Source organism: Hyla sarda, chromosome 8, assembly GCF_029499605.1.
Source record: "Hyla sarda isolate aHylSar1 chromosome 8, aHylSar1.hap1, whole genome shotgun sequence".
NCBI lineage: Eukaryota > Metazoa > Chordata > Amphibia > Anura > Hylidae > Hyla > Hyla sarda.
In genome coordinates this window covers 199,613,341-199,901,698 of record NC_079196.1, presented here as the reverse complement: position 1 = coordinate 199,901,698, position 288,358 = coordinate 199,613,341, and the positions used below count along the sequence as shown (strand labels likewise).

The 288,358-nt window shown below is 45.1% G+C and overlaps 6 protein-coding genes across 16 annotated transcripts; 3 read left to right on the top strand and 3 right to left on the bottom strand.

Moving 5' to 3' along the window:
* The first annotated feature begins 50,893 nt into the window (after positions 1–50,893).
* On the top strand, positions 50,894–80,624 carry CCNF (cyclin F). Of its 6 annotated transcripts, none has more exons than XM_056533614.1 (17): positions 50,894–51,493; positions 60,859–61,013; positions 61,097–61,203; positions 61,364–61,431; positions 63,849–64,063; positions 64,649–64,702; positions 66,126–66,230; positions 66,369–66,446; positions 67,906–68,054; positions 68,429–68,593; positions 68,695–68,818; positions 70,711–70,891; positions 71,979–72,066; positions 72,274–72,373; positions 74,604–74,737; positions 76,493–76,665; positions 80,213–80,623. In XM_056533614.1, exons 1-17 carry the CDS (start codon positions 51,481–51,483, stop codon positions 80,578–80,580), a joined length of 2,277 nt encoding a protein of 758 aa, XP_056389589.1. In that variant the 5' UTR covers positions 50,894–51,480; the 3' UTR covers positions 80,581–80,623. The 6 variants fall into 6 exon arrangements, with proteins under 6 accessions (XP_056389589.1, XP_056389590.1, XP_056389591.1 ...); XM_056533615.1 differs by having other exon boundaries at positions 50,896–51,493; positions 74,607–74,737; XM_056533616.1 differs by having other exon boundaries at positions 50,944–51,024; positions 80,213–80,624.
* A 4,349-nt stretch (positions 80,625–84,973) lies between these two features.
* On the top strand, positions 84,974–181,361 carry ABCA3 (ATP binding cassette subfamily A member 3). 4 transcript variants are annotated; one of them, XM_056533608.1, is made up of 31 exons: positions 84,974–85,015; positions 116,027–116,112; positions 117,241–117,496; positions 120,269–120,396; positions 127,163–127,328; positions 128,131–128,390; positions 128,524–128,640; positions 133,663–133,783; positions 133,983–134,156; positions 134,273–134,454; positions 134,669–134,815; positions 142,765–142,894; positions 143,621–143,775; positions 143,868–144,023; positions 144,653–144,863; positions 149,355–149,505; positions 151,355–151,453; positions 152,894–153,077; positions 155,380–155,686; positions 160,354–160,627; positions 163,263–163,467; positions 164,560–164,779; positions 166,072–166,233; positions 172,009–172,166; positions 172,299–172,433; positions 174,240–174,434; positions 174,515–174,702; positions 174,930–175,100; positions 176,054–176,238; positions 177,002–177,075; positions 179,573–181,361. In XM_056533608.1, the coding sequence occupies exons 2-31, from the start codon at positions 116,059–116,061 to the stop codon at positions 179,702–179,704; spliced, it is 5,097 nt and encodes a 1,698-aa protein (XP_056389583.1). In that variant the 5' UTR covers positions 84,974–85,015; positions 116,027–116,058; the 3' UTR covers positions 179,705–181,361. The 4 variants fall into 4 exon arrangements, with proteins under 4 accessions (XP_056389583.1, XP_056389582.1, XP_056389585.1 ...); XM_056533607.1 differs by lacking the exon at positions 84,974–85,015 and adding an exon at positions 93,603–93,938; XM_056533610.1 differs by lacking the exon at positions 84,974–85,015 and adding an exon at positions 106,554–106,573.
* A 2,245-nt stretch (positions 181,362–183,606) lies between these two features.
* MCRIP2 (MAPK regulated corepressor interacting protein 2) lies at positions 183,607–202,281 on the bottom strand. Its single transcript, XM_056535527.1, has 5 exons — positions 201,943–202,281; positions 201,542–201,638; positions 194,221–194,348; positions 190,191–190,286; positions 183,607–184,508 (listed from the first exon to the last, which is right to left on the bottom strand). Exons 1-5 carry the CDS (start codon positions 201,992–201,994, stop codon positions 184,438–184,440), a joined length of 444 nt encoding a protein of 147 aa, XP_056391502.1. The 5' UTR covers positions 201,995–202,281; the 3' UTR covers positions 183,607–184,437.
* A 14,191-nt stretch (positions 202,282–216,472) lies between these two features.
* On the top strand, positions 216,473–227,369 carry METTL26 (methyltransferase like 26). The gene is made up of 6 exons (XM_056534114.1): positions 216,473–216,875; positions 219,384–219,543; positions 221,179–221,238; positions 223,676–223,743; positions 225,289–225,367; positions 226,101–227,369. Exons 1-6 carry the CDS (start codon positions 216,562–216,564, stop codon positions 226,146–226,148), a joined length of 729 nt encoding a protein of 242 aa, XP_056390089.1. The 5' UTR covers positions 216,473–216,561; the 3' UTR covers positions 226,149–227,369.
* A 5,189-nt stretch (positions 227,370–232,558) lies between these two features.
* Positions 232,559–257,226, bottom strand: WFIKKN1 (WAP, follistatin/kazal, immunoglobulin, kunitz and netrin domain containing 1). 2 transcript variants are annotated; one of them, XM_056534256.1, is made up of 2 exons: positions 257,143–257,226; positions 232,559–237,567 (listed from the first exon to the last, which is right to left on the bottom strand). In XM_056534256.1, the coding sequence occupies exons 1-2, from the start codon at positions 257,149–257,151 to the stop codon at positions 236,077–236,079; spliced, it is 1,500 nt and encodes a 499-aa protein (XP_056390231.1). In that variant the 5' UTR covers positions 257,152–257,226; the 3' UTR covers positions 232,559–236,076. The 2 variants fall into 2 exon arrangements, with proteins under 2 accessions (XP_056390231.1, XP_056390230.1); XM_056534255.1 differs by lacking the exon at positions 257,143–257,226 and adding an exon at positions 239,097–239,828.
* A 40-nt stretch (positions 257,227–257,266) lies between these two features.
* RAB40C (RAB40C, member RAS oncogene family) lies at positions 257,267–288,131 on the bottom strand. Of its 2 annotated transcripts, none has more exons than XM_056534257.1 (7): positions 287,779–288,131; positions 279,573–279,875; positions 265,212–265,272; positions 262,435–262,495; positions 260,279–260,356; positions 259,027–259,249; positions 257,267–258,190 (listed from the first exon to the last, which is right to left on the bottom strand). In XM_056534257.1, the coding sequence occupies exons 2-7, from the start codon at positions 279,712–279,714 to the stop codon at positions 257,895–257,897; spliced, it is 861 nt and encodes a 286-aa protein (XP_056390232.1). In that variant the 5' UTR covers positions 279,715–279,875; positions 287,779–288,131; the 3' UTR covers positions 257,267–257,894. The 2 variants fall into 2 exon arrangements, with proteins under 2 accessions (XP_056390232.1, XP_056390233.1); XM_056534258.1 differs by lacking the exon at positions 287,779–288,131 and adding an exon at positions 280,205–280,460.
* Between the last annotated feature and the right edge of the window lie 227 nt (positions 288,132–288,358).

Below are 288,358 nucleotides of genomic sequence, written 5' to 3'. Positions count from 1 at the left end.
TTTACTTTTGAGCACGCTCAGAACAAAAAATAAAAAAAATTTCGGTTTATTAACTGAACAAAAACGGATACAAACAGATACAAACGGTTAACATCCGACAAGTGCGGGAGGAGTGGCCGTGTGAGCCCAGGGAGCCAATGCGCTCGCTCCCGCCTGTCCGATTGACAGGCAGGGAGCGAGCGCAGGCTGAATGAATAAGGACCGATGCCCGGCCGGCATTGGTCCGAATTCAGGCGTGACGTCACGCCAGCCTGCAGTCGGCCACTAGGAGGGAGACCCCTAGTGGCCGGTTTTCAAACTTAAATTAAAACGTTTTAATAAAAAAAAAAATAATAATAAAAATATATTAGAGATATGTTGTAGTACATATGTACTACAACATATCAAAAAAAATGTTGATGACAGTGCCCATTTAAGGGGTTAAGGGGTACTCTACTACACTAAAACTGTCGGCACATGCTCCATGGGAGCTCCATGTCTATGGGAGTGCCGGAGATACCGAGTATATCGCTTATAAAAGCGCTTGTAAAATGCCATTTTACAGCCAAAAGAAAGGGCAAAAAATTTTAGACCAAATACGCCCTTAGAGAGCTTGTCTGTCCTCTTATATGAGGAGTAAAGACAAACCGCATCCCTGCAGCTTATTATGTGTAATTGGTGAAATTACTGCCCATGATTTTGATCCATTGTGTCCCCGTTACACCATTTCAATATGACAATTTCAATTTTATCCAATCGCAGACAATGTAAACAGATCAAATAATGGACGGGCCTGGTCCTAGTCTTATTGTAATCACTGCCCGACAACAATGAGCTGTAATGTGTGTTGGCCACAAGAGGTCACTGCTGAGTTCTGCTTTTTGTTTTTTTCCAATATGCTTCCATTAATCTCTCCACATGTATTCTTTATTCCGTGACGTGCGACCAGACAGCTCTACTGTGTAACAAAGTAGCTATAGGGGGATACACTATGTAATTACGTGTGAGGAAATCCACTTTAATCCTGAGTGTTTAATGCACAACTTGAATTTTATGGGAACACGTCCTCGCGTACCAATTACGATGGTTAGGTAATGAAGTGCAGCGGAGTGAGGGGTTTCCATAGGGGGTACTTACAGGAGAGGTTACTTATGTGAACAATATAGAATAGAAAATGTTTGTGGTAGGAAGGGTTACATGAAGGAACTTTATCCAAACCGTATTAATTACTATTGGGGAGACAGGATTCGCAAGCAGGATAACACCAGGCTTTCTCTAGGTCAGTGGTCTCCCAAACTGTGGATCTACAGAGATTGCAAAACTACAACTCTCAGCATGCCCAGACAGCCAACGGTAGTGGTTGTTTTGCAACAGATGGGGGTCCCCAGTATGGAGACCACTGACCTAGAGAAAGCCTGGTGTTATCCTGTTGCCAATCCTGTCTCCTCCATAGGAATGAATGTTTGGGAGGAGAAGCAGGACTCACAGGCTTTATCTATGTGTGGGAGAAGAATCAGGACTCACAGGCTTTATCTATGTGTGGAAGGAGAAGCAGGACTCACAGGCTTTATCTATGTGTGGAAGGAGAAGCAGGACTCACAGGCTTTCTCTATGTGTGGGAGGAGAAGCAGGACTCACAGGCTTTCTCTATGTGTGGGAGGATAAGCAGGACTCACAGGCTTTATCTATGTGTGGGAGGAGACGCTGGACTCACTGGCTTTCTCTATGTGTGGGAGGAGAAGCAGGACTCACAGGCTTTCTCTATGTGTGGGAGGATAAGCAGGACTCACAGGCTTTCTCTATGTGTGGGAGGATAAGCAGGACTCACAGGCTTTCTCTATGTGTGGGAGGAGAAACAGGACTCACAGGCTTTCTCTATGTGTGGGAGGAGAAGCAGGACTCACAGGTTTTATCTATGTGTGGGAGGAGACGCAGGACTCACAGGCTTTCTCTATGTGTGGGAGGATAAGCAGGACTCACAGGCTTTATCTATGTGTGGGAGGAGACGCAGGACTCACTGGCTTTCTCTATGTGTGGGAGGAGAAGCAGGACTCACAGGCTTTCTCTATGTGTGGGAGGAGAAGCAGGACTAACAGGTTTTATCTATGTGTGGGAGGAGACGCAGGACTCACAGGCTTTCTCTATGTGTGGGAGGAGAAGCAGGACTCACAGGCTTTATCTATGTGTGGAGGAGACGCTGGACTCACAGGTTTTATCTATGTGTGGGAGGAGACGCAGGACTCACAGGCTTTCTCTATGTGTGGGAGGATAAGCAGGACTCACAGGCTTTATCTATGTGTGGGAGGAGACGCTGGACTCACTGGCTTTCTCTAGGTGTGGGAGGAGACGCAGGACTCACAGGCTTTCTCTATGTGTGGGAGGATAAGCAGGACTCACAGGCTTTCTCTATGTGTGGGAGGATAAGCAGGACTCACAGGCTTTCTCTATGTGTGGGAGGATAAGCAGGACTCACAGGCTTTCTCTATGTGTGGGAGGAGAAGCAGGACTCACAGGCTTTCTCTATGTGTGGAATGAGAAGCAGGACTCACAGGCTTTCTCTATGTGTGGGAGGAGAAGCAGGACTCATAGGCTTTCTCTATGTGTGGGAGGAGAAGCAGGACTCACAGGCTTTATCTATGTGTGAGAGGAGAATCAGGACTCACAGGCTTTCTCTATGTGTGGGAGGAGACGCAGGACTCACAGGCTTTCTCTATGTGTGGGAGGAAAAGCAGGACTCACAGGCTTTATCTATGTGTGGAAGGAGAAGCAAGACTCACAGGCTTTCTCTGTGTGTAGGAGGAGAAGCAGGACTAACAGACTTTCTCTGTGTTTGTGAGGAGTAGCAGGACTCACAGGCTTTCTCTATGTGTGGGAGGAAAAGCAGGACTCACAGGTTTTCTCTATGTGTGGGAGGAGAAGCAGGACTCACAGGCTTTCTCTATGTGTGGAATGAGAAGCAGGACTCACAGGCTTTCTCTATGTGTGGGAGGAGATGCAGGACTCACAGGCTTTCTCTATGTGTGGGAGGAGAAGCAGGACTCACAGGCTTTCTCTATGTGTGGAAGGAGAAGCAGGACTCACGGGCTTTCTCTGTGTGTAGGAGGAGAGGCAGGACTAACAGACTTTCTCTGTGTTTGTGAGGAGTAGCAGGACTCACAGGCTTTCTCTATGTGTGGGAGGAGAAGCAGGACTCACAGGCTTTCTCTATGTGTGGGAGGAGAAGCAGGACACACAGGCTTTATCTATGCGTGGGAGGAGAAGCAGGACTCACAGGCTTTATGTGTGGGAGGAGACGCAGGACTCACTAGCTTTCTCTATGTGTGGTAGGAGAAGCAGGACTCACAGGCTTTATCTATATGTGGGAGGAGAAGCAGGAGTCACAGGCTTTCTCTATATGTGGGAGAGAAGCAGGACTCACAGGCTTTATCTATGTATGGGAGGAGAAGCAGGACTCACAGGCTTTCTCTATGTGTGAGAGGAGAAGCAGGACTCACAGGCTTTATGTGTGGGAGGAGAAGCAGGACTCACAGGCTTTCTCTATGTGTGGGGGAGAAGCAAGACTCACAGGCTTTCTCTATGTGTGAGAGGAGAAGCAGGACTCACAGGCTTTATGTGTGGGAGGAGAAGCAGGACTCACAGGCTTTCTCTATGTGTGGAGGAGAAGCAAGACTCACAGGCTTTCTCTATGTGTGGGAGGAGAAGCAGGACTCACAGGCTTTCTCTATGTGTGGAAGGAGAAGCAGGACTCACGGGCTTTCTCTGTGTGTAGGAGGAGAAGCAGGACTAACAGACTTTCTCTGTGTTTGTGAGGAGTAGCAGGACTCACAGGCTTTCTCTATATGTGGGAGGAGAAACAGGACTCACAGGCTTTCTCTATGTGTGGGAGGAGAAGCAGGACTTACAGGCTTTATCTATGTGGGAGGAGACGCAGGACTCACTAGCTTTCTCTATGTGTGGGAGGAGAAGCAGGGCACACAGGCTTTATCTATGCGTGGGAGGAGAAGCAGGACTCACAGGCTTTATGTGTGGGAGGAGACGCAGGACTCACTAGCTTTCTCTATGTGTGGTAGGAGAAGCAGGACTCAGGCTTTCTCTATATGTGGGAGGAGAAGCAGGAGTCACAGGCTTTCTCTATATGTGGGAGAGAAGCAGGACTCACAGGCTTTATCTATGTATGGGAGGAGAAGCAGGACTCACAGGCTTTCTCTATGTGTGAGAGGAGAAGCAGGACTCACAGGCTTTATGTGTGGGAGGAGAAGCAGGACTCACAGGCTTTCTCTATGTGTGGGGGAGAAGCAAGACTCACAGGGTTTCTCTATGTGTGAGAGGAGAAGCAGGACTCACAGGCTTTATGTGTGGGAGGAGAAGCAGGACTCACAGGCTTTCTCTATGTGTGGAGGAGAAGCAAGACTCACAGGCTTTCTCTATGTGTAAGAGGAGAAGCAGGACTCACAGGCTTTATCTATGTGTGGAAGGAGAAGCAGGACTCACAGGCTTTCTCTATCTATGTGTGGGAGGAGAAGCAGGAGTCACAGGCTTTCTCTATATTTGGGAAAGAAGCAGGACTCACAGGCTTTCTCTATGTGTGAGAGGAGAAGCAGGGCTCACAGGCTTTCTCTATGTGTGAGAGGAGAAGCAGGACTCACAGGCTTTATGTGTGGGAGGGGAAGCAGGACTCACAGGCTTTCTCTATGTGTGGAAGAGAAGCAAGACTCACAGGCTTTCTCTATGTGTGGGAGGAGAAGCAGGACTCACAGGCTTTCTCTATGTGTGGAAGGAGAAGCAGGACTCACGGGCTTTCTCTGTGTGTAGGAGGAAAAGCAGGACTAACAGACTTTCTCTGTGTTTGTGAGGAGTAGCAGGACTCACAGGCTTTCTCTATATGTGGGAGGAGAAGCAGGACTCACAGGCTTTCTCTATGTGTGGGAGGAGAAGCAGGACTTACAGGCTTTATCTATGTGGGAGGAGACGCAGGACTCACTAGCTTTCTCTATGTGTGGGAGGAGAAGCAAGACTCACAGGCTTTCTCTATGTGTGGAGGAGAAGCAAGACTCACAGGCTTTCTCTATGTGTAAGAGGAGAAGCAGGACTCACAGGCTTTATCTATGTGTGGAAGGAGAAGCAGGACTCACAGGCTTTCTCTATCTATGTGTGGGAGGAGAAGCAGGAGTCACAGGCTTTCTCTATATTTGGGAAAGAAGCAGGACTCACAGGCTTTCTCTATGTGTGGAGGAGAAGCAAGACTCACAGGCTTTCTCTATGTGTAAGAGGAGAAGCAGGACTCACAGGCTTTATCTATGTGTGGAAGGAGAAGCAGGACTCACAGGCTTTCTCTATCTATGTGTGGGAGGAGAAGCAGGAGTCACAGGCTTTCTCTATATTTGGGAAAGAAGCAGGACTCACAGGCTTTCTCTATGTGTGAGAGGAGAAGCAGGGCTCACAGGCTTTCTCTATGTGTGAGAGGAGAAGCAGGACTCACAGGCTTTATGTGTGGGAGGGGAAGCAGGACTCACAGGCTTTCTCTATGTGTGGAAGAGAAGCAAGACTCACAGGCTTTCTCTATGTGTGGGAGGAGAAGCAGGACTCACAGGCTTTCTCTATGTGTGGAAGGAGAAGCAGGACTCACGGGCTTTCTCTGTGTGTAGGAGGAAAAGCAGGACTAACAGACTTTCTCTGTGTTTGTGAGGAGTAGCAGGACTCACAGGCTTTCTCTATATGTGGGAGGAGAAGCAGGACTCACAGGCTTTCTCTATGTGTGGGAGGAGAAGCAGGACTTACAGGCTTTATCTATGTGGGAGGAGACGCAGGACTCACTAGCTTTCTCTATGTGTGGGAGGAGAAGCAAGACTCACAGGCTTTCTCTATGTGTGGAGGAGAAGCAAGACTCACAGGCTTTCTCTATGTGTAAGAGGAGAAGCAGGACTCACAGGCTTTATCTATGTGTGGAAGGAGAAGCAGGACTCACAGGCTTTCTCTATCTATGTGTGGGAGGAGAAGCAGGAGTCACAGGCTTTCTCTATATTTGGGAAAGAAGCAGGACTCACAGGCTTTCTCTATGTGTGAGAGGAGAAGCAGGGCTCACAGGCTTTCTCTATGTGTGAGAGGAGAAGCAGGACTCACAGGCTTTATGTGTGGGAGGGGAAGCAGGACTCACAGGCTTTCTCTATGTGTGGAAGAGAAGCAAGACTCACAGGCTTTCTCTATGTGTGGGAGGAGAAGCAGGACTCACAGGCTTTCTCTATGTGTGGAAGGAGAAGCAGGACTCACGGGCTTTCTCTGTGTGTAGGAGGAGAAGCAGGACTAACAGACTTTCTCTGTGTTTGTGAGGAGTAGCAGGACTCACAGGCTTTCTCTATATGTGGGAGGAGAAGCAGGACTCACAGGCTTTCTCTATGTGTGGGAGGAGAAGCAGGACTTACAGGCTTTATCTATGTGGGAGGAGACGCAGGACTCACTAGCTTTCTCTATGTGTGGGAGGAGAAGCAAGACTCACAGGCTTTCTCTATGTGTGGAGGAGAAGCAAGACTCACAGGCTTTCTCTATGTGTAAGAGGAGAAGCAGGACTCACAGGCTTTATCTATGTGTGGAAGGAGAAGCAGGACTCACAGGCTTTCTCTATCTATGTGTGGGAGGAGAAGCAGGAGTCACAGGCTTTCTCTATATTTGGGAAAGAAGCAGGACTCACAGGCTTTCTCTATGTGTGAGAGGAGAAGCAGGGCTCACAGGCATTCTCTATGTGTGAGAGGAGAAGCAGGACTCACAGGCTTTATGTGTGGGAGGGGAAGCAGGACTCACAGGCTTTCTCTATGTGTGGAAGAGAAGCAAGACTCACAGGCTTTCTCTATGTGTGGGAGGAGAAGCAGGACTCACAGGCTTTCTCTATGTGTGGAAGGAGAAGCAGGACTCACGGGCTTTCTCTGTGTGTAGGAGGAGAAGCAGGACTAACAGACTTTCTCTGTGTTTGTGAGGAGTAGCAGGACTCACAGGCTTTCTCTATATGTGGGAGGAGAAGCAGGACTCACAGGCTTTCTCTATGTGTGGGAGGAGAAGCAGGACTTACAGGCTTTATCTATGTGGGAGGAGACGCAGGACTCACTAGCTTTCTCTATGTGTGGGAGGAGAAGCAGGGCACACAGGCTTTATCTATGCGTGGGAGGAGAAGCAGGACTCACAGGCTTTATGTGTGGGAGGAGACGCAGGACTCACTAGCTTTCTCTATGTGTGGTAGGAGAAGCAGGACTCAGGCTTTCTCTATATGTGGGAGGAGAAGCAGGAGTCACAGGCTTTCTCTATATGTGGGAGAGAAGCAGGACTCACAGGCTTTATCTATGTATGGGAGGAGAAGCAGGACTCACAGGCTTTCTCTATGTGTGAGAGGAGAAGCAGGACTCACAGGCTTTATGTGTGGGAGGAGAAGCAGGACTCACAGGCTTTCTCTATGTGTGGGGGAGAAGCAAGACTCACAGGGTTTCTCTATGTGTGGGAGGAGAAGCAGGACTCACAGGCTTTCTCTATGTGTGGAGGAGAAGCAAGACTCACAGGCTTTCTCTATGTGTAAGAGGAGAAGCAGGACTCACAGGCTTTATCTATGTGTGGAAGGAGAAGCAGGACTCACAGGCTTTCTCTATCTATGTGTGGGAGGAGAAGCAGGAGTCACAGGCTTTCTCTATATTTGGGAAAAAAGCAGGACTCACAGGCTTTCTCTATGTGTGAGAGGAGAAGCAGGGCTCACAGGCTTTCTCTATGTGTGAGAGGAGAAGCAGGACTCACAGGCTTTATGTGTGGGATGGGAAGCAGGACTCACAGGCTTTATGTGTGGGAGTAGAAGCAGAACTCACAGGCTTTCTCTGTGTGTAGGAGGAGAAGCAGGACTCAGACTTTCTCTGTGTTTGTGAGGAGAAGCAGGACTCACAGGCTTTCTGTATGTGTGGGAGGAGAAGCAGGCCTCACAGGCTTTCTCTATGTGTGGAAGGAGAAGCAGGACTCACAGGCTTTCTCTATGTGTGGGAGGAGAAGCAGGACTCACAGGCTTTCTGGTGGGACAAGCTGTGCCTAACTAGCTTGTCCCATGACTGTGAGGAGGTCAAGAGTTAATAAACCCCCGCTTTATGGGCTGGTCCCCCTCCCCTACCGGTTTTCTGCCTAGTAACTAACTTGGAATCTCCTAGAAGTTGCTCGTCCTATCAGGGGGGTACTGTATTTCTTGGGATTTTTGTGCCCTCCCCCTGGTTTATATACTTGGGTGCCCCTCCCTTTCCTCAATCTGCCCTTGACCCGGAAATTTGTTCTGTCTGCCAGTAGGATGGATATTGATTCACAGATCTGAGCCAGAGTAGAGAAGGAGGGGGAGGGCTGGCTTGCTCGCTTGCTTGCTGAACTTGCCTCCCCTCCGGTTCTATCGTCGGCCCCGGCATCTCACACGGGAGGCAGGAGGTCCTCTCGTCAGTCCTGCCCTCCAGCGCGCCTTAGCCACAGTGATTCGGCCCCCCACCTGCTCCCAGAGGTAGGTCACGTGGTATGGCTTCTGGCTCTGCACAGCCGCACTCACGTGCTTCCTGTTCCCTTTCCTCCGCTCCTCACTTACCCCAGCATGGGTGCGCACTCTAGCTCTTCTAGTGAGTCCGTGGTCCCCCCTTCTCAGCAGCCGGCTCCAGAGGCTTCTGCTTCTCCCACCGCAGTAGCTCCGCCCCCGGCCTCCTCTTCTCTGCTGTTCCCCTCCCCCCCTCCCTTACCAGTTACCTCTGTGCCCACTGCTGCTGCAGCTCCTCTTTCTCCTGTTCCTCTGGAGGCCTACAGGAGGAACAGGGAGTGTAGTCATGTGGGCTCATGCTGCTCTTCCCCCTCTAGGTCCAGGGTGGGGCGTATGCATGGTCACCACCGCTCTCGCTCTGGATCTAGGAGGCATTACCGAAGATCCTCCAGAGCTTCCCGTTCTTCTGGGTGGAGCAGGGGCTCCAGGGCCTCCCGCTGGAGGTCTCCATCTTCCCCTTCTGGGTCATCTAGTTTATCGGTTTCTTCAGATGATGGATCCCGATGCAGTTCCAGGTGGCGGGCCGAGTTCCCATGGTCAGGCAGCTGCTAGTGCGCCTCTGCCCCATGCTTCCAGCGTTGGTGATGCTGTTCCTGTGGCTCCCGTTCCTTATACCTCTTCAGGAGCTGGTGATTGTACCTATTCTGGGGCTTAAGGGACCGGTGTGGGTTCTATGTTAGCTCCAGCCCTTAAGGCCCTGACTGATCAGTTATCCTAGACTGGTTTGGCAGTACAGGTTAACTCCCTTCCCCTAGGGCTAGTGAGCTTAAAGATGTGGAGTTAGCCCCCTGGGTTCTCAATTGTCTGATGAGGTTAAGGAGAAGGGAGAATGGTTATGTGGATATTTGGTCCCTTGTTTCTGCGGATCAACATACGGTGGACAAGGAGTGTAGGGCTTTGGGTGAGCAGTCAAAGATCAAAGTCGCTAAGACTATGTAAATTGGCTTCAGGCCTTCAGTGTTTTGGGCTGTGTGATGGGCCAGAAGCACCCTGAACGTTGTGCTGAGCTTTTTATTTACCAGGACATGATTTACTCATCCTACAAGTCCCATGGCAGTATGGCGTGGTGGCGGTATGACTAGGAGTTAAGGCGGCGTCTGGCCCTTCAACCTGATATGGGATGGGATGTTAAGGTTACTGATGTTCGGCTTATGTTGTCACCCAAGCTGCCATCTTTCCCGAGACCGCTGCGGCTGGACAAGGGTCTGGGCACAGCTCAGTGGCTGTGCGCCGCCAGGGGTATGTTGGCTCTTCAATGAAGGCCACTGATGCTTTTTTGGGCTGTGCCTCTCCTCTAAGTTGCCCGGTAAGCCCGCAGCCCCTGGTGACTGGTGATAGTTCTCTCTGTTTTGCCCCTAATCTTAAGTTGACTAGGGAACATCAGGGGGTTCTTCGGGATAAATTGGCGGATAAGGTGTCTAAGGGCAGGATGGAGGGTCCTTTTCAGTCTCCTCCTTTCCCGAATCTCAGGGTTTCCCCCTTGGGTTTGGTGCTTAAGAAGGAGGTGGGGAATTTCCGTTTGATTCATCATCTGTCTTACCCTGTGTGGTCCTCGGTCAACGACGGTATTCCGGAAGAGGATTCTTCTGTTCAATACGTGTCATTTGACAGAGCTGTGGATTTAGTTAGAAAAGCGGGCAAGGGTGCCTTGTTGGCTAAATCTGATGTTGAGGCTACTTTTCGCTTCCTCCCTTTACACCCTGATTATTATCATCTGTTGGATAGTTTTTCTGATGGGGGTTATTTTTATGATGCATGCCTCCCAATGGGCTGTTCCATTTCTTTCCACTATTTTGAGCTATTTGGCTGATTCCTTGAATGGGTGGTCAGGTATGAGACTGGTTCTTCGTCTGTGACGCATTATTTGGATGATTTTCTCTTTGTTGGTCTGGGGGATTCTGGACTCTGACGTTTTTTGCTTGATACTATCCATTTTTTCATGGAGAGCTTTGGCTTCCCTTTGTCGAGGACAAGATGGTGGGCCCTTGTAAGGTGCTGTCTTTTCTAGGCATTGAGATTGGCATGCTGGACATGGTCTTTCGCCTCCTTCTTGACAAAGTGGAGAGATTGCAATCGTTGTTGCTTGTTTTTCACAGAGCTCAGAAAGTTACTTTGGTACAGTTTCAGTTCTTCCTGGGCTTATTGAATTTTGCATGCAGAATTATGCCCATGGGCAGGGTTTTTTCCCGCAGGTTGTCTCCGGCCACCAGAGGTATTAAGCGCCCGGATCACCGCATCCTTGTCACCAGGGCACTGAAGGCTGACGTGTCGGTCTGGCTGGGATTTTCGGAGTCGTACAAGGGATGGACTTGTTTTCAGTCCTCTGTGGTAATGAGTGGTGAGCTGGCCTTGTTCACGGATGTGCCTGGTTTGGTTGGTTTTGGTGCTGTTTTTGGTTCCCATTGGTGTGCTGAGGAGTGGCCAGAGCCTTGAAAGGCCTCTGGATTGTGTCACAATCTGGTTTTGTTGAAGTTGCTCCCGATCAATGTTGCTGTGGAGATCTGAGGGAGTGACCAGCGGGTGTGTTTTTGGTCAGCTAATATGGGGGTTGTTAATGCTATTAACGGTCTTTCTTCCAGCCCTTCCCGGTCCTTAGCTTGCTGCGGCACCTAGTGCTGCATTGCTTGGAGTTTAGTTTCAGTTTTCATCAGTTTTCTCTCAGTGCCTGTCCTCAGTGGGGCTGGATTTCCGTGAGCTTAGTACTGGGGCTGATACAGAGGCAGCGTGTGCGGGTTTGCCACAAGCGGAGTTACAGCGTGTGGGGCGCTGGCGGTCTGCGTGTTATGCTAGGTATATCCGCCTGGATTTGCTGGTTGATTTCTGAGTTTTCTGTGTTTTCACAGGTGGTGCTTGGCCGGTGGTGTGGGTACTGGGGCACTCGTATGTTTTCCAGGCAGCTCAACGTGCGGAGACCCGTCATGGCAGCAGGAACCTGGGCTTCCAAGGTGTGGAGATTTGTTGGAGAGATATCGGGGGCTGAGGTGGCCCCAGGTATTGGCTGAGGTGGTGAGCATTAGTCGGTTGTCCCAGGGGCCGGTGCTACTTGCCTTACATGTCGGTGGTAACGATCTCTGTTCCACACTGTTGGCAGAGCTTCTGACCATGATGCGGGCAGATTTCGTGAGGTTTCCTGGTTTCTTTTCAGAGCTCCTCCTTCTGTGGTAGGAGGTCGCCCCTTAGGTTGTGTGGCACGGGGCACGGGATTCGGAGGCGGTAGAGAGGGCATGCCGGACGGTGAACACATGAATTGTGCTCCATTCCAGTGTGGTGGATAGACATGTGCAGCTGGAAGGGGACAACCGTACTTTGCTCTGGTCGGATGGTGTGCACCTTACAGATATCGGGCTCAATATCTTTTTGATGGGGTTGCAGGATGGTATCGAGCATTACCTGTATCTCATGGGTGGGGGTCGGAGCCCAGTGTAGGGCTAACTGGTCTCCTGTGTGGCAGAAAAGAAGATAAGCGGGTCATCCTGGGGTAGACCTGTACATTGGCGGGTGTGACAGTACCTCCCAGAATGACAAGAATCCATCGGTGCCTTGCTTTATATTATATTTATGGTTATTTATAGATTAAAGCTGTGGCCAACCTTTACCCACACAAAAAAGTTATATGGTTGTGATGTCTGTTATTTAATTAAGTAAGTAAGGGGAGGGGTAATCAGGGTGGTTATCAAGGTAAATGGGGTCTCGGCAGTCTGGTGGGACAAGCTGTGCCTAACTAGCTTGTCACCTGACTGTTGAGCAAGTCAAGAGTTAAATAACCCCCACTGTATGGCCTGGTCCCCCACCCCTACCTGTTTTCTGCTTAGTAACTAACTTGGTAATAGATTGCAGAGGGTCCTAGCACTGGGATCCCCCCTCTCCCTCCCTCCCCCCCCCCCCCCCCCGCAATCTCCTGAACGGGGCCCCAGCAGTCTGCCAGAAGCGGCCGCTCTGACCCCCGCATGAAGCCGCGGCCCACACACCCCCTCCATGAATCTCTATGGGATACATGGAGGGGGCGTGTCGGCCGGCGCTCCATGCGGGGGTCGGCACTCCCTCTTCCAGCAGACTGCCTGGCCCCGTTCAGGAGATCCAAGGGGTCTCAATGCTTGGACCCCCGCAATCTTTAACTTATCCCCTGTCCTTTGGATAGGGGATAAGTTATTTTTCACTACAGAACTCCTTTAAAAGCAGAGATTTTAGAAAGCAATTTTTAAAGTTTATTGAACAATTTGCAGGATCACAATACAGAGGTGACAGTTCAAATATTGGAGACAATATTCTTAGTAAGAAGCCACAGTTCCAGTCTACTTGCAATTGTAGAACTTGTAGTACTTGTGAAGACAATATAGACATACTTGGCTCAGGACTTTATACTGACTGGTGACACTTGACAGACTTGACTGGAGATGACAGGAGATCATTGGAGATAACTAACACAAGCTGGATTCTTTATGTGGTGTCCCGGTACCGTATTGTATATGTTACCTATATAGAGGTCCCCATAGTCAGAGTCCCTAGTACGTCGGAGTCCCTCTTTTTTAGTTTTCCCCTTGTCACCTCTCACTTAGTCGATGACTATATAGCAGTTCTTATTAATATTAATATAAGTATAAATATGTACATATTTAGTTATCTACCTGTTCGGAGCGTAGCAGGACCTGCGGGTCACGTGATTAGGTTAGAACTCTATGGTTTTGCTACAGGACCTTTGGAGGTTCCCATGACGTGTTCACCCACAATTCACTGTAACGGTGAGTGACAGTCGTTACGGACCAATCCAAAATGGCCGGCCCCTGCCCATATAAGGGACTCGCGCCATCTTGATCGGTCTCTTCTCTCTTGGTTTGCTGACTCTGGAAGAAGTAGGACGTCCGCAGCTTACAAGACGATTTACTAGGCCAAAGCCTTGCGGCCTAGGCCTCTAACATAGCGGACAGACTAAGCAATTCCCCACTACTCATCGCAGGATCACTGGACCTAATTACTCCCCTAAATCCAGCGGATCTCTGCTATACAATCCTTCAGAAGCTAAATTGGGCTTACTTGATCCCAACCGACTATCAATCGCTGCTCAAGCTATATGTAAAGAGACTCTGTTATCTGGACTATTACTACATGTACAGAAATTCCTCAGTAAAAGTTCCTGCAAGTTTTCAGTTAACATCGCCTATTGCTCTTGGGAAGGGTGGCAATAGGTCTATCAAGAAACGCAGCATTTAACCCTCACCCTGGCGGCACGAGTAACAAGGGTTAACAGCGCCCTTAACTATCCTGAACAGCAACACCCTAAATACCCTACACCCCCACAAGATTGTTTCCTCTCATCCGCCACAACACATTTAGAGAAGGAGTTCCTTTAGTAGTGCAGAGTATTTACGAGGAAAAACCGTGTAAACAGGAAAGGTCACTCTCCCTTACCTATGTTTCATCGGGTGTAAGCCTGAAAGCCACTTACTTGAGGGCATTAGACAGAAAGGCCCTGGGCTCGGGTGCATCATGGAGATGGATGTGGCCCTAAGGATTCCCACACTCTTATCCAAGTTGCTAGAGGGCCTTTCAGACATATGCTATTGTCCCTAAAGCGCCCTTAGATGAAGATTGGACTTTACCTTGGCAGCAGGATTCTGCAGAGTGATACAGACAGTTGTAGAAAAGAGCACAGTAAAAAACGAGGGGACTCCAAGTGTTCACAGAAATCTAGGGATTCTCGCAAGAGAGAGAAGGCACTGAAAAAACACAAGGAATTAAAAGTGTTCAAGAATGACAACAAAAGAAGAAAAGATCATGAGCCATCTCCTTCTCTGTCTGATGATGAAAAAGACAATAAGAAGGAAAGCAGAGATGAGGAATTCAAAGGCCCAGTGAAGCCCAAAGAATATCCAGGCAACAGTAGGCCCAGGGGCACATTTTTTCGAATTAGAGGCAGAGGCCGTGCTCTAGGGGTGATTGCTGGAACAAGTACTGCTCCTATGAATACAGCACCAACTTTTCAAAAGCGATCTGAAGAGGAGGATCCATAATATACTCATAAAAGCAAGAAATATTTTCAGGAGACTTCAGCTGAGGATGTTTCTTCACAGGGGTGGACTGACACCTCATAGTGGTTTCTCTATCCAAATTCCTGTCAATCTTAGGCAGTCTGTACATTCTGAGATCTCAGAGTGATAGGAATGAGTTATTTAACGGCCAGAGGGGAATCGCAATGCTGGTGCTGCCTGCCCCACTGACGTACACTTACAGGGGAGGTGAAGTCAGCGCAGCCAGGCTACAGGCACTAGAGAGAAAGGCATTCACCAATACCTGAAGTTTGGCAGCACTGACTCCTCCTCCCCAGTAAATGTAGGCGGCACAGCAGTGAGTACAGGCTGTAAGTAAAGGCAGCACAGCAGTGAGTACAGGCTGTAAGTATAGGCAGCACAGCAGTGAGTACAGGCTGTAAGTATAGGCAGCACAGCAGTGAGTACAGGCTGTAAGTAAAGGCAGCACAGCAGTGAGTACAGGCTGTAAGTATAGGCAGCACAGCAGTGAGTACAGGCTGTAAGTAAAGGCAGCACAGCAGTGAGTACAGGCTGTAAGTATAGGCAGCACAGCAGTGAGTACAGGCTGTAAGTATAGGCAGCACAGCAGTGAGTACAGGCTGTAAGTGTAGGCAGCACAGCAGTGAGTACAGGCTGTAAGTGTAGGCAGCACAGCAGTGAGTACAGGCTGTAAGTGTAGGCAGCACAGCAGTGAGTACAAGCTGTAAGTGTAGGCAGCACAGCAGTGAGTACAGGCTGTAAGTGTAGGCAGCACAGCAGTGAGTACAGGCTGTAAGTGTAGGCAGCACAGCAGTGAGTAAAGGCTGTAAGTGTAGGCAGCACAGCAGTGAGTACAGGCTGTAAGTGTAGGCAGCACAGCAGTGAGTACAGGCTGTAAGTATAGGCAGCACAGCAGTGAGTACAGGCTGTAAGTGTAGGCAGCACAGCAGTGAGTACAGGCTGTAAGTGTAGGCAGCACAGCAGTGAGTACAGTGTAAGTGTAGCAGCGGGTGGCACCTGGGGTGGACAGCCCCTGCCCCCTGTGATAGGAGTGTGAATACAGCAATCACACTACTAATACCCCCAGATAGCCGATGCAGCTCTGAAGGTGACTGCTGTATAAGACAGCAGAATAGTAAGTGCAGCTCTAGAGGTAACAGGAGGATAAGATATGATGCAAAAGCAGAATAGTGAGTTCAGCTCTGGGGGATAAAACATGATAAAATAGTAAAATAGTGGCTGCAGCTCTGGAGGTGACAGGAGGATAAGATATGATGCAAGAGCAGAATTGTGGCTGCAGCTCTGTAGGTGACAGGAGAATAAGACATGATGTAACAACAGAATAGGGAGTGCAGCTTTGGAGGTGACTGTAGGATAGGGCATGGAGTAACAACAGTATAGTGAGTACAGCTATGGAGGTGCCTGAAGGATAAGTCATGGAGTAACACCAGAATATGAAGTGCAGCTTTGAAGGTGACTGGAGGATAAGATATGGTGCAATAGCAGAATAGTGACCACACACATAAAACCTCTTACTTCTCTTCTTCCTCTCTGCAGTAAGGCTCAAGGACCTGCGGGTCATGTAACTCAGGTCCTTAAGCATTCTCCTACACACGTAAAGGGGAGAAGTTCCTGCAGTTAAGTTAGATGTAATGAAGCCCCCATCCTTCCGTCCTATCTGCCCATAGAAACAAGTCCCCCCCCCCTTTCCTCCTGCATTAGATGGTAAAAGATCAGGGAGCATGCAAGCTGGAGGTCTGTATATATCCAGTTTGCATTCTCCCTGATCTTGAGAAGCAGTAAGTCCGGTTCAGTCCGCCCCTGTTCCTTCACCTCTGGCTAAAGCCAGACTAAACTAGTTGAACCCCTCCTAGTCCCAAGGAATTAGGGTGGAGGTGGGATGACTTGCCCTGATTGGCTGAGGACTGTTACTCACCAGTTCTTACGGAAAACAATTAAATGGGCACTGTCATGAAAAATTATTTTTGATATGTTGCAGTACTTAAGTACTACAACATATCTCTAATAAACTTTTATAAAATAAAAATGCTTTTAAAACATTTTAAAAGCTATTTGAAATTCGGCCACTAAGGGGCGCCCTCCTAGTGGCCGAATGCAGTGCGGAGTGACGTCACTGCAAAATTCCGACTGATTTCGGCTGGGCATCAGTCGAAATGTTTGGGTGTTACTCATCGAGCGGCAGGAAGAGGCTCCCCCGCACCCGTCCCTCCCGCATCGGCTCCCGGCTCACTCCTTCCCCCATGAAGTTCCTGTCCTGGGTGCCTCCAGTTGTTTTACCACTACAACTCCCAGCATGCCCTGACAGCCAATAGATGTCAGGGCATGCTTGGAGTTGTAGTAGTGAAACAGCTGGAGGCACCCTGTTAGGAGAACTAAGGGCGGAAGTTGGCCCCCAAGCAGGCATCAGTGACGTGGTGCCTGCTGGGGAAGTCTGCCTGGTAGTGAGCACACTACCAGGCAGACTAAATGCCATTTTTAAAATAGTAAAAAAAATAATAATAAAGGCAGGGATAGAAGGGCAATAGGCAGGGACAGAAAAAAAAAACATGATGTGGTGGGAGCTACCCTTTAACTCTTACACAGCAGTTAAAGGCACAGTAGCAAGAAATAGTGAAAAACACAATAATATACTTTTTATTTTATTTTTTAAATCTCAGAAAACACTAAAACTCATATTAGGATCAGAGACCTTGGGGGGAACAACCACCTGAAAAGAGTTCAGGCAGTAAAGGTGTTTCTGCTCTGGGACACCACATGTGTATGAGGGCAAGCAGGACTCACAGGCTTTCTCTTTGTGTGGGTAGGTGAAGCAGGACTCATGTTTTTGCTATCCTGACAGTAGTTAAACAGCTTTTTCATATGCAAATAATGAATCAGATCATAAAAAATTATACATCTGTGGTGTCCCCCACACATCCACACACTCATTGTCTCTCCTTCAATCTCAGATAGGAGACCTGACAGATGGCATCTTATGTTTCAGGTGGGCTTATGTTTCCTTTATCACATGACAAGTGATTAAACTGTTAATATGTGGTGACCCAGTAGCGAATTACGTGTTCCTGCCCATCCTGTGTGGCAGATGCTGCTTCAATGTCCGTCTTGGGCCCACTCTCCTTAGAACTCTCTTTATTTCACAGTCTAATGTAATATTACATAAGGGTTAATGTATTGTATTATCTATGTACTTGTTGGCTTAAATCTATTGTTGCTAAGGACCTTATTGTTAAGGGGAGTATGCAATGGTGAACATGTGACTTATATGGCCAATGGGAAGACTCTAAATTGTCCCCTTATATAGTGAGGTCAACGTTCAGCTCTCTCTCTCTCTCTCTCTCTCTCTCTCTCTCTCTCTCTCTCTCTCTCTCTCTCTTGTTGCTGAGGTACAGTTTGGTGAAGAGTGAAGTCTGTCTGTGAGGTGGATCTGAAAGGAGGCCTAAGTCCAGCAACCACACATCAACTACAAGTAAGAACCCCACTACCGAGGTGAAAGTCAAAGCCTTGCGGTAAGCCTACAGTCTTGGGGATATTATACAAGTCAAGTCAGCAAGTTAGTCAAGTCCAAGTCCTTGAAGTATAGTGTGGGCTGAATCCGTTATATACAGCACTATCAACTATTTGCCCCGTGCCTGGCACAGGTGAAGCTGGCCTACCTCGGGTGGTGTATAAGTCAACCTTGCCCTGGCGTCACAATATGGTTAATTACACATTACCCCATCCGACACCACTAATACTTATGGTAGAACCTGATGATAAACAAGCAGATATCCAATTTTACACCCAGATTGACAGTCAGCGCAGATCATCCATTCATAATCCTCCCCAGAGTCATTTCTTACACTGCATGCTATGAAACATGGGATCTTGAGACAAACTAAGTCCACCCAGAATGTTTAATCCAGACAGAGAGTTTATTTATTTCTATTTCCTCACTGACGCTACTAAGGGCTCGATCACATTCCCTTTGGACCGCTGTTCGGAGTTCCAATGGCAATCCTATCAGAACGACGGGATTTTTTTGATGAAATAATAGTGCAAGCACTATTTTTTTCTCTGCTAAATTCCTGTAAAATTACCAGATCCCTGTCGGTCCCCATGTAAGTGAATGGTGTCCCTCTGGGACCAGTCAGTCGCCATTTGCACTCGATTTGTTTCAGGGTCCGTTCGGCTCGAGCAAAAAAGAGGCGATCGGACCCTTAACGGGTCGGATGCAAACGGCAATGTGAACCTAGTCTAATTGGCAAGAAAGAAAACCGATTACGGTAATTTCTTATTATGGCTGAATTATTTATTCAGAGCAGTGAGTGTCTGCTAGTCAGTAGCCAGACACTCATTGCTAATGATAGGCAACATAGCATTATACAGTGAATACAATCTAATAATTGCATGTAAAAGTCCCCTATGAGGAATTAAAAAGTGTGAAATTAAAAATTAAAGGGGTATTCCAGGAATTTTTTTTATTTGACTATGCTACAGGGGCTGTAAAGTTAGTGTAGTTCATAATATGGTGTCTGTACCTGTGTGTGACGGTTTTCTCACAATTCTTCTGTGATTTTCACCCCAATATTTATTTTTAACAGTATACAAAATGACTGCTGTCTCGGATTTTTCCCAGCTTGCAATGCGGTCGAGACCTGACTCACTAGTCAGCTGATGACAGGGAGCCTGTCTGCTTCAATGGATGGAGAGAGCAATCTGCAAGTAATGCAACAGCTGGAGGCACTCTGTTTGAAAACCACAGGTCTGCAGCTCATTTATGTTTCAATGGGTGGGGTAGCTGATGTGTGGGAAGGAGGAAAATGGTATCATGGGATTTGTAGGCAAACAAGAAAACTGAAAACAGGAAATACAAGTTCAGAGAAAGCTAGCCACAGTGTTCTGGTAATCTCACAGCATAGCCATTTAGCCCAAGACAAGCGCAGATCCTTCCTAAGCATGTCCATTACTGCCTGCCAGGTACGTACTAAAATCACCTTATGCTGGAGAACCCCTTTAAGCAAGTCTCCTAAAAAATACCAAACACCAAAAAAACTTTTTTTTTTTTATGTAAGGGACACAATGAGGCCAACTGCATCCTTGATTTCCTTTATATAGATATATGATGTTTTAATACTATTTTATTATTTAATAATATTATTTTTATTTACATTACACGGAGGTGCTATAAAAGCAAAAAATACAAAATTGCTCTGCCACACTAAAGTCGGGAAGATCCCAATATATCCCACACCGAATGGGGACCGGCTGACGAAGCCACGCGCCACGACCAATCACACTTCCTCATAACTGACAATCTCAACTAACAACCAGAATGCTTCTGTATAATTAAACAGAAAAGTTTCCAATTTCTCATTAAGATTGACAGCTATGGGAAGGTATCCATCCATCAGCCAGTACAGAGCACGTGACCCCACCAGCCAATCCCCACCCAGTGTGGGACATTCAATCCTCTGCTAGTGTTAAAAATGGCAGAACAATTCTGGCCTGTCTGGCTGTGTGTGCAGCATATTAAAAATTATGTAATAAATTCATAATGTATTACTTGAACCCACCAAAAATGCTGTTTTTTAATCACATCATATATATATATATATATATATATATATATCAGATTTTTTTTATTTTTATAAAAAGTGATCACAAAGTCCCATCAAAACAAAAATGGTACCGATAAAAATTACAGATCATAGCACAAAAAAAATAATCCCTTATAAATCCCTATATATGGAAAAATATAAAAGTTATAGGGGTCAGAAAAGGACAATTTTATACATACCAATTTTGTTTTAAAAAGTTATAATTTTTTTAAAGTAGTACAATAATAGAAAAACAATATACCATATTTTTCGCCCTATAGGACGCACCGTTGGCTGTCCGGGCATGCTGGAAGTTGTAGTTTTGCAACATCTGGAGGTCCGCAGATTGAAGACCACTGGTATAGGAGGTAATACTCACGTGTCCCCGCCGCTCCGGACCCGTCACCGATGCCCTGGATGTCGCTCCATCGCTGTCGCCGTGTCCCCGTCGCTCTGCTGCCGGCCTGCTGCTGAACGTCTCTGCTGCCGGCTGGGTATCCTTGCTCTCCGTCACCGTCGTTACGCACGCCGACGCACGTACGCGATGATGTGATGGCGAGGAAGGAGAGAGAGCGCCGGCCATACAGGGGATCCCTGAACGGAGAAGACACCGAGGAGGCAGGTAAGGTCCCTCCCGGTGTCCTGTAAGCACTAACCCGGCTATTCAGTCGGGCTGTTCGGGACCGCCGCGGTGAAATCAGCCAAAAAGCCAAACCCCCAAAAGTTGCAAAATTGCAGTTTTCCTATAAATTTCTGCCCACTTTTGGTTTTTGTGGTAGATTTTATGGTAAAATAAAATGTGTATTTACAAAGTATAATTGGTTGTGCAAAAAACAAGCCCTCATATGGGGCTGTAGGTGGAAAAATAAAAAAGAGTTATGACTTCTAAAATGGAAGTTTAAAAAAAAAAATGAAAACACAAAAATGAGAATTGATTGTATCTTAAAGGCCAAAATGGGCCATGTCCTTAAGAGGTTAAAGGGACTTACCCACTTTATAAGGTATGTTCAAAAACTAGTATGTCTGATAAGCAGCACCATATGGGACAGGTGAGGGCGCATGTTGTCTGAGAGGTCTACCTCTGTTGGTCTACCTGGCCCCCACTCACATAGAACCACGATCTAGGATGACCACAGTACCAGCAAAAGTTTAACTTTTTATCCAAAATGTATTTATACAGTGGTCCCTCAACATACATTGGTAATCCGTTCCAAACAAGCCATCGTTTGTCGAATCCATCGTATGTTGAGGGATTTGTGCAATGTAAAGTATAGGAAGCTGTACTCACCTGTCCCCGCCGCTCCGGACCGCGTCCCGCCGCTCCCGATGGTGTCCCCGCCGCTCCCGATGGTGACCCCGGGCCTCCGCTGGGCTCTCCGCTGTCTTCTCTGGTCCTCCGCTGTCTTCTCTGGTCCTCTGCTGTCTTCTCCGGTCCTCCGCTGTCTTCCGCAAGGCCTTACTGGGCCTACGTAGTGACGTCATTACGTCGCTGCGTACGCCGTTCCTATTGGATGACGGGATGGCGTGCGCAGCTTCGTATTGACGTCACCCGAGAGGGCCGAGAAGACACCGGAGGACCAGCGTTGGACCCAAAGGGCACCCCGGAGCATTGTGGAGGGGTAAGTAATACTCACCGCACCACACGGGGAACATTAAAGTGGTAGTCCAGTGGTGAAAAACTTATCCCCTATCCTAAGGATAGGGGATAAGTTTGAGATCGCGGGGGGTCCGACCGCTGGGGCCCCCTGCGATCTCTCTGTACGGGGCCCCGGCTCTCCGTCCAGATAGCGGGTGTCGACCCCCGCACGAGGCGGCGGCCGACACGCCCCCTCAATACATCTCAATGGCAGAGCCGGAGATTGCGGAAGGCAGCGCTTCGGCTCTGCCATAGAGTTGTATTGAGGGGGCGTGTCGGCCGCCGCCTCGTGCGGAGGTCGACACGCCCCCTTCCCGCGGGCTGTCGGGGCTCCGTACAGGAGATCGCAGGGGGCCCCAGCGGTCGGACCCCCCGCGATCTGCAACTTATCCCCTATCCGTAGGATAGGGGATAAGTTGCTCACCACTGAGTCACCACTGGACTACTCCTTTAAGCTGCTATGGTGACATATGGACATGGGTGAGTGAGGGAGGGGATGGACATGGGTGAGTGTGGGGGGATGGACATGGGTGAGTGAGGGGGGGTGGACATGGGTGAGTGAGGGGGGGATGGACATGGTTGAGTGAGGGGGGATGGACATGGGTAAGTGAGGGGGGGATGGACATGGGTGAGTGAGGGGGGGATGGACATGGGTGAGTGAGGCGGGGATGGACATGGGTGAGTGAGGGGGGGATGGACATGGGTGAGGGAGGGGGGGATGGACATGGGTGATGGAGGGGGGATGGACATGGGTGAGGGGGGATGGACATGGGTGAGGAGGGGGGGATGGACATGGGTGAGGAGGGGGGGATGGACATGGGTGAGGGAGGGGGGATGGACATGGGTGAGTGAGGGGGATGGACATGGGTGAGGGAGGGGGGATGGACATGGGTGAGGGAGGGGGGATGGACATGGGTGAGTGAGGGGGGATGGACATGGGTGAGTGAGGGGGGGATGGACATGGGTGAGTGAGGGAGGGGATGGACATGGGTGAGTGTGGGGGGATGGACATGGGTGAGTGAGGGGGGGGATGGACATGGGTGAGTGTGGGGGGATGGACATGGGTGAGTGAGGGGGGGTGGACATGGGTGAGTGAGGGGGGGATGGACATGGTTGAGTGAGGGGGGATGGACATGGGTAAGTGAGGGGGGGATGGACATGGGTGAGTGAGGGGGGGATGGACATGGGTGAGTGAGGCAGGGATGGACATGGGTGAGTGAGGGGGGGATGGACATGGGTGAGGGAGGGGGGGATGGACATGGGTGAGGGAGGGGGGGATGGACATGGGTGATGGAGGGGGGATGGACATGGGTGAGGGGGGATGGACATGGGTGAGGAGGGGGGGATGGACATGGGTGAGGAGGGGGGATGGACATGGGTGAGGGAGGGGGGATGGACATGGGTGAGTGAGGGGGATGGACATGGGTGAGGGAGGGGGGATGGACATGGGTGAGGGAGGGGGGATGGACATGGGTGAGGGAGGGGGGATGGACATGGGTGAGGGAGGGGGGATGGACATGGGTGAGTGAGGGGGGATGGACATGGGTGAGTGAGGGGGGGATGGACATGGGTGAGTGAGGGAGGGGATGGACATGGGTGAGTGTGGGGGGATGGACATGGGTGAGTGAGGGGGGGATGGACATGGGTGAGTGAGGGGGGATGGACATGGGTGAGTGAGGGGGGGGATGGAGATGGGTGAGGGAGGGGGGATGGACATGGGTGAGTGAGGGAGGGGATGGACATGGGTGAGTGTGGGGGGATGGACATGGGTGAGTGAGGGGGGGGATGGACATGGGTGAGTGAGGGGGGATGGACATGGGTGAGTGAGGGGGGGGATGGAGATGGGTGAGGGAGGGGGGATGGACATGGGTGAGTGAGGGGGGGATGGACACGGGTGAGGGAGGGGGGATGGACATGGGGAGGGGGGACATGGGTGAGTGAGGGGGGGGATGGACATGGGTGAGTGAGGGGGGATGGACATCGGTGAGTGAGGGGGGATGGACATGGGTGAGTGAGGGGGGGATGGACATGGGTGAGTGAGGGGGGGATGGACATGGGTGAGTGAGGCGGGGATGGAAGTGGGTGAGTGAGGGGGGGAATGGACATGGGTGAGTGAGGGGGGTATGGACATGGGTGAGGGCAGGGGGATGGACATGGGTGAGGGGGGATGGACATGGGTGAGGGGGGATGGACATGGGTGAGGGGGGATGGACATGGGGGAGGGGGGGATGGACATGGGAGAGGGGGGTGGACATGGGGGATGGGGGGGATGGATATGGTACAGTACCTTAAGCAAGCCACTTTTCTTCCCCGTTCTTCCCCTCTCCGGCAGGGCACCGACTCAGGGCCCTGGCAGGGCAATCATTCACTGCGCCGCAGGGGGGCGCTGGGGCATGGGTCACTACACTGCTCAGGCGCAGCTTCCGCATACTTCCACTCTCTGAGCCACAGGTGGGAGGCGGAAGCTAAGGGACTCTGGGGGACGCTGGTGGGACGCTGAGGCCTAGAACAGCAGCCCCATATCATGTGACTCCTCCTCCTCCATGTGACTGATCACATGACGGTGACATCATCGCAGGTCCTGTTACAGCCTCACAGCGCACACAAACTTCCCTCCCCCTGCGGAGCCGGGAGGGAAATTTAAAAAAAAATCCCGGTTGGGAATCATGGCGCTACGTGCTGCTTCTGGATGCACAGGTACTAGATTGAGTGGCGGGGCTGGGAGCCTACAGCTCATAGCTCCGCCTCTCTGTGGCCGCTTCCCACAAGGTCCTGATTTAGTGTCAGCACCTTGTGTGAGTGAGCAGTGAGTGCCAGTGTGTGGCAGAACACGGGCCGGCCCCTGCCGGCCCACTGTATGGTCGGCCTACCGGGAATTTTCCCGATATCCTGCTAGGCCAGTCCGGCCCCGTATAGAATTAACATTAGTCACATGACTTAAGGTCCTGCGACACTATATACACAATTAAATATACAATTAAATATACAATTAAATATACATACAAACATCACAAAATTAAAGAAGGAAGAGGTGACTAGGGCTATCCCACCAGGAGGACCCTACTGGAACGAAGTAACTCTGACTTTGGGGACCATCATACAAGGTACGGTATACCATACGGTACCGGGACACCACACACATAACAGGGACTACAACTCCCAGCATGTACCAATGTGTCATTCAGGAGTCCTGCCCCCCCCCCCCCCTTCACTGAACTGAAACCCTCCTAGAAAATGTGGAATAACATGAGCGATACTGACCGCAACCCCCCCCCCATAAAAGTGCATAGAAACCCAAACACCTGCACCACAAAAAAATCTACCTACCTCATTTCAGTAAAAGTAAAAAAGCACTTCACTACAGCCTGAAATAAAGTAAAAACCCTACACTTTTACACACACACTTTAATTCCCCCCCCCCCCCTTTGATTTTGGTGGAAGAGGTATATGCCATGCACTTGCCTCCGACACTGAGACCGTGCCAATGAGGGAGAGGAGGAATACCCCACCTCTCTCCTTTTTTCCTTCTTTCCCCCCATTATCATTCAGTGATGAGCCCCCTGGGAGGTGGCCCGGCAGGGCAGTGTAGACCCCCCATACTAGTGTCTCTGTCCCCCTATAGATGACCCTGACTGGACCCAAGTTGCAGACAATTATGAGCCACTGATTCCTGGGTTTGTTGGATTATAGCAATATTAATGTTCCCGTTAGGTTTTAGGGATACGGCAGCCGGATCCAGCGGGAGAATTTGAACACCAGCTGCTGCCATATCTCCGCCACACCTGTGCCGTACCCCTTTCATGTCAATGAGTTGGACGGAGTCAGATAGGGACTCCGGTCGGCTCATTTTTGAACTGTAACAGTTTTTGTTTTCGGACTGAAAACCGTGGTCTGCCGTGGTCCCCGTCTGGCAACAAAAACTGATACGGTTCAAAAATGAGCCGACCTGAGTCCCTATCTTGCTTTGTCCGGCGCATTGAAATGAATTGGATGTGGCACGGGTCCGGCGGGGTTATGGCAGCAGCTGGTGATTAAATTATCCAGCTGGATCCGGCTGCCGTATGTAAAAATCGTAGTGAGAATGTACCCATAGTCTCATGGGGGTGCTAGGAAATACCCCTTATGTGAAATGATAACACTAGAATACAATTACAAGTGTCATGTCACAGATGCTGCCATTCTTCAACTGCCCAGTTTGCCCATATCCTTGATACTTGGCCAAAGGCTGTCCGGGCATGCTGGGAGTTGTAGATTTGCAACAGCTGGAGGCTCCCTGGTTGGGAAACACTGTCATAGACAGGGCCGGACTGGGGATTAAAACCAGCCCTGGAAATAATTGCAGACCAGCCCCCCACATCGCGTCGGCCATCGGTAGCCACGCCTAGATTTATCCCTTTACAGCACACTAATATATATATATTTTATTTTTTTATTTAAATTTTTTTTTTATTTCCTCAATATATATTTTGAAGAAATAAATTGCTACTGTATTTCACTATGGTGGAGCAATTTATATATGTGTAAATTTTCCATTCATTATAACACTGTATATGTCTATATAAGTCATACATTTACCAAGTAACAATAGTATTGGAGGAAAGGAAACATTACCGTCACACTGTAACTGACCAAGTCCTCTACACTTTTGTGGGTCTTTTCCCTCTCTTTCTCTGTCTGGGAGGATTACAGGTGGAGAGATGGTGGAGTAACTAAATAATTAGCAGCTGATAAATTGCATCTGTTTGCAGCCAGCTAGCCATTTGGATTCACTTCCAGGCAGTGGAAGAGAGGGGGTTGTGGTAAATATAAAGCAAGTACACTAAGCGATTGTGTGTCTGTATACAAGAGTGTGAAGTATACAAGTGAGAGGACTTAAAATTAAGGGACTTTAAATTCAGGAAGTTTAAATTGAAATATTTGTTGTTGTTTTTTCTTTTCTGTTAATTTTTGCTATCCCCAAATCTAGTATGGCCTCCATGTTGGAAAAGGCAGTCTAGTGTGCATCTTGCACAATGTATGCAATCCTTGAACAGCAGTTTGAGGGTGTATATTGTTGTGCGAGATGTGTGCGAGTTGTTCATTTGGAAGCCCAGAACCTGGATCTAGAGGAGCAACTGGCAACACTGAGACGCATTGACAACCCGGAGAGGAGTCTCCTGCTCACTGAGCAAGTACCGTATTTATCGGGGTATACCACGCACCGGCCTATAACTCGCACCCTCATTTTACCAAGGATATTTGGGTAAAAAAAGTTTTGGCCAAATATCCTTGGTAAAATGAGGGTGCATGTGTGTGCATGTGTATACCCCGATACACTGTGTCTGACCCCGCAGAAGCCCCCAGGAAAGGCAGGGGAAGAGAAGCCGTCGCTGCCCGCTTCTCTCCCCCTGCCTTTCCTGGGGTCTAGAGCCCAGCCGCTGCCCCTTCTCTCCCCCTGGCTATCGGTGCTAGCGGCAATGGGGCAGCGGCGCCGATAGCCAGGGGGAGAGAAGGGGCAGCGGCACCGATAGCCAGGGGGAGAGAAGGGGCTGCGGCACCGATAGCCAGGGGGAGAGAAGGGGCAGCGGCACCGATAGCCAGGGGGAGAGAAGGGGCTGCGGCACCGATAGCCAGGGGGAGAGAAGGGGCAGCGGCACCGATAGCCAGGGGGAGAGAAGAGGCAGCGGCACCCATTGTCGGCGCCGCTGCCCCTTTGCCTCCCCCATCCCTGGTTGTATAATTACCTTTTTCCGGGGTCGGGTCCGCGCTGCTTCTAGCCTCCGGTGTGGCGTCCCCTGCGTCGTTGCTATGCTATGTGACGTCACTCATCATTGCGTCTCGCAGCGCATGGCAACGACGCAGGGGACGCCACACCGGAGGCCAGAAGCAGCGAGGACCCGACCCCGGCAACAGGTAATTATACAACTGGGGATGGGGGAGGCAAGGGGGCGCCGGCAATCGGTGCTACTGCCCCTTCTCTCCCCCTGGATATCGGCGCCGCTGCCCCATTGCCGGTGCCGCTTCTCTCCCCCTGGCTATTGGCGCCGGCAATGGGGCAGTGGCACCGATAGCCAGGGGGAGAGAAGGGGCAGCGGCACCGATAGCCAGGGGGAAAGAAGGGGCAGCGGCGCCGCTAGCCAGGGGGAGAGAAGGGGCAGCGGCGCCGCTAGCCAGGGGGAGAGAAGGGGCAGCGGCGCCGCTAGCCAGGGGGAGAGAAGGGGCAGCGGCGCCGCTAGCCAGGGGGAGAGAAGGGGCAGCGGCGCCGCTAGCCAGGGGGAGAGAAGGGGCAGCGGCGCCGCTAGCCAGGGGGAGAGAAGGGGCAGCGGCGCCGCTAGCCAGGGGGAGAGAAGGGGCAGCGGCGCCGCTAGCCAGGGGGAGAGAAGGGGCAGCGGCGCCGCTAGCCAGGGGGAGAGAAGGGGCAGCGGCGCCGCTAGCCAGGGGGAGAGAAGGGGCAGCGGCGCCGCTAGCCAGGGGGAGAGAAGGGGCAGCGGCGCCGCTAGCCAGGGGGAGAGAAGGGGCAGCGGCGCCGCTAGCCAGGGGGAGAGAAGGGGCAGCGGCGCCGCTAGCCAGGGGGAGAGAAGGGGCAGCGGCGCCGCTAGCCAGGGGGAGAGAAGGGGCAGCGGCGCCGCTAGCCAGGGGGAGAGAAGCGACGGCAGCAGCGCTCTAGACCCCAGGACAGGCAGGGGCAGAGAAGCCGGCAGCGACAGCAGGTCTCTGCACCTGCAAAAGCCACTGCAGTTCATTGATTTAAAGCGCCCGCTTTAAATCATTAAACTGCAGCGGCTTATCGGCGTATAACACGCAGATAGACTTTAGGCTAAAATTTTTTGCCTAAAAAATGCGTGTTATACGCCGATAAATACGGTACTCTCTGGGGTGGAGGTGGGGGAGGATAGTGGGACGGAGGTGCAGGACAGTCAGGCATTTAGCTGGGTTACAGTTTGAAAACAGGGTAGAGGGAAAAGTGTCAGGGAGGCTAGTCCTGAACTGGCACACCCCAACAAGTTTGCCTGGTTGGTAGACGAGGGGGATGCCATTTCAGAGCTAGCGGTACTGTAGCAGGACTCTGCCTCTGACCGCCAGGGGGGTTTCTGCTCCAGTAAGGAGGGAAGGAGGAGTGCAGGGCAGGCCAGACAGGTACTGGTAGTGGGGGACTCAATTATTAAGGGGGACAGACAGGGCGATCTGTCACAAAGACCGGGATCGCCGAACAGTGTGTTGTCTGCCTGGCGCTCGAGTTCGGCACATCGCGGATCGGGTTCACAGGTTGCTGGGTGGGGCTGGAGAAGACCCAGCAGTCATGGTACATATTGGCACCAATGACAAAGTAAGAGGTAGGTAGGTGGAGTGTCCTTAAAAATTATTTCAGGGACTTAGGCTGCAAGCTTAAGGCAAGGACCTCCAAGGTAATATTTTCTGAAATATTACCTGTACCACGAGCCACACCAGAGAGGAGATCAGGGAGGTAAACAAGTGGCTCAGAAGCTGGTGTAGGGAGGAGAGGTTTGGGTTCATGGAGAACTGGGCCAACTTTGCTGTCGGTTACCGGCTCTACCGTAGGGACGGGCTGCACCTCAATGGGGAGGGTGCAGCTGTGCTTGGGGAGAAGATGGCTAGAAAGGTGGAGGAGTGTTTAAACTAGGTACTGGGGGGGAGGGAACCTACAACATAGAGGGGGAAGAAGGTGTAGATAGAGGGGGGCTTAATAATGTACCTGGAGGTGTAGCGGAAGAAGGGGTTAGAATAGTTAATAGGGATAGGCTTCATAGAAAAAAAAAACATACACCATTGAAGTGCATGTTGACTAATGCCAGAAGTCTGACCAATAAAACTGAAGAACTGGAGTAGAAAATTTCTGAGGAGGATTATGACATAGTGGGTATAACAGAGACTTGGTTGGATGATAGTGGTGACTGGGCGGTCAACATACAGGGTTATAGTCTATTCAGGAAGGATCGGACATAACGGAAAGGGGGAGGAGTTTGTCTTTATGTAAAGTCCAATTTGAAGGCCGCACTGCGGGAGGATATTTGGGAGGGAAACGATAATGTGGAGTCATTATGGGTAGAAATATATGGAGATAAAAAAAAAAATTCTGATAGGGGTTTGTTATAAGCCACCACACATAATGGAAGAGCCAGAAGATCAATTATAGAGGCAAATAAACAAGGCAGCAAATCAGAATGAGGTGATAATAATGAAGGACTTTAACTATCCTGATATAAACTGGAGACTGAGACCTGTAATTCTCATAAATGAAACAGGTTTCTGACTATAACTAAAGACAATTATCTGTCCCAAATGGTGCAGGGCCCGACCAGAGGGGCGCCCTAATAGACTTAATATTAACAAACGTACCTGACAGAGTAATTAATATGCAAGTAGGACACCTAGGAAATAGTGATCATAATATAATACATTATAACTTGTTCTTCAATAAGGGAATCTCTCCAGGGGCCACAAAAACAATGAACTTTAGGAAGACAAAGTTCGATCAACTCAGAGAAGCCCTTAACCCCTTAAGGACCACGGACGTATGAGTACGTCCCTGCGCCCTGGGTCTTAAGGACCAGGGACGTACTCATACGTTCCAGCGAATTTCGCAGGCGGGTTGCGAAACCGGACGCCTGCTGAAATCGTTCAACAGGCGTCCGAGGAAAAAGCCGAGGGGGGGTCCTGACCCCCCCCCCCCCCCATGTTGGCAATCGCAGAAAATCGCATGTCAATTCAGACATGCGATTTTCTGCTATTCCTGGCTGATCGGGTCTATGGTGACCCGATCAGCCTGGAAAATAGTGATGATCTGACCTGTCAGTGACAGCCCAGATCATCCTGAAGGGTAGGAGTGAGGTCGCAGTGCTGCGATCTCCTCCTATCCCCTGCCATTGGTCAGAACTGATTCTGACCAATGGCAGAGCAGGACAGTGGGTTGCCATGGCAACCCCCCGTTCTGCCCACACCTGGATGTCGCGGGTAACATGGGGAGAACATGGAGGTCGGTACCTGCAGGAGAAGATGCCTGAGAACAGCTGATCGTCGCTGGAGACTGCTGGATCCTGGGTCAGGTAGGGAAGCGACTGGGGGGGGGGGAATGAAAGTGAAGGTAATGTGATCTTTACTGTGGCAACCACTAGGAAGGCCAAACTGCAACTCCCAGCATGCCTAGACAGCCAAAGGCTATCTGGGCATGCTGGGAGTTGTAGTTTTGCAACATCTGGAGGGTCACAGTTTGGGGACCACTGTTACAGTGGTGCCCAAACTGTAGCCCTGCAGATGTTGCCAAACTACAACTCTCAGCATGCCTAGACCGCCCAGGCATGCTGGGAGTTGTAGTTCTGTAACATCTGTCCCCTCAGATTTAGCAATTTTCATGAATTTTATGAAAATTGCTGCTCTACTTTGAAGCCCTCTAATTTTTTCAAAAAGTAAAAATATGTCCATTTTATGATGTCAACATAAAGTGGACATATTGTATTTGTGAATAAAAATAAAATTTATTTGGAATATCAACTTTCCTTACAAGTAGAGAGCTTCAAAGTTAGAAAAATGCAAAATTTTCAACATTTTCATGAAATTTTGGGATTTTTCACCAAAAAAGGATGCAAGTAATGCCGAAAATTTACTGCCAAAATAAAGTAGAATATGTCACGAAAAAACAATCTCAGAATCAGAATATTCGGTAAAAGCGTTTTAGAGTTATTAACGCTTAAAGTGACGGTGGTCAGATGTGCAAAAAATGCTCTGGTCCTACAGTGAAAATTGGCCTGGTCCTTAAGGGGGTAACAATATAAAATGGGATAGTGTCCTCAAAAACAAGAATACTGACACTAAATGGGAGACTTTTAAAAATATCTTTAATTTTCACTGTAAGATGTATATACCTTATGGGAATAAAAGGGTCAGAAATAAAAAATAAAGAACAATATGGATGAATAAAAATGTTAAGGGGGCAATAAATGACAAAAATAAAGCATTTAAATTACGAAAACTGGACAGCAGTGAAGAAGCATTAAAAAGCTATAGAGAAAAATGTAAAATATGTAAGAAAACAGATAAAAGCCGCAAAAATAGAGACAGACTCATTGCCAAAAAGTGTAAAACTAGCCCCAAAATGTTCTTTAACTTTATAAATAGCAAAAAGGTCAAAAATGAAAGTGTAGGCCCTTTAAAAAATGATGAGGAAGAAATGATAAACGGGGATCAGGAAAAAGCAAATATATTAAACAAATTCTTCTCCACTGTATTCACGGAGAAAAATTAAATGCCAGGGGAAATACCGCAAGATAAGGTAAACTCCCCAGTACAGGTCACCTGTCTAACCCAGGAAGAAGTACAGGTCACCTGTCTAACCCAGGAAGAAGTACAGTGCCGCCTACAAAAAATCAAAATAGACAAATCACCAGGTCCCGATGGCATTCACCCCCATGTTCTAAAGGAATTAAGTAATGTAATAGACAGACCCCTATTTTTAATATTCAGGGACTCTATAGTGACAGGGACTGTTCCCCAGGACTGGCATATGGCAAATGTGGTGCCAATATTTAGGAAGGGGTCAAAAGGTGACCCCGGGAATTATAGACCTGTTAGTTCAACATCGGTTGTATATAAATTGTTTGAGGGTTTCCTAAGAGATGCTATTTTGGAATATCTTGATAAAAATAAATGTATGACCCCGTATTAGCATGGATTCATGAGGGATCGGTCCTGTCAAACTAACCTGATCAGTTTTTATGAGGTGAGCTCCAGACTGGACCAGGGGCAATCGCTGGATGTTGTATATCTGGATTTTTCCAAAGCATTTGATACGGTTCCACATAAAAGGTTGGTGCATAAAATGAGAGGGATTGGGCTGGGGGAGAATGTGTGCAAGTGGATTAGTAACTGTCTCAATGATAGGAAACAGAGGGTGGTTATTAATGGTACTTATTCTGATTGGGTGACTGTTACTAGTGGGGACCACAGGGGTCCGTCATGGGTCCTGTCCTATTTAATATATTCATTAATGACCTTCCAGAGGGGTTGAATAGTAAAGTAGCAATCTTTGCAGATGACACTAAACTCTGTAAAGCGGTAAACACATTAGAGGACAGTGCACTGTTACAAATGGATCTGGATAGGTTGGAGGCTTGGGCTGGGAAGTGGCAGATGAGGTTCAACACTGATAAATGTAAGGTAATGCACATGGGGAGGAAAAATCCGGGCTGGGATTACGTATTAAATGGGAGGACACTTGGGACGTCTGACGTGGAAAAGGACTTAGGAGTCTTAGTTAACAGTAAATTTAGCTGTAGTGACCAGTGTCGGCAGCTGCTGCCAAGGCATAGATGCCCATGACAAGGAAATAATTCTACCGCTGTACAAATCACTAGTCAGACCACACATAGAATACTGTGTACAGTACTGGTCAGACCACACATAGAATACTGTGTACAGTACTGGTCAGACCACACATAGAATACTGTGTACAGTACTGGTCAGACCACACATGGAATACTGTGTACAGTACTGGGCACCAGTGTACAAGGAAGATATAGTGGAGCTGGAGAGGGTTCAAAGACGGGCAACCAGGGTAATACGGGGAATGGGAGGACTGCAGTACCCAGAAAGATTATCAGAATTGGGGTTATTTAGTTTAGAAAAAAGAAGGCTTAGGGGAGACCTAATAACTATGTATAAATATATCAGGGGACAGTACAGAGATCTCTCCCATGATCTATTTATACCCAGGACTTTATCTATAACAAGGGGGCATCCTCTACGTCTAGAGGAAAGAAGGTTCCTACACCAGAACAGACGGGGGTTCTTTACTGTAAGAGCAGTGAGACTGTGGAATTCTCTGCCAGAGGAGGTGGTCATGGGGAACTCTGTAAAATTATTTAAAAGGGGTCTGGATGCATTTTTGGAGAGTAATAACATCACTGGTTATGTATATTAGATTTATAGGGACAGAAGGTTGATCCAGGGATTTATTCTGATGCCATATTTGGAGTCGGGAAGGAATTTTTTACTTCTAGTATGAGGGTTTTTTTTCCTTCCTCTGGATCAACTCAACTCAATAGGGACTTATTAGGATTATAGGTTGAACTTGATGGACTCTGGTCTTTTTTCAACCTTATGAACTATGTTACTATGTTACTATGTTACTATGTTAGACTGATATTAACAATAATGGCACTATAAAAGGAGGACTATTATCACCATACATATTACCATCATACTGACCAAATCCTGAATACCTGTGTTTCCCAACCTCCCCCCTCAGAATTTTTTTTTTTTTTCCGCGGGGCACCCTGACTGAAGTTGACAAGCAAAAAAGTAAATCCATTTTTTTTAAAAGCCACAATGCACACAAATGCCAATAACTATCAGTGGGTATGTAGTTTAAGTGCTGCTCACATGTGGCGTCTTCTCTGATCAGCGTCGTTCGTCTGGTCCTGACCATTTCTTCTAGCCACAATTCTTCACCATTAAACCTGCAAAACAAATCTATTAGGCTCTGCACTTTACCAGCATTAGCCTCCAGATTCCCCTTTTATAAGTGAAGAGGAATACAGTGGCGTATAGGTGTAAAGGGGTAACAGAGACAGGTGTGTAGAGGAGTATACGGGGGTGACAGAGGGCTGTACATGGGTGACAGAGGGGTGCAGGGGGTGATAGAGGGGTTTACAGGGGTGGTAGAGGAGTGTACATGGGTGGCAGAGGGGTGTAGAGCAGTGTACATGGGTGGCCGAGGGGTGTACATGGGTGACAGAGGGAGGTAGAGGAGTGTACATGGGTGGCAGAGGGGTATAAAGGGGTGTACATGGGTTGCAGAGGGGTGTAAAGGGGTGTACATGGGTGACAGGGGGGCATCAAGGGTGGACATGAGTGACAAGGTAGTAACGGGGGATAGAGGGGTGTACATGGGTGGCAGAGGGCTGTAGAGGAGTGTACATGGGTGGCAGAGGGGTGTAGAGGAGTGGACATGGGTTGCAGAGGGGTGTAGAGGAGTGTACATGGGTGACAGTGGAGTGTACATGGGAGGCAGAGGGGTGTAGAGCAGTGTACATGGGTGACAGAGGGGTGTAGAGGAGTGTACATGGGGGCTGAGGGGTGTAAAGGGGTGTACATGGGTGACAGAGGGGTGTAGAGCAGTGTACATGGGTGGCAGAGGGGTGTAGAAGACTGTACATGGGTGACAGGGAGGCGTCAGGGGTGGACAGGAGTGACAAGGTGGTAACGGGAGACAGAGGGATGTACATAGGTGGCAGAGGGGTGTAAAGGGGTGTACATGGGTGACAGAGGGGTGTAAAGGGGTGTACATGGCTGACAGAGGGGTGTAGAAAACTGTATATGGGTGACAGGGGGGCGTCGGGGGTGACAAGGTGGCAACGGGTGACAAAGGGACAGAGGGGTGTACATGGGTGACAAGTATGTGGACAGAGGGGTGGAAAATTAGGGGGTGAACATGGGTGACACAAGGATGGACAGGGATGACAGAGGGGTGGACAAGGATGACAGAGGGGTGGACAAGGGTGACAAGCAGTTAAAAGGGTGGACTGGGGTGACAGAGGGGTGAATGGGGGGTGGACATAGGTGACAGGTGTAGACTGGGGGGTGGTCAGAGGGATGGACAGGGGGGGGTGAACATGGGGGACAGGGGGATGGACAGGGGTGACAAAGGGGTGACCAAAGTGGACATGGATGACAGGAGGGTGGATGCAGGAGATATGGGGGTAAACAGGGATGACAGAAGGATGACAAGGGAGATAAAAGAGGGGGGGGGGACAGAGGGGTGAATAGGGGGGTGGACATGGGTGACAGGGATGGACAAGGGGTGGAAAAGGTGGACATGAATGACAGGAGGATAGATATGGGTGAGGGGGGTGGACATGGGGGAGGGGGGGGATGGACATGGGGGAGTGGACATGGGGGAGGGGGGGGATGGACATGGGGGAGTGGACATGGGGGAGGGGGGGGATGGACATGGGGGAGTAGACATGGGGGAGGTGGGGGGATGGATATGGTACAGTACCTTATGCAAGCCATTTTTCTTCCCCGTGCTTACCCTCTACGGCAGGGCACAGACTCAGGGCCCTGGCAGGGCAATCATTCACTGCGCCACAGGGGGACGGGGACGCTGGGGCACGGGTCACTACACCGGCCCGGCTAAGGGACGCTGAGGGACGTAGGGGTACACTGAGGCCTAGAACAGCAGCCCCTGATCATGTGACTCCTCCTCCTCCATGTGACTAATCCCATGACGGTGACATCATCGCAGGTCCTGTTACAGTCTCACAGCGCACACAAACTTCCCTCCCCCCGCGGCGCCGGAGAGGGAAATTAAAAAAATAAATAAAAATCACGGTTGGGAATCACTGTGCTACGTGCTGCCTCTGGATGCGCAGGTACTGGATTGAGTGGCAGGGCTGGGAGCCTACAGCTCATAGCTCCTCCTCTCTGTGGCCGCTTCACACAAGGTCCTGATTTAGTGTCAGCACCTTGTGTGAGTGAGCAGCCACTGTGTGGCCGCACACGGGCCTGCCCCTGCCGGCCCACTGTGCGGTCGGCCTAGCGGGAATTTTCTCTGTATCCTGCTAGGCCAGTCCGGCCCTGGTGCCAGCCGTATAGTATACAGACGTGCATATCGCAACATTGTAAAGTATACAGGAGCCGGGAATCCTGTCACTACACTGCCGGGACACCCTGCTCCTAGCAGGGATGAGCTGTGCGGTACAGCTCATGCTGGGCAGGAGAAATACCTCCTGCCCAGCAACAGTATACAGTAAAAGCAGTGATCTTTAGCGATCACTGCTCTTACTATAAGCACTTGCTAGGCTGAGCACTATGCACCAGTCCAGCAAGGAAAGAGTTAACTGGCACTGGTTAACCCTTTGGGGGCTATACAGTTTATCCAGCTATCTATAGATAACTGGATATACTTATTAGTGAAGCTGACGTCCACTTATCTCCCTGGCTGCTGCCCCGTGTAGCCACGTCCCCCAGTGATGACATCATTAGAGGCAGAGCTACAGCCCGAAGCTAGGAGAGGTAGAGGCTATGGTCACAGTGTACATTTTGTATAATGTGAATAGACCCTTCTGGGAGTGTCTTCCCAAACAGGAAGCCTCTAGATGTAGCAAAAATACAACCCCCATCATTAAATAATGGGGATGTAGTTTTACAACAATTGGAGGTTCCCTTTTTGGGAAGACACTGCATTAGGGTGCTATACCCCAGCGGAGAGCGCCAAACATGTATTAAACCATTTTTCGCTTTTTGTTTCAGATACTTGTATCCTGTCGGATTCGGTGCACTACATTGATTACCAGCGTTTAAAAAAAAAAGGGGTTAAGGAAGACTGTACGGGAGTGTGGTGTTTTGTTTAAGTTTTTCTTTCAATGTGTCATGTTTTTATAATTACATTTTCAGGCTAAGTAGTGAAAGCCGTCTTATAGATAGAATCCATTACTAATCTAGGTCTTAGCTTAGCGCTAATCCCCAATTATTACTCCAGTACCCATCACCATATGGGTACCAGGAATAGCCCTGCGCATCAAAAAAATGGTGCTTCTGGGCCTAGGTGATAATAGGCTGGCATTATTTAGGCTAGGGAGGGCCATCTTGGTTGGTATCTGGCTGAGAACGAAAAGACAGGGAATCCTAGACTTTTTTTTTTCCCCCAAAAAAATGCATAGGGTTCTTCATCTTTTGGAAAATGCTTTTGACAAATAAGGCCGCACCCTATAATTAATAGTGAGGCCCAATTGCTGTATTATGACTGACATTTATATAATGTCATTATGCCTATGGGCCGCTCTGCGTCATGGTGATTCCTTATGTCAGGCTATTGATGGTTCGTTCCCGCACCTTAGATCACCACAGTGGGTTACAGTAACCACATGGATAGATGAATCACTGACTGTAAGTTTCTGCGGCGTCTCAGTGTCTTTCATGCTCGCCTGCTGGGCTCAGTGTCTGCCGTGAAGGAGATTACCTTATTGTGTATGCGCGGCCCTGTCTGTCTTCATTTTTGGAAAAAGCATTGTGCCAGTGAGTCATCCAGCCTGAAGGAGACACAGGAACTTGTAAAAGATCACCCATACCAGCCATATATACCGATTAGCCAATGTCACTCGGAGTTCAGGCGAAGGGTTACTTACCATTCAAATATTGGTCCAGGGGAAAACAAATATATATAAAGCAGGGGACAAGAATAGGATATGGTCATGTGGTAGCCATGAATCAGACAAACACCGAGCTGACAAGCTGTGATACTCCAATTGATGAAGTTTTCAAGTGATTGTTAATGGGGTCATGTTTTTTTGTAGGTCACCTGGTCGCATAGGGGTAGGTGAGCCTGACTGCAGGGAATGAATGGGTTAAGACAGGGCCAGACCGCTTCCCTCCCACTTTTCCAGGGGATAGGAGGGTCTTAAGGGATACCCAGAGGGTATATAGGGCTCATCCCTTCCCAGGCACTTCCTCTTTGGACTCACTGGCATCTGTTGCAGCTGTGTATCCTCAGATGGCCGACGAGGAAGTGTGGGCTGCCCTCCGGGAGCAGGTGTGGGCTGACCCGGATGTCCTTTCTCGGCTTCTAGCCTAGCTTGGTGTCCCTGCTGCTCATGTCCCTCCTTCCCCTTCCTTATATGCATCTTCAGCGGTGGAGCCGGCTGGCTCTGCGGCACCTGTGGGGGATCGCCGTACCTCCCGTCCTTCATGTCCCCCTGATAGACTTAGCCCCAGTCCTCCCAGGGCTTCAGTTAGTGACAAGCGGGGACACACAGCTGTGCGATCTGTTTCCCTGGCCGGTAGCTCTATGGTTGCTGCGCCCTCGGCCCGGGACTTAGCTCCGCCCCTTCCGGGTTACATGATTTAGGCCCCTACGTGCGCAGCAAGGCAGAGGACTGTTAGTGCACGTACTGCTGCGCTGTCCAGAGTTCTCTGGCAGAGAGTTCCATAGTCTCACTGCTCTTACAGTAAAGAACCCTCATCTGTGCTGGTGTAGAAACCTTCTTTCCTCAAGATGTAAAGGATGCCCCCTTGTTATAGATACAGGACCAGGCCAATTTTCTATTTTGCACTTTTGTGTTTTCCTCCTCCCCTTCTAAAAATTATAACTCTTTCAATTTTGCACCTACAGACCCAAATGAGGGCCTGTTTTTTGTGTCACCAATTGTACTTTGTAATGAAATCAACCATTTAATAACAAAATCCACAAAACCAAAAAATATATATAAACCATTTTGTAACTTTGGGGGGCTTCCATTTATACGCAGTGCAGTAAAAAAAATGACACCTTATCTTTATTCTGTAGGTCCATACGGTCACCAGGATACCCAATTTATGTAGGTTTTATTTTATTTTACTACTATGTTTAAAATTGTCATATTCTGACCCTTATAACTTTTTTATTTTTCCTCATACGGTGATGTATGAGGCATAATTTTTTGAGTCGTGGTCTATAGTATTTATTGGTACCATTTTTGTTTTGATCGCTTCATTTTTTTTGTCGTATATGAAGTGACCAAAAAGGCAAATTTTTGGACTTTGGTATTTTTTTACGTGTACGCCATCTATGCTATTTTTTATTTTATAAAAAAAAAAATTGAAAAAGGGGGGGGGGGGATTCAAACTTTTATTAGGGAAGATGTTAATTCACTTTTATTAACTTTTTTTTTATTTTTTGTCCCCATAGGGGGCTTTAACTTGCAATCCAATCTTCTGATTGCGTATATTGATCCGTGCACAACTTACAGTCTGAATGCTAATTGTTAGGGATATATAGGTCCGACCTAGACACATAAAAATATGTACTTTTTTGCACTATATGTACGCTTTAACCCCTTAAGGACTCAGGGTTTTTCAGTTTTTGCACTTTCGTTTTTTCCTCCTTACCTTTTAAAAATCATAACCCTTTCAATTTTCCACCTAAAAATCCATATTATGGCTTATTTTTTGCGTCGCCAATTCTACTTTGCAGTGACATTAGTCATTTTACCCAAAAATGCACGGCGAAACAGAAAAAAAAAATCATTGTGCGACAAAATTGAAGAAAAAACGCAATTTTGTAACTTTTGGGGGCTTCTGTTTCTGCGCAGTGCATATTTCGGTAAAAATGACACCTTATCATTATGTAGGTCCATACGGTTAAAATGATACCCTACTTATATAGGTTTGATTTTGTCGCACTTCTGGAAAAAATCATAACTACATGCAGGAAAATTTATACGTTTAAAAATGTCATCTTCTGACCCCTATAACTTTTTTATTTTTCCACGTACAGGGCGGTATGAGGACTCATTTTTTTGTTCCGTGATCTGAAGTTTTTATCGGTATGATTTTTGTTTTGATCGGACTTTTTGATCACTTTTTATTCATTTTTTAATGGTATAAAAAGTGACCAAAAATGAGCTTTTTTTGACTTTGGAATTTTTTTGCGCGTACGCCATTGACCGTGCGGTTTAATTGATGATATATTTTTATATTTCGGACATTTATGCACGCGGCGATACCACATATGTTTATATATATATTTTTTTACACTTTTTTTTTTATGGGAAAAGGGGGCGATTCAAACTTTTATTAGGGAAGGGGTTAAATGACCTTTATTAACACTTTTTTTTAACTTTTTTTTTTTGCAGTGTTATAGGTCCCATAGGGACCTATAACACTGCACACACTGATCTTTTACACAGATCACAGGCGTGTATTAACACGCCTGTGATCAGTGTTATCGGCACTTGACTGCTCCTGCCTGGATCTTAGGCACGGAGCAGTCATTCGCCGATCGGACACCGAGGAGGCAGGTAAGGGCCCTCCCGGTGTCCTGTAAGCTGTTCGGGACGCCGCGATTTCACCGCGGCGGTCCCGAACAGCCCGACTGAGCAGCCGGTTCACTTTCACTTTCACTTTAGAAGCGACGGTCAGCTTTGACCGCCACTTCTAAAGGGTTAATACCGCACATCGCCGCGATCGGCGATGTGTGGTATTAGCCGCGGGTCCCTGCTGTTGATGAGCGCCGGGTCTGACGCAATATGATGCGGGATCGCGCCGCTTCATATCGCAGGAGTCGGCGCAGGTCGTAAATATACGTCCTGCGTCGTTAAGGGGTTAAAGCAAGCTCAACTCCTGAGTTTGAGCCAAATTCCCGTAGAGGGTGCAGTGTGTACATGTCCTGTGTCCTCTAAGGGTTAATAATGATGTTGTAACAAGCCGGGCAGCAGGGAAAAGGCAGGGCCCAGGCTCTTTACATGACACTGTGCTCAGCCTATCACCGGCCAAGGCGGGACATTGCTGCGGCTGGCGATAAGCTGATCGCAGTGTGACAATCCGTGCTCAGAAGCAGGAAGAAGATCGGGACAGGAGGACCGACGAGCTATATCGGCGCAACGGGGGATTGACGGAAGGTGAGTTAGAGTTATGTTCACACGGTGGAATGTCCACACGGAGATCTCCATGCGGACGTTCCGCAAACTGCATAGATGGCTATGCATTCTGTGTGGACTTCATTCTTTGTGTGGACACAGAAAATTGAATTTTTGTGCCGGAAACATCTGGCACGGAATTTCCGCCGTGTGCACAGAGCTGCAGAGTCCCGTTGAATTCAATGGGGCTCTGCTGCAGCAGCATTTCCGTGTGGACACTCCAAGCGAAATTCAGCACGGAAATTCTGAAGAGTGATCCTAGCCTCAAAGTTTTTTTGTTTTTTTTACTTTTTACAGCCCATGCACAATAGGATAATAAAAAATAAAACACTTCACTGCTCCTTTAAATTGGAAGACCCACTATAATAAAGTGCAAGACATAGACAGAGTGTAAGTAAACAGGAGGTAAACAGGAGTACTAAAGGAGGACTGGTGAGGTACTGGGGTACCATTTACTCTCCATATCCCCATTAATATAGTTTCCTTTCTTTCTACCTTACCACTTATTGAGGCACCTTAGACATACAGATATAGAGATCTATAATGGGCAGCCCACCCCAGCACTTATTTCTTTTAAGTGGCTTTTTACTTGTATTTAACATATTTACGTATGTACAATAAAGATATACATATTTTTCCCCCCACATTTTTTTATCCGTTTGTTTTTATAGGTTAATACTATATGGGGGCTTCTAATACTATATGGGGGCTCTTACTTCTATTTGGGGACTGTATAAGAGGACTTACTACTATATGGGTATAAGGGGCAGTGTAAGGTTCCTTACTACTATATAGGGCAGTGCCATACAAATAGGGAGGTAAAGATGATGAGTAACAGTTATTGCTGTATCAGTACAGTACTCACTATGTGGTATTATTAGTATACTGATATTATTCAGTAACTATATGACTAGTATATTTAGGTATACTGTATTATCATGCACAGAAAATATCTGTGTTAAAAAAAATGGTGGTTGATCGGGTGGGTGGAGGTGGATTGGTATTTTGGGGTGTTGCGTTGTCCAAATCCGGGGGGCTGTCAGTTTTTTGCTTTGGGGCTCTGTGGTTTCCAGCTTCGTCCCTGTGTACAGGCCAATCACTGGCTGAAACAGGACACTGCTGTGACCAGTGATTGGTTGTGCGGGAAGGTCCTGCAACAAGCTGCTTACCTCTGAAGAAGGTAGCACAGAAGACATTGGGACCACACAGAGGAGAGCGGGATCTGCGGCAGACCTACAGGGGACCAGGGCTGGGTAAGCATCAGTATTTTAATGTTTTCACCTCGCCTTGGCACCATATTAAGGGTAATGGACATGTTTCTTTATTGCTAGTGCGCACTGTGTATGTGTGTGTGTGTGTGTGTGTGTGTGTGTGTCTATGCATTTGTGTGTATGTACAGGCACATATATACAGTGGGGCGAAAAAGTATTTAGTCAGCCACCAATTGTGCAAGTTCTCCCACTTAAAAAGATGAGACCTGTAATTTTCATCATAGGTATACTTCAACTATGAGAGACATAATGAGAAAAAAAAAATCCATAAAAGCACATTGTCTGATTTTAAAGAATTTAATTGCAAATTACGGTGGAAAATAAGTATTTTTTCAGCTACAAACAAGCAAGATTTCTGGCTCTCACAGACCTGTAACTTCTTTAAGAGTCTCCCCTGTCCTCCACTGGTTACCTGTATTAATGGCTCCTGTTTGAACTTGTTATCAGTATAAAAGACACCTGTCTATAACCGCAAACAGTCACACTCATAACTCCAAGATGGCCAAGTCCAAAGAGCTGTCGAAGGACACCAGAAACAAAATTGTAGACCTGCACCAGGCTGGGAAGACTGAATCTGCAATAGACAAGCAACTTGGTGTGAAGAAATCAACTGTAGGAGCAATTATTAGAAAATGGAAGACATACAAGACCACTGATAATCTCCCTCGATCTGGGGCTCCACGCAAGATCTCACCCCGTGGTGTCAAAATGATCACAAGAAAGGTGAACAAAAATCCCAGAACCACGAGGGGGGGCACCAGGGACTCAAATCATGCAGTGCCAGACGTGTTGTCCCCCTGCTTAAGCCAGTACCTGTCCGGGCCCATCTGAAGTTTGCTAGAGAGCATTTGGATGATCCAGAAGAGGATTGGGAAAATGTTGTATGGTCAGATGAAACCAAAGTAGAAATTTTTGGTAAAAACTCAACTCGTCGTGTTTTGAGGAGAGAGAATGCTGAGTTACATCCAAAGAACACCATACCCACTGTGAAGCATGGGGGTGGAAACATCATGCTTTGGGGCTGTTTTTCTGCAAATGCACCATGACGACTGATCCGTGTAAAGGAAAGAATGAATGGGGCCATCAGCAATGGCATTGAAGATGAAACGTCGCTGGGTCTTTCAGCATGACAATGATCCCAAACACACCGCCCGGGCAACAAACGAGCAGCTTCGTAAGAAGCATTTCAAGGTCCTGGAGTGGCCTAGCCAGTCTCCAGATCTCAACCCCATAGAAAACCTTTGGAGGGAGTAAAAAGTCTGTGTTGCACAGCGGCAGCCCCAAAACATCACTGCTCTAGAGGAGATCTGCATGGAGGAATGGGCCAAAATACCAGCAACAGTGTGTGAAAACCTTGTGAAGACTTACAGAAAACGTTTGACCTCTGTCATTGCCAACAAAGGGTATATAACAAAGTATTGAGATGAACTTTTGTTATTTACCAAATACTTATTTTCCACCATAATTTGCAAATAAATTCTTTAAAAATCAGACAATGGGTTAGGAGTCGCACTGCGGTCAGACATGCTGGCTGCGGACGCACTCCTTCTCCACTGTCCGGCGTGGTCTGCACTGCGATTCGCATTCCGTGATGCGATCGCGCCCAGCCCCCATGCCCGTTACCATCCCGTTGTCCCTGTGTCTCCCCTGTTCTTCCTGCCTGCTGGCGCGTGCGCCGACTCTCTGAAATTTAGAGGGCCAGTCCACCACTAATTGGTCCTTGTTGTTTTCTCTCCCTTTATTTGTCTGTACTTCATTTAAACCCTTCCGGATCCCATTGAACACCTGTGGAGAGATCTTAAAATTGCTGTTGGGAAAAGGCGCCTTCCAATAAGAGAGACCTGGAGCAGTTTGTAGAGGAAGAGTGGTCCAACATTCCGGCTGAGAGGTGTAAGAAGCTTATTGATGGTTATAGGAAGCCACTGATTTCAGTTATTTTTTCCAAAGGGTGTGCAACCAAATAATAAGTTAAGGGTGCCAATAATTTTGTCCAGACCATTTTTGGAGTTTGGTGACATTATGTGCAATTTGATTTTTCCTTCCCTTTTTTGGTTTAGTTCCAATACACACAAAGGTAATAAACATGTGTATAGCAAAACAAGTGTTACTGCAATCCTTTTCTGTGAGAAATACTTCATTTTCTAGAAAAATTTCAGGGGTGCCGATATTTACGGCCATGACTGTAGGTATGTTAGCACGTAATCAATAATAAAAGTCCATACAGTTGCCTTATTATGGTATACGGACATCATAAAGGGGACCCCAGCTTGTGGTTTCCATCTATGAGCCAGGAAAGAGAACAACTTTGTACAAGCCACTTCCATTTTAGTAACTGCCACATTTTTTATACATTTTTCCTGTCATGTTCTCTACAAAATGACCTGGTTTTAAGCATTACTGTCATAACATAGTGGACGAGATAAGAGCCATCCATTATCCTTTTCAGTTAATCTCTGTGGTCCCGTTCCATACTTCTGGCACCACCAGGCGTACAAAGTGACGGTCACGTGACCTCTGCTTCTACATCAAGACTAGAGTACTGACTGGAGAGTGAACGAGGACTCAGTGCAGGATCCCAGAGGTAAGTATCAACTAGTTTGTTGTTTTAATATGTTTTGGGGCCTTTTAAAATTTTACTTATAACATGGATAACCCTTTTGATATTTTGTTGCGTAACCTTTTGGGGGCGGTCACTGCAATCCAGCGACTTCTGTAAAGCCGGGTTCACACTACGGAATCTTCGTCCGTGTGTGGCCAGCGCCTACTGAATCAGTCAGTGCTATGACCGTGTAAAAATTGCTGTTACCACAGATGGCAGTGTCTGTGGAGCTGATTTTGGACCGAAATTCCGTAGTGGAATTCCGGTTGGAAATTTCGTAGTGTGAACCTGGCCTAATACAAACAGTGAAACAAAGACAAAAACGCGGTGTGAATGTAGTCTTAGGGCAGTGATCTCAAACTGTGACCCTCCAGATTTCGCAAAACTTCAACTCCCATCCGTTGGCTGTCCGGGCATGCTGGGAGTTGAAGTTTTGCAACATCTGGAGGGCCACCAGTTTGAAACCACTGTCTTCATTAAAAAACGATAAAAAAAGAAATTAGAAACGGGGATCAGGAAAAAGCAAATATATTAAACAAATTCTTCTCCACTGTATTCACCGAGGAAAATGAAATGCTAGGTGAAATACAGCGAGATAAGGTAAACTCCCCAGTACAGGTAACCTGTCTAACCCAGGAAGAAGTACAGGTCACCTGTCTAACCCAGGAAGAAGTACAGTGCCGCCTACAAAAAATCAAAATAGACAAATCACCAGGTCCAGATGGCCTTCACCCACGTGTTCTAAAGGAATTAAGTAATGTAATAGACAGACCCTTATTTTTTATATTCAGGGACTCTATGGTAACAGGGACTATTCCCCAGGACTGGCGCATTGCAAATGTGGTGCCAATATTTAAAAAGGGGTCAAGAGGTGACCCTGGGAATTATAGACCTGTTAATTTAACCTCCGTTGTATGTAAATTGTTTGAGGGTTTTCTAAGAGATGCTATTTTGGAGTATCTTGACAAAAATAAATGTATGACCCCATATCACATGGCTTTATGAGGGATCGGTCCTGTCAAACTAATCTGATCAGCTTTTATGAGGAGGTGAGCTCCAGACGGGACCAGGGGCAATCGCTGGATGTTGTATATCTGGATTTTTCCAAAGCATTTGATACGGTGCCACATAAAAGATTGGTACATAAAATGAGAAGGATGGGGCTGGGGGAGAATGTGTGTAAGTGAGTAAGTAACTGGCTCAATGATAGGAAACAGAGGGTGGTTATTAATGGTACTTATTCTGATTGGGTGACTCTTACTAGTGGGGTACCACAGGGGTCCGTCTTGGGCCCTGTTCTATTTAATATATTCATTAAAGGGGTACTCCGGTAAAAAAAACTTTTTTTTTTTTTTTAAATCAGCTGGTGCCAGAAAGTTAAACAGATTTGTAAATTATCAATAGTGCAATGAAGAAATAATAGGATGGCACTCGCCAGAGTCGTGGTTTCTTATCCTTTATTCATAAGACATAAAAGGTACGGGTGCAGTGTCAGACAGGTGAACTAGCGAAACGGTCTGAAGAAGCACGGAAGTGCGATACAGCTGTTACCTCCACACGGAGGCTCCCGGCATCCTCGCTAGTTCTCCTGAGTCCTGTCTGACACTGCACCCATACCTTTTATGTCTTATGAATAAAGGATAAGAAACCACGACTCTGGTGAGTGGCATCCTATTACAGTGGTCCCTCAACATATGATATTAATTGGTTCCAGGAGAACCATCATATGTTGAAACCATCATATGTCGAGTACATATGTCTATGTAAAAAATGGTAATTGGTTCTGGGGCCTTGGAACCATTGTATGTTGAATACATATCTCTATGGGAAACTGCTAATTGGTTCTGGGATGACCATTGTATGTGGAGTGTATGGGGAGTGTTTAACAAACCAGGGTGCCTCCAGCTGTTGCAAAACTACAACTCCCAGCATGCATGTACAGCCATTGACTGTCTGGGCATGCTGGGAGTTATAGTTTTGCAACAGCCGGAGGCACACTGATAGGGAAACATTGATGTATGGGGTGTATAGTGTGTATATGTATTGTATGTGATGTGTGACATCGCATACAGTACTGTACAGTTCTTTAAATACCTTCAGGGGGGACAGAATGTCCTCCATTACCATCCTGCCGACTACAGCTCTATAGGAAAGGAAGGGGAGGGCAGCCAGCAGCTCATTGGATGCCTGCAGCAAGATGCTGCAGGCTATTGGCTATGGCTGCTCTGGGGGGGCGGGGCTTACACGGAGCTCACAGTGGAAGCCTGTATGCGTTAGCAGGACAGCATGTGAGTAACAGGAGGCAGAACAGGGCACACGGGCACATTATACAACTATCTGTCAGTTGCTGAAGTTGTCAGCGCTCTCAGATAGCTGTTTGTACGATGGCCCCGACACACAGCAGCATCATATGTTGATGCTGCCTTCAACATACGATGGGCTCTGAGAGGCAATCATATGTTGAAATGATCATATGTCGGGGCCATGATAAGTCGAGGGGTCACTGTATTTCTTCATTGCACTATTGAAGTTTTACCTTTGCTCTGCAGATTGATCACCACCTATTAGTCGAAGTTATTCGCCTGCTCTTGCACCTTTCCGGACCATCATCAGTGCCGGTCTATACCTCACTTCAATAGATTTGTAAGTTAATTCTATTAAAACATCTTAATCCTTCCTGTACTTATAAGCTGCTGAATACTACAGCGGAAATTCTTTTCTTTTTGAAACACAGAGCTGTCTGCTGACATCATGAGCACAGTGCTCTCTGCTGACATCTCTGTCCATTTTAGGAGCTGTCCAGAACAGCATATGTTTGCTATGGGGATTTCCTTTTACCCTGGACAGTTCCTAAAATGGACAGAGATGTCAGCAGAGAGCACTGTGCTCGTGATGTCAGCAGAGAGCTCTGTGTTTCAAACGGAAAAGAATTTCCACTGTAGTATTCAGCAGCTTATAAGTACTGAAAGGATTAAGATTTTTTTAATAGAAGTAATTTACAAATCTGTTTAACTTTCTGGCACCAGTTGATTTAAAAAAAAAAAAAGGTTTTTCACCGGAGTACCCCTTTAACCCCTTAAGGACGCAGGACGTAAATGTACGTCCTGGTGAGGTGGTACTTAACGCACCAGGACGTACATTTACGTCCTGTGCATAACCGCGGGCATCGGAGCGATGCCCGTGTCATGCGCGGCTGATCCCGGCTGCTGATCGCAGCCAGGGACCCGCCGGCAATGGCCGACGCCCGCGATCTCGCGGGCGTCCGCCATTAACCCCTCAGGTGCCGGGATCAATACAGATCCCGGCATCTGCGGCAGTTCGCGATTAAAACGAATGATCGGATCGCCCGCAGCGCTGCTGCGGGGATCCGATCATTCATAACGCCGCACGGAGGTCCCCTCTCCTTCCTCCGTGCGGCTCCCGGCGTCTCCTGCTCTGGTCTGTGATCGAGCAGACCAGAGCAGGAGATGACCGATAATACTGATCTGTTCTATGTCCTATACATAGAACAGATCAGTATTAGCAATCATGGTATTGCTATGAATAGTCCCCTATGGGGACTATTCAAGTGTAAAAAAAAATGTAAAAAAATGTAAAAGTAAAAGTAAAAAAAAAGTGAAAAATCCCCTCCCCCAATAAAAAAGTAAAACGTCCGTTTTTTCCTATTTTACCCCCAAAAAGCGTAAAAAACATTTTTTATAGACATATTTGGTATCGCCGCGTGCGTAAATGTCCGAACTATTAAAATAAAATGTTAATGATCCCGTACGGTGAACGGCGTGAACGAAAAAAAATTTAAAAAGTCCAAAATTCCTACTTTTTTAATACATTTTATTAAAAAAAAAATTATAAAAAATGTATTAAAAGTTTTTTATATACAAATGTGGTATCAAAAAAAAGTACAGATCATGGCGCAAAAAATGAGCCCCCATACCGCCGCTTATACGGAAAAATAAAAAAGTTATAGGTCATCAAAATAAAGGGATTATAAACGTACTAATTTGGTTAAAAAGTTTGTGATTTTTTTTAAGCGCAACAATAATATAAAAGTATATAATAATGGGTATCATTTTAATCGTATTGACCCCAAGAATAAAGAACACACGTCATTTTTACCAGAAATTGTACGGCGTGAAAACAAAACCTTCCAAAATTAGCAAAATTGCGTTTTTCGTTTTAATTTCCCCACAAAAATAGTGTTTTTTGGTTGCGCCATACATTTTATGATATAATGAGTGATGTCATTACAAAGGACAACTGGTCGCGCAAAAAACAAGCCCTCATACTAGTCTGTGGATGAAAATATAAAAGAGTTGTGATTTTTAGAAGGCGAGGAGGAAAAAATGAAAACGTAAAAATTAAATTGTCTGAGTCCTTAAGGCCAAAATGGGCTGAGTCCTTAAGGGGTTAATGACCTTGTAGAGGGGTTGAATAATAAAGTAGCAATCTTTGCAGATGATACTAAACTTTGTAAAGCGGTAAACACAATAGAGGACAGTGCACTGTTACAAATGGATCTTGATAGGTTGGAGGTTTGGGCTGGGAAGTGGCAGATGAGGTTCAACACTGATAAATGTAAGGTAATGCACATGGGGAAGAAAAATCTGGTCTGGGATTATGTATTAAATGGGAGAACACTTGGGACGTCTGAAAAGAACTTGGGAGTCTTAGTTAGCAGTAAATTTAGCTGTAGTGACCAGTGTCGGGCAGCTGCTGCCAAGGCAAATAAAATCATGGGGGGCATAGATGCCCACGACAAGGAAATAATTCTACCGCTGTACAAATCACTAGTCAGACCACACATAGAATACTGTGTACAGTACTGGGCACCAGTGTACAAGAAAGATATAGTGGAGCTGGAGAGGGTTCAAAGACGGGCAACCAGGGTAATACGGGGAATGGGAGGACTACAGTACCCAGAAAGATTATCAGAATTAGGGTTATTTAGTTTAGAAAAAAGAAGGCTTAGGGGAGACCTAATAACTATGTATAAATATATCAGGGGACAGTACAGAGATCTCTCCCATGACCTATTTATACCCAGGACTGTATCTATAACAAGGAGGCATCCTCTACGTCTAGAGGAAAGAAGGTTTCTGCACCAGCACAGATGGGGGTTCTTTACTGTAAGAGCAGTGAGACTGTGGAATTCTCTCCCAGAGGAGGTGGTCATGGTGAACTCTGTAAAATAATTTAAAAGGGGTCTGGATAATTTTTGGAGAATAATAACATTGATTGTTATGTATATTAGATTTATAGGGACAGAACGTTGATCCAGGGATTTACACCACGTTTTTGTCTTCATTTTACTGTTTCAGTTACAGTATGTTTGCAATTATGTATGCCCACAAAAAGTATATGTTTTTTTAATAATGTAAGTCAAAGGGAAACAGATGGCATATAGTAGCATCCTTTTTTTTTTTTTTACCATCGGTTATCTTACATGTTTTATCTCTAAGAATGCATACGTTAAACGGATACGCACCCTTACTACATTTTGTAAACAGCGAAAATATAATATACTGTAATGGAAATGGTGAAACAGGCAAAAACTCAGTGTGAACTCGGCCTAAGAAGGTGCAGCTATATATGGCCACCAATGAGCCGTAATATTGCAGCATTGACAAAAAAAAAAAAAAAAAAAGCGGGCGTCATGGCAACGAAGATCACGCCCCCTCAGTTTAAAGAGCTAATCACGCCCCCTACCCAATCAGAGACCCGGCGTGTTTCGAATTCTACTGGCGCGCGTGCAAGAGCATGCCGCAGACCTCAGGTAACCTCAGCAGCTTCCTGCTTTGCTTCTATTGGTTCACATCACCGTGACGTAATGAAACAGTACACGCCCCCCCACCCCCTTGACGCACACCAATACTATTTCTCCTTCGGTTCAAAAAAAAAATTTGATCGCGCTGCACTCTGGGAAAAAGCGAGACAGGATGATGCGGTCACGTGATAAGAAAACTCGTTTCTTACTGGCCAGTCTGAAAAAAGGGCAGCGGATCGGCGAACGACATGACTAGTTAGGGCACAAGCGCTTGCATGCTGAACATGACCAAAATAACAAAACGACTCGATTTTTACTGCTATTAAAAGTTACCTTCGTTAAAACAGTTGAAAAAACAAACAAACAAAAGTTACATTTTACCGGGGCCATTCTTATCACTATGGTAACAAAAGTCAAAAGCTGGTTGGTTGGATTTGATATGGCTTCCTGAAAACCTATTGGCTATTGAAGTTTTGGGGGCGTGGTTACCAGAGTCCTTATTTACCATTCGCCGCGACGTGGGCGTGGTCTAAATACTATAGTGGGCGGAGACGCGTGTGAAATGAATGGGAAAAAGTTGGAGGAGGGGGGCGTAGCTTTAGGAATGGGGGAAGCGCGGCCCTGCTTGTGACCCAGACCGAGGTGTGACTGCTGTGCCAAGCGGCTGCCCTGTACCCCTGCTCGGCCAATCTACCTCATTCACCTGCCGGAATGAAGGGAGGCGGTAAGTGCCATCTGGTCCTCACAGCTAGCAATCTTTCTACAGAAACGCACCATGTGAACTAACCCTCTACGTGCATTAAGGCTGGCATCTCTGCTGTTGTGGAACTACAAGTCCCAGCCTTTCATACTAACCAGATCTCCTTCTGGGATACTAGCAACCACACATTTTTAAAAAAATATATTTTTGGTTTATTGATTATGGTTGAATTCACATGTTGCAGAAATGATCCCCCCCACCCCCATTCAGATTAATGGAACTGATTTTTTTCAAGTTGCTGGAATCTGCCTGGTGTGAACGCGACCTTATAGATTAGTGTATCCCAACCAGGGTGCCTCCAGCTGTTGCAAAACTACAAGTCCCAGCATTCCCGGACAGCCGAAGGCTGTCCGGGCATGCTGGGACTTGTAGTTTTGCAACAGCTGGAGGCACCCTGGTTGGGAAACTGTTATAGATGCATGCTGGGAGTTGTAGTTTTGCAACAGCTGGAGGCACCCTGGTTGGGAAACTGTTATAGATGCATGCTGGGAGTTGTAGTTTTGCAACAGCTGGAGGTACCCTGGTTGGAAAACTGTTAGATGCATGCTGGGAGTTGTAGTTTTGCAACAGCTGGAGGCACCCCGGTTGGGAAACTGTTATAGATGCATGCTGGTAGTTGTAGTTTTGCAACAGCTGGAGGTACCCTGGTTGGGTAACACTGTTATAGATGCATGCTGGGAGCTGTTTTGCAACAGCTGGAGGCACCCTAGTTGGGGGAAACACTGTTCTAGATGCATGTGGGCATGCTGGGAGCTGTCTTGCAACAGCTGGAGGCACCCTCGTTGGGAAACACTTATAGATGTATTAAAACTTGAGCATTTTAATATAACCAGTTATACATGGCGATCGCCATTATGGTGGTTAAAACTTAACCAAAAATTTTGGCTAAAGTTGGATTTGGCCAGAAACCTGTTGCTCATCAGCTCCTGACAAACTACAACTCCCTTCGGCTGTTCGGACAGGATGGGAGTTGTAGTTGCGCCACAGGTTGCGGAATACTGTTGCATTGCCATCCAGTGTTGGAATTCCTGTATTTCGGCGTAAAGAAGCGGCTGATCCCTGCTGTGATCCTCTGCCCCAATGATCTGCTACTTCCTGCTCTCTGGATTTTAAATCTCCCTCCAAAGTTAGTTGAGAAGGAGGGGGAGGGAGTGCCCCCTCTAGTGTGTGAAATGCCTCCATACATTCTCTACCTCCTGTACATTACAACACTAGATATACATTTTATATTATTATTTTGTCAGTTATTTTTATTGTTCTGTTTGTGTGTGTGTGTTTTGTTTACTTATATTTGAATTTGTTACATTTTTTTTTTTTTTTTTTTGAAAAATGTTTCCATTCAGTTGTAACTTAACAGCCAGATGTTGTATATGCTTAGTATAATGTGATAGTTTTAGATTTGTGGTCTTTTTTTACGTTAGTTTATATTTTTTTATATAGGATTGAGTGTTAGGGGCTTATCTCTAAACACCCCCCCCTCCTCCTACTGATTAATAGTTTCACCAGATTATCTCTCAGTACATGTGCATTGTCTTTTTTGTGGATTTACACCAGTGCTATGTCATTGTCATCTCAATGGAGCCCCCCGATTTAGCCCCAATTATCACGTCTAGTGGATTGGAAGGGGGGGGGGGGGTGGTGGTGGTGGTGGTGGTGGTGGGGGGGGGGGGTGTAATTGTGTGAGTTGGTGTTGTTGTGGGACGGAGGGCGGGTGTGGGTTTGAAAATCAACTTCCAGTGGCCGGGGCCATGCTTGAAAAAAAAAAAAAAAAAAAAAAGAGGGGAGGGGAGAGGTGGGGGGGGGATGTGCTTATCGATCAGGGCTGAATTCCTTCAAAGGGTTAATTGGTTCTCTATGGGTGTGTTCACACGTTCAGGTTTTTTTTTTTTTTTTTTTTTTTTTTTATTGTCCTTGTATGCGAAGACCAAATTTGAAAAAAAAGAAGTCTTAATCTGGTCGTAACTTTGATTTCAGTAATTAAAAAATAAATAAATAAGAAATAAAAACTGAATGCGTGAACGCTACCCGAGCACTGTGTGTAAATGATTGCTTTGCATTTTGTATTGGGATACAGTTTATAGACTTGATGGTACATTTTAAATCTTGCAGGAAGGCTCTTACTGTGGTGCCCAATCTGTGGACCTTCAGCTGTTGCAAAACTACAACTCCCAGCATGCCCGGACAGCCGTTGGCTGTCCGGGCATGCTGGGAGTTGTAGTTTTGCAACAGCTGGAGGTCCACAGGTTGGGCACCACTGCTCTTATATAGTTCTTCCTTTAGTGGCGGTAGATGTAATGTTTTAAAATGCTATACCCACAGCTCTTTTGAGGAGTAACTTGCCATTCAGGAGTCTGGAAAAGCTGAGTAACAACCCTATTGACTAAGGAAACGAAGTTTAGGGATCCACAGCATCTTTGGTCATGCATTCAGGATTCTGAAAAAGCTGAGTTAGGCTGGGTTCACAACACGTTTTTCAAATATGGTAACCGTATACGGTTTTCCGCAAAAAACGTATACGACCGTATCCGAAACCGTATGCATAGAGAATGCATTGTAAACCGTATTCCAAATGTTGTGAACGGTTGCATCCGTTTTGCCTCGGATACGGTTTTGCCGATTTTTCAACCGTAGGCAAAAACACTGTCGACCACGTTTTTGTCTCCGGTTGGAAAACCGTATGCGATCCGTATGCGGTTCTTTTAACAGTGCTGTCTATGAGAACCGTACACAGAATTTCAGAATACGGTTGTATACGGTTTTTCTAATCCGTTTTTGGAGTTGACACATGCGCAGATTGGAATTTCAATAGAACAATAGTAACTTTATTAAATTACTGGAAAACTGATTCCAACAAAATAGCAAAACCGCGCGCAAAAACTGATGCAAACGGATAGAACCGTACGGGGAAAAACCGTATACGTTTTAATTTGGAGTCATACGGTTGTATAAGGTTGCATACGTTTTTTTTCCATACGTTTTTAGCAGAAAATATACAGTTTTCCGCTAAAAAAACGTATGGCAAAAACCGTATACAACCGTATGACTCCAAATTAAAACGTATATGGTTTTTTCCCGTACGGTTCTATCCGTTTGCATCAGTTTTTGCCAACGGTTTTGCTATTTTGTTGGAATTAGTTTTCCAGCAATTTAATAAAGTTACTATTGTTCTATTGAAATTCCAATCTGCGCATGTGTCAACTCCAAAAACGAATTAGAAAAACCGTGTGCAACCGTATTCTGAAATTCTGTGTACGGTTCTCATAGACAACAATGTTAAAAGAACCTCATACGGTTTTCCAACCGGAGGCAAAAACGTGGTCAACTGCGTTTTTGCCTACGGTTGAAAAATCGGCAAAACGGATGCAACCGTACTCAACATTTGGAATACGGTTTACAATGCATTCTCTATGCATACGGTTTCGGATACGGTCGTATACGTTTTTTTTTGCGGAAAACCGTATACGGTTACCGTATTTGAAAAACGTGGTGTGAACCCAGCCTAACAACCCTATTGACTTAGGAAACAAAGTTTAGGGATCCACAGCATCTTTGGTCATGCATTCAGGATTCTGAAAAAGCTGAGTAATAACCCTTTTTACTAAGGAAATAAAGTTTAGGGATCCACAGCATCTTTGGTCATGTGACATTTAGGCTAGGGCTACATGGCGGCTTTGGTCGCTCGATATGAAGATCGCCATGTAGCATTGTGACGTCGCGTTTGATGTTTGTCAGTGTAGGTGAAATGCAGTTTGCAGCACAGTCGTAAAGCAAATCCATCTTTGTTCTCACATGACTTCACTATCGGCATTGGCGCCAGTCACGTGCGACTGCAAACTTGCGATTTGGGCAAATTGCAACTGTGAAAAAGTCACGCAGCAGCAAGGCGGAGACAAGTTGCACAAAATATTTTGCTTGCGCAACTTGGACGCAGCTTGCTGTCATGTGACGTGTAGCCCAAGCCTTGAGGTGGCGCATAAACATTCAGCAATACACGTATTGTGGGGGTAAAAGCCCCAATACACAGCCCCGCCTCGCTGTAAACAAGCGCCAATCTCGCTGGCTCTGTAAAGCCAGTTACATGGCTTGGTAAATGTGCATGGCGGGCCACGTGAATGATCCCTTTGCTGTCATCGCTCGCACATCCCTACTACACCAAGACCATCTGTTCATGGAGAATCAGGAGGCCCCCATACAACTTAAAGTGTACCTGTCATCAACAAAAACTTCTTATATAACATGGATAATACCATTAAATGTATGTTTGTAATATACATTGGTTAAAAAAAATGTATATTTTTGTCCCTGCAGCTATTGCCTGTGTCTCTATGGGGAGTCCAAATACAGGAAGTGAGGGAGGACAAGCAGGGATCTGTGCAGTGAGGACAAGCAGGGCTCTGTGACATGCTAACGGCACACATGAGCATGATTGACAAGCCAGGAGCCTGCACAGAGCCCTGTATTATATACATATAATTGTATTATCTACATTATATAAAAAAAAAAAATTGTAGACAACAGGTACACTTTAAAGGGGTACTCCATCGGAAAACAACTTTTTAAAATTTAAAATGGTGCCTGAAAGTGAAACCGATTTTTAAATTACTTCTAGATTTTAAAATCTCATCTCTTCCAGTACTTATCAGCTGCTGTATACTTCGGAGGAAGTTGTATTTCTTTCTGGAATTGTTTTTATGCTGACCACAGGGCTCTCTGCTGACACCTCTGTCCATGTCAGGAACTGTCCAGAGTAAAAGCAAATCCCCCATAGCAAACCTTTCCTGCTCTGGAAAGTTCCTGACATGGACAGAGGTGTCAGCAGAGAGCACTGTGGTCAGACTGAAAAGAACTCCAGAAAGAAATATAGCTTCCTGTGGAGCATAAAGCAGCTAAGTACTGGAAGGATTAAGATTTTTAAATAGAAGTAATTTACAAATCTGTTTAAAGGGGTATTCCGGTTTTAGACATTTTATCTCCTATCCAAAGGATAGGGGATAAGATGTCTTATCGCGCGGGGGGGGGGCCTGCCGCTGGGACCCCCGGCGATCTCCTTGCAGCACCCGCATTATGTGCAGAGCTGCGTCTCCCAGTTTGGAAACTTCCCCCCTCGTGACATCACGTCACGCCCCTCCCTTTATGTCTATTGGAGGGGACATAGACATGAATGGAGGGGGCGTTACGTTACGTCACGAGGGGGTGTGGCGTTACATCAAGTCTCCAGTCCTGATAACTTCCAGTTTCCGAGCCTGGAGACGCAGATCCGCACATAATGAGGGTGCTACAGGGAGATCGCCGGGGGTCCCAGCGGCGGGCCCCCCGCGAGCAGACATCTTATGCCCTATCCAAAAGATAGGGGATAAGATTTCTGATCGTGGGGTCCCACCGCTGGGACCCCCTGCGATACCCCTTTAACTTTGTGGCACCAGCTGATTTTCAAAAAAGTCTTTTCAACTGGAGTACCCCTTTAAGGCCCCTTGGCCAATTATGGGGCAAATTAACATTTCTAGGGCTGCTCCATAATCTGCCTGGGTAGAAGGGCTAGTGTTCAGCTGTCCAACTTGAAAACGCTCATTCGTTGGCTGGTTTGGGTCTTTTTATAAAATTTTTTTGTCAAATCACTATCAGGGGACAGGTGGTCGATAATGATGCAATTGAATGGCCGCACGATTCGTTTTAGTCTTGTAAAGGCTCCACGAACGTGTGCCCATCTGTGTAAAAGGGCCCATAGATGTTTAGTTTCGCTAAAACTGTAATTAAAATTGTGCATGAACACTTTGGCATTATAGGGGTCTCTATGTTTCCCTATAAGGGTACGTTCACACTTAGAATTTTTTCGCCGGACAACTTCTGGGCGGAAATTGTTAGTGTAAGCTGGCCCTTAGGTTACATGACAACATAGGTGACTTCAACAGCTAATCACCTCTACGGCTTGTAATTTGGCAGAGATCACAATTTAGTTGCTCGCAATTTACTGGTCTAGATTTTGTGCGGCAATCGTGTCAGGCTGTTTTTTTTTTTTTTTTTTAACTATTATTAGCATATTTACTATATGGGATTAAAAAAATAGGAGTCTGCCTTATCCCATAGAAACAGTACAGCTTGGCTGTGTGTGACTTTTTTCTAGTTAAGCTGCAATGTCAGTCACAGACTATGGATCAGTGGGGGCGCTGTATATGGAAGGAAGGAAATGCCTCCCTCACTATGCAAAGAGGAAGGTTCACCGGGGAATCCCCTATGAACTACATCTTATGTAGCTTACAGTCCTGTTCTAGCATTCTATAAAAAGTCTGAAGGATATGAATAATTTTATATATATATATATATATATATATATATATATATATATATATATATATATATATTGCATATAACTGATGACCTATAGCCAAAACAGATGGCTGCGTTCACTTTCTTCCACAGCACAGGTCTCCAGTTGTTGCAAAACTACAACTCCCAGCATGCCCTGACCGCCTGCGGCGGTCAGGGCATGCTGGGAGTTGTAGTTTTGCAACAGCTGGACACCTCGAGTTTAGGGATCAGGGACCCACCTTAACATATGTGACCGTCATGGTCCAAAGACTAATGTCACATTGATTTAAAATAAAAAAAAATATTACTTAAAATTAAAGTTTTCGAGGCACATTGCCAGGATAATACTAGGCCATTACTTCTAAATCTGCCAGACGCCACATGGCCGAAGAGCGTGAGGGTGAATGTTAATTCTTTTTCAGTCAAATTGCCGGAAAATACTGGAGATGGCACTTGGGGACAGATGTGACTCGCGCACGGATTATTCAAGAGCACTTTGTGGTAATTGGAAAGATTTAGGCTACCGATAAACCATTCCTTGTGCCACACGATGCCCTGATGTTCGCGTTGCATGGCATATCATTCGTAACATCCCCCCCTTTTCTGTTAGAAACCAGGGAGACATGGAACAGTTGCCATAGCAACCCATTGAATTGCAGCCTTAATTTTCCATTTAAAAGGAGTCTGGACTATGGTTGCTATGGGCAACTGCCCCCCATTTTACGCTTGTGCTAGTTTTAATAAATCCATATTTAATATTGTGGTTCTATTGTGGCGGCCATTTTAATGAAGGTGACAACAGGAAGTGCAGCCATATTGTCAGAAACCCATGGTGAATGATAGTCCTGTCAGAATATTCAGTCAGGGGATGGTGGACGTTAGAAGACGCTAACTCAAAGGTGACAATCGATATGGTTACACTTCCTGTTGTCCCTTTTTTTGTAAAAAATGGCCGCCTCAAAAAAATAAGGGAAGTTGAGGGGCAGTCAATTCATCTGTAAGTAAATACATGTATGATGTTTAAAAAATGGTTGTTGGTTTCCTTTTTAGGTGGAAATGTGATTCTCTTAGACTAGCAAACGAGAAGAGAGCTCTCGGCTATCCCTTCCGATCCCATTTTACACATGGACACTCGCCTTCGCAGAGCGTTCGTGTGCTCTGAATATAGATGGGAGAATAAGCTTCTGCCCGTAAACAAAAGTAGTCAGAAGGCCCCCATATACATTAATGGGTCACCCAGTCATGCAAAAAAACAACTATCAATGTCAATATCTATGTATGGGGAGTCCTGACCGACCATTTAATGCATATAGAGGGCCTCTAACCCTCCCCTACAGCAGATGTTTGAGGAGAAAGAGATTGGGCGTGTATGATAGCAACATCTTTCTATACACATGATTGACCAGGCCAAGCATTCATGTCCTCTGAATAAAGATAGGAGGGGTCAGCCCCTGCCAGACTCCTCTCCAAGAACAAAAGATATGGGGACTTAACTCCACTCTCTATTCAGAACATGTGCAGGCTTAAGAGAGCGTGCATGTGTAGGAAAAGATGGCCGTCAGTGAACGTACCCTTTTTAGGAGGTATTGCCATATTGTGATTTCTGCATAAAAAAAATACACCCTTTGGGCTTGCAGTGGTTTTTTTTTTTTTTTTTATACACAGAAAAAGAAATTCTATATCACTGACAGCAAGCAGAGGTCTGGACTATGGTGAGGGATTAAAATACATAGTATAGAAGACTTTTCATGGCATAAGCAATTAATCTGGGCGAGTCCATGCGTCAAAAAAATATTCAGTTGTTCCAGTATCCAGTAAAAGGATATTCGCAGAACGCTGGAAAGGTGATAAGCAGTCACGGCGTTGTGTAGAGGCGGTAAACGCTGATGTGTAGTGACAGGCCCACAGGAAGGGTCAGGTTATGGGGGTGGCTGTAGGATCTCGAATAACAATGGAGGGAAAGCAAGGGGGTCTGGTTTGTCAGAGGGGTATAGTTGGAAATCTAGAAAAGCAAAAGTAACGTAAAAACTATATATCATTCCTTTATGTCAGTATTTCCCAACCAGGGTGCCTCCAGCTGTTGCAAAACTACAACTCCTAGCATGCCCGGACAGCCGCTGGCTGTCCGGGCATGCTGGGAGTTGTAGTTTTGCAACAGCTGGAAGCACCCTGTTTGGGAAACACTACTCGGTAGGAATGAGTAGTATTACATGGTGCCTACAGGATGGACTTGTGAAATATAGTTCCACATAGATCAGCTTTGGCTGACAGAGTTGAGGTCACTGCCCTGAAGTCTTTATTACTTAAAGGGGTACTCCGGTGGAAAACTTTTTTTTTTTAAATGAACTGGTGCCAGAAAGTTACAAAACGGATTTGTAAATTACTTCTATTAAAAAAATCTTAATCCTTTTAGTACTTTTTTGCAGCTGTATGCTACAGAGGAAATTCTTTACTTTTTTGAATTTATTTTTTGTGTTGTCCACAGTGCTCTCTGCTGACACCTCCTGTCCGTGTCAGGAACTGTCCAGAGTAGCATTGGTTTGCTATGGGGCTTTTCTCCTGCTCTGGACAGTTGATGATACTGGCATCAGGTGTCAGCAGAGAGCACTGTGTGGACAAGACAAAGAAGAAATTCTAAAATGTAAGAATTTCTTCGGTAGCATACAGCTGCTAAAAAGTACTGAAAGGATTAAGATTTTTTTTTTATAAAAGTAATGTTACAAATCTAATTTACTGGCACCAGTTCATTAAAAAAAAAAAAAGTTTTCCACCAGAGTACCCCTTTAATCCTGCATATGTAGTAGATAACCCCCAAGTCCCAAATTATGATTTTTTGAGATGTTCGGGTTATTAAGAAACCGGGAAGATGCCACCTTCTCTTTTTATTTTATTATTATTATTTTTTTTTTTATCTATTTTTTTTTTTATTTACATACACTGTATGTGTGTATATAAATATATATACTATGAGCATTATACAATATATCCGCATCTTATAGATCTCATTATGTCTTACTTTTCAGTCCTGCATTGCCGCTGCTCAAAATGTTTTGCAGCCCCTCCCAAACGGCGCGTGAAACGACGTCCACGGCTCCTGACGCTGCTCGGCCTCCCAGAGGACGTCCTGCTCTATATCCTCGAGTGCCTTCCCGCCGTGGACATACAATCCATGCGAGACGTAAGTCTTTGTCTGGCGCCATTCACTTGGTGGCTTGTGCCAATCCAGGCTGGTTATAACACGTCGCTGTCTATCTGTTACAGGTTCATCCTCATCTCAGGTCCTTGGTGGACACCCATAGTAGTGTTTGGGCTCGCGCGTGTTTCCAGGATGTATGGCCGTCCCCCGAAAACCTGCATCTGTTTGAACGGTAAAGTGACTTTGTTGTTTACATTCATTTCGATTTGTCTATAGCAACTTTGTCGAGCAATTTATTTTTTTTATTTTTTCCCGAATGTGGTAAAAACACAAATGTCATTTTTATATATATATTTGTGTATTCAATAACCATCTCTTCTTTACTTCATTAGGGCGGCAGAATCTGGAAATTTTGAAGCGTGTGTGAAGCTGGGAATTGCCTACTTGTACAATGAAGGCTGTAAGTGATCTTAAGTTTTTTTTCTTTACAATTCAGATCATTGTTTTCCAGCTGTTTCAAAACCACAACTCCCAGCATGCCCGGACAATTTTCTGGGGCAGCAAAAAAATCGCACATCTGCCACTATTGTAGATTTTCTGCTTACCCATTGAATTCAATGGTAGGAGAATATGCACAAAATAATTCAGTGGATCTGCAACAAATCCGCTGAGGATTTTTTGGCACATAAAATGCTGCAGAAAATCTGCAGGAAGTACGCCTGTGTGAATGCACCCTAGTGGTATGTTTGCACGTGCATATTTGCTGCAGATTTTCTTTGAATGTACCCTAAGTGAGTATTCACATGTACAGTATCCTGCACATATTTGATGCTGCAGATTTCAATGTAAACTAAATGAATGGACACAGCTTCCAATCTGCACAGGATACTGTACGTCTGAATACGCCTTAAAGGGGTACTCTGCCCCTGGCATCTTATCTCCTATCCAAAGGATAGGGGATAAGATGTTAGATCGCCGCGGTCCCGCTGCTGGGGACCCCGGGAATCGCCGCTGCGGCACCCCGCCATCATTACTGCACAGAGCGAGTTCGCTCTGTGCGTAATGACGGGCGATACAGGGGCCGGAGCAGCGTGACGTCATGGCTCCGCCCCTCATGACATCACGGCCCGTCCCGTTAATGCAAGTCTATGGCAGGGGGGGCGTGACAACCGCCACGCCCCCTTCCCATAGACTTGTATTGACGGGAGCTGGCCATGACGTCACGAGGGGCGGAGCCGTGACGTAACGATGCTCCGGCCCCTGTATTGCCCGCCATTACGTGCAGAGCGATCTCGCTCTGCGCAGTAATGATAGCGGGGTGCTGCAGCAGCGATCCCCGGGGTCCCCAGCAGCGGGACCCCGGCGATCTGACATCTTATCCCCTATCCTTTGGATAGGGGATAAGATGTCTAGGGGCGGAGTACCCCTTTAAGGGTCTTTTCACACATACAGTATCCTGCACGTATTTTATGTGCAGGATTTGAATCTGCAGAGTTCAGTGTAAACTAAATGATTAAATACAGCTTTAAATCTGCAGCATCAAATATGAGCAGGATACTGTATATGTGAGTACGTCCGTATTGGGGGCTGCCCGGGACGAAGGACATCCCGAAACGTGTGTTGGGGTGGCGTCTCTCCAGCGGTCCTCTGTGTATTGTTACACTGCATTGGTATGTATTTGTTCTTTCTATGTTTGCACCTTATATATAGTGGGATTTTCCACATGGGATGTTGCAATATGAGTAACAGCCATTTTATACTATACATGTGATTTGTTGTTACATGGACCATCTGGAGTGACGCCTTTTTTTCTCCAGTGGAGTTCTCCCCTCTCTGTGAGATTTTATACTATGACTTCTAATGTATATCAATAAAATATATGTTTTGTAATAAAAAGTGACTCTGCCCTCTTTCTTGTAAAAATTTATATATTTGTGTGTGTGTATATCATTAATCTGTAGCAGCTGTACTTTACCACTGTCCAGTCACCAACAAGATGGCGAGGCACAGTGGAATTTCTCCCCCCTTCTCTTGCTCAGACACAAGAGGAAGGGAGGTGTGAGGAGGTCACCAGCAGGGAGAGGGGTGTGTCAAATTTGCAGCAGCCAAGTTTCAAGTTACTTTCTCTTCACATTCTCATTTTAGCTCCCTCTACTGGTCAACAGTGGGATATAAAAAAATAAAAAATTCATATTTTGAATTATTATTTTTTTTTAAAGATTTCTAAAAATATTTAAAACATTATAAACAAACATATTTAACCTTTTAAGAAAAAAATATATAATTTGGTGACACATTCCCGTTAAGGGTTAAGTAGTAAAAAGATTGAAGCTAAGTGTGATTTCTGACACCTCCTATATTGCCAAACCAGAGTGCCACGGGTTACGTTTATGTGTGTACTCCTGTGCAGCTGAGAAAGTGTTTACATTAGTCAAGTACTTGCCATTACAGTAAAAACCCTTTTGGCATCAATGGGGCCTTTTTAGGTTTCAGACTATCAGTAGTTGTGGATGATCAAATTGATGTAAAAATCTGGCTGGCTGGGGGGGGGAAAGAAAATTTTAGCAAAATTTGATAAAAATGTACTCTTCTGTATCTTCGGGGATTCCACACATTGCAATCCACTGAAGACAGCTGGTGCGACTTTTTAAATCAGTGTTTCCCAACCAGGATGCCTCCAGCTGTTGCAAAACTACAACTCCCAGCATGCCCGGACAGCCAAAGGCTGTCCGGGCATGCTGGGAGTTGTAGTTTTGCAACAGCTGGAGGCACCCTGGATGGGAAACACAGTTCTAGATTAAAGGAATGTTACTGTATATTGCATTCTGCACACAAATAAGACTTGAAACGAGCTGTTTTTTGTTTTATGGTTTTCAGTGTCCATGTCTGATGACGGTCGCGCTGAAGTTAACGGATTGAAAGCCTCGCGCTTCTTTTGCTTGACGGAAAGGCTGAACTCCGGGGCGGGCCCCTTTGTTTGGCTGTTTATTCGTCCTCCTTGGTCTACCTCAGGAAGCTGCTGTAAGGCTGTGGTGTTCGACAGCTTGAAGGAGGAGTGCCAGCGTGACTCCAAGGATGAGGCTGTGACAGGGGTAAGTATGAGGGGGGGGTAAAAACATTTTAGAAAAGATTGGGGGCCCATACTTGTTAGAGAACAAAATCTGAAGTCTTCCCATATACCCAGTGGCCTCATTTTATGGGGTCAGTAGATATAGGCAACCTTCGGCACTGCAGTTGTTTTGGACTACATCTCCCATGATGCTTTGGCAGTATTTTGGCTTGAAGAGCATCATGGGAGATGTAGTCCACACAGTGCCGAAGGTTGCCTACATAGAGCTACAGAGCAACCTGGATTTACTGTAAACCACATTTAAAACTGCGGCCTAGACTCAGCCTCAACCTCAGTCATCCTTTATGGCTCACGAAAGCATAGCCCTTCCAACCATCACAAAGAGGTTGGATTGTTTGTGATGGTTGGAAAGGTTGCCCGAATTTCTTAGTGTGATTTTAGATGGCATAAATATATTTTCCATACATTAATTCAATAAATTTATATTATATTATTTAAAAAAAATTCCCCTCAATTTTTCTATTATTTTTTTTTGTCCTTCCAATTAGGATGTAGTTTTAATGCTTTTTTTTTTTTTTTCTTCTTCTTTTCTCCTTCCAATATTAAGACTCTCCGAGGATCTTTACAGTATTGTTTGGCGAAGGTGTTAAATTTGTTTGAGGTACGTTCTTCCTTTTAATATTTCCCTTTTATTGCTTATTGTAAAAATAAATAAATAAAAAATGTATATGTGTGTATATATGTATGTGTGTGTGTGTGTGTGTGTGTGTGTGTATATATATATATATATATATATATATATATATATATATATATATATATATATATATATAATATTAGTAAATTTGAGTAGCCGTATTAGTCCAGTGATGCAAATCAAAAAATGTTGCAGTATCTTGTAATACCTTTTTTTTATTGGACTATTACAAGATACTGCAACATATTTTGAGATATATTATAGTAATATAAAGAAATTTAGTAAACTGCGGAAACCTCCAAAACATCAAAATTTCCATGATTTTTTATTTTATTTATTAGTTAATGGAGCTGGCTGGTAATTCTTTCCGTCTAGTCCTGCAAATATCCATTTCCTAGATGCTCCGTACACTTTGTACATTATAGGCCCCAAAGGCCACTTGCAAAGAAAATGGCTGCCTGCTACAGCACTGTATTGCAGAGTTTGCCAAAAAAATGGCGTCCCTTTCTTCTGACATCACTTCCTGCTCTGGCTGAAGCCTCATTTTTAGACTTTTTGTCTTTCCCATCCTCTGTACATAATACTGCTAATACTGTGAGCTCCGGCAATGCTTATATAATAGATTGTTATATTTAAAGTCTGGATATGACATATTGGATGGCAAAATTTAGCTTTTTAATGTAAGTTTTAGTCTAGTAAAGCATTTCCCAACCAGGGTTCCTCCAGCCGTTGCAAAACTACAACTCTCAGCATGCCCGGACAGCCGTTGGCTGTCCGGGCATGCTGGGAATTGTAGTTTTGCAACAGCTGGAGGATCCCTGGGTGGGAAACTGTGTCCTATCCTGGGGATATATTTTTTATTTTTTTTATTTTTAGTTTATCACAATGTTCCAGCCATTAACACACAATTGTTTTCCTTTTATGTGTGGTCGATCTGTGCAGCACATGTAAATTGCTTATTGTGCAGAATTTGTGATGCAGACCGCTTAAGAGTAGTGTGGCGAAAAATAACTTGTCCCCTAGCCAATGGATAGGGGATAAGTTATAGATCGCGGGGGGGTATGAGCTCTGGGCCCCCCCCCGTGATCTTCCGTTTCGACTCCCGCAAGAAGCCGCGGCCGACACACCCCCTCCATGTATCTCTATGGGATACATGGAGGGGGAGTGTCAGCCGGCACTCCGTGGGGGTTTGGCACGCCACCTTCCATCAGACTGCCAGGGCCCCGTTCAGGTGATCGAAGGGGGTCCCACCGCTCACCCCCTGTGATTTAGAACTTATCCCCTGTCCTTTGGATAGGGGAGAAGTTATTTTTCACTACAGAACTCCTTTTAATGTGCTCTTTGTATTATAACCATTTTCTTACATGCGGTGTTACATTTCTTGTAGGACGAAGAGAAGAGGAGAGAAGCTCTCGGATTTCTGGAAGCTTCGGCCTCTCATGGCTGCCTGCTTAGTTCCTTCCTCTTGTGGGAATCCAAGCAGAATTCTGCTGTGAGTATAATTAGGTTTTGCTTGGTTTACATGAAATTCTATTATCCTGTCTTTGTGTAAGGAGGCTAGAACCCTCATCTGTGTCGGACGTATCTGCTTGGTAATCCCAACGTTACATCTTTTGTTTTCGCTTGTTAGTTATCAGACCCTGGAAGACATCTACAGAGCCTACGGCAGTTGCGGGATTATGCGGCACGGGGTTGCTGGGATGCACAGGTGAGAATAAGTCTTGTGGTCTGGTATTGCCAAATCACCTGGGGGAAAAAAGGAGACAGGGGGGCGCTCTGTGCTGTTACTAATTTCAGTGATGCAGTGCACAGCAAGTAATATGGTATATAGCATATAGTATGAGTGGTAGAACCATGCCTGTATCCAGCCTTAAAGGGGTAGTCCAGGGGTGAAAAACGTATCCCCTATCCTAAGGATAGGGGATAAGTTTGAGATCGCGGGGAGTCCGACCGCTGGGGCCCCCCTGCGATCTCTCTGTACGGGGGCCAGGCTCTCCGGCCAGATAGCGGTGGTCGACCCCCACACGAAGCGACGGCCGACACGCCCCCTCAATACATCTCTATGGTAGAGCCGGAGATTGCCGAAGGCAGCGCTTTGGCTCTGCCATAGAGTTGTATTGAGGGGTGTGTCGGCCGCCACTTCGTGCGGAGGTTGACACGCCCCCTTCCCGCGGGCTGTCGGGGCTCCGTACAGGAGATCGCAGGGGTCCCCAGCGGTCTGACCCCCCGCGATCTCAAACTTCTCTAAGTTGTTCACCACTGGGTCGCCACTGGACTACTCCTTTTAATCCAATAGAAGGTATGTTGGAGAAGTAGAGACTTGAATACTGATCCTTGGTGCTGTAGGATATAATTTCATAATTTGGCACGGACTTCAAGTTAGCAGAGGATAAACAGATTACTAACGGGATAAAATAATAAGGTATTACAATATGGACAATGCATTTTGAATGGTATGTTTCCTCTTCATCAGGACTTGATGAAGAGGAGACTTAAAGGGATTCCCCGCTGGAAAAACGTATTTTTTTTTTTCTTTTTTTTTTTTTCTTTATCAACTGGTGCCAGAAAGTTAAACAGATTTGTAAAGTACTTCTTTTTAAAAATCTTAACCCTTCCAGTACTTATCAGCTGCTATTTGCTCCACAGGAAGTTCTTTTCTTTTTGAATTTCCTTTGTCTGAGCTCTGTGCTCTCTGCTGACACATCTGTTTTAGGAACTGTCCAGAGTAGGAGCAAATCCCCATAGCAAACCTCTCCTGCTCTGGACAGTTCCTGACATGGACAGAGGTGTCAGCAGAGAGCACTGTGGTCAGACAGAAAGGAAATTCAAAAAGAAAAGAACTTCATGTGGAGAAAATAGCAGCTGATATGTACTGGAAGGGTTAATATTTTTAAATAGAAGTAATTTACAAATCTGTTTAACTCTCTGGCACCAGTTAATTTTTTTTATTTTTAATTATTTTTTTTTTTTTTTTTAAATCTTCAGTAGTGTACCCCCTTGAACCTTTTGAAATGCATTGTCCATACTGTAATCACTTTTTTTATTTTTTATTATAATATTTATTTCCATTTTTTTTTTTTTAACCACCTCTAAGTGCCAAATGGTCTGTTATTCCTCACATGTACGGTAAGGATTTGCCAAGTACTTGACCCTCTTTTCTCTCACAGATTTCTCTGGCTAAATCCTGTGGGCAGAAAAGTCAGTTTGCTCAGGAACGGACAACATGCGACCTTGTATCTCAAGTATTTCAGTCATCTCTCCCTATCAATAAAGCTAGTATCTTCACCAAGCAAAAGGGCATGAACGATACAATGCGGTGAGTATTGGATGAGGCCTTCTGAACTATAACCTGCTGTGTCTTGAATTGTCCTGGATCAGAAACAAATGGTTGCTTTCTTCCATAGTTCCTCACCTATCCATGGGGGATTGTGTCTGGAACTGCAGTCCAGCTCCATTCTTATAAGTAAAGCTGACCTGCAGTGCCACTTGCATCCTATGGACAGATGTGGCGCTTTTTTGTAGGAAAGCAGACACATTTTCTAACTCCTTATAAAGGCTATGGGAGCAGGCGGTAATGGTCAGCAATGTATCGGGAGGGGGATTTAAAATAAATTAAATAAATTCAGCAGGGCACTACTGTACATTACTTTATGGACTATTATATAATTGCACTTTCACATCTTTTTCCAGGTATATCCTTATAGACTGGTTGGTAGAAGTGGCTACCATGAAGGATTTCTCCAGTCTCTGCTTGCACATGACTGTCGGTTTGGTTGATCGATACTTGAAGCTCCGCAGTGTTCCACGTGCACGCCTTCAGCTAGTGGGCATTGCATGCATGGTGATCTGTACACGGTAAGGAATCATGGCGAAAAATAAATAAATTACCTTCCTTGTTACGTGAGAGTTCTTATGATTTATACAACTCAACCCCAATTATAATGTTCTAACAACAGATTTATCAGCAAAGAGATCCTAACAATTCGTGAAGCAGTATGGCTTACAGATAACACTTATAAATATGAAGATCTGGTACGGATGATGGGAGAGATCATATCTGCACTGGAAGGAAAAATTCGGGTAGGTTCCATGTTAAAACCTTGTAGCAATCACAACCAGTCTCTTTCCTTCTCTGGCTCCTACTTGCTCGTTGGCCTGTTTTTCTTCTCCTGCTTGTTTGCTGGATACACTTTCCTTCTCCTACTTGCTCGCGGGTCAGCATTTCCTTCTCCTGTTTGCTTGTGGACCCGCTTTTCTTCTCCGCCTGCTTGCTCGTGGACCCGCTTTTCTTCTCCGCCTGCTTGCTCGTGGACCCGCTTTTCTTCTCCGCCTGCTTGCTCGTGGACCCGCTTTTCTTCTCCACCTGCTTGCTTGTGGACCCGCTTTTCTTCTCCGCCTGCTTGCTCGTGGACCTGCTTTTCTTCTCCGCCTGCTTGCTTGTGGACCCGCTTTTCTTCTCCGCCTGCTTGCTCGTGGACCCGCTTTTCTTCTCCGCCTGCTTGCTCGTGGACCCGCTTTTCTTCTCCGCCTGCTTGCTCGTGGACCCGCTTTTCTTCTCCGCCTGCTTGCTTGTGGACCTGCTTTTCTTCTCCGCCTGCTTGCTCGTGGACCCGCTTTTCTTCTCCGCCTGCTTGCTCGTGGACCCGCTTTTCTTCTCCGCCTGCTTGCTCGTGGACCCGCTTTTCTTCGCCTGCTTGCTCGTGGACCCGCTTTTCTTCGCCTGCTTGCTCGTGGACCCGCTTTTCTTCTCCTGCTTGCTCGTGGACCCGCTTTTCTTCTCCTGCTTGCTCGTGGACCCGCTTTTCTTCTCCTGCTTGCTCGTGGACCCGCTTTTCTTCTCCTGCTTGCTCGTGGACCCGCTTTTCTTCTCCTGCTTGCTCATGGGACCCATTTCCATCTCTTGCTTGCTCGTGGACCCGCTTTTCTTCTCCTGCTTGCTCATGGGACCCATTTCCATCTCTTGCTTGCTCGTGGGCCCCCTTTCCATCACTTGCTTGCTCGTGGGTCAGCATTTCCTTCTCCTGCTTGCTTGTGGACCCGCCTTACTACTCCTGCTTGCTCATTGGCCCCCTTTTCATCTCTTGCTTGCTCATTTGGCCCCCCTTTTCATCTCCTGCTTACTCGCAGGCCCCCCTTCCTTCTCCTGCTTGCTTGTGGGTCAGCATTTCCTTCTCTTACTTGCTCGCTGGGCCACCTTTTACTTCGCCTTTTTGCTCGCGGCCCCCCCCCCCCTTTCCTTCTCCTTGCTTAACGCCAACCCCTCCCTTGTCTTCTCTCGCTCTTTGTCCTCTTATATTTAGCAGTACTATACCCCAATGATGTCGTTGTGTGCAGAGTGTAGGTTTGGGTTCAATGTGACTGTTTGCCTATGTTATTGCTCGGATGGGTCAGGGTTCATCGGCTATCAGGGTTAATATGTTTACATAGTATTACTGGGGCTCTGATAACATTGCACCGATCGCAAATTTTAGTGACCTACATTTCCTCAAGTACACACTCTGTTGGCATACTTAATTTAGAGGGAGATGCCAATCATCATATTATTTTATTCATTTACATGGCACCGACATATTCCATAGTGCTGTACAGCGATTGTAATCGATCACATTGGTCCCTCTGCTTTATTGGAGCTCACAATGTTAATTTTAAATATCTTTTTAGTACGTTTTTACAGTCTGGGAGGAAGGGAGAATTGACAAACTCCATGCAGGTTCCAACCTAGCACCAAAGGCGATTTAGATTAGTGGACCTCCAGCTGTTTTAAAACTACAACTCCCAGCATGCCCGGACAGCCAACGGCTGTCCGGGCATGCTGGGAGTTGTAGTTTTACAACAACTAGAGGTCCACTGATATAGATTCTACAAGTACAGCAGAAAACTGATTGACATCCCCTCCTTACACTTCCCTGCATAGGTATTGGGCATTCTCATATTGTTGTATGTATCCAATATAAATCTTCTCTATTTTACAGATGCCCACTGTCATCGACTACAAGGACGTCCTTTCTCACATCATCTCCTCGGACAGAGGCACCCTGCACCTTTGCAGCTACATTTCGGAGCTGTCCCTGCTGTACACAGAACTATCCGTGTATTCTCCAGCGCAGTTAGCCGCTGGCGCTTTGTTACTAGCGCGGATCCTGCACAAACAAGGTGGGTCTGAGCCCTTACATAAATGTTATGATTTTTTTTTCCCCCCCACATATTTGTATTACTAACAATTCAAGAAAGTCATCCCACTGCGAATGATTCAAATCATCAAAAGAAATTTTTCAATAAATGGAGAACAATAAAATGCACACATTTTTCTTTATAATTTTTAGAAGTTTGTTAAAATAAAAATTCATTTGTACATTGCACATTATAGTCTTACTAAATTTCAGAATTGTCTCATAGATGCAGATTTTATTGCTATTTTAATCAAATCTAGTAAGCAATATTTGCAGCTTGCAGTACCACATTTCACCACTGTTTAATTCCAGACACACTCTATAGACTCCATTGCAACAGCGCCCCCAAATCTGATATCAAGAACGCATTTTTTACACCAGTACATACATGACTACATATAGACCTTTATTCAATCCACAAGTCACTGCCTTCACTCAAGAAAACTCAAACGAGACATATCACAACAAACACACAAAACAAAAGAAAAACCAGCAATTTAATTGTCCACTTTCAGATCCAAAAACTTTTTATATGTTGTTACTGATGACAATTAAAGACCTTTTGTAATATGGTTGTTTAAAATGTTTTGAGCATTTAACAAAGATAACGGCCCCTGAAATCCTACCACTAAGGCCCCTATACCTACTGGGACACTAACCAGTCCTGCAGCAGCATCAGGCTTGTCCATAAGTCATGGACAAGAAATGACTCATTGGTTGTCTGCTTATGCAGCCTTGCCCATCATCTCCCACCACCACAATGGAGGGACACGCCCCCTTCCACCACCACAATGGAGGGACACGCCCCCTTCCACCACACACCAATAACAATAACCTTCCACCACCACAAGGAATGGACACTCCCCCTCCCACCACCACAAGGAGGGACACGCCCCCTACCCCTGAGAGGATTACTATCAATGTGAGCTAATGAAAAGAGGGATTTTTATATATATTGATGAAAACATAACCGTTTTGTATTGTTCTGTATAGGCGTATTCACTATTCTACAAGGTTCTATTTCATTGCTTAGGATTCCAATTACATTGTATGTATCTTCTTCTCTACAGCACTTCCATGGCCAGCTCAGCTGGTAGAGTCTACGGGTTTCACCCTGGAACACTTAACCCCCTGCGTGCTGCTTCTACATAAGAAATGGTAAGCCCGTCACATAAACATCTCTGGAGAATGGCTAATAACTGAGGCATGATTCACTTGTTGGCTTTCTGCCCATCCACTACACTACTGAGGCAGATCCGTAAAATATCTAATCTCTGGAAGGCTGGTGTTGACTACAAATCAGATATTGGTCATCTATAATACACGACTCGATTAATTTGAATGTATTTTCTTTTTATGTCGTAGTTTCCACGATGATGCACCAAAAGATTACCGGCAAGTAGCGTTGACGGCTGTGAAGCAGCGGTTTCAGAATGACCTTTACGGCAATATTAGTGATGAGAAGGTGAGGAAATTAGGTTTTTACAGCTTTGATGAAAATCTGCAGGCTTAAAAGCGTCGGAGTAAGCTGCACTGAATCTGAACCATCCACCCACCCCCCATCAGCCCTTTCATTAAATTTTATTGTATTCCCATAGGAAATTATGACAGTCACAGATTTAGACATTTCATACAATGTCATTATATTTTCCTTTACTGGGAATATAGGGAGAGATTTATCAAAACCTGTGCAGAGGAAAAGTTGCCCATAGCAACCAATCAGATCGCTTTTTTCATTTTGCAGAGGCCTTGTTAAAAATGAAAGAAGCGATCTGATTGGTTGCTATGGGCAACTGCGCAGCTTTTCCTCTGCCCAGGTTTTGATAAATCTCCCCCATAGACCTCTATTTCCGTGGCTGAAGATGACACCGAAACCTTGTAATGCAGTCTTGTGTTACTTCACTCCCTCTGGTTTATCTTAAAGGGGTACTCCAGTGTTCAGAACGCTTGGAGCCGGAGGCCATGATCGGGATGGCACGGTACGCCCCTCCATTCATGTCTATGGGAGGGGACGTTGCGTGACGTCACGACCACTGCCGCAGAGACCCCAGCGTTTGTTTAGAACGCCTGGTGCTGCGAGAGATTGCTGGAGGTGGGGCCCCAGCAGCGGGACCCCCATGGTCAGACATCTTATCCCCAATCCTTTGGATAAAGGGATAAGATGTCTAGCATAGAGTACCCCTTTTAAGGCTACCCTTCCGACAATAGAAAAAATATATAAAAGGGAGTAACGCATGACTGCAGAATCAGACTACATAGTGTGTTTGCAGTCTGTAGCCATGGAAACAGAGGTCTGCATTGGCGCTGTATACATAAATGGTGGGAAATGTATTTTATAATGGGCTTTTTTGCAAAGTTGCTATTATGTTGTTTTTTGCAGATATTGCTGCAATAATATGCACATTCTTTGAATGGGTTTTCCCATCTTGTAAAGTTATCCCCTCTCCGGCTCCTATACAGAATGAATGGAGCATGTGCGGGGCCCACTGCTCCTTTGTCATGGGAGACTCAGGTCCTCATTCTCAAGAATAAGCGATCAAACCCCTCTACGATCTCGAGACTGTGCCCCTTGTCCACCAGTAGAATTGAGGAGTGGGTTGCACGTGCGTGCCATTCATTCTCTGTGGAACCCACAGAAAAAGGTGATTGCTGTACTTGGCTATATCTGTCAGCTCACATGAAAAGAATGGCGGCGTGCATGCATGACCCTCCACTCCATTCTAAAATAGGACCTGGGGTCCTCACTCAGATCATAGGTGGGGGGCCCATCAGTCGGACCCCCTTCCCCACGATAGTTATCTCCCATCCTATGTATAGGGAATAACTTTACAAGAGGGTAAATATGGCAGGGCTAAGGGTGCATTCACACCACGTTTTTGCAATACAGTTCCCGTATCAGGTTTTTGATGAAAAACTGATTCCTCAAAACCGGACTAAACTGTATCAAAACGGGTGTACAAATTTCAACCTGTATATATTGCATCCTTATTTTAAGAAAAAAATGTATACGTTTTTAACTTTTCACTCCATTTTGAATAAAGTTTCACTTGTTTGATTGAAATTCCAAGAAAAAAAAACTGTGCAAAGTCAAAAAACGTATGGTGAAAACCGGATGGAACCGTACACACATACGGGCAAAAAAAACCCAGACAAAACCTTACAGGATGCAAAACGGACACAACCTGATGCATCTCTTGGGATACGGTTTCCAATGGAGAGTCAATGCATACGGTTTTCAATACGGTGCCGTACGGTTTTCACATTGAAAACGTATACGGGAACTGTATAGCAAAAACGTGGTGTGAATGCAGCCTTATTCATTCAAACTATAAGCTGGATAAAGGGGGTGTTTTGAGTAATGCACAGGAGTTAACCAGTGATCCCAATGGCTGATCGCAGAGTACGACCGCTGCAATAAATCTCCATGCATTAAGCAGATTTACTAGTTGAACAGATCAATTCATGTGTGTTTCTTAATTTTGGATACATAGAAAAACCATATTGGCTGTGCAGACCCCTTGAGAACAAGCATATGAGCTATACCCTTGTACTGGACAATTGTAGAAAGTTGTTGCCCTGTGTACGGTGGCCCAGCTGACAGGCTCTGTGTTTAGCAGGTGTTGGATCACTGGCTGCTGGTCACTCTTCTAGGAGTGGGTGCTTGGCTCAGATAACAATCTGATTGCCTTTGTCAGCAGGTGATGGACTACAGCCAGCTGTGTACCTTGCTCGGGGTGTCCCTCCAGGATACAGAAAGCCCCGCATCTTCTCCTTGTGTCGAAGACGTCCATCCCTTCCTGTGCTCACCTGCTGGGAACAAAACAAAAAGGTAAATAACTGCTTCCTGTCCATCAAGTCATAAGCAACCTTTTAAAGGATAACCCTCATTAAAAAATGTTTTGCTATTGCACTCCTTATGGAAAAAAAAAAATTATTTCTAATATACTTTGTTAAAAAAAAAAAGTTTTCTATGTTTTATTTGTGCTTAAAAAAGCTCAAGAGCACATTTTCCCCCATCTTATGCACAGACTTAGGACCAAAGTCCAAACACAGGAAGTGCAGCCTGGAGTGCTGAGGGGGGTGTGTCCAGCCTCATCCAATCATAGCTCCTCTCACACTTAACTGCCATATGCTGTTGGTTGGACACACCCCCTCAGCACTCCAGGCTGCACTTCCTGTGTTTGGACTTTGGTCCTAAGTCTGTGTATAAGATGGGGGGGGAAAATGTGCTCTGGAGCTTAAGCACAAATAAAACATAGAAAACTTCATTTTTTTTAAATAAAGTATATTAGAAATATTTTTTATTTACCATAAGGAGTGAAATAGCAAAAAAAAATTTGTGTGTGCCAATTTAAGGAAAAACCTACCTGGTTCCCTCCACACGTAGTATATGTATTGCAGTTCGGTCCCATTCACTTCACAGGAGCTTAATTGCAGTATCGCACTGCCATAGACATGTACCTTGGACCACATCTTCAGATATCGAATTGGGGTGTCTGAGGTCATAAATATTAGAATGAAAGTTGGAGAAAATCGATGTTAAAAATAGCCCTATATAGATGGATAACATGTTTTTGGTTAAAGTCACACACAGCGCATATGCAGTGTATTTAATGTTGTGGGAAATCCGAGCAGACACACAGGGCTTCACAGCCGTGTGTGCATTAAAGGGGTACTCTAGGGGAAAACTTTTTCATTTATTTATTTATTTATTTATTTATTTATTTATTTTTTTAAATCACCTGGTGCCAGAAAGTTAAACAGATTTGTAAATTACTTCTACTAAAAAATCTTTACCCTTCCAGTACTTTTTAGCAGCTCTATGCTACAGAGGGATTTATGTTCGGTCTTGTCCACAGTGCTCTCTGCTGACACCTGATATCCATATTAGGAACTGTCCAGAGCAGGAGAAAATCCCCATAGCAAACCTATGCTGCTCTGGACAGTTCCCGACATGGACAGAGGTGTCAGCAGAGAGCAATGAGGACAAGACCAAAAAGAAAAGAATTTCCTCTGTAGCATACAGCTGCTAAAAAGTACTGGAAGGGTAAAGATATTTTTTTTAATAGAAGTAATTTACAAATCTGTTTAACTTTCACCAGTTCATTTTGAAAAAAAAAAGAGTTTTCCACCGGAGTACCCCTTTAAGGTTTGAAGGCAGTTATGTGGGCCCACCTCCAAACCTTACTAAACACAAGAAGCTCATACCGCATCTGTAGCTTGTTTACCGCTGCCTGGAGGATTTTGCGCAGTTTGAAATATGCCATGTATGCGCCCTACCCTTACAGTGCTTTTTTGTCAGCATTGTTCTAGATCAGAAGTCTCCAAACTGTGGCCCTCCAGATGTTGCAAAACTACAACTCTCAGCATGCCTGGACAGCCAACGCCTGTCCGGGCATGCTGGGAGTTGTAGTTTTGCAACATCTGGAGGGCCACAGTTTGGAGACCACTGCACTAGATGGTAACGTTGCAAACCTTGGGGGCATACAGTCTCTCGTTTTTTCTGCTTTTTGCCTTTAATTCCCTTTTTAGTTTTATTCTACAGTGATAGTGGTGAAGTCTAATAGCAAATCTGATTTCACAGGCGCAGGGAAGATAGTTTACAAGAAGATCGGGGCAGCTTCGTGACCACTCCCACTGCTGAGCTGTCCAATCAGGAGGAAACGCTACTCGGGAACTTCTTGGACTGGAGTCTCGATACGTCTTGTTCAGGCTATGAAGGTGACCGGGAGAGCGAAGGAGAACGGGAAGGGGATGGTAAGTGTTTTCTTTTATTCTTTTTCTCCTTGTTGGCCTGTGACATGCTTTTTTTTTAGTTATATACTTTAAGGGTCTATTCACACGTACAGTATTTAGCGCAGATTTGATGCGCAGGATTTCAAGCTGTGTTCAGTTTACATTGAGATCTGCAGCAGAAAATCCTGCGCTTCAAATCTGCCCAGAATACTGTACGTATGAATAGACCATATAGGTGTATTCACACATACAGTATACTGCGCATATTTGATGCACAGGATGTGAAGCTGCAGATTTTATCCTGCAGGTTTATATGTAAACTAATTGACTGAACACTGTTTCAAATCTACAGCTTCAAATCCTGTACATCAAATATACGCAAGATAAAGGGGAGTTCTTACAAGCTTTAGTTAGTACATTGCTAATAGAGATGAGCGAATTTACAGTAAATTTGATTCGTCACGAACTTCTCGGCTCGGCAGTTGATGACTTATCCTGCATAGATTAGTTCAGCTTTCCGGTGCTCCGGTGGGCTGGAAAAGGTGGATACAGTCCTAGGAAAGAGTCTCCTAGGACTGTATCCACCTTTTCCAGCCCACGGGAGCACCTGAAAGCTGAACTAATTTATGCAAGTCATCAACTGCCGAGCCGAGAAGTTTGTGATGAATCGAATTTACTGTAAATTCGCTAACTTAATGAATGGCTAGACTGCTATCATTAAAGAGTAGCTGTCACCAAACTGTATGTAATTATAAGACACTTACAATTCTGAACCATTATGTCTTTAGGGTACGTTCACACGTACGCAGATTTTATGCACAGGATTTTCTGCTGCAGATTTCAATGTAAACTAAATGACTGAGCACAGCTTCTAATCTGCAGGTACAAATCCTGTGCCTCAAATCTCCGCAGGATCCTGTATGTGAGAACGTACCCTTAATGGGATTGAAAAAAAATGGCCACTAGGTGGCTCTGTTCTGTTCCCTGCTAAAGTAAGTTAGTTTGGTCTCCTCCTGGCCTGGCAGGTGACCAAACTCAGGAAGTGCGTGCGGGGCATGATGATGCACAGCTCTCGCAGGCTTCAGTAATGTCACGCCTGCTGGGGAACGCCCACTTTCTCCTGCCGGGAGCTCACACAATGTGAGCGAGGGGAAAGGTATGATACAGAGCTGGAGGGGTGTTAGAAGTATGGAGGGTGCGTATATAATGAATTATATATAACCAGTCCTCAAAGGATAGTAGAAAATAGAAGAAAAGGGAGGAGAAAAAAAGAAAGGGAGAGAGAAAACTTTTTAGCAATGATGTAAAATAGAAGATGGCAATAAAAAAGGATATTAATGAATAATAAATACATTTTATAATAGAAAACCTGAATCATGGATATGAATAATATAGACAAAATGTATTATAATAGCACATCTCACAGAAGTAGTTAGGGGAATATAATCTGAATTAGTTTAGAAAATATGGTTTGACAGGTACTCTCTAAACTTGGCAAGCAAGATCTGCATCATGGGCCGTATGCAAAAATGGTGGGATATTTATAATGCACTTTTTGCAAAGTTGCTTTGTTGTTGTTTTAGACTTATTGGTGCAATAATATGCACACCCTTTAAAAGTGTTTTCCCTACTTTTAACCCCTTAAGGACCGGGGGTTTTTCCGTTTTTGCATTTTCGTTTTTTGCTCCTTGCCTTTAAAAAATCATAACTCTTTCAATTTTGCACCTAAAAATCCATATGATGGCTTATTTTTGGCGCCACCAATTCTTCTTTGTAATGACGTCAGTCATTTTGCCCAAATATCTACGGTGAAACGGAAAAAAAAATCATTGTGCGACAAAATTGAAAAAAAAACACTGTTTTGTAACTTTTGGGGGCTTCTGTTTCTACGTAGTACATTTTTCGGTAAAAATGACACCTGATATGTATTCTGTAGGTCCATACGATTAAAATGATCCCCTACTTATATAGGTTTGATTTTGTCGGACTTCTGGGAAAAATCATAACTACATGCGGGAAAATGAATACGTTTAAAATTGTCATCTTCTGACCCCTATAACTTTTTTATTTTTCCGTGTATGGGGCGGAATGAGGGCTTATTTTTTGCGCCGTGATCTGAAGTTTTTAACGGTACCATTTTTGCATTGATAGGACTTATTGATAGGACTTAAATGATATAAAAAGTGACCAAAAATGCACTATTTTGGACTTTGGAATTTTTTTGCGCGCACGCCATTGACCGAGCGGTTTAATTAATGATATATTTTTATAATTCGGACATATATATGTTTATTTTTATTTACACTGTTTTTTTTTTTTTTTTTTTATTGGAAAAGGGGGGTGATTCAAACTTTTAATAGGGGAGGAGTTAAATGATCTTCACTTTTTTTTTTTTTTTCACTTTTTTTTTTGCAGTGTTATAGGTCCCATAGGGACCTATAACACTGCACACACTGATCATCATCATTGATCACTGGTTTCTCATAAGAAACCAGTGATCGATGATTCTGCCGGATGACTGCTCATGACTGGATCTCAGGCACTGAGCAGTCATTCGGCGATCGGACAGCGAGGAGGCAGGTAGGGGCCCTCCCGCTGTCCTGTAAGCTGTTCGGGATGCCGCGATTTTGCCGCGGCTATCCCGAACAGCCCGACTGAGCTAGCCGGCAACTTTCCTGTGGATAGTTGATAACTGTTAATCGCGACCTGTCATGTTGAAAATACAGTCCGATCTACAGGCATCGTGTTATGGAGCAGGAGGAGCTGATATAGTTTTGTTGGAAAGCTTCAGGATAAAATCCTTTTGGGCCAAGTGATCATGTGGGTGGTCCTTTTCATTGATTGACACTTATACACCACGGATAGCAGTCAGTCACTGAATGGGACCGACCACCCACCTGACTACTTATCCCAGAATGAGCAGCGATTCACGTGAATAAATAAGTTATCCTGGACTTTTCCTATAAAACTATATATCAATCTGCTATGACGCCTGCAGATTTTTTATGTTATAGATTCATGGAGATCACTAATACAGCTCCACCATGTTTATCTTGCTCAGTCACAATTTGTTCACAGTGGGATTACAGTAATACATTCTGACAGCCAGAAGTCTTCAATCTGTGGTCATCCAGATGTTGCAAAACTACAACTTTCTGCATGCCCGGACAACCAACGGCTGTCCGGACATGCTGAGAGTTGTAGTTTTGCAACATATGGAAGGCCACAGTTTGGAGACCATTGCTCTTGATGGTAGAGTTGCAAACCTTGGGGTTATACAGGGCCGGTGCTACAATAAGGCAGTTAAGGCAGCTGCCTTAGGGCGCTGAGCCGATAGGGGCAGAAGAATCTGAATCCTCAACCACTGGCAGGAGAATTTAGACAGGAATTGGAGGAACCGAAATGAATTAGGCTGTAGGGGTTGAGTACCAGTTGCAGGGATAGGCATTATGGCTGAATCGCCGGAGTGGGCAGGGGAAAGGCAGAGGCAGGCGCTTGTGGTGGGGTCTGGTCGAGGCACCAAAATGCTTCTAGTGTATCTAATAATCTATTTCTTTCTATCCCGTAGTCACTGCACCCAGTGGAATTCTGGACCTCTCCCTCATCCATGCAGAACACACGCACTGCCAGGACTCCAGCGATGAGGACACAACCAACGACCAAGCACTGCCAACAACCAAACCAAACCTCACTATCCCTCCTGTGAAGATTGGGTTAGAGAACAGTTCCGGCTACTCCTCAGTAAGCAGTGCAGGGAGCCCTACCTCCTCTCCTAATGGTCCTCCCTGCACCCCAACACAAGGACTATCCAACAACAAACTGGTTCCTATCCCTTTCCCCCAGCCCAGTCCATCAAATTTCAAAGCCGTTCGAAGACAAGTGAAAAGAAAAAACCAAGCACAGCACAGTGATGAAAATGTTAAAGATGTCTTGTAAATAAACCCGTCTCACCCCTTGTACAAAGAAATATATAAATATATATTTTTGTCATTTAAAAGAATTGTAGTGCGGTGTCTTTACTGTCCGTGGAACTAAGCGGTAGACATGTACATATCGCTCTCCATGTTATAAAGTGTCTGACAATTTATCCCATACACACACAATGACAACCATTTTATAGGAAGCCAATTTAGCCATCTACATGTTTCTGTTTAAGTGTCAAAAGTTTGGATCAGTCGGGGTCTCAGGTACTAAACCTGCTACTTCATGCTCGTTCTTCTGTCTCTCAGCGATCTTTGTCTCGCTGCAGCATTTGAAGTCTTAAAAGTAATTAGAGATGAGCGAAGTTAGTGATTAGTCACAAACTTCTCGGCTCGGCAGTTCATGACTTTATCCTGCATAAATTAGTTCCAGATTTCAGGTGCTCCGGTGGCTGGAAAAGGTGGATACAGTCCTAGGAAAGAGTCTCCAGCCACCGGAGCACCTGAAAGCTGAACTAATTTATTCAGGATAAAGTCATCAACTGCCGAGCCGAGAAGTTCGTGACAAATCGAATCGCTGTAAATTCGCTCATCTCTAAAAGTAATGCACTGCTCCCTGCTCGTTCTCCTGATGAGTGGGGGTCCCAGCACTGAGACCATGAATGATCAAAGCTTTTGAAATGTCAAAAGCTTTGATCGAAGTGAGTTTCCCTTTTAAAGATGTTGCAGTGTTTACACAAGCCCTACGGCTTGGTAGCCACGAGTCAGACCCCCGCTCATCTAATAATTTATCCTGAATGAGATATCAGTTTTGGCGTAATGTCTCTGGGTTTTTCAAAAATAATATATATATATATATATTTATTTTTTTTTTTGCTATTCTGTCCCTTTTTAAAAGTGTGTATTGCAGTCTAGAGTCCAGCATAACATGACCTCTGAGCTGTCTTAGGAAAAAAAAAAAGTAAAACAATGAAGACCTCTTTATCTGTGTAGTTGTAAACTTGGATTAGGGGTTTTAGGACTCCAAAGTCCCTTTTTAAACGTGTTTAATCAAGGTGTGTATCCCAGACTGTATTGACTAGTTACGTCTAAAAAGAAAAAAGACCATGCTCTACAAATTGCCCGTCAATTGGACAGTTATATAGTGCATATACACTGATCATCCAGAACATAAATATCTTTACTGTCCTTGTATAGGCACACCTTGTGCTACAAAAAGGTGTCTGGTCCAAGCCAAGAATTTCACATCACCTACAAAGAGATTGATAAAACAGGAAAGGTCCAAAGACTGGCTACAAAAATGGTGTTCTGTTCACACGTACGCAGATTTGATGCTCAAGATTTTCTGCTGCAGATTTCAATGTAAACTAAATGACTGAGCGCAGCTTCTAATCACCAGTTACATATCCTGCGCATCAAATCTGTTTAGGAGCCTGTACGTGTGAACGTACACTTAAAGGGGTACTCCGCTGCTCAGCGTTTGGAACAAACTGTTCCGAACGCTGGAGCTGCAGTCGGGAGCTCGTGACGTCCTAGCCCTGGCCCCTCATGACATCATAGCCCCACTCCCTCAATGCAAGTCTATGGGAGGGGGCGTGACGCATTGTGGGGGCGGGGCTATGGCGTCACGAGCTGCTGGCTCCAGCGTTCGGAACAGTTTGTTCCATCTGAACCCAGTACTAGCAAGGTGTACCTCAAAGTGGCCAGTGAGTGTACATTAGGGATCGACCGATATCGTTTTTTTAGGGTCGATAATCGGTGGAGGTTAGGGCAGATAGCCGATAACTTATACCGATATTCCGGTATAAGTTATCGGCTATTTAACCCCCCGCGACACCGCTGCAGATCATTGATTTAAAGCGGGCGCTTTAAATCAATGCACTGCAGTGGCTTTTGCAGTGCCATAGACCGCTGCCGCCACCCGCTTCTCTCCCCCTACCTGTCAGGGTGGTCCGGGCCATCCATCCTTCCTGTAGTGTCCGGGGGCGTTCCGGGTGAAGGGTGAACCGGTCCTGGCTGTCCTTCTTCTCCGGCGGTCATCTTCTCCACTCCGGGCAGGCTCCGGCCTGCATAGACGCAGCTGCGCAGTGACGCACCTGACGTCACGGCGTAGTGGCGTCTATGCAGCTACTAGGCCGGAGCCTGCCCAGAGTGGAGAAGATGACCGCCGGAGAAGAAGGACAGCCTGGACCGGTTCACCCTCCACCCGGAACGCCCCCGGACACTACAGGAACGATGGATGGCCCGGACCACCCCCATTACGGGTAAGTTAAAATTTTTTTATTGGGAGGGGCCCGACCGGTATAGCGGTATGGGCCAAAATCCATACCGGTATACCGCCCAGCACTACGTTGGGGGTGCGACGCGGTGGGGGCGGGGCATTATCGGCTTATCGGCAAGTTAATTGCCGATACCGATAATGCCCAAAATCGTGATTATCGGCCGATAATATCGGCCATACCGATAATCGGCCGATCCCTAGTGTATATTACACAGCAGCCATTGAAGTTGGTCTGTAAAGGGTCTTCATTCTAATGACACCCATATATTTTTATTCAGTAGAAGTCGGCAAACCCTTTAGGATGCATTCACATCACCATTTTACCATCCTCCTTCTTCTCACGATTTTTAACTTTGAAATCGTACAAATCTGCACGCCAAGTCGTATCCATTGACTTCCATTAATTCATGATAGACAAAAAATGCATCAGTTTTGATCCGCATCCGATTTTGCACGATTTAAGATCGGAGGTAAAATCGTGGTTGACCTTTCGTCCAGATTCAAAATCGAAATAGTCTCCCATTTTTATTATTATTGATGTCTATGTAAATCGCATGGAATCGTGTGACTGTGCGATTCTATCAGATTAATCGCACACAATTGTTTTGTACGCATGTGCAGTAGCCTTCAAAACAGATACACTTCAAATATATAAAACTTTATTGCCATTGGCATACCGTACATATTAATTTAAAAAAAAGGATCAGATTTTTATTGAAAATTGGATGGAATTTTCATCTGTACAATTTTTGGATAGGATTTTAAAATCTGATAGCAAAGAAATTTTTACATACGATTGTATACGATTTTTTGCAATCCGACTTCGTCCGATTTTATGGTCCGATAATCGGATGGTTAAATCGTGATGTGAACCTAGCCTAAGACACCGCTGCATTCAGTGCTTGGCAATGTTCGGAAGCCCCATAGAGAATTAAAGGGGTACTCTGCCCCTGGACATATTATCCCCTATCCGAAGGACCCCGCGATCTTCCGGCAGCACCCCGGCGGCCTGAACATTTATTGTTCAGAACGCTGGGTTCGGGCAGCCGGGGTCATAAAGTCACACCACCGCCCCTCCACTCATGTCTATGGGAGGGGGTGTGACGAACAACCACAGCCGTCACGCCCCCCCTCCCGTAGAAATAAACGGAGGGGGGCAGGGAGTGATGTCACGACCACGGCCGCCCAAGCGGCCCCTATCCTTTAGACTGACGCTCTATTCATTCGGGTGTTGTTTGTCGTTTTCTCTCGGGATCTATGGGGGACCAGGTAGATCCCCACCAAACGGCTAATCATCCCGTAACCTGTGGATAGGGGATACGTTAGGGTCTTGCGATAATTCCTTATAATTTTTCAAGGCTATTAAAACATATTGTTATATAAAAATCGTAAAGGACAGAATTATTTAGGTATTTATCAACTATTTTGGAAAAGTTCTAGGCCCGCCGCCAGATTATGCTCTAATGTTGAGATGAGAAATATGTCAACCTACTCCCTGGAAAGGAATCTAAGGATAAAGGTGACTCACTCCGAAGACATATTAACTCTTATCTCCGCCGTCGTGTTTTTCAGCATTTTGAGAATATCATTTTGCACCTCGTAAAATATATTTGCATCCCGTCTACTTCTATGCATCAGCAGATTCTCTCCCCTGAGAAGTAAATACATTTTTTTCTGTGTTTCGGTCCATCTGTTGCTGTTTTTGCAAATCCGATGGTTGTGTCTATCTTATTTACATAGGACTGCAACCCAGCCCCCTCCTCATAGTACAAACTAAGATGAGCAGATGACAGACATAACATCCAGAGAATAAAGCAAATATCGCACAGACCAGTGTTTCCCAACCAGAGTCCCCCCTGCTGTTGCAAAACTACAACTCCCAGCATGCCCGGACAGCCGAAGGCTGTCCGGGCATGCTGGGAGTTGTAGTTTTGCAACAGCTGAAGGCACACTGATTAGGAAACACTGGTATAGACCCATAGGGGGAGATTTATCAAAACCTGCCAAAGGAAAAGTTGCCCATAGCAACCAATCAGATCGCTTCTTTCATTTTTAACAAGGCCTCTGCAAAATGAAAGAAGCGATCTGATTGGTTGCTATGGGCAACTGGGCAACTTTTCCTCTGGACAGGTTTTGATCAATTTCCCCCATAGATTACAACCACCATTAGGTAAGCCTCAGCTATCCTTATCCTTTTTACAGACCCCCTTGACTTGTCAGTGATACATGAGACATTTTTGATCAGTGGGGGTCTGGGTTCTGAGACCCCCACTTATTGCCAGGGCTATTGTAAGGATGTAAAAAAAAAAAAAAAAAATCAGGGACAGGTAGACATTTGTTTTGCTATCCACGCCCTACGACCTGCTTAGATACATTCCCTCATCGGGACACTCGCCCTGGATATTACTTTATAATGAGATCTGTACCTATACATCAGCCCCGCCCTTAATAATTAACCCTCTCATAAAAACGGATTTGTTTATATAACAGCGTATGTCTGAATAATACAGTACAGCACATACTAAATAATAGCCCTATACAAGAGCCAAACAATTCCTCCACATTAAGACCATATATAGCTATAACCAATTGTGGTGGCCCAGTACAGAAGTAGCCCTTCTGTATACTGTTTGGTCCTTTCAGGTGGACTCAGTCCCAGTCACCTGGCCCCACACTTCTCAGGACTCTCATCACCCTCTTATGTTGTGTATAGAGTTAATATATTATAGCAATGTGGTAAAAAAGTGTTTATACTGTGGTAGCCCTTGGGGGGGTGTATGGTAGTTGGGGTGTTGTTTAGGTAGATGAGGGGTTAAGGTTAACCCTATAGTTCGTGACGCCAGGCTGAGGGCTAGTATGCTGAGGTAATTCTCCGGCCTATCGCCGCCCTTCCCAGTAACGATAGGTGCATGCGTAAAATGACTGAAGGTCCACAAGGTACTTGAACTTGGATAAACTTTACTGAAAGGTTTGCTGTACATCCAATGCACAATAACAGTCTCATGCAAACAGTCTCTATATAGTTCAGTGACTGACAGTTGTTGCGGACCTTGACTAGCAATACAAGTCTCTGAATTTAGGGTAATTTGTGAAGATCCGTCCGGATTTAGGGGATAGATAAGGTCCGGTGATCCTGCAGAGTGCTTAGGGATTGATACACTCATGATTCTGAATAGATCAGCCGTTGCCGCAAGGCTCGGGCCTAACTCACTGCGATAGACAGCTGCGCAGATCCTGCTCGTTTGACAGCCCGGGAACAAGAGAGAGAATCATGGCCGCCGCTCCCTTATATGGGCAGGGGCGGGGTTGTTCTGATTGGTCTGAATATCTGTCACTCACTGTCACAAAGCATGGTGGGCGCAATACATCACAGGGACCTCCAAAGGTTCTGAAGCAAAAACCATAGAGTTTTACCTGATCACGTGACCCGCAGGTCCTGCTATGCTCCGGACAGGTAATTAACTAGTTATATACATTTATACTATTATATTTACATAAACCCTGAACAAACTATTAGTTTAATGGCTATCTAGATGAGAGGTGACAAGGGGCAGACTAGACAAAAAAGGACCCCGACATCCTAGGGACTCTGGCTATGGGGACCTATATACACAGGTACCGGATAGGATGCAGTACCGGGACACCCCAATACCTTTAAAGGGGTACTCCGCCCCTAGACATCTTATCCCCTATCCAAAGGATAGGGGCTAAGATGTCAGATCGCTGCAGTCCCTCTGCTGGGGACCCTTGGGATCGCCGCTGCGGCACCCCGCTGCCACAATTGCACAGAGCGAGCTCACTCTGCACGTAATGACGGGCCATACAGGGGACGGAGCAGCGTAACGTCATGGCTCTGCCCCTCGTGATGTCACAGCCCGCCCCCTCAATACAAGTCTATTGGAGGGGGCGTGGCGGTCGTCACGCCCCCTGCCATAGACTTGAATAAAGGGGATGGGCCGTCACAAGGGGCGGAGCCATGACGTTACGCTGCTCTGTCCCCTGTATCGCCCGTCATTACGCACAGAGCGAACTCGCTCTGTGCAGCAATGATAGCGCAGTGCCGCAGCGGGGATCCCGGGGATCCCCAGCAGCGGGACCGCGGCGATCTGACATCTTATCCCCTATCCTTTGGATAGGGGATAAGATGTCTAGGGGCGGAGTACCCCTTTAAATGTTGTTACTAAGCCTCTGTAACCAAAGAAGGTGCCAGTGACCAGGTGACTTGTAGGTGACCTATGAGACTCCTCCAAATTACTCCCAAATATACTGGGGAGGAGCTAGCCTAGTCAGTTCTGAGATGAGTCTAAGGCTGCTTTCACACCACGATTGTAGACTACGGTTGCCAGATCCGGCTGGGGGAGGGGAAAACCGGGCACTCCCGTACTCCAGCCGGACCGGCACTGAAATCCATTCACTTTAATGAGCCGACTGGAGCCAAACAGTGACTCCGGTTGGCTCATTTTTGCCCCGAATCCGTTTTTGTGACCGGACCTAAAACCGTAGTATACTGGTCCGGCTCGGGTATGGGAGCACCCGGTTTTCCCCTACCCCAGCCGTAGGCTGCAATCGAGGTGTGAATGCAGCCTAAGCTGAGGAGCAGTACAGTCAAGACCTGAGAGTGTCTGGTGTCCTGAGGGAGACCAAGGTCTAATCACGCAGCCACGCTTCCATCATCAGTGAACTACCTTCAGGTGAAATCAAAGCCTGGTAAGCAAATACAGGGGAGAAGTCTAGTCAGCATTGTCAAGTCTATAGTAAACGTGGGACTGCTTAATTGAGTCCAAATCCACTATAAGTCCCAGCGAGGCCAAAAGTCTTAAAAGTCACTGGTCATCTCCTTGGGCCTAACTGAGCTGTAAAAACTATACCATCTGTCTGCCTCAGTAAAGCTGCCATTGTTCCATGCCTGGCCCAGGAACCAGCAGCAATACCTCAGGTGGTGTAAAGGATAACCATGCCCTGGCGTCACGAATACTAAGGGTAATAACATCTGCCCTTCATCACACCCTCACCACAACTTTTAACATCCTACGAACAGGATACGGGTGTGCGCCTTATGCGAAAGTACCCCCCAAGTCTCAACTGTGTCTGTACTGCCGAAAATTTGCACGCCGATGCGAAAAGAAATTGTGCCAAAATTGTACGGTACTTTGTCTGCGAAAACTCATATGTTGGGAGGTGCTTGTGAAATAAAGGTGGAGGTGAAAAAACGTTTATTGTCTGCCATTGTGAACAGAGTTGAAGTTGTGCAGCCCTGTGTAAAATCCGTACCTGAAGGGGTTAATCTGGTCCAGCAATTCCCATGCGTGCAAGTGGTTGCAGCTACGCCATGTCACTCCCCAGCATTGACGTCTCTTCAACTCAGTGAGGAGGAACCAAAAGTATCGCCATGTTTTTCACAGGGGAAGTTTTTCCTGACCGGACCCAAACAGGAAGTTCCCTGGGTGCAGCCATCTTGGAAGCTCTGGCTGCTGCGTTCATGCCCGGCTGTTGTATGCAAAGTCTGCACCATAACTCCTGAATGCCTTACCGATCATCAATACAGAGTCTCCGGTACCCAAGTCTGCTACTATCATCCCGGTCTTGTCCACAAGTCTGGTTATTAAGTCTCCTGTTAACGGGTACCTGCAAAATAGAGGGGGAGTGTCTGCTGTTGTTACCCGCCATCATCCAAACCAAAGCTGCTGCAGCACCTCGCCAGCTCTTTTAAAGGGGAATGCACTTCATTTGCCTTAAAGCGACAACCCACACAAAAATCAAGATGTCCGAACCCAGCACTACAGACCAACCGGGCATCAGTGCCCCTCCAACTCCAGCAGCTAGTGTCCTTGCTCCTGCAAGCATCAATAACCCTGGTGTTCCAGGGTATTCATCGGTATTCATAAGGAACCCTGTCCTTCCTACCTATAATGGAGACCCCTTCACCCTGAGGAATTTCAAAGAGAGGATCCAGAGCTTGTTTGTCCTTTACTCTTTCCCTCCTAACCAACAGGTGCAACTGCTAACAGGACAACTCCAGGGACCGGCATTAGAGGAAGTCCGCACCTGGCCAGTATCTGAGAAGGCAATGATGGAACAGATTTTCGAAGAACTGTATCAGGTATTTGAGTCACATTCTCCACCAGCGGTACGTCTCTGGCTGTATAAAAGGTGACAAAATTCAGATGAGACCTTGAGTGCATATGCCATAGCCCTACAGAATGCCCTAGAGTCTGTCCAAAAGTTACATGGTATAACTCTTGAGCAGGGCAACAAAGTGTTAATGGACAGATTTATTGATGGGGCCCATAATAAGTGGGACAAGGCCCAACTGAGAATGTTAGCAGTCCAAAATCCCAACATGTCATTTCCTGCTTTCAAGAGACTGGCTATCCAAGTGATTGAGTCCAGGACTGAGTTTGAAGATGTTTGTACTCCCCTGAGGAACCACTAGAAGCGATGGCCAGGCCTATACCATCACCGTCCCCTGTCTCCGTCCTAGTACAACCTACTCTGCCAGTCACCACACTGTCAGAGCTACAAAGTGTTAAGCAGAACATTGAGCAATTGACTAAAGCTGGTAAGGAGCTTGCCACCCGGCCTGCTCCACCTGACCCGTCCTTGCCTAGGAAACCTGCCCGTGCTCCTGCACCCCGCAACCCCAGTTACCATAATCCTCCATCCAATAGATATTCGGGGACTCAGAGACCTTTCTGCACCTATTGTAACAAGCCTGCCATTGGAAAATGCAGTGCTGGGATTTAAACGGATTCACCCTGAGGTCGAGGACGGCCCTCGGGAAAATACTCATCTGGTCCAACCCCCGAGCGACCTAAATCAGGACTCTCACTTCATGTCGCCTCCTGCCCCCTCATAATGGTTGTCGTAGAAGGTGTACCTTTAGAAGCCTTAATAGATACAGGGTCACAAGTGTCTACCATATCTAAACGTGTTTTCTACCAGCATTTCTAGTTTATTGTGTGAGTCTGATGATGTTAATTTCAGAGTAGTTGCAGGTAATGGGCAACCAGTCCTCAGGCATGGATACTGGGAGCCAACCATTCAGTTGGGAGAGCATGTACTTACAGGGCAGGGAGTGATTGTAACTAATGTGACAGATAAGGGGTCTGCTGAATTTATATTGTGGATAACCATTGTGAGAAATTGTTTTACTGAGATTCTAGATGCTTTGTATGCCTCTCTTCCCCATATGCCCCCTTCAGACCAGCAGGCTGTGCAGCACCACCTGAAAGTCCTACAAGCAGAACAGTAGTTTGCCAACAAGCAAGGCGAGATCTGCAGAGTACGAGTCCAAGACATCAGATCTGTGACCCTGCAACCCAACACTGAGACCATCATATGGTGCCGTGCACATCCTGGAATCAAGAATTGGGATTATCAGGCCCTGCTGGGACCCATGCAGCTAGAAGATCATCCATTAGTCCGAGCTGCGAGAAGTCTCGTCACCGTCTCAAACGGAAGAGTACCAGTACGGCTAGTGAACCTGTCTGATTCTGCTACTGTCTTATGTAAATACACTACAGTAGCCCAGTTGTACCTCCTAGAGTCGAGAGACATTGTGACTGAACATCTGGTGGCCCGACATCGTGCGGCCCAAGTCATCAGTGGATCCAGTATTAATCCTCCAGAACCATGGGGGACACAACTCCAGGTTGGGGATGCCACTACCCCACAGGATCAGGTCAATGGAGTCGTGAACGTCGCCAAGAGGTATCATGAAGCTTTCAGTGAACACCTGATCGACTTTGGGAAGACTTCAATGATCCAGCACTGTATCCTCACAGGTGACAGCCCACCTATCAAAGAGAGGCACCTTCCGGTCATGCCTGGCATGTATCAAACTGTCAAGAAGTCCCTGGGTGGCACCTCGGAGGACCGGGAGAAGACCGCCTTCGTGACACCCATGGGGTTGTTTGAATTCAAAAGTATGCCATTTGGGCTGTGCAATGCCCCTGCTATGTTCCAGCGTCTGATGGAAAGGTGCCTAGGACATCTGAATGTTCATCCCACACGAATTTTCATCCCACATTCGCTCCAAATTGCAGAACCCCTTACAGCTCTCCTATGGGGAACGGCGAAGGAGAACTACAATGGAAGACCTATTAACTGGGCCGAGGAACAAGAAACAGCATTTCAAGCTCTCAAACATCTGCTGACAAAGCCACCCATCTTGGCGCATCCGGATTACAGTCAGCCATTCCGGCTATATACTGATTTCAGTTTTGAAAGCTTAGGAGCTGTCCTGTCCCAAGTCCAAGATGGTCAAGAGAGAGTGATAGCAGCTGGGACCTGCCGCACATGACGCGAGCACTGGACCGGTGCTTGCGGTCATGGCGGAGCGTAAATGTACGCCATGGTGCGTTAAGTACCACGGCACCATGACGTACATTTACGTCAATTGTCGTTAAGGTAGATTTGTCCCAGAAAAGACTGAGTCTTAAAGGAGTTATCCAGGAACAGAAAATCAGAGCTGACTTATTTTTTAAAACAGCGCCACCCTGTCATCAGGTTGTATGTGGTATTACAACTTGACTCTATTCTCTTTACTGGAACTGATCTGCAATACCACACACAACCTGAGGACAGGGGTGGTGCTGTTCATTCATTTATTTATTTTTTTATTTTTTAATCAGTTCTGTTTTCCTAATCCTAGATAACTCCACAACCGGTGGCTCTCTGGCCAACCCAAAACTACAATTCCCATAAATCCTGGGCAGCCGAAAATCCACCGCTTGGAGTACATTGCTGTAATGGGTTAAAAATTGCAGCAATGTATATGTATGGGGATTTAGCTTCAGCTTTTTTTTAATTAAAAACTAATTTTAATGATATCATTTTTTCTTTAAAATGATAGTTTAACTAAGGAAAAAAATAAACAAAAAACAAGAAAACTCCCAACGGGAAAGGAGTAAGGGCATGTTCACACTGAGGAATTGGCGAGGAATTCTTGCTTAAAAATTCTGCCACGGAATTTCCGTTTTTCTTCCGCATGGAATCTGTGCGGAATTTGCGCAGAATTCCACGCAGAATATAGGAGGAAACTTTTTTTTTCTAGCTGGACAATAACAGCCAATTAGAATTTCCCTTTTCTTTTTTTGCGTGGAATTTCCACGCGAATTCCGTGCAAAAACGCGTTCGACAAAAAAATAATAATAATTAACATTGCGGTCTATGGGAATTTAGACGCGGATTCCGCATGAAGAAATAGCATGTTCATTCTTCATGTGAACTGAGGAGCGGAATTCAATTCACATCAATGGGGTCTGGCACTGCTGAATGAATCGGAGAGGAATAAGCGAGCGGAATTACTTGTGGAAATTCTTCTCCAATTCCTCAGTGTGAACATACCATAAGGGTGCGTTCACACTGAGGAATAGGAGAGGAATCCTCACACAGAAATTCCGCTGCGGAATTTAATTTAATTTTTTTTTTTTTTGTCGTGTAAAATTTGTGCAAAATTTGTGCGAAAATCACACGGAATTAACGTGGATTTTCTGGCCAGAATATAGGAGGAAACTGTTTATTTATTTTTTGCTAAACTACAACCCCTAAATGGAATTTCCCTTTTTATTTATAATTTTTTTCCTGCGGAATTTACGCACCAATTTCGCACAAATTCTGTGCGGAAACTATTTCAAGCGGAATTTTTATTTTTTTTTACCATTGACTTCAATGGACTTCTGCTCACGTAATCCGCAAGAAGGATGAACATGTTTTTTCTTCTAGCGGAACGGAATTCCGTGACCGGAATTTATGCAGTGTGAACGGGTGCAGAGTAAAATACATTGAAGTCAATGGCAATGCAGATGTTAATTATTTCTAAGCGGAGAATTCAAGAGGAATTACTCCAGTAAATTCCTCCGGAATTAGGCTGGGTTCACACTACGTTTTTTCCATACTGTTTTCAATCCATTTTTCTAAAGAAAACCGTATGGCAAAATAACGGATGGAACAGTATGGAAAAAAGTAAACCGTATGCGTTTTTAAACAGTATACTGTTTTTAAAAGTGCATACAGTTCCGTCAGTTTTTATTAAAAAAAAACACATACGTTTTTGAAAATGTTGTCCATTTTTAATGGGAGGGGTCTTGGGTGGGGACTTTAGGATTCAAATGTGCATGTGCAAAGTAAAAACGTATATGTTTTTCCCGTATGGAACCGTATACATGTGCGTTTCCCATTGACGTCCATGTTAAAAAAAAACGTAAGCGGTTGCAGTACGGTTTTTAAACCGGAGACAAAATTGTGGTCAACCACGGTTTTGACTTCGGTTTAAAAACCGTACTGCAACCGCATACGTTTTTTTTTAACATGGACGTCAATGGGAAACGCACATGTATACGGTTCCATACTGGAAAAACGTATATGTTTTTACTTTGCACATGCGCATTTGAATACTAAAGTCCTCACCCAAGACCCCTCCCATTAAAAATTGACAACATTTTCAAAAACTTATGTTTTTTTTTTATAAAAACTGACGGAACTGTATGCACTTTTAAAAGCAGTATACTGTTTAAAAACGCATAAGGTTTACTTTTTTCCATACTGTTCCATCCGTTATTTTGCCATACGGTTTTCTTTAGAAAAACTGATTGAAAACAGTATGGCAAAAACGTAGTGTCAGTGTGAACGCATCCTAAGAGGAAAAGAGCCGACGGTCACGTGACGCCAAAGCCTGAAGCGACCACGGTCACCCGCAGTGTTTTCCCCGATCACATGACGCAGCCTCTTGGTCATGTGACCTAACCCGGAAGCGGCTGGCAGTGGCTGCTGATTGCCTTGTGTATCTGGGGAGGGCGGTGACGTCACCTGCTGTCTGATTCCCAAAGAGACACAGATCCTGGCGCTGCTGCACCTGTGCCGCCTGCTGCCTGACACTGTGCCCACCCGGCTATGCCCGCATCCCTGCCAGCCTGAGCTGCTTCTCATCATGACCAGAGGGAGACTGCAGCAGCCGCAGACAGAGGAGAGCAGGGGCTGCCCCCATGCCTGAGGCCTCATCGTACACAAAGGCAGCAGTCAGCTGAGCTCAGCCATCATCATCATCATTCTTACCAGGAGAGGGGGTGATGCCAGGGAGCCTGCCCTGAGAGGTGAGATGTGACCCTGCTGCCTACCCTAACATTGTATCCCCTACCCTACTGCCATATTGGCATAAACATTTCATATATATATATGTATCTGGGTCCAGGCTGACATGATCACCCCCATTTGAATCTTTCTAATATGCTTCTTTTTCTGCTTGCTGTCAGTGAATAGATGCCTTAATTGTTTGCATCAGATGCTCAAAACCCATTCTGATCGTGTCCAATTGACACAGGATGGCAAAACCAGTTAGTTTTTTTTTGAGGGTCACAAGTTTTCTGCTTGCTGTCAGTGAATGGAAATCTTCATTGTTTGTATCAGAGGCTCAAAAAATAGTCCTGGATTGTCTCTAGTTGACGCAGGTTTTGAGTTTTCTGCTTGCTGTCAGGGAATGTAAACTTTTATTGTTTGCATCAGAGCTGTGTTTCCTTACCATTGCACCTCCAGCTGTTGCAAAACTACAACTCCCAGCATGCCCGGACAGCCAAAGGCTGTCCGGGCATGCTGGCGAGTTGTAGTTTTGCAACAGCTGGAGGCACACTGCTTGGGGAAAACACTGCATCAGAGGTAAAAAATCGGTCCAATTGACACAGGGGCATTTCCTGGATGACAAAACCGGTTCGGTTTTTTTGAGGGTCACAAGTTTTCTGCTTGCTTGTCAGTGAATGGAAATCTTCATTGTTTGCATTAGAGGCTCAAAAAATAGGCCTGGATTGTCTCTAGTTGATGCAGGTTTTGTGTTTTCTGCTTGCTGTCAGGGAATGTAAACCTTTATTGTTTGCATCAGAGCTGTATTTCCTTACCAGTGCGCCTCCAGCTTTTTCAAAACTACAACTCCCAGCATGCCCGGACAGCCATAGGCGTTGTAGTTTTGCAACAGCTGGAGGCACACTGCTTGGGAAAACACTGTATCAGAGGTAAAAAATCGGTCCAATTGACACAGGGGCATTTCCAGGATAACCAAATTGGTTAGGTTTTTTGATGGTCACAAGTTTTCTGCTTGCTGTTAGTGAATGGAAATCTTCATTGTTTGCATCAGAGGCTCAAAAAATAGGCCCAGATTGTCTCTAGTTGACACAGGTTTTGTGTTTTCTGCTTGCTGTCAGGGAATGTAAACTTTTATTGTTTTCATCAGAGCTGTGTTTCCTTACCAGTGCACCTCCAGCTGTTGCAAAACTACAACTCCCAGCATGCCCGGACAGCCAAAGGCTGTCCGGGCATGCTGGAAGTTGTAGTTTTGCAACAGCTGGAGGCACACAGCTTGGGAAAACACTTCATCAGAGGTAAAAAATCGCTTCAGATCGTGTCCAGATGTATCGCTCATTGCCGTGTTAGGTGGATGTGAACCCTAAATAAAGTCTGCCACAAAAAAAGCATACGAATGCCGGACTATCCTTGTACTGTCCCAGTGCTATGCCGCCATGTAGTAAGACCTGTTTAAACCAGCCTAGTACATATCAGCCTTTGTTTACATCTTTGTGTGGGGTGGGAGGGGGATTCACATAAGATGCAAATTTCCCAGCAGTGCAAACAATAGTTTCCTGGTCTTATAGAGAAGAGGAGGTTTCGCTACACGGCCGCTTCACGGGGGTGAAGGAGATGTTGCCTTGATGTCTATGGCCCTTTTAATCCTTTTTTTTTTCTTCTTTTTTTCTTCTTTTATGGGGTCTTGATCTCTTTTAATCAACGGATGCCAGAAAGTTAAACAGATTTGTAAATTATTTCTATTTAAAAATCTTAATCCTTCCAGTACTTATCAGCTGCTGTATGTTCCACAGGAAGTTCTTTTCATCTTTGAATTTCCTTTCTGTCTGACCACAGTGCTCTCTGCTGACACCTCTGTCCATGTCAGGAACTGTCCACAGTAGGAGCAAATCCCCATAGCAAAACTCTCCTGCTCTGGACAGTTCCTGACATGGACAGAGGTGTCAGCAGAGAGCACTGTGGTCAGACAGAAAGGGAATTCAAAAAGTAAAGAACTTCCTGTGGAGCATACAGCAGCTGATAAGTACTGGAAGGATTAAGATTTTTAAATAGACGTCATTTATAAATCTGTTTAACTTTCTGGCATCAGTTGATAAAAAAATAAATAAATAAATCAAATGTTTTCCAATGGAGTACCCCTTTAATGACAAGAGACTGCACTGTTCTTACACCAAAGTGTGGAACCCTATTGGGAACACAGCCTTATATGTCACTGCAGGATCAAGACTTAGGCTGGGTTCCCACTACGTTTTCTCCCATACGGGAACGCATACGGCAGGGGAGAGCTAAAACCTCGCGCTCCCGTATGCCTTCGTATGCGCTCCCGTATGTAATTCATTTCAATGAGCTGACCGCAGTGAAACTTTCGGTCCGGTCGTCTCATTTTTGCGCCGTATGCGCTTTTACAGCCGGACCACAGTTTTAGGTCCAGGGAAAAAGTGCATACAGCGCAAAAATGAGACGACCGGACCGAACGTTTCACTCCGGCCGGCTCATTGAAATGAATGACATACGGATACGCATAGAAAGGCATACGGGAGCGCAAAGTTTTAGCTCTCCCCCTGCCGTATGCGTTCCCGCATGGGAGAAAACGTAGTGTGAACCCAGCCTTACATAGGTGCATTGATCCGGCTGGGGATATTTCCATTTAAACTTGGTACACATGTTACTTCTATGTCAAAAAAAAAAAAAAAAAAAAAAAAAATATATATATATATATATATATATATATATATATATTAAGGTTCAGGGATGTCTACAGTCTTTGCAGCCTGAGAGTAAAACAACGGAACCCAGACAGTTAAATAATACTTTACTATGACTTTGATCCAGTGACAGGATGTTTAAAACTCCTGGGCAATCTCTGCAGCTAGAGGGTAAAACAGCGGAGCCCATACTGTTAAATCCTACTTTACCATGAGGGTGGTTCGACAACAGGATGCTTAAGGGTGCATTCACACTGAGGAATAGGAGAGGAATTCTTGCGTAAAAAATTCCGCCACGGAATTATTATATTTTTTTTTTGTGCAAAATTTGCGCGAAAATCGTGCAGAATTAACGCGGAATTCTGTGCAGATTTTCAACAAGGAATATAGTGGGAAACTGTATTTTTTTTTTTTTTGCTGGACTACAACCACCCATTGGAATTTCCCTTTTTATTTATATATTTATTTTTTTGTGCAAAACTTGTGCGCAAATTCCATGCGGAAACTATTTCAAGAGGAAATGTTTTTACCATTGACTTCTCGCGTATTCCGCAGGAAGAATGAACATGTTTTTTCTTCTGGCGGAACGGAATTCCGTGGCGGAATTCTGCGAGCGGAATTTCCGCAATGTGAACGGTGCAGAGTAAAATACATTGAAGTCAATGGCAATGCAGATGTTAATTATTTCTAAGCGGAGAATTCAAGAGGAATTACTCGAGTAAATTCCTCTTGAATTACTCAGTGTGAACGCACCCTACGACTCCTGGGAAGTCTCTGCAACCCAAGAGTAACATGATCCGGCAATGTACCTGACAATCTCCGCAGCCCGAGAGTAAAACAGCAGAGCCCAGACAGTTAAATCATATTTTACCATGATGGTGATATGACAACTGGATGTTTAAGACTCCTGGGCAGTCTCCTTAGCTCCGCAGCCCAAGAGTAAAACAGCAGAGGCCGGACTGTTAAATCATACTTTACCGAGACTCTGGCTATGGAGATTGCTCGGGAATTTCAAATATCCTGCCGCCAGACCAATGTCATGGTAAAGTATGATTTAACTGTCCGGCAGGCAGGTGCAGGGAATAGTTAGAGAGGGAGTGGGAGAGAATTTTTTGTGAGTGAGGGGAAAGAAGACATCCATGGAGGGGCAGAGAAATGCCATGGCAGCGCTCCTGCAGTGAGGCATGCAGGGGCAATGAACAGTCTATCACTGCTGGGGTTTCAGGAGACTAGGAAAGCTGGGTGGCATACTGCTTTCCTCTCCAACAAGATTTAGGTGGGGCAGCGCTTCTATAATGTATAAGCTGACTTTTGGTAAGTGATAGGTGAGGCTCGCCTGTATATTATGTAGCCTAGTGATCTCCAACCTGCGACCTTCTTGCAAAACTACAACTCCCATCATGCCTTTAGCGAGCAGGTTGGGGAGTGCCGATGTAGACTTCCCCCAGTGTAATTCTCCTACTGGAATAGCTCTTTTTATGACCTGTGCAGTCAGATAATAATAATAGGAGTATTCACAGGGCAAAGGTCTGCTTTATGATGATATGTCTAGAGCAGTGTTTCCCAAGCAGTGCGCCTCCAGCTGTTGCAAAACTACAACTCCCAGCATGCCCGGACAGCCAAAGGCTGTCTGGGCATGCTGGGGGTTGTAGTTTTGCAACAGTGGGAGACACACTGCTCTGGAACTTAAAGGGGTATTCCAGGAAAAAACTTTTTTTTTTTTTATATCAACTGGCTCCAGAAAGTAAAGATTTGTAAATTACTTCTGTTAACAAATCTTAATCCTTTCAATAGTTATCAGCTGCTGAAGTTGAGTTGTTGTTTTCTGTCTGGCAACAGTGCTCTCTGCTGACATCTCTGCTTGTCAGAGTAGAAGAGGTTTGCTATGGGGATTTGCTTCTAAACTGGGCGTTTCCCGAGACAGGTGTCATCAGAGAGCACTTGGACAGAAAAGAACAACTCAACTTCAGCAGCTCATAAGTACTGAAAGGATTAAGATTTTTTAATAGAAGTAATTTACAAATCTGTTTAACTTTCTGGAGCCAGTTGATATATAAAAAAAAAGTTATTTTTTTTCCCTGAATAACCCCTTTAAAGGGGTTTCAGGGACTTTTTTCATTGTTCAGCGCCGTACATTGTGTAGTGATCATACTGGGTAACTGCAGCTCTCCGCTCCCATTAAAGGGGTACTCCAGTGGAAAACTTTTTTTTTTTTTTTTTAATCAACTGGCTCCAAAACGGTAAACAGATTTGTATATAACTTCTATATAAAAAAAAAAAAAATCGTAATCCTTCCAGTACTTATCAGCTGCTGTATACTACAAAGGAAGTTCTTTTCTTTAATTTCATTTCTGTCTGACCACAGTGCTCTCTGCTGACACCACTGTCCAGAGCAGCATAGGTTTGCTATGGGGATTTGCTCCTGCTCTGGACAGTTCCTGACATGAACAGAGGTGTCAGCAGAGAGCACTGTGGTCAGACTGGAAAAGAAATTCAAAAAGAAAATAACTTCCTGTGGAGCATACAGCAGCTGATAAGTACTGGAAGGATTAATATTTTTATTTTTTTTTTATTTTTTTTTAAAGTAATTTACAAATCTGTTTAACTTTCTGGCACCAGTTGATTTGAAAAAAATAAAATAAATAAATAATACATTTCCACCGGAGTACCCCTTTAAAGTGAATGAGAACTGGGATGCTGTAACTCCAGCATGGCCACTACACAGTGTACAGTGATGTCATCACCTGCCTTTTTTTTATTGTGTATGTGATTGTTATGGCGCAATCAACTGATCCATGGGGTGTCGGGTGTCGGACCCCCACCAGTCAGATGTTAGGAGATTCGGCCCTTCAATGAAAACCGTCCAATACTTTACACTGACATTTATCTAGCTTATATTGTGCAGGGAAGATGAGTGTATCTGAACTTTAGACTTTTGTATGGTTACTAGTTGTGCAAGACGCCAAATGTATCCGGGTCACATGGTTAGAGGCTACATACAGTCTTTTTATTGCGTAACTGTGTATATTCCTATGGTCGCCTGACAGTCCGTGTGTACATGTGGTGTGAGATCGTTGGTTTTCCCTTCCTATAAACTACAGTGATCCATCCATCCATAACTTGAATCCAGACTTAAAGGGGTACTACTTTTTTTTAAATGAACTGGTGCCAGAAAGTTAAACAGATTTGTAAATGACTTCTATTTAAAAATCTTAATCCTTTCAGTACTTATTAGCAGCTGTATGCTTTTCTGTCCACCGTGCTCTCTGCTGACACCTCTGTCTGTGTCAGGAACTGTCCAGAGCAGCTATGAGCAGCTTTGTTTGCTATGAGGATTTTCTCCTGCTCTGGACAGTTCCTGACACGGACAGAGATGTCAGCAGAGAGCACTGTGGACAAGACAAAAAAGAAATTCCTCTGTAGCATACAGCTGCTAATAAGTACTGGAAGAGTAAAGATTTTTTTATAGAAGTATTGTACAAATCTGTTTAACTTTCTGGCACCAGGTGATTTAAAAAAAAATGTTTTCCACCGGAGTATCCCTTTAACATACAATGCTACCGACAGTCCAGATCTGCGAAACGTGTCAATGGCCGCAAGAACTGACCAATCAGAATGGACATTCACTTGTAAAACCCCTGTATTACTGAAGTGTATGCACTGACTGGTGTCTGGTAGCGCCGCCCTACAGTACAGGGAGGTATTACATGTTCTGTACTCTTTACCTGTATTACTGAAGTGTATGCACTGACTGGTGTCTGGTAGCGCCCCCTACAGTACAGGGAGGTATTACATGTTCTGTATACTCTTTACCTGTACCAGGGATAGCTGCTCCTTTGGACACCAGTAGAGATGAGCGAACTTACAGTAAATTCGATTCGTCACGAACTTCTCGGCTCGGCAGTTGATGGCTTTTCCTGCATAAATTAGTTCAGCTTTCAGGTGCTCCCGTGGGCTGGAAAAGGTGGATACAGTCCTAGTAGACTCTTTCCTAGGACTGTATCCACCTTTTCCAGCCCACCGGAGCATCGGAAAGCTGAACTAATTTATGCAGGAAAAGTCAGCAACCGCCGAGCTGAGAAGTTCGTGACGAATCGAATTTACTGTAAGTTCGTTCATCTCTAGACACCAGGTGAGGGCAGCTCCATGTTACTTTTTAGGACACTTGGGGAGATTTATCAAAACCTGTGCAAAGGAAAAGTTGCCCATAGCAACCAGATTGCTTCTTTCTTTTTTTTTTTTTTTTTTTTGCAGAGGCCTTGTTAAAAATTAAAGAAGCGATCTGATTGGTTGCTATGGGCAACTGGGAAACTTTTCCTCTGGACAGGTTTTGATAAATCTCCCCCAATGTGTGTACTGTACAGGACCCTGAAGAAGCTCCTGTCCTCTACATAGACAGTGATTACAGCTCCCAGCAGATCTTTATTACTTTTATATGTAAGGATTTGCTTTATCTATATCAGTTATCTACTTATTTTTCTTTAAAGGGGTACTCCGCCCCTAGACTTCGTATCCGCTATCCTTTGGATAGGGGACAAGATGTCTCTTCACGGAGCGACCTTCGCTCCGTGACAGATGACTGGCGATGCGGGGCGGAGTCTCGGGACGTCACGGCCATTCCCCCTCAATGCAAGTCTATGGGAGGGGGCGTGATGGCATGTCCAGCTTAAAGGGATTATCAACCATAAAGGGATTTTAATACTTACCTGCCAGAAATGGACATTTCCTGTTGCATATTGTTCTCTAAACTACACATCCCACAGTTCCATGCTTGAACGTTTGAGGCCACTTTCCTTCCACACAGTGGCCACAGTGTTTTCTAACCAGGGGGCCTACAGCTGTTGCAAAATTGAAGCAGGACAGGCTCCCTCTGATCACCTGACTAGTGATGTCAGGTCTCGGTCGCACTGCAACCTGGGAAATCCCGAGACAACAGTCATTTTGTATGCTGTTAAAAATAAATATTGGGGCGATAATCACAGAATTGTGAAACCACCATCACACACAGGTACAGACACTATATTATGAACTAAACTAACTTTACAGCCACTGTAGCATAGTCAAATAAAAAAAAAAGATCCTGGAATACCCCTTTTAGGTTACGTTTACACGGGCGGATTACCTGCGGATTTTCTGCTGCGGATTTTGCTACCATTGACTTCAATGGGTCAGCAGTAAATCTGCAATAGAGGCAGATTTTCAGATTTTCCTTCTGACCCATTGAAGTCAAGGGTAGCAAAATCCGCTGCGGATTTTCCGCAGCAGATACACAGCGGAAAATCCGCAGGTAATTCGTCCGTGTGAACGTACCCTTTAAAGGGGTTATCCAGCTATTAAAACGTATCCACCAGAGTATCCCTTTAAGGATGGGGATCCTGAGTAACAAACCCCAACTCTCATGTTCGTAAACCCAAGTAGGATGTTGTGGTGGGGAGTCTAGGAGCCCATTTGACGGCTGACCTTATCTTTGCACTGTATATACAGTTCTTTCTACAGATTCACCAGATAAGAGATGCTGAGATTTAATACCTCACATACTGTATATATAACCATAGACCAGTGGTCCTCAACCTGCGGACCTCCAGATGTTGCAAAACGACAATTCCCAGCATGCCCGGACAGCCAACGGCTGTCCGGACATGCTGGGAGTTGTCGTTTTGCAACATCTGGAGGTTCGCAGGTTGAAGACCACTGCCATAGACCATAAACTAGCCCGGTGAGTTGTGATCAGACTGGTCCTGCAGGGACTTTTTGCTGGGAAATATGATCTTGTATTTGCACAGGAGGCCAGATAAGATCATAACTGGGGGGCGTCTGCTCAGGTAGAGGCAGTACAAGCCCCAGTGCATCCTGGGGGGTAGGTTGCCTTTGTCTGTTATGGTCTAGCAGGTGGGGGGGTGGGGGTGCTATTGATCAGGATGAGCTGTCCGGCAGGTGGCCAGTTGACCAGATGGCCCATGTATTCAATTACCTCTCAATAGCAAGATTATGGGCTGGAGCTTTGTTAAAGGGGTACTCCGCAGGAAAACATTATTTTTTTTTTTTTAATCAACTGGTGCCAGAAAATTAAACAGATTTGTAAATTACTTCTATTTAAAAATCTTAATCCTTCCAGTACTTATCAGCTGGAATTTGCTCCACAGGAAGTAATTTTCTTTTTAAATTACCTTTCTGTCTGACCACAGTGCTCTGGAGTTCTTTTCAGTCTGAGCACAGTGCTCCATAGCAGGAACTGTCCAGAGCGGGAGAGGTTTGTTATGGGGATTTGCTTGTACTCTGCACACTTCCTTATATGGACAGAGGGGTCAGCAGAGAGCACTCTGGTCAGACAGAAAGGAAATTCAAAAAGAAGAAAACTTCCTGTGGAGCAAATAGCAGCTGATAAATACTGGAAGGATTAAGATTTTTCTTAATAAAGGTAATTTACAGATTTGTTTAACTTTCTGGCACCAGTTGATTTAAAGGAGTAGTCCAGTGGTGACTCAGTGGTGAACAACTTATCCCCTATCCTAAGGATAGGGTATAAGTTGCAGATCGCGGGGGGTCTGACCGCTGGGGCCCCCTGCGATCTCCTGTACGGAGCCCCGAGAGCCCGTGGGAAGGGGGAGTGTTGACCTCCGCACGAAGCGGCGGCTGACACGCCCCCTCAATACAACTCTATGGCAGAGCTGAAGCGCTGCCTTCGGCAATCTCCGGCTCTGCCATTGAGATGTATTGAGGGGGCGTGTCGGCCGCCGCTTCGTGCGGGGGTCGACACCCGCTATCTGGCCGGAGAGCCGGGGCCCTGTACAGAGAGATCGCAGGGGGCCCCAGCGGTCGGACCCCCCGCGATCTCAAACTTATCCCCTATCCTTAGGATAGGGGATACGTTTTTTCACCACTGGACTACCCCTTTAAATAAAAATGTTTTCCAGCAGAGTACCCCTTTAAGAGGATATGTACATATTCAGATGTAAAGTGTTCATTACATCCATATGAGATAGATGCCTTCTTTGGTAGACATGTCCCTACCATATGGCTGGCTAAGGTTACCTGCTGGCATACGTTGCCGGATCATGGGCACATTTGCAGTGCGTATGCTCATGTATCGGAGCATGCAGAGTAACCCGGCCGTCATGTGATCATCCTGATGGGTGCAGGCTGTGATGTCACCCAGTGGAGTCATATTGTAGGGAAATATGGTGGCATAAAAGTCTTAAAGGCGTTATCTCATCCTGGCAGCTTCTGCAGTGAACAGCCGGGAAGCAGCTGATCCTGTGGAAGGAAACCGTGACGTGCCGGACATTGTCAGAAATGTATCAATGCAGATATATGGCCCTTATTCCCTTTGTTTTGAATATATAGGGGGAATTAATTATTAGCGCAGATTTTCACAAAAAATGAACGCAATTATTGCCGATTGCAATATTTTTATTTGGCTCCTAGGAAAATCATGCGACTTCCCATGACCCAGCTGACGTGCAGCAGCTCAAACGTCCCAGTTTATTGGCGCTTCCTCCCAGCAGTGCTTAAGTCACTTCTCCCCAGCTCTCTATTGTGCAGCCATGTGGGAGGGAGTGACAGCCGGAATGTGTAGGCCAGGTACATGAAATGGGGAAGAGGAATTAAAGGGGTACCTTGTTGCTAGACATCGCATCCCCTCTCCAGAGGATAATGGATAAGATGTCTGATCGCCAGGGGTCTGGCCGCTGGGGACCCCCGTGATCTCCGTGCAGTCACCAGGTGTTCTAAACATTAAGTTCAGAACACTGGTTTCTGGTGCCCGTGCTTGGGAAGTGACCCCAAGCCCCCTCGCCAGGCCCCCTCCATTCATGTCTATGGGAGGGAGGGGGTGATGGCTAACACGTCCCGTCTCATAGACATTAATGGAGGGGGCATGGTGTGACAGGACAACTATGGCCGCCCAAACCCAGCGTTCTAACCATAATGTTCAGAACCCCCGCAATCAGACATCTTATCCCCTATCCTATGGATAGTGGATAAGATGTATGGTAACGGAATACCCCTTTAAGTTTATTTCTCCCCCATTTCATATCCAAATCAATGAACATGACATGGAGGGGAATGGGCTATATGAGGGGGAATGGGCTATATGAGGGGGAATGGGCTATATGAGGGGGAATGGGCTATATGAGGGGGAATGGGCTATATGAGGGGGAATGGGCTATATGAGGGGGAATGGGCTATATGAGGGGGAATGGGCTATATGAGGGGGAATGGGCTATATGAGGGGGAATGGGCCATATGAGGGGGAATGGGCCATATGAGGGGGAATGGGCCATATGAGGGGGAATGGGCCATATGAGGGGGAATGGGCCATATGAGGGGGGATGGGCCATATGAGGGGGAATGGGCCATATGAGGGGGAATGGGCCATATGAGGGGGAATGGGCTATATGAGGGGGAATGGGCTATATGAGGGGGAATAGGGTATATGAGGGGACTTGAGCTGTATGTAGTGAATGGTATATATGAGGAGATTGATAATATGAGGGGGGATGGGCTATATGAGGGGGGAATGGGGTATATGAGGAGATTGATTATATGAGGGGGAATGGGCTTTATGAGGGGGAATAGGGTATATGAGGGGGAATGGGGTATATGAGGAGATTGATAATATGAGGGGGGATGGGCTATATGAGGGGGGAATAGGGTATATGAGGGGACTTGAGCTGTGTGTAGTAAATGGTCTATATGAGGAGATTGATTATATGAGAGGACTTGAGCAGTATGTAGTGAATGGTATATATGAGGGGATATGGGCTGTATGAGAGGTTGGCTATATGAATTTCATACAGCCGTTCCCCTTCATATAGCCCATTCCCCTCATATGGCGTATGTTTCCCCTCATAATGCGCATGTTCCCCCTCATATAGCCCATTCCCCTCATATAGCCCATTCCCCTCATATGGCCTATGTTCCCCCTCATATAGCCCATTCCCCTCATATGGCCTATTTTCCCCCTCATATAGCCCATTCCCCTCATATGGCCTATGTTCCCCCTCATACAGCCCATTCCCCTCATATGGCCTATGTTCCCCCTCATAAAGCCCATTCCGCTCATATGGCATATGTTCCCCCTCATAAAGCCCATTCCCCTCATATGGCCTATGTTCCCCCTCATAAAGCCCATTCCCCTCATATGGCCTATGTTCCCCTCATATAGACCATTCCCCTCATATGGCCTATGTTCCCCTCATATAGCCCATTCCCCTCATATGGCCTATGTTCCCCCTCATATAGCCCATTCCCCTCATATGGCCTATGTTCCCCCTCATATAGCCCATTCCCCTCATATGGCCTATGTTCCCCTCATATAGCCCATTCCCCTCATATGGCCTATGTTCCCCCTCATATAGCCCATTCCCCTCATATGGTATATGTTCCCCCTCATATAGTCCATTCCCCTCATATGGCCTATGTTCCCCCTCATATAGCCCATTCCCCTCATATGGCCTATGTTCCCCCTCATATAGTCCATTCCCCTCATATGGCCTATGTTCCCCCTCATATAGCCCATTCCCCTCATATGGCCTATGTTCCCCCTCATATAGCCCATTCCCCTCATATGGTATATGTTCCCCCTCATATAGTCCATTCCCCTCATATGGTATATGTTCCCCCTCATATAGCCCATTCCCCTCATATGGCCTATGTTCCCCCTCATATAGCCCATTCCCCTCATATGGTTGCTTAGCATTCAGTGGATGGTGTTATAATGGATTTTTGTTTCCTCGTGTCCCCTGGGATGTAAGGTACGGAGTGAGCACATGTGTACAATTTCCCGGCTTGACTTGAGGGTGGTGTTTACCGCCTGTTGCCTGGCAACATAGTAGTGTATGCTTAGGATCAGGCCTTTATTTGCCATTAGGCCCCTTGGGCCTGTGTCTATGGCAGCAGGGTTGAGAGGGGCCGCACTACAGTGTGTGAAAAATGACGGCGACAGCACTTCAGTGAGAAAAAAATAATGCTAAATGCTTTTAATGTAGCTTCTGCCACCATACTATGGCCTGGAGAGAAAAAAATCCACATTGGAAAGATGTATTTCACCACTTTATGTGTATAGGGCAGTGTTTCCCAACCAGGGTGCCTCCAGCTGTAGCAAAACTACAACTCCCAGCATGCCCACAAAAATCCACACACAGTTTTTACTGTGTATTTGTGACAGATCTGCATGAAAAATATTCAGCTATAAATACCCGGCCTGCCCTAGTAATAAAGTTTACAATGTCTATAAACTCCTTTCCCGGTGGTAATAAAGGGTGTGAAGTGCATTACACACGGCGTAATTTTTGCTGAATGTGCGGCCGAAACATTCAGTCGGTGCTAGGACCGATCGGAAATGTGCGGGTTCCATAGACTGCAATGCATTTCCAAGCGGATTTTGAAGAAAGAATTGACAGTTCAATTCCGGATTTTAAATTTCCGCGTCAGATGTTTCCGCCGCGCAAATTCTGCCGTGTACACGGTGCAGCAGAGTCCTATTGAAAACAAGGCTGTGCTGTGTGAACAAGGCCTCAACACTAGGATGTTTATAACCCGGGGGAGATTTATCAAAAATCTGAAGAAAAGTAGTACAGTTGCCCATAGCAACCAAACCATTTTTCAGAGGCCTTTTGAAAAATGAAAGAAGAAAACTGGTTGCTATGGGCAACTGCATGGCGCTTACTCTGTACGGGGTTTTGATAAATCTTCCCCCCCTCATCCACATGTTTTGTACTGGAATATAATAAGGATTTTTATATGTGCAAATATGCAGGATTTTAGCAATGTGTGCCTTTATATAGTGTATGATGGCTACCTATAACCTGAGAGGCGTGCGGGCATCATACAGCTATGTATCCCGATCCCCCCCATATGAGATGAACTCCCAGTTTGGCTGAGTGTTCATGTGTTCCAAAAGGGGAAGTTGGCCGCTGCCAGACTCCTCTGGGGGGGCGGTTTGTCTTTCAAAGAACAAAAGGATTGGGCTTTTAAAACAGCATTTTACAGCATTAAAGGGGTACTCCGGTGGAAAAACATTTTTTTTTTCTTTTTTAAATCAACTGGTGCCAGAAAGTTAAACATATTTGTAAATTACTTCTATTAAAAAATCTTAATCCTTCCTGTATTTATTAGCTGCTGAATACTACAGAGGAAATTCTTTTCTTTTTGGAATGCTCTCTGATGACATCACGAACACACTGCTCTCTGCTGACGTTATTATTATAATAATAAGTCTTTATTTATTGTTGTCCTTAGTGGGATTTGAACCCAAGTCCCCAGCACTCCAAGGCAGCAGTGCTACCCACTGAGCCACCATGCTGCCCTTAGCATACATCTGCTATGCACAGTTGCTAAAATGGACAGAGATGTCAGCAGAGAGCACTGTGCTCATGATGTCATCAGTGTTCCAAAAAGAAAGGAATTTCCTCTGTAACATTCAGCAGCTAATAAGTACTGGAAGAATTAATATTTTTTTAATCGAAGTAATTTACAAATATGTTTAACTTTCTGGCACCAGTTGATTAAAAAAAAAGTACCCCTTTAACCATGTGATAACTAGATGGTTCAAGGCGCCATTGACATAGCGATACAAGATGTGTATTTATTTTTTATTTATTTGGGGAGCGGTGGGATAGGGGACATTTTTTATTTAATATATTAAAATGAAAGTGAAATAAAATTTAGTGAAACTTCATTTTTTTTATTAGACCCACAAGGGGACTTTGACCTGCAATTTTCCGAACGCTCATATACAAGTGCAATGCTTTATCCTGTCAGCATTAAGCTAATAGGCGACCTATCCGGCCCTGGAATAGGGAGGAATAGCTGAGTAGGCCCAAATACATGACATACCCAGGGGCCAGGAAAACCCACCCACATCAAGCGATTGTGTCACCCAGGTGCCAGTCGGGTCAAGATGCCCAGAAACCACTTAGATGCCTGAACCACAATTTAACCATAGCATCTAAGGGATTAAACTACAAGAATTGGAGATTTCGCTGCTTTGGGTAGTTAAAGCAGAAGCCCTGCAGTCATGCAACAGCTAAGCTGCCGTGATATTGGCGCAGGAGGTCAGTGCTGGTGTGGTAATGTTTAGTGTGATTCTGTAGTAAACTGCGAGCGCATGAGCAGTTTACTCACAGACATGTAGGCCATTCCTCCCTGATTGGCTGGGCCACACACGCCATCTCCCTGATTGGCTGGGCCACACACACCATCTCGGTCCAGCTCAGGGTGCGGCGTAGCATATTTTTGTTCAGTAAGCGTTGTGTAGTGTAGTTTTACATAGTGTGCCTGCAGCTGTTGAAAAACTACAACTCCCAGCATGCCCAGACAGCCTTTGGCCGAGATGGTGTGTGTGCACTTTCTAGAATGTTTAGTGAGGGGTTGTTAACATTTTACCTTACTATGTATGTCTTCTCTCTTTTGTGCTTAGAACAGTTACAGCATCAGTTCAGTTTATTGGCTATATGTACACCAACCAACCATAATATTAAAATCTCTCATTGGTGACCTGAAACTTGGCATATATTAGGCAGTGGATGAACAGGAGAACTCCTGCAAAATGAACTTATCCCCTATCGTGAGAGGTCCCAACAGTCTGACCCCCCCCCCCCCTCCCAATCTCCAAAAAAGGATTGTAACTCTCAGTGAGGAGCCTGTGTCATCTTCCAGTAGACCGTGCTCCATTCATTTGTATGGGATGCAGATGATGCCTGACAGCTGTACTCGGGTCTCTTCGGGGCTGTCATAGAAATGAATGGAGTGTGTGCCATCTGCAGCTCTCGCTCCTCAATGAGAGCTAGGACCCCTTACGGAGATTGCGGGGGAGGTCCCAGAGGTCAGAAATCCCCCCCCCCCTCTGCTGGAGTTCTCCTTTAAAGTTGACGTGTTAAAAACAGGAAATATGGCCAAGTGTAAGGATCTGGGGGATAATGTCAAGGGCCAAATTGTGATGTCTAGACAACTGGGTCAGATCATCTCCAGGTAGTGGTTAGTACACTGTTTCCCAACCAGGGTGCCTCCACCTCCTAGTCGATGGCTGTCTGGGAATGCTGGGAGTTGTAGTTTGGCCACAGCTGGAGGCACCCTGGTTGGGAAACACTGGGTTAGTAGCTGCCAAAAGTTCTCCAAGGAAGGACAACCTATGTGGGGGTGAAGGCTAGCCATTTGGTCCCATTCGACAGAAGAGCTACCGTAGAGCAGGTTATTGAACAAGTCCCTGCGGACTATGGTAGAAAAGTGTCAGATCACAAAGGACATCGCAGCTTGCTGTATATTGCCGTGTAGTCACAGTCTGGTCAGGACGTACAGTATGTACAGTGCCCACATGAGCATCAAAGTTAGACCATGGAGCAATGGAAAACTGTGGCAAGATCTGATAAATCACACTTTACATAAGGTAAACGGTTCAGCGTGTGCGTCACTTACCTGGGGAAGAGATGCCATTAGGATCCACTATGGGAAGAAGACAACCTGGCTGGGGTTGTGTGATGGGCAATGTTCTGCTGGGAACCCTTGTGTCCTGGCATCATGTGGATGTAACTGTGACACGTACCACCTATTGTAGAGACCAAGTCCCCCCATCATGACAGAGGGATCCCCCAATTAAGCCTCTTACAGCAGGATAATGCCTCGGCCACACTGCAATCATTGTTCAGGAATGAGGAACATGACAAAGAGATCAGGAATGAGGAACATGACAAAGAGATCAAGGTGGTGACTTGGCCTCCAGATTCCCCAGATCTCAATCCAGTTGAACGTCTGTGAAGATGGGCTGGAGAGAAACAAGTCCCATCCATGGAGGCCACACTTTACAACTGGAATGGAATAGTAGCCGAGGACTATTGCTCTGGGAGATGGATAGACATGGATTCCTGGGGATTATAAAGATTAGAGTCAACTAGTTAGAAGTGTAAAGAAAAGTAGTGTCTGGAAAGTCTGAAGATAGAATGTAGGTCTGCCATCCTCTGGGGACCTGTATGATAGACATCTGTTACTTTGCCGGCAGTCTTATTCCATCTCTCTCCATCTTCTGACTGTAAAGAACGCTCTCCGCGCCTACCTGCCATGTCTCCCGGTGCAGGTTGTCAGTTCTTGAAGAGAAAAGTCCGATTTTCACAGTCTCGTGTTCTCCCTGTAGTACATTGTGTCAGCCGTCTGCAGATCTGTCCTGTCATGGTGCACGCTCTCTTGGGTTCTCTAAGGCTGCATTCACATCACGTTTTTGCAATACGGGTCCCGTATCCCGTTTCTGTACAAAAAACGTGTTTCTCCAAACCAGACCGAAACGTATGCAACCGTATGTGCCTCCTCACGTTTATCAACCGTATACGGTTTGAAAACAGATGTCCGTTTGCATACGTTTTAATACGTTTTCCTTGAAAAAAAACGGAAATGGTTTTATGTTTGTCAGCATTTTAAATAAAGTTCTTTTTATTGAATTTCCCCCCCCCCCCAAAAAAAAAATAAAAAATGAAAAACCGGATGTAACCATACGCACATACGGCTACCATAGAAGTCCATTTTAAAATAACCATAGGGATCGACCGATTATCAGTATGGCCGATATTATCGGCCGATAATCATGATTTTGGACATTATCGGTATCGGCAATTACCTTGCCGATAAGCCGATAATGCCCCGCCCCCCGCACCGCCCCCAACACACCGCGTCACACACCCCCACCATAGTGCTGGGCGGTATACCGGTATGGATTTTTGCCCATACCGCTATACCGGTCGGGCCCCTCCCCCACCCTCCGAGTCAATAAAAAAAATTAAACTTACCCGTAATGGGGGTGGTCCGGGCCATCCATCCTTCCTGTAGTGTCCGGCGGCATTCCGGGTGGAGGGTGAACCGGTCCGGGCTGTCCTTCTCAGGGGGTCATCTTCTACACTCCGGGCAGGGTCCGGCCTAGTACGCTGCATAGACGCTGCTACGCCGTGACGTCAGGTGCGTCGCTGCGCAGCGGCGTCTATGCAGCGTTACTAGGCCGGAGCCTGCCCGGAGTGGAGAAGATGACCCCCGGAGAAGAAGGACAGCCCGGACCGGTTCACCCGGAATGCCGCCGGACACTACAGGAAGGAAGAATGGATGGCCCGGACCACCCTGACAGGTAGGGGGAGAGAAGCGGGTGGCAGCAGCGGCGGCCTATGGCACCGCAAAAGCCACTGGAGTGCATTGATTTAAAGCGCCCGCTTTAAATCAATGATCTGCAGCGGTGTCGCCGGGGGGATAAATAGCCGATAACTTATACCGGAATATCGGTATAAGTTATCGGCTATCGGCCCTAACCTGCACCGATTATCGGTATCGGCCCTAAAAAAAACGATATCGGTCGATCCCTAGTATAAACCCGTAAATGATGCAAAAGGTACACAACCTGATGCTACGGTTGGCATACGGTTTACAATGAAATGTCTATACATACTGTTTGCAGTACGGTTCGATACGTTTTTTTCAATGAAACCGGATACGGCAACCGTATTGCAAAAACGAGATGTGAATGCAGCTTATGCCTGACCGCCTCTTGCTTTCTGTTGGATTCCTGTGCAAATAGTTAACAAAATATAAAATTATATAAAAACAACAGTAACAAACAGGAACTTGACAGCTTCTTAGAATAGAATAGCTGAGGAGAGAACAGACTTCTTCTTGGATGTTGAAAATTGTAATGAGAGATTTTGGGGGCAGCCGGCAACCCTTCCTTTTACATGAGGTCTGGGTGGTCGGCATTGATGGGGTAGACCGGACATTACTATTTTAAAAGGGGTACTCCGCTGCTCAGTGTTTGGAACAAACTGTTCCGGACGCTGGAGCCGGTGCCGGGAGCTCGTGACGTCATAGCCCCACCCCTTCATGATGTCACTTCCCGCCCCCTCAATGCAAGTCTATGGGAGGGGCGTGACGGCTGTCACGCCCCTCCCATAGACTTGCATTGAGGGGGACGGGGCATGACTTCATGAGGGGGCGGGGCTATGTCACGAGCTCCCGGCTCCAACGTTCGGAACAGTTTGCTCCAAACGATGAGCCGCGGAGTACCCCTTTTAAATGTCACTTATATTGTCACATACATAAGAGCTGAGGTCTTGAGTTTTTGGACCTTACTGAGATTATGAGGGACATTCATCAATTCTTCTCTCGTTTTTATCCTGTTTTGGTAATGAAAAGTCGCCTTGTTTTTGAACTTACCGCGCCCAATTTATCAAATGTCGCACGCTACTTGATGAATTTACTGGCTCTTACGCCCACTTTCTCCGTTTAGACTGCTTTCTAGGGCTGATGTTACATGGCGTGAGTTTCCGCGGAAATCACGGGGTTGCAACTTTTTTGTGACTTTCAGAGAAAAGTCGCAGATCATGAATCCATCACCACTGCATAAAAGTAGTCTGAACCACTGCAAACGGTAGTTCACTTTCAGATATGCTCTATAGCAAAAGGCGCATAAAAGTCGGAAGGGAAGTGACTGCGATCACCAAGGGAATCAAGAGATGGGATAAATGAATGGAGAGCGGCGGTGATTGGAGAAAAAGGAAAGACAGTCATAATAAGGATGAGAGAGAGTGAGGAGCAAGATGAGACTCTGAGGATGGAGATGTGTCAGACGGAGTGAGGATAGAGATCATTAAAGGGGTTCTCCACCATAAGGTGATTTTAGCACGTACCTGGCAGACAGTAATGGACAGGCTTAGGAAGGATCTGCGCTTGTCTTGGGGATAAATGGCTATGTTGTGAGATTACCATAACACTGTGGCTAGCTTTTTGTGAACTGGTGTTTCCTGTTTAACTTTTCTTTTTTTGACTACAAATCCCATAATTCCATTTTCCTCCCTCCCACAAATCAGCCACCCCACCCATTGAAACATAAATTAGCTACATCCATTCAAAAGACCTGTGGTTTTCAATCAGGGTGCCTACAGCTGTTGCATTAGTTGCAGATTGATCTCTCTCCCACCAAGCGATCCCTCCACCCGTTGAAGCAGACGGGCTCCCTGTCATCAGCTGACTAGTGATGTCAGGCCTCGGCCGCATTGCAAGCTGGGAAAAATCTGAGACAACAGTCATTTTGTATGCTGTTAAAAATAAATATTGGGGTGAAAATCACAGAAGAATTGTGAGAAAACCTGTCACACACAGGTACAGACACTGTATTATGGACTACACTAACTTTACAGCCCCTGTAGTATAGTCAAATAAAAAAAAGATCCTGGAATACCCCTTTAAGGAGGGGGAGATTATTTGATATTAGAGACTTATTCTATTTGTGTTCTCTTTCTTCTTTGAGTATCTGGGGGGGGTCTCTCTACATGGTCGGAGGTCTTTGCAGTTGAGTGTTTTCGTCAAGCAGGGGGCGCAAATCCACCCTGGACTATAAAGTCTTAATCCTGGAGGTTTTAGTTTATTCATTTGCTCCAAGACAATATAAATAACTTTCTTCATAAAGGAAATGAGGGAGAGGGAAGAAAACAAAGATGACAGCTGTGTAAACAGAAATGAAAAGGCTGAAAGTGACCTAGAAAGAGAAGAGGAGCAGCCTCGCATGGGTTATTTACTATATAAACACCGGAACGCTGCCCTGCCAGTTATATGTTGTGTTATCACTTGGGACAAACAGCACCGACCATTATGTAAGAGATCAGCCGCCATTGTGGGGAACATAGCTCCAGACCAGGAATGGACAGGAATCAGAAGCCATGGTACACAGCTCTGCAGAGCATCTCACCATGTACTAGGATCTGCAGAGCATCTCACCATGTACTAGGATCTGCAGAGCACCTCACCATGTACTAGGATCTGCAGAGCATCTCACCATGTACTAGGATCTGCAGAGCATCTCACCATGTACTAGGATCTGCAGAGCACCTCACCATGTACTAGGATCTGCAGAGCATCTCACCATGTACTAGGATCTGCAGAGCATCTCACCATGTACTAGGATCTGCAGAGCATCTCACCATGTACTAGGATCTGCAGAGCATCTCACCATGCACTAGGATCTGCAGAGCATCTCACCGTGCACTAAGATCTGCAGAGCACCTCACCATGTACTAGGATCTGCAGAGCATCTCACCATGTACTAGGATCTGCAGAGCACCTCGCCATGTACTAAGATCTGCAGAGCACCTCACCATGTACTAGGATCTGCAGAGCACCTCGCCATGTACTAGGACCTGCAGAGCACCTCGCCATGTACTAGGATCTGCAGAGCATCTCACCATGTACTAGGATCTGCAGAGCATCTCACCATGTACTAGGATCTGCAGAGCACCTCACCATGTACTAGGATCTGCAGAGCACCTCACCATGTACTAGGACCTGCAGAGCACCTCGCCATGTACTAGGATCTGCAGAGCACCTCGCCATGTACTAGGATCTGCAGAGCACCTCGCCATGTACTAGGATCTGCAGAGCATCTCACCATGTACTAGGATCTGCAGAGCATCTCACCATGTACTAGGATCTGCAGAGCACCTCACCATGTACTTGGATCTGCAGAGCATCTCACCATATACTAGGATGTGCAGAGCACCTCACCATGTACTAGGATCTGCAGAGCACCTCACCATGTACTAGGACCTGCAGAGCACCTCGCCATGTACTAGGATCTGCAGAGCACCTCGCCATGTACTAGGATCTGCAGAGCACCTCGCCATGTACTAGGATCTGCAGAGCACCTCGCCATGTACTAGGATCTGCAGAGCACCTCGCCAAGTAGTAGGATCTGCAGAGCACCTCGCCATGTAGTAGGATCTGCAGAGCACCTCGCCATGTACTAGGATCTGCAGAGCACCTCGCCATGTACTAGGATCTGCAGAGCACCTCGCCATGTACTAGGATCTGCAGAGCACCTCGCCATGTACTAGGATGTGCAGAGCATCTCGCCATGTACTAGGACCTGCAGAGCATCTCGCCATGTACTAGGACCTGCAGAGCACCTCGCCATGTAGTAGGTTCTGCAGAGTATTGCTCCATTCAGGTTTTCTTTCTGGAATGTGACATCAAAGTGCTTAACTTGAGATGTGCAAACTTTTCCAAGCATTGCACCACAGCGTGCTTGTGTTGTAATTCAGCGTCACTATGCTCTCCCATCCCCCTGGAGAAGTATTCCACCTAAAATTCTAGGGTACTTAAAAGCGACAAGTGCTCCTGCTCTTAGTGTACCTGTAGGATATTTTACTCAATTAGGTGGGAATGGTCACCGTCAAGTGCGTTACACAATACGGTAGAGAACGTTTCCTCAGTGCATTGCATGGTATGAACTGGCTGCAGTTTCGTCTTCCAATGGTCTGTGTGATCTTCTGCAGGACACATGGTAAAGAAGTGCTCGGTATCTAAGGAGCTCATATGTAAGTTACTCAGACCCTATGTGTTTTGTACATAATTTCCTCCTCTGATCCCCCTGTATTTCTTCTCTACAGCTTCTGAGTGACGGTCATCTGAGTGATCCACAATGGCAGTGCTACGGCAGCTGTGGCTCCTTCTATGGAAGAATTACGTCTTACAGGTAAGATATTTGGTTATCACAGAGTGAGGTATGAAGATGATACTGGCAGCCAGTGATCCCTGGAGTGGGGGGTATATGTGATACAGTGTATAATACATGTGTATGGTATGGAGGAGAAAGCAGAACACAGGTAGGTTCCTTTGTATTAGTTTGCCCATTGAAGGGGTACTCCACTGGAAAACATTTTTTTTTTATCATCTGGTGCCAGAAAGTTGAACAGATTTGTAAATTACTTCTATTAAAAAAATATTAATTTTTCCAGTACTTATCAGCTGCTGCATGCTCCAAAGGAAGTTCTTTTCTTTTTGAATTTCTTTTCTGTCTGTCCACAGTGCTCTCTGCTGACACCTCTGTCCATTTGGTGTCAGCAGAGAGCACTGTGGTCAGACAGAAAGTAAGTTCAAAAAGGAAAGAACTTCCTGTGGAACATACAGCAGCTGATAAGTACTGGAAGGATTCAGATTTTTTTTTTAAATAGAAGTAATTTACAAATCTGTTTAACTTCCTGGCACCAGTTGATTAAAAAAAAAAAAAGGTTTTCCAGTGGAGTACCCCTTTAAGGATGCATAGACTAATGCCTGTTGCTTAAAAGAGTACTCTAGTGCTGACTATCCCTCCTCCGTTGTGCCTTTGGGGGAACACAGGAAGGTAAGAAAAGTTAATTTTCATTTTTATTTTTCATCCCGGGCACAACGGAGGAGGTTTAGTCGACACTAGAGTACTCCTTAAAAGGGGTACTCCGGACAAAAACTTTTTTTTTTTTTCAAATCAACTGGTGCCAGAAAGTTATACAGATTTGTAAATGACTTCTATATAAAAATCCTAACCTTCCAGTACTTACCCCAGAGGAAGTTGTGTAGTTCTTTTCTGTCTGACCACAGTGCTCTCTGCTGCCACCTCTGTCCATGTCAGGAACTGCCCAGAGCAGGATAGGTTTGCTATGGGGATTTTCTCCTGCTCTGTGCAGTTCCTGACATGGACAGAGGTGGCAGCAGAGAGTCCTGTGGTGAGACTGGAAAGAACTACACAACTTCCTCTGGAGCATACAGCAGCTGATGAAGTATTTTTGTATGAGTACCCTCTTTAAAGTCTATTTTAAAGCTTTGTAACTTTGTCTTGTTCCCACAGAAGCGTCAGGTCCTGGTGACGGTGATTGAGTTGGCGCTGCCGCTTCTGTTTTCTGTTATCCTTATTGCATTGAGGCATAGGGTTGAGTCGGTGAACCACCCCAATGCTAAAATATACGAGAACATAGGCTTTCTCAACTTGCCCAGTATCTTTCGGAATACGGGGCCTTGGGAGTTAGCATATGTTCCGTCCAATAGTAATGTCGTGCGGGAAATTGTGGGAAAAGTGGAGAAGAAGCTGGCCATTGATATCCATGGTAAGTCCTGTATGTCAGTGTTTTCCATCTTGTGGCTATCCATCTGTTGCAAAACAATAACCTATAGGTGTAGGGGTTATCCTTGAAGATACTTTGGGAGATTTAATAAGACTTGCCTTTATATGTCATGAGTTGTTAAACCCCTCTACATAAATTTGGTGAATCTTGAATTTAGAACCTCTTCTGCTCCCTGACACTCCACTTCCACCCTGCATTCATTTGGGAAGTATACCTTTCTTAAAGGATAAGTCTCATGCCAGAAAACGTATCCCCCTATCTGAAGTATAGGGGATAAGTTTTAGATCGCGGGGGGTCCGAGCACTGGGGCCCCCCACGATCTCCTGTACGGAGCCCCTGTGTTGTAGCACAATCGTGCGGCACGACCCCCGCCCGAAGTGGAGGCCACCACGCCCCCCCCTCCATATAGTTTTTTGGGAGATCCGTTCAGCAACCTTCGGCTCTCCCATAGAGCTTTTTGGAGGGGGGCGTGGCAGCCTCTGCTTCGGGCGGGGGTCACGACGCGCTATTGTGCTACAGCACAGGGGCATTCGTTTAGGAGGTCGTGGGGGGGCCCCCAGCGCTCGGACTCCCCGCGATCTGAAACTTACCGTATTTTTTGTCCTATAGGACGCACCGGCGTATAAGATGCACCCAATTTATAGGTGCAAAATCTAAAAAAATAAAGATTTTGAACCCAATAGTGGTCCTCAACCTGCGGACCTCCAGATGTTGCAAAACTACAACTCCCAGCATGCCCGGACAGCCGTTGGCTGTCCGGGCATGCTGGGAGTTGTAGTTTTGCAACATCTGGAGGTCCGCAGATTAAAGACCACTGCATAGGAGGTAATACTCACGTGTCCCCGCCGCTCCGGACCCGTCACCGCTGCCCTGGATGTCGCCTGGATGTCGCCGTGTCCCCGTCGCTCCGGAACGTCTCTGCTGCCGGCCGGGTATCCTTGCTCTCCGTCGCCACCATCACGTCGTTACGCATGCTGACGCATGTACGCGATGACGTGATGATGAGGAAGGAGAGCGCGGCCATACAGGGGATCCCTGAACGGAGAAGACACCGAGGAGGCAGGTAAGGTCCCTCCTGGTGTCCTGTAAGCACTAACCCGGCTATTCAGTCGGGCTGTTCGGGACCGCCGCGGTGAAATCGCGGCGGTCCCGATCAGCCCGACTGAACAGCCGGGTTAGTGTCACTTTCCCTTCAGACGCGGTGGTCAGCTTTGATCGCCGCGTCTGAAGGGTTAATACAGGGCATCACCGCGATCGGTGATATCCTGTATTAGCCGCGGGTCCCGGCCGTTGATGGCCGCAGGGACCGCCACGATAGGGGTGTATTCACCGTATAAGACGCACCGACTTTTCCCCCCCAGTTTTGGGGAAGAAAAAGTGCGTCTTATACGGCGAAAAATATGGTATCCCCTATCTTTCGGATAGGGAATACGTTTTCTAGCATGAGACTTATCCTTTAATGATAAGTACCACTTTGTAGGACTATTTTGTCCTTGCATGTGGGCATGGTTTTACCTGCATGCGCTGATTGCGATTTGGACCTGGCCACTTTTTAAAAAAAAACATTTATTTATTTTTTTTTTTTACACATTTTTACTTCCAAGATGAGTGAAGGGCAGACATGGAGTGCTAACTTTAAAGCCAGAAATTAAAAAATCTGCTACAAACAAGCAAAAATGTGCACTCGTTCCTGCCACCTAATGTGGAATGTGGGTTCCAAGGCTCCCATTGTCACCCCATTTACTGCCTAAGATAGCTAAATACAGTGCTCTCAGACACCCTACATAGGCAGAACAGAGCACCACTGTGCATGCATAACCACCCCAGCAATCACACACACTTATCTACGCTGTGGATAGGGGATAGGTGGTAATGGTGGGGCAAACCCTTTAAATTTGTCTGCCCTGCTTCTTGGTTATATACATGACTGCAGGATCAGACTACACTGGATCAGACTACACTGGATTTGTTTGTTGTCTGTTACCATGGAGACTTACAGGTCTGTATAGCAGCTGTATACATTGTAGGGCTGCACTAGGGTGATACAAAACATTAATTTGAAAGGTGGACAGAACCCTTAAGTTCCACGATTGGGTTTGGCAATAGTGAATACACATTTATTTCCTTTAATGATGATCTGGTGGGTGGGTCTATACAGTACAGCACTCATAGTAATAGGTTTAGAACAGGCTGGTTTTGAAGAACAGGTCAGAGATGTATGGAAAGGACAGGTTGTGGACAGCATTAGGGTCTATTCACACAGCAGAATTTCTGCTTGCGGAATTCCGCCTCAAATTAAAGGCCATAGACTTCTATGGGATTCCACACTCCCATTCACACTTCTGAATTTCCGCTTGCGGAAATTCAGAAGTGTGAATGGGAGTGCGGAATCCCATAGAAGTCTATGGGCTTTAATTTGAAGCGGAATTCCTCAAGCGGAAATTCTGCCGTGTGAATAGACCCTAATACAGTATATGATTGCAAACAGTTTAGACTGAATTCACTGGGCGATGGGAGGAGAGGAGAGGCAGAGAGGGTTGTTTCTGGGGTTGAGGTCCCTGGGTTAGAAGGTTAGGGTGTGAGGTGGTTGTGAGTGCTTGGGCAGGAAAGTTTTATTATTTAAATCATCTTAAATGCGAATGTAGATATGATAAATGATGTCTCTGTCATATAATTTGCAAGGGTTCACTCTTTTAGGCCAAGTGCTCAGGGTTCTTGTTATATGCCCTGTCTGACTCTTGCCTTTGTCCACAGCCCGAGGATTTCCCACAGAAGGAGATTTTGAGAAGTTTATAAGACATGGCAACCAGTCGGGCCAAGTGCTGGCAGCCTTAGTCTTCGACCATGCTTTTAATAACACCGATGATCCATTACCATTACAGGTAAGGACTGATGGCCCGATAACAGAAGAATTGGGAGGGTTAATAGGTACTCCACCCCTAGACATCTTATCCCCTAGCCAAAGGATAGGGGATAGGATGTCTGATCGCGGGGGTCCCACCACTGGGGTCCCCCGCTATCTCGGCTGCGGCACCCCAGACATCTAGTGCACAGAGCGAACTTGGCTCCGTGCCGGATGACTGGCGATGCAGGGTGGAGGCTCATGATGTCGCGGTCACGCCCCGCTTGTGACGTCAGGATCATGCCGCCTCAATTCAAGTCTATGGGAGGGGGCATGACGGCCGTCATGCCCCCTCCCATAGACTTGCATTGAGGGGGTGTGGGCGTGACGTACCGAGCCTCCGGAGCTGCACCCAAAGCTCTGAACGAATGCCGGGTGCAGCAGGGGGATCGTGAGGGTGCTAAGCGGCAGGACCCCCGCAATCAGACGTCTTATAGGGGATGAGATGTCTAAGGGCGGAGTACCCCTTTAAGGAGGAATTTGTTACAGTGAAGCCTCCCAAAAAGACCACCTCTCATCTAGACCACTTTTTTTCTGTGACATGGAGGGTGCAGATTACATCAAGCTGCTATGGGGATAGAAGTCACTGCTGGGGACTAAGAATGAGAGAGGGAGCTATATTGGGGATAAAAAAAGAGAGTGGGAGGCATGCTGGGTTCCAGGAACGAGATACATCACCTGGTCTTCCCAAATGATGATTGAGAGCAATCCATGACACTGGCAAAGGGGGCAGTGCATGCTATAAATTCTGCAGGGTGCACAAACTTTTTTGGTTTTCTGTTATTTTGAAAGTGTAAATGATGGAAATAAAATCTAACTTTTGTTGACATATTATAAGAATGTCTAATCTGTAATGTGATGCCTTTTGGAGATTTTTCCATCTTTCCTTGGCTTCTTTATGCACATTAATACAAATTTTTACCTGGGGTGCCGAAACTTTTGATCCCCACTGTACATGGGATCAGGAATGAAATGGAGAGCCATGCTGGGGAACAGGATTAACATTGGGATTCCATAAAAAAAAAAAAAAAAAAAGATTTTTTTGGGATGTCTTTAACCCCTTCAGGACGGAGCCCATTTTGGCCTTAAGGACCGGAGCGTTTTTTGCACATCTGACCACTGTCACTTTAAACATTAATAACTCTGGAATGCTTTTAGTTATCATTCTGATTCCGAGATTGTTTTTTCGTGACATATTCTACTTTAACATAGTGGTAAATGTTTGTCGATACTTGCATCCTTTCTTGGTAAAAAATCCGTAAATTTGATGAAAAATTTGAAAATTTTGCATTTTTCTAACTTTGAAGCTCTCTGCTTGTAAGGAAAATGGATATTACGAATACATTTTTTTTGGTTCACATTTCCAATATGTCTACTTTATGTTTGCATCATAAAATTGACGAGTTTTTACTTTTGGAACGGTCAGAAGCAATTTTCCGATTTTTCACAAAATTTTCAAACTCAGTATTTTTCAGGGACCAGTTCAGGTTTGAAGTGGATTTGAAGGGTCTTCATATTAGAAATACCCCATAAATGACCCCATTATAAAAACTACACCCCCCAAAGTATTCAAAATGACATTCAGTCAGCGTTTTAACCCTTTAGGTGTTTCACACGAATAGCAGCAAAGTGAAGGAGAAAATTCACAATCTTCATTTTTTACACTTACATGTTCTTGTAGACCCAATTTTTTAATTTTTACAAGGGGTAAAAGGACAACATTTTTACTTGTATTTGTAGCCCAATTTCTCTCGAGTAAGCACATACCTCATATGTCTATGTAAAGTGTTCGGCGGGCGCAGTAGAGGGCTCAGAAGGGAAGGAGCGACAAGGGGATTTTGGAGAGTACGTTTTTCTGAAATGGTTTTTGGGGGGCATGTTACCTTTAGGTAGCCCTTATGGTGCCAGAACAGCAAAAAAAAACACATGGCATACCATTTTGGAAACTAGACCCCTCGGGGAATGTAACATGGGATAAAGTGAACCTTAATACCCCACAGGTGTTTCACGACTTTTGCAAATGTAAAAAAAATAATAATAATTTTACCTAAAATGCTTGTTTTCCCAAAATGTTTTAATTTTTAGAAAGGGTAATAGCAGAAAATACCCCTAAAAATTTGAAGCCCATTTTCTCCCGATTCAGAAAACACCCCATATGGGGGTGAAAAGTGCTCTGCTGGCACACTACAGGTCTCAGAAGGGAAGGAGTCACATTTGGCTTTTTGAAAGCAAATTTTGCTCTGGGGGTATGCCGCATTTAGGAAGCCCCTATGGTGCCAGAACAGCAAAAAAAAAAACACATGGCATACCATTTTGGAAACTAGACCCCTCGGGGAACGTAACAAGGGGTTAAGTGAACCTTTATACCCCACAGGTGTTTCACGACTTTTGCATATGTAAAAAAAAATATTTTTTTTACCTAAAATGCTTGTTTTCCCAAAAATGTAACATTTTAAAAAAGGGTAAAAGCAGAAAATACCCCCCAAAATTTGTAACACAATTTCTCCCGAGTACGGCGATACCCCATATGTGACCCTAAACTGTTGCCTTGAAATACGACAGGGCTCCAAAGTAAGAGCGCCATGCGCATTTGAGGCCTAAATTAGGGACTTGCATAGGGGTGGACATAGGGGTATTCTACGCCAGTGATTCCCAAACAGGGTGCCTCCAGCTGTTGCAAAACTCCCAGCATGCCTGGACAGTCAACGGCTGTCCGACAATACTGGGAGTTGTTTTGCAACAGCGGGAGGCTCCGTTCTGGAAACAGTGGCGTACCAGACGTTTTTCATTTTTATTGGGGAGGGGAGGGGGGCGGTGTAGCGGTATGTGTATACGTAGTGTTTTTTACTTTTTATTTTATTTTTTGTGTTAGTGTAGTGTAGTGTTTTTAGGGTACAGTCGCACGGTCGGGGGTTCACATTAGTTTCTCGCTGGCAGTTTGAGCTGCAGCAGAAAGTTTGCGGCAGCTCAAACTTGCAGCCAGATACTTACTGTAATCCTCCGCACATGTGAGTGTACCCTGTACGTTCACATTGGGGGGGGACATCCAGCTGTTGTATAACTACAACTCCCAGCATGCCCGTTGGCTGTCGGTGACTGCTGAGAGTTGTAGTTTTGCAACAACTGTAGGCACACTGGTTATGTATCACTGAGTTTGTGACCTAACTCAGTGTTTCACAACCAGTGTGCCTCCAGCTGTTGCAAAACTACAACTCCCAGCATGTACGGTGCATGGTGTACGGTGACTGCTGAGAGTTGTAGTTTGCAACAGCTGGAGGCACACCGGTCGTGAAACACTGAGTTAGGTAAAAAAAAACTCTGAGTTTCACAACCAGTGTGCCTTCAGCTGTTGCAAAACTACAACTCTCAGCAGTCACCGACAGCCAACGGGCATGCTGGGAGTTGTAGTTATGCAACCAGCAGATGCACCACTACAACTCCCAGCATGCACTTTAGCTGTTTGTGCAAGCTGGGAGTTGTAGTTATACAACAGCTGAAGGTACACTTTTCCATAGAAAGAATGTGCCTCCAGCTGTTGCAAAACCATAAGTCCCAGCGTGCCCATAAGGGAATGCTGGGAGTTGCGGTGGTCTGCCTCCTGCTGTTGCATAACTACAGCTCCCAGCATGCCCTTTTTGCATGCTGGGAGCTGTTGCTAAGCAACAGCAGGAGGCTGTCACTCACCTCCAACGATCCAGACGCTGCAGGTCAGTCCCGCCGCCGCAGCTGCTCCTGGGGCCCCGATCCCAACATTAACGCCGGGGATCGGGGTCCCCAGCACCCGGGGTGCACGTCCCGCACCCGCTCACGTCCTCCGGAAGAGGGGCGGAGCGGGTTGCGGGAGTGACACCCGCAGCAGGCGCCCTGAGTGGTCGGCCGGTAATCCGGCCGACGAATCAGGGCGATCGTGAGGTGGCACCAGTGCCCCCTCACCCCTGCAGGCTCTGGCTGTTCGGGGCCGTCAGAGACGGCCCCGAACAGCCAGTAATTCCGGGTCACCGGGTCACTGGAGACCCGATTGACCCGGAATCGCCGCAGATCGCTGGACTGAATTGTCCAGCGATCTGCGGCGATCGCCGACATGGGGGGGCATAATGACCCCCCTGGGCGATATGCCGGGATGCCTGCTGAACGATTTCAGCAGGCATCCGGCTCCGGTCCCCAACCGGCTAGCGGTGGGGGCCGGAATTCCCACGGGCGTATGGATACGCCCTCGGTCCTTAAGGACTCGGGATGCAGGGCGTATCCATACGCCCTATGCCCTGAAGAGGTTAAAGGGGTACTCTGCTGCTCAGCGTTTGGAACAAACTGTTCTGAACGCTGGAGCCGGCGCTGGGAGCTCGTGACGCCCCGCCCCCTCAATGCAAGTCTCACACCCCATCCCATAGACTTGCATTGAGGGTGCGGGGCTTGACGTCATGAGGGGCCATGATGTAACGAGCTCCCGGCGCCAGCTCCAGCTTTCGGTGCAGTTTGTTCCAAACGCTGAGCAGCGGAGTACCACTTTAATCATTTAATTATGTACTGTACATGCTTTCTAACTCCATTACACACCTCAACCAGCATTTTGTATAATTGTTTCCTAAACATGACCACCCCCATAAAAGACCACTTTTTTGTGCAAATTTTGATGGTCGCCTTAAAGAGGTTTACTGCATTTTGTCAGGAGTTGCAGAATAATTGTGGGTTGACCAAAATGCAGTCTGTGTTTCTGTATTGGACTGTCACAAATATTCTGATGCAATCTACGTAGATTTGTGTCCCCCCAGTCTTCCTTCTGTGTACGGTCTTGGCCCCTACAGGTGCTGCAGCCATTTATCACAGTCATTACATAGTTATCCTGATATATACAATACATGGCTGTAAGTGTTGGCACCCCTGAAATTTTTCTAGAAAATTAGGTATTTCTCACAGAAAAGAATTGCAGTAACACATGTTTATTCCCTTTGGGGGAGATTTATCAAAACCTGTGCAAAGTAAAAGTTGTCCAGTTGCCCATAGCAACCAATCAGATCGCTTCTTTCAGTTTGCAGAGGCCTGGTTAAAAATGAAAGAAGCGATCTGATTGGTTGCTATGGGCAACTCAGCAACTTTTCCTCTGTACTGGTTTTGATAAATCTCCCCCTTTGTGTGTATTGGATCTGAACCAAAAAAGGGAGGGAAAAAAGCTAATTGAACATAATGTCACACACAAAAACAGGCTGGACAAATTATTGGCACCCTTTCAAAATTGTAGAAAATAAGATTGTTTGAAGCATGTGATGCTCATTTAAACTCACCTGGGGCAAGTTACAGGTGTGGGCAATATAAAAATCACACCAGAAAGCAGATAAAAAGGAGAGAAGTTCACTTAGTATTTGCATTGTTTGTCTGTGTGTGCCACACTAAGCATGGACAAAAGAAAGAAGAGAAGAGAACTGTCTGAGGACTTGAGAACCAAAATTGTGGAAAAATATCAATAATCTCAAGGTTCCAAGTCCATCTCCAGAGATCTAGATTTGCCTTTGTCCACAGTGAGCAACATTATCAAGAAGTTTGCAACCTATGGCACCATAGCTATTTTCCCTGGGCGTGAACGGAAGAGAAAAGTTGATGAAAGGTGTCAACGCAGGATAGTCCAGATGGTGGATAAGCAGCCCCAAACAAGTTCCAAAGATATTCAAGCTGTCCTGCAGGCTCAGGGACTATCAGTTGACATTTAAATGAAATGAAACGCTATGGCAGGAGACCCAGGAGGACCCCACTGCTGACAGAGAGACATAAAAAAGCAAGACTACATTTTGCCAAAATGAACTTGAGTAACCAAAATCCTTCTGGGAAAACATCTTGTGGACAGATGGGACCAAGATAGAGCTTTTTGGTAAAGCACATCATTCTACTGTTTACCGAAAATGGAATGAGGCCTACAAAGAAAAGAACACAGTACCTACAGTGAAATATGGTGGAGGTTCAATGATGTTTTGGGGTTGTTCTGCTGCCTCTGGCACTGGATGCCTTGAATGTGTACAAGGCATCATGAAATCTGAGGATTACCAACGGATTTTGGGTCGCACTGTACAGTCCAGTGTCAGAAAGCTGGGTTTGCATCCGAGATCTTGGGTCTTCCAGCAGAACAATGACCCCAAACATACGTCCAAAAGCCCCAGAAATGGATGGAAACAAAGCGCTGGAGAGTTCTGAAGTGGCAGCAATGAGTCCAGATCTAAATCCCATTGATCACCTGTGGAGAGATCTTAAAATTGCTGTTGGGAAAAGGCGCCTTCCAATAAGAGAGACCTGGAGCAGTTTGTAGAGGAAGAGTGGTCCAACATTCCGGCTGAGAGGTGTAAGAAGCTTATTGATGGTTATAGGAAGCCACTGATTTCAGTTATTTTTTTCCAAAGGGTGTGCAACCAAATATTAAGTTAAGGGCGCCAATAATTTTTTCCAGACCATTTTTGGAGTTTGGTGACATTATGTCCAATTTGCTTTTTTTCCTCCCTTTTTTGGTTTAGTTCCAATACACACAAAGGGAATAAACATGTGTATAGTAAATCATGTGTTACTCCTTTTCTGTGAGAAATACTTAATTTTCTTTAAAAATTTCAGGGGCGCCAACATTTACGGCCATGACTGTATAATGCAATTACATTCCAAGACAATACAGATTGCTATGCCATCTTTTCTGTAAAGCTGTATAGGCAGTGCATAGAATTATATGCAGAATAGAAAAACGTAATCCTTCTCTTCTATATGACTTGGCACAGGTCCGCTACAAGTTGCGATTTAAGTACAGCCCTCGCAATGTTCCAATATCTGAGCAGTCTGGACTTAACCCAAATGTGGACCGGAACTGGCACACAAGATACTTATATCCGCTCTTCCAGCTTCCAGGTCCTCGCGAAGAAAATGATTCTACCGGAGGCACACCAGGTGAGCTTCTGTATGTTCAACATGTTTGATATTTAGAGGGAAACTTTAGACATTAAACTTTCCTCTCTTATATAATGTTGCTGCTTGTTCTCGCACTGCATTCATGAGCCTCTGTTCACACTAGCATCATGGCTTTCATTTACATCGTGACTAAGTTGACCCTAAGAGACTCTATTTAACCCCTGGCTGAAAGTGTTCACTTTCCCTACAGTGCCACCACAGGAGAAATAAGGCATTACACAGTGCCTATTCACATATATGAGTTTCCTGGGTAATGCGGGACAGGTCCTCCAGATCAAGTGACGCTCTCTGTAGCTACTCTCTCCAAGAAATGAGGATCCTAAATAGAGGATCCCCCTCTATTATCTCAAAATTCTTTAACAGGGTGTATAGAAATGTAAATCCTAAACTGGACAACCCTTTTTAAATAGGTAATCCGGTATCTAAAAACGTATCCCCTATCTGCAGGATAGGGAATAAGTGTCAGATCTCGGGGGTCCGACCGCTTGAGACCCTCCACGATTTCCTGTACTGCGCCCCGCTCTCCTCATAAATTAAGGCGTGTTGACCACAGCGCCAACTTGGGATGTCCCGATACTGGACATTCGTGCAAATGTCTCCGAGTCCCTTTCCTGCTGCCAGTTATGGCAGACATTAGTAAGGGAGCACTAATAACACTGATCAATGCTATGCTATAGCATTGCGTTGATCAGTTTGCAATCTACAGATTGCATGTAATAGTCCCCTATGGAACTCAAAAAGTGAGAATATATATAGCATTAATGTTATTTTCCCCTTCCAGGATACTTCAGAGAGGCCTTTCTGGCAGTGCAGCACCATGTGGATCGGGAAATCATTTACTACCATGCCAATGAAACAGGACGGGCCCTCTTGGAAAACATTGATGTCTCCCTCCGACGGTTTCCCTTCCCACCTTACGTCAATGACCTCTTCATCCTGGCTATCCAGAATCAGCTTCCTCTGCTTATCATGCTCAGCTTCACCTATACCTCCCTGAGCATTGTACGGGCGTTGGTCCTGGAGAAAGAGCGGAAGCTGAAGGTAATGGCAGTGGGGTCACGTAGAGGGGCCCATCTTGGTGTGATCAGTGCAGTTTTTTAGCCATGTAGTAGACTTATGAACAGCTTATATGTTACAGCTTATTGACTAAACATATATGTGATTTATCTTATAGGAGTACATGCGTGTGATGGGACTGAAGTCCTGGCTTCACTCGACTGCCTGGTTCATCCATTTCTTCCTATTACTTTTGGTGTCCATATTTTTCGTCACTCTACTTCTCTGTGTTCAGGTCAGTAAAACTTAAAGGGGTTCTCCACCATAAGGTGATTTTAGCACATACCTGGGCAGACAATAATGGACATGCTTAGGAAGGATCTGCACTAGTCTTGGAGCTAAATGGCTGTGTTGTGAGATTACCATAACACTGTGGCTATTTCTTTTGTGAAATGGCTATTTCCTGTTTAAAATCCCTCTGTCAAACTCCAAGTCCCATAATTCCTTGTTTGTAAGTGTAAGGTCACTTTTCTCCCTCCCACACATCAGCCGCCCCACCCATTGAAACACAAATGAGCTGACTTCCATTCAAAAGACCAGTGTTTTCTAACCTGGGTGCCTTCATCTATTGAAAAACTACAATTTACTGCAGAATGATCTCCCTCCCACCCAGCGGTCGCTCCACCCATTAAAGCAGACTGGCTCCCTGTCATCACATGACTAGTGATGTAATGTCTCGTGGCGCACTGCAACCTGGGAAAACCTGAGACAACACTCATTTTGTATGATGTTAAAAATAAACATAAGGGCGAAGATCACAATAAGAATTGCAAGACCACCATCAAACACAGGTACAGACACTATTATATGAACTACACTAACTTTACAGCCCCTGTAGCACTGTCAAATAAATAAAAAAAATCCTGGAATACCCCTTTTAAGTTTGGTTTAGAGCAAACCCAAATTTCTAACCTATATCTCCCTCATTGAACAAGATCATGCACCTTTTTTCCACAATATAAAAATATATCCACACAGTAGGTCAGTAGGCAAAATTAGAATTGCACCACGTGTTAAGACCCCCTTTTTTTTTCTTAAATAACCTTTATAATATATCACTTTTTGATTGGTCCTGGACTCCCAAGAACATCCGATCAGAGTGAAGGGACCACAGCACTCCCTTTTTGCATTGTATACTGTAGAAAAGTTTCTGATGATGAGTGGGTGCCCCAGAGTTGGGACCCTTGTTGGAAAGTAGCACTTAACTCGTGGAAAGGATTAACACATGACTGTCGGATCAGACTACACAGGGTTAGGTATATCAACGACCGATGGGTCGTCTTGGTTACAGACTACAAACAAGCTCTGTGTAGTCAGACCCTGTAATCGTATGTTACTGTCTGACAGTGTTTCCCAACCAGGGTGCCTCCAGCTGTTGCAAAACTACAACTCCCAGCATGTCCGGACAGCCTTCGGCTGTCCGGGCATGCTGGGACTTGTAGTTTTGCAACAGCTGGAGGCACCCTGGTTGAAAAACACTGGTCTGTGAGTTAGAAAGTACCATTTATCTGATGGAAAGGAGTAACACATGACTGCTGGATCAAACTACACAGGGTTAGTTTGTGGTTCCAACTAAAACATAATATTAAGGGGTTATCCCAAGATTAGAATTTATTACAATGGATAGGTAATGGAATCACTTGGGGGCTGACTGCTAGGACCTACGCTAGTCACCAAAAAATTACAGTCCCATAAGCACATTGAATAACAGCATGCATGATCTCTGGGACTAATAGTCAAGCTCTGTACCCTATAAAAGTGATAGCGCAGTTCTGTATAAGCGTGTCTGCCCCCTCACTTAGGCGATGAATGATTGTCCCTGAGGTGGGACCCCTGTGATTATGAAGTGATGACCTATTGCTATGACACGCCATTACTTCATTTGATGAACATACCCCTTTAATTCCGGCTTGACTATAGGAACATTGTCATCTAGATCATACACTTTGCCAGGATAGGTATCTGATCACGGGGGGTCCCTGAATAGGATTGAGATGGGCACTTTTTTTTATTGATTTCGGACTCCTACGAAAATCAGATTAGAATGAAGGGGCGTCAGCACTACCTTTTCACATGAACACTGTATATAAGTTTCTGTCCCCCTCAGTTAGGTGACGAGTTGGTGTCCCAGAAGGACCCCTGTAATCATAGAGTAATGGCATATTGCTAGGACATGCCATCACTTCATGAGATAATCATACCTTGATCTTAGGAACATTGTGATCTAGATCATGCACTTGGCCTATCCCACAGGATAGGGGATAAGTATCTGATTCCTGGGACCCCCCCACGATGTAAAGAACGGGGCCCAAAATCTGCCAATTGCATAGAGAGCTGAGTCTGCACCCGCTCCATGCATTCTCTGTGGAAGTGTAGACGGTACACAAATGTATGGAGTGTGTGCCAACCCCGCGCTCCATGCATCGGGGAGATTGGGGGCCATGTTCTGGAGATCAGACACTTATCCTCTAGGGATAGGGGATAAGTTACACCCAAGAAAAAGGTACCAGTCTTACACTTTATAATCAAACATGAATAAACTTTATTGAAAATAAATGCACATACATTTAAAACCACTTAACCCCTTAAGGACGCAGGACGTAAATGTACGTCCTGGTGAGGTGGTACTTAACGCACCAGGACGTACATTTACGTCCTGTGCATAACCGCGGGCATCGGAGCGATGCCCGTGTCATGCGCGGCTGATCCCGGCTGCTGATCGCAGCCAGGGACCCGCCGGCAATGGCCGACGCCCGCGATCTCGCGGGCGTCCGCCATTAACCCCTCAGGTGCCGGGATCAATACAGATCCCGGCATCTGCGGCAGTTCGCGATTTAAATGAACGATCGGACCGCCCGCAGCGCTGCTGCGGGGATCCGATCAATCATAACGCCGCACGGAGGTCCCCTCTCCTTCCTCCGTGCGGCTCCCGGCATCTCCTGCTCTGGTCTGAGATCGAGCAGACCAGAGCAGGAGATGACCGATAATACTGATCTGTTCTATGTCCTATACATAGAACAGATCAGTATTAGCAATCATGGTATTGCTATGAATAGTCCCCGATGGGGACTATTCAAGTGTAAAAAAAAATGTAAAAGTAAAAAAAAAGTGAAAAATCCCCTCCCCCAATAAAAAAGTAAAACGTCCGTTTTTTCCTATTTTACCCCCAAAAAGCGTAAAAAACATTTTTTATAGACATATTTGGTATCGCCGCGTGCGTAAATGTCCGAACTATTAAAATAAAATGTTAATGATCCCATACGGTGAACGGCGTGAACGAAAAAAAAAAAAGGCCAAAATTCCTACTTTTTTAATACATTTTATTTTTAAAAAAATTATAAAAAAATGTATTAAAAGTTTTTTATATGCAAATGTGGTATAAAAAAAAAGTACAGATCATGGCGCAAAAAATGAGCCCCCATACCGCCACTTATACGGAAAAATAAAAAAGTTAGAGGTCATCAAAATAAAGGGATTATAAACGTACTAATTTGGTTAAAAAGTTTGTGATTTTTTTTAAGCGCAACAATAATATAAAAGTATATAATAATGGGTATCATTTTAATCGTATTGACCCTCAGAATAAAGAACACACGTCATTTTTACCATAAATTGTACGGCGTGAAAACAAAACCTTCCAAAATTAGCAAAATTGCGTTTTTCGTTTTAATTTCCCCACAAAAAGTGTTTTTTGGTTGCGCCATACATTTTATGATATAATGAGTGATGTCATTACAAAGGACAACTGGTCGCGCAAAAAACAAGCCCTCATACTAGTCTGTGGATGAAAATATAAAAGAGTTATGATTTTTAGAAGGCGAGGAGGAAAAAATGAAAACGTAAAAATTTAATTGTCTGAGTCCTTAAGGCCAAAATGGGCTGAGTCCTTAAGGGGTTAAAGGAAAACTGTCAGCTTGCTCCCCTCGCACTAACCAGCGGTACTGGCTGGTAGTGTGGGGGACGCTGATCAGTTTAATGCATACCGTGCCCGGATCCATCCCGCCGCTTGGCCGAAATCGTTGTTTTTCTGTATATGCTAATTAGGTGCTAACTGGCACAGGCCAGGGCTACTGGCACTCTGATGTCAGCGCCGTTTGTCCGCAGTGCTGCCCAGTTCATCATTATTCCTCCCCTCACTCCTCCTCTCCCTCTTCTCCCTACTCTGTAATGAAGAGGGAGGAGAGGAATATTGATGAGCTGGCCGGCGCTGCGGACAAGCGGCGCTGACATCAGAGTGCCAGTAACCCCGCCTATGCCAGTTAGCACCTAATTAGCTTATACAGAAAATAGAAGATTTCGGCTGACAGATGTAGTTGCAAAACTACAACTCCCAGCATGCCCGGACAACCAACGGCTGTCTGGGCATGCTGGGAGTTGTAGTTTTGCAACATCTGGAGGTCCGCAGGTTGAAGACCACTCGTATAGGAGGTTATACTGTACTCACCTGTCCCTGCCGCTCACCGTTGCCCTGGATGTCGCCCTCCATCGCTGTCGCCGCGTCCCCGGACCGTGTCTGCTGCGTCTCTTCGTCGCTGTCATCACATCGCTGCGCACGCTGCTCCTATTGGATGACGGGACGGCGTGCGCGATGACGTGATGATGACGATGGCTGGAGAGCGCCGGCGATGCAGGGGATCCCGAAGAGGACGGTCCGAAGCGCCGGTACAGGTGAGTGACAGCCACCGGACCACATAGGGCACCGTAAACGGCTATCCGGTGGCAGCTGAAGCAGTCAGCGCTGCCGGATAGCCGTTTATGCAATGGCCCGACATACAAAAGCAGTGTATGTTGATGCTGCCTTCAACATGCGATGGCCTCTGAGAGGCCATCGCATGTTGAAATTATCGTATGTCGGGGCCATTGTAGGTCGGGGGGGTCACTGTATATAATTTGCACAATCACAATAAATATACAATACTAAAGGCTGAAGTAACAAAGTAGGATTAGGGAATGTGCATAGTAACGACATATAGCAAAAAAATTTAATAACCGATAAAAGCAATATACTTGCCATGTACCCAAGTGGACACCAGAGCACCTACACCCCAACGCACGTTTCTCGTATGGGCTTCATCAGGGGGCGTGTCTAATTCACAAAGAGGTATATATTTATAGTGTATAACAACCAATCCATAGGGGATAAGTTGTTAAGCACTGGAGTACCCCTTTAACAAGAAACCTTTCACCCTTGAGATTCTCTGATCATCGCCTTTCATTTTTGGGTAGTTCATGTATGACTTTCCCTTTTTTCTTTCAGACCAGTGACAAGGGGGCAGTGCTCACTCGGAGTGACCCCACTGTGGTCTTTGTCTATCTCCTGGTTTTTGCAGTGTCCACCATCTCCTTCAGTTTTATGATCAGCAGCTTCTTCTCACGAGGTAGGAATTCAGTCTGTGACCCAGTGTTCCCCAGCCTGTTGCAAAACTACAACTCCCATCATGCCCTGACAGCCGAAGGCTGTCAGGGCATGATGGGAGTTGTAGTTTTGCAACAGCTGGGTGCAGAAATACCGCTGTAACCATTCATGGTGATGGAGAAGTGAAAGTGTTTTTTATTAATATTTTTTATTTCCTACAGCAAATGTGGCAGCAGCTGCCGGTGGTTTCCTGTATTTCTTCTCCTACATCCCGTACTTTTTCATTTCCCCCCGTTACGACAGGATAACTCATAGCGAGAAGCTGGCATCTTGTCTCATTTCCAACGTGGGCATGGCCATGGGCGCTCAACTTATCGGCATGTTTGAGGGCAAAGGTCAGTGTGTGAGAACCAATACATTTTTCATCATTTTTTAAAATATTTTTAGCCTATTATAGATGGAGCAGTCCCTTTTTGTTGAGACTTTTTTTATGTTACCGTTTCCTTTTTAGGTACAGGAACTCAGTGGTCAAACCTGCTAACCCCAGTCAGTGTGGATGACAACTTCACTCTGGGTCAAGTCATGGGAATGCTGCTGGTGGATTCTGTGGTGTACTCAGTCATCGGGTGGTATGTGGAGTCTATTATGCCTGGAGACTATGGAGTTCCCCAACCCTGGTACTTCTGCTTTCTGGTAAGATCCCATTTCACTGCTAAAACCATATTCAGCTCTTTTATTTATATAAAAAACATCAATTTCCCAGTCTTTACCCCTAGAGGAATCATAAAAAGTGACAAATAGAAACAAAAAAATATTAGATCGTCATTGTGAACTGTGATCAAGTGTCTATTGTTAATTGTACCTGATTTTTTTTTTTTGTTTTGTTTTTTTTTGGGTCTCTTTGCAGCCTTCGTATTGGTGCGGGACTGCTAGAGATGCAGAATTCCTAGAAAAGGAAGATGATGAAGATCCTGAAAAAGCCTTGAGAGGGGAGTACTTGGAAGAAGAACCCGCAGACCTGACACCGGGCGTTCGTATTAAACATTTAACGAAGGTGAAGTACTAGCACATGTCCACTAGATGTCACTGTGTTGCTCCTCATTTTGGATATATTTCTTTAGTAAACCTGTCTTTTCGCTGCCTATTAAAAGGTACGTGTAGATGTGAGGAGAGTTTAATGGATACCTATCATTTTTAAAAACATTTGGCATATCATAAGTTTTGATCAGTGAGGCTCCAGGTAGTGAGACCCCCACAGATTGCTAAAACAGAGTTCTGTGCCACTTTGGTTCTATTCGGAGTCTATGAAAGTGTCTTTAAAGGGGTACTCCGGTGACATTTTTTATTTTTTTTAAATCAACTGGCACCAGAACGTTAATCAGATTTGTAAATGACTTCTATTTAAAATATCTTAACCCTTCCAGTACTTAGCAGCTGCTGTATGCTCCACAGGAAGTTCTTTTCTTTTTCTTTTCTGTCTGATCACAGTGCTCTCTGCTGACACCTTTGTCCATGTCAGGAACTTTCCAGAGCAGGATTGGTTTGCTATGGGGGATTTGCTCCTGCTCTTGACAGTTCCTGAGACAGACAGAGGTGTCAGCAGAGAGCACTGTGGTCAGACAGAAAAGAAATGTAAAAAGAAAAGAACTTTCGGTGCATACAGCAGCTGATAAGTGCTGGATGGATTGAGATTTTTAAATAGAAGTCATTTACAAATCTGTTTAACTTTCTGGCACCAGTTGATTTAAAAAAATAAAAAAAAACGGAGTACTTTAAATCCGTATTCCTCTTGCTCTGCTTTCTGTGGTGAGTCTAGCAATCGTGAACAGGCACAATGTTCAGCCGAGTGCTTCTCAATGGGGAGCTCAGCACCCAGACCCCTTCTGATTGGAGCATCTGAGATGTCAAAATGATAGACATCCTTTAAAGGGGTACACTGCCCCCTAGACATCTTATCCAAAGGATACGGGATAAGATGTCAGATTGTGGGTGGTCCTTCACTGGGGCCCCTACAATCTTCGGCCTAGCACCCTGCCGGCTTCGGGCGGCCCGTGGTCATGATGTCACATTATGCCCATGTGATGGCTGTGGTCTCTCCACCACGCCAGACCCCATGCGATCAGACATCTCCTCCCCTATCCTTTGGATAGAGAATAAGATGCCTAGGGGCAGAATACCCCTTTAAATTCCCTCTACAAGTTCTTTTATGTGAGAGGCTCAGTGTTTATCTAAGCTTTTAGAGTGTTTCCAGTTAGAGCTGGGTTCCAGTGCACAATTCATATGCGTTAGTCACATTAATTTCGGTATTAGTACTGTCAACATTTAAAGGGACTCTTTTATCGATCTTTAGGATAGGCCATCAATGTCTGATAAGTTGGGGTGTGAAATTTAGCACACCTGCCAACCATCTAATTAAAGGATCCACTCTTCTGCAGCTTCCTACTAAGTATAGCTCAGTACGCCCTTTAGTGGCTGTACCAGGTATTGCAGCTCATCCCATACATTTCAGTGCATAAACTGCATTACCTGGGGCGAGGCTTGTGCAGCGGTCTGAGCGGTCGCATGTAGCGGTAGCTCCCGCACCGAACCTGGGATATCTTTCTCCTGTTTAGTATCCTGTCTCCCGAGACACCACCTGGACGTACCGGAATCATGGGGCGCACTAATAAGGCTGACCAGAACCGGAACAAAGATAAATCTGCAGTGGAAAAGCTGCAGGAGTTTGCACGGGCCCCTGTCCAAGATGGCGCCGGCAGCGCGGCCTGCACGGCCCCGGAGCCGGAGGATGTGGAGGACGATTCTCCTGAGTCCGGAAGCCCCGAAGACTCCGGCTCGGATCTCACCTTGAAGCAGGTGACAGAACAACTACTCCAAGCGATCTCGTCCTGCCAGACGACGCTCACAGGGAAGCTGGAGGAGGTGAAGGTGGACGTGGGCATGCTGCGTCAGGACCTGCAGAATGTACGAGGCCGGTTGGTGCAGGTCGAGGACCGCGTCTCTACTCTGGAGGATACGGTATCTCCGATGCCGAATACTATCTCCACGTTGGAATCGCAGCTGTCCATGTGTAAACAGAAGCAGGATGATCTGGAGAACAGACTGCGAAGGAATAATGTTCGCATCATTGGACTACCTGAGCGGGCTGAAGGTCAGGCGCCGGCCATGTTTGCTGAGCGGTGGTTCCGTGAGTTGTTCCCCAATGCCCCATTCTCCGTGGCTTTTACAGTTGAGAGGGCCCATAGGGTCCCGGCCCGGGCTCCACCACCTGGGGCCCCTCCTAGGCCGTTCTTGGCCCGTATCCTGAACTGTAACGACCGTGATTTATTACTGCATCAGGCTCGACAATTAGGGGACATCACCTATGATAATGTGAAAGTATCCTTTTTCCCAGACTTTTCTGCTGATTTACAGAAAAAGAGGGCAACCTTTGCTACTGTGAAGGCGCGTCTTAGAGAATTGCAAATTTCTTACTCAATGGCATATCCTGCCCGCCTGCGGGTACAAGATGGAGATCGAGCGGTTTTCTTCACTGATCCAGCGGAGGTGTTGGAATGGCTGCGCAGAAGGAGAGGAGCTTCCCCCCGCATGGTGGCATGAGTGATCCTGCTAGTCCTGATCCCTTTTTTCATGTTTGCTCCCCGTCACACAGCACCCTGGCCCTGATGGGTGGTAGTTGAAGCCATTCCCGGTGGTGGGAGGGGGACTCCGCTTTATTGATAACATCCCGGGTTCACCCCCGTGTATAGAAGTCACCTATATTACATCTACAGACTATGGTGAGCTTGTTATAGCTGGTTGAGTACTGGACTTGGGTTTTTGACTATGTGTTTTCGTGGGATGCTACGGTATCTCAATTTTTGGGTTTTCAATTGGTTAATGGTTTTGGCCCGCACTTATGATTCTTTGCTGGGGACTGTATGGTATGTGCTGCTTCTGGGGGGGGTGGGGGGTGGCCTCGGGGAGGGAGGGGAGGTGGGGGGGTTTTTGACTTTCTGTTTAATGCTCTTTTTTGTTTTCTTTAATGATGGCTGCTTATAGAGTGATGTCCTGGAATGTTAGGGGATTGGGGTCCCCTAAAAAGAGGGTACTAGTCTTTTCTCATATACGGAAATTTCAACCACAGATAGTGTGTCTACAAGAGACGCATCTCGTCCCATCCAGGTGTCACCTCCTGGGGAGGCCGTGGGTGCAGTGGCGAGCTCACTCCTGCCACACGTCCTTCTCACGGGGAGTCTCCCTGTTGATACATAGATCCCTTAGATGGGAGCCTGTTACTGTCAAGGTCGACCCCTTAGGTCGTTTTATATTGGTTCACGCCTATGTGAATAATGACCCCTTAATCCTGATTGGTATTTATAATCCCCCGCCAGCTACGTTAGAGGTGTTCCACATAGCAATATCCTTTGCAGCAGCGTACCCGGGTGTTAAATGTCTGTGTATGGGGGACTTCAATATGATGCCAAATATGTCTATAGACCGACATGTGGGGGGACTGGGTAACCCTTCCGGGGGCCCCAGTCCCTTCGCGGCTCTCATGCTCGAAGTGGGTTGGATTGATTTATTTAGGGTTAGACATCCAAGTGCAAGAGTATATTCCTGTTATAACTTAGGGCATAACTCTCTATCCCGTATAGATCACGCTTTTGGATCCTCCGCTTTGGCGGGGGTGGTGTCCGAGATTTATTACCATACCAGAGCTATTTCTGACCATTCACCCCTGTTACTTTCAATTAATGTCCCTTCTGTTTCTGTTCATAGAAGATGGAAGGTGCATCCCTTTTGGCTGCAGCTTTTAGATCCGGTGGACAGGATCCCTGACCAACTGCAGGTATTTCTAGGGACACAGCACTGTGAGACGGACCCTGGTATACTGTGGGAAACTCTGAAAGCATACTTGAGAGGTTGTCTTAGATCATCCATCTCTTATCTGAAGAGGGAAACCTCAGTCAGAGAGGAGGAACTGGCGGAGCGGTGTGCTGGATTGGAGGCCAGGTACACGGAGGATCCTACAGACGCTCATAGGGAAGCTTGGCTTGCCATGGGTAGGACATATTTACAACATCTAAATGAGAAAATGAACCGTAAGTTGTTTTTCTCTAAACAATTCTTCTTCGAGCATGGCAACCAGTCCAGCAAGCTCTTAGCCCAACTGGTGAGACAGGATAAGGCCACTCCCCCTATTCTCCGCATTTCATCCTCTGCTGGGACGGTTCTACTGGACTCTACCAGTATTGCTGATAGATTTGCTGACTTTTACATTGACCTATATAGATCTAGAGTGACGTACTCGACTTCTGACCTGTTGGACTACCTGGCGAGGATTACATTTCCCAGACTTTCGGACGTGGATAGGGAGGACTTGGACAGGGACATTACGACTGACGACATTGAGGAGGCTGTGACTGGGATGACTGGGGGCAAGGCCGCGGGTCCTGATGGGCTTCCTTTGGAGGTCTATATTAAGTATCTTCCTCAGGTGGCCAGCAGTTTGCAGTCTATGTATAGCAACGCATTTGTGTCTGGGTCCTTACCGGCTTCTCTATGTGAGGCTACCATAGTGGTTCTCCTTAAGCCCGATAAGGACCCCTTGGATTGTGGGTCGTACAGACCAATATCGTTGCTGAATATCGACTACAAAATACTCACAAAGATATTAGCATTGCGCCTGAATAAATGTATACGGACCATTATTCATGAAGATCAGTCCGGCTTTATACCGGGCAGATCCACTACTGATAATATAAGGAGGGTCCAGACGGCGGTGCAATTGGGGTCCGCATTGGAACAGGACTGGGCTTTGGCTTGACGCTTTGGCTTGGGCTTGACGCGGCCAAGGCCTTTGATTCAGTTGAATGGCCTTATCTCCTGGCAGTACTACAGAAGTTTGGCTTTGGAGCTAAGTTCATTCGCTGGATACGTATTCTTTACACGAATCCCAGGGCGCAAGTATGTGTTAATGGGATTTGCTCTACCCTTTTTAGTCTTGGGAGGGGTACCAGACAAGGGTGCCCGCTCTCGCCTCTGTTGTATGCTATTGCGGCGGAGCCCTTGGCTATCCAAATTAGACAGGACCGGGATGTTTCCGGTATAGTGTATGGTGGTAGGGAGGACCGAATCGGTTTATATGCTGATGACATGGTCTTGTTCTTGAGAAACCCACGGTCCTCACTCCCTCTAGTCATATCTACGATAGATAGATTTGGTGTGTACTCTGGTCTTGTTATTAACTGGTCCAAGTCCTTTTTACTCCCTCTTCGGCCTTCTGGGTGGCCCGCTGTTTTTGCGGGCCTCCAGGTGGTCGAACAGTTTAAGTATCTGGGTATCCTGGTCCATAGAGATATGTCTAATGACTTTGCATTAAACGCCCTCCCACTCCTCTCCTTGATTAAAGACAAATTTAAGATCTGGGGTACTTTGCCTCTGTCTGTCCCGGGCCGGATAAACTTGATCAAAATGATCATTTTGCCTAAATGTCTCTACATTCTGGAGCATGCTGCTACTCCTGTGCCCATGTCCTTCTTTAAGTCCCTCCACTCGCTTTTACCTTCTTTTATCTGGGGCAATTCCCGGTCTAAATTGAAGTTGGTAACCTTGCAGCGCATGAAGGCCCGGGCGGGTTATGCCCTCCCGGACTTCCAGGCGTACTACTTGGCTGGACAATTGAGGCTACTTCGCTCATGGGTCAGGGCGGAGCCACTACCCAACTCGGAACACCACCTTGCCCATTATGCTCATCAGACCCATTTAAGGGCCTGGTTGGACAGGCCTTCCTCTGGGAGCGGTAGACTCTTACCTTTACATCGCCTGGCCTCCCAGGTGTGGACGACGGTCAAGAAGCTTCATGACTTTACGGACGTAGCGACTGACCTTCCACTTTGGGATGCCCCATATCTGACGCACTTGACGGCTGACTTAGACCCGACCTTTTGGAAATCCCATGGCATTAGAGAATTGTCTCACCTGTACTCGGATAATATTCTTTCCTCCTTCACCCAGCTACAAGGAAAATTCGACCTACCTAGAACGGCTTTTTATAAATACCTGCAGTTGCGCCATGCCTTATTGACTCAATTCCCCCCGTCCACCACTAAAATCTCTGATTACCCACTGATAGGAGTTATCAGGTCTCAAGGTCCTGGGGGGTTAGTTTCTGTTCTTTACGCTCATATTATTGAAATTAAGCATGCTCGGGCACCTCTCCCTGCGGAAGCATACTGGAGATCCCATATCCCTGGTTTGACTGAGGAACAGTGGAGGGAGGTTCAATCGTCTCACACACTGGTGTCCCCCGCTGCGAATAATAAGATTACCCAACTCTACATTATTCATAGTTGCTATCTCACACCGATTAGACTGCATCGAATGGGTAGGACACAGAGTGACCAGTGCCATAGGTGTAGCTCTCCCAGGGCAGATTTTTGGCACCTTATTTGGTCTTGCCCATATGTGTGCTATTTTTGGAAGGAGGTCACAGCCTTTCTCTCCTCATTATTAGGTAGAACTGTCCCTCGTATACCCCTGTTTTGTCTGTTTGGTATTATTGATGAAGACAGTTGGCCTTATTTCACTAGAGTTTTGCTAAGAGAATCACTGTTCATGGCCCGTAAGGCCATAGCTTTAAGGTGGATGGATCCTAGACCTCCTAATGTGTCTATGTGGAAGAGATTGATAAACAATGTATTACCATTTGAACGCTTGGTATATAAACATAGGAAATGCGAAGCAAAGTTTGATAAGGTGTGGGGTGTGTGGTGCGCTTCTACTGATACTCTGTTTACAGCCCACGACTACTATACATCTAGGGACGCATTGCTGCCTCGCACTCCACCCTGAGACAATTGTTAATTGTTGTCTACCTGGGACCCTCCCTTTGATCCCCCCCTCTCTTCCTTCCCCTCTTCGTTCTATTTTTCCTTTTTAGTGCTTTCCCCTTCCTCCCTTTGGCCCTCCCTGTTTCCCCCTTCCCCTTTTTTTTGTTTTGTTTAGTTCTGCGCTAACTGATTCTTTCGTTTTCCTTACTCCTCCCGTCCACCCCCCCCCCCCATTTCTTTTTGTTTTGACAGTGGCAGTGGCTTGCGGATAGTGCCCATAATTATTTCCATCTGATATATACGATACATTGGTTTTACTATGTCACGGAGCACTCCTACGTCTTATTTACACTGCACCTGACCGCTGTACTATGCTTTTATCCCGGTACATCAATGTCTCCCCTGCGTGGGAATTTTGTCGTGTGTAAGCATGGCTTGTGCGGAGCCATATGTTTTGGTTTTACTGTTTTGTTATCTTTATTTTCTGTTCAATAAAACAAATAAAAAAAAAAAAAACTGCATTACCTAATTCCAAGTACAACTGTTGATGAACACACTGAGCTGTGCCTAAAAATACTGCAGTACGAGCACAGTGGCCCTCAGGTCATGTACTCCTAGCAATCTGATATTGATGACCCATCCTGAGGACAGCCTATCCATAAAAAAAAAGTCCTGGAAAAAACCCTTATTATTTGTAGATCTGATAAAAGCACCAGCTTTGTTCACGTTGGGATCCTCTGGGATCCCTATATCCCGACATGTCCTTTATAATATGTAAAATGTTAGCTAAATCTGAAAATGACTCTAAAGGGGTACTCCGCTGCTTAGCGTTTGGAACAAACTGTTCCGAGTGCTGGAGTCGGCGCCAGGAGCTTGTGACGTCATAGCCCTGCCCCTCATGACGTCACACCCTACCCCCTCAATGCAAGTCTATGGGAGGGGGCATGACGACATGAGGGGGCGGGGCTATGACGTCACGAGCTTCCGGCTCCAGCGTTCGGAACAGTTTGTTCCAAATGCTGAGCAGCGGAGTACCCCTTTAAGCGATGTCTGGATGTGAACATTTATCTCTCTGCACAATTACTTTTACTGCATTTGTACTATAACCAGTTGTGCTTTATTTGTTATATAATCAACCTTTATAGCCTGATTATGTTATATCGGCCCTATCACTTTTCTCTTTGTTCCTTAGGCATTCCGTGTGAACGGTAAGAGGCGTGTTGCAGTGCGGGATCTCACACTTAACATGTATGAAGGACAGGTTACTGTATTACTAGGGCACAATGGAGCCGGCAAGAGTACTACCTTATCTATGCTGACAGGTATGTGACACTAAGGAGCTTTATTCTTTATATTTCTTTCTGTGAAATTGATTTAAAGGTAATCTGATTTTAGAAAACATATATTATTGTTTGAAAAAAAGTTACACAATTTCCTAATATACTTCGCTCTGGTCACACAGCTGCAGCGTTAGGGCCCATGCACACTACGGAATTTCTGCCCTAAGAAATTCTGGGTGAAGATCCCGGTGCAGCTATGGGATTCTACTGCACGCTGCTGAATTTCTGTGGCAAAATTTTCACCACTGAAATTCAAATTTCGGACTGTGCCGAAAGAATTAACAATGGAATACCGTACGGAACTGCATTGCTGTCAGTAGGGATGGTGCATGTCCATGTGTTCATAGCACTGATTCATTACGGTTGCACCTGCTACATATTCTGTAGTGTGCATGGGGCCCAGTACAGCTATCAGAGATGTCTATTGTAACAAACCTTTCAACGGTGACACCAACAGGAGTCCGTACACAAAGTTTTAGTAAATTGCATACATATCGTACATCCATCTTTCCCAGATCCCTGAATACCATATCTGCCTAATTTTGGAAACCTAAGGGAAATCTCACTGCATGACCTTGAATACCAGACATAGACATTATACATCAGAGGCATCATTGTTTCTGGGGGGGAAAAACATGCTTTTCTACTCTCCGACAAGCCCTTTGCTTTTCATCTCGTTAGGTTTTTACACGTCTTGTTGATTTTCAGGCCTTCTTCCCCCATCTTCTGGTGAATGCTACATTGGAGGGTATGAGATTTCTCGAGACACCTCTCTTATCAGGCACAATCTTGGACTTTGTCCTCAACACGACGTCTTATTCCAGGGTCTTACTGTGGAGGAGCACCTATATTTTTACGCAGCGGTAAGTAATTATGTGTATGAAGTAATACACATTGTAACTCTGTCTATAGTCTTTGTACCTAAGACTCACCAACCCATTATGTCTCTGTACAGCTGAAAGGATGTCCCCATTGGCGCTGCCCAGAAGAGGTGAACAAGATTTTGGAAATCCTAAGAATTGAGGAGAAACGTAAAGCATTGAGCACCCAGCTGTCAGGAGGAACCTGCCGAAAACTCTCCATTGGGATTGCCTTAATAGGAGGGTCCAAGGTAATACCGGGATACAATGTATGCAGCAGTCCTTAAAGAGTACCTCTCATGATCTTGTTAAATTTTATAATCCTCCCAGATCACTGCCCCCATCATGATAAACCACCCCCTGCCTTTATTTTTATTATTTGTTAGTTTTCTACCTTTATAATGCTCTGGATTTTCTGCTCAGTCTCAGTCAGATTCACAGACTGGGAAGGGGCGTTCCCCAGCAGGCGTGACATCATCTGAAGCCATACAGGGGAGAACTTCCTCCCTCACTCTGCTGCACACAGCCCAGAGCAGTTCAGTGTGGGAAATGATCTATGATTGGCTAAGGCTGCACACACCCCCTCAGCACCCCAGACAGCATTTCCTGATTTTGGACTTCTTCCATGCCAGGAGGAGTCCAAAGTCTGTGCAAGAGATGGGGGGAGGGGGGTGTATGTGCTCTGGGCGAGTAGAGAGGCACCTAGTGGCAGCTGTTTTTAAACGCAAATAAAACATAGAAAACTATTTTTTTTTTTTTTTTAAACAAAGTTTTTTATATACCATAAGGAGTGCAATAGCAAAAATTTGTTTTAATGAAAGTGCCCATTTAAGCCATATCCTATAGCTACCTAATCGAAATATAATGTGATTAATTGCAGGTTGTCATGTTAGATGAGCCTACATCTGGAATGGACCCAGCCTCTCGTAGGGACACATGGGAGCTTTTACGGCAGCACAAACATGACCGCACCCTCCTCCTCACCACACATTTCATGGACGAAGCTGATATTCTAGGAGATCGAGTTGCCATTCTTGCCCAGGGACAGCTGCAATGCTGCGGTTCTCCTCTCTTCCTCAAAGGCAAATATGGTGAGGGAAGGTTCTTGGCTTCTATGGTTTACTCTAATCTGTGTAGCTTTGGAATCAGCTATGACTGTCCATACAGTTATGGCCGTGAATGTTGGCACCCCTGAAATTTTTCTAGAAAATGAAGTATTTCTCACAGAAAAGGATTGCAGTAACACATGTTTTGCTATACACATGTTTATTCCCCTTGTGTGTATTGGAACTAAACCAAAAAAGGAGGAAAAAAAGCAAATTGGACACAATGTCACACCAAACTCCAAAAATGGTCTAGACAAAATTATTGACACCCATAACTTAATATTTGGTTGCACACCCTTTGAAAAAAATAACTGAGATCAGTCGCTTCCTATAACCATCAATAAGCTTCTTACACCTCTCAGCCGGAATGTTGGACCACTCTTCCTTTGCAAACTGCTCCAGGTCTCTCTTATTGGAAGGCGCCTTTTCCCAACAGCAATTTTAAGATCTCTCCACAGGTGATCAATGGGATTTAGATCTGGACTCATTGCTGACACTTCAGAACTCTCCAGCGCTTTGTTGCCATCAATTTCTGGGGGCTTTTTGACATGTTTGGGGTCATTGTCCTGCTGGAAGACCCAAGATCTCAGACGTAAACCCAGCTTACTGACACTGGACTGTAGAGTGCGACCCAAAATCCATTGGTAATCCTCAGATTTCATGATGCCTTGTACACATTCAAGGCACCCAGTGCCAGAGGCATCAAAACAATCCCAAAACATCATTGAACCTCCACCTATTTCACTGTAGGTACTGTGTTCTTTTCTTGGTAGGCCTCATTCCGTTTTCGGTAAACAGTAGAATGATGTGCTTTACCAAAAAGCTCTATCTTGGTCTCATCTGTCCACAAGATGTTTTCCCAGAAGGATTTTGGTTACTCAAGTTCATGCAAAGTTCAGCAAAATGTAGTCTTGATTTTTTATGTCTCTGTGTCAGCAGTGGGGTCCTCCTGGGTCTCCTGCCATAGCGTTTCATTTAATTTAAATGTCGACGGATAGTTCGCACTGTCACTATTGCTCCCTGAGCCTGCAGGGCAGCTTGAATATCTTTGGAACTTGTTTGCGGCTGCTTATCCACCATCCGGACTATGCCCACACCTGTTACTTGCCCCAGGTGAGTTTAAGGGTCTATTCAAACCTACAGTATTCTGCGCAGATATAATGCTCAGATTGGATGTACAGGATGTCAAGTAATTCAGTTTACATTGAAATCTGCAGCAGAATACTGTACTTGTGAATAGACCATAAAGGAGCATCACATGCTTTAAACAATCTTATTTTTCCACAATTTTGAAAGGGTGACAATAATTTTGTCCAGACCATTTTTGGAGTTTGGTGACATTATGTCCAATTAGCTTTTTTTTCCTCCCTTTTTTGGTTTAGTTCCAATACACACAAAGGAAATAAACATGTGTATAGCAAAACATGTGTTACTGCAATCCTTTTCTGTGAGAAATACTTCATTTTCTAGAAATATTTCAGGGGTGCCAACATTTACGACCATGACTGTATATCAGTGGATTTATCTTTTGCATTATCTCCATTGAGGTGACCTGTATAGACCAACCACATACTGTATGTGGACAGTTCTCCTTACATATATTCTGTCCTAAATGTATATTAGAACACCCCATTCACCCACAGGTACAGGATTTGACAAGGGTTTTAGTGTGAATTTTGCACCAGAATCCCCATGAAGTCTACAAACATTCCTCCTCCTCTCTCCAATTTATGTAAATGGATATTTTGTAACCCAGATCGAATGCAGTGGAAAAAAATCCCCAAAGAGTTTTTCGTCCGTGCTGTAGAAAAGCATGCATGCTATTTTCTTCTGCAATTTTTGTAAAGCCAAGAATTTACCCCCATCAAATGACACTGGAACTAATCTCCATTCAAATGTGTGACACTTCAAGCTACAGCAGCAGATCTACTAGTATTGTCTAAATAAAACCATTATGGGTCAAGACACCATAAAGGGGGCTTTCTACTATAGGATATGATGGGAAATAGTTAAAGGGGTTTTTGGGCAAAATTTATTGATTACCATTTTAGGAACTGTCCAGAGCTGCATATGTTTGCTATGGGGATTTTCTCCTACTCTGGACAGTTCTTAAAAAGACAGAGATGTCAGCAGAGAGCACTGTGCTCGTGATGTCAGCCGAGAGCTCTGTGTTCCAAAAAGAAAAGAATTTCCTCTGTAGTATTCAGCAGCTAATAAGTACTGGAAGGATTAAGATTTTTGTAATAGAAGTAATTTACAAATCTGACACAAAGAAAAGGATGTGTGCAGCTCACAACCAAGTATCCGATGTCAAATGCGGCTAAAAGATCGATCCCCACCGATCAAAAATGTATAAATAATAAATACAAAATTAACCACACCTCAAGGATACTGCCCTACTGGGCACACAGTGAAAAAGAATTGGAAACAGTTTGCTTGAAAAAATTTGAAAATATTTATTAAAATACAATTAAAACATAATAATTAGAGCTGAAAATATATTGCAATTCTATGCCATTGGGCCCTAATGGCAAAAAATAGAAAGATAAGTATGGCACTGCCAATTTTATGAAAGTCAGCAATACTGGTTATTAAAAAAAATGCAGACGATCTGGAAGAGACTGGTAATTCGAAAATTGGATGTTACATGTATTTAAGTCTCTGCGGAGGTTGAACTAGGCTTCCCATAGTCTTTGCACAAATAAATGGTTTTCTCACCGTGTCCAGAGCCGCTGGTCCCGTACTGCGACGGGCCGATGTGATCAGATCCTGCAGTAGGCAAGTGATATTAGATATTGCCTACTGAGGAAGGGGTCATTCTCAGCACCCTGAAACGCGTCTAGGCTTTAATCTAATCTGAACAGAGCGATACAAGAAAGCACCGCCAACTATACTGCAGCCGACACACAAAGAATAGGAGGCCGCCCACCGCACCTGGTCTCCCAACTAGCTGTCTTACTTACCAGGCGTATTTCCAGTTTGTCTGCTTCCACCACGAGTATCCTGCTACAAGATCCACAGCAAGGGCCTGACACGCCAATACGGGCATATTACCAGCACGGACCCCGCATGGCATAGAATTGCAATATATTTTCCGTATCGCTCTAATTATTATGTTTTATTTTTAGGTATGTTTAAATTGTATTTTCATAAATATTTCCACATTTTTTCAAACAAACTGTTTCCAATTATTTTTCACTGTGTGCCCAGTAGGATAGTATCCTTGAGGTGTGGTTAATTTTGTATTTTTAATTTACAAATCTGATTAACTTTCTGGCACCAGTTGATTTAAAAAAAAATAAATAAATAAATAAAAGGTTTTCCACCGGAGTACCCCTATAAAGGCATTTGTTACATGTTTTATGCTTATAAAACAGACAGCATGAAGTATAACATTTGTGTAAGAGATAACATGGGGTTATGGTGTACAAAGTTTGCAAAACAATCTCATAGAACCCGAATGCCCTCCCTCACATTGCATACCTTTTTATAGAGGCTTTTATTGCCTTTTTATTTTATTTTTTTAAATCAAACAAACAAAAAAAAGAAAAGCTTTTATAGTGCCCAAAGTATCAGAGAAGCGTGGTCGGGGGTCTGACATGACCCCAGGCCACAACGCCTCTCTCCTGTGATATTAGGTCCACTCCTACTTTGCCACATGTCAATTTAAAGGGGTATTCCAGGAATTTGTTTTTTTTTACTATGCTACAGGGGCTGTAAAGTTAGTGTAGTTCATAATATAGTGTCTGTACCTGTGTGTGACGGTTTTCTCACAATTCTTATGTGATTTTCACCCCAATATTTATTTTTTAACAGCATACAAAATAACTGTTGTCTCAGGATTTCCCAGGTTGCAATGCGGCCGAGACCTGACATCACTGGTCAGTTGTGCAAAGGGAGCCTGTCCTGCTTCAATAAGTGGAGCGACAGAGAGATAATTTTGCAACAGCTGTAGGCGCCCTGATTAGAAAACACTGATCTTTTGAGCTTATTTGTGCTGTAATGGGTGGGGTGGCTGAGGTGTGGGAGGGAGGAATGTAACCTTACACTTACAAGTATGGAACTATGGGAAGTGTAGTTTAAGAGACCGAACTCCAACAGGAAATACCCAGTTCACAAAAAGATAGCCTGGCAGGTATCTACTAAAAATACCTTATGGTGGTTAACCCCTTTAAGAAGGAGCCTCCATGACATTACAGGAGAGAGGGGCTGCCGTCCGGGGCTCAGTAGACCCCCAGCCATACTTCTTTAACCCTCTGGGCACCCATAAAAGGGGGTAGCAAAATAAAGGCAAGAACAGCATCCAATAAGGTATGCATAGTATACATCAACATCTATTTGGCTGTACCGGCGGTTTTATGTACGTAAAACATGTGACAGATGCACTTTAACTAGCCTGTCTTATACACATTGTAAAAAGTGTGTGACACTAGCAAAAAGTTTCCCATCTTATTATCGATGCTCCTTGTCCTGCAGGTGCTGGGTACCATATGGTGATCGTGAAGCAGCCGCACTGCCAAGTGGAAGAAATCACAGACCTTGTTACCAGCTATGTCCCCAATGCCACTATGGAGAGTAATGCCGGGGCAGAACTTTCTTACGTTTTGCCCAAAGAGAGTACCCACAGGTAGGCGTCACGAAAATAACATGTGGGCATTCATCATTTCTGTGCATTTTCCTGTCTCTGTCTTATAATACTGAACATGAGAAGCAAATTGGTACCAAATACCCTGTTACCCAGTCAGGGCCTGAAGTTCTTGCATTGGTTGGCTTCCACATATGTACAACGTACTCCAATGGAGGCCTTTTTGCATGGAATGGGTTTCCCTAGATAGTCAGTTGGATGGTGTTTCCTTTTGCTGGGTTTATAGATACAAAAACCCAGGGCCTAAGCCTGGGGCACAAGATCTCTTTTGAAGCCAACCCCCCTATTAAAATATAACTTTTATTATACTTATGTTAAAATTAAAATGACTTATGATTTAAAAGTACAGCAATACAATTCCAGATGTGAAGATATACTTGGGATAAACCCACTCATGAATTGTCACTAGGGGTCTGCAGTCCCCCTGAGCTGCACCATCCTCAGGAGGAATGAATGGCAAACCCATATATTCCTCCTGAGGACGGTGCTGAAACTAGTAGAGGACGGCAAATCATGGTTTTAAATTAGCATATACAAAAGTCCAGCTCAGGGGGACTGCAGACCCCTAGTGACAATTCATGAGTGGGTTTATCCCAAATATATCTTCACATCTGGAATTGTATTGCTGTACTTTTAAATCATAAGTCATTTTAATTTTAACATACCGTACATACTCTATTAGAAGCCGACCCGAATATAAGCCGAGGCCCCTAATTTCACCCCAAAAACCCAGGAAAAGTTATTGACTCGACTATAAGCCTAGGGTGGGAAATACATCATCCCCCCATGTCATCATCCAGACGCCCGTCATCATTCAGACCCCCGTCATCAGATCCCCCCCTCCTTCATCATCGCCGCCATTCAATCCCTTCAGCCATCGGCTGTCCGGGCATGCTGGGAGTTGTAGTTTTGAAACCTCTGGAGGTCCACACGTTGAAGACCACTGCGGCCTTCGTCATCATCCCCCCCCCCCCCCCCCCCTTCATCATCACCGCCTGTCAATCCCTTCATCAGTGGTGTTCAACCTGCGGACCTCCAGATGTTGCAAAACTACAACTCCCAGCATGCCCGGACAGCCATCGGCTGTCCGGGCATGCTGGGAGTTGTAGTTTTGAAACCTCTGGAGGTCCGCAGGTTGAAGACCACTGCGGCCTTCGTCATCATCCAGACCCCCCTTCAGTTTTCTACTCACCTCCCCTCTGTGGGAAGGAAGGGTGAGCTGGTCCAGGCCAAGGTGGGGAGGGTTAGTCATTCCGGGCTGTCCATTTTCACCGGGGGCCCCTCTTCTCCGCGCAACGGGCCTGCCCCGGACTAGTGACATTGCCTTGACGATGACGCACAGGGACACGTTCATGCTCAGGGAGGCTTAGGCCCTGGGTTTTTGTATCTATAGTAATTGTGGTTCCTGACCCACCCTGGGGATCATTTGTGGGTGACTTTTCTGGGTTTGTCACTGTTTTATGTGTTTTTTGTGTCCACCCTTCATTAGTCTACATCTATTGATTTGTCCCTGTTCTGTGTCGCCTTAACGGGCTGTGATTCTTTTGTTTCATGCTTTTTCTTATTATCTTTTCTTTTTGGTCTGTTATTCTTCTACTCCTAAAGTGTTTTACCAGCCTCATCTTTTTCATTTTTTTTTTTGGTGACTTTTTCACAGGCTTTAATACGGTGCTATAGTTTCTATCTGCTATATGGACATAGGGGAAGGTATCGTTTGTGGGGGTGGGTGGGTGGGCTATTTTCAATGTTTTGTATGCAAAATAAAACCTTTTAATAAAACTTTATGATAAAAAAAATTAATAAATAAATTGACCATTTCCTCGCCCCTTAGGTTTGAGCCGCTGTTCTCTGAGCTGGAGCTTCGTCGTGAGGAGTTGGGTATCGCCAGTTATGGAGCGTCGGTCACCACTATGGAGGAAGTCTTTTTAAGGTGAGGGTTTCCCCCCCCCCCCCCAAGGCTAGATTCACACTACGGAATTTCCACCTGCAATTCCGCTTTGAAATTGCAGGCAGAAATTCCGCTTACTGAAATGTATAGTATAGTGAATGGGTTTCCGTTCACAAATTCACAATTTGTGAACTGAAAATCTGCTTTAAAATTTACGCCTGAAGAATGGCGTTGCTCATTCTTCAGGCGGAAATAATCGCGGAACACATTGCAGTCTATTGGAGACTGCAGTGTCCACGCGATCCTAGTGCCGACTGATTCAGTTGGCGCTGGCCGCACTCGGAATCTCCGGGCGGAAACTTACTGTCTGGAGATTCCGCAGTGTGAACCTAGCCTAATACTAATGCTGTGTTCCGGCTCTCCTGCTGTTGCAAAACAACTAATCTCACCATTCTCCGATAGCCAAATGCTATACACTAATGCAGTGCTTCCCAACCAGGGTGCCTCCAGCTGTTGCATAACTACAACTCCCAGCATGCCCCAGGTTGGCCAGTAGCAAAGGGAATGTAGTAATTAATACATGAAGCAATCAAATGGACAACCATATTTTAGAGCAGTGTTTCCCAACCAGGGTGCCTCCAGCTGTTGCATACCTACAACTCCCAGCATGCCCCAGGTTTGCCAGTAGAAAAGGGAATGTAGTAATTAATACAAGAAGCAATCAAATGGACAACCATATTTCAGAGCAGTGTTTCCCAACCAGGGTGCCTCCAGCTGTTGCATAACTACAACTCCCAACATGCCTCAGGTTTGCTAGTAGCAAAGGGAATGTAGTAATTAATACATGAAGCAATCAAATGGACAACCATATTTCAGAGCAGTGTTTCCCAACCAGGGTGCCTCCAGCTGTTGCATAACTACAACTCCCAACATGCCTCAGGTTTGCCTGTAGCAAAGGGAATGTAGTAATTAATACATTAAGCAATCAAATGGACAACCATATTTCAGAGCAGTGTTTCCCAACCAGGGTGCCTCCAGCTGTTGCATAACTACAACTCCCAACATGCCTCAGGTTTGCTAGTAGCAAAGGGAATGTAGTAATTAATACATGAAGCAATTAAATGGACAACCATATTTCAGAGCAGTGTTTCCCAACCAGGGTGCCTCCAGCTGTTGCATAACTACAACTCCCAACATGCCTCAGGTTTGCTAGTAGCAAAGGGAATGTAGTAATTAATACATGAAGCAATCAAATGGACAACCATATTTCAGAGCAGTGTTTCCCAACCAGGGTGCCTCCAGCTGTTGCAAAACTACAACTCCCAGCATGCTCGGACAGCCTTTGGCTGTCCGGGCATACTGGGAGTTGTAGTTTTGCAGCAGCTGGAGGCACCCTGGTTGGGAAACACTGCACTAATGTCTTAACATATAGTGGCTGACTTGTCTTCTGTGAAATCTGATTTGATTTGTTCTACATTTTAGGGTAGGGAAGTTAGTAGACAGCACTCTGGACATACAGGCGATACAGCTGCCGGCTCTTCAGTATCAGCATGAGCGACGGGCGCATGACTGGTCTACGGAGGAGTCCTGCTCTATGAGTGACTGCACAGAGGACAGCGGCACCCTGATCACTGAGGACTGCTCCAGTATCAAGCTGAATGGAGGGGTGAGCAGACGTATAGACATTGGCTGGTTGCTTTACTTACTGGGGTGTTTAAAAAAAGCAGCCAAAGATGTCTTCCATATGAGGAAGTAATGTTTGGAAAATGTACATTGTTATTTGTTAAAGGGGTACTCCGATGGAAAAGATTTTTTTTTTACGTCTTTATAAGTCAACTGGTGCCAGAAAGTTAAACAGATTTGTAAATTACTTCTATAAAAAAAAATCTTTACCCTTGCAGTACTTTTTAGCAGCTGTATGCTATAGAGGAAATTATGTTCTTTTTGGATTTCTTTTTTGTCTTGTCCACAATGCTCTCTGCTGACACCTCCTGTCCGTGTCAGGAACTGTCCAGAGCAGCATAGGTTTGCTATGGGGATTTTTCTCCTGCTCTGGACAGTTCCTGATACGGGCATCAGGTGTCAGCAGAGAGCACTGTGGACAAGACAAAAAAGAAATTCAAAAAGAACAGAATTTCCTCTGTAGCATACAGCTGCTAAGAAGTACTGGAAGGGTAAAAAAAATTTTTTATAGTAGTAATTTACAAATCTGTTTTACTTTCTGGCACCGGAGTAGCCCTTTAAGCTGTGAGACGACAGATGGGTAACTTCTTGTGCAGTGTGACTCGGTGAAACATTATTGGTAACGTTCACTATAATACATATAAATAAATCTACAGTCTACAGCTATGCAGACCTGTGTCTCCATGGTAACAGACTACAAACAAACCATGTGCAGTCTGGTCTTTCAGTCATATTGGGGGAGATTTCTCAAAACCTGTGCAAAGGAAACGTTGCCCAGTTGCCCATAGCAACCAATCAGATCGCTTCTTTCATTTTGCAGAGGCCTTGTTAAAAATGAAAGAAGCGATCTGATTGGTTGCTATGGGCAACAGGACAACTTTTCCTCTGGACGGGTTTTGATAAATCTCCCCCCCCCCCCCCCCCATTTGCCATCCATCTATCCCCTCCTTGCTTGCCTACTGAATTGATAGTAAGAAGTAGGGAAGAGAATGACTGCCGGATCAGACAACACAGGGTTTGTTTGTAGTCTGTTACTATGGAAACACAGCTCCCACGCAGATCTGTAGACACCTAACCCAAGGAGATTTTTAATTACGATTATTTGCAAAGTTTCTTCCTTTTACATGCATACGAATAATAAATAAAAAAAATTGGTTGTGAAATTGGACTTGGCCTCATCATCATTGTATGATGAGTGTTTTCTACCGTCTTTTCACTGCTCCTTATCTTTTTGCATTGGAAGAACTTGCTTCCTATATTGCTGGGTGCTAAACATCTCCAAAAGACCACCTCTTTGAGAAGACCACCCTAATATTCGGACCATTTTTTAGGACAGCCCTCCACCACTAAAGACCTTTTCAATGCACATTTTGCATGATCTTACTACCCTCGCTGTAGTAACTACATTCTTTATGAATCTCTGTACAGTGCTCCCTCAAGTTACAATATTAATCGGTTCCGGGACGACCATTGTATGTTGAAACCATTGTATGTTGAGACTATAACTCTATGGAAAGCTGGTAATTGGTTCTGAAGCCACCAAAATGTCATCCAAAAATAGGAAAAAGTGAGGGTTAAAGATAAATAAGTAGATAACTAATATAGATAAAGTAAATCCTTACATATAAAAGTAAGAAAGATCTACTGGGAGCTGTAATCACTGTCTATTTCAGTGTTTCCCAACCAGGGTGTCTCCAGCTGTTGCAAAACTACAACTCCCAGCATGCCCGGACAGCATGCTGAGAGTTGTAGTTTTGCTACAGCTGGAGGCACCCTCTTTGGGAATCACTGGTCTATGTAGAGGACAGAAGTTTCTTCAGGGTCCTGTAAAGAACACGCAATGTCCTAAAAAAAGGAAAATGGAGCCGCCCTCTCCTGATGCCCAAAGGAGCAACTAACCCTGGCACAGGTAAAGAGTAAAGAACATGTAATACCTCCCTGTACTGTAGGGGGCGCTAACAGACACCAGTCAGTGCATACGCTTCAGTAATACAGAGGTTTTACCAGTGAAATATCCATTCTGATTGGTCAGTTCTTCCAACTATTGACACGTTTCACAGATTCCATAGCATTGTATGTTGAGTCTGGTTTCAAGTTACAATGGTCCAGAAAAGAACATTGTATGTTGAAACTATTGTATGTGGAGGCCATTGTAAGTTGAGGGATCACTGTATATACTGAGTGGTGTACATTAGATGTTGCACGCTTTGTATCATCATGTACTATATATATATATATATATATATATATATATCATTTTTTTTTTTTTCTTATTTCCCTCCCAGTGTTCCCTCTGGTGCCAGCAGTTCTACGCCCTTTTTGTAAAGCGAGCTTCTTATAGCTGGAGAAACTGGAAGATCGTTGTGGGGCAGTTCTTGGTGCCCTTGGTGTTCACCACCTTGGCCCTGGTTGTAGGAAAAACGTTCCCTGGACCTCAAGACTCCCCACCGCTGGAGCTAAACTTGGCACCATACGGGCGTACAGCAGTGCCGTACTCGGTGCCACCTAATGCTTCACTCCTACTGCAGACCCTGGCGGAGAACTTCCGACTCCAGTTGGATGAGAAGCACGCCGAGCCCCAGGAAGTGATGGGTATTTTATGGCTTTGCAGTTGACAGCCTTTGGCAATATGACATATATTGTGTTGTCTTTGCTCATGTTTTGTAATTCTAGGACAGTGGTCTCCAAACTGCGGACCTCCAGATGTTGCAAAACCACAACTCCCAGCATGCCCGGACAGCCAATGCCTGTCCGGGCATGCTGGGAGTTGTAGATTTGCAACATCTGGAGGTCCACAGTTTATAGCAGTGGTCTCCAACCTGCGGACCTCCAGCTGATGCAAAACTGCAACTCCCAGCATGCCCGGACAGCCAATGCCTGTCCGGGCGTGCTGGGAGTTGTAGTTTTGCAACATCTGGAGGTCCGCAGGTTGAAGACCATTGGTTTATAGCATACCCTAGATTAGTAGTCTCTAATTGTATGTACCATTTGTAGCACCACTATTTACCACTGGGATTGGTGCATACTTTATATCAATGTTTATATCAATGCCCCTCCAGCTGTTGCTAAACTACAACCCTTATCATCAATTCTCATAATGGAGGTTGCGATTTTACAACATCTGGAAGTCCACAGTTTGAAGACCACCGTTCTAGGGAATGCTTCAATTTTATGTACCATTTGTAGTACCGCTTTCCACCACCGGGTTATAGTAAATACTTTATATTAGTGTTTCCCAACATTTGTCTCTCCTAAACTACAAACCCCATCATCAATTCTCATAATGGGACAGATAGGGAATCACCGGTTGGAGAATACTGCTTTATAGGTTGGTTCAATAACATGGACTTGCTGACCGTTTCCCTGCCATATAAGTTAGTCACAGGGGGTCCTGGTGGTGGATCCATGATGCTCTGTTCACTATTGGGGATGCTTCTTTATAAAGGGGGTTGATCTTTAGGTAATCAGCCCCTATAAGTCATATATCTTGGCATTGGAGAGCTGTAATGCATTGAGACATAGGAGGACACATTTGCTTGCTTGTTCAATACCTTTATCTATACCTATACCTTATCTCTGTACACCTATACATTTACCTATACCTTATCTCTGTACACCTATACCTTTACCTATACCTTATCTCTGTACACCTATACATTTACCTATACCTTATCTCTGTACACCTATACCTTTACCTATACCTTATCTCTGTACACCTATACATTTACCTATACCTTATCTCTGTACACCTATACCTTTACCTATACCTTATCTCTGTACACCTATACATTTACCTATACCTTATCTCTGTACACCTATACATTTACCTATACCTTATCTCTGTACACCTATACATTTACCTATACCTTATCTCTGTACACCTGTACCTTTACCTTATCTCTGTACACCTGTACCTTTACCTATACCTTATCTCTGTACACCTATACATTTACCTTAACCTTATCTCTGTACACCTATACATTTACCTATACCTTATCTCTGTACACCTATACCCTTACCTATACCTTATCTCTGTACACCTATACCTTTACCTATACCTTATCTCTGTACACCTATACCTTATCTCTGTACACCTATACCCTTGCCTATACCTTATCTCTGTACACCTATACCTTTACCTATACCTTATCTCTGTACACCTATACCTTTACCTATACCTTATCTCTGTACACCTATACCTTTACCTATGCCTTATCTCTGTACACCTATACCTTATCTCTGTACACCTATACCCTTGCCTATACCTTATCTCTGTACACCTATACCTTTACCTATACCTTATCTCTGTACACCTATACCTTTACCTATACCTTATCTCTGTACACCTATACCTTTACCTATACCTTATCTCTGTACACCTATACCTTATCTCTGTACACCTATACCCTTGCCTATACCTTATCTCTGTACACCTATACCTTTACCTATACCTTATCTCTGTACACCTATACCTTTACCTATACCTTATCTCTGTACACCTATACATTATCTCTGTACACCTATACCCTTGCCTATACCTTATCTCTGTACACCTATACCTTTACCTATACCTTATCTCTGTACACCTATACCTTATCTCTGTACACCTATACCCTTGCCTATACCTTATCTCTGTACACCTATACCTTTACCTATACCTTATCTCTGTACACCTATACCCTTACCTATACCTTATCTCTGTACACCTATACCTTTACCTATACCTTATCTCTGTACACCTATACCTTTACCTATACCTTATCTCTGTACACCTATACCCTTGCCTATACCTTATCTCTGTACACCTATACCTTTACCTATACCTTATCTCTGTACACCTATACCCTTACCTATACCTTATCTCTGTACACCTATACATTTACCTATACCTTATCTCTGTACACCTATACCCTTACCTATACCTTATCTCTGTACACCTATACCTTTACCTATACCTTATCTCTGTACACCTATACCTTTACCTATACCTTATCTCTGTACACCTATACCTTTACCTATACCTTATCTCTGTACACCTATACCTTTACCTATACCTTATCTCTGTACACCTATACCCTTGCCTATACCTTATCTCTGTACACCTATACCTTTACCTATACCTTATCTCTGTACACCTATACCCTTACCTATACCTTATCTCTGTACACCTATACCTTTACCTATACCTTATCTCTGTACACCTATACCCTTGCCTATACCTTATCTCTGTACACCTATACATTTACCTATACCTTATCTCTGTACACCTATACCCTTACCTATACCTTATCTCTGTACACCTATACCTTTACCTATACCTTATCTCTGTACACCTATACCCTTACCTATACCTTATCTCTGTACACCTATACCTTTGCCTATACATTATCTCTGTACACCTATACCTTTACCTATACCTTATCTCTGTACACCTATACCCTTACCTATACCTTATCTCTGTACACCTATACCTTTACCTATACATTATCTCTGTACACCTATACCTTATCTCTGTACACCTATACCTTTGCCTATACATTATCTCTGTACACCTATACCTTATCTCTGTACACCTATACCTTTGCCTATACATTATCTCTGTACACCTATACCCTTACCTATACCTTATCTCTGTACACCTATACCTTTACCTATACCTTATCTCTGTACACCTATACCCTTACCTATACCTTATCTCTGTACACCTATACCTTTACCTATACATTATCTTTGTACACCTATACCTTATCTCTGTACACCTATACCTTTGCGTATACATTATCTCTGTACACCTATACCCTTACCTATACCTTATCTCTGTACACCTGTACCTTTACCTTATCTCTGTACACCTATACCTTTACCTATACCTTATCTCTGTACACCTGTACCTTTACCTATACATTATCTCTGTACACCTATACCTTATCTCTGTACACCTATACCTTTGCCTATACATTATCTCTGTACACCTATACCCTTACCTATACCTTATCTCTGTACACCTATACCTTTACCTATACCTTATCTCTGTACACCTATACCTTTACCTATACGTTATCTCTGTACACCTATACCTTATCTCTGTACACCTATACCTTTGCCTATACATTATCTCTGTACACCTATACCTTTACCTATACCTTATCTCTGTACACCTATACCTTTACCTATACCTTATCTCTGTACACCTATTACTTTACCTATACCTTATCTCTGTACACCTATACATTTACCTATACCTTATCTCTGTACACCTATACATTTACCTATACCTTATCTCTGTACACCTATACATTATCTCTGTACACCTATACCCTTACCTATACCTTATCTCTGTACACCTGTACCTTTAACTATACCTTATCTCTGTACACCTATACCTTTACCTATACCTTATCTCTGTACACCTATACCTTATCTCTGTACACCTATACCTTATCTCTGTACACCTATACCTTTGCCTATACATTATCTCTGTACACCTATACCCTTACCTATACCTTATCTCTGTACACCTATACCTTTACCTATACCTTATCTCTGTACACCTACACCTTTACCTATACATTATCCCCGTACACCTATACCTTTACCTATACCTTATCTCTGTACACCTATACCTTTACCTATACCTTATCTCTGTACACCTATACCTTTACCTATACCTTATCTCTGTACACCTATTACTTTACCTATACCTTATCTCTGTACACCTATACATTTACCTATACCTTATCTCTGTACACCTATACCTTATCTCTATACACCTATACCTTTATCTATACCTTATCTCTGTACACCTATACCATTACCTATACCTTATCTCTGTACACCTATACCTTTACCTATACCTTATCTCTGTACACCTATACCTTTACCTATACCTTATCTCTGTACACCTATACATTTACCTATACCTTATCTCTGTACACCTATTACTTTACCTATACCTTATCTCTGTACACCTATACATTTACCTATACCTTATCTCTGTACACCTATACCTTTACCTATACCTTATCTCTGTACACCTATTACTTTACCTATACCTTATCTCTGTACACCTATACATTTACCTATACCTTATCTCTGTACACCTATACCTTATCTCTATACACCTATACCTTTATCTATACCTTATCTCTGTACACCTATACCATTACCTATACCTTATCTCTGTACACCTATACCTTTACCTATACCTTATCTCTGTACACCTATTCCCTTACCTATACCTTATCTCTGTGTGTCTTAAGGTGACCTTGATGAATATCTTCTGGAGAAAGCAACCGACGAGGGCGCCCTGTTTGCTGAACACTGCTTGTGTGCCGCAGAGATCCTAAGTGTCGGCACGCGCTACAATGTCACCGGCCGCTTCAATAACCAGGCCTACCACACGGTGGCTGTTGCCCTGGCACTGGCTGATAACACCCTGCTCAGACTGGTGGCTGGTGCCAATGCTTCTATTACAGTAACAAACCACCCGCAACCACGAAACACCACTGAGACCGCTCGGGATCAGCTTCTTGAGTAAGTGGTCTTTTATTTCTTTAATTTTTTTGCAGGGTATTTATTTTGAAAACTTGTACATTTTCCCCTATTATAACACATTTTTATACATCATTTTATTCCATTAATCTCCTCCCTTCCCATTCACTCCCCTGCTTCTTTCCCTTGGACTTGAATCCACAGATTACTGGCACCAGCATATATCAAAGGAATGTAAAATTGTTTTCCAATGCAAGTTCTTCTACCTGAGCGTCAGTTACTATTAGTAGGTGTCCAGCCCACCTTTTCCAAAACTGCAATAAATTTTTCACAGTTTTTATGGAAGAAAGCAGCAATGTTTTTAATATAAACAGTGGACCTATGCTGTCTGCTATCAGCAGCTAGGGACCCGCCGGTAATGGCGGACATCTGTGATCGCGCGGATGTCCGCCATTAACCCCTCAGATGCCGTCATCAATACAGATCACCGCATCTGCGGCAGTGCGTTACTCTGAATGGATGATCGGATCGCCCGCAGCGCTGCCGCAGGGATCCGATCATCCAGCATGGCAGCCGGAGGTCCCCTCACCTGGCTCCGGCCGTGTCCCGGGGTCTTCTGCTCTGGTCTGAGATCGAGCAGACCAGAGCAGAAGATGACCGATAACACTGATCAGTGCTATGCTCTATGTATAGCACTGAACAGTATTAGCAATCAAATGATTGCTATAAATAGTCCCCTATGGGGACTATTAAAGTGTAAAAAAAAAAAAAAAAAAAATATGCAAAATAAAAAAGTAAAATGTGAAAAATCCCCTCCCCCAATAAAAAAAGTAAAACGTCCTTTTTTCCATTTTACCCCCAAAAAAGTGTTAAAAAAAATAATTAATACACATATTTGGTATCGCCGTGTGCGTAAAAGTCTGAACTATTAAAATTTATTGTTAATTATCCCGTGCGGTGAACGACGTAAACGTAAAAAAAATTCTAAAAGTCAAAAATTGCTGCTTTTTTGTCACATTTTATTCCCAAAAAAATTAATAAAAAGTAAAACCTAAGCAAAGGTGGTACTGATAAAAACTACAGATCATGGTGCAAAAAATAAGCCCTCATAACGCCCCATATACAGAAAAATTTGAAAGTTATAGGTAGTCAAAATAGGGCTATTTCAAATATACTAATTTTGTTAAAATAGTTTGAGATTTTTTTTTTTAAGCGGTGCAATTATAGAAAAGCATATAACATGGATATAACATTTTAATTGTATTGACCCACAGAATTAAGAACACATAATTTTTACCTGAAAGTGTACAGCGTGAAAACAAAACCTTCCACAATTTTCTAAATTGTGTTTTTCTTTTCAATTTTCCCTCATAAATAACATTTGGTTGCGCTGTACATTTTATGGTAAAATAAGTGATGTCCTTACAAAGTACAATTGGTGACGCAAAAAACAAGCCCTCCATATGGGTCTGTGGATGGAAATATAAGAGAGTTATGATTTTTAGAAGGCGAGGAGGAAAAAACGAAAATGCTAAAATAAAATTGGCCTGGTCCTTAAAGGAGTAGTCCAGTGGTGAACAACTTATCCCCTATCCTAAGGATACGGGATAAGTTTGAGATCGCGGGGGTCCGAACGCTGGGGCCCCCTGCGATCTCCTGTACAGGGCCTCGACAGCCCGCGGGAAGGGGGCGTGTCGACCTCCGCACGAAGTGGCGGCCGACACGCCCCCTCAATACAACTCTATGGCAGAGCTGAAGCGCTGCCTTCGGCAATCTCCGGCTCTGCCATAGAGATGTATTGAGGGGGCGTGTCGGCCGCCGCTTCGTGCGGAGGTCGACACCCGCTATCTGGCCGGAGAGCCTGGCCCCCGTACAGAGAGATCGCAGGGGGCCCCAGCAGTCGGACCCCCCTCAATCTCAAACTTATCCCCTATCCTTTGTATAGGGGATAAGTTTTTCACCACTGGACTACCCCTTTAAGGCTAAAATGGGCCTGGTCCTTACAGGGTTAAATGGTCATCCTGTTCACCCACATCAAATCCAATAGACTGGGTCATAGTGCGGGTAAACAGGAGCCCGAAGAGGGGTCACGGACTCCAATACGTACCTTCAGTCCAGAGATATGTTCCTCCTTCTATCTTCTGTGAACTGCGTGCTGGAGGCGGGCCCGCTGGCTCAATTTGCATATTTATTGTTGCTGGTCATGTGAGCGCTGACATTCTGAAGTGTGAACATAGCCTTACTGTTACAAACATGGCTTCATGATGTTACCACTAGGGGGAGCTAACTTCATTTGGACATTTACATCTACAGTAGTAAAGTTGAGTTGTAAAAATCTACATGCAGTGAGCTCCCCCTAGTGGTGGAAGTATCCACTATTACCACTATTACCTACTACCACTACTACCTTGTTGCTCTTGCTAAAAGAGCAGCGTTTCCCAATCAGGGTGCCTCCAGCTGTTGCAAAACTACAACTCCCAGCATGCCCGGACAGCCTTTGGCTGTCCGGGCATGCTGGGAGTTGTAGTTTTGCAACAGCTGGAGGCACCCTGGTTGGGAAACACTGTAATAGAGTGTGGTGCTGTAATGCAGACACATAGTAGGGAATATGGAAAGGTTTTTTTCCGAATATATGCAATGCACTACACTTAATAAATGCTTTTGTTGTCTTTTGCAGAGGTCAGACAGGATTTGCCATTGCTGTTAATCTTCTATACGGAATGGCCTCCCTGGCTAGCACGTTCTCCTTGTTACTTGTTGGGGAGAGGGCAGTGAAGTCTAAGCACGTGCAGTTTGTGAGCGGAGCGTCGTCCTTCAGTTACTGGCTGTCAGCGCTCACCTGGGATTTACTTAACTTCCTTATCCCATGTGCGTTCATGCTGGTAAGTGACCAATGCATTATATTCTATTTTACTGAATGTTATAGACTCCTATAACCTCTATCCCCCTCCTCTTTCTTCTCATATAGACTCCTATAACCTCTATCCCCCTCCTCTTCTCATATAGACTCCTATAACCTCTATCCCCCTCCTCTTCTCATATAGACTTATATAACCTCTATCCCCCTCCTCTTCTCATATAGACTTATATAACCTCTATCCCCCTCCTCTTTCTTCTCATATAGACTCCTATAACCTCTATCCCCCTCCTCTTCTCATATAGACTCCTATAACCTCTATCCCCCTCCTCTTCTCATATAGACTTATATAACCTCTATCCCCCTCCTCTTCTCATATAGACTTATATAACCTCTATCCCCCTCCTCTTTCTTCTCATATAGACTCCTATAACCTCTATCCCCCTCCTCTTCTCATATAGACTCCTATAACCTCTATCCCCCTCCTCTTTCTTCTCATATAGACTTATATAACCTCTATCCCCCTCCTCTTCTCATATAGACTCCTATAACCTCTATCCCCCTCCTCTTCTCACATAGACTTATATAACCTCTATCCCCCTCCTCTTTCTTCTCACATAGACTTATATAACCTCTATCCCCCTCCTCTTTCTTCTCATATAGACTTATATAACCTCTATCCCCCTCCTCTTTCTTCTCATATAGACTTATATAACCTCTATCCCCCTCCTCTTTCTTCTCATATAGACTTATATAACCTCTATCCCCCTCCTCTTCTCATATAGACTCCTATAACCTCTATCCCCTCCTCTTCTCATATAGACTTATATAACCTCTATCCCCCTCCTCTTTCTTCTCATATAGACTCATATAACCTCTATCCCCTCCTCTTCTCATATAGACTCCTATAACCTCTATCCCCCTCCTCTTCTCATATAGACTCCTATAACCTCTATCCCCCTCCTCTTCCCTCTTCTCACCTCTACTCTCCTCTTCTCTCCTCTCCTCTTCCCTCTTCTCACCTCTACTCTTCTCTTCCCTCTTCTCACCTCTACTCTCCTCTTCCCTCTTCTCATATAGACCTCTATAACCATTATGGACCTCCTCATACCTACAGGTGGTGTTCCAGGCCTTCGGCGTGCGCGCGTATACGGACGATCACCACCTGGTGGACGTGATGCTGATGTTACTCCTGTACGGCTGGGCCGTTATTCCCCTTATGTACCTGTTCAGCTTTCTCTTCACCTCCACTGCCACCGCCTACACCCGCCTCACTATCTTCAACATTCTGTCGGGCACTGCCAGCTTCTTATCAGTCACTATCATGAGCATTCCAGGTAGGAACATAGACGGTCCTATTGATGTGCTTAGTATTTCACATTATTGCCAGTCTACAATGTACATAGGAGATGATGCAGAACTTTCTGATACAATAGCATTAAATGAATATAGGACAAGACTTATAGGAGTTGCCCCAAAATGCACAGCCTCTAGTGGATGTTATAGAGGGGTTTCTTTGCTTGGTACAGTGATCCCTCAACTTACAATGGCCTCAACATACAATTGTTTCAACATACAATGTTCTATTCTAGACCATTGTAAGTTGAAACCAGACTCAACATACAATGCTACAGACAGTCCAGATCTGTGAAATGTGACAATGGCCGGAAGAACTGACCAATCAGAATGGGCATTCACTGGTGAAACCCCTGTATTACTGAAGCGTATGCACTGACTGGTGTCTGGAAGTGCCCCCTACAGTACAGGAGGTATTACATGTTCTGTACTCTTTACCTGTCCCAGGGTTAGCTGCTCCTTTGGACACCAGGTGAGGGCGACTCCATGTTACTTTTTTGGGACACTTTGTGTACTGTACAGGAGCCCGAAGAAGCTCCTGTCCTCTACATAGACCAGCGTTTTAGCAAGCAGGGTACCCCCAGCTGTTGCAAAACTACAACTCCCAGCATGCCCGGACAGCCAAAGGCTGTCCGGGCATGCTGGGAGTTGTAGTTTTTCAACAGCTGGAGGCTCCCTGCTTGGGAAACACTGACATGGACAGTGATTTACAGCTCCCAGCAGATCTTTATTACTTTTATATGTAAGGATTTGCTTTATCTGTATTAGTTATCTGCTTATTTTTCTTTAATCCTCACTTTTTCCTATTTTTGGATGACATTTTGGAGGCTTCAGAACCAATTACCAGGTTTCCATAGAGTTCTGGTCTCAACATACAATGGTTTCAACATACAATGGCTGTGCTGGAACAGATTAATATTGTAACTTGAGGGACCACTGTATTCTCTCTGTTTTAGCAGAGAGTCTACGGCTGCCTCAAGGTGACAATCTATGACAATGTTTTCCAACCAGGGTGTCTCCAGCTGTTGCAAAACTACAACTCCCAGCATGCCCGGACAGCCGAAGGCTGTCCGGGCATGCCGGGGGTTGTAGTTTTGCAACAGCTGGAGGCACCCTGGTTGGTAAACACTGCTCTAAAGTATGGTTGTCCATTTAATTGCTTCATGTATTAATTACTACAATCCTTTGCTACTGGCAAACCTGTACTGATCAGCTGATCTTTGACTTTTTGTGTTTTCTCCTCTTTATCATGACTGTCTATGTTTTTTTGCAGCCCTGGGCTTAGTGGACCTTTCTCACACCCTGGACCTTGTATTCTTAGTGCTCCCAAATTATTGCTTGGGGCGATCGTTCAGCGACTTCTACCAAAACTACCACTTCCTGGAATTCTGCACTTCTTTTTTACCGCTTTCCGACATTGTCTGCAAGAAACTGAGTGAGTAACTTGCCGCTATCTATCATCGAGTATAATCTATGTCAGAGTGATCTCAGCAGGCCGCCATCTGCAGCTTGTGTAGATTGGAGCCATCTAGGACTTGTTGGTCTTAAGATGCGCCAGATTTTTAAATAAGAATGAGCCACTGTGATAAATATGGATAGTTCTTAGACTGTTTAGTCTGAGGGCCCTATTATATGGGCCATTATAGGCCGATATCTCCATGTGCAGCTTGTTGGATGAACATCGTCATGTTAGTCCAAGAACGGCATCAGCAAATGCCCAAATGATCGATCTATCTTTTTCAGGCAGCCCTGCCCGCATGAATGTCAGATCTTGTAAACGAGCACCGATCTACGCGATTGTCGTCAAAGGGGTACTACGCCGAAAAACATCTTATCCCCTGTCCAAAGTATAGGAGATAAGATGTCTGATCGCAGGCGTCCTGCCGCTGGGGACCCCCGCGATCTCCGGGCCGGCAGCAGCGTCGTCCAGAGCACGGGAGCTTGGAGCTTCCACAATCGTGACGTCACACCACGCCCCCCTCCATTTTTGTCTATGGGAGGAGACATGATGGCTAGTAGGTAGCCGTCACGCCTCCTCCCATAGACATGAATGGCGTGGGCGTGGCGGCTGTATCGCCAGTCATCTGGCACAGAGCGGAGTTCACTCCGTGCACGGATTTCTGGGGTGCCGCTCCGGAGATTGTGGGGGTCCCCAGTGGTGGGACCCCCGCGATCAGACATCTTATCCCCTATCCTTTGGATAGGGGATAAGATGTTTTTCGGCAGAGTACCGTTTTTTTATATATCTCCCTCAAAGTGCAGGAGTGTAGAAATTTAATTAAAAAAAACTACTTGTCCACGGGACTAAAACGGAGAAAAATGTACTTCATGATGATCCGCTTGTCCGGACCAGTTTTCACTTTTACACTCTCGTTTTTTTCCTCCTCGCCCTATAATAACCATAACTACCTACTATAATGATAGTAACATAGTTCATAAGGTTGAAAAAAGACCGGGGTCCATCAAGTTCAATCTATATCCCTAATGAGTCCCTACTGAGTTTATCCAGAGGAAGGCAAAAAACCCTCATACTAGAGGTAAAAATTCCTTCCCGACTCCAAATATGGCATCAGAATAAATCCCTGGATCAACGTTCTGTCCCTATAAATCTAGTATACATAACCTGTAATGTTCTTACTCTCCAAAAATGCATCCAGACCCCTTTTAAATTCTTTTACAGAGTTCACCATGACCACCTCCTCCGGGAGAGAATTCCACAGTTTCACTGCTCTTACAGTAAAGAACCCCGTCTGTGCTGGTGTAGAAACCTTCTTTCCTCTAGACGTAGAGGATGCCCCCTTGTTATAGATACAGTCCAGGGTATAAGATCATGGGAGAGATCTCTGTACTGTCCCCTGATATATTTATACATAGTTATTAGGTCTCCCTAAGCCTTCTTTTTTCTAAACTAAATAACCCTAATTCTGATAATCTTTCTGGGTACTGTAGTCCTCCCATTCCCCGTATTACCCTGGTTGCCCGTCTTTGAACCCTCTCCAGCTCCACTGTATCTTTCTTGTACACTGGTGCCCAGTACTGTACACAGTATTCCATGTGTGGTCTGACTAGTGATTTGTACAGCGGTAGAATTATTTCCTTGTCATGGGCATCTATGCCCCTATTGATGCCCCCCATGATTTTATTTGCCTTGGCAGCAGCTGCCCGACTCTGGTCACTACAGCTAAATTTACTGTTAACTAAAGTCCTTTTCCATGTCAGTCGTCCCAAGTGTTCTCCCATTTAATACATAATCCCAGCCCGGATTTTTCCTCCCCATGTGCATTACCTTGAACCTCTTCTGCCACTTCCCAGCCCAATCCTCCAACCTATCCAGATCCATTTGTAACAGTGCACTGTCCTCTATTGTGTTTACTGCTTTACAGAGTTTAGTATCATCTGCAAAGATTGCTACTTTACTATTAAACCCCTCTACAAGGTCATTAATGAATATATTAAATAGAACAGGACCCAAGACTGACCCCTGTGGTCCCCACTAGTAACAGTCACCCAATCAGAATAAGTATTAATAACCACCCTCTGTTTCCTATCACTGAGCCAGTTACTTACCCACTTACACACATTCTTCCCCAGCCCAATCCCTCTCATTTTATGCACCAATCTTTTATGTGGCACCGTATCAAATGCTTTTGAAAAATCCAGGTATGCGACATCCAGCGATTCTCCCTGGTCCAGTCTGGAGCTCACCTCCTCATAAAAGCTGATCAGGTTAGTTTGACAGGACCGATCCCTCATAAAGCCATGCTGATATGGGGTCATACATTTATTTTTATCAAGATACTCCAAAATAGCATCTCTTAGGAAACCCTCAAACAATTTACATACAACGGAGATTAAACTAACAGGCCTATAATTCCCAGGGTCACCTTTTGTCCCCTTTTTAAATATTGGCAGCACATTTGCCATGCGCCAGTCCTGGGGAACAGTTCCTGTTAGTATAGAGTCCATGAATATTAAAAATAGGGGTCTGTCTATTACATTACTTAATTCCTTTAGAACACGGGGGTGAATGCCATCGGGACCTTGTGATTTGTCTATTTAGATTTTTTGTAGGCGGCACTGTACTTCTTCCTGGGTTTGACAGGTGACCTGTACTTCTTCCTGGGTTAGACAGGTGAGCTGTACTGGGGAGTTTACCTTATCACACTGTTTCACCTGGCATTTCATTTTCCTCGGGGAATACAGTGGAGAAGAATTTGTTTAATATATTTGCTTTTTCCTGATCCCCGTTTATAATTTCTTCCTCATCATTTTTTAAAGGGCCTACACTTTCATTTTTGACCTTTTTGCTATTTATATAGTTAAAAAACATTTTGGGGTTAGTTTTACTCTTTTTGGCAATGAGTCTTTCTGTCTCTATTTTTGCGGCTTTTATCTGTTTTTTACATATTTTACATTTTTCTCTATAGCTTTTTAATGCTTCTTCACTTCCGTCCTCTTTTAGTAGTTTAAATGCTTTATTTTTTTCATTTATTGTCTCCTTAACATTTTTATTCATCCATATTGGTTTTCTTTTATTTCTGACCCTTTTATTCCCATAAGGTATATACATCTTACAGTGAGAGTTTAAGATATTTTTAAAAGTCTCCCATTTAGTGTCAGTATTCTTGTTTTTGAGGACATTATCCCATTTTATATTGTTAAGGGCTTTTCTGAGTTGGTCAAACTTTTCCTTCCTAAAGTTCATTGTTTTTGTGGCCCCTAGAGAGATTCCCTTATTGAAGAACAAGTAATAATGTATTATATTATGATCACTATTTCCTAGGTGTCCTTCTACTTGCACATTAGTTACTCTGTCAGGTCTGTTGGTTAATATTAAGTCTAGTAGGGCGCCCCCTCTGGTCGGGCCCGGCACCATTTGGGACAGATAATTGTCTTTAGCTATAGTCAGAAACTTGACTAATTAATTTTTCAATAGCACATTCTCCGAACCCAAAAAATATATATATAATCAGTGAAGTGAAATTGAAATAGTAAAAGATAATTTAGCAAATTTGGTGGTTTTCTTTTCTACGCCATTTACCTTGTGGTTGACCTAACATGTTGTTTTGATACTTTAGGCGCCTGATTACAGCGATACCAGATTTCTATAGTTTCCGTCATGTTTTACTAATTAAAAAAAAGAAAATTCAGAACTTTTTCAAATTTTTTAATAGCTATTTTTTGACCCCTGACCCCTCTAGCTTTAAAAAAAAAATTTTTTTGCACACCGGGCTGTATGAGGGCTCATTTTTTGTGCCATAATCTGTTTTTTGTATCGGTACCGTTTTGGTATTGATCTGACTTTTTAATTGCTTTTTTACTTTTTTGTTCTGGGAAATTATACAATTTGCAATTCTGTGGTTTTTTTTTTTTTTTTTTTTCTTTTTTTTTGACATTTATATTATTTACCGTATGGGATAAATAATATTATATTTTAATAGTTCGTACAATTATGCACGCACCGATACTAAATATGTTTTTTTTTTAATTATGTTTACATGTTTTATATAGGAAAAGGGGGTGATTTGAACTTTTAACATGGAAGGGGTTAATGTGTGTCTTTTAAACTTTTATTAAAACGTTTTTATTTATTTTTATTTTTTACACTTTATTAGACTTTTAGGAGAAATCATTAGATTCCTCATACAGATCAATAGAGTTCTATTGAACTCCATTGATCTGTGTGCTCTGCACTCCATTGATAGAGCCTAGTCCAGCCAGGATCTATCAATGACAGAGCCACGAACACCAGGGTATCGGAGGTAAGCCCTCCTGCTACCTCTATAGTGGATCGCCCCCTCCTCGTGCCCACTAGCCCACCAGGGAGCATTCACATGTCCCTTTAGACGCCGCTGTCAGCTTTGGCGGCAGCGATCTAAAGGGTTTATAGCCAACCGTGGCAATCGCCGCATGCTGGCTATTAGCAGCGGCCCCCGGCTACTGAAATCCATACAGACTGCTGAGGTCCGGTCGTCAGGTTCAGCCCTGCTGGCCCGAAACCGGGCTAAGGGCCGGAAAAATTCACCTGCCCGGCACCCAGAACTGCATGTCCTGGGCGTCTGGCAATAGGAATCCCACATCCCCGAAGTGTGTTGTACAGAATGCATAAAACAGTTCACTTGGCTGTGGATATGCCATAAATGCCCGAGATGGGACAACCCCTTTAAATGCTCATTGAGGATGACTACATCCATTTTACACTCATATACATGTATTCTCAGCTCGCTTGAGCGTGCACATGTTTATAATAGGGAGAGGAAAATAAGCCACTTTTAGACACCTCTGGTGGTGGCTTATCACTGTTGAGAACAAAATGCTCAGGTATGTTGAAATCCGAATGCCCCATCCTTCTCTTATCCAAAGGCTGTCCGGGCATGCTGGGAGTTGTAGTTTTGCTACAACTGGAGGTACCCTGGTTGGGAAACACCTGCCTATACAGTGATGTCTATCCACATTAATTAAAAAAAATATATATTTTTTTTTTTATCAACTGGTGCCAGAAAGTTAAAAAGATTTGTAAATTACTTCTGTTAAAAAAATCTTAATCCTTCCAGTACTTATTAGTACTGCTTAATACATCAGAGGAAATTCTTTTCTTTTTGGAACACAGAGCTCTCTGCTGACACCTCTGTCCATTTTAAGAACTGTCCAGAGTAGGAGAAAATCCCCATAGCAAACATATGCTGCTCTGGACAGTTCCTAAAATGAACAGAGATGTCATCAGAGAGCACTGTGGTCGTGATGTCAGCAGAGAGCTCTGTGTTCTAAAAAGAAAATAATTTCCTCCTGTAGTATTCAGCAGCTAATAAGTACTGGAAGGATTAAGATTTTTTTTTTTTTACAGAAGTCATTGACAAATCTGTTTAACTTTCTGGCACCAGTGGATTTAAAGAAAAAAAAAGTTTTCCATCGGAGTATCTCTTTAAATTGTCCATACCATTGGGGCAAAAGTCTCCCAACCACATAGCAGTGACCATAAATCAGGAGAGGTCACTTAGGGTAGCGGAACGCAGTGATGGCTCCTTACTAACACAAGGGTTTCCACTTATAAGATGCTATGTTCATTGTCTAAGCCAGAAGGCTGTCCGGGCATGCTGGGAGTTGTAGTTTTGCAACAGCTGGAGGCACCCAGGTTGGTAAACACTGGACTCATTGCTGTCTATGACATTCCCTGCTGTCTCTTATGTTTACCTCTATTTGTCCTTTCCAGATATCACCTATCAAACCAACTATTACTCCTTCTCTGCGCCAGGAGTGGGGCGCTACCTGACATCCATGGCCGTTCAGGGCTTGACCTTCCTTTGCCTTCTCTTTATTATCGAGAGCCAAGTCCTCTGCCAGCTGTTTCGGTGCAGACGCCAGAGCTGGGTACGAAATCTGGGAAGGGTGGAGGCTTTAATGAGTGGTGATCTGTAGTTCTAATCTGAAAGCCATTGTTGAGTTTCCTATGACATCAGGTCACACACCCTTCTATAACCTTTGCTGTCTTCATCTTTTCAGTCTTCACTGCCGGAGTCTCCAGTGGGTCCTTCGGAGGACCGGGACGTGGCCGATGAGAGGAAGAAGGTGTTGGAGTCTCCAGTGGAGCAGCTGTCTGGACTTGGTAGCCCGTTGGTCATCCGAGAACTCAGCAAGGTTAGTTATAGGAAATGGGACTGGTCATAAAAGTATGATATGTGGTGGGGTGAAGGGGGCTCTACCCCTAAGACCACCAACCCTTCCCCTATGACCATCATTAGTTGGTGCATCCAAAGTTTGGATTAAAGGAGTACTCCGCCCCTAGACCTCTTATCCACTATCCAAAGGATGGGGATAAGATGTCTGATTGCAGGGGGCCGCCGCTGGGGACCCCTGCAATCTCTCCTGCAGCACCCCTGTCATCTGGTGCCCGGAGCGAATTTGTCTCTGTGTCTGATGACTGGCGATACAGGGGCGGGAGTATCGAAATGTCACGGCCCCGCCCCCTTTATAAAAGTCTATGGGAGGGGGCGTGGCAACCTCTCATATTTATATGACTTTTCTAAGTGACTTCTTTTTATCAGACCTGTATCTAAAGGCCACATTCCATACATTGTCCATCCTTGAAGCCTAAGCCCTTTAAAGGGGTACTCCGCCCCTGGCATCTTATCCCCTATCCAAAGGATAGGGGATAAGATGTCAGTACGCTGCGGTCCCGCTGCTGGGGACCCCGGGAATCGCCGCTGCGGCACTGTGCTATCATTACTGCACAGAGCGAGTTCGCTCTGTGCGTAATGACGGGCGATACAGGGGCCGGAGCAGCGTGACGTCATGGCTCCGCCCCTCATGACATCACGGCCCGTCCCCTTAATGCAAGTCTATGGCAGGGGGCGTGACGACTGCCACACCCCCTCACATAGACTTGTATTGAAAGGGGCGGGCCGTGACGTCACGAGGGGCGGAGCTGTGACGTAACGATGCTCCGGCCCCTGTATTGTCCGTCATTACGTGCAGATCGATCTCGCTCTGTGCAGTAATGATAGCGGGGTGCTGCAGCGGCGATCCCCGGGGTCCCCAGCAGCGGGACCGCGGCGATCTGACATCATATCCCCTATCCTTTGGATAGGGGATAAGATGTCTAGGGGTGGAGTACCCCTTTAAGCGGTTCTCTGATGGAAAACACTTTATTTTAAATCAACTGGTGCCAGAAAGTTAAACAGATTTGTAAATGACTTCTATTAAAAAATCTTAATCCTTCCAGTACTTATCAGCTGCTGTTTACTACCGAGAAAGTTCTTTTCTATTTGAATTTCCTTTTTGTCTGTCCATATCAGGAACTGTCCAGTGTAGGGGCAAATCCCCATAGCAAACCTATGCTGCTCTGGACAGTTCCTGACATGGACAGAAGTGTCAGCAGAGAGCACTGTGGACAGACAAAAAGGAAATTCAAACAGAAAAGAACTTTCTATGTAGTAAACAGTAGCTGATAAGTACTGGAAGGATTAAGATTTTTAAATTAAGAAGTAATTTACAAATCTGTTTAACTTTCTGGCAGCAGTTGATTTAAAAAAAAAATATATATGTTTGAGTACCCCTTTAAGGACCTTTCCAATTTTCGTTTTTGCACTTTTGTTTTTTTCATTGTGGGACCAGTGGTACTTTGTAATGACTTCCTTCATTTTTCCATAACATAAATTAAAATATTTGGGAGGTGAAATTGTTAAAAAATAAAATAAAAAAAATTCAGTTTTGCTAATTTGGGGGGGCGCTTCTTCTTTACGCCATTGACCATGTAGTTAAACTAAGATATTATGAACTAGGGAGGTGTATGGAGCAGCGGTGAGTATTCTTGCTATCTCTTCATATATATATATATATATATATATATATATATATATATATATATATTCACATATATGAAAAGTGATATGTGTTGGTAGATGGAATACTCCTTTAATTGTATATTTTTATTTTATTTTGAAGGTCTATGGCCGCCGGGCTCTACTTCTCGCGGTGGACCGCATATCTCTGGCTGTGGGTCGTGAAGAATGCTTTGGTTTGCTTGGTTTTAATGGAGCTGGTAAGACCACCACATTCCGAATGCTGACAGGAGACGAAAGCGTCAGCTCTGGGGACGCCTACATCGATGGCTACAGCATCCTGCAGAACACAAAGAAGGTAACTGGGAGACACCAAAACATGGATCGGTCAGTCTGCTTTTACTCCTTATCTTATGAAACTTTCATTGGCTTTTTAAGGCCCAGCAGCGGATCGGCTATTGTCCACAGTTTGACCCCTTACTGGAGCATATGACTGGCCGAGAAACCCTGTGCATGTATGCTCGTCTGCGGGGGGTCCCTGAGATGTACATCAATAGCTGTGTAGAGAACATGCTGCGGGGGCTCCTCCTGGAAGCTCATGCTAATAAACTAGTGAGGGCATACAGGTGAGTAGGCGACTGCCGGGGGGGGTCCCACATGTTTGGTTTCTTTAATATTATGTTGAGCAGTGTTTCCCAACCGGGGTGCCTCCAGCTGTTGCAAAACTACAACTCCCAGCATGCCTTTGGCTGTCCGGGCATGCTGGGAGTTGTAGTTTTGCAACAGCTGGAGGCACACAGGTTAGGAACCACTGATGTTGAGAATATGGCTTATTCTGTCCCCTATTTCCCAGTGGAGGAAACAAGAGGAAGCTCAGTGCCGGAATTGCTTTGATTGGTGGTCCGCCAGTCATCTTCATGGATGAACCATCTACTGGAATGGACCCAGTGGCTCGGAGATTACTGTGGGATGCAGTGACCAGAACACGAGAGAGCGGGAAGGCTGTGATCATTACTTCACATAGGTGAGATGTAATCCAAATATATATATATATATATATATATATATATATATATATATATATATATATATATATATAATATATATAATATATTTCCATTGCATATTTTATATATATATGTGTGTATATATATATATATATATATATATATATATATATATTTATATTATATATATATATATATATATATATATATATATATATATATATATATATATACAGTGATCCCTCAACATACAATAGTTTCAACATACAGTGGTCTTTTCTGGACCATTGTAACTTGAAACCAGACTCAACATACAGTGTACGGACAGTCCAGATCTGTGAAACGTGTCAATGGCCGGAAGAACTGACCAATCAGAATGGGCATTCACTGGTAAAACACCTGTATTACTGAAGTGTATGCACTGACTGGTGTCTGGTAGCGCCCCCTACAGTACAGGGAGGTATTACATGTTCTGTACTCTTTACCTGTATTACGGAAGTCCATGCACTGACTGGTGTCTGGTAGCGCCCCCTACAGTACAGGGAGGTATTACATGTTCTGGACACTTTACCTGTACCAGGGTTAGCTGCTCCTTTGGACACCAGGTGAGGGCAGCTCCATGTTACTTTTTTTAGGACACTGTGTACTGTACAGGACCCTGAAGAAGCTCCTGTCCTCTACATAGACAGTGATTACAGCTCCCAGCAGATCTTTCTTACTTTTATATGTAAGGATTTGCTTTATCTATATTAGTTATCGCCTTATTTTTCTTTAATCCTCACTTTTTCCTATTTTTGGATGACGTTTTGGGGGCTTCAGAACAATTTACCAGGTTTCCATAGAGTTATGGTCTCAACATACAATGGTTGTCCTGGAACCGATTAATATTGTAACTTGAGGGAGCACTGTATATATATATACAATGGAAATTCTTCAGAAGTCCTCTCCCTAACCACCTAATGTCTTCCAGCATGGAGGAGTGTGAAGCTCTCTGCACGCGACTCGCCATCATGGTAAATGGTCAGCTCAAGTGCCTCGGCAGTCCTCAGCACCTGAAATGCAAATTTGGTAGTGGATACACACTACTAGCCAAGACTTCTAGAGGTGGAGATGATCTGGTTGCCTTCAAAGATTTCGTGGAGACAGTCTTCCCAGGTTAGTGAGTTCATAGTATAAGTGCAGTGTGGTCATGAGAACAATACTGGAAGGTACTGAGGCTGCATTCACACCACGTTTTTGCAATACAGTTCCCGTATCAGGTTTTTTATGAAAAACTGATTCCTCAAAACCGGACTAAACTGTAACCCGTATACGGTTTGAAAAATGATGTCCGGTTGCATCTGTTTTTTAAGAAAAAAACGTATAAGTTTTTAACTTTTCACTCATTTATGAATAAAGTTTCACTTGTTTGATTGAAATTCCAAGAAAAAAAACAGTATGTGCAAACCGGATGGAACCGTACACACATACACGGTTCTCTACGGTTCCCATTGACTCCCATGTTAAAAAAAACGTATATGGTTTTTCACCCGGACCCGTGGTAGGCTATGGTTTTGGTACGGGAAAAAAACAGACAAAACCGTACAGGATGCAAAACGGACACAACCTGATGCATCGTTTGGCATACGGTTTTCAATGTATAGTCAATGCATACGGTTTTCAATACGGTTCTGTACGGTTTTCAAATTGGAAACGTATACAGGAACTGTATTGCAAAAACGGTGTGTGAATACAGCCTAAGACAGAAGCCTCTCCTGCAAAGCTGCTAAATATTTTGACTGCTTCTCTCATGGATGAGCTGGCACGTGGACCCCTGATTTAGTTGGGCCCCAGAAACGTTCGGTTTTGCCCTGAAGGTGGCGCTGCCTGTGACAGATCATTTTGTAACCAGGGGTGGATGTTTTCTTGTCTCATGCAGGTAGCCAGCTTAAACACGAGCACCAGGGTATGGTCCATTACCATATAACAAACCAGAACCTGAGTTGGGCACAGGTAAGAGAATCTATTAATCCTGTCTTCTTCTTATCATGTGCACTATAGATAGATATATAGATGTGTTTGTGTGTATGGATAGATAGATAGATAGATAGATAGATAGATAGAGCTATATATAGATAGAGATATAAATAGATAGATAGAGATATATAAATAGATAGAGATAGGTAGAGATAGATAGGTAGATAGAGATAGAGATAGATAGAGATATAGATATAGATATAGATAGATAGAGATATAGATATAGATAGCTAGAGATAGAGATAGAACATGTAAAAAAAGAAAATGGCAGCAGCACACTTGGTCAACAAAATGGAGGCTCTTAGCGCACTTTTTGATCAAAACGTGTCCCCCATCCACCACGCGGAGGTGGCCTCTTATCGGATGGGTCCCTAAACACTCACCTACCTCAGGCTGGGTGACATGTTGGATCCACTAACGATCCAAACCACCTCCTGTGAAAATAGGGGAGGGGATGCACGGCTACAGAGGGAGCCACTCCCCCCAAATTTGCACAGCAAAGAAAAAAAACTGAAAATGTAGCCAGCACCTAAACCCAATACACGGGTGCACGCTGCTGTGGCAAGTACAAAACATGTAAAAAAAGAAAATGGCAGCAGCACACTTGGTCTATCTCTAGAGATAGAGATAGATAGAGATATATATTTAGATAGATAGAGATATATATATAGATAGATAGAGATATATATATATAGATAGATAGAGAGATAGATAGAGAGATAGAGATATGTATATAGATAGATAGAGATATATAGAGATAGATATATATATAGATAGAGATAGATAGAGATAGATATATATAGATAGATAGAGATAGATAGAAATATATATATATAGAGATAGAGATATATAGAGAGATATTGCTCTCTGTTCCTATGTTCTCTCCATATTGTGACAGTCTGCATACTCCTAATGTTTAGGCCAGTGTGCCTCCAGCTGTTGCAAAACTACAACTCTCTGATATTGTGAGTAATTTTGTATTCCAAAAACTCACAAGACGACAGGATAACACTGCTTCTCATAGGAATACACTGAGACTCTGTGAGTTATGGGAATTCACTTGCTTCAATCATTGTTCGGAGCAAGTGCATTGATGAGACTCCACTCCCTCAGTTTCGGCAAAGCCAAAAGCATCTTGGTAAATGTAGGTTGCATTAGGAAACCATATCAGAGGGGAAATAGGATACTACAGTTCAGACAACCGATAAATAACTCGTCACCTATAATAATTGTGCATAAAATATACACAAGATCCCATATTCTCTCATAATAACTAGAGATGAGCGAACTTACAGTAAATTCGATTCGTCACGAACTTCTCGGCTCAGCAGTTGATAACTTATCCTGCATAAATTAGTTCAGCTTTCAGGTGCTCTGGTGGGCTGGAGACTCTTTCCTAGGACTGTATCCACCCTTTCCAGCCACCGGAGCACCTGAAAGCTGACCTAATTTATGCAGGAAAAGTCATCAACAGCCGAGCCGAGAAGTTCGTGATGAATTGAATTTACTGTAAGTTCGCTCATCTCTAATAATAACCTATTCTGTGCTATATAGCCTTTTTATTATTTTTGCATTTGTGCTTTTTTAAAGGGGTACTCCACTGGCCAGCATTCAGAACATTTAGTTCCGAACGCTGTGTGCACGCTGCAGGGGTCTGCCACGCCCCCTCGTGATTATGCTGGAGGCTCGTGACGTCATGAGCCTCCAGCGCTAAACCTGATGCTCTAAACGAACACGGGACATCGCGTGGGTTCCGCTGCTGGTCACACATCTTATCTCCTATGCTTTGGACAGGGGATAAGATGTTTAGGGGCGGAGTACCCCTTTAACCTCTGTCGTTCCTTCTGCATCCAACCACTAATCCAGCATTAAAGGGGTTATCCAGGTAAGAAAAAAAAACTTATATATATATATATATCAACTGGCTCTAGAAAGTTAAACAGATTTGTAAATTACTTCTATTAAAAAAAAAATCCTAATCCTTTCAGTACTTATGAGCTGCTGAAGTTGAGTTGTTCTTTTCTGTCCAAGTGCTCTCTGATGACACGTGTCTCGGGAACGGTCCAGAGTAGAAGCAAATCCCCATAGCAAACCTCTTCTACTCTGTGCAGTTCCCGAGACAAGCAGAGATGTCAGCAGAGAGCGCTGTTGCCAGACAGAAAATGACAACTCAACTTCAGCAGCTGATAATTATTGGAAGGATTAAGATTTTTTTAATAGAAGTCATTTAAGTTAAAGTTTTGTTTAACTTTCTGGAGCCAGTCGATTATATAAAAAAAAAGTTCCTGGAATACCCCTTTAACTTCTAGCACGATGCCCATTTGACGCCGCCGTGAATGCAGTCTCTCCAGTGTGTGCCGCCATTGTGGCTGTTTACCAAGATCCAGACCCCTGTGTGTGTTTTGTTCTGGTTTCTGATTAATATTATTATTTTTATTTATTTATTTTTCTCCTTCTTTTCCATCCGTTTCAGGTGTTCGGAACCTTAGAAAAAGCCAAAGAGAAGTTTAATCTTGAGGATTACTGCGTGAGTCAGATCTCACTGGAGCAAGTCTTCCTGAGCTTCAGCCATTTCCAGCAGCCACCCGAGGTGGTCGTGGTATAGAAGAACTTAGATACTCCGGAAGAACCACAGAGATTGCTGTGAGAGATCTCCATGGACTGCAGACACTATGGCGCGGATGGACTGTCTACTACTGTTCCGTCCACGGTTTGCCCTCCGTACCACTTTCTCCGTCCACGGCTTCTACTTTTGCCGTCTAGCCAGGACTTGCACATTCCTTAGTAGAAGAGCCAAGATGTCCACGTCCGTCTAACCATTTCATTGTGAGAAATATCCGTCCATAATGATCCTGGCCCCATTGAATGCTGGACTTTGTAACCAGCTTTATCCTACGATGATGACCAATCTCCTTCAGTGCCTCCATCTAAGTTCATTATATGAACATCAACCTCCTCCCCACTGCAGTGTTTTCCAACCAGGGTTCCTCCAGCTGTTGCAAAACTACAGCTCCCAGCATGCCCGGACAGCCGAAGGCTGTCCGGGCATGCTGGGAGTTGTAGTTTTGCAACAGCCAGAGATCACTACTCTGATATTGTGAGTAATTTTGTATTCCAAAAAAGTTTTGCAACAGCTGGAGGCACCCTGGTTGGGAAACACTGCTTTTAGACTCTCGTTTTACTTCCGTCCTTCTAGCCTGGGAATGTCTGCACTGAAATCTGGATTTACCACTGACTACTGCACACTAGACATATGAGGCACCGATGGATCTACTACCTGATGATTGTAAGGTCACCCCCCCCCCCTTCCCCCCACCCAAAATTGTTTTACTGCTGGAATGGAATGCAAATTTTTTTTTTAAATAATGGACATTTAAAGGGAGCTCGATATATAAGGGAATTAAGGTATTAAACAATGGACTTGTCAATGCAACTGCTGTCTTACCATTAAGGACTGGTAGCTCTACACCCGCAGTGCCTTCTAGCTCCGCCGAGTGCCCAGACGGCGGTACCAGGAGCTTTAAGGAATGTCAACTTCAAGCTAGGGGAGTGTTCCCTGTACTGTGGCTCTCCAGCAGTTGCAGAATTACATCTCCCATCATGCTCTGACAGCCCAAGGTGGGCGTTGTAGTTCTGTTGCCGCCGGAGGGCCACAGGTTGGATAACACTGATCTAGGGAGTAATACTTAAAGGGGTACTCCACTGCCCCAGCGTTCGGAACATTTTGTTACAAACGCTGGGTGCGAGCTGCCGGGGTTGTGCCATCACGTCCCCTCAATGTAAGTCTATGGGAGGGGGGGCGTGGCAGCTGCCACGCCCCCCTCCCATAGACTTGCATTGAGTGGGCATGGCAGCCGCCATGCCCCCCTCCCATAGACTTGCATTGAGGGGGCATGACCGTGACCTCACGACCCCCGCAGCTCATACCCAGCGTTCGTAACAAAATGTTCCGAACACTGGGGCAGTGGAGTACCCCTTTAACATATTATCCTTTTAGTCTTAAAGATCAGAAGGCTGAAGTGAATGTATATGCTCCGTATGGACAGCTCTGCATGGTCGGCACCAATATGACCCTTGTTGCGAAACTAACCCCAAAGCTTGTGTTCTTGTGTGAAGAGCCAGGGAAACAATGTGTGTGGTGCTCTGTCCGGTCCCTTAGTCCTTGGAACACATTTTTGACTGCTCCAAGCAGACGTTTGATTGTAAAAACTCAATAAATCTTATTTATGCTGCTCTTTTGAAAGACACCGACTTTGTATAATTTATTTTATGGAAAAAACACAAAGCATCCTGATGCCATTAAACCAAGGACAGGACATTCTCAGGTTATTATTTTTTTTTTTTCCACTGCGGTCAATGGAGTTTTATCCAGCAAAATAGAAATGGTTACCGTTACAAAAGTGCACATACACTCTTAGGGTGCGTTCCCACAGGGCGTATACGCAGCGTATTTGACGCTGCGCAAAATTTATGGCAACAGCGGGAAATACGCTGCGTATTCCTTGCTCACTATACACACAGGGCTTTCCGGCAGCAGCCCTATGTGTATTGTGAGTTTTAGAGGCGGAGCCGAGTGCCGGCGTGTCTGACACGCGGCTCCGCCTCCAAAACTCACTATACACATAGGGCTGCTGCCAGAAAGCCCTGTGTGTATAGTGAGCAAGGAATACGCAGCGTATTTCCCGCTGTTGCCATAAATTTTGCGCAGCGTCAAATACGCTGCGTATACGCCCTGTGGGAAGGCACCCTTATACAGTGTTTCCCAGCTATTGCAGAACTATACCCCTAAGATGCCCAGACAGCCTTTGGACTTGTTTCAGCCAGTCAGCCCTGTTTCCAAATCTTTTCTCTGTGCCAAGCATACAAATTGGGAGCAGGTGCAAGATTTAGAAACAGGGCTAGGCTTCCAGCTGACTCAAAGCAGGGACAGGAGGAGGAAGCGTTCCAGTCTTCACCACTTCATAGCTTGGGACCTGCTTTTGCAGCTGACAATAAAAGCATTTTTCTATGTTAAGAGGTACCCCGCCCCTTGACATCTTATCCCCTATCCAAAGGATAGGGCATAAGATGTCTGATCGCGGTGGTCCTACAGCTGCCACGCCTCCTCAATGCAAGTCTATTGGGGGGGCAAGGTGTTTTTGCAGGGGAGTACCCCTTTACTGGAAGCAGAAACAGATGTATGAAAAAGGTACAAGGTACAGTGTGTTTTCTTACCCTAATAGCTATCTAACATTGTGAACAGTTGGAAATGTGACCTGCAGCTCACAGGTTCCCTGCTGCCTCTTTGTGATGATCATTGGGGGTCTGAACATTGAGACCCGAATCAAAACCATTGTTTTTTTTGGTCATGACTGGGATACTACCTATATTCTATTGTATACTGCTTCTGTAAAGTTCCATGTGTCTTCATGGTTACACACCACAAACAATCCCAGTGTAGTCAGATCTGGGCTGAGTGAAGGGAATAACAGCATGGATCCGATCACACTTAAAAGGGGTACTCTGCTGTACACATCTTATTCCCTATCCAAAGAATAGAGGATGTTAGATTGCTGGGGACCCCTGCAATCTCTGCTGCGGCACCCCAGTCAGTCAATCCGTGCACGGAGCGAACACCGATCAGTGCCAGATGACTGGTGATGCCGGCAGCCACGCCCCCTCCACTCATCTCTATGGGAGGAGCTGTGATGGCTATGTACTGGCCGTCATGCCCCCTCCCTTAGACATGAATGGAGGGAGGGGGGGGGGGGGGGGGGTGACATCACAAAGCTGCAAGCTTCTGTGTTCTATGTGCCGCCACTGATCAGGCATCTTATCACCTATCCTTTGGATAGGGGGATAAGATGTGTAAAGCGGAGTATCCCTTTAAGTTTGGGTGTGGTTTGCCTGGAGATTCCATAGTGTGAACCTAGCCTTACCTTTTTTTATTTTTGCAAAGAACAGTGGTTGTAATGTAGAAAAATATTGCAGACAGACTTTTGCATAACATACCAGGGTATAGAAAGCAGGTTCAAACATGTACACCAGAGCTGGATTCACAGTTCTAAAGGCTTCGGAGCTGGAATCTCCCAGAATTCTCTTCTGCCTCAAAGTCTGTACAGAGCTTGCTTTGCATTCTGGGAAGTGTATTTTAGTAGAAACAGTTGACAGACACAGCCCTAATAACCAGCAGAATTATAACCGCAGTGCTGGAGTATATTGGCCTAAGTCAGGATTTTAAATGCACATTTCCAACCATTCAGCACATTGCGCCACCAATATTCCCAGGTGTATTCACCTACATGTAGAATGGAGACCATGGATCACTAAAGCACTGATACATTGTTTAAGCCAATTTATATTGTACAGACTTTGCATATAGTAAGTAAGGGTATAGCCACATGTGCATATTTTCTGCATCTGCTATAGATTTTCTGCTGGCAAGTTAGTGAAAAAGATCTGCAGCATAATACGCACATGTGAACGTACCAATAACTACTAGTAGGAAGTTCATTATATTTGACAGAAGCAGCACAGACCTTGGATCATGCGTTCCTGGAAAGGTTTTTTTATTTTTATTTTTTAATTATTAAATAGCAACAATTTACGTTTCAGGCAAACAGATTTATTTAGAAAAATAGACATTTCCCGCTCTGTACAGATCCCTCTAATACAAAAAAAATGAGGACAAGACATGAGGGAGACCAGTTGTGGGCATCACACAGGTTCACAGCTCTTGTAAGAGACCCGGGACCCTATTGACAGGGAACGATAAGGGGGAAATGGTCTGCTCGCTGCAAGCAGAGAAAGAGTTAATAGGGAGGCGGCCGATGTGCGTGTGAGACCGTTCAGGTGTAGACTGAGCATCGACATCACTCAGTGTCAAGTTTTTTGTATTTTTGTACAACTATTGCCCCTTCCATAAACTAGGGCAGTGATGGACAAGCTATGGCAGAACTACAACCCTCAGCTGCATGGTGGGTGTGGTAGGCCACAGATTGCCAGTTACCGCTGTAGTGCATATAACACCTTGCTGGTGTCCCCTTCCCCCCTGGTGATGGGCTTTGCCATCAGTGTCCAGTAATATACCCCCCTCCTATAGTGAACCATGGAGCCAGGACAACATCAAGGACGGTATCCAGTACCTAGTTGTTCTGTGCTTTCTCAAGTAACCTTGAATACTGTAATCCTTGTAGAGAAGACATAGAAGCAGTCACAGGAAAGGCACATTGTTAGCACCGCGTCTTGCCGTATCCATCTTGTAGGTTCCTATCATGTGAACAATACCCCAATGCACAAATAGATTCTTGGACGCTAATGCAAGGGGCAAAAAAGGTGCAGACTGACCATGGAGATTCTTCAAGCGCAGTTCTCAATGTTGGCCAGAAAACGTTCAGCCCACCAGTCCTCAAGGTCAATAGGAACAAAATCTGTAGAAGGGGGGAAGGAAGAGGTTAAAAAAAGTGATTGCTGTATGCAAAATACATGAAATCCCCTAAACTAGTGGGCTACAGTCAGGGCCGGTTCTGCCTATAGACAAAAAAGGAAACCGCCGTGAGCACCCTCTAAATAGGGGGGGGGGCGCGCCGCTCGGCCTGCAAAAAATTAGACAACCAGCATCCAAGCCACTCAGCCAGCAGCATGTGGAGGAGGTTTGTTGCAGTGTGTCACCCCAATAGTAAGGTGGGGAGTGTCAAATGGCGGGTCAGTGGGTGGAGTCAAAATTAGGTTTCGTCTAGAGCAAAGTTTCCCAACCGGGGTGCCTCCAGCTGTTGCAAAGCTACAACAACTTTCAGCATGCCTACATAGTTTTGCAACAGCTGGAGGCACGCTGGTATGGAAACACTGGCCTAGGGTGACAAAAATCCTTGCAGCACCCTGTCTACAGTAGTGGCCCTCTGGCTGAGACTGGACCCCAGGGCTGGAGTTGTATTTTTTTGCCACAGGTTGGGGAGTATTGCACATTGCAATAAGCTGCTCCCCCCTCCCCCACTAGGGGGAGCTTATTGCAAGGTGCAATACTCCCCAACCTGTGGCAAAAAAAATACAACTCCATCTAATAGCCACAGCCCCCTTTGTCATGCCATCTATAGTAGTGTATGGTATAACACCCCCCAGTGCTGTGTGAGTCTGTTTAGTCCTGTGCTTTACTAGCACTGTTCTAGCAGTAAGTGCTGTGATTGGCCAGAGAAGTAGGTGAAAGGAAAACCATGTATATGCACTACTGGCAAACAGACAGCCAATCTCCAGTTCTGCCCCCTAAATTGCAGAGAATGAGAAATAGCTGTACACCATGGAAGGGACCCTCTAGAGCTCAATAACAGTGAGAACCCAAAAAAGGTCCTTGTCACCACTCTGAAGGGTTAATCCAAGAAAACCACACAGGTTTATAAAACATCTATTGAATGCCCAGGTGATCAAAGCAATTTTTTTTTTTTTTTACCTTTGTTAGCATCCATCATACTGTTGCAAAAAAAAAAAATAAAAATAAAAATAAAGGATACCTGACATATGTGAAGTGTGAACCTGGCCTTACATATCTATCCAGTCCTTTAAGGGGTACTCCACTGCCCCAGCGTTCGGAACATTTAGTGCGGGCTGCGAGGGTTGTGACAACACGGCCATGCCCCTCATGAGGGGCGTGGCCGTGTCGTCACGACCCCCGCAGTCCGCACCCAGCGTTCAGAAATAAATGTTCTGAACGCTATGGCAGTGGAGTACCCCCTTAAAATAAAAATACCATGCTCCATCATCACGGACTTTGGACAGGGCGGTAGGATCTAGTTTACTATTACTGAACGCTCAGAACACCTCTTCATAGGGAATCTTTATAGGACGGTTTAATCATCAAGAAGTGTTCCATGTTAACAAACAAAACAAGTGTGTGAGGTGTAAGAGCAGGTGCTGGAAAATGCAACGTTATTACAGACCTTCATTCTGGTAGATTATATCCAGGAAACCATCGCCTGTAATTTACTATTGCAAAAAAGGTGCTGGAATTATGGCACAAGTTGCACCAAAAGATATATCTGCCTACATGCCTGGTGCCACACCTGGGTTTTTGCATCTTGATTAAAGGGGTACTCCGGTGAAAACCTTTTTTCTTTTAAAATCAACTGGTGGAAAAAAGTTAAACATATTTGTAAGTTACTTCTATTAAAAAAATCTTAATCCTTCCTGTACTTATTAGCTGCTTAATACTACAGAGGAAATTCTTTTCTTTTTGGAACACGTCATGGCCCGTCCCCTTAATGCAAGTCTATGGCAGGGGGCGTGACAACCGCCACGCCCCCTCCCATAGACTTGTATTGACAGGGGCGGGCCGTGACATCACGAGGGGCGGAGCCGTGACGTAACGATGCTCCGGCCCCTGTATTGCCCATCATTACGTGCAGAGCGATCTTGCTCTGCGCAGTAATGATAGCGCAGTGCTGCAGCAGCGATCACCGGGGTCCCCAGCAGCGGGACCGCGGCGATCTGACATTTTATCCCCTATCCAAAGGATGTCTAGGGGCGGAGTACCCCTTTAATTTTTGTAAAACTGAGGCAATTGGGCAGGGGGGGGGGAAGAGATTTATCAAAACCTGTGCAGAGGAAGAGTGGTGCAGTTGCCCATAGCAACCAGAGCGCTACTTTCATTTTGCACAGTTCTCTTTAATAATGAAAGCAGCGATTGGTTGCTATGGGCAACTGCACCACTCTTCCTCTGCACTGGTTTTGATAAACTTCCCCCCAATGTTTCCAGTTGAAGACCCCTCACTACCATATTACTTCTCTACGTAACCTCTGAGCTATATAGAGCTGCAATATGGCGCCCATTGAGGTGTAAGGTCCTGGACCTTCCTGAAGAAATCCAATGGCTTCTAACCAAAACAACCAGATTTACATAGAACTCATTTTCAGTCACAAAAAAAGAAAACAAAACCTGCTGCATGTGAATGTGCATTAATGGTGAGTGGGAAGCTCTCGTTCCTATGGGTTTTCCTGCCCAGATCCTATAAAAGCACAGTCTAAGGTTATATAGCGAGGACCCCGGGGTAATCCCTAAAACAATGGCCGTGCTCTATATCCGGACTTGGCAACATCTTATGATTTAACAGTAAGGACGTTAAGAATTTTAATGTACACTTCTGGGCTCGGCGCAGCCATCTTTTCTATGGTAGTCATGGTTACCAAGAGCAGAGAACAATAGCAATGACAGAAGTATGGGGGACAGGATCTGGAGGACTGAGCCCCTTTTCCAGATTAGGCGGCGACTTACAGGACGGGTCTACGTCATACGACTAATCGGTTTACACGGCTTATAGAGAATACATTCACTTTCTTCCGATTTAGACGGCTTGAAGGAAATCCGTGCGGGCTGATAGATCAAAGCCGGGGCTAACAGGTTAATGCCTGGCACTGCGGTCTAGAGATGAGCGAACTTACAGTAAATTCGATTCGTCACGAACTTCTCGGCTCGGCAGTTGATGACTTTTCCTGCATAAATTAGTTCAGCTTTCAGGTGGGCTGGAAAAGGTGGATACAGTCCTAGGAAAGACTCTCCTAGGACTGTATCCACCTTTTCCAGCCCACCGGAGCAACGGAAAGCTGAACTAATTTATGCAGGAAAAGTCATCAAATGCCGAGCCGAGAAGTTCGTGACGAATCGAATTTACTGTAAGTTCGCTCATCTCTACTCTGAGTATTTATCCTGCTCAAGCCTCAGAATGTGCAGCTACACCTATGTTAGAAGCAGTGCTTCCCAACCAGGGTGCCTCCAGCTGTTGCAAAACTACAACTCCTCAGAATGTGCAGCTACACCTATGTTAGAAGCAGTGTGTCCCAACCAGGGTGCCTCCAGCTGTTGCAAAACTACAACTCCCAGCATGCCCAGACAGCCAAAGGCTGTCTGGGCATGCTGGGAGTTGTAGTTTTGCAACAGCTGGAGGCACCCTGGTTGGGAAACACTGCTAGCGAAATGGCCCAAACTAGTCAACTGCACCCGCTGCCAGTACACCACGATATGCTGCTGCATCTTTTTTTTTTTTTTTTTTTTACATGATACCAAAATATACCTTTGACACACCAAGTCAGCGCAGTGTGAACTCAGCTTTGGCTTATTGCGGTTTAAAAAAAGTTATATTGACAGGATAGCGGAAACTTGCTGGTCAGTGAGGGTCAGGCCCCAACTTTTGGACCTCCACCTATTTAGGAGAACAAAAAAGGTCCCTTAGGTAAATGGACCTGTTCTGATCTGTGGAGATCCAACCAGTAGAACCACCAACAACCAGCTACTTGTCTATCCAGTGGATGGGCAACAATTTTTTAATCTTGGGATAACCCACCCAGAGTAAAAAGGGGTACTCTAGTACTATGAAAGGTATCCTTTTTTTTTGCAGGATGGGGGGGGGGGGGGGGAATAAATGTCTGTGTGCGGGGAGTTTGACTGCTGGGACCCCACATAAAGAACGCCTTAACTAATGCACACTATTTTGGAAAGACCACCACAAAAACTGCATCATGGAGGATGAGTGTTTTAGCCCCAAAAAAAAATAAAAATAAAAAACCACTATCTTAGAAGGGGTGCTCAGTTTTATTTTATTTTATTTATTTTTTTAAATTTAATCTAATTTAATTTAATTTTTTTTTTTTAAATCAACTGCTGCCAGAAAGTTAAAACAGATTTGAAAATGACTATTTAAAAATCTTAATCCTTCCAGTACTTATTAGCTACTGAATATTATAGGAAATTATTTTCTTTTTGGAATACAGTGTCACGAGCACAGTGCTCTCTGATGACATCTCTGTCCATTTTAGGAACTGTCCAGAGCAGCATGTTTGCTATGGGGATTTTCTTCTACTTTGGACAGTTTTTAAAATGGACAGAGGTGTCAGTAGAGAGCACTGTGCTCGTGATTCAGCAGAGAGCTCTGTGTTCCAAAAAAGAAAATAATTTCCCCTGTAGTATTCAGCAGCTAATAAGTACTGGAAGGATTAAGATTTTTTTTTAATAGAAGTAATTTAGAAATTGGTTTAACTTTCTGGCACCAGTTGATTTAAAAAAATAAAATAAAAAAAAGTTTTCCACCAGACATCTGCAGCGTGATTAACACTTATCCCCTATCCACAGGATAGGGGAAAAGTGTTTGATCGCGGGGGGTCCGACCGCTGGGACCCCCTGTGATCTCCTGGACGGGGCCGTGGCTGTCCAGTGCAGGGGGCGTGCCGGCCGCAGCATGACGTTGCGGCCGGCACGCCTCCTCCATACATCTCTATGGGAGAGATGGGGAGGCAGCGTTCGTGCCTCCCCCAATAGAACTGTATTGGGACGGGGAGGAGACGGGACGTCACCGTCGACCTCTAGGTTGAGGCTACGCGCCTTAGCGGTCACCATGAGCGCTAATGGCGGCGCGCCGTTAGGGAGATCGCGGGGGGGGTCCTAGCGGTCGGACCCCCCGCGATCAAACACTTATCCCCTATCTTGTAGATAGGGGATAAGTGTATATTGCGCTGCAGTTGTCCTTTAAGGCTCTCAACCCCCATCCCCCCCCCCCCCCCTTTCAGGAGGGGGTCAGGCATATATACACATACAAGGTTAGACTACCTACATAGTTACATGCATAGATACCTGGCTACATACCTAGCTTCGTGGCTACCTAGCAGCCAAAGTTTTTACCTAGTGTGTGTGGGGAGGGGGGGCTTCCTAATGAGGGAACTAACTACTGTGAGACATACTTACCTATTAGGGGAACTACCTGCCTATTGTTAAAGATATGTCTGCTTAAAGGAGAAGTCTCACTCATATCAGACAGTTTACCCCCCATCCAACCTACCCACTTATACTGGGCATAGCACTGTCAAGGGGCACTAGGTAGGTCTCTGCTTGTGACCAGTGCGTCTCCAGCCATCAGACACTTTTACACCTATGCTGGGATCAATGTTTCCCAACCAGTGTGCCTCCAGCTGTTGCAAAACTACAACTCCCAGGAATGCTGGGAGTTGTAGTTTTGCAACAGCTGGAGGCACAATGGTTAGGAAACACTGATCCTAGGTGATAGGTGGTGTTGGGAAATAACTATAAGTACGTAGCTACAATACATTAAAGGAGAGAATTTATTATGGGTTCTTACTCTTAAGAGATGGATTTGGTGTGTGATCCTGGAACTGCTGAGGTCTAGACCCATTGAGTTCTGGCTTCTCCAGCTGATGCTGCACCTCTTGCCAGGCTGATGGAGACATGTAAGAGAGAACAAACAATCTGTAAGTGAAGCATAGTACCTGTACAAGCGCTCACAGCCTTTAGGCCCTAGACCAGTGGTTCTTAACCTTGTTGGAGGTTCTGAACCCCACCAGTTTCATATGCGCATTCACCGAACCCCTCTTAATTGGAAAAATAAAATAGGATTTTTTTCAAATTCAAAAACATAGGAGGTATATATTTATACATAAGTGCACAAAATGAACAAAACCATTAAGACACATTAGGCGCAGGCAGTGTTCCCCCACAGACATACAGCCTCCAGCCATATACAGTGTATGGCTGGAGGCTGTATGCCTGTGTACTGCCCACTTCAGTGCTCCTTCGAAGATGACGTGCCGCTGGTCACTTACCAAGCTGGCCAGTGAGAGTCTTCCTTCTTCTCGACACTCCGGTCCTCGGCGTCTTCGTTTCTATGGGCGCACGCACGGGACGTCAGCCCGGTGGCCCCTGAGTTTTTAAACTTAATGCGGGGCCGCAGGGAGTTAGTAGTGATGGGGGGGGGGGGGGGGCTAATTGCCCCGTCGCTACAGGACAGGCTAACACTGGCTCTGCTCGGGGCCCCGGGCCGAACCCGTGAGACTGACTCCCCAAATCCCTGGGGTTCGATCGAACCCAGGTTAAAAACCACTGCCCTAGTTACTTGGAGAGTAAAACAACTCAAAATGTGTGACCTCCAGGTTACTTGCACCCGTGGCGGCCCTATAATCTTATTGTACCACAGACCTTTCTGGTAAAGCAGGAGTGACAGATATTAGGGGCTAGCAAATTCCTAAGTCAAAAAAAAACAAAAACTTGAAAAGCAGGATTTTTTTTTTTTATTAAACGCCATTGCCCGCAGCCACAGCCTCACTTACACAACAATGAGGTCATAGAGAAAAAAAATTAAATAGGGAGTGCCTGTTCAGTGGCCACAAACACGAGACAAGGGATCACCCCTATTGTCACATGTATTAGGGCCGGCCCACACCTGAGGTGGGAGACAAGATACAACAGGATGGAATTGCTTCTGTGATCCTTAGGTTCCCTTTAACATCAGTGGAGTTAAAATTTACTTTTTATTTCTCAGCCAAGTGTCAAGGAGGTGGGACAAACCTGCTTTAGTGCCACGGCCTCACTCACTGCTTCACTCATCCTCAACTCCACACTCCCTCCCCTCCTCGACTGATGTTCAAGTCAAAGAGGGGCAGGGATGGAAGGGAAACTATGGAGGCGGTCCCACCTCCGTTAAACTTGGCTGAGGAAAGATAAAAAAAATTATATACATTTAAAAAATTTTTTTTTTTTTTTTTTTTTTTTTATATTTTTATTTGCTTTTATACCCTATGAGCTATCCAACAGTGTCTGCGACTACCCTTAGGCTGGGTTCATACTATGGAATTTCCGACTGGAATTCCGCTTAGAGATTTCAGTCGGAAATTCTGGTGCAGCAGAATCCCATTGCTAGTAATAGGATTCCACTGCACACTATGGAATTTCAGCAGCCAACGTTCCGCCGCTGAAATTCCACCACCAAAAAGGATCAACTTGTTCATTTTTTAGGTGAAATCTGCTCCACAGTCCTAGTCCAAAATGGTCCTAGTGCCGACTGATTCTATCAGCACTGGCTGCACTCGGACTCTCCGGCTGGATTTTGTCAGGCTGGAAATTTGGAAGAGTGAAACTGGCGTTAATGGCAGAACTATCTATACAGCCAATCCAGCACATTAAAATGGAGGGTGACATATTTTTAATGACAGTTAGGACTAGAGATGAGTGAACTTACAGTAAATTCGATTCGTCACGAACTTCTCGGCTCGGCGGTTGCTGACTTTTCCTGCATAAATTAGTTCAGCTTTCCGGTGGGCTGGAAAAGGTGGATAGAGTCCTAGGAAAGAGTCTCCTAGGACTGTATCCACCTTTTCCAGCCCACCGGAGCACCGGAAAGCTGAACTAATTTATGCAGGAAAAGTCATCAACTGCCGAGCCGAGAAGTTCATGACGAATCGAATTTACTGTAAGTTCGCTCATCTCTAGTTAGGACATAAAAATCTGTTCAGGAGAAAAGTTTCTGAAAGAACCAATCAGATCGCTTTTTTTCCCCCCATTTTTGGAAAAATACGAAATTACTCACAATATCAGAGTAGTGATCTCTGGCTGTTGCAAAACTACAACTCCCAGCATGCCCGGACAGCCTTCGGCTGTCCGGGCATGCTGGGAGTTGTAGTTTAGCACAGTGTCATAGGGGGGAGATTTATCAAAACCCGTCCAGAGGAAAAGTGGCTGAGTTGCCCATAGCAACCAATCAGATCGCTGCTTTCATTTTTCAGAGGCCTTTTCAAAACTGAAAGAAGCGATCTGATTGGTTGCTTTGGGCAACTAGTCGACTTTTCCTCAGCCCAGGTCTTCGTGAATCTCCCTCTTACATTGAGATTTATTAAAATCTGTGCAGAAGCTAAGTTGACCAGTCGCCCATAGCAACCAATCAGATCGCTTCTTTCAGTTTTGAAAAGGCCTCTGAAAAATGAAAGCAGCGATCTGATTGGTTGCTATGGGCAACTCAGCAACTTTTCCTCTGGACGGGTTTTGAGGAATCTCCCCCACACTCCGTTCTTGTGATTAGTAGGGGTCTCAGTGGTCAGTCCCCCACTAATCAGCTTGTTACCCTTCTATCCTATAAGATATCCCTTTAACTCTAGTTCCATTGGTCATAACAGATTGAGGATTTCTGGGATTGTCTTCAGTCTGGGGCACCTTGGCCATGTAGTTTATACCGTCCATCAATTCTGGATTAACAACATTTAGCTGTATGAACAAAAAAAAAAAAAACTCTAAAGTCCTGATAAACATCTGCAGTGAATGGAGGTCAGTAGAGATGAGCGAACTTACAGTAAATTCGATTCGTCACGAACTTCTCGGCTCGGCAGTTGATGACTTTTCCTGCATAAATTAGTTCAGCTTTCAGGTGCTCCGGTGGGCTGGAAAAGGTGGATACAGTCCTAGGAAAGAGTCTCCTAGGACTGTATCCACCTTTTCCAGCCCACAGGAGCACCTGAAAGCTGAACTAATTTATGCAGGATAAGTCATCAACTGCCGAGCAGGGAAGTTCGTGACGAATCGAATTTACTGTAAATTCGCTCATCTCTAGAGGTCAGCATTCATCTGACTAGAAATATTCACTTTATTAACGACCTCTTATAATCCAGAAAAAGAGTCCATAAAAAGGAATATGGCAGTTACATGTGAATTACAGCATGACGGGAAAGAATCGAGACGTTCTAACACTTAGTCATCGCTGCACATTCTGAGGCTTGAGCAGGATAAATACTCCGAGTAGAGATGAGCGAACTTCCAGTAAATTCGATTTGTCACGAACTTCTCGGCTCGGCAGTTGATGACTTATCCTGCGTAAATTAGTTCAGCTTTCAGGTGCTCCGATGGGCTGGAAAAGGTGGATACAGTCCTAGGAGACTCTTTCCTAGGACTGTATCCACCTTTTCCAGCCCATCGGAGCACCTGAAGGCTGAACTAATTTACGCAGGATAAGACATCAACTGCCGAGCCGAGAAGTTTGTGACGAATCGAATTTACTGTAAGTTCGCTCATCTCTAACTCAGAGGAAGAAAAAGGGTATACATAGTTCCACCCACAATCACATGATCTCACAAAAAGTTAAAAACAAAAACCACAAAATATATGAAGGAGACCAATGATAGAGGTCACTTCAGGAGCTTTAGGCCATGCAGCTACTACGACAGACAGGTTTGAGCAGTGCAACATGGAGTTCATCCTAGAGGGTGGAGGTCCGCCACGTATACAACCTCTGTATTACAAGGTCACAGAAACAACCCCTATACAAGATGGTGAGAAATTAGTTCCTCCACGAGACCCTCATACACTGCAGTCAGCACACTCAGCCTTACCCTGATATACAAATCGGACGTTCTCCTCGTGTGCCGGTGTGTAGACTTCCTCATCCGATGTGGGGCTAAGGGAAGCGCTACGCTTGCCATTCACATGATTGAAAACGAGCTTTGGAGTAGACGAAGAACTGTAAGAGGGAAAAAATAAAAATCCATGTCAGTGTTTTCCAGGCCATGTCTTATATAATGAGAAAACACATTTTTTTCTCATGAAGGCGGGGCATGCGGAAATTAAAAAAATTATTGTAATTTTGCCACTTGGCACTGGTGAACTGAATGATAAATATGCCAATTTAGTTTAGGTTTCCCCACACATGACGGAGGATCACTGGGGAGGGTCCCAGAAGGAGGACACTTTGTGATCAGCTTATAATATGTATGTATGTATATATAATAGTATTTAGTCAGCCACCAATTGTACAAGTTCTCTCACTTAAAGGTGAGAGAGGCCTGTAATTTTCATCATAGGTATACCTCAACTATGAGAAAAAAAAAAAAATCCATAAAAATCACTGATTTTTAAAGAATTTATCTGCAAATTATGGTGGAATATAAGTATTTCGTCAATAACAAAAGTTCATCAACTTAACGTTTTCTGTAAGTCTTCACAAGGTTTTCACACACTGTTGCTGATATTTTGGCCCATTCCTCCATGCAGATCTCCTCTAGAGCAGTGATGTTTTGGGGTTGTCGCTTGGCAACACAGACTTTCAACTCCCTCCAAAAGGTTTTCTATGGGGTTGAGATCTGGAGACTGGCTAGGCCACTCCAGGACCTTGAAATGCTTCTTATGAAGCCACTTTGTTGCCCGGGCTTGGGATCATTGTAATGCTGAAAGACCTAGCCACGTTTCATCTTCAATGCCCTTGCTGATGAATGGAGGTTTTCACTCCTAAATCTCACAATACATGGGCCCATTCATTCTTTCCTTTACATGGATCACTAGTCATGGTCCCTTTGCAGAAAAACAGCCCCAAAGCGTGATGTTTCCACCCCCATGCTTCACAGTAGGTATGATGTTCTTTGGATGCAACTCAGCATTCTTTCTTCCTCAAACAGGATGAGCTGGATTTTTACCAAAAAGTTCTACTTTGGTTTCATCTGACCACATGACATTCTGCCAGTAGGTTACTGATGGTAGCCTTTGTTACTTTGGTCCCAGCTCTCTGCAGGTCATTCACTAGCCCCCCCCCCCCCCCCCCCCCCAGATCAATGGAGATTATCAGTGGTCTTGTATGTCTTACATTTTCTAATAATTGCTCCCACAGTTGATTTCCTCACACCAAGCTGCTTTCCTATTGCAGATGGTCTTCCCAACCGGGTGCAGGTCTACAATTTTGTTTCTGGTGTCCTTCGACAGCTCTTTGGTCTTGGCCATAGTGGGAGTTTGGAGTGTGACTGTTTGAGGTTGTGGACAGGTGTCTTTCAAAGTTCTTTCAAGTTCAAACAGGAGCCATTAATACAGGTAACGAGTGGAGGACAGAGGAGACTTATTTTCCACCATAATTTGCAAATAAATTTCTTTAAAAATCAGACAGTGATTTTATGGATTTTTCTCATTATGTCTCTCATACTTGAGGTATACCTATGTATAAGGAATCTGTGTCAAGTCCTTCTAAACTTGCCAACCCCTTTAATTATAATGATGGGAAATCCAGCTACCATCCTACAGTGCAACCTTTTTTCTACCAGGTTACCTCCTATACTGGGAGTTGTAATTTTGCAACAGCTGGAGACGCCCCTAGCTGGAAAACTGCTATTAAGAGAAGAGACCAAGCTCCTGGACCTGTGCCCCTGTATCACCTGTGTTCCTTCCCACGTAGCCCATTATCTCTACAGAAGGGAAATATACTTGACCGTTTCATAACTGGGAAGGTTATTGTAACAGGACCTGACGTGATTGTTCGCTCTGCGGAATTCTCAGGTCTTATCCAATATTCTACATAATAAAAATTAATCCAGAAGTGACTATGTAACGGTGCTGTGCATTTAGATCATTTTTTTCCCCCCTAAACAGTGTGCCTCCAGCTGTTGCATAACTACAAGGGTACATTCAGACGAGCGGATTTATCTGCGGATCCGCCGCTGAAGGACCCCTGTATGCTGCTTTTATATGTGCTTGCTCGGAGTGGCAATAAACCGCTACGTGCAGACACACTGAAGCCATGCGTGAGTCGCCGCGCATGCGCGGTGTACTCGCGCACATCGCGGCCTCTATGAGCTAGGCAGAGAGCTGCCGCTCCAAGCAAGCACAGGTAAAGGCAGCATACAGAGGTCCTTCAGCGGCGGATCCGCAGCGAAATACATGCTGTAAATCCACTCATCTGAACGTACCCCAATTGTAGTTTTGCAACAGCTGGAGGCACACTTAGCAAAACATTGCTTCAGACCTGGCCTAGACAACTCATTTGTTCAACTTTTAATCTTCTAGTACATCAATAAAAGAATCCAGCTTGTAGGAATTCTTGCCGATTCAGAATTTATTGTAAAGGCATAAAAACAGAAAAAAAAAATTTTTATATATGAATTATGAACACGTTTTTGCCTTAGATGATTTTTTTTTTACTACGCAGTGATTTTTATATATGCTTTTTTTTCAATTTTTTTTATTTAACGGGAACCCGAAACAAAACACACATTAATAGGTTTATTTATTCTTCTAAAAAAATAAATAAATTGTACAATAAAACGTATATTTTATCAATCATATTCGGAACATTGCATAGCAACACTATCACGTGTAGACAAAAGTCACACAGACGTCCAGGCGCTGGCAGTGTGTATTGATGCACTTAGCACGTGCTCTGCTACGCCAGAGGGGGTTAAGATCCACCCCTCCCCATGGTCTCATTTCACTGTACTTAGAGCCAACTAGAAGAAGGCAGCCATGTAGTCAGATGTCCATCTGCAATCTTCCAGCACCACAAGCAGAATACAGCGGTCATATACTGGTCCCATTCCCAAACTGTTGTGGGGCTCGGTCACTGTTCTAGCTTCAAAAAGGCATTACAAAGTATACAATAGTGCAGTCAAACACTACTAGACCAGAGGTAGTTGTGGTGGCCCAGTACAGGAGTTGTCCAGAGTCATAGGAGGCCTCAAGTCCAGTCTGCAGCCTCAAGCAGCTACATGTAAGCCACAGTCTCAGTATTGTCAGTCATCCGTCACAGTCACCATTTATCATGTCAGCGTGGCCTGCATTAAATTGACCATATCTACTACAAGTCCCAGCAAACCCTTAAAGTCTCTGAGTCACTGGTCACCTCTATGGGTCCTGGCTGAACTGTATAGACTTTTCCACCTGTCTACCCTCAGTAAAGCTACCGTTATCCATAACTTGGTGTCGGAGTCATTATTGCCGCCATGCCTAGCCCAGGACCCAGCAGTATACCTTCGGGTGGTACGAGGATAAACCACTGTGATAGCCTGGGGGAGTAGGGTATGGGGAGTGTAGCTGTGCGGTGACTAAAGGGTGCTTGTTAACCCTTGCTATTCGTGATGCCAGGGTGAGGGCTCCTCAGTAATGCTTGTCCTACCGCCACCCTTCCCAAGAGCGATAGGGAGATAGATAATAATGAAATGTCCACAACTGGAGAGTTTTCTCCAACAGTTGTAACTTTTACTGAAGATTTTATGCAAGCTTCATAACTGAAATGGTTGCTATACATGCAAGCTTTCTTTGGAGATTGACAAAGGTTGGGACTTTAGCAGTTTAGAGTCTTTAGGATAATTTGCGCTGTTCCACTGGATTTAGGGGAGTTAGTTGCGGTCCAGTAGTCACACTAGCTTCAGTGGGGGTAGTTTAGAACTCACAGTTTAAGTTCCGCTGAGGCCGGTAGGTTTTCAGGCCTAGCTTGTCTTTGCAAGTTGCACAGATCCGTCCTGCTAGTCCGGCATCCACGAGAGCAGCAACCCAAGAGAGCGATAATTGGCTACAGCTCCATTATATGGGCAGGTGCTGGACTAGTGCTAATTGGTCCAATACTTGTGTCAATCACCATCACAAAGGATTGTGGGTAACACGTGACCCAAGGACCTCCAACATACCATAGAGGATATTAACATGATCACATGACCGAAGGTCCTGCGACGCCAGACAAGGCAAGTACTATACATTATATCAAATATACATTATTCACTAAATATATACATATATTAACACTATAGAATTAGAGTAGAGGCGAGGCGACTAGGGGCTGTCCCACCTGGGGGACCCTACCTGAGCGTAGTTACTCTGACTTTGGGGACCACCACACTAGGTACGGTTTGCAATAGGGTACCGGGACACCAGACCACGCCCTGGCGTCACGAATACAAGGGGTTAATGCCATCTGCCCCTAGGGTAATTCCATCTGCCCTTTGCATCACACCCTCTACCACAGTCTAGTTGTGACTAAGCTTGGTCTGTTTCCTGAATCTGTAGACCAGTGTTTCCCCAAACAGTGTGCCTCCAGCTGTTGCAAAACTACATCTCCCAGCATGCCCGGACAGCCAACGTTTGTGGTGTCTAAAAGGGAGTAGTAGGGTCCCTCACGTGGGACAGCCCCTAGTCGCCTCTCCTCAAGTCTAATTCTCTAATGTTAATACATGTATATATTTAATAAATAATGTATATCTAATAAAATGTAAAGTACTTACCTTGTTTAGCGTCGCAGGACCTTCGGTTAATAACCTCTATGGTATGTTAGAGGACCTTTGGAGGTCCTTGGGTCACGTATTGACCACAAGTCATTGTAATGGTGATTGACATAAGTATGGACCAATTAACACTAGTCCAGCCCCTGCCCATATAAGGGAGCTGTAGCCAATTATCGCTCTCTTTGGTTACTGCTCTTGTGGATGCCGGACTAGCAGGACGGATCTGCACAACTTGCAAAGACAATGCTAGGCCAGAAAACCTACCGGCCTTAGCTGAACTAAAACCGTGAGTTCTAAACTACCCCCGCTAATGCTAGCGTGACTACTGGACCGCAAGTAAATCCCCTAAATCTAGTGGAATAGCGCCTAATACCTAAAGACTCTAAATTGCTAAAGTCCCAACCTTTGCCAATCTCCAAAGAAAGCAGTTGTATGCATAGAGACTGTTCAGTTTATGAAGCTTGCAGAAAATCTTCAGTAAAAGTTTGACCCTACGATGGCCACGACATATGATCAAAGCGACATACAAGGGCCTCTCAGAGGCCATCGCATGTCGATGTCAGCATCGACATACGATGCTTTTTTATGTCGGGGTCATCGCATTAAGTGCTATCTGGCAGCCCAAAATGCTTAAGCTGCTGCCGGATAGCAGCTTAATGTTCCCCGTGTGGTGCGGTAAGTATTACTTACCCCTCCACAATGCTCCGGGGTGCCCTCCAGGTCCAGCGCTGGTCTTCCGGTGTCTTCTCGGCCCTCTCCGATGACGTCAATACGCTGCTGTGCACGTCATCCAATATAAATGGCGTATGCAGCGGCGTAATGACGTCGCTACGCAGGCCCAGTAAGGCCTTGCGGAAGACAGCGGAGGACCGGAGAAGACAGCGGAGGACCGGAGAAGACCAGGAGAGCCCAGCGGAGGCCCGGGGTCACCATCTCGAGCGGCGGGGATTCGACAAACGATGGCTCGTTTGGAACGAATTACCATCGTATGTTGAGGGACCACTGTACCTATTTCAGAAAACTCTCCGGTTGTGGATTATTATTCTCTACCTCCCTATCGCTCTTGGGAAGAGTGGCGGTAGGACAAGCATTACTGAGGAGCCCCCACCCTGGTGTCACGAATAGCAAGGGTTAACAAGCACCCTTTAGTCACCGCAGAGCAACACTCCCCATAGCCTGAGGGATGTAGGGTATCACACTACTAGGAACTGGAGGACCAGAGCCTAGGTGGCACTAGGTGAAAAACATTTGTCCACTTTAGACGAAGGGCCTGCATCTAGGTTTTGTATTAGATGGGGGGTCTACATTAAATTGGGAGGCTTCATCTTGGATCTGTATTACATTAGGGGTCGGTGTCTGGATTCTGCATCACATTGGGGGGGGGGGGGTCTGTATAACACTCTAGGTCAGTGTTTCCCAACCAGGGTGCCTCCAGCTGTGGCCAAACTACAACTCCCAGCATGGCCGGACAGCCAGAGGTTGTCCGGGCATGCTGGGAGTTGTAGTTTGGCCACAGCTGGAGGCACCCTGGTTGGGAAACACTGCTTTAGGGTATGAATTACATTGGGGTTCTGATGCCATATTCCCAAAATGTGATGTGGGGGGTGGGTTTGAGGCAAATCGGCTGTACCGTAAAGTACCTAATCTGCTGCAGATTTTCTAATGCTAGATCAGTGATTAAATCTGCAGCAGATTAAGAAGGTACCCTTAAACTATGTTCGCACCACGCAATGTCCGCACGGAAAATCTCCCTGTGTACAGAGACTGTGGGCTCGTTCCGGCACAATAGGCGGACGCTAGGACTGCACAGTCTCATAGACGGCTATGCATTCCGAGCAGAGTCTGCAGAAAGAATGAACAGGTTAATTTCTTTCTGCGGACACACAATTCGGAATTTCCACGCCAGAAACATCTGGCACGGAAATTCTGCCGTGTGCACAGGGCAGCAGAATCACTTTGCATTCAACGGGACTGTGCTGTAGCGGAATTCCAATGGCTGACAGGGGGCAAAGTCACTCTGTGCCCAGAGCATGAGTAGTAAATACAGCCATGGTTCTATGTACAGCAGAGGGGCCGTCACTTTGTGGTGAAAAATAATGTACTAAAAACGGATCTCCCTGTGAAAAAACATACAGGAAATATTTGTCCTATACAAGCTCCGATCAGCATTAATGCAAAACAGAGATCCCCCTTTTAAATATCGGGATTGCCTTCTAGAACGGCATGTGACCCCTACAGGCAGCCAGCATTGTGAGCGGACACTGAAGAGTTAAGAAAATCCAAGCCTCCTGTCACTCCCACATGCTTAGCCACGCCCCTCCCTGCAAAACCATGTGACAATGACACCGTGCGCATGGTAACCTCTGCACAAGGTCACGCTGCGCCGGTGCCTTTCACCCCGACGTAAATGGAACCTGTGTGCCAACTCCAGCCCACTACAGGAAGGAGAGAGTTAACAAAATTCAAATAAAATAAAAAAAAAATAAAATCCTGTTAAGTAACAGACTGGTTCCATCAGACAGAATCCTAATTTCAATGCGTCATTAACTCTTTCCTTTCCAGAGTGTACACTTATAGGGAGTGGTAGTGGTAGTAGCGATGGTGGGGGGGGGGGGGGGAATAGTGTGTTTAGGGTTAGGGCTCACCCCTATATTGCGGTGTCCCAAAACCCACAGCTACTGACCTTGGAAGGGGGTCCCAGCCGTTGGACGAGGTGGGGATCACCAGCTGCTGCTTGCCTTTCAGTTCCTGCAGCTTGGTGTCGATCTGCTGCTTGGGACCTAGAAGGGAGACAATATAGGGTTAACACTTTACAGCGCAGTAGGTGCATGACGGCGTGACATTATATTACAGACTGTTACATGGGGCTGCACAAAACATAACACCTATCATCTTACGTCAACTACAGGGGAGAGGCTGGGGGGGGGGGGGGTCTATGGAGATAGTCTGCTGGTTCTGGGGTGGGGGGGGGGGTAACATGCTGCCCGAGAGCATAATAACTATATAATAGACACCCTATAATAGACACCCTATAATAGTAACCCTATAATAGACACATGCCGGGTGCCAGCTGGAAGGACTTACCTGTTCTCCTCTGGGTGGTGAGCTTGCTGGGTCCTCGGGTGATGGTGTACATGACGGGGAGGGGAGCACTTGTTGGGTGAGATGCCCCCTGGTACCTGTAGGATGAGCAGGCTGCCTGTGACTTTTGACTGCAGCAGCTGGCGCTTTAAGAAGGCATGTGCAGCAGGACACGCCTCCCCTCGTCTCCCTTAAAGGGACAGCGCTTGCTTATCTAACACCATTGTGTCATGCGAGCTGCTGCTTGTATACAGTTACTGTTTACACTGTATACATGGGCATCGTGGTTTACTTAACCCGGTAGTTGAATAAATCCTAAAATTTGCAGTCTTCATGACAAAAGTATTAACATTTATGTTACATTCTATATTAATGTTGTTGGTAATTTTAATAAAAACCTTGTTGGGGAGGGGGTTGCTATATTCGGAAAAAAAAATTATAAATGAAAAGGAATTTTTGGAATACGAAATTACTCACAATAACATAGTGTTGTGAACTCTGGCTGTTGCAAAACTACAACTCCCAGCATGCCCGGACAGCCGAAGGCTGTCCGGGCATGCTGGGAGTTGTAGTTTAGCACACAGTGTCATAGGGGGAGATTTAAAAATAAATAAATAAATAAAAAGGAATTTTGGGAATACGAAATTACAATATTATAGTGTAGTGACCTCTAGCTGTTGCAAAACTACAACTCCCAGCATGCCCGGATAGCCTTCGGCTGTCCGGGCATGCTGGGAGTTGTAGTTTAGCACAGTGTCATAGGGGGAGATTCATCAAAACCTGTCCAGAGGAAAAGTTGCTGAGTTGCCCATAGCAACCAATCAGATCGCTGCTTTCATTTCTTGAAAAGGCCTCTGGAAAATGAAAGCAGCGATCTGATTGGTTGCTATGGGCAACTGAGCAACTTTTCCTCTGGACAGGTTTTCATAAATCTCCCCCTATGACACTGTGCTAAACTACAACTCCCAGCATGCCCGGACAGCCGAAGGCTGTCCGGGCATGCTGGGAGTTGTAGTTTAGCACACAGTGTCATAGGGGGAGATTTAAAAATAAATAAAAAGGAATTTTGGGAATACAAAATTACAATATTATAGTGTAGTGACCTCTGGCTGTTGCAAAACTACAACTCCCAGCATGCCCGGACAGCCTTCGGCTGTCCGGGCATGCTGGGAGTTGTAGTTTAGCACCGTGTCATAGGGGGAGATTTATCAAAACCTGTCCAGAGGAAAAGTTGCTGAGTTGCCCATAGCAACCAATCAGATCGCTTCTTTCATTTTCCAGAGGCCTTTTCAAGAAATGAAAGCAGCGATCTGATTGGTTGCTATGGGCAACTCAGCAACTTTTCCTCTGGACAGGTTTTGATGAATTTCCCCCTATAGTGCGTAAAACCCTGAAGTCAGATACAAGACGCACAATCGGCGATTTGCCTGCGATTTAATATTAGTCCCACTCACTCCAAAAAAGAAATGTCGCAAGTGATTCGCCGCCATCAACCTGTGACCAAAAAATGAGACAGAGTTGAAAATTGTTGCGACTGTCCGGAAGGTCACATGGTCACGTTCGCGATCGACGCTTGCGATGCGACATTGCTTGGTGTCGTGACATCGAAGTCGCCGCGACTTTGTAATGCCACGCGGCTTTGTAATCCTCCTAGGACCTTAGATGACTTTGTTAAAATGGTCTCAAGGTCATGTGACCAGAAATCTGGTTTGGTGTCCGTTTGAGAAACTTCCAATCCTGCTCCTCCCGTTCCGGCGCGGTTGTCGCCGAGTATTGTTTAGGGTTGGCCACAGTTGTTGGAATTGCGCAGTGGTCAGCGACCATTGTTACCTTGACAACCACATTTAACACTGAGACATGGTCCTGAGCCACATTGCCCTTGAAGGGACAGCAAGGTAGCGGGGGTTGGGGGTACGGACAGCTGGCACTCGGGGGGGAGGGGGTTGTCAGGGTAGCAAGGACAGTAAGGGTGGCAGGGAGAGACACACCACGTTTTTGCTATACAGATCCTGTATACGGTTTCAAGTTAAAAACCGCACAGAACCGTATAGCAAACCGTATGCATTGACTTAACATTGTAAACCGTATGTCAAACACATCATCCGGTTTAGTCCTTTTTGCGTCTTTTACTCGTACCCAAAACCGTAGTCTACCACATTTTTTGGTCCGGGTTAAAAACCGTATTACACCGTATACGTTTTTTTTTTTTAACATGGAAGCCAATGGGAACTGTGCAGAACTGTATGTGTGTACGGTTCCATCCGGTTTTCACCACACGGTTTTTGACTTTGCACAGTTTTTTTTTTCTTGGAATTTCAATCAAACAAGTGAAACTTTATTCATAATGGAGTGAAAAGTTAAAAACGTATACTTTTTTTTTTCTTAAAAAACGGATGCAACGGTACATCAGTTTTTCAAACCTTATACGGTTTTTAACTGTATATGGGTTGAAATTTGTACACGCGTTTTGATACAGTTTAGTCCGGTTTTGAGGAATCCGTTTTTCATCAAAAACCCGATACGGGAACTGTATTGCAAAAACGTGGTGTGCATGCACCCAGGGCTTTGTTTTCCAACCAAGGTGCCTCCATCTGTTGCTAAATTACCTTTGGCTGCCCAGGCATGCTGGGAGTTGTAGTTTTGCAACAGCTGGAAGCAGCCTGGTTGGGTAACACCAGGATGGGGCGAGCCCAATTTATAGAACGTGGATTCGGGGTCCCCCATCGGTATGGAGTGGTAGGTCTCACATGTGCGCCACCACACCATTCATTGTCTATGGCAGCTGCATGAGATAGCGGAGTACCCCTTTCCACAGGTTGGGTGTAGCCCTGCAGCTCCGTCCCATTCACTTCAATGGAATAGTGCTGCAATACCAGACACAACCTGTGGACGGGAGTGGCGCTGTTTTTGCAAGAAAGAAGCAGAGTTTTTCTAATCATGTACAACCCCTTTACGGAATTTTTATTTTTTTTTAAATTTAGGAAAATTTCGGCCTGACATTCTATCCATGGCAGGTTCTGGCCGTGTGCATGAAAACAATGCGACTCTTCCCCCAGATTTGGCTAGGAAATTCCGTCATGTGAACACACCCTAAGGCTACTGGACCGTAACAGGGCCTTCACCCACCACCATGTGCCATTTATAGGACTGGTGTTTATGTTTTAGCTGGGTGTTTGGTGCCCCTGAGGCCACCTCTGCACCCCCTTTAGCAGTGTTTTCCAAACAGTGTGCCTCCAGCTGTTGCAAAACTACAACTCCCAGCATGCCCGGACAGCCGAAGGCTGTCCGGGCATGCTGGGAGTTGTAGTTTTGCAACAGCTGGAGGCACACTGTTTGGAAAATACTAACCTGTAGTTACTCCCCTCGCTGGATGGATGGATGGGCGTTTTTCTCACCTTCATTTAGATTACATGCATGCTCAGCTGAGCCGAGCATGCACATATATATGGGGTGGATAGGTGTCAAGAATACATTCAAGCTGATACTTACAGCCTGACCTACAATGCCCTTATCATGCTGCATGCCCCCACCCTTTTAACCAGTTGGCGCCCCAGCCTGGTGGTAGAGATAGAGGTGTCCTTTCACAGCCACAGTGTCGTAACAATGTTTAAGTGCTCCTCTTTTTTTTTTTTTTTTTCTCTGTTGACTGCAATAGGGATTGGAAACCACGTGCTGACATACATTTTCCATCGGAGCCGCCCTTAGAACATTTCCTAGAAGTGTTCATTGCGTTTTTGGGACATCTCCATACAGTGTATATGATGAATTGCCTCAGCACTGCTGCTTATCTACTTACAGCACAGACAATGGGCCGGCTCAGCTAGTATTACAGTGTTATTGCATCAGAGCTGCTCTGTTATTACACCCGTTTAAAGGGGTACTCCGCTGCTCAGCGTTCGGAACTGTTTCCAACGCTGGCGCCGGGAGCTCGTGACGTCATAGCCCCACCCCCTCAATGCAAGTCTATGGGAGGGGGCGTTTGTTCCAAACGCTGAGCAGCGGAGTACCCCTTTAGGGTACGTTCGGACGAGTGGATTTACAGCGTATTTTACGCTGCGGATCCGCCGCTGAAGGACCTCATGCTGCCTTTACATGTGCCTGCTCGGAAAAGCAATACGCCGCTACGTGCAGACACACTGAAGTGATGTGTGAATCGCCGCGCATGCGTGGTGTACTCGCACATATCGCGGCCGTTCCCCCTGCTCTATGAGCTAGGCCGAGAGCTGCCGCGATGTGCGAGTTATTGCCGCTCCGAGCAGGCACATGTAAAGGCAGCATATAGAGGTCCTTCAGCGGCGGATCTGCAGCAGAATACGCACAGAAAATCCGCTCGTCTGAAAGTACCCTTAGGGTACATTCCCACACGGTGTATTTTGCTGCGTATTTGCTGCATATTTGGTGCTGCGTATTTTCCTACCCATTGACTTCAACAGGGAAAATAAAATACGCAGCAGCAAATACGCAGCAAATACGCCGTGTGGGAACGTACCCTTAAAGTTTTGTTCTGTCTGACCACAGTGCTCTCTGCTGACACCTCTGTACATGTCAGGAACTGTCCAGAGCAGGAGAGGTTTTCTATGGGGATTTTCTCCTTTTCTGGACAGTTCCTGACCTGGACAGAGGTGTCAGCAGAGAGCACTGTGGTCAGACTGAAAAGAAATTCAAACAGAAAAGAACTTCCTCTGTAGTATACAGCAGCTGATAAGTACTGGAAGGATTAAGATTTTATAATGGAAGTAATTTACAAATCTGTTTAAGTCACCAGTTGATTCCACCTGAGTATCCGGGGGTACTCCGGTGGAAAACATTTTTTTTTTTTTTAAATCAACTGGTGCCAGAAAGTTAAACAGATTTGTAAATGACTTCTATTAAAAAATCTTTACCCTTCCAGTACTTATAAGCAGCTGTATGCTACAGAGGAAATTCTTTTCTTTTTGAATTTCTTTTTTGTCTTGTCCACAGTGCTCTCTGCTGACACCTGTGTCCGTGTCAGGAACTGTCCAGAGCAGCATAGGTTTGCAATGGGGATTTTCTCCTGCTCTGGACAGTTCCTGACACGGACACAGGTGTCAGCAGAGAGCACTGTGGACAAGACAAAAAAGAAATTCAATAAGAAAAGAATTTCCTCTGTAGCATACAGCTGCTAAAAAGTACTGGAAGGGTAAAGATTTTTTAATAGAAGGAATTTACAAATCTGTTTAACTTTCTGGCACCAGTTGATTTTAAAAAAAAGTTTTCCACTGGAGTACCCCTTTAAGGCTCAGCCAAACCCATGTGTTACTTTTATGGAGCTGAGATGATAAGCAGCTATCAGGCACCCCTTATCTGGCGATAACATTGTATCCAGCCTGTCCAATCTCCAAGAGTTTTCCCCTGATAGGAGACGCAATCAGACTGTTTATATGGCCTTTGGCCGTCCGGGCATGCTAGGAGTTGTAGTCTAGCACCAGCTGGAGGCGCATTGCTTGGGAAACACTGCCTTAAAAATTTTTTCAAATTAACTGGTGTTAGAAAGTGATACCATTTTGTAAATTACTTCTATTTAAGATTCTTGAACAAACCGAGCTGATTCCTTCCAAAAACAGCACCACCCCTGTCCTCAGGTTGTATATGGTATAACAACTTGGCTCCATTCGCTGCAAGATTACACACAGCCTGGGGACGGAGGTGGTGCTAGAAGAAATTAAAGTTAAAAACAATTGTTTTCATATCAACTGGTTCCAGAAAGTTAAACAGATTTGTAAATGACTTCAGTTAAAAAATCTTAATCCTTCCAGTACTTATCAGCTGCTGAAGTTGAGTTGTTCTTTTCTATCTGACAACAGTGCTCTGACACCTCTGTCTGTCTCAGGAACTGTCCAGAGTAGTACCAGGTGTCAGCAGAGAGCACTGTTGTCAAATAGAAAATAACTCAACTTTTAAGCAGCTGATAAGTACTGGAAGGATTAAGATTTTTTTTTTTTAATAGAAGTAATTTAAAAATCTGTTTAACTTTCTGGAGCCAGTTGATATGGAAAAAACAATGTTTTTTTCCTGGAATACCCCTTTAACTCTGTTTTTCTATCCCTGTAAAAACCTTTTAAGCCTTTTAGTACTTTTTTAGCTGCTGTAAGCTTCAGGCGAAGTTGTGTAGGTCTTTCCAGTCTGACCACAGTGCTCTCTGCTGACCCCTCTGTCCCTGTCAGGAACTGTGCAGAACAGAAGCAAATGCCCATAGCAAACCTCTCCTGCTCCAGACAGTTCCTGAGCATGTGCTGACATAGAAAAAAAGAACTAGACAACCCCTTTAAAGGGGTACTCCGGCGCTTAGACAACTTATACTCTATCCAAAAGATAGGGGATAAGATGCCTGATCGTGGGGGTCCCGCCGCTGGGGACCCCCGTGATCTTGCACGCAGCACCCCAGTTAAAAATCATGCTCCGGGTCTGATTACCGGCGACCACAGGGCTGCGGCGTGTGATGTCACGCCTCCGCCCCCGAGTGACAGTTGTCACACCCCCTCCCATAGGCTTGCATTGAGCGGCGGAGCGTGATGTCACATGGAGCGGAGGCGTGACATCACATGCCGCGGCCCTGCGCTCGCCGGTAATCAGACCACGTTTTTGCTTGCGGTCGGGAAACCGCATACAGCCGAAAAAGCAGCCGATCGGAGGCTGCGGTTCACTCCGGTCGGCTCATAGACATCCATTAACTACGGTTCCCGAATACGGCTGAGTGAAGGCGCCGCGATTAAGCCCCGGCCACCCCTCCTCCCAGCCGTATACGGGAACCGTAATTACAAACCGTAGTGTGAACCCAGCCTTAGGAAACACTGATAAAACCATTCAATGATCCTGAATATAGTAAAACCTCTTCAAAAGACCACCCCTTTGAGAAGACCACCCCCCTTATCCAGACCAGATTAGATGTGAGTGATTTTCAGTGTGGAATAAGAGTAACAATAAATGTAGGTGTAGAAGGAGCTCCGCCCCTAACCCCAATGTCTTACATAAGGTATTGCGCAATCCTCGGCAGAAACATCGCCACATGTGCCGCTCACTTGTGACCAAATCATCATGACTGAGTATGAATAGGGAATGTAAGGACACCCCGCCAGACTCCAAAATGTGCAGACAATGAGGGGTTAAGTGTGGATTTTTCACCACATTTGTTGTTCTATGACAGCTGGCCCCAAGAATGGGAAGATGAGGCCACAGCCGGCATCTGAGCAGATGACAGATTGTTTAGGTCTAAACCTAAAGACAATGGTAAATCTTATAAGACGAGCAGCTTATTATCCTGACACGGCTGATAACAGAGAACAAAATCCCACTGTCTACTGCAGGCATGACAGGCAGTGGCCTAAGGAGTTCTTCAATTTCATAACAGGAGACTAGTGTTTCCCAACCAGGGTGCCTTCAGCTGTTGTATAACCACAACTCCCAATATAAATTATGATATGAGATAGATAGATAGATATGAGATAGATAGATACATAGATAGATAAATATGAGATATAGATAGATGGATATGAGATAGATAGATATGAGATAGATAGATAGATATGAGATAGATAGATATGAGATAGATAGATAGATATAAGATAGATAGATATGAGAGATAGATAAATATGAGATAGATAGATAGATATGAGATAGATAGATAGATAGATAGATAGATATGAGATGGATAGATAGATATGAGAGATAGATAGATAAATATGAGATAGATAGATAGATATGAGAGATAGATAGATAAATATGAGATAGATAGATATGAGATAGATATAAGATAGATATGAGAGATAGATAGATAAATATGAGATAGATAGATATGAGATAGATAGATATAAGATAGATAGATATGAGAGATAGATAGATAGATATGAGATAGATAGATAGATATGAGATGGATAGATAGATATGAGAGATAGATATGAGATAGATAGATATGAGATAGATAGTTAGATATGAAATAGATATGAGGTAGATAGATATGAGAGAGATAGATAGATAGATAGATAGATATGAGACAGATATATATGAGATTGACAGATAGATAGATATTAGATAGATAGATATGAGATAGATAGATACGAGATAGAAAGATAGATATGAGATAGATATGAGACAGATAGACATGAGATTGACAGATAGATAGATATAAGATAGATATGAGAGAGAGAGAGAGATAGATAGATAGATATGAGAGAGAGAGAGATATGAGACAGATATATATGAGATTGACAGATAGATAGATAGATAGATAGATAGATAGATATGATAGATACATAGATAGATAGATATGAGATAGATAGATAGATAGATATGAGAGAGATAGATAGGAGATAGATAGATATCAGATAGATAGATAGATAGATATGAGATAGATATGAGAGAGAGATAGATAGATAGATAGATAGATATGAGAGATAGATAGATATGAGGTAGATAGATATGAGATAGATAGATAGTTATGAGATAGATAGATAGATATGAGATAGACAGATCGATAGATAGATAGATAGAAAGATATGAGATGGCTGGCTAGATAGACAGGAGATAGATAGATATGAGACAGATATATATGAGATTGACAGATATGATAGATATGAGATAGATAGATAGATAGATAGATAGATAGATAGATGTGAGATAGATATGAGATAGATAGATATGAGAGAGATAGATAGATATGAGATAGATAGATAGATAGATATGAGACAGAAAGATGGATTTTAGATAGATATGAGGTAGATAGATATGAGATAGATAGATAGATAGAAAGATATGAGATGGATAGATAGATAGATATGAGACAGATAGATATGAGATTGACAGATAGATAGATAGATATAAGATAGATAGATATGAGATAGATAGATAGATATGAGAGATAGATAGATATGAGAGAGATATATATGAGATTGACAGATAGATATGATAGATATGAGATAGATAGATCGATACATAGATAGATATGAGATAGATAGATACGAGATAGATAGATATGAGATAGATAGATATGAGATAGATAGATACATAGATAGATATGAGAAAAATAGATAGATATGAGATAGATAGATAAAAAGATATGAGATGGATGGATATGAGATAGATAGAAAGATATGAGATGGATAGAAATGAGAGATAGATAGATTGATATGAGATAGATAGATAGATAGATATGAGATAGATAGATAGATAGATAGATATGAGATATATAGATAGATATGAGATAGATAGATAGATAGATAGATAGATAGATATGAGATAGATAGATAGATATGAGATAGATAGATAGGTAGATAGGAGTTAGATATGAGATAGACAGATAGATAGATGGTTTATTTCTATGGTAAAATTCTCTTCTGCTGCCACTTTGCAGGGGAAACGCTCTCATCCTGTGTCCCCCACTTGTCACATCCACTACATCTATGGGTCTGAGGGAGTGTTCCATACTGGACCTGGTTTTATTTCATTTTTTTGGCAAACACTAATGGCAGCCATATCAATTGGGATTCATTTTTGTTTTCCCACCAATGTTCCCCTGATGAACCCCGCATTAGCTCCTATTATCTATTTTGGAGGGGGGAAACACGTCGGGACTGTTACAATCTGGTTGTGGCCATTGACCTTCTTTTCTCTGCTGTGTAGGATATTTCTGATGGGACCGCAGTAGTCCATGTCTGCCTCCTGTCCCGACCACTTGTATATATTTTCTCTATGTTGATGTTATTTAATTTGAGGACGCTTTATTTTAAATGATAACAATAAAAGTTATTTAAAGAGCTTATACTACTTCCACTGTGATTTTGTTCCACGTTGGCTCCTGTAGTATCCGCACATCAGTTACTTTTCTCAGTGATAGCGTAAAATTCTATAGGAAGCATCCTGGGAAATGTCCTATAAGCCATGCTTCCCAGGACACAACAACGAGAGGTTCCCTTAAATGACCTTCACTGAAGGACGTCCTTGGAGGCGGCAGTGTCTCAGTCCCAGCATGCTTTGCTCATTGTCAGAGTTTGGGAATTCGGAGAGAATCAGTCTCTTTGATCAGCCTTATGTTATGGCTCAGTAGTATCCATTAGACCAGTGTTTCCCAGGCAGGGGGCCTCCAGAGGTGGTAAAACTACAACTCCCAGTATGGTTGGGAAACACTAATATGGACACAAATATAGAAGAATTAATTGTGACACATTAAAGGGGTACTCCGGCCGTAAGACATCTTATCTCCTATCCAAAGGATAGGGGATAATATGTCTGATCGCAGGGGTCCCGCCACTGGGGACCCCTGCAATCTTGCATGCGGCACCCACCTCTTTAAGCTGCACGCCGCACTGCCAGCTCACAAACTGCCGGGTGCCAATCACGGGGCCGGAGTATCGTGACATCATGACTCCGCCCCCGTGTGATGTCACACCCCGCCCACGCTATGCAAGTCTATGGGAGTGGGCGTGACAGCAGACTTGCATAGCTGGGGTGGGGCGTGACATCACATGGGGGGCGGAGTCATGATGTCACGCCCCCTCCCATGGACTTGCATAGTGGGGCGGGCATGATTCCACACAGGGCGGAGTCGTGACGTCACGCCCCCTCCCTTAGATTTGCATAGCGTGGGTGGGGCATGACGTCACACAGGGCGGAGTCGTGATGTCACGCCCCCTCCCATAGACTTGCATAGCGGGGGCGGGGCATGATTCCACACAGGGCAGAAACATGACATCACGCCCCCTCCCATAGACTTGCATAGCGGGGGTGGGGCATGACGTCACACAGGGCGGAGTCGTGACGTCACGCCCCCTCCCTTAGATTTGCATAGCGTGGGTGGGGTGTGACGTCACACAGGGCGGAGTCGTGACGTCACGCCCCCTCCCATAGACTTGCATAGCGGGGGCGGGGCATGATTCCACACAGGGCAGAAACATGACATCACGCCCCCTCCCATAGACTTGCATAGCAGGGGGCGGGGCTACAACGTCACACAGGGGCTGAGTCATGACATCACGATAATCCGGCCTCGTGGTCGGCACCCGGCAGTTTGTGAGTTGGCAGCGCGGCGTGCAGCTCAAAGAGGTGGGTGCCTAATGCATGATTGCGGGACCCCCGCGGTCAGACACCTTATAAGATGTCTTAGGGCCGGAGTACCCCTTTAAAGAGCATGTACCCCCAAAATAATCCTTTATAATCAGATTGCAGGAAATTCAATTCTAAAAACCATATGGCTGCCTTTGTATCTCCATTGGAGGTTGTCACCCAACTTTCCCAGACACTTATTGGTTTTCACGTATAGTTGAGAAATGCCTGAGTAATATTTATTATGACTTTACAGATGAGGAAAATTCCTGACACGTTAGTTATATGCGTCCATTCCCTGTGTAATGGTTTACATAGCTTCTTCTCTTATAAATCTGAACTTCGCCGTTCCCGTTATCCCTACTGGAAATGTTTATAGTTCACAACTAGGTGTTACCATTCCACTGGTAAATGGGACATGTCCGGATGTAGCAGAGGCAGAGGGCCCCTGTGCAAAGAATGTGCCTGGGCCCTTTATCCAGCGATTTCACGAATATTTAGAATATAGCGCTATTTATTCGTAATGATGAATATTCATTTATTTTTTCTTCACAGTACATCACAACAAATGACGTGTACTGTGTAAAAAAGAAGTGATCATCCCTCCCGGCTTCCAGCTTGTGGTCCAAAGAAGGCGCCAATATTATTGGTGGTATAATATCGGTGTGGAGCGCGAATATTCCGTAGATGTGAATCTACAAATATTCGCGAATATCGGCACCTCCAGAGGACACTGACCCCTCCCTTCCTTTAGGTGAAAGATATAATCGCGCATGCGAATTTTCGCATAAAAAAAAAGGGAACGAACATAGCGAATATTCGTCCATATATTAATGAAATATGGTGAATTTGAATATGGCCCCTGCCGCTCATCACTATTATCCACCCCCCACCATATGTGATTACAGTGCTGTTACATCCAGTGACTCACAGGGGGCGCCCTCTCTGAGTGGATCACAGGTGCTCCTCACTCCTGCACCCCCTCTTCTCTATACAAACTCCCCATCTGTATTGCCCCACACAGTAAAAGTGCCCACTTTGTGCTCCCATATAGTAGTTTGGGCACTTTTGTGCTCCCATATTGTGTTAGGCCACTTTTGAGTCCCCCGTGTTAGTCCTCTCTGTGCTCCCATACAGAAGCTAGGCCCCCTTTGTGCTCCTATATATTATAAGGCCCCCTCTGTGTCCCCAAATAGTGCTAGTTCCCTCTATGCTCCCATATAGTAGTTAGGCTCCTCTGTGCACCCATATAGTGTTAGATCCCCCCCTACACCTCAATATAGTGTTATGCCCCTCTTTACCCCCATATAGTAGTTAGGCCCCTTTTGTGCCCCCATATGGTGTTAGCCCCCTCTGTACTCCTATATAGTAGTTAATCCCCTCTGTGCCATCATATAGTAGTTAGGCCCCTTTTGTGCCCCCATATAGTGTTAGCCCCTTCTGTACTCCTATATAGTATTATTCCCCACTGTGCCACCATATAGTAGTTAGACTCCTCTGGGCTCCCGTATAGTAGTTAGCCTCCCTTTGTGCTTCCATATAGTGTTAGGCCCCTTCTATGACCCCATATAGTGTTCGTTTCTTCTGTGTTCCCATACAGTAGTTAGTCCCCTCTGTGCTCCCATATAGTAGTTACGCCCCTTTTGCACTCACATATAGTATTAGCCCCCTCTGTACTCCTCCTCCTCCTCCTCTGTGAAACCTTCAGCATAAAATGTATAAATAAGTGAGCCAAGGATCAACTCACCTAAAACGGTTGTGCAGAGGCTACGTCGGTTGTTTCACGCGACTATGCGCACTTCTTCTGGCCTCTCAGAGAGGCCTGAAGAAGTGCGCAATGGTCGCGTGAAACAACCGGTGTAGCATCTGAGCGCTTCGGTACCTGTCTTATGCTCCCTCGGGATCCCGGACCTCCAGTCGCCTAGACACATTCTCTGTGGTGAGTGCATGCTATTGTCCTTTACGTGCCATAAAAAATGTGTATATTTTTCTGTGAAAAAGTGCTGTCCCTGCAGCTGTCTGTGTGTCTCTGTGAGGAGTCCAAATACAGGAAGTGAGGGCGGGACAAGTAGGGCTCTGTGCAGGCTCCTGGCTTGTCAATCATCCTCATGTGTGGGCCCGTAGCATGTTAAAGAGCCTCACTGCACAGAGCCCTGCTTGTCCTCAGTGTACAGAGCCCTGCTTGTCCTCAGTGTACAGAGCCCTGCTTGTCCTCAGTGTACAGAGCCCTGCTTGTCCTCAGTGTACAGAGCCCTGCTTGTCCTCAGTGTACAGAGCCCTGCTTGTCCTCAGTGTACAGAGCCCTGCTTGTCCTCAGTGTACAGAGCCCTGCTTGTCCTCAGTGTACAGAGCCCTGCTTGTCCTCGGTGTACAGAGCCCTGCTTGTCCTCGGTATACAGAGCCCTACTTGTCCTCAGTGTACAGGGCCCTGCTTGTCCTCGGTATACAGAGCCCTACTTGTCCTCAGTGTACAGTGTACTTGTCCTCCCTACTCATTCTCGTCACTGGTCAATAAAAGACCCTGACCAATAAAAGCCTTTGTCCCTCAAACATTTGCGTTATGGGTCGGGTGAGGGACTATGGCGCAGGCCCGGCTATATGTAACGTGATTTGGACGGACTCCTAATGTAAGGTAGTATGGCACAGGCTCGGCAGCCGGGCTGCATCATAACTGGCAAGTACTGGCTGCTATCTGCAGCTGAAACCCTCCAGTTTTGGCGTGCGTCCGAATTGCTCTGATCCTCCCCCTCCCAAACATAGTTGGTATTGATGTGTGCGGAAATGCCAGAATCATTAAAATATAACGTTAAAGGGGTACTCCGCTGCTCAGCATTTGGAACAAACTGGAATCGGGAGCTTGTGATGTCATAGCCCCGTCCCCTCAATGCAGGTCTATGGGAGGGGGCGTGACGGCTGTCACGCCCCCTCCCATAGACTTGCATTGAGGGGGCGGGGTGTGCCATCATGAGGGGGTGAGGCTACGACATCACGAGCTCTTGGCAGTTTGTTGTTCCAAACGCGGAGCTGCGGAGTACCCCTTTAATTATCCTGCATGGTGAACAGCGTAAACGTAAAAAAAAATAGTCTAAAATTGCTGCTTTTTGATCACATATACACAAGAATAGTACCGATAAAAACTACAGATCACCAATAAAAAATGAGCCCTCATACAGCCCAGTATATGAAAAAAATAATAAAGTTAAAGGGATCAGAACAGGAAAATGTTAAGCATACTGATTTTGTTTAAAAAAATAAAAATAAAAAAGTTAGAATTAGAAAAATAGAAAAATGAAATAAATGTGGGTATTATTAAATTATTAATAAATTATTAATAAATTTTTTTTTATTTTTTGTAAAATAAAAGGTGTCATTACAAAGTACAATTGGTCATGCAAAAAACAAGCCCTCATAAGTAAGTGTCTGTGGGTGGAAAAAAAAGTTATATGTCTCTTATTACAAGACGAGGAGGAAAAATCGGAAACACAAAAATTTAAATAAGCTGTGTCCTCAAGGAGTTAATTTATTTTACAAGTCAGAAACCACAGGAACCCTCCTCAGCCGTAAACCATGTGTGTTACTGTCGCTTTAAGAAGCTGTAGTTCACTAGGACTATGGGATTCTGGGTATTGTAGTTCCGCCCACTGGTCCGGGTTAAGAACGCAAGTCACAGTGAAGCTAGGGAAGATGCTAGTGGCCGCGGCCGCGGACAGGAACAAGGAGCCGATCCTTGACGTTCTGCGGCAGTATGTCCCCCCTGCTGCCCCCGTGGTGCGGGTACTGGAGGTGGCATCGGGCACCGGGCAGCACGCCGCTCACTTCGCCAGGGCCTTGCCCAACGTGCGGTGGATACCTTCTGAGATGGACCAGCGCTGCCTGCGGAGGTGAGTCATGTGACCTGCTTGGGTCAGGTGATCAGAGCGGGTCATGTGACAGGGATAGATAGGAAGTCTGTTGGGGGTAGTGGTTGCTGTGGAGAAGGGAAGACCATGGCAACCAATCAGATCGCTGCTTTCCTTTTCCATAAGGTCTCTTAAATGAAAACTGAATCCTGATTGGTTGCTATGGGCAACTTGCTGTAGTCCTTACATATATCCCCTTCCATTGTCTGTTCATGTTTATAAAGGACAATAAATCCCAGAAAGCCATCCCAGTGCCAAAATAATAGGATACAATAAGCATTAACCCAGTTTTCTCAACCAGGTACCTCCAGCTGTTGCAAAACTTCAACTCCCAGCATGCCAGGACAGCCTTCGGCTGTCCTGGCATTCTGGGAGTTGTAGTTTTGAAGCAGCTGGAGGCACCCTGGTTGCAAAATACAGTATTAACCCTTTAAAGGGAAACTGATAGCCGATACACCAGCACTATACCTGTTGCATTATCCTCCATTGCTAATGGTGCATTGGAGGCAGGACCTGGCATGCTGGGAGTTGTAGTTTTGACACAATTGGAGAACCACAGGTTGGGGAACTTCTGTTGGACAATAAACAATTGACTACAGCCGTGTTTCCCAACCAAGGTGCCTCCAGCTGTTGTAAAACTACAACTCCCAGCATGCCAGGTCCTGCCTCCATTGCGCCATTAGCAATGGAGGATAATACAACAGGTATAGTGCTGGTGTATCGGCTGTCAGTTTCCCTTTAAAGGGTTAATACTGTATTTTGCAACCAGGGTGCCTCCCGCTGTTTCAAAACTACAACTCCCAGCATGCCAAAGGCTGATTCCACTTTGCAGCACCCTCCTATTTTATTTCTATGGGATTCTGCTGCTCAGTTCACATGGCTGAAGTTTCGCGACGGGATTGGATTCCAGTTGAATATTGAGCGCGCCTAATATTTTGGCAGAATCTGCAAGAGAAGTATCATTTGTCAATAAGACGTCACTTATGTTCACGGCAGACTGCTGCTGACCTAAGTGTCCGTTTAGAGAATGCTGGAGCAAAATATCCTCTGTGTGAACGTACCCTCACAGTTGCTCCTTGGAAAACTGCTGTTAAAGGGGTACTCCGGTGGAAAACTTTTTTCTTTTTCTTTAATCAACTGGTGCCAAAAAGATAAACAGATTTGTAAATTTCTTCTATTAAAAAATCTTAATCCTTTCAGTACTTATTAGCTGCTGAATACTACAGAGGAAATTATTTTCTTTTTGGAACACAGAGCTCTCTGCTGACATCACGACCACAGTGCTCTCTGCTGACCTCTCTGTCCATTTTAATAACTGTCCAGAGTAGGAGAAAATCCCCATAGCAAACATATGCTGCTCTGGACAGTTCCTAAAATGGACAGAGATGTCAGCAGAGAGCACTGTGGTCATGATGTCAGCAGAGAGCTCTGTGTTCCAAAAATAAAATAATTTCCTCTGTAGTATTCAGCAGCTGATAAGTACTGGAAGATTTAAGATTTTTTAATAGAAGTAATTTTCAAATCTGTTTAACTTTCTGGCACCAGTTGATTAAAAAAAAAAAAAAATTTCCACCGGAGTACCCCTTTATATTGGCATGCACTGTTACAAAGTCACAGTTGTAGTTAGATGCTATGGAGCAGGGGTCCTCAAACTATGGTCACATGCGGCCCGCCGAGGACATTTATCCGGCCTGCGCTGCCTAAGGACATCCCTGTGTCCCGAAAGATGTTTTCTGGACACAGGGATGCGCTCTCGGCGGTCCCGTGTTTACTTTAAAAACGCAGGGGCCGCTGGGAAGGTGGCGCACGCAGGGACGTCACTGATGTCCTGTGTGTGCGCCCATAGCAACTGAGCGCAGAGGAGTGGAGAAGCGATGAGGGCGTGCGCTGGCCAGCTTGGTAAGTGTTACCAGCAGCACGTCAGCTTCGGTGCTCCGACCACCGCTCCTCCGGTCCCAGGACTTACTGTAATGGCCGGATCGGAGGAGCGGTAGTCGGAGCACTGAAGTAGGGCAGTACACAGGCATACAGCCTCCAGACATACACTGTATGGCTGGAGGCTGTATGTCTGTGGGGGAACATACTGCACCTAATGTGGGGAACTATACTGCACCTAATGTGGGGAACTATACTGCACCTAATGTGGGGGAACTGTACTGCACCTAATGTGGGGGAACTGTACTGACAACCCTAATGTAGGGGAACTACAACCTAATATGGGGGGATCTTTACTGCCAACTTAATGTGGGGGGAACTGTGCTGCGTACTTAAAGGGGTAGTCTAATATTAAGATACTTAAGTGTACATAGGAATTTGTTCATGTTTTTTTTTTATCTATAGTCCGGCCCTCCAATGGTCTGAGGGCCCGTGAACTGGCCCCCCCCCCCCCCCCCCCCCGTTTAAAAAGTTTGAAGACCCCTGCTATGGAGCAACAAAATTGCATATAAAACTATTTGTAAACACGATATGTTTTATTGTTTGTTTTTGCAGCATAACCGAATACATCTCTAGGTGGTCTCTTACAAATGTGGAGCAACCCCGCACCTTGGATGCCTCCCGGAACTGGGAGACTTGGGGTCTAGAGCCCAATTCACTGCAACTGGTTGTCTGCATCAACATGATTCATATATCTGAGCCCAGCTGTACTCAGGTGAGCGCGTCCATACCTGACTATTCGTCAGACCCCTAAATAGGCATCTTACAAAATGTTGGAGGTCAAAGGTCATATCGTATATCTGCTGATTTAAACAAGTCCTCGTTTAAATTAACACAGTAACTAAAATTATTTCTAAAGCATGATTCAAATAGTTAAAGGGGTTGTCAATTGCTGAAATACTTATCACCTATCCATAGTGATCGGACCCCTGTCATCTCTATGGAGCAGTAGAAAGCACTATAAATATCTATAAACATACTTTAAAAGGGTACTCTGGTGGAAAACTATTATTTTTAAATCAACTGGTGCCAGAAAGTTATGTCAGCAGAGAGCACTGTTGCCAGACAGAACAGAACAACTCCACTTCAGCAGCTGATACATTTTGGAAGGATAAAGATTTTTTAATAGAAGTAATTTACAAATCTGTTTAACTTTCTGGAGCCAGTTGATATATTTAAAATGGACAGAGGTGTCAGCAGAGAGCACTGTGGTCATGATGTCAGCAGAGAGCTCTGTGTTCCAAAAAGAAAATAATTTCCTCTGTAGTATTCAGCAGCTAATAAGTACTGGAAGGATTAATATTTTTTAATAGAAGTCATTTACAAATCTGTTTAACTTTCTGGCACCAGTTTATTTTAAAAAAAAAAAGGTTTTCCACCAGAGTACCCCTTTAACTGGCAGGTTAGATGATCCCCAGTAGTATACGCTTGCCTAGTAGTATACAATTGTATAGTCTGACAATTATTAATGATTCCTTTGCAGCTAAGGCATATTTTTTCTTCCACATCTGAAGCTGCTTGGTACAGTTTATGTTGTTATTTTATGTTAAAGGGGTTATTCAGAAAAAAACTTTTTTATATATATCAACTGACTCCAGAAAGTTAAACAGATTTGTAAATTACTTCTATTAAAAAATCTTAATCCTTTCAGTACTTATGAGCTGCTGAAGTTGAGTTGTTCTTTTCTGTCTAAGTGCTCTATGATGACACCTGTCTCGAGAACTGTCCAGAGTAGAAGCAAATCCCCATAGCAAACCTCTTCTACTCTGTGCAGTTCCCGAGACAAGCAGAGATGTCAGTAGAGAGCACTGTTGCCAGTCAGAAAAGAACAACTCAACTTCAGCAGCTGATAATTATTGAAAGGATTAAGATTTTTTAATAGAAGTAATTTACAAATCTGTTTAACTTTCTGGAGCCAGTTGAGATATATATATGTTTTTTCCTGGAATACCCCTCTAATGCTGATTTAATAAAATCATTGCTGGGCACCGAAAACCTTTTTTAACTATGCAGTTTTGAGGGCTCCTGTGCTGTTGGCACTCTCCTTCCTATACCTTAGCAAGCAACATCTAAGGCATAATGGTAGCCTTTGCTGGTATGGCACACTTTGCTATAGGGCCAATATAACGCACATTGCTAGTTATTAGTAATTGCAACGGAACACTACAGAGAGATGACGCAAAGATGTCTAGATGTCAGTGCTCATGTGGAGGTACAGAATTTTTCACTTGCTATAACCAGTGGTATTTTGGGGATTCCAGTGGGGAAGGTGCCAACAGAATATTTAGAATATGTTTCTCTACATTCTTTGTGCTCATGTATCACATGTATTTCACCATTTTTACCGCAGGGTCTGTTTTATGGGGCTGGACATGTCCTACAACCTGGAGGTGTTCTCCTCACCTATGGGGTAAGACTAACCTCTAGTATTACATTCTGTACTCCCTCAGATGGGGCGCTAAATGCTGGCTATACCCTGGATCAAGACAATGTGTGTCCCCCATTTTTTAGCCATTTTTCTGTATCTGATCAGCTGGTCATAGATAAGACAGTCCACGTCCAAACCATAAGTGAGTGTTTCCCAACCAGGGTGCCTCCAGCTGTTGCAAAACTACAACACCCAGCAGTGTTTTCCAACCAGGGTGCCTCCAGCTGTTGCAAAACTACAACTCTGTGGCTGTCCAGGCATGCTGGGTGTTGTAGTTTTGCAACAGCTGGAGGCACCCTGGTTGGGAAACCCTGCCATAAGTTATACAATAGGGGGCTGCCAAGGCCTTCACAAGTGTTTCCCAACCAGGGTGTCTCCAGTTGTTACAAAACTACAACTTCCAGCATGGACGGCCTTCAGCTGCCAGGGCATGCTAGACGGTTGCAACAGCTGGAGGCACCCTGGTTGGGAAACACTGCCATAAGTTACACAATAGGGGGCTGCCAAGGACTACACAAGTGTTTCCCAACCAGGGAGTCTCCAATTGTTGCAAAATTACAACTTCCAGCATGCGCGGCCATCAGCTGCCAGGGCATGCTAGAAGTTTGCAACAGCTGGAGGCACCTTGGTTGGGAAACACTTGCCTACACAGTAGATTGTAAGCTCCTGCGGTCAGGGCCCTCTCTCCCTCGTTTACTCTGTGCCATTTTAACCCTTATCATATGTACAGCGCCCTTGAACCAAGTGCGCTGTAAAGATACATAATAATAATACATCTGTAGGAAATATGAGAGTATATCACAACACATTGGGGTTTATTTACTAATGTGATCCCGACTCTTTTTTTTTTTCTAGGGTTTTGCGCCCCAAATTGTGTCGCATGGAACATGCGACACAATTTGCGACCCAAAAAACCAAAACCCTCCATTTTACAAGAATAACTCGAAAAGGGGGCGTGGTCACTGGAGAAAATGGGTGTGATCCGGACAAAAGGGGCGTGTCCCCGACAGTTTTGAAAAATCCCAACATATTTACTAAGGTTTCCACAGAAAATGTGGTGGATTTGAGCTGAGGAAAACCCTACAGATCAGAACATAAAATAAATAAAAAATTTAGGGAAAAGTGCAAAATGTAGGGAAACATTAGTAAATACTTTGGGACAATACCAGTCGGAAATCCAAACCCACAAAGAAAACTACACAATACTCTTAGTAAATAAACCCCATTGTCTCATTTATGTCCAGCTTTAGAGTAGGGATCGACCGATTATCGGTATGGCTGATATTATCGGCCGATAATCACGATTTTGGGCATTATCGGTATCAGCAATTACCTTGCCGATAAGCCAATAATGCCCCGCACCGCGACCGCACCGCGTCGCACCCCCCACCGTAGTCCTGGGCGGTATACCGGTGTGAACCGGATACCGTTTTTTATTTTTTCTCCCACGGTATGGATTTTTGCCCATACAGCTATACCGGTCGGGCCCCTCCCCCACCCTCCGAGTCAATAAAAAAAAATTACACTTACCCGTAATGGGGGTGGTCCGGGCCATCCATCCTTCCTGTAGTGTCCGGTGGCATTCCGGGTGGAGGGTGAACCGGTCCGGGCTGTCCTTCTCCGGGGGTCCTCTTCTTCACTCCGGGCAGGCTCTGGCCTAGTACGCTGCATAGACGCCGCTACGCCGTGACGTCAGGTGCGTCGCTGCGCAGCAGCGTCTATGCAGCGTTACTAGGCCGGAGCCTGCCTGGAGTGGAGAAGAGGACCCCCGGAGAAGAAGGACAGCCCGGACCGGTTCACCCTCCACCCGGAATGCCGCCGGACACTACAGGAAGGATGGATGGCCCGGACCAACCTCCCCGGACGGTCCCTGCAGCAACTGGTAAGGTGAGTCAGGGTTCTGGGATGGACAGGGGTCTGTATAATATACTATACCTACAGTAGGCCCTCCAGCTGTTGCAAAACTACAACTCCCAGCATGCCCGGACAGCCGTTGGCTGTCCGGGCATGCTGGGAGTAGTAGTTTTGCAACAGCTGGAGGCATCCCTAGGTGCGGCGCGGCGGGGGGAGCGGTGGCGCTGATAGGTCTCAGGACCCCCGGACAGGCAGGGGGAGAGAAGCGGGTGGCGGTGGTCTATGGCACCGCAAAAGCCACTGCAGTGCATTGATTTAAAGCGCCCACTTTAAATCAATGATTTGCAGCGGTGTCGCGGGGGGATAAATAGCCGATAATTTATACCGGAATATCGGTATAAGTTATCGGCTATCGGCCCTATCCTCCACCGATCATCGGTATCGGCCCTAAAAAACCGATATTGGTCGATCCCTAGTTTAGAGCCTGGTGGACCTAGTAATCCTAAGTAGTGTCGGATCCATGCCATCCCTGTCTTCACTAACCACTATCCCTGTTTCTCCCCAGCCGTACGCTGTCAATGGTGTCCTCACCCCGCAGAGTAATATTGATTTTAACCAGAGTTTGAAGAACAGGTATTACTCAATGTATATTCTCAGCTTTATCCCAGTTGCGTGTCTCCACCTTGTTCCCTGATGTGCTATATCCTATACCGGTCATGTTTACATTTAAAGGGGCTCTCTGATAGGAGACTGGTCATGTTTATTTAACAAAGTACTGGATGTGCTATGAATATTTCATGTAGATTGTGAGTCAATCTGGTTCACAATCATTGTGGCCTCAGGTGTTGTTAAAGGGGTACTCCGGTGGAAAACTTTTATTCTACTTTTTTTTTTTTTTTTTTTTAAATCAACTGGTGCCAGAAAGTTAAACAGATTTGTAAATTACTTCTATAAAAAAAATCTTAATCCTTCCAGTACTTATTAGCTGCTGAATACTACAGAGGAAATTATTTTCTTTTTGGAACACAGAGCTCTCTGCTGACATCACGAGCACAGTGCTCTCTGCTGACATCATGACCACAGTGCTCTCTGCTGACATCTCTGTCCATTTTAGGAACTATCCAGAGCAGCATATGTTTGCTATGGGGATTTTCTCCTACTCTGAACGGTTCTTAAAATGGACAGAGATGTCAGCAGAGAGCTCTGTGTTCTAAAAAGAAAAGAATTTCCTCTGTAGTATTCAGCAGCTAATAAGTACTGGAAGGATTAAGATTTTTTTAATAGAAGCAATTTACAAATCTGTTTAACTGTCTGGCACCAGTTGATAAAAAAAAAAAAAAGTTTTCCACCAGAGTACCCCTTTAAGGTTGCTTAGATACAGAGCACCAATTGAGAGGTCTCTGAATATGCTGCTCATATGTGGATGTACTGTATGGAAAGAAACACTACCCATCCGAACCCTGAGCCCTGACAGTCATGATCCTTAAAGGGGTATTCCAGGCAAAACCTTTTTTATATATAATCAACTGGCTCCGGAAAGTTAAACAGATTTGTAAATTACTTCTATTAAAAAATCTTAATCCTTCCAATAGTTATAAGCTTCTGAAGTTGAGTTGTTGTTTTCTGTCTAACTGCTCTCTGATGACTCACGTCCCGGGAGCTGTGCAGTTCCTATGGGGATATTCTCCCATCATGCACAGCTCCCGGGACGTGACATCATCATTGAGCAGTTAGTTAGAAAACTTCAGAAGCTGATAACTATTGGAAGGATTAAGATTTTTTAATAGAAGTAATTTACAAATCTGTTTAACTTTCCGGAGCCAGTTGATTATATATAAAAAAGGTTTTGCCTGGAATACCCCTTTAAGATCAGACCTCATAGCAGCAGTGTTTCCCAACCAGTGTGCAGCTCCCAGAATGGAGTTTTGGAACAGCCCCGGTATGCTGGGAGTTGTAGTTTTGGAACGGCTGGCGGCACACTGGTTGGGAAACACTGCTATAGAGTCTGATCTTGTAGCAGAGAAGGGAAAAGCAGCTTGGCAGCAGTCACGCCATCAGTCATTCTGTTTTATTACACACTATATATCTTCTCTCAGGGAACCCCTTTATTCATACACCAAGATACTCTGCTTTCTATATGATGGATAGGACTTTCTGATGTTGCTTATTGTTTTGCAGTAATCCAGCCTGGGGAATCTGGGATACATCAGATCTGAATGAGTTGGCAAAGACCTGTGGAATGGCCCTGGAGAGGATGGTAGGGACTGGTTACCCTCTATACACATGCACGCTCTGTTTGGACTCCTTTAGACACCTCTGGGACATTGAGAAATAAGGTTCAGTCATAGTGAAATCCAACAAGCCCGATAATTCCTTCCTCATAACATGTTTCCTCCCCCATACACATCAGATGGTTGGATGGTATTGCTGACATACACTGTGCTCTCTGCTGCCACCTCTGTCCATGTCAGGAACTGCCCAGAGTAGGAGTAAATCCCCATAGTAAACCTCTCCTGCTCTGGACAGTTCCTGACACGGACAGAGGTGGCAGCAAAGAGCACTGTGGTCACTGCTGGGAGTTGTAGTTTTGCAACATCTGGAGGGCCACAGTTTGGAGGCTACTGTTCTAAATAATTCTCCAATACAGAGAATTGTGATCAGAATAGGAAATATCTTTATGTCAATGGCTGAATCGGATGTCCCAGATGTCCCTGGTGACTGCATCTTGCATTGGCATACTGCGGATAGACTGAACTGGACGTGTTAACGTGTTGCAAGCATTACGCTGCTTGCTATGATTGGTTAATGGTCTACAGGGCGACCGCGTGTATGACAATGTGACATTGACAGACACAATAGCATTAAATGTCTGCAGACTGCCCTTCCCCCCTCGCACGGTTACTATTAACCGATGCTTGTCCCCTGACATGTGACACTATGACACACAAACCTTTGTGCCACTGATCTCCTACATTTATGTTGTGTTGCAGGTGGACATGCCGGCGAATAACAAGTGTTTGATCTTCCGTAAGATGTAACCCAAGGTCATGTGTGAAGTATACGGCGGCAGCATATCACCCTGGAACTTCTCCCTGACAAACGCTGCAGCCATGTTTTTTATTTACTATACCTATCTGTATGTATATATATATATATATATATATATATATATATATATATATATATACAGTGGTACCTCAAGTTACAATATTAATTGGTTCCAGGACGACCATTGTATGTTGAAACCATTGTATGTTGAGACCATAACTCTATGGATACCTGGTAATTGGTTCTGAAGCCACCAAAATGTCCTCCAAAAATAGGAAAAAGTGAGGATTAAAGAAAAATAAGTAGAAAACTAATATAGATAAAGCAAATCCTTACATAAAAAAGTAAGACAGATCTGCTGGGAGATGTAAATGACTGTCTATTTCAGTGTTTTCCAACCAGGCTGCCTCCAGCTGTTGCAAAACTACAACTCCCAGCATGCCCGGACAGCCTTCGGCTGTCCGGGCATGCTAGGAGTTGTAGTTTTGCAACAGCTGGAGGCACCCTCGTTGTTGGTCTATGTAGAAGACAGGAGCTTCTTCAGGGTCCTGTACAGTACACAATGTCCTAAAAAAGTAACATGGAGCCGCCCTCACCTGGTGTCCAAAGAAGCAGCTAACCCTGGTACAGGTAAAGTGTACAGAACATGTAATACCTCCCTGTACTGTAGGGGGCGCTAACAGACACCAGTCAGTGCATGGACTTCAGTAATACAGGTAAAGAGTACAGAACATGTAATACCTCCCTGTACTGTAGGGGGCGCTACCAGACACCAGTCAGTGCATGCACTTCAGTAATACAGGTAAAGAGTAGTACAGAACATGTAATACCTCCCTGTACTGTAGGGGGCACTACCAGACACCAGTCAGTGCATACGCTTCAGTAATACAGGTAAAGAGTACAGAACATGTAATACCTCCCTGTACTGTAGGGGGCGCTACTAGACACCAGTCAGTGCATACACTTTAGGAATACAGGGGTTTTACCGGTGAAATGTCCATTCTGATTGGTCGGTTCTTCCAGCCATTGACATGTTTCGCAGATCTGGACTGTCCATAGCAATGTATGTTGAGTCTGGTTTCAAGTTACAATGGTCCAGAAAAGACCATTGTATGTTGAATCTATTATATGTTAAGGCCATTGTAAGTTGAGGGATCACTGTATATAGAAAGAGGAATATCTGCAGCACACAAATCCAAAAAAGTGAAAATTTATTCCATAAAAAAAATGAGTACCCATAAGCAACGTTTCATCCAGCTCCCCTGGCCTTTCTCAAGCTCAGTACAATAGTGCACAACCACTTTGCACTATTGGTACCTGATTGGTTCCCTTATAAAATCAATATGTCAATCAAGTGAAAATATGATAAATAAATGACATCAAGACAATCTACAGTATATCAAACTCGTGTCAAACAAGTATAGTGCAAATAAAGATCACATGAATGTATACAGTGTTTTCCTATACATCACTGTGCTCCCCTTAGTATACCCCCTTGTTTTTAAATTGCACATGGATGTGATACATGAGATGATCATTATCCTATTGAGGTGGGGGTATACTAAGGGGAGCACAGTGATGTATAGGAAACCACTGTATACATTTATGTGATCTTTATTTACACTATACTTGTTTGACACGAGTTTGATATACTGTAGATTGTTTTGATGTCATTTATTTATCATATTTTCACTTGATTGACATATTGATTGCACTATTGGAATCTGATTGGTTCCCTTATAAAAAGTGGTTGTGCTCTATTGTACTGAGCTTGCGAAAGGCCAGGGGAGCCGGCTGAAACGTTGCTTATGGACACTAATTTTTTTATGGAATAAATTTTCACTTTTTTTTGGATTTGTGTGCTGCAGATATTCCTTTTTCTGTATACTACATGGACCCCTGACCCAGGTCTGGTTTCTGCGTGCACCATTCTTCTTCAACAAATTCAAAGGACGTGCTGCTTCCCTCCTTCTAAACATATATATATATATATATATATATATATATATATATATATATATATATATATATGTGTGTGTGTTTTGTATAGCTATGTGCATTGGATATATTGGATATCGCTAATAAAAAAAATTAAAAAAATCTGCAAAAATATATCTTTATTATATTCATAACCCTTCAACTCCAATTTACTGATTTAGAAAGTGAGATTTACCACTAAACGCCCCACAACATATTATTATGTCATGGTAGCTTTAAAGGGTATCCATCAGCTCCTTTTTATTTCTAAGCAAAGTGTCAAGGAGGTGGAGCTGAGCTGCTCAAGTGCCACAGCCTGCCTCCTGTGCTTGCCCTCGCCTCCCAGTCCCATAAAGATTGACATACAGGGCTCTATACATCAGTCCAGCGGATGGTAGGTATGTGGCACTTAAGCAGCTTAGCTCCACCTCGTTGACACTTAGATTTTATAAGTTTGGTTATTATGTTTAGTTCCAGGAATGGTGTAGTTTGCTTTTATATCCTAACAGCTATCAGATAGGGAGACTGACAGCTGGTTCATCCGCACTGAACCCAATACAAAGGTTTATAATGCGGGCAAACCGGATTAAAATGAGATATAATTTACTCAGATCTCCGTCCAGCAGATACAATTAGTATTAAGTTCCGTTGCTAATATGCTAAAGTTGTCCCTCGCGCAATGGAGGCAAAGCCGAAATACAGAGCTTCCCTGCCTTCTTTCCCTATGCTTCCATATGAGCCCACAGAGCGCTTACATGGGTAAAGGGTTCTCTATAATCATTTATGAAGTGTGGGGGCATATGGGAGTAGAAGGGAAGCTCTGTAAGCCAGCTCCCGCCTCAAAGGACAGCATTAGCAGATTAGAAATGGACCCTAAGCGCCCATTCACAGAATTCTGCTTGGAAAATACGGTGCAGCAGCTTCCCATTGTTATCAATGGGATTCTGCTGCACCATTCTCACTACAGAATGTTCTGCTGTAGAAATTCTGGACCTCAGGCTCCGCCTAAAGAATGAAATTGTTCATTTATTTGTGGAATCTCCACTCTGAAATGCATTCACATTTATTGAGATGCTGCATTTCAAGTACCCTAGAGAAATTAATGTACAAAATAAATAAATCTAAAACTATATTTAAAAAAGGTCAATATAAACAATGTCCATATTTTGCATAAAAAAATCTAAGTTACAAAATATACAAAGAAATAAACATAATTAGTATCTCTACATGCAGAAATGTCACAACTAGAGATGAGCGAATTTACAGTAAATTCGATTCGTCACAAACTTCTCGGCTCGGCAGTTGATGACTTTTCCTGCATAAATTAGTTCAGCCTTTAGGTGCTCCGGTGGGCTGGAAAAGGTGGATACATTCCTAGGAAAGAGTCTCCTAGGACTGTATCCACCTTTTCCAGCCCACCGGAGCACCTGAAAGCTGAACTAATTTATGCAGGATAAGGCATCAACTGCCGAGCCGAGAAGTTCGTGACGAATCGAATTTACTGTAAGTTCGCTCATCTCTAAACCTAACGCCAGCCCGCAGGGTTAAAGGGGTACTCCAGTTGAAAACATATACTGTATTTTTTTAATCAACTGGTGTCAGAAAGTTTAAACAGATTTGTAAATTACTTCTATTAAAAAAAAAATTCATCCTTCCAGTACTTTTTAGGGGCTGTATACTACAGAGGAAATGCTTTTCTTTTTGGATTTATTTTCTGTTACGACCACAGTGCTCTCTGCTGACCTCTGCTGTCCATTTTAGGAACTGTCCAGATCAGCATATGTTTGCTATGGGGATTTTCTCCTGCTCTGGACAGTTCCTAAAATGGACAGCAGAGGTCAGCAGAGAGCACTGTGGTCGTGACAGAAGAGAAATCCAAAATGAAAAGCATTTCCTCTGTAGTATACAGCCACTAATAAGTACTGGAAGGATTAAGATTTTTTATGATAGAAGTAATTTACAAATTGTTTAACTTTCTGGCACCAGTTGATTTAAAAAAAAAAAAAAAAGTTTCCCACTTTTTCAACTGCCGAGCCGAGAAGTTTGTGACGAATCGAATTTACTGTAAATTCGCTCATCTCTAGTCACACCCATTAAGTCCACAATCACGTGATTTGCCGACACGTTCCTCCTATACATCGGCAACTTGTCAAAATGAGATGAAGACCTATATATGAACGTACAGGCGCGGCCCCATTGACCCGAATATTGTCAGCTAGTGAGTTTGTTTGGGTGATTTTTCGAATGTAAACTTGTATGAGCTCAGACTCCACGCTTTTGAGGCCAAGTAAAAATTGACATATGAATGTAGTGACTAGCGGACTGCTTTTGCGCTGTTGAATCTGTGGGGCCTGTGCATATACGGTCAAATGTCATTCTTTTTTTTATTTTTTTTGGTCGGCTAACCTCCCAGGAAACGGGATTATAAAGTGATCAAAAAGTCATATGCACCTCAAAATAGTTCCAATTAAAAAAACATAGATTAGTGCGAAAAAAAAAACCAACAAGCCCCCCACACAGTTCAGTAGATGGAAAAATAAAAATGTCAAGAAATGGAAAACAACATCAGTCCCGGCTACTATGCGGGTGACCATCCGGAAAACCAGTCCAGAATATCAACATCCAAGAAGAACAGGTCATAGCATTAAAGGGATACTCCACTGCCACAGAATCTGAAACATTTAGTTCCGAATGCTGAGTACGGGCTGCGGGGGTCGTGACATCACACCACACCCCCTCAATGCAAGTCTATGGGAGGGGGCGTGACGGATGTCACGCCCCCTTCCATAGACTTGCATTGAGGGGGTGTGACTTCACAAGGGGCATGGCCATGACATCATGACCCCAGCATTCTGAACTAAACATTCTGGACGCTGGGGCAGTGGAGTACCCCTTTAAAGCAGCCGACTCCAATATGCAAAAACCTGTGGTCTTTTTTATTGGTTACCAACAGTGCAGCGTTTTGGCTATGACTTAGCCTGAGGTGCTTGACAAAGTATAGGGGACAAGATGTCTGATCACTGGGGACCCACCGCTGGGGACCCCCGCGATCTCGGCTGCGGCACCCCAGACATCCAGTGCACGGAGCCAACTTTGCTCCGTGTCGGATGACTGGCAATGCGGGGCGAAGGCTCGTGACATAATGATCACGCCCCCTCGTGATGTCATGGCCACACCCCCTCAATGCAAGTCCGTCACGCCCCCTCCCATAGACTTGCTTGAGGGGGCGTGACCGTGACGTCATGAGCCTCCAGCGATGATCTTATCCCCTAGCCTTTGTCAAGAATGTCAGGCTAAGTTATAGCCGAAACGCTGCACTGTTGGTAACCAATAAAAGATCACAGCTTTTTGCATATTGGAGTCGGCTGCTTTAAAGGGGTACTCCGGTGGAAAACTTTTTTATTTTTTTTTAAATCAACTGGTGCCAGAAAGTTAAACAGATTTGTAAATTACTTCTATTAAAAAAATGTATCCTTCCAGTACTTATTAGCTGCTGAATACTACAGAGGAAATTATTTTCTTTTTGGAACACAGAGCTCTCTGCTGACATCATGACCACAGTGCTCTCTGCTGACACCTCTGTCCATTTTAGGAACTATCCAGAGCAGCATATGTTTGCTATGGGGATTTTCTCCTACACTGGACAGTTCTTAAAATGGACAGAGATGTCAGCAGAGAGCACTGTGGTCATGATATCAGCAGAGAGCTCTGTGTTCCAAAAAGAAAAGAATTTCCTCTGTAGTACTCAGCAGCTAATGAGTACTGGAAGGATTAAGATTTTTTTAATAGAAGTAATTTACAAATCTGTTTAACTTTCTGACACCAGTTGAAAAAAACAAAAAAAAAAAGTTTTCCATCGGAGTACCCCTTTAATGCCGTGACCTGCTCTACTTGGATGGAAAAATAAAAACTTTTATAGAGGTCAGAATTTGGCAATACCAAGCAATATATTAAAAAGCTTGTTTTAAAGTAGTAAAACCTAAAGGCTATAGTAATTTAGTATCTGAGAACTTATATTGACCCACAGAACATAGTTAAAGGGGTACTCCGCCCTTAGACATCTTATACCCTAAGCGGTGGGACCCCCGTGATCTCCCTCCTGCACCCGGCATTCGTTTAGAGCGTCGGGTGCATCGTTGGAAGCTCGTGATGTCACGGCTACGCCCCCTCAATGCAAATCTATGGGAGGGGGCGTGACGTCCGTCACGCCCCCTCCCATAGGCTTGCATTGAGGGGGCGTGGCCGTGACATCACGAGGGGGTGTGATCATGATGTCACAAGCCTCCACCGCACTATGACAGTCATCCGGCACGGAGCGAAGTTCGCTCCGTGCACCGGATGTCTGGGGTGCCGCAGCCGAGATCGTGGGGGTCCCCAGCGATCAAACATCTTATTGGATAGGGGATAAGATGTCTAGGGGCAGAGTACCCCTTTAAGGCAGGGTTGTCACATCATGGTTTGTGCCTCCGAGGCACAGATATGCCAGGAAATTGTCAAAATGACATGCCGACCTATCTATACTCGGACAGGCATGGGCCCCATACAATGACACGAATGTAGTCAGCTAGTGACTACCTTCGGGTCATTTCCGAATGTATCCGAGCAGATTGAAAAGTGCTGCAAGCCACGCTTTACATCCGAGTCAAAACTTATATACGCTCAGAAAATGACCCAAGCACTAGCTGACTACACTTGGGCCTTTAAAATGAATGGGGCCCATGCTTGCCAAGCACAGACACCCAGCATGTCGTTTTGGATATGGAGCACAGTAGTATTTAACTATGATTTATGATGTCAATATACTTCTGACATATACAGGTCTAGTAAGTCACAGGGGCCTGTGAATTTTTTTTGTTAACCCAATAAAGAGAAAGCCAAATGTTGTGATCCACATTCTGAATAGGGTAAAAGTGTAATTCAAGCCTGGTGCTTCCTCATGTGGTCACTTGTGGTAATGCACTACCTTTCCTCATTTAATGGGAGATTTATTTTACATTTATTTATAGTAGACGGAAATAAAAGACCCAGATTGTTAATATATTTCACAAGTTTTCTGAAAGACTCTGGGAATGGACTATATTAATGTGTTATTTTAATTTATTTATACCAACAGAAAGTAAAAAATGTATAAAATTATTAATAGAATAGAAAATACACAACGGGTACAATATAACGAAAAACGACAACAGATAAATTTGGTGTCATTTATACAAGAAATTGTCCTTTAGAAAATGTCATCTAAATTACATTGACGATTTAGAAGGGCTACTTATATATTTACAAAAATGGTAAACTGTTGAGTTTATACATCACATGATCAGCGACCTACTTTTAAAAGGTACAGTTAGAGTGGTTAGTGACTTAAGGTGTAACATTTCAACTTTGCATGAATCAATAGTACAAGTAAATATAGGACCCCCCGACTTCCTATCAGTTTGCCACTGGAATCTATACAACAGTGTAAAAAGGGCTTTCAGCTTCACTGAGAGATCAAGTTACACTGCCTATAGAAGTCTATTGAGAGGGGAGATTAAAAAAAAATAAAAGAAAGCACTGGGAGAAGTGCAGACAAATATGCTGCAGGCTTACTCCCAGAGCTGGGTTCACAGCTTACACTGCTTAGTACTGCACTACAATGTCCTCAATGCTGCTGCCACTTCTAAAGGTTTGCTACAGAGAGGTAAGAAAGCAGGATTTCCTGTTTTCTGTGTGTATGTAGCGTATGGAAGCCATCATAGAGACAAGTCTTCATCCACTCTGGAGCTTAGTTCAGGCAAAGCTTACACTTAGAAATGGAGCCTTTAGAGGGGTAAAAAATGACATATGCAATTCATATAAAGGCCACAACTAGTACTACTCCACACGTAGATACACTGGACAGTGTGGAGTAGTAGTATAAAAAAAAAAAAAAGTACCCGAAATGATGAGTACGCTTTAAGTAAGTGTTGTGTAATGCTGTTTTTCCCCTGTGGAGGCACTGCAGGAAATTTGAGCACTTACTGTTACGTTTCCTCCCTGATTACAGCTGGAGGTTCTAGCAGCGGGAAATCATATTCTTGTCAGGGGACCCTTCTAATAAAAAGGGATTGGAGTACCCCTTCAAGGATATCAGTAGCCTATAAATTTACTAGTGATATCGTGGAGGCACGATTGCCCATTGAACAACCAGCATTGGGATTATTTGTCCTTATAAATTCCTTAGGTACAGGACGCCATGGTATCCCTTGTATAGTGAACCCTCTTTGAGCTGACCACCCAAATTTGCACAACAAAGCGGTGTTCTATGGAGGTGCTCTATCAAAGAAACAAGTATAATGCTGGTTAATGTGTCCAATAGAGCTAACAAGCACGTAGAGCACATAAATAATTATAAATAATGTATTTTATCGTGTGGTGAATTACAGGTCCCCAGCATGACTCCGCTCCCATTCCTTGTCCCCAACATCACTCTCCATCTGATTCACAATCCCCAGCAAGGATACCAAACTCATTTCTGGTTCCCAGTGTTGCTCACCATCTCATTCCTTATCCTCACCACAACTTCCCAGTTTATTTCTAGACTTTGTTTCTTCGATATTGAGTGATGGCGCGGAGTGTTAGTGTAGCATGTGGTACGGTGTATAGTTTAGGAAACCTGTGCTGTATATTGTATTTTCATGCTTTGTGTGATTGTAATTTATTGTATGACTTGTAATGACGACTGAATGATCAATAAAGCTCTTTCATTACCTTTATTCCTAGTCCCCATCACAGTTCCCATCTCATTCCTAGACAAGAGCACGATTCCTCATCTGATTTCTAGCCTTCCATGGCTTTAACATGGTATTCAATCTGATTCCTGGTCGCCAGCAAGGCTTCCCATCTTAGTCCAGGTCCTAGCCCCTATTTCATTCCTAGTCCACAGCATGGCTGCTTACCTCATTCCAGTTCTTAGCATTGCCCTCAACCTTCTTTGTGACCCCAGCATGGTTCAATTTCATTCCTAGACCTAAGCATTTCTCTCCATCTTTTCCCTGGTTTCCAGCATGGTTCCCCATTTCATTCCTGGTCCACAGCATGATTTGCCATCTCACTTCTAGTCTACAGCAGGAATCCCCATATAATGTCTAGTCTCCAAAATGGCTCCTTATTGTATTACTCATTCCAAGCATAGCTCCCCATTTCTAGGACCCAGTATAACTCCCTATCTCATTCTTAGTCCTAAGCATGACCCACCCATCTCATTCCTAGACCCCTGCATGGCTCTCCATATCAGTCCAAGTCCCCAGCATGGCTTTCCATCTCATTCCTTGTGTGGTGCATGGTTCCCATTCCAATAGTGATCCCATTATGACTAATTTCTCATGCCTGGTCTGCTGCATGGATCCCCAATCTGAATCCTGGTCCTCAGCATGGCTCTCAATCTCAATCATGGTCCCACACGTTTTCTAATTTATCCTTTGTCCCCATCATTACTCCCTATCTCATTCATGGTCCCATGCTCGGCTTTTCATCTTGTCCCCAACATGGCTCTCCATCTCAATTCTGGAGCCTAGCATTCTTGGCCCTCATATGGCCTGTATAGCTTTAATTTCTCCTGCCTTCTAGCTAATGAACCCCACTAAAGCTGGGAATGCTACTTTGCCTGCTTTATGAGCTCCATTGATGTGCCATTTTGTCTCCCTTAATGTCCTTACAAGTCTCCTCCTCGTTCCTGCTCCACTTTGGTGCAGCAGTGCAGATCTGCTTCCAGACGATTCAGAGCACATATGACTCGATTGTTAAGGGGTTTCCACTAAACATTTTAAAAATGTGCTCTTTGGTCAAATAGTTTTTTTTTTTTCTTCTACAGGGTAGCTTCTATTAGCTATAAATGGACAGTAATTGGTCACAGTAAAAAGCAGTCTAGATGGGGGTGATCATCTTTAAGGAATGGTCTTCTTGGGAGGATTCACTGTATTTTTAGTCCTGGAATCGGTTCAGCATCTGACATGTTCCCTTTTCAAGCATGTCTCTGACCTTCCTCAGTCTTTTCTCATTGGCAGGCCGGGCATAGCTTGTGGGTCCTAATAAAGCCATGCCATCTTGTACTTCACCCATTATCAAAAGCTGACTGTCTCCTGAACCTGCAAGACTGCTGCACATGCAGCCACCATCTCCACTGTCCCCCACTGTCACTTCCAAGTACTTGGTATGGAAAAGATGTAGGCCCATGTAGTCATCCTTTAGTACCTCTAGGAGTACCACTCGTAGCACTCTTTCCTCCCCAGAATCCTCAAGCCTCCCCACAATCACAAAGTCACTACGGCACAAGCTAGGCACAAGTCGTCCACGTAGATGGCATCCCAGACATTGCTTAGTACGTGGCAGAGGGCAACGATCATCACATACTTGTCTACTCTCAAAGTTGTTTTGGTTGCCATGGCATCCACCATAAATAAAAGAAAAACACTGGCGCATTAGAGGACTATAAGCCCACCTCCACTGTAGAGCCTTGCAGGGTCCTCTTACAGGTGGTAATGTACAGAGGTCTGGTGGTCGGGGCTGGCATGATAATCTGCACTCTTCATAAGTTTGAAAGACATTGGTACTCTCTGAGCATCCCTTGTTATAAAAGGTTTGGCAGTCTCCACTTTGTGAGTCATAGTACCAACGAAGGACTCGAAGACCATGGCAATCTCTATGATCTGGGAGCTTGAGACATTCAGAGGGGTGAACTGGACGCTGGTTAGGTGCCGCCCCTGAAGTTTTACCCTTCTTCACAACAGAGAGGGGGAACTGGGCACGGAGAAGTCCTGCAGAGTTCCGCGCCATGCAAACGTAAATGCCAGCATCTTCTGGGCGAGCATTGTAAATGACAAGTTGGCCGGAATTGGTCACCACAAGGTTGCCATACATTTGGTCTGGGCGCATGAGTGGTGCAGCAGGGCCTTCACCCAACTTTTCCCAAAGGATCTCGGGTCGTGGACGTCCACTAGACTCACATTGCAGACCTACAGTACCTCCCACGTTCACCGATTGTGGTGCTGGCGAATGGTACAAGGCTGGAGGCACTGGTACTTCCAAGGGAGTTGATGGTTGGGTTGGCTGGAGCGTGGTTTCAGAAGGTGCTGTTGTAGTTAGGGGCCAAGAAGACACAAACTTGCATGGCACTTCCACTAGCGTGATACCTCTGGCACATGCCTCAGCATCCATGTAGCAGCGATTATAATATGTCAAACCATCTGAGGCACAGGTGAATCCTGGCTGCTTTCCACATCGCTCCCGACAGCGGCAGACTGGGCGCCCTTCCCACATCTCACAGACAGAACCCTGCTGAGCACAGACAAAACCTGCACAGGTGACAGGATGGATGGCGTCAGGTGCTGGCAGACCGGAATCAGGGTAGCGTGCCGCCACACAGCTCCGTTGGCCACAAACGTTGGTGCAACATTTTTCGAATGGTTCACAATCCTAAAACAGAACAGTGAAAAAATGTGAATGATACATAACCCATCATTCTTTAACCCTTTCAATGCTGTATGGCAAAGGAGGCATCTTCTTCCTGCCACCTTATCTGGTTGGCATTCCCTGCTTTGCATTTGCATCTTGCTTTATCGGATGTTCAAGGACAGCAATCTGTGACTGGTGAGAAACGTAATCATGCTGGGAATTGTAGGTACAAGACAAACGAAAAGCCATAGCTTGGAGGCTTCTGCACTTAGGAGATCTTGTCACCTTCTATTGATCATATTTCAAGACGATAGATAGACAACAGATAGGTACGTAGATATGAGAGAAATAGATAGACAGATAGATTGATATACAACAGATAGGTAGGTAGGTATGAGAGAAATAGAAAACAGATAGGGAAGTAGATAGACAGATAGATAGACAACAGGTAGGTAGGTAGATATGAGAGAAATAGATAGCTAACAATTAGGGAGGTAGATAGACAGATAGATTGATATACAACAGATAGGTAGGTAGATAAATATGAGAGAAATAGATAACAGATAGGGAAGTAAGATAGATAGATAGATAGACAACAGATAGCTATCTATTTCTCTAATATCTACCTACCTATCTTTTATCTATCTATCTATCTATCTATCTATCTATCTATCTGTCTATCTACTTCCCTATCTGTTATCTATTTCTCTCATATCTATCTACCTATCTGTTGTCTATCTGTCTATCTACTTCCCTATCTGTTATCTATTTCTCTCATATCTATCTACCTACCTATCTGTTGTATATCAATATCTGTCTATCTACCTCCTTATCTGTTAGCTATGTATTTCTCTCATATCTACATACCTATCTGTTATCTATTGCTCTCATATCTACCTATCTATCTGTTGTATATCAATCTATCTGTCTATCTACCTCCCTATCTATTTCTCTCATATCTACCTACCTAACAGATAGGGAGGTAGGTAGATAGATTGATAGACAACAGATAGGTAGTTAGATATGAGAGAAATAGAAAACAGATAGGGAGGTAGATAGACAGATAGATAGATATGGCCATTGTCTAGACCAGTGGTCTACAAATTGTGTACCTCCAGATGTTGCGAAACTACAACTTACAGCTTGCCCGGACAGCCAGCGGCTGTCCGGGCATGCTGTAAGTTGTAGTTTTGCAACACCTGGAGGTCCACAGTTTTGGGACCACTGGTCTAGACACACATATACACATAGCATAGCTGAATTTGTCATATAACTTTCTGAGTTGTTGTGTTATCTTTCTAAGGAATGATTATTCCTAAGGTATATCAGCAGTCCTATGTAAAACCACACACAACGCATTATGATATCACTGTATAAAATATCAACTCACCTCTGCTACATCTGCTATTAGTGGGTTACGAGGACATGGTATTCTGTGTTAGTGTCACACATGTACCAAGCAAAATCCAACACAATGCACTAACATAATAAATTTAATTCAAGGGCTAAAAAAAAAAAAAAGCCGGTTCGGCGGGTTAACCCATTCTTACCTGATCGGCTTCACATTCCCTTTCACAGGTGCTTTGGGCGTCCACCCACAAGTTGGCATTCAGCTGGTTAGGGCAGATGCCAAAATGCCCTCTGGCTGAACTGCAACTAGCATGTTGGGCTTCTTGTAGGCAAAGCAGAACAAAATAAAGTATAGTCCTCATCTCCCTTCCACTACGAGTCGAGATCACGCAACACGTGTCCTAGGCGCTATATCCTATACATGTTTTGGGTTCTGCATGTGAGCCTGGCATGACATATTTTTATGATGCTATTACATGATGTATTATAGGAACGGAGCCTCGAATATTGCATTATGTATGATATGTGTATGTATCATAGTCCACACTGGCGCCAATGTTGCCACGTACATGTGTGCCGAGTATATCTGGGGGCATCTAACCTTTCTTAGGTATCTTCCTTCAGGGGGTATGTATGCCAGGTGATGCAAAATGCCAATCCAGACAGAGGCAACAAGACATCTAGTGGGTACAGTCTCCAGAGTGTTGTGTGAAGTGCCCAGTCTCTCCCCTCTTGTCCTCCTTTCACCCGCCCCTGACAGGATAACTTTCTAAACAGGATCCTGGATGGGAGGGAGCAGACCCTGTGTCTGTGTGAGGAGGGGGGTAGTGTGTCTGTTTTTATAGGGGGTGATGAGGACAGCAGGCAGAAGTGGCAGACTGGTGCATATGTGTGCGTGCCCAGGTTGCTTACTACGGAGTGATTGGCACGGGTCCTAAGTGATGGTGTAACGGAACCAATTGTGTCACCTAGGTGGGTATGTGTGCCACCCAGGGCATTGTGGCATATGCACTGGTGGAGTGTGTGCTGCAGCAACTGGTGTGTGTGTGTGTGTGCCCCCAGGGCAATGGTGCCTTGTCTCGTATGTATGGTTTTTTCTTTTTGCTTGTAAAGACTACTGGGTGGCACACTTAGAGTGTGCCCATTGTTAGGGTAGATCTGGGAATGCGCGTGCCAGGCATGGCGTGTGTGACAGAGGTGTAGCGTGCCAACGAGACAGAGGGAGTCTGTCTACATGTGTGTGCCACAGAGGTGTACAGTGTGGAAGGGAGGAGGAGGAGGAGGGAAGGAGCCTACAGCTTCCCTGTGATAGGGGTGGGTGATGGGGGGAGTAACCCAATTCCACCCCTTGTTGTCTCCTTTCATTCAGTGTTGGTGGCTTCCAGTCTGTAGCCCCCTCCCCTCTCTGGCAGACATTAAATGAAGGGGATCAAAGGCCTCTGCCATTTAACCCCTTCCCACGCATACTCAGTCCCCGCACTGACATCTCCCTGACAATCCAGCCCATTCCTCTTAAAGACCTTGAAAAAGGATCAAGGAACTACAAGATCCACAATGCACTGGGGCCGATTATGCCAGGTCCTGAAGTTACCAAACAAAAAAGAATCGTTGAAAGGGAAAGAACAATAAAGCTTTGCGCATAGTAATAATTATTTATTAAGTGATAACATATTCCGCCGCACGCTTTTCACTACTCCCTGTCCCTATTGTGAACTGTGGCAAGGGTGGGAGGGTAATTGAAAACGATCTAGTAGTAATTAGGTAAATTAATGAAAACTTGTGTAGAGGAAGAGTGGTGCGGTTGCCCATAGCAACCAATCATCTTGTCCCTTTCATTTTCTTTTTCTTGTTGAAAGGAACAATCTGATTGGTTGCTATAGGCAACTGCATCCCTCTTCCTCTACTCAGGGTTTGCTAAATCTCCCTTAATCTTTTTTTTTTTTGCCCATAACAACCAATTAGAGCTCAGCGTTCATATCTTAACAAGCTCAACTCTGATTGATTGGTATGGGGGACAATAGACGGCTTTTGATTATTTCTCCCGAAAGGTTTAAAAATTCACACAAAAAAAATGTCGCTTTCATTTCTCGACGAAAGATTTAAATACATATCCTGCTGCCAGGAAGTGCCCTTTAATTTCATAGCTTGCCTTGTAGACTTGCATGGGATCGCAATAGTCACGGGGCAAGTAATGGGCTTCAAATAGGCAGAAAATTTACACACATATATTTATCAAAGCTGTCTATGTCCCGCATCAATATAGACCAAACTACAGAGGGTTAGGCCGGTCTATTGTGCGCCTAATTTATCAAAAGTCGCACGGCTCTTGATAAATTCTGTGCACAGACTTCGGGATCTATGGTTTAGACTAGGGATCGACTGATTATTGGTTTGGCCGATATTCATGATTTTGGACATTATCGGTATTGGCAATTACCTTGCCGATATGCTGATAATGCTCCGGCCAGAGACCGCCGCCGCTGCCCCATTGCCTCCCCCATCCCCGGTTTTATAATTACCTGTTCTCGGGGTCTGCGCTACTTCTGGCTCCTGCGACGTCCTGCGTACTGCGCCGCGCAATGACAAGTGACGTTCTCAACGCGACGTCACCGTCAGTGCGCACAGTGACAGCTCAGGACGCCGCTGGAGCCAGAAGTAGCACGGACCCCGGGAACAGGTAATTATAAAATCGGGGATGGGGGAGGCAATGGGGCAGCGGCGGTGGTGGTGGTTGGACTAGGGAGGACCCCAGGACAGGCAGGGGGAGAGAAGCGGACGGCAGCGGCGGTCTCTGGCCAAGCAAAAGCCGCTGCAGTTCATTGATTTAAAATGCCCGCTTTAAATCATTGATCTGTAGCGGCTTCTGCAGGGCCGAGTGGGGGGGGGGAATAGCCGATAATTTATACCAGAATATCTATCGGCTATAGGCCTGAAAGGTCACAGATTATCGGTATCAGCACTGAAAATTCAATATCGGTCGATCCCTAGTTTAGACCCCATATTTAGACCCCATCTATTGTACTATCCCCCATATTCTGTAGCCGAGACCATCATCGGAGGAAGATATGAAACCGAGCTCTGATTGGTTGCTATAGCCAGTGGTCTCCAACCTGCGGACCTCCAGATGTTGCAAAACTACAACTCCCAGCATGCCCGGACAGCCAACGGCTGTCCGGGCATGCTGGGAGTTGTAGTTTTGCAACATCTGGAGGTCCGCAGGTTGGAGACCACTGCTATAGGCAATGATGCCAATTTTCCTGTCAGACAGTCTTTATAAACGGAAGCCCATTATATTATCTCATATCCACAAAACAGTGGGTAGGGTTTAGCAGGAGGAGCGTAGACAACAAGTTTTAAACCAGAAAATGGCGCAAAAAACTACACAAATCTATGCTTGCTCATAGCAGATATAGGCAGCATCATATAGGGATGGCACCGTTTTCAGTCCCTGTCCCTTATGATGTAATATACTCTAGGTAAGGAAAGCCCAAATCCCAGCTCCCCGCCGATTATTGACGGATTTCTTCCTATGTACAGTTAGTCATGTGTCAGAATATTTTTTGGAATGTCCGCCCGGAAAATTTCAGCCGGACATTCCACAAACAGTGGGCACCAGCAGAATCCTATTGAAAACAATTGGACTCTGCTGCAATGGAATTTCCAAACTGGATTTTTCCGCCTTGGAAATTTCACTGTGTGAACATGGCCTTATAGGGAGAAATATGTCAAGCATTGGTGGAGTGGCAGAAAAGGGGTACTCCGGTGGAAAACAATTTTTTTTAAAATAAACTGGTGCCAGAAAGTTAAGCATATTTGTAAATTACTTCAATTAAAAAATCTTAATCCTTCCAGTACTTATCAGCTGCTGTATGCTCCAGAGGAAGTTGCGTAGTTCTTTCCAGTCTGACCACAGTGCTCTCTGCTGCCACCTCTGTCCATTTCAAAAACTGTCCAGAGCAGGATAGGTTTGCTATGGGGACTTGCTCCTGCTCCAGACAGTTCCTAAAACTACGCAACTTCCTGTGGAGCAAACAGCAGCTAATAAGTACTGGAAGGATTAAGATATTTAAATAGAAGTAATTTACAAATCTGTTTAACTTTCTGGCACCAATATATTAAAAAAATAATAATGTTTTCCACCGGAGTACCCCCCTTTCCATTGCAGCAGAGTCCCATTGTTTTCAATAGGATTCTACTGGCGCCCACTGTTTGTGGAATGTCCGCCTGAAATTTTCCAGGCGGACATTCCCAAAAATATTCTGCCACGTGACTAACTGTGCATAGGAAGAAGTCCGTCAATAATCGGCGGGGAGCTGGGATTTGGGCTTTCCTTACCTAGAGTATATTACATCATAAGGGACAGGGACTGAAAACGGTGCCATCATTTTATAATAAGCAGCCCATTTTTTTTTGGTGGGGGTCCGACTGCTGCCCCCCCACCTCTACTCATCACTACTATACCCCCCTCCCGCACCTTTCCTCATCACTACTATAGCCCCCCTCTGGCACCTCTCCTCATCACTACTATAGCCCCCCTCCGGCACCTCTCCTCATCACTACTATAGCCCCCCTCCGGCACCTCTCCTCATCACTACTATAGCCCCCCTCCGGCACCTCTCCTCATCACTACTATAGCCCCCCTCCGGCACCTCTCCTCATCACTACTATAGCCCCCCCTGCACCTCTCCTCATCACTACTATAACCCCCCTGCACCTCTCCTCATCACTACTATAACCCCCCCCACCTCTCCTCATCACTACTATAACCCCCCCCACCTCTCTTCATCACTATTAGAACCCCCCTCTAGCACCTCTCCTCATCACTACTATAACCCCCCTGCACCTCTCCTCATCACTACTAGAACCCCCCACCTATCTTCATCACTACTAGAACCCCCCTCTAGCACCTCTCCTCATCACTACTATAACCCCCCCACCTCTCCTCATCACTACTATAACCCCCCCACCTCTCTTCATCACTACTAGAACCCCCCTCTAGCACCTCTCCTCATCACTATTATAACCCCCTCTGCACCTCTCCACATCACTACTAGAACCCCCCACCTATCTTCATCACTACTAGAACCCCCCTCCCACACCTCTCCTCATCACTACTATAACCCTCCTTCTTATCACCCCAATAACCCCCCTGATCTTTTATCACCCCCATAAACTCCCCTGCACCTCTCATCACCCCCATAAACCCCCCTGCACTTCTCATCACAACCATAAACCCCCCTGCACCTCTCATCACCCCCATAAACCCCCCCTGCACCTCTCGTCACCCCCATAAGCCCCTGCACCTCTTATCACCCCCATAACACCTCTTGTACCTCTCATCACCCCCATAAACCCCCCCTGCACCTCTCGTCACCCCCATAACACCCCCTGCATCTCTTATCACCCCCATAACACACCCTGCATCTCTTATCACCCCCATAACACCTCCTGTACCTCTCATCACCACCATAAACCCCCCCTGCACCTCTCATCACCCCCATAACACCCCCTGCACCTCTCATCACCCCCATAACCCCCTGCACCTCTCATCACCCCCATAAACCCCCCCTGCACCTCTCATCACCCCCATAACCCCCCTGCACCTCTCATCACCCCCATAAACCCCCCTCTGCACCTCTCATCACCTCCATAACACCCCCTGCACCTCTCATCACCCCCATAACCCCCTGCACCTCTCATCACCCCCATAAACCCCCCCTGCACCTCTCATCACCCCCATAAACCCCACCTGCACCTCTCATCACCCCCATAACCCCCCCTGCACCTCTCATCACCTCCATAAACCCCCCCTGCACCTCTCTTCACCCCCATAACACGCCCTGCATCTCTTATCACCCCCATAACACCTCCTGTACTTCTCATCACCCCCATAACCCCCCCCTGCACCTCTCATCACCCCCATAACACCCCCTGCACCTCTCATCACCCCCCTGCACCTCTCATCACTCTCATAACCCCCCTGCACCTCTCATCACCACCATAACACACCCTGCACCTCTCATCACCCCCATAATACACCCCCCCTGCACCCCCCCTGCACCTCTCATCACCCCCATAATACACCCCCCTCCGCAATTGTGGACCTCAAGATGTTGCAAAACTACGTTGGCTGTCCGGGCATGCTGTATATTGTAGTTTTGCAACATCTGGAGGTCCACAGTTTGGAGACCACTGGCCTAGGGGCTCGGCCATGGGTTAATAGGGTCCCGAATACGTCTATGATTGCAGTAGCTTTAGTCTTTCCATACAACCGCCTGGCCCGATCTTGTGGGTAGTAATAGTAATTTATGGATTGTTATATTCATGAGCAAGAAGCTTTTAATAGAAGGACAAGGCTGTCATATCCATTTTCCTGTCTGTGCCTGCAATGAGCCCGTGACAGATAGAAGATTTGTGTTTTATGCTAGACGTCTCATTTTCAGACTTAATGTTCCATTAAAGAAAAGAAATACACGGCTGTCCCATCTGTTCACCTCGCCGAGGCCTTGAGGACCCGGGCAGCCTGTTGCCTTTAGGGCAACCACAAACAAAGGCGTCCTTACCACCGCACACATCCTGGCCTGCTAATAGTGAGGGCGGCCATTAATAGGGCTAAACCCCAGCTGTGACCCTACATGAGTATCTGGTAGACACTCCGTGGGGACACAGACATCATATTGTCGAGTGCCTCATACACGTGTACTGGGAGGACAATGGGGGAGATTTATCAAAACCTGTCCAGAGGAAAAGCTGCTGTGTTGCCCATAGCAACCAATCAGATTGCTGCTTTCATTTCTCAGAGGCCTTTTCAAAAATGAAAGAAGCGATCTGATAGGTTGCTATGGGCAACTGGTCAACTAAGCCTCTGCTCAGGTTTTAATGAATCTCAATGTAAGGGCTGCATTCACACCACGTTCTTGCAATACAGTTCCCGTATACGTTTTCAATGTGAAAACCGCATGGAACCGTATTGATAACCGTATGCATTGACTCTCCATTGAAAACCGTATGCCAAAAGATGCATCAGGCTGTGTCCGTTTTGCATCCTGTACGGTTTTGTCAGTTTTTTTCCCCGTACCCAAAACCATAGCCTTTCACGGTTTTTGGTCCGGGTGAAAAACTGTATTAAACCGTATACGTTTTTTTAAAACATAGGAGTCAATGAGAACCGTATAGAACCATATGTGCGTACGGTTCCATCCGGTTTTCACCATACGTTTTTTGACTTTGCAGTTTTTTTTCTTGGAATTTCAATCAAACAAGTGAAACTTTATTCAAAATGGAGTGAAAAGTTAAAAACGTATACTTTTTTTCTTAAAAAACGGATGTAACCGGAAACCATTTTTCAAACCGTATATGTTTTTAACTGTATACGGGTTGAAATTTGTACACACGTTTTGATACAGTTTAGTCAGGTTTTGGAGAATCCGTTTTTCATCAAAAACCTGATACGGGAACTGTATTGCAAAAACGTGGTGTGCATGCACCCTAAGAGGACCTGGGCTGAGGAAAAGTCGACCAGTTGCCCATAGTAACCAATCAGATCGCTTCTTTCAGTTTTGAAAAGGCCAGTGAAAAATTAAAGAAGCGATCTGATTGGTTGCTATGGACAACTCTGTATTGATAAATCTTCCCCAATGTCTCATACAAGAGTCAGAGGGGTCCGTTTGGATGAATGAACATCAGATCACATCATTTTGGGGAGGGGGCTGACATGGAGCACAATGGGATGTCTGACTGGAAAGACTAATTTCAATATAAATTTTGGTCTTAAGGATTTTTAGGGGGTTAGGAGACCCCCTTATATCCGGACAGAATTCTATATACCGTATTTTTCGCCGTATAAGACGCACTTTTTCTTCCCCAAAACTGGGAGGAAAAAGTCGGTGCGTCTTATACGGCGAATACACCCCTATAGCGGCGGTCCCTGCAGCCATCAACGGCCGGGACCCGCGGCTAATACAGGACATCACCGATCGCGGTGATGCCCTGTATTAACCCTTCAGACGCGGCGATCAAAGCTGACCGCCGCGTCTGAAGCGAAAGTGACACTAACCCGGCTGTTCAGTCGGGCTGTTCGGGACCGCTGCGATTTCACCGCGGCGGTCCCAAACAGCCCTACTGAATAGCCGGGTTAGATCTTACAGGACACCGGGTTGGACCTTACCTGCCTCCTCGGTGTCTTCTCCGTTCAGGGATCCCCTGTATGGCCGGCGCTCTCCTTCCTCGTCATCACGTCGTCCCGTACGTGCGTCGGCGTGCGTAACAACGTGATGACGGCGACGGAGAGCGAGGATACCCGGCCGGCAGCAGAGACATTCCGGAGCGACGGGGACACGGCGACAGCGATGGAGCGACATCCAGGGCAGCGGTGACGGGTCCGGAGTGGCGGGGACACGTGAGTATTATCTCCTATGCAGTGGTCTTCAATCTGCGGACCTCCAGATGTTGCAAAACTACAACTCCCAGCATGCCCGGACAGCCAACGGCTGTCCGGGTATGCTGGGAGTTGTAGTTTTGCAACATCTGGAGGTCCGCAGGTTGAAGACCACTATTGGGTTCAAAATCTTTAATTTTTTAGATTTTGCACCAAAAAATAGGGTGCGTCTTATACGCCGGTGCGTCCTATATGACGAAAAATACGGTAATGCTTTGTTTATTGCGATGGCACATTATACCCAGAACGGGTCTCACAGAATGGCTTGTGAACTCGGCCTCAAAGGGATAAAGCGGCTTCATAGTCAGCATGAAGGGGGCGGAAGGGAATTCCAGAAAAGAATGGCAAAAATGGGTGAAAATCCTGGAGGTGGTTATGTGAACAAGCCGTCTTTGGGTGGACGAGAACAGGTGGTCATTGTTGGAAGCCTGGAAAAGTGTAGGAAGGTATTTGAGCCTATGTAAGGGTATACTAAGCATGATGCCTCCAGCTGTTGCAAGACTACAACTCCTAGCATGCCCAGACAGCCTTTGAGATAGGAAAACAGAGCAGATTTCTTTCAAAAACAGCACCACCCCCTGTCCTCAGGCTGACTGTGGTATTTCAGCTCAGTTCCATTGAAGTGAATGGAGGCAAGTTGTAATGCCATACACAGCCTGAGGATAGATGTGGTGCTTCTTTTGGAAGAAATTAGCTTTGTTTTTCTTTTCCTATATAAACCTCTTCAAAAAGAGTCACCCCGGAGGGGTAAAAAACAAATAAATATTACTACCCAGGTCAAACATGACATTGCTATAGAGCCATACTGCTACTTCCGCATTGGGGTTCTGCACAGAGATTCCAGAGCAGCAGTGTCCCGCAGATATTTCTGACATGGAAATTCCAATTTTTGTGTCCGTAGAAAGAATTAACCTGTTCATTCTTTCTGCGGACTCCACACGGAATGATTGCTGTCTATGGGACGGCATATCCCGTGCAGTCTTAGTGCCGGCATATTTTCCTTGGGACATTCCAAAGTAGGGCCTACCAACTCTCCTTCAACAGATGATATTGGGGGGGGGGGGAAGCAGGAATGGGCATGTTGGGTTTCAACAGCCGACCCAATTGTTCTTAGGGAGATACAGTCATGGCTGTAAATGTTGGCCCCCCTTAAATTTTTCTAGAAAATTAGGTATTTCTCACAGGAAAGGATTGCAGTAACACATGTTTTGCTATACACATGTTTATTCCCTTTGTGTGTATTGGAACTAAATCAAAAAAGGGAGGAAATATATAATGTCACCAAACTCCAAAAATGGTCTGGACAAAATTATTGGCACCCATAACTTAATATTTGGTTGCACACCCTTTGGAAAATATAACTGAAATCAGTGGCTTCCTATAACCATCAATAAGCTCCTTACACCTCTCAGCCGGAATGTTGGACCACTCTTCCTTTACAAACTGCTCCAGGTCTCTTTTATTGGAAGGCGCCTTTTCCCAACAGCAATTTTAAGATCTCTCCACAGGTGTTCAATGGGATTTAGATCTGGACTCATTGCTGCCACTTCAGAACTCTCCAGCGCTTTGTTGCCATCCATTTCTGGGGCTTTTTTTTACGTATGTTTGGGGTCATTGTCCTGCTGGAAGACCCAAGATCTCGGACGTAAACCCAGCTTTCTGACACTGGGCTGTACAGTGCGACCCAAAATCCGTTGGTAATCCTCAGATTTCATGATGTCTTGTACACATTGAAGGCCCCCAGTGCCAGAGGAAGCAAAACAACCCCAAAACATCATTGAACCTCCACCATATTTCACTCTAGGTACTGTGTTCTTTTCTTTGTAGGCCTCATTCCGTTTTCAGTAAACAGTAGAATGATGTACTTTACCAAAAAGCTCTATCCTGGTCTCATCTGTCCACAAGATGTTTTCCTAGAAGGATTTTGGTTACTCAAGTTCATTTTGGCAAAATGTAGTCTTGCTTTTTTATGTCTCTGTGTCAGCAGTGGGGTCCTCCTGGGTCTCCTGCCATCATAGCGTTTCATTTCATTTAAATGTTGACAGATAGTTCGCACTGACACTGATCTCCCTGAGCCTGCGGGAAAGCCTGAATATCTTTTGGAACTTGTTTGGGGCTGCTTATCCACCATCCGGACTATCTTGCGTTGACAACTTTCATGCCCAGGGAGATTAGCTACAGTGCCATGGGTTGCAAATTTCTTGATAATGTTGCGCACTGTGGACAAAGGCAAATCTAGATCTCTGGAGATGGACTTGTAACCTTGAGATGGTCGATATTTTTCCACAATTTTGGTTCTCAAGTCCTCAGACAGTTCTCTTCTCCTCTTTCTGTTCTCCATGCTTAGTGTGGCACACACAGACACACAATGCGAAGACTAAGTGAACTTCTCTCCTTTTTATCTGCTTACAGTTGTGACTTTCATATTGCCCACACCCGTTACTTGCCTCAGGTGAGTTTTGAAGGAGCATCACATGCTGGAAACAATCTTATTTTTCCACAATTTTGAAAGGGTGCCAATAATTTTGTCCAGACCATTTTTGGAGTTTGGTGACATTGTGTCCAATTTGCTTTTTTTTTCTCCCTTCTTTGGTTTAGTTCCAATACACACAAAGGGAATTAACATGTGTATAGCAAAACATGTGTTACTGCAATCCTTTTCTGTGAGGAATACTTCATTTTCTAGAAAAATTTCAGGGGTGCCAACATTTACGAACATGACTAAGTCTTCACCAGAGCTGTCGGGCAGAGGCTTACCATTCCTCTCTCCTTTGCGATCTTGGTAGTGCAAGATAGGACAGTTTTTTTAATTTATTTTTAATTTTTTTTGTTTTTATAGGGTAAAAAAATTAAAGAAAAAAAAAAAAAGCAGTCAAAAATATTGTGTGTGGAAACTTAGCATTATAACAACACATGACAAAGTAGAACTTTTTTTTTTTTTTCTTTGCAATAAACTACAAATTCTTAAGAAACTCCACATACACATTCATTTTACGCAGGGGGTTTTAATTTATTTAGAAAAAAAATATAATATATCATGGTTTTTTTCACAGTTGGATGGTTCAGCCCTATACCATACAAGGGTGCAGAGCAGGAATGCTAGACTGGCATGGAGCAGCAGTAACTACAGATGCTGGAATGAAAGACTAGTCCCAATTCCATTTTTAACCCATCATTTGAGCTTTTTACCAATAGGCTAACCCAAAAGCTATAGACGGGACGTAGGCAATGTACAAGTATAATTTTGGGCTCTCTGGCAATTGTCGCACTACATGTCTCAGAATGCCAGGTTGCGTGTGACTGGTCAGGAATGCTGTTGACATAGATCATCGTTTTCCAAAACAGCGTGCCTCCAGCTGTTGCAATACTCCAACTCCCAGCATGCCCGGACAGCCGAAGGCTGTCCGGGCATGCTGGGAATTGTAGTTTTGCAACAGCTGGAGGCACTTTGTTTTGGAAACAATGACAAAGATGCACAAACGGTTGATATAAATGATGCATATGAATGATCTTCTTACACATCAAACTATGAGATCACAAAGAACTAACCAAGGGAGACAAAGCCAGAGATGGAATGTCAACTCATATACTGAAGCGTCTTAAAAGGGGTACTCCGGTGGAAAACCTTTTTTTTTTTTTTTAAATCAACTGGTGGCAGAAGGTTAAACAGATTTGTAAATTACATCTATTAAAAAATCGTAATCCTTCCAGTACTTATTAGCTGCTGAATACTACGGAGGAAATTATTTTCTTTTTGGAACACAGAGCTCTCTGCTGACATCATGACCACAGTGCTCTCTGCTGATATCTCTGTCCATTTTAGGAACTGTCCAGAGTAGGAGAAAATCCCCATAGCAAACATATGCTGCTCTGGATAGTTCCTAAAATGGACAGAGATGTCAGCAGAGAGCACTGTGCTCGTGATTCAGCAGAGAGCACTGTTCAAAAAAAAAAAAAAAATTTCCTCTGTAGCAGCTAATAAGTACTGGAACGATTAAGATTTTTTAATAGAAGTACCGTAATTTACAAAATCTGTTTAACTTTCTGGCACCAGTTGATTTAAAAAAAAATAAATAAAAAAAAAAAAAAAGTTTTCCACCGGAGTACCCCTTTAAAGCGCCAACCAAACCCAATGCCCAGAGCCTCTGATATCAGACACACACACACACACACACACAGATGTAAATGTATCAGAAGATTCGCGAGAAAGCAGAAAATCATGACGCAAGGGATTTTCTAGACTATCGTCAGCCTCTTCCCATCCTGATATGGCTGATAACCGTGAACAATGGATAATAAACAGCAGGTACAGATAAGGTGTACAGCAGTGTTTCCTAACCAGTGTGCCTCCAGCTGTTGCTAAACTACAACTCAGCATGCTGAAAGTAGTAGTTTAACAACAGCTGGAGGCACGCTGGTTGGGAAACCCTGCAGTAAACCTTAGCTGTACTGTCATTTTTGCAGACTCCTATCTAGCCGCCACATTGCTCCTTCTGCTCTTCGGTAACATGGAGGAAAGGGATGGCGACGTCAAATTAAAGTGGGTTGCTTCTGAACATAGAGGCAAGAATGGGTGCAGAACGTTAAGGCGGTATACACAAAGACTTACGGTAGAGTGTGGAAGATGGACTAAGCCATTAGTGTTTTGAACATTAATATGACGCATCTCCATACAGTGGAAAAGAATTAGGAACCCATAATGCAAATCACATTAAGCACTTAACCAACAGAGCCGATTTCTTCCCAAAAAATAAAAATAAAAAGCGCCACCCTTGCCCTGAGGCTGTGTCTGCCATTACAACTTTGATCCATTGACTTCAATGGAACTGGGCTGCAATACCACACACAACCTGAGGACAGGGGTGAAGCTGTTTCTTTAAATAAATCAGCCGATTGGTAGGACCATCACAATCATGAGAACGCAGGTCAATTGTCCCCCAAGTGAATTGAGCAGCAGTGTGCATGCTGGGCCTCTCCTCTATTGTTTCTCTATGGGGCTTCCGAACATTGCCAAGTTAAAGGGGTACTCCAGTGGAAAAAGCTTTGTTAAAATGAACTGGTGCCAGAAAGTTAAACAGATTTGTAAATTACTTCTATTAAAAAATGTTTATCCTTCCAGTACTTTTTAGCAGCTGTATGTTACAGAGTAAATTCTTTTCTTTTTGAATTTCTTTTTTGTCTTGTCCACAGTGCTCTCTGCCGACACCTCTGTCTGTGTCAGGAACTGTCCAGAGCAGCATAGGTTTGCTATGAAGATATTCTCCTGCTCTGGACAGTTCCTGATACGGGCATCAGGTGTCAGCAGAGAGCACTGTGGACAAGACAAAAAAAGAAATTTAAAAAGAAAATAATTTTCTCTGTAGCATACAGCTGCTAAAAAGTACTGGAAGGATAAAGATTTTTTTTTTTATTGAAGTAATTTACAAATCTGTTTAACTTTCTTGCACCAGTTGATTTAAAAAAAATAAATAAATAAAGTTTTCCACCGGAGTACCCCTTTAATGTAGCAGTGGAGGAGAATGCAGATTACCTCTGGTCTCGTGTTCGGTGTGGCTCCCGAGATGACCCCTGCAAAGAGGAAAGCAGCCATGTTTTTTTAATATCTCACATAGAAAGGACATCAGCCACACTGCAATGTTAAAGGGGTACTCCGGTGGAAAACTTTTTTTTTGTTAAATCAACTGGTGCCAGAAAGTTAAACAGATTGGTAAATTACTTCCATTAAAAAATCTTAATCCTTCCAGTACTTATTAGCTGCTGAATACTACAGAAGAAATTATTTTCTTTTTGGAACACAGTGCTCTCTGCTGACATCATGACCACAGTGCTCTCTGCTGACATCTCTGTCCATTTTAAGAACTGTCCAGAGCAGCATATGTTTGCTATGGGGATTTTCTCCTATTCTGGACAGTTCTTAAAATGGACAGAGATGTCGGCAGAGAGCACTGTGTCTCGTGATTCAGTGGAGAGCTATGTATTCCAAAAAAGAAAAGAAGTTCCTCTGTAGTTATTCAGCAGCTATTAAGTACTGGAAGGATTAAGATTTTTTAATAGAAGTAATTTACAAATGTGTTTTCCTTTCTGGCACCAGTTGATTTAAAAAAAAAAAAAAATAAATAAAAAAAGTTTTCCAATGGAGTACCCCTTTAAAGGATAAGTAGAAGACAGCGGTGCAGTATGAGACTGAAAAAAAGGGAGCTTCCCCTTTAAGTTTAAAAAAAAAAAAAAAGTCTCAGGGGTGCGGAACGCACGGACTAAATATATATCTGTATACACTATCGGACATACCAGATTGTTTTTCATACCATCAACATCCTTTCACCGCAATACGTCTATGATGGGAAGATGATGCTATACTGTATGAGAAAGGGCAAGTATCAGATCAATACCAGTCTGGCAGCAAATGTGATATAGGCCAGTGTTACCCAACCAGGGTGCCTCCAGCTGTTGCAAAACTACAACTTCCACCATGCTCGGCCAGCCAAAGGCTGTCCGGGCATGCTGGAAGTTGAAGATTTGCAACAGCTGAAGGCACCCTGGTTGGGTAACACTGATAGTATCTATGACATGCAGCAGCTGTAAAGCAAGTGAAAACGTCACTTTCTACATCCATCGCAATCTACACTTCTTTGTGACCTAACTGGGGTTGCCCTTTAAACTCCAACCATGGAGACAGCCATATTGGGAGCTGGAGCAATATCGGTTTGATCAGGCGACTAACCCGGAGAGGTTATTGCTCCCTAAAGAAGTAAAGTGCGTTGTCCTGCTTTACAAGATGGCCGCACCCAAGATGGCCGCACCCAAGATGGCCGCACCCAAGATGGCAGCACCCAAGATGGCCGCTAGCTCGCTTTGATAGCTTATTCTTCACTTATCCATCACTTTCATTCACGCCCTGAGTCAAAGAAAGAAAGGGGTTAATACACCCTGAATCCTTTTTCTGATTAGAACTGGATTTTGGTTTTGACATAACTATTGCGCACAAGCTTTTGGGGATTGATACGGAAGATGTGGTGCGATCATTAAGGCTCGGCGATGCCCGATTTCTCAGCAACGTTCCTGGCAGGGAGTCCTTATAGCCAGTAACATGCTTCATAGACAGGCAGCCTGGGCACCAAACAATTCAATGGTATTTTGATTAGGTAACTTGTGTATAAGAGACAATCATGTGACTTCTAATGCCACACATTGGGGAGCACCTAAAGTCACCCACTACCCTAGGCTTGGGCTGCTTACTCTTATCCAGTGTTTTCTAACCAGGGTGCCTGCAGCTGTTGCAAAACTACAACTCCCAGCATGCCCGGACAGCCTTTGGCTGTCCGGGCATGCTGGGAGTTGTAGTTTTGCAACAGTTGCAGGCACCCTGGTTAGAAACCACTGCTCTAATCTGATCCTTTACAATAGCGTTTCCTACCCTGTGATTCTTCAGCTGGGAGTTGTAGTCATGCTGCTTAAAAGGGGTACTCCGCTGGAAAAAAAAAAATTTTAATCACCTGGTACCAGAAAGTTAAACAGATTTGTAAATTACATCTATTTAAAAATCTTAATCCTTCCAGTACTTATCAGCTGCTGTATGCTCCACAGGAAGTTCTTTTCTTTTTGAATTTCCTTTCTGTCTGACCACAGTGCTCTCTGCTGACACCTCTGTCCATGTCAGGAACTGTCCAGAGCAGGAGCAAATTCCCTATAGCAAACCTCTCCTGTTCCGGACAGTTCCTGACATGGACAGAGGTGTCAGCAGAGAGCACTATGGTCAGACTAAAAAGAACTACACAACTTCCCCTGGAACATACAGCAGCTGATAAGTACTGGAGGGATTAAGATTTTTAAATAGAAGTAATTTACAAATCTGTGACTTTAGGGCACCAGTTGATTTAAAAAAAAAATAAAAAAACAATTCCAGCACAGTACCCCTTTAAGGGTAGGGTAACACAGAGCATCCGCAGTGTATTTCAGGCTGTGGATGCGCTGAAGACAGAGCAGGCTCCCTGCTGCGGCTGGATAGCCACGTATACCCAGCTGCAGGAGGGAGTTCACTTTTCGCCGTCGGCTCATCCGCAGCCTGAAACACGCTGCAGATGCGCTGTGTATGACCCTACCTATACAGTAAATTACGGTAGATTGCAAACCTTCGAAGAGAACTTGTCTGGAGAACTTTTCTTACAATTTTGCATCGTGCCTCTGTTATTCCTCCTGGAAATGTTTACATTGACAACTGTCTGTGTGTCCTTTACAGTTTAAAGGGGTACTCCGGTGGAAATTATTATTTTTTTAATCAACTGGTTTAACTGCCAGAAAGTTAAACATATTTTTATATTCTTTCTATTAAAAAATCTTAATCCTTTCAGAACTTATTAGCTGCTGTATACTACAGAGGAAGTTGTACAGTTCTTTTCTGTCTGACCACAGTGCTCTCTGCTGACACCTCTGTCCATGTCAGGAACTGTCCAGAGCAGTTTGCTGTGGAGATTTGCTCCTGCTCTGGACAGTTCCTGACATGGACAGAGGTGTCAGCAGAGAGCACTATGGTCAGACAGAAAGGAAATTCAAAAAGAAAAGAACTTCCTGTGTAGTATACAGCAGCTGATAAGTAATAGAAGGATCAAGATTTTTTTTTTATACAAGTGATTTACAAATCTGTTTAAAGGGGTACTCAGATGAAAAAACTATATATATATATATATATTTTTTTTTATTTAAATCAACTGGTGCCAGAAAGTTAAACAGATTTGTAAATTACTTCTATTAAAAAAATCTTAATCCTTGCTGTACTTATTAGCTGCTGAATACTACAGAGGAAATTATTTTCTTTTTGGAACACAGAGCTCTCTGCTGCCATCACGAGCACAGTGCTCTCTGCTGACTTCTCTGTCCATTTTAGGAACTGTCCAGAACAGCATATGTTTGCTATGGAGATTTCCTTTTACTCTGGACAGTTCCTAAAATGGACAGAGATGTCAGCAGAGAGCTCTGTGTTCCAAACTGAAAATAATTTCCACTGTAGTATACAGCAGCTAATAAGTACAGGAAGGATTAAGATTTTTTAATAGAAGTAATTTACGAATCTGTTTAACTTTCTGGCACCAGTTCATTTAAAAAAAATAAAGTACCCCTTTAACTGTCTGGAGCCAGTTGGTGTGAAAAAAAAATATATATATATATTTTTTCCACTGGAGTACCCCTTTAAGGCTGCATTCTCACACACATAAAAATGTGAGCACAGATCCAACCCTGACAGAGGGTCTATTGACTTGAATTAAAATAATCAGATGCTATGATACTTTCAGTTCGGGTCTCTACACCAGCAGTCAGCTGGGACTTGGTATCTCAGTTATGATGTATAAATGGATCCTGAAACGGTTTTAGAAGAGTCGATGGGTAAAGGACACACCCCAGTGACAAGAGGGACGGCGACACCTAATTGTCAATTTATTCATTCATTTCCAGGCAGAATAACAGGGGAAGAGTGCAATACAAGAAAAGATGTTCTAATCATTTACTAAAAGGCATCAACAGCAGAGTTTCCCAACCAGGGTGCCTCCAGCTGTTGCAAAACTACAACTCCCAGCATGCCCGGACAGCCGTAGGTAGGAAACGCTATTGTAAAGGATCAGATTAGAGCAGTGGTTTCTAACCAGGGTGCATGCAGCTGTTGCAAAACTACAACTCCCAGCATGCCCGGACAGCCGAAGGCTGTCCGGGCATGCTGGGAGTTGTAGTTTTGCAACAGCTGGAGGCACCCTGGTTAGGAAACACTGCCATACAGTATAGCTGCATGGTCAACATTCATACGAACCCCTGAATTATACCTCCATCATGCTTCAACAAGGTGCGTGTCCTATATAAAGGTGGCAGTCCAGCCTGGTGCTAAACTTTTATTTCATTGCTTATAGAGAAGATCTTCATCCAAAAATGCTGAGGTAGAACGTATCATTGTTTTTTTTTTTTTTTCCTTTAGGTCCCAGAGACAGCTACAATAGGGCCCCGGCTGCCATTGTGCATACAAAAAGGAAGCCATCACTGCAGGCGACATGACGCTCGCTATTACTATGCACACCCCTGTTTACGTTGAGTCTATAAGCTTTGAATGACTTGGTTAAATGGTTGGTTACCGCGGTTAGTAAAAAGGTTTATGACAAATGCTCCACACGTCTGTCCCTGGTGTGGAAAGATTGGGTGTAAAAAGATTATTTACAGCATGATACGGAAGAGTCATAGTCAGGCATTACATTTATAAAAAAAAAGGGAGGTGTCAGTTATATACTTATAAATAAAGGGGGGGGGTTCCTTTAGCACAGTGCACGCTCTGCTGCTCTCGGGGATGCGGGGGGGGGGGGGGTGAGGCACGTCCATCATGCAGTGTTTTGTCTTTTGTAGGATTGGTTGGGTGGCGAGTGGGCGGCAGATGAATGACCACTTCCAGGTCATCTCCTCCAGCCGCTCTCATACAGGGCACCGAAGTCCATGCTGATGCCAACTGCAGGCTCCCCCGGCCGTATCGCCACTGACATTGTAGGGTTTATTGCCTTTAGCAGCCTGATGTTCTCCGGACCCCCTACGGCTAGGAAATCTTACAGTTGCTTCTTGAGCAGTTCTGTGGAGGACTCTGCGGAGGCCGAATGGACTTTGATCGTTTGAGGCTGTTGCCTTTGCTTCCCCCGCCGCCGCCAGCCGCTCCGCCGCTGCCGCCAGCGACCGAGTAGGATCGTCCATGCATCATCACGGCATTCATCCCATTGGCCATCGAAAAGGATTTCAGGTGGCTCTTGATGGCCACTGGAAGGGGAAGCTTATCAATGAGATGTACAGGGGTGCAGGAAACAATCGCCCGGCAACACAGATCCTGCAGGCTGAATACTAAAAGAAAAAAAATGAGTCAAGTAAGAAACAATTCAGAAAGTTTACATTTACATTTTGTCCACCCTTACGCCTCACACTCAGGCCACGTTCACACTACGAAGTTTCCAAGTGGATTCCACTTGCAGCAGCCTTCCATTGACTTCAGTGAGTATGCTGCACTGTTCACACCACAGAGTTTACAACACTGATCCAGATTACACTGATCCGTGCAGAAAAGCCAATAAGTCAATGGGAGTTTAAAGGGGTATTCCAGGATTTTTTTTTATTTGACTATGCTACAGGGGCTGTAAAGTTAGTATAGTTCATAATATAGTGTCTGTACCTGTGAGTGACAGTTTTCTCACAATTCTTATGTGATTTTCACTTAACAGCATACAAAATGACTGTTGTCTCAGATTTTTCCCAGCTTGCAATGTGGCCGAGACCGGACTCACTAGTCAGCTGATGACAGGGAGCCTGTCTGCATCAATGGGTGGAGGGATCACTTGGTGGGAGAGAGATCAATCTGCAACTAGTGCAACAGCTGTAGGCACCCTGATTGAAAACCACAGGTCTTTTAAATGGATGCAGCTCATTTATGTTTCAATGGGTGGGGTGGCTGATGTGTGGGAGGGAGAAAAAGCATAGCCATTTATCCCCAAGCCAAGCGCAGATCCTTCCTAAGCATGTCCATTACTGTCTGCCAGGTACGTACTAAAATCACCTTATGGTGGAGAACCCCTTTAAAATAGTGCCGAACTGGTGCATATTTCAAACTGTGGAAATTACTAGGGGCCACATACTCTTTTTTTTTTTAACTACATGTCCACCACAGTTGACAAGGTCACACTTACCCCTGTTTGGTCTCCAGATCTTCTCCATGCCATGCCTCATCAGCACTATCCGGGACAGTTCAGTGAAGGACTCGGTCACGTTGAAGTTACATAACGGGCTGACCTCAAAAAACGTCATTCCGTTCTTCTCAGCATAGGCCCGGGCCTGCTCAGTGGGCACTTGCCTTTTAAAGGCCAAGTGGAGTCTATTCCCCACCAATATACGGGGGACACCTGGTGCGTGCTGTGAAACAGAAGATTGAAAAAACAGTTCATAAAACGTGCATATCGGTCAAGTGTTTATTTTAACAGGAATAAGGCCCCTTTCACACTATAAAATCACTTCCGCTATGAACGACCGTTAGGAAATCGGCATTTATACGGCCGGTAGAAAATCACTAACGGCCGTTAGAAAATCCCATTATAGTCTATGGGATTGCCCTAATAGCCATTATAACCCGTTAGTAATAACAGCCGTTATTTTGTGACGGGCGATAGTAACGGGAGAATAAGTGCATGCACTGTTTCTCCCGTTCATTCGCCCGTCACAAAATAACGTCTGTTATTAATAACGGGTTATAATGGCTATTAGGGCAATCCCATAGACTATAATGGGATTTTCTAACGGCCGTTAGTGATTTTGTACCGGCCGTATAACTGCTGATTTCCTAACGGGCGTTCATAGCGGAAGTGTTTTATAGTGTGATAGGGGACTAAGGGGTAAGTTCTGCAGGATACTTCTGGACTCCAACAACATCGGGAGGGATTGCAATTACAAGTTTTCTCCTGGATGAGATTAGTGTAAATCCGTGTTCCTCAAGCGCAGTCCTCAAGTCCCCCCCCCCCCCAACAGGTCATGTTTTCTGGATTTCACCTGTGAAAGACTAAGGAAATCCTGAAAACATGACCTGTTTGGGGGGGTCTTGAGGACCACTCAAGAAAACACTGATAGTTGTGTCACACAATATGTAATTCCATCTATAAAGGGTTCATTAAGATGACCTAGGTTCAGTATCACCATTAAAGGGGTACTCTGCTGCAAACTGTTCCGAACGCTGGAGACGGGAGCTGATGACGTCATAGCCCCTCCCCCTCGATGCAAGTCTATGGGAGGGGGCGTGACAACCGTCACGCCCCCTCCCATAGACTTGCATTGAGGGGGCGGGGCTATGACGTCCCCAGCTCCAGCGTTCGGAACAGTTCGTTCCTAACGCTGAGCAGCGGAGTACCCCTTTAACATATTCTTCACAAAGAATCCAATAACACAGAGTACCTCATCAATCTCTTTGATCCATCTGTCTATTCCATCGAAGGACCATCGATTGGTGATATCGTAGACCAAGAGGATACCCTGCAGTAAGAGACATGGAACATTTCAGACCCAACAGTCCTGTATGACAGGATGATAGAACAACTCGCGCTTCAGGAACATGATATTTGGGAAATAGTTACACACTTTTTGAACATAATGTAACCCCTGTATACAAGTCTACAGGCCTTCTTGGAAATCTAGTTTTGTGATGGTTCCTGCTTCTTTAATTTAAAGGGGTACTCCACTGGAACACATTTTCTTTAACCGGTGCCAGAAAGTTAAACAGATTTGCAAATTACTTGTATTAAAAAATTCCAATCCTTCCAGTACTTCTCAGCTGCTGTATAATACACAGGAAGTTCTTTTCTTTTTGAATTTCCTTTGTCTGACCACAGTGCTTTCTGCTGACACCTCTGTCCATGTCAGGAACTGTCCAGAACAGAAGCAAATCCCAATAGCAAACCTATCCTGCTCTGTACAGTTCCTGACATGGACATTGGTGTCAGCAGAGAGCACTGTGGTCAGGCAGAAAGGAAATTCAAAATTAAAAAGAACTTCCTGTGTATTACACAGCAGCTGATAAGTAATGTAAGGATTGGTATTTTTTAATAGAAGTAATTTACAAACTTTCTGGCACCAGCTTATTTAAAAGAAAATGTTTTCCAGTGGAGTACCCCTTTAATACCACATCTCATGTGCAGCACTGTTGTATGCCTCTTTTATTGTGATTTAACGTTATATAACTATCCGGGACAGTTCAGTGAAGGACTCGGTCACGTTGAACTTATATAATGGGGTGACTCAAAAAACGTCATTCCGTTCTTCTCAGAAAGGTCACATTTACTGCCGTGATCCATTGTCTGTATTACTTATGTGTGTGTGTGTGTGTGTGTATGCCGGTGAAAATAGCCAGAAGTACCGTATTTTTCGCCGTATAAGACGCACTTTTTCTTCCCCAAAACTGGAAGAAACTGGAAACTCGGTGCGTCTTATACGGCGAATACACCCCTATTGGGTCGGTCCCTGCGGCCATCAACGGCCGGTACCCGCGACTAATACAGGACATGACCGATCTCGGTGATGCCCTGTATTAACCCTTCAGACGCGGCGATCAAAGCTGACCGCCGCGTCTGAAGGGAAAGTGACACTAACCCGGCTGTTCAGTCGGGCTGTTCGGGACCGCTGCGATTTCACCGCGGTGGTCCCGAACAGCCCGACTGAATAGCCGGGTTAGTGCTTACAGGACACCGGGAGGGACCTTACCTGCCTCCTCGGTGTCTTCTCCGTTCAGGGATCCCCTGTATGGCCGGCGCTCTCCTTCCTCGTCATCACGTCGTCGCGTACGTGCGTCGGCGTGCGTAACGACGTGATGACGGCGACGGAGAGCGAGGATACCCGGCCGGCAGCAGAGACGTTCCGAAGCGACGGGGACACGGCGACAGCAATGGAGCGACATCCAGGGCAGCGGTGACAGGTCCGGAGTGGCGGGGACACGTGAGTATTACCTCCTATGCAGTGGTCTTCAATCTGCGGACCTCCAGATGTTGCAAAACTACAATTCCCAGCATGCCCGGACAGCCAACGGCTGTCCAGGCATGCTGGGAGTTGTAGTTTTGCAACATCTGGAGGTCCGCAGGTTTAAGACCACTATTGGGTTCAAAATTAATTTTTTTTTAGATTTTGCCCCTAAAAATTGGGTGCGTCTTATACGCCGGTGCGTCCTATAGGGCGAAAAATACGGTAGTTGTGGGTAAAGCAATTGTCTCATCATCCAGTAGGCTGGACATAAAGAGGGGGGGGGGTGATTTCTTATTGCCTTTAAATTACTTTCTTTTTATATAAGTTTGTTGCAAATCTGTGCGCAAGTGGCGACTTATACAAAAAAAAATTGTGCCATTTCCGATAAAGTAATTTTAGCACAACTCCTTAGGATGAAGTCATATGTGCTTTGACTTTTGCAGGGAAAGCTGATTTATCAAATGAACCAATTTAATTATTTTCATTTTTTATTTTTTTTTGCAAAGCTCACTCCACACTTTGAAACGTACTTCAATCTAAGCTATATAGCTATTTATGTAGAACGGTGCCTTTTTTATTTTTATTTTCAAGTTTATTACCTGAGCTCCTCTGGAGTAAGAACGAAAGATGGTGCAAAACCTTCCCTGGCCAGAAGTGTCCCTGTGAAGAAAAACGCCACAAAAGGTCAACAGAGAAGTGTCCCTGCCATTCATACATTACAATAGGGGCAATATCAAACACCACGGTATCCTTAAAGGGGTACTCCACTGGAAATTAGTTTTTTTTTTTTTATCAACTGGTGCCAGAAAGTTAAACAGATTTGTAAATTACTTCTATTAAAAAATCTTAATCCTTCCAGTACTTATCAGCTGCTGTATGATCCACAGGAAGTTCTTTTCTTTTTGAATTTCCTTTCTGCCTGACCACAGTGCTCTCTGCTGACACCTCGGTCCATTTTAGGAACTGTCCAGAGCAGGATAGGTTTGCTATGGGGATTTGCTCCTACTCTGGACAGTTCCTAAAATGGACAGAGGTGTCAGCAGAGAGCACAGTGGTCAGACAGAAAGGAAATTCAAAAAGAAAAGAACTTCCTGTGGATCATGCAGCAGCTGAAAAGTACTGGAAGGATTAGGATTTTTTAAATAGAATTAATTTACAAATCTGTTTAACTTTCTGGCACCAGTTGATTTAAAAACAAAAATGTTTTCCAGTGGAGTACCCCTTTAAAGGGAAACTTGAGTCAACTTGAATTTGGCGACAGGATATCAGTGTACATTTTCATGGCCCAAGACTACAGCGATCAACATACAGATTTGGCAGAAGTACCAGAGACTGGTACGAACTTTCGCCAAATCTGTATCCTATTTAAAGGGTACCTCTCATCAAAATATTTTTTGATATATTATAGATTAATGTATACAGAATAACTTTCCAATTGCATGTTATTAAAAAATATGCTTCTTTCTATTTAATTTTCCACTTTGAAAAAATGACCACTAGGGGTCTCCCTACCAGTCCTGGCAGCAAGCATTTCAGACTCATGCTGGAGTCCTAAACACTACGAGCTGCCAGCCTGCTTTGTTCACAGCCTGTTTGTTCACAGCCTATTCTGCAAACAAGAATATATAATATATCAAAAGTTTTTTTGATGAGAGGTACCCTTTAAACAAATATCCGGCCGCAGGAGCACGACTGGAGTTACACTTTAAGCCGTGTCTACACTTGGAAACTGCAAAACGTTGTCTTTGTTTTTGAACTTTGTTTGCAAACTGTAATACAAATATCTTGGGAAAAAAAAAAAAAAAAAAAAACCCACACATTAATAGGATGTTCTGTGTCCAGAGCTACGAGGTGAGCTTTGTGCTCCTGACAGAATCAGGGGTGTAAAATCTTAAAAAGGGGTACTCCACACCATAAATCTTATCCCCTATTCAAAGGATAGGGGATAAGATGTCAGATTGCCGGGATCCCGCCACTGGGGACCCCCGGGATCTCGGCTGCAGCGCCCCGCTATTATTACTGCACAGAGCAAACTCTCTGTGCGTAATGACCGGCAATACAGGGGCCGGAGCATCGTGACATCACGGCTCCGCCCCCTCAGTACAAGTCTATGGGAGGGGGCGTGGTGGCCATCAGGCCCCCTCCCATAGACTTGCATTAAGGGGTGGGCCGTGACATCACGACGGGGCGGAGCCATGATGTCACGATGCTCCGGTCCCTGTATTGCCGGTCATTGCGCACAGAGTGAGTTTGCTCTGTGCAGTAATGATAGCGGGGCGCTGCAGCCGAGATCCCGGGGGTCCCCAGTGACGGGACCCCCGCGATCTGACATCTTATCCCCCATCTTCTGGATAGGGGATAAGATGCTAGGGGTGAAGTACCCCTTTAAGTGTGTGGTGTCTTAAAGGGGCACTCCACTGGAATTTTTTTTTTTTTTTAAATCAACTGGTGCCAGAAAGTTCAATAGATTTGTAAATTACTTCTATTTAAAAATCTTAATCCTTGCAGTACTTAGCTGCTGTATGCTCCACAGGAAGTTCTTTCCTTTTTAATTTATTTTCAGTCTGACCACAGTGCTCTCTGATGACACCTCTGTCCATTATAGTAACTGTCCAGAGTACAAGCTAATCCCCATAGCAAACCTATCCTGTTCTGGACAGAGGTGTCAGAGAGCACTGTGGTCAGACAGAAAAGAAATTAAAAAGAAAAGAACTTCCTCTGAAGTATACAGCAGCTGATAAGTACTGGAAGGATTAAGATTTTTAAATAGCTGTTGAATACTACAGAAGAAATTATTTTCTTTTTGGAACACAGAGCTCTCTGCTGACATCACGAGCACAGTGCTCTCTGCTGACACCTCTGTCCATTTTAAAAACTGTCCAGAGTAGAAGAAAATCCCCATAGCAAACATATGCTGTTCTGGACAGTTCCTAAAATGGACAGAGATGTCAGCAGAGAGCACTGTGCTCATGATGTAAGCAGAGAGCACTGTGTTCCAAGAAGAAAATAATTTCCTCTGTAGTATTCAGCAGCTAATAAGTACTGGAAGGGTTAAGATTTTTTAATAGAAGTAATTTACAAATCTGTTTAACTTTCTGGCACCAGTTGATTTAAAACATCAAGTGGAGTACCCCTTTTAATAATATACCCTATTCAAGCCAAATGGGATCTGTCGGACCCAGCAGTGATCGACCCGTTTAGGGTTAGTTCCTTGCTTTAAAAAAAATAAAAATAAAAAAACGACAGGTCGGAGTACAACAGCTGTGTGAACCTATCTTAAAAGTCCTAAGTGTGGACAAGGGGTTTTAGGTCTCTAAATTAATTAAATTACAATTAAAGAGTTAACCCTATCAGGCCAAACATCATCTTTTCTTACCACAGCTCAAGCTTCACCCGTCGGCCATCTAGGAGAATAGTTGTAGTTTTGTAGTCAATACCTGAAAAGTTTAGAAGATAAAAATTAATTTAAGTCAGTGCATTTTGCATTATTTTATTTGCAGATATTAAATATTTCCGTTTGAAGAGTTGTCAGGGATTAGAGGAAAAAAAGACCTATCCCCTCCTTCCTAAGAAAGTGTGTCACACTCGTCCATGGGCTGTGTCTGGTATTGAAGTATTCAATATCAGTGGGACTGCACTGCAATACATAACAGTCCAGGACCAGTCCTAGTCTAGGACCACCCTTTTCATATGAGGCCTTCTAGTTCGAAACAACTCTTTTCACACAATCACTTATTTTAACCCAACTGTGTAAAATGGACATCCCTATACAGTACCCCACTGTGTAAAATGGACATCCCTATACAGTACCCCACTGTGTAAAATGGGCGTCCCTATACAGTACCCCACTGTGTAAAATGGACATCCCTATACAGTACCCCACTGTGTAAAATGGACATCCCTATACAGTACCCCACTGTGTAAAATGGACATCCCTATACAGTACCCCACTGTGTAAAATGGACATCCCTATATACAATACCCCACTGTGTAAAATGGGCATCCCTATATACAATACCCCACTGTGTAAAATGGACATCCCTATATACAATACCCCACTGTGTAAAATGGGCATCCCTATATACAATACCCCACTGTGTAAAATGGGCATCCCTACCCACTACCCACTGTGTAAAACGGGCATCCCTACCCACTACTATACTGTGTAAAATGGGCATCCCTACACAATACCCCACTGTGTAAAATGGACATCCCTATACAGTACCCCACTGTGTAAAATGGACATCCCTATACAGTACCCCACTGTGTAAAATGGACATCTCTACACAGTACCCCACTGTGTAAAATGGGCATCCCTACCCACTACCCCACTGTGTAAAATGGGCATCCCTACACAATACCCCACTGTGTAAAATGGGCATCCCTACCCACTACTATACTGTGTAAAATGGGCATCCCTACACAATACCCCACTGTGTAAAATGGGAATCCCTATATACAATACCCCACTGTGTAAAATTGGCATCCCTACCCACTACTATACTGTGTAAAAAGGGCATCCCTACACAATACCCCACTGTGTAAAATGGGCATCCCTACCCACTACTATACTGTGTAAAATGGGCATCCCTACACAATACCCCACTGTGTAAAATGGGAATCCCTATATACAATACCCCACTGTGTAAAATGGGCATCCCTACACAATACCCCACTGTGTAAAATGGACATCCCTACACACTAACCCACTGCGTAAAATGGGCATCCCTACACAATACCCCACTGTGTAAAATGGGCATCCCTACACAATACCCCACTGTGTAAAATGGGCATCCCTACACAATACCCCACTGTGTAAAATGGACTGAGCTGAGCGTGCTTTACAACTTGGCGTTGGTGTGCGGGCTCTGGTGTGTCCTTCATATAAGGATACACTGGCGAATGTCTCAATTTTAACATCAGTGTTGAGGGATAGCCAATGTCATTGTATACATCTACCACAGTAGTGCACCCATATTCCTGTATTGTATTATTCTAAGTATTATACATCCACACCGTCCATCTGGTGTAGGATTCTATTGTGGCACTTGTAGTCCGCTGCAGGCATCCTCCATTGTATGCATTTTTATGCTAGGAATCACCATTACCAACGGACCACAAGGGCAGGATCTGCTCCCCCAGTATATGTGCACTACCACATTTAGGGTTAAGCACCTCCTGCCTGCCAGTTGAGACCACTGAGCTTTACAACTGCAAATAAATGAGAGTATGCCCCATCTGAAGCAGTCCTACACACCGCGGCCCCTGCCAGCCATCCCCTCCCCATGCCGCAGCTTGCTGTCATAATCACGCACAGTTTTCACATTATGTGTGAATTATTAATAAACCAGATCTCGGAGATGAAGGGCTCTTGAAAGGCAGATAGTTTCCTGCTATTAATAAATGCCGGGCCCTCCTGCCTCCCCATCACGTGAGTGCGGTTTGCTTTCCTACATTATGGTCATCATCAATTATTTAGAGAGTACAAACCGTTCAGAGAGCTGCCGGCGGCCCATGTTACCAAACAGCCAAAAACAAGCATTGATGGATGCTGCTCCGCTGGTGATGACAGTGCGGCAAGAGAATGATGGACACGTATACAGGCCTACAATGTACAATCTTTTGTTTAGATCAATATTTCCAAACCAGGGTGCCTCCAGCTGGGCATGCTGGGATGTCCCTTACCTCTGATCTCAGGGCAACCCCAAAATTGACTGCCATGACACCTCCCCCCCGACTCCTAAAAGCTTCTTATGTGTCTTACCTATAAGACTGGATTCACACTAGCTCAATACAGATGCATTTTTTGGGTCTATATACCGTATTTTTCGCTGTATAAGACGCACTTTTTCTTTCCCAAAACTGGGGGGGAAAAGTTGGTGCGTCTTATACGGCGAATACACCCCTACTGCGGCGGTCCCTGCGGCCATCAACGGCCGGGACCCGCGGCTAATACAGGACATCACCGATCGCGGTGATTCCCTGTATTAACCCTTCAGACGCGGCGATCAAAGCTGACCGCTGCGTCTGAAGCGAAAATAACACTAACCCGGCTGTTCAGTCGGGCTGTTCGGGACCGCCGCGGTTTCACTGCGGCGTCCCGAACAGCTTACAGGCCACCGGGAGGGACCTTACCTGCCTTCTCGGTTTCTGCTCCGTGCCGGGATCCCCTGCATGGCCGGCGTTCTCCTTCGTCGTCATCACTCCTCATCGCGCACGCCGTCCCATCATCCAATAGGAGCGGCGTGCGTAGCGACGTCATGGCGGCGACGTAGAGCGAGGATACCGGGCAACAGAGACGTTCCGGAGCGACGGGGGACACGGCAACATCGATGGAGGGCGACATCCAGGGCAGCGGTGACGGGTCCGGAGCGGCGGGGACACGTGAGTATTACCTCCTATACCAGTGGTCTTCAACCTGCAGACCTCCAGGTGTTGCAAAACTACAACTCCCAGCATGCCCGGACAGCCGTTGGCTGTCTGGGCATGCTGGGAGTTGTAGTTTTGCAACATCTGAAGGTCCGCAGGTTGAAGATCACTGTCCTATACTTTACATTGTATTTGGTTCATAATCTTTATTTTCTAGATTTTTATCCTATAAAATTAGGTGCGTCTTACATGACGAAAAATACAGTAAGTCCCGATTTGATTGCAGAGACAGTCGTCAGTTTGGGTCATCAAGACTACAATTGGGCCAGGACTTGTGGCTGTAAAAAAAGGTGTCTATATTATGCTAGTGTGACTGCTCATAGTTTGGTGGAGATTTTCCTCGGTAGATTTCCCTGCAGATTTTCTCTGGAAATGTATGTTCCCACTGAAAATCCCCCCCCCCTGTGCTTTTACCCCAAAGGTAAATACACACAGGATGGATACACTGAGGGTTTTCCAGAGCAGATGTGCGTGCAGAAAATATTACAGTACTAGAAAAGCAGGAATAAAAGGTGTAGTCCCAGCTCTTTAACTCTAAAGCCAATGCGCTCGGACTGGCATGGGAAATGCCAGGAACGGAAACTGAAGAAATTTGATTGTCCAGCGCAAAATCGATCCAACGTAGCAATTTATTCATTTAAACCTCAATACATGGACATAGCGGGCACAGGTGACACGTTTCGGCCCACTTAATGGGACTTAGTCATATGACTGAAGCCCATTAGGTGGGCCGAAATGTGTCACCTGTGCCCGCTATGTCTATGTACTGAGGTGCCCATTAGGTGGGCCAAAACGCGTCACCTGTGCCCGCTATGTCTATGTACTAAGGTGCCCATTAGGTGGCCCAAAACGCGTAACCTGTGCCCGCTATGTCCATGTGCTGAGGTGCCCATTAGGTGGGCCAAAACGCGTCACCTGTGCCCGCTATGTCTATGTACTAAGGTGCCCATTAGGTGGCCCAAAACACGTCAGCTGTGCCCGCTATGTCCATGTACTGCGCTCTTATTAATAAATTGCTATGTTGGATTGATTTTGTGCTGGACAATCAGATTTCTTGAGTACTAGAAAAGCTGATTAAAAAGGAGCACAGTGCTCACTCAAGTTACAATATTATTTGGTACCAGGACGACCATTGTATGTTGAGCCCATAACTCTATGGAAAACTGGTAATTGGTTCTGAAGCCTCCAAAATGTCATCCAAAAATAGGAAAAAGTGAGGATTAAAGAAAAATAAGTAGATAACTAATATAGATAAAGCAAATCCTTACATATAAAAGTAATAAAGATCTGCTGGGAGCTGTAATCACTGTCTATGTAGAGGACAGGAGCTTCTTCAGGGCCTTATATAGTACACACATTGGTCCTCATTTACTATTGCAAACCCAACATGTTTTGTCGGGTTGTGCGCCAGATTCTGTCGCATTGCGCCAGAATTTGTGCCAGAATTGAAAAAACCCAGATTAACTCTCCATTTTGCTTAGAAAACCAAAAAAAAAAGGGGTGTGACCCCCGGGTAAAGGGGGCGTAGTCACTGAAAAGGGGAGTGTTCCCGACATCTTCACAAAAACCCAACATATTTACTAAGGTTTCCACAGAAAATGTGGTGGATTTGAGCTGAGGAAAACCCGACAGATCAGAACATGTGTAAAAAAAAGCAAAGTGTAGGGAAAGTGGAAAATGTAGGGAAATCTTAGTAAATACCGTGGGAAATAAATTGTAGGGAATTGAAACCCACAAAGAAACATGGAGCCGCCATCATCTGGTGTCCAAAGGAGCAGGTAACCCTGGGACAGGTACAGAACATGTAATACCTCCCTGTACTGTAGGGGGCGCTACCAGACACCAGTCAGTGCATACACTTCAGTAATACAGGTAAAGCGTATACAGAACATGTAATACCTCCCTGTACTGTAGGGGGCGCTACCAGACAGGAATTCAGTGCATGCACTTCAGTAATACAGGGGTTTTACCAGTGAATACCTATTCTGATTGGTCGATTCTTTCAGGCATTGACATTTGTCACAGATCTGGACTGTCCGTATCATTGTATGTTGAGTCTGGTTTCAAGTTACAATGGTCCAGAAAAGACATTACAGGTTGAAACTATTGTATGTTGAGGCCATTGTAAGTTGAGGGATCACTGTGCTCCGGGTAAAAAATAACCTCCTATTCACAGGATAGGGGATAAGTAGCAGATTGCGGGGGGGCCCCAGCGTCAGCTACTTATCCCCTATCCTGTGGATCTACGGGACAGGACCCTGGCACGCTCAGTGAGTGTTGTCTACAGATAGACGGCACGCGCTCCATTCATTTCTATGGGAGTGCTGATGATGCCCGAGAGCTGTACTCTACCGTGTAGGGGTGTCCATTTTGCACATTGGGGTACTCTATTCCCATAGGAAAGAATGGAGCACGTGCCGGCTGCAGCATGGGCTCCTCACTGAGCACCGGGTCCCGTCCCAGTGGTCGTGGGGGGCCCCAGCAGTCGGACACCCAGCGATCAGCTACATATGGATAGAGAATAAGTTCTTTTTCACCGGAGATCTCCTTTAATTCATGTTGTGGACCCACAGCAGACATATTGCTGTCTGGGCATGCTGGGAATTGTAGTTTTGCAACAATTAGGAGGCCCCCTGTTTGATAAACACTGTTGTAGAGGATTCCAACAGAATTTAGTAGAAATAGCCTGAAAATGTGTACAAAAGAGGGAACAAAAAGAGGACAGGAGCCGATACAATGCCGAGCTGGAGAATAGGTCATTGTGAGAGTTCAATCGTACACGACCTGATCAGAGGATTATACGGGCCTAATAAATGTAAAAGGGGCCTGTGCCTTTAAGACGAGAGCGCTCATCCGTAGCTGCACTTGGCTATATAATGTGCAGTGAACTCAGGACCGGCTTTCATCTATAGAGGAGAGGAAGTGCAGGACATATGGTGCTGGTTTATGGAGAAAGTTGCACCTAAGTGATGTCAGTATAATCTGTGTTGTGGCTTTTCTGTGACACCGTAATAAAAACAAGTTTATTACGGGAGGTGACGGAGCCCGAGACATATAGCAGCTTCAGATCACTGAGCAAACATGTAGAAACATTACAACCTAAACAACCCTTATGTCTGATGTCAGCTTAAAGGGGTACTCCGGTGGAATTTATTTTTTTTTTGTTTTTTTTTTTTTTAAATCAACTGGTGCCAGAAAGTTAGACAGATTTGTAAATTATTTCTATTAAAAATTCTTAAAGGGGTACTCCGGCGCTAATACATCTTAATCCGGCGGTAAGACATCGCGGCGGGACCCCCGCGATCTTCCACGCCGCACCCCGTTCGAATCAGTCCCCGGAGCGTGTTCGAGTGATTACTGGCGATCACGGAGACGGAGCATAGTGACGTCACGGCTCCGCCCCGTGTGACGTCACACTTCGCCCCCTCAATGCAAGCCTATGGGAGTGGGCGTGACAGCTGTAAGGCCCTTTCAATAGGCTTGCATTGAGGGGGCGGAGCATGACGTCACACGGGGGGGGGGGTGTTAGCCGTGACGTCACTATGCTCCGTCCTCGTGGTCGAGATGGACTCAGCCTGAGGACCTCCAGCGGTTCTGGAAGCCGCTAAAGGTGGGTGCTGCATGTTGGATCCTGGGGGTCCCCAGCAGCGGGACCCCGGCGATCTGACATCTTATCCCCTATCCTTTGGATAGGGGATAAGATGTCTTCGTGCCGGAGTACCCCTTTAATCCTTCCAGTACTTATCAGCTGCTGTATGATCCACAGGAAGTTCTTTTCTTTTTGAATTTATTTTCTGTCTGACCACAGTGCTCTCTGCTGACACCTCTGTCCATGTCAGGAACTGTCCAGAGCAGGAGAGGTTTTCTATGGGGATTTGTTTCTACTCTGGACAGTTCGTAAAATGGACAGAGGGGTCAGCAGAGAGCACTGTGGTCAGACAGAAAATTTTAAAAGAAAATGTAAAAAAAAAAAAAAAAAAAAAAAAAAAATAATGTTTTCCACTGGAGTACCCCTTTAAGAACAAAGAATCGAGGAAAAGAGGAAATCAGAGGAAAAGTCATATACATAAAATCTGCAGCTGTAGCAAAACTACAACTTCCAGCATGACCGGACAGCCGAATGCTGTCCGGGCATGCTGGGAGTTGTAGTTTTGCAACAGCTGGAGACACACTGTTTGGAAAACACTGGTGTATGGCTTTAGGTTGAGCGTCCTGCCTGTAACCATCTTTACAAGGATCTGTCACAAGTTCATCTCCACCCTGTGACTGATACTTGCTCCACGTCCATGCATGCAAATAGGCCAAAAACCTGAAATACTAGAGAGCTGGGGTAATCACACAGCTTTTTAAAGACCCCTGAATGGCTGATTCTGCCAACATTTTCCAGTAGAGCAACACCAGCCTCCATTCAGGAGTCTGGGTTTCACAATGGAAAATGTTGATAGAATCTGCCATTCAGGGGTCTTTAAAAAATAATTCGGCTGTCCGGAGATGCTGGGAGTTGTAGTTTTGCATGAGCTCTATATTCAGGAGTCTGGGAAAGCAGATTGGCAACCTCCAATGGAAGATGGTAAGCACCCTGGCACGATGATATGCTAAATAATGTAGAAGTGATATTATAATGGCCCTGAACACCTCCCTGCACCCCCCCCGGCGTCTTATGATCCATCGTCCACATCGCTTCGCCCTCCAAGTCATTTCCCAGAAGCCATTAGGGGTAGAACCAGAATTTCCAATCATGCAAATGGCTTTTCCTGCAGATCCCCGTGAGTATTACTATCCTGCAAACACCGGGGGGAAAAGAAGATCTCTCGGCCTACGGAAAACTTGGCTACAGAGAACAAAAGTTTATTAACCCTTTAAGTCGCGAAACCACCGTCAGCTATTCACAAGGACGTCTGAGGTATTAGAGAAAACGTGCGGTGACTAAGAAAGGCGACTGCCGTTTCCAATTTTTAACAACCTGCAATCTGTATTTTTTATAATACCTGTGTGTGCAGTGCGTTGCTATTGTCCTGTACACGCCATAGGGCGTGAGCCGGACTGGAGAACAAATGATATGCGGCCTTGTGACGGCGTTGGAAAATACCGGTCTGACTCATGTCCCGAGGGGAACCTCATGTGAGTGTAGAATAATACTAACAAGGGTGGAGAGGGATCTCATTTTTTAGGAATAACTGAGGACCATGGGAATGTTTGAGCTAAAGTCATGAAGGCCTGGTGACTGTAAGACCTGGGTCATAGACTTGCAGGCGGGCTGGGACTTGTGGTTGCAGTACAGATGCCGAAATGCTGGCCTAGCCTGTATCAGAGGGTAAGCAATGCAAGGCACTATAGCTATGGTGGTAGCTGGCATTACAAAATCTGTAGTGCTGTATCTTAAAGGGGTACTCCGGTGGATAACATTTGTTTTTAAATCAACTGGTGCCAGAAAGTTAAACAGATTTGTAAATTACTTCTATTAAAAAAATCTTTATCTTTCCAGAACTTATTAGCTGCTGTATACTACAGAGAAAGTTTTCTTTTTGCATTTGTTTTTTTTTTCTGTCCACAGTGCTTCCAGTACTTTTTAGCAGCTGTATGCTAAAGAGGAAATTCTTTGCTTTTTGAATTTCTTTTCTTTGTCTTGTCCACAGTGCTCTCTGCTGACACCTGATGCCCGTATCAGGAACTGTCCAGAGCAGGAGAAAAACTCCACAGCAAACCTATGCTGCTCTGGACAGTACCTGATACGGGCATCAGGTGTCAGCAGAGAGCTCTGTGGACAAAGCAAAAAAGAAATAAAAAAAAAAAGAATTTCCTCTGTAGCATACAGCTGTTAATAAATACTGGAAGGATAAAGATTTTTTAATAGAAGTAATTCATAAATCTGTTTAACTTTCTGGTACCAGTTTTCCACCGGAGTACCCCTTTAACCCCTTAAGAACCAAGCCCATTTTAACCTTAAGGACCAGGCCAACTTTATTTTAGCGTTTTTGTTTTTTCCTCCTCGCCTTCTAAAATCCATAACTCTTTTATATTTCCATCTACAGACCCATATAACGGCTTGTTGTCTCCGTGACCAATTGTACTTTGTAAGGAAACCTCATTTTACCACAAAATGTACGGCGAACCCCCCCCCCCCCAATTTTTTTTTTTCTTTTTTTTTTTTTTTTTAGGGAGGAAATTTTAATGAAAACCACAATTTTGCACATTTTGGAGGGTTTTGTTTTCACACTGTACCCTTTACGGTAAAAATTACGTGTTTATTCTGTGAGTCAATATGATTAAAATTATACCAATGGCTAGATACTTTTATAATTTTGTACCGCTTAAAAAAAAAAATCTAACTTTTTGCACAAAATCAGAAATCTAAAATCGCCCTATTTTGACCACCTATAACCTTCATTTTTCCGTATATAGGGTGATATGAGGGCTCATTTTTTGCATCGTCATCTGTACTTTTTATCGATACCCCATTTGCATATATTAAACTTTTAGATTATTTTTTTGGGAATAAAATGTGACAAAAAAAAGCTGCATTTTTGGACTTATTTTTACGTTTACGCTGTTCGCCATATGGGATCATTAACATTATAATGATAGTTCGGACATTTATGCACGCAGCCATACCAAATATGTTTATAAGAAGAAAAAATTACGCTTTTTTGGGGGGGAAAACTGACACTTTTCATTGGGGGGAGGGGATTTTTCACTTTTTTTTATTTTTCAACTTTATTTTTTATTTTAACACTTGTTATGTCCCCATAGGGGACTATCTATAGCAATCATTTGATTGCTAATACTGTTCAGTGCAATGTATAGGACATAGCACTGATCATTATTATCGGTCATCTTCTGCTCTGGTCGGCTCGATCTCACACCAGAGCAGGAGACGGACGTAGGCAGGTGAGGGGACCTCCGTCCGCCATTACAAATGAACGGATCGCCGTGGCAGCGCTGCGGGCGATCCGATCATCTATTTTAACGTGCGCATTGCTGCAGATGCTGTGATCTGTACTGATCACGGCATCTGAGGGGTTAATGGCGGACATCTGCGCGATCGCGGATGTCGGCCATTACCTGCGGGTCCCCGGCTGCTGATAGCTCGCAGTCATACACAGGACGTAAATGCCAAGCCTGGATGTACATTTACGTCTGTGGTCGTTAAGGGGTTAAGGCATAGCTACCATGTTGTCCCATATACTATATCTAGCTGTTGCAAAACTACAACACCCAGTATGCCCGGACAGCCGTTGGCTGTCCGGGCATGCTGGGAGTTGGTTTTTCAACAGCTGGAGGTCCACAGATGACCAATGTACTAGGCTACTACTAGAAAATGTGCCCCAGAATAGATGAATTATCAGCTACGGCAATGCTGGTCATGTTCATTCTCATCACTAAAATATTTTGAATGGCACATCATATACCCCAGGGATTATTTGCGATAAATTCATAAGGCTCAGATATTATAGACTGGGATGCTGATGCAATGCTTGCATGTGTCCAATGCTGCCTGTATGAAAAGACATGTCAGCCAGTGAACACAGCCATGGATAGATCACAAAAGGGAAGCTTAAACAAGAGAATCAGGAAAGAACACGTGTAAAAAAGGAAATCTCTACAGGCTCCTGCGCCCACACCTTACCGTAACCCGCTAGCTTGGTGAACGCGCTGCTTTGCATGAGAATGCCACTGATCTCTTAATGTCTAATATGCAGAAAAGTAGCCACATGTCACTGGTGCATAATGTGAAGACTTCAATATATTAAGAGGTAACCTCGGTTAAAAGGGTACCTTCCATCAAAAAATGTTTTTTTATATATTATAGATAAAATGTATGCAGAATAACTTTCCAATTGCACGTTATAAAAAATAAATAAAAATATGCTTCTTTCTATTCAATTTTAAAAATGACCACTAAGGGTCTCCCTACCAGTCCTGGCCGCGAGCCTTTTTAGAAATTTCAGACTCATGCTAGAGTCCTAAATCTCAGACTGCAGCCAGGACACAGACAAGCTCAGCACTGATCCCTGCCTGTCCATCAGACAGGCAGGAGCCAGCACTGTGCTCATAGCACAGCCGGGCATACTCCTGACTGCCTTACTGCATGCCCTCTTTCATTTTACTATCTGGGCTCCGATCTTTCTTCTCTCTGCACCTGCAGTTGTAAACAGAGGAGAAGATTCAGAGCTGCCAGCTGAGCTTGTCTGTGTCCCGGCTGCAGTCTGAGATTTAAGACTCCAGGATGAGTCTGAAATCTATAAAAAGGGCTTGTGGCCAGGACTGGTAGGGAGACCTCTAGTGGTCATTTTTTCATGGTGGAAAATTATATAGAAAGAAGCATATTATTTTAATTACATGCAATTGGAAAGTTATTCTGCATTCATTAATCTATAATACATCAAAAGTTTGTTTGATGAAAGGTACCCTTTAAAAGCCGCAATTCCTAATCTGTGGCTGAGCTGCTGTTACAGAACTACAACTTCCAGCATGCTCTGACAGCCAAAGGCTGGGAGTTTTAGGTTTGCAACGGTGGGAGAGCTACAGGATGGAGATTACTGGTTTAGGATACGTTCACAGGGGTAGATGTTTAGCGCAGCGTAAAATGCGCATCACAGTACACTAGGAAACTAAGTAAACATCCACCAGTGTAAACATACCCTCCAAAGGCACTCTCACTTCATGAAGCGATGGTATATGACAATGGTTTATGATCGGTAAAAACATTGTCTCTCCAATGGTGCTAGGACCGAGCGGACACCATTGATGGCAATGCAGTAACCGACACCATTACTGGTAATGCACAAGGATGCCCGCCGTACACATTGGATAAACTTTAGGAAAAGCCGACCATCTAATATGTACGGGGGGCCTGTAAACTCTCAAGTCACATGATGTCTAGGGTGCGTAGGTTTGGGCATGTTGAATTTTAACTACTTTAACTTTTCGTTTTAAGGGTGTGTTCACACCACGTTTTTGCAATACAGTTCCCGTATCAGGTCTTTAGATGAAAAACGGATTCCTCAAAACCGGACTAAACTGTATCAAAACGTGTGTACAAATTTTAACCTGTAAACCGTTTGAAAAATGATGTCCGGTTGCATCCGTTTTTTAAGGAAAAAAAATAACACGTATACGTTTTTAACTTTTCACTATTATGAATAAAGTTTCACAAACCGTATGGTGGAAACCCGGATGAAACCGTTCGCACATACGGTTCTGTACGGTTCCCACAGACTCCCATGTTTAGAAAAACGTTTACGGTTTCCATATGGTTTTTCACCCCGACCAAAAACCGTGGTAGGCTGCGGTTTTGGGTACGGGAAAGAAAAAAAAAAAAACGGACAAAACCGTACAAGACGCAAAATGTATGCAACCGAATGCATCGTTTAGCATATGGTTTTCAAAGGAGCCAATGCATACGGTTTTCAAATTGAAAACGTATACGGGAACTGTATTGCATAAACGTGGTGTGAACCCGACCTTAGAGAGGTAAACCTCCGCCAGAGTCTAATGGTGGCTTTCCTCCCCTAGTTTCCGACCGCTGGGAATTCCCCCCAACCGGTGTCCATGTAGGAGTACAGTGGTCCCTCACCTTCCAAACCAACTGATCTCGAGAGTGACGGCCCGCTTCACCAAGCACCGGCCACGGCAATGTCTCAGCTGCTGATTGACGGAGATGGCTGTCACTCCTGAGACCAGTTTGTTTTGGAAGGTGGGGGCCAGAGCACTCATAGGTAAGAGACAGGCCTCATTCTGGAGATGGCGAGGGTTACAGAGGTCAGAGTTCCTACAGCATTAGGCTTGTAAAATATCACCTATATGCCTGCTACTGTATTTATCTGCAGATTTTACTCATATGAATCCACACTTCCGCCATAGGTTGTATTCGCCCCCACAGCTTAAGGCTACACAGTGACATATGTTAGAGGTATACACTGAAGAATACCCCTGACAAGTAGTCAAAAAGCAATGTGAACTATCCTAGGAGGGGCTCAAAACCCCTAAAGCAGCTATTCCCAAGCAGGGCGCATTCAGCTGTTGCAAAGCTACAACTCCCAGTATGCCAAAGGCTGGGAGTTGTAGTTTTGCAACAGCTGGAAGTGCCATGGTTTGGAAACCCTTCCATACAAATGTTCTTAGGACACAAGCCCTGTTTGGGACTTAGTCATACAGAAAAAGCTTTTTAGCCTAGTAATGCTAAGAAATCAATAAACTAAAGTACCAATTACACCCGAGCAGTGACTCCATCTGAGGAAATCCATTGCAGGCAGGGCTGAGAAACTGGTTGGGTTGGAGTCCGAGGTATGGAGGCCGGGTTAGAATCCTGCCTAAAAACCTAAGTAGTCTTTTAAAACAAGAAACTAAGAACTGGACTGAATATTTTACTTTTTTTTTTTTTACCTACAGATTAGGATCACCCACACAGTGCAGCAGTGTAAACAGAGTTTAGGGATTACATTGTGGTCCTGCCCAAATTCTCAGCCCCCAACCCCCTAGAGAGGAGAGGTGAGCAAATATTGCAAATTCTGCACTTCCAATCTGAGGTGAAAACACTAAACCTACCCAGCCTCCCAATGGAAAATAAAAAATAAAGAAAGAAAAATCCTAAAGGTGTGCAGCACTGCTTTAGTCTCCGGTTTAGGGATCGTAATACGCTACCAATTACTTTGGGTGGGAAAACTTTAAATATGCAACAAAAGGTGCAGTGCAGGTGTGCATACTTTCCTATGTCAGGATTTGATTCTTTAGGATGAGGAAAGCTTAACCCATTGTTTCCCAACCAGTGTGCCTCCAGCAGTTGCAAATCTACAACTCCCAGTATGCCAAGAAAGGCAAAGACTGCCCGGGCATGCTGGTAGTTGTAGTTTTGCAACAGCTGGAGACACCCACACTGCCATTCCACTTATAAAATGACCCAATGCTACATAGGAACCACAGAGATGAAGCCAAATAAGCATTTTTCATTCATTGGGGGTTCCAGAAGTATGTAGTAACACGCGTTATTAGTAGAGATGAGCTAACTTACAGTAAATTCGATTCGTCACAAACTTCTCGGCTCGGCAGTTGATGACTTATCCTGCATAAATTAGTTCAGCTTTCAGGTGCTCCCATAGGCTGGAAAAGGTGGATACAGTCCTAGGAGAGTCTTTCCTAGGACTGTATCCACCTTTTCCAGCCTACGGGAGCACCGGAAAGCTGAACTAATTTATGCAGGATAAGTCATCAACTGCCGAGCCGAGAAGTTCGTGACGAATCGAATTTACTGTAAGTTCGCTCATCTCTAAAGTGGCTACACCCCACTCCAAATTACGAGGACATTTACCGTTACTATAGGAGTAAGGGGACTCCGACGCTCCGTCCTGCAAACTCTCCAAGATCTCTCCCTTTCCGACATCGCTATCTCCCACCAGCAGGAATTTCAGGAGGTAGTCGTAGCTCTTCACAGGGCTGCCTTGAGTGCCCATTCTCCCCCCCCCCCCCACTCCTCAGGAGGCAAACGGCATGTCAGGCTCCTCCGAATTGTCCTCTACCAGTCCAGGAAAGGCTTCTAGAGACTGCAGATGGGATGTGCACTTCACTACTGCCTCATCTAAATATCCCTGAGAGACCGGGTGGGGAAGAGATCCTGTGAAAACAGAATAATAGGAATAATGACAACAAATCCACAGCGCAAAACCCATTCAAGAAAGTATATCCGTGTTTCCAAACCAGGGTGCCTCCAGCTGTTGCAAAACTACAACTGCAAGCATGCTCGGACAGCCATAGGCTGTCCGAGCATGCTGGCAGTTGTAGTTTTGCAACAGCTGGAGGCACCCTGGTTGTGAAACACTGAAGTATATAAACATTAAAATGTTAGATGGTCAGTACGTGTATATTATGACTAAATCTCCATAAATAACACGTCATCAGCACGTCTGCCCCCCGTGTTAGTAATCGCTCAGTATATGTATTTACCAGTGTTATCTGAGCACCGGGACCCTACGACTATGGGGTAGCTGCTTCCACGTCCATCCTCAGTGCCCCGGTTATGGAGCATAAAAGGCTATTCTTCCCATCGGGAGGCATAATGATAAAGGAAGAGGTATAGTGGCTTCCTCCAATGGCAGACCGGCGGGGCCGCAGCCACTCCTTGGCAGGGGAGCGGATTACAGAACTATTTGCATGAAGAGCAAAACACAGGCAGATGGCTCCGCATCTTAACCCTCGCATGACTGCCACAACCGGGCCCGGGGCTGTACTAAGCAATGCATGCACACCCTACTGTGGCACGGATAGCGTTAAACCATTGACAGCAAGATAAAAAAAAATATTATTAAAAATATATAAAAACCATGGGCAGACTCGGTAACCCATAAGCCCCTAAATCAGTCGATGGACACTCATTGTCATTCATGTGTGTTTTTAAGTGTATGGAAAGAATGAGAGGTTGGAGGGGGGGGATGTATTTTCATGCCTCCTGCCGGCAGGGTGGGAGGGGACGCAGCCCACCTGCCTCCCCGACCCAAGACAAAGCAAACATACAAAACAAGGCAAACACCATCACAAAGAACTGGGGCACAACAAATAACCTGATCAATGTAATGATGGTACATGGGCTCCTTTTGCGTATCATACAATATAACCCGGAGTTAACAGAATTAATGTATCGAGACCCCTTTGGCCATGTATAAATATATTGTTTACACACACACACTGACAACAGATGGAGCCCCACTTCCTGAGAATGGCGGTCCAGGGTGGAGAAGTAGCCGTAGATATGAGATCACTCTCGCTTTTAAAGGAGGATTAAAAAGAAAAAATAATCGGCATCTGCCATTCACTTTAATACTGATAGTCTGCTTTTCTACCAGGGACTGGACAGCCCTGGTCTACCAACCAGGGTGCCTCCAGCTGTTGCAAAATTACAACTCCCAGCATGCCCGGACAGCTTGTCTCTATTCCGCCAGGGACTGGACAGCCCTGGTCTACCAACCAGGGTGCCTCCAGCTGTTGCAAAACAACAACAACTCCCAGCATGCCTGGACAGCTTGTCTGCTATTCCGCCAGGAACTGGACACCCCTTGTCTCCTAACCAAGGTGCCTCCAGCTGTTGTAAAACAACTCCCAGCATGCCTGGACAGCTTGTCTGCTATTCCGCCAGGAACTGGACACCCCCTGTCTTCTATCCTGGGTGTCTCCAGCTGTTGCAAAACAACAACTCCCAGCATGCCCGGACAGCTTGTCTGCTATTCCGCCAGGGTCTGGACACCCCTTGTCTCATAACCAGGGTGCCTCCAGCTGTTGCAAAACAACAACAACTCCCAGCATGCCTGGACAGCTTGTCTGCTATTCCGCCAGGAACTGGACACCCCTTGTCTCCTAACCAAGGTGCCTCCAGCTGTTGTAAAACAACTCCCAGCATGCCTGGACAGCTTGTCTGCTATTCCGCCAGGAACTGGACACCCCCTGTCTTCTATCCTGGGTGTCTCCAGCTGTTGCAAAACAACAACTCCCAGCATGCCCGGACAGCTTGTCTGCTATTCCGCAAGGGACTGGACACCCCTTGTCTCCTATCCAAGGTGCCTCCAGCTGTTGCAAAACAACAACTCCCAGCATGCTCGGACAGCCGATGGCTGTCCGGGCATGCTGGGAGTTGTAGTTTTGTAATAGCTGGAGACACCCCGGTTGGGAAACATTGCTATATTGAGACTTTAAACACACCACTATATGTATGCAGCACGAGTATGTTGTAAGACATGTCCATGTGTCCACAGAGAACAGGCAGAACTGGTTCCCAAGGTATCTCTAGATATAATCACTTTCCATTGTAAGTGTGCAGGAGGCTTATCCTATCAGTTCAAGGACTTTACATATTTATATTTTATATTTATTTATATTTTTAAATTTATTTTCATGCAAATATCCCTCCACTCAGACTATAACATCAGACACACCTAGATGTGAATTAAGTGGAAGGTCCCTTTAAACGTGTCTATATGTATTTGTCGTGTCCCGGTTATTCCTGTATCGTCAGCGCTGTGAGGCAGCATATGGCCGGCATGGGAACTGGAGCGGCGCCGCGATGGACACATGGATCCGAAGGGAGTATCTGGCAAACAATAGTCCTGGAACAAAGAACCTCGGTGGCCTGTGTTATTAAGTCAGGACTTCACTACTGATCTGATGTTTTGACAACAAGAACGTTGTTTCCACATGATGTTTTTATAGGTGTCCTGTGGTTTAAACCGGACTTGCCAGCAGCAAAACACGGGTGGAAAGTAGCCATTGGCTAGATAGGACCACTCATCGTGTATGTGTATATATATATATATATATATTTTTTTTTTTTTTTTATTATTATTATTGACTTCCCTAGACCTTTCCAGTCCAAGATATAGGCCTTTTTGTTAATATGTAAATTAGGCTCAAGTGTCTAGGGGGCGTTCCCCAGCACAGCAAGAGTCTGTGGATATGCAACCCATCTCCTCTTATTCACTGCCTCTGTGCCCACTGTCAATCACGGGTGGTAGGTTTATGGACCGCTAACCTCAGGCTCCTGCTGCGCTGGGAAACACCCCCTGGGCACTTGAGCCTTTTTGCTGTTATGTAAAATAAAGCTCATTTCTTGGCGATGAAAAGGACCATGGGAGATAAGATGTTGCATGAAACACTGATAAGAAGTCCCGTCTTGCCATGGGAATTTTGATTTATTGTTTAGGTGCTGACAGGTTCACTGTAAAGGGTAACTCCGGTGGAAAAAAAAATTTATCAACAACTGGTACCAGAAAGTTAAACAGATTTGTAAATGACTTCTATTAAAAAATCTTTACCCTTCCAGTACTTTTTAGCAGCTGTGCGCTACAGAGGAAATTCTTTTCTTTTTGAATTTTTTTTTTGTCTTGTCCACAGTGCTCTCTGCTGACACCTCTGTCTGTATCAGGAACTGTCCAGAGCAGCATAGGTTTGCAATGGGGATTTTCTCCTGCTCTGGACAGTTCCTGATACGGGCATCAGGTGTCAGCAGAGAGCACTGCGGACAAGACAAAAAAGAAATAAAATAAAAAAAAAAAAGAAATAAAAAAAAAAAAAAGAAATTTCCTTAGAATAACTTTCTGGCACCAGTTGATTTAAAAAAAATAAATAAATAAAAAAAAAAGTTTTCCACCGGAGTACTCCTTTAATGCCCTTTTACTTTTAAGGAGTACTCCATTGACCAGCGTTCAGAACATTTAGTTCCGAGCGCTGTGTGCGCGCTGCGGGGGTCGGCCACGCCCCCTGGTTATGTCCCACCACGCTACCTCAATGCAAGTCTATGGGAGGAAGCTACTCCTCTCAGCCTCCGCAAAGCTCAGCATCTAGCGGACCCCACAAACTCTCTCTTTACACACAATGGGGGGGGGGGGGAAATTTATCAAAGTTGTCTATTTCCCGCATCAATATAGACCAACCTAAAGAGTATAAGGCTAGTCTACTGTGAGCTTAAAGGGTTACTCCAACCCTAGACATCTTATCCCCTATCGTAAGGATAGGGGATAAGATGTCTGATTGCGAGGGTCTCACTGCTGGGGACCCCAGGGATCTCGGCTGCAGCACCCCTCTGTCATTACTACACAGAGCAAACTCTGTGCGTAATGACGGGCAATATGGGGTCCGGAGCATCATGATGTCACGGCCCGCCCCCCTTAATACAAGTTTATGGGAGGTGGCGTGGCGGTCGTCACACCCCCTCCCATAGACTTGCATTAAGGGGAAGGGCCATGACATCACGAGGGGCGGAGCCTTTGGTAGTTTTTCAACAGCTGGAGGCACCCTTGTTGGGAAACACTGCACTACAGAAAAGTCAGTCGAACCTGCCAACTTCTGCTGGACAGTCAGCTATGTGTATGGGGCCTCACGTCTCACCCGAGCGAGGACGTTGGAGCAAAGAAGAACCACACGGACTTATTTACAACAATTGATATTCTCATGGGTTATAAGAGGTGTCTGGCAGCAGCTTATCCAGCTCTCTCCGCTGACATCACACAAATGCTCGGCTGCACAGCACATGTATGCAAAGGGTGGAACTGGGCGGAATAGTTGTCAGCCAAACAAGCGTATAGTTTACAACTAATCACACCTTATAACAAGATTAAAATGTTTTCCCTTATTCACAGAATAGGGGATAACTAGATGATTGGAGGGGGTGGGGTCTGATTACTGGGATCACGAAAAATAGAGGTCCCCCCCAGGTGAGAGGCAGCAGACATGCCTGACTGCTGCATCACTTATTCTCTATAGGACTGCCGAATATTAACAAGTGTTGTACTAAACAGAGTGACTGTAGTGGTAATCGAGCATGTGTTCTATCGCTCCATTTACTTTGGGGACAACTGAACTTCATTGTCCTGATAAGTGGGACCCCCAAAAATCACCTGTGAATAGGTGATAACTTCTGATCTTGGGATTACCCCTTTAAGGTACTGACCCGAGGGCCCTGTAGCAGAAGCCTATGCCCAGTACACAGGTCAGTGTTTACCAACCAGTGTGCCTCCAGCTGTTGCAAAACTACAACTGCCAGCATGCCCAGACAGCCACCGGCTGTCCTGGCATGCTGGGAGTTGTAGTTTTGCAACAGCTGGAGGCACACTGGTTGGGAAACACTGTCCTAACATCTGATCTTGAGATGACCTTTTTTTTTTTATTTTATTTTATTTATTTTTAACAGATTTGTAAATTACTTCTATTAAAAAAAATCTTAATCCTTCTAGTACTTATTAGCTGCTGAATACTACAGAGGAACTTCTTTTCTTTTTGGAACACAGAGCTCTCTGTTGACATCTATGTCCATTTTAAGAACTGTCCACAGAGTAGGAGAAAATCCCTATAGCAAACATATGTTGCTCTGGACAGTTCCTAAAATGGACAGAGGTGTCAGCAGAGAGCACTGTGGTCATGATGTCAGAAGAGAGCTCTGTGCTCCAAAAAGAAAAGAAGTTCCTCTGTAGTATTCTGCAGCTGATAAGTACTGGAAGGATTAAGATTTTTTTTTTATAGAAGTAATTTACAAATCTGTTTAACTTTCTGGCACCAGTTGATAGGCCGAAGGCTGTTTGGGCATGCTGGGAGTTGTAGTTTTGCAACAGCTGGAGGTACCCTGGTTGGGAAACACTGACATAGGTGGTGGTTATACAGACCAGGCAATACACATGGAATGGTTTGTTCCCTGACAGTGCGAATATAGGCACTTCACAATTTCGCGAATATATAGAATATAGTGCTATATATTTGGAATGCCGAATATTTGTGTTTTTTTTTCCACATACGAATTTTTATGTGAGTTTTCACATGGAAAAAATAAATGAACATAGATAGCGAATACGCGAATTTCGCAAACATAGAACGAATAATGGTCAATATATTCGCAAAATAACGCGAATTCGAATATGGCCCTTGCCGCTCATCACTATTGTCCACCAGAAAAGGGCTCGTGCACAGAACCTCACTAAACCAGGTACGGTTGCCTCGCCAACTGTGCTGCATCTCTCCACACTGGAGCAGAATATTGTGGCGGCTCCAAATTTTGGACTTACGCTTTAGGATACGTTCACACGAGCGGATTTTTTTGCGGGTTTTCCGCTGCGTATTTTAAAATGGGCGGGCTCTTCTCGGCTTTCCGCAGCAGATTTTCCACGGTGGAATTTACGCTGCGGAAAATCCGCCGCCTTCCCTACTGACTTCAATGGGGCTTGCGGCAGATTTTCCGCAGCGTAAATTCCGCCACGGAAAATCTGCTGCGGAAAGCCGAGAAGAGTTCAAATACACAGCGGAAAACACGCAAAAAAATCAGCTTGTGTGAACGTACCCTTAAAGTAGAGTTCAGCAAATTGCAGCTCTTCGCTGTATCAAAACTAAAACTCCCAGCAGGCTCTGGCATGATACTGAGTAGGGATGTCCCGATACTTTTTTCGCCCATCGCAATTACCAACCCTTATTTTTTTTATGTCATGTGACAGCAGAGGTGGTTGTAGACTTTGTGAAGTCTTAGGCGAAAGTCAACATGAGGCCCTCACTGACACTCATAATTAAGATACGCCCCCAGTTTTCAGGTAGAAGTCTACAGAAGACAGGTAGGGAATCCACCTATTAGCTAGAAGCCCCAGAGATAGGTAGGTAATGCCCCCCTTTTAGGTAGAAGACTCCAGTAGGTACATATTCCTTCTCCCCTAGGTCCACATGGCCGTTTGCATCGACCCGTTAAAGGTCTGATCAGTTTTTATTTTTTTTGAGCCAATCAGACCATGAAAAGGTCGGATGCAAACCGCTCCTGCCGATTCCCAACGGCCCCCCATTCACTTACATGGGGTCTGTCGATGACAGTAATTTTACAGGATTTTAGCAGAGAAAAAATAAAAAATAGAGCTGGCACTTTTTTTTTTCTCCCCTAAACTCCCGTCCTTCTGGCCAGATTGCCGACGGAACTCTGAATAGCGGAGACTGCCGGCAATGTGAACGAGGCACTATCTCCCCTATTTTATAGAAGACGCCAGGAGTTTGGAAATCCTGCTACCCAATTAAGTAGAAGCCCCAAGAAGGTAGGAAATCCCCCAACCCCATTACGTAGAATCCCCTAGAAGATAGGGAACTCCCTCCCCCTATTAGGCAGAAACCCTGGAATGTAGGAGATCCTCCCTAATTGCTTAATAACCCCTCAGTAAGTAGGTAAAGTACTCCCCCCTCCCTCCCTTTTTAGGTAGAACCCCTGGTAAGTAGGTAATTTGTGATTCCATTATTAGGTAGAAAGCCCTGGAAGATAGGTAGGGAATTCTACTTCTTATAGATGCCCCCATTAAAGGAGATATCCAGTGCTGAAAAATGTATCCCCTATCCTAAGGATGGGGGATAAGTTTCAGATCGCGGGGGTCCGACCGCTGGGGCCCCCTGCGATCTCTCTGTACGGGGCCCCAGTAGCCCGCAGGAAGGGGGCATGTTGACAACCGCACGAAGCGGCAGATGACATGCCCCCTCAATACAACGCTATGAAAGAGCCGGAACGCTCTCCGTCTCTGCCATAGCGCTGTATTGAGGCGGCGTGTCGGCCGACGCTTCGGGCGGTGTTCAACACCCGCTATCTGGCCAGTGAGCCGGGACCCCAGCGGTGGGACCCCCACGATCCGAAACTTATCCCCTATCCTTAGGATAGGGGATAAGTTTTTCAGCACTGGACTTCCCCTTTAAGCAGTTTCCCTTAAAGTCCCCTCCAAAAGAAAGGACCTGCCACACAGGTATTGTAATGAGTATCAGGGACATCCCTAGTATGGAGCAGTGTTCCCCAACCTGCGGCTCTCCAGCTGTTGCTAAACTACAACTCCCATCAAGCCCTGACAGCCTTTGGCTGTCAGGGCTTGATGGGAGTTGTAGTTTTTGCAACAGCTGGAGAGCCGCAGGTTGTGTGTGAACAGTGCATTCGACTGTCAATAAGGCCGGAGCTCCCCCCACTGCAAACCCAGACAACTATGGGATAGGAAGTGTAGAGATGCCGGATGCTGCATGAAGTAACAGGCGGAACTCACCGACAGGGCAGCCGGGCAGGAGGCCTGACACCTGGGACACAAAGTACGCGAGCGTCGGGCTGCGGCCTCTTCTGCTCACACAAGTTCTCCAGGACCGTGACTCGTCTGTAGGGGAATGGGGGCGCTCTGGAGCTCAGAGGACTGCGGGCCCCAGCTCATAAGTCACAGCTTTAGCCCTCCAATCTGCCTTTGCCTCCTCGATACACTGCGCAGGCGCTGAATGATGCAGCAAACGTCACCAAAGAGTTTGCCTCCCCAGGGGTAGAGGCTCCACCTCCCGCTGTGTAAGCAGCGAGGAATCGCGGACAGTGACACCTATAGGACCGCAGAGAAATTACAACGTCTATTGTGACCCCAAACAACCGCCTGAGCTGCCCTGTTCACACGCGGCTGCTTTTTTTTTTTCCCTTCTTTGCAGCATGACTTAGGCTGGGTTCACACCACGTTATTCAAATACGGTAACCGTATCCGGTTTTCCGCAAAAAAACGTATACGTCCGTATCCGAAACAGTATGCATAGAGAATGCATTGGAAACCGCATTCCAAATGTTGTGTACGGTTGCATCCGTTTTGCCTCGGA

Excerpts from the sequence above, each read along its gene's own strand:
- CCNF (XM_056533612.1), top strand. The coding sequence starts at position 58,240 with ATGTTAATTCTTTTTCAGTCAAATTGCCGGAAAATACTGGAGATGGCA. Across the intron at positions 61,014-61,096 it reads ACATACAATCCATGCGAGAC|GTTCATCCTCATCTCAGGTC; the intron begins GTAAGTCTTTGT and ends TATCTGTTACAG. Across the intron at positions 66,447-67,905 it reads GGGGTTGCTGGGATGCACAG|ATTTCTCTGGCTAAATCCTG; the intron begins GTGAGAATAAGT and ends TTTCTCTCACAG.
- ABCA3 (XM_056533608.1), top strand. The coding sequence starts at position 116,059 with ATGGCAGTGCTACGGCAGCTGTGGCTCCTTCTATGGAAGAATTACGTC. Across the intron at positions 143,776-143,867 it reads ACCTATATTTTTACGCAGCG|CTGAAAGGATGTCCCCATTG; the intron begins GTAAGTAATTAT and ends GTCTCTGTACAG. Across the intron at positions 163,468-164,559 it reads TCCCATGTGCGTTCATGCTG|GTGGTGTTCCAGGCCTTCGG; the intron begins GTAAGTGACCAA and ends TCATACCTACAG.
- MCRIP2 (XM_056535527.1), bottom strand. The coding sequence starts at position 201,994 with ATGTACACCATCACCCGAGGACCCAGCAAGCTCACCACCCAGAGGAGA. Across the intron at positions 201,639-201,942 it reads CACCACCCAGAGGAGAACAG|GTCCCAAGCAGCAGATCGAC; the intron begins GTAAGTCCTTCC and ends TCTCCCTTCTAG. Across the intron at positions 194,349-201,541 it reads GGCTGGGACCCCCTTCCAAG|TTCTTCGTCTACTCCAAAGC; the intron begins GTCAGTAGCTGT and ends TCCCTCTTACAG.
- METTL26 (XM_056534114.1), top strand. The coding sequence starts at position 216,562 with ATGTGTGTTACTGTCGCTTTAAGAAGCTGTAGTTCACTAGGACTATGG. Across the intron at positions 223,744-225,288 it reads AACCAGAGTTTGAAGAACAG|TAATCCAGCCTGGGGAATCT; the intron begins GTATTACTCAAT and ends ATTGTTTTGCAG. Across the intron at positions 225,368-226,100 it reads GAATGGCCCTGGAGAGGATG|GTGGACATGCCGGCGAATAA; the intron begins GTAGGGACTGGT and ends GTTGTGTTGCAG.
- WFIKKN1 (XM_056534255.1), bottom strand. The coding sequence starts at position 239,258 with ATGAGGACTATACTTTATTTTGTTCTGCTTTGCCTACAAGAAGCCCAA. Across the intron at positions 237,568-239,096 it reads GGGAATGTGAAGCCGATCAG|GATTGTGAACCATTCGAAAA; the intron begins GTAAGAATGGGT and ends GTTCTGTTTTAG.
- RAB40C (XM_056534257.1), bottom strand. The coding sequence starts at position 279,714 with ATGGGCACTCAAGGCAGCCCTGTGAAGAGCTACGACTACCTCCTGAAA. Across the intron at positions 260,357-262,434 it reads CTTACTCCAGAGGAGCTCAG|GGTATCCTCTTGGTCTACGA; the intron begins GTAATAAACTTG and ends CTCTTACTGCAG. Across the intron at positions 258,191-259,026 it reads GATCTGGAGACCAAACAGGG|TATTCAGCCTGCAGGATCTG; the intron begins GTAAGTGTGACC and ends TTTTTCTTTTAG.